The following is a 288,358-nucleotide window of genomic DNA, read 5'->3' as shown; positions in this document are numbered from 1 at the left end:
CCGTCGCATTGATGCAGCAACGATGCAACGACAAGAAGAAGGTGGATGAAGCCTTCAAGTTATGCCTACCCAGGAATGCGACCCCACGCCAGATGCCCCCTGCATGTTTGCCTAACCCTCCTTCCACGGGACCACATTCCCACTAGGTCAAGGAGAGGCCCTTCGGACTCTTCCTACCCCAGAGCAGGGTGCAAACTACGGGGGAGCTAGGGGGAGCTCGGCTCCCCTTAAGACATGGGCTCCCCTGAAAACGTGATTCGTGAAATTTTGGGGGTTCTCAAAAAATATTGACAGTGTTTTATTTTGATGTGCAATTTCAGTTTTATGTAATGTGATCATCGTGGAGTATTATGTGTAAAATAGCAAAATTATCATTCATTCATGCATGGCGGCGATTTAAACCTAATTCACTTCAATAAAGATTACTATACAATAACTTTTTGTTTTTTTGCCTTCATTCGCCATTGGCTTTTGCTTTGCTTAGTTGGGGACATTTAACAGTTCATTTTGAATTTAACAATACTATTACAACTTTAATTTCCTTTTATCTCTGTAAAGCTGCTTTGAAACAATTTGTATTGTAAAAGCGCTATATAAATAAAGGTGACTTGACTTGACATGCTATTCTTGTCATGAGCACCAATGTATGGTGCCACTGTGGTGCAAATTCCAATCATGTTTAGTACATGTTAACTTGTAGAAAAAATATAAACGTTGGAGACTTGGAGGCCATTGATCAAGTCCTTGAAATCCATTCTGTGTTAAGGTAAGGCATGTTATTCCCAATTATGTGTTGTGGCTGGGTTGTTATAGGTCTGCGTGACTCTCGATGTCTTAGGCCTAATTGAACGGAGGAATTATGGTATTCTTCTGTAGCCCTGACGATTAATTTAACCCTTGTTCAAGTGAACTCAAAGACAGCCTATTTATAGACTATTTGTGGATGGCTGTTTGCTGTTTGACATCAATTTGTGTCGATAAAGTATAATAGGGTGAATCCTGTATATAATTAATTCATTACATTTATATAGCGCTTTACTAATGGCGCTTTTCCACTAAACAGTACCAGCTCGCCTCAGCTCGACTCGACTCGACTTGCCTTTGTTTGGTTTTCCACTGTGTAAAAGTTGTACCTGTACCTACTTTCAGGTACTTTTTTTCGTATCACCTCCGGCGAGGTTCTGAGCGGGCTGAGGAGAGCTGAGGCGATACTAAAATGTGACGTGAAACACAGCAGACTGCTGATTGGTTAGAGAGAATCATGTGTGCACGCGCCACACGGAGCTATTTTTTTTTCAGCAGTGTTTCGTTTTGCTGCCCTAAGCCTCTCCTGAAACAACATTTGTCTTCTTAATGTGTAAAATAGCCACATCCCGACTCCCCAGGATCAATAACAGCATACACTCGATGTCCTCCATTGTCCTGTGTGTGTGTGTGTGTGTGTGGGTAGCGGGTGTGTGTCGCGTAGTTCTTGTGGCGTCGCTATGACGACCAGGTTCTATTGTGGAGGTACTATCTGTCATGGAAAACGGAGCGAAAAGCGAGCCGAGTCGAGTTGAGCTGATACTGGTAATGGAAAAGCACCTATAGAAGGGGAATCTCCTCAACCACCACCAATGTGAAGCATCCACCTGGATGATGCGACGGCAGCCATATTGCGCCAGAACGCCCACCACACACCAGCTTACTGGTGGAGAGGAGACAGATTGATGAAGCCAATTAGTATATATATGGGGATGATTAGGAGGCAATGATGGACAGAGGCCACTGGGCAAATTGGGCCAGGATGCCGGGATTACACCCCTACTCTTTCGAAAGACATCCTGGGATTTTTTGTGATCGCAGAGAGTCAGGACCTTGGTTTAACGTCTCATCCGAAGGAAGGTGCTCTTTTGACAGTATAGTGTCCCCGTCACTATACTGGGGCGTTAGGACCCACACAGACCACAGGGTGAGCACCCCCTGCTGGCCTCACTAACACCTCTTCCAGCAGCAACATTGTTTTTCTCAGGAGGTCTCCCATCCAGGTACTAACCAGGCTCAGCCCTGCTTAGCTTCAGTGGGCAACAGGGTGATATGGCTGCTGGCCATATATAGTGCTTGCATAGCATACACTTGTAGCTGTTATGTATCTTTGGAAGTCCTTGAAATGAATGGGTTACATAGTGGGCCGCACATTCATAGTCGGCTCCCCCAAAGGACACAGTATAGTTCGTACACTGCCCCAGAGCCCCTGTCCAAAAGATGTAGGGTCTCTCATGGAGGGGTTGGCCTGCCAAGAGAGCATTACAATAATCCAGTCTGGATAGAACAAGCTCTTGGACAAGCAGTTGTGTAGCATGCTCTGATAGGAAGGGCCTGATCCTCCTAATGTTGTATAAGGCAAATCTGCAGGACTGGGCAGATCTAGCAATGTGGTTTGTGAAGTCCAATTGATCATCAATCACAACTCCAAGGTTCCTGGCTTTTTTATTTTATTTGTCACATTAAACCCCTTTAACCCCACTTTTGAAGTTAATGATATAATTCTGTGATTAATTAACTGATGATTGAGCATTGGTGATGAACACCTGATGTTAACAAGCAGAATCAATGAAGGACAGAGGAACAACAAGAACTACAGAAATCAGAATCAGAAAGAGCTTTATTGCCAAGTGTGCTTGCACACACAAGGAATTTGTTTTGGTACTGAGGCTTCCAGTGGACATATACAAATACAACATGAAACATAATACTACAAATTATAAGAATAAAAAATAAAAATATAAATATATGAGAGTAAAACTATCACAGTTGGGTTTAGTCAGAATAGACATTTTCAGATTTACAGATTATGAACCTATTTACAGTGTTTTGAATATTATAAATAAATAAATCTACATATAAGTATCACCTGAGTTGTGGGATATTGCACTAAACAGTGGGAGTATTGCACTTAAGGCATATGCCTTGGGAGGAGTGTTAACTGTTCAGGAGGGAAATGGCCTGTGGGAAGAAACTGTTCCTGTGCCGAGATGTTCTTGTGGCCAGTGATCTGAGTCTCCGTCTTGACGGTAACAGTTCAAACAGGTGGTGTCCAGGGTGAGTGGAGTCTGTGATGATTTTACCTGCTCTCTTCCTCACTCTGGAAGAGTACAGGTCCTGGAGGTTTGGCAGGGGGGCACCAATAATCCTCTCCGCAGTCCGGACTGTCCGTTGTAGTCTCCTGATGTCTGATTTGGTAGCTGAACCAAACCAGACAGTGATGGAAGCGCACAAGACAGACTCAATGACGGCTGAGTAGAACTGAATCAGAAGTCAGTAGAACTACAAGTCAGTAGAACTACAACTGACTTCCAGCCACAGAAGACATTAAATCTCTCAAGATTTGTCAGTTGTAGAACTACAACTGACTTCCAGCCACAGAAGACATTAAATCTCTCAAGATCTCAGCAGAGGGGGATTAAACAGTTGTTTAATCAGAGGTTTAGATGTTGTTTTGTTTCATTTGATGTTACCATTACAGAAATCAGTGTTTGCTTTAGTTGGCCTCTTGATCCTTGACTTTAACATTAGTTTTTATTTGGCTGCTGTAACTGTCATATTTTAAGACACATTTGTTGTGGCAGAAACAAAGCCAACAAAAATAAGATCAGATGTTGCTGGTTATGTTTTGAATATGACATCATCACATAATGTTTGGATCACTGATCTCTTCCAGTGTCTAATGCAGGTTCAAGGGTCAAGAGCCCAACTAAAGCAAACACTCATCACCATCATGGTAACAACATGAAAATACTATGACATCTAAACCTCTGTCACCTTTTAATAAGAACTTCTGTAAACGTCTATTAATTCTCAATAAAAAAACTTTGCTAGATGTTTGACAGAAATAAAGTCAGTCTGGTTAGAAATAAGTGTAGCTGGTCATGCTGTTTGTGGAGTTGCTTAATGCTCCTCTGTTGCGATCTTGAGAGATTTAATGTCATTTTTTTCTCTTCAGTTGATTTCATCTAAGGCTGTGGCTGGAAGTCAGTTGTAGTTCTTGTGTTTCTGCTCGTGTCTTTTTCTGTTCTCTTCTTTCCTTCAATGATTCTGCTTGTTAACAGGATTATTAAAGGTTGTATCAGTGATTTCAGGCCCAAAAATAAATGATCACATTAATCTAATCTTTCCTAACAATCCGCTAGCTGTCCGCCCCATAAGCAGGCGGTCAAAAAAACGCGTCTCTGTAGGCAACCTAGGCTCTGAGATCTGCACACAAAAACAATTGGGTTCACCAACCACTCAAAACCAAAATAAATAGTGTTCCAACTTCCAACCAATGAAGGGGCGTAACTTGAAGTGGGTGTAACTTGAAGAGGTTACAGGGGGTGGGTGTTGTGAGGTTTTGCGCTTGTGCACGGCTGCACGCGAAGTCTGAGCTGAAGAAGAAGCCAGCATCTATTATATCAACGTACAAGAGAGATTGAACATGCCTGAGTCAATATCCAAGAGGAGGAGGAGGATTAGGGTGAGGGAATACCATCGTGTTTATTCAAAGACACAAATAGTTATCGGGAATGCTTTTGAAAGGTGGAGAGAACTTAAAGAACTGAACAATTTTAAATCGGATGCAGAGGTTGCACTGTTTCATCTGGACAGGTGAATAGCTGCTAGTGATGACTTTTTTGGATGTGAACTGTGTGCGAAAATATCCTTCTTGAAAAAAAATGAGTGAAGCTTGACTAAACTTGGGTAGCTCTAGCTAACGTTGGCAAAATGTGAGGGAGGGGCGAGCTAACTTGGTTCGTTTGGGATCTCGCTTCAAACACAAACAGAAGTGGCGTCACCCACAATCGCTGATACAACCTTTAAGGCTGAGATGACTCCATATTTAATTTACACAGATTTTGTGGCTCAGTTAAGGTCCAGTCTATTTCTTTGCTATGGCCTGCTTGTGGCCCAGATCTGGCAAACAGGAGTGAGCCGCTAAAGGGCCGTCATTCCACGCTGCATGTGGGCCACTTCAAGTTACGCCCCTTCAGGTTACACCAACTTCAAGTTATGCCTCTTCAAGTTACATCCCACTTGAAGTTACGCCCCTTCAGGTTACACCAACTTCAAGTTACGCCCACTTTTTCCGACTTAAAGCAGCGCAGCACAGACCGTTCGGTGTATGACATTAAAGTACCGTGAGAGCGATTAGAGAACAGACAGTTCTTTTCTCTTTTATTATAAATAATTTTAAACATCTTTTCATGTCTTATTGTATGCCTGATTTGCTGATGATTAAAAATTTTGACTGATATCAACAGCACTAATGAACAAATAAATGCATTGCTGACAAACAAATCTTATGATACTTTTGAGAAAAATGAACAACAAGCACACCCATAACAAAATCTTCTAATTGTAAGCCAACACAACTAGGGTAAAGGACAAATGAGGAATCGTCACTCAAAAGCACCACAGCTGCACAAAAAATAAGGAGGAAACAGTCGTAAACTGGTATAGAAAACAATAAATTAGGCAATATCTATGCATTTACATCTATTAGGTGACATCTTACCCATGCATTTACATTTTAATAACGGCAAGTGACCACTCCAGGGTAGTCTACTAATGTGTTGTGTTGCTGGCATCTGTGGGACTCTCAGCGAGACAGATTGACAAGCTCAAAGTTAAAAACGCTTGCTCTACCCTAGCTGCAATGTAAAAAGCGGCGATATGACTTATACACTTAAATTTACACAGTTATCTCAGGAGAATATTCTTACCGTTGTCTCTATATGAGCTGGTATCTTGCCGACAACATCTCATTTTGAATTTGACATATCGTGTGGTTCTGTGTGATTTCGACAACTTCAAGTTACGCCCACTTCCTGTTATGCCCCTCTCTTACAGTCTGCAGACAGACCCATCTCAAGTGGGTTGCCAGTTATCAGGAGAACTGATCCTGAGTGGGACCTCTCCATGGTCCTGGAGGCTCTGTCTCAATATCCCTTTGAGCCTCTGGGGAGTATTTCCCTAAAGCTGCTGTCTTTCAAGGCGGTGTTGCTCTTGGCCTTGGCATCAGCTTAATGTTAAGTGAGCTTCATGCACTCTCGATTCATTCTTCTTGCACTTAATTCTCTGTCAGTGGAGACAAGGTTTTCCTAAAGCCTAATCCGGCTTTTATGCTCAAATGCTTCCCTGCGTTCACATCGGAGGTGTTAGAGCTGTCTGCGTTTCACTCTCCACCTTTTTCCCCAGTGGAGGATCAGAGGCTGAATGCTCTGTGTCCTTTCCGTGCCTTACAGACATATATGGCCAGGACCAGTGCTTTCCGGAAGAGTGACCAGCTCTTTATTTCATGGGTCCCCCCTCACTGTGGGAGTTCCACATCTAAGCAACGCCTCTCATATTGGCTTGTGGATGCTATAGCTTTGGCATATGAATCAAAGGGAGTGCAGCCCCCGGGAGACCTCAGAGCTCATTCCAGAGGCTTAGCAGCCTCTTTGGATATGTTTAGGGGAGTATCACTGCACTTCAAAATCACTGCAGTTTGTGCATTACTACCGACTGGACGTCACCAGAACTTCGGTAGCACGTTCTGTTTTGGGGGTGGGGTCTTCTTAGCCCTGCCCTGTTACCCTCCTTTTTCTTTACAGTTCATATTGGAGTTAATGGCAATGTCAGAGGTGGTTACTGTCCTGTGCTGCATTGGTTCTCAAAAGCATTGTTAGCTAAGTTGATCGTAGAGACCATTGGTGGCAATGGTTCTATGATCTGGCTTGTGATGAGTACGATGAAACACAGCTCTGGTCTGGTATAAGCGAGTCTCTTTTAAACTACATTAAAACTTCAAGCTAGGTCCTCTTATGATTTTTCTCTTTTTCAAATTGTGATCCAGGACCACAAAACCAGTAAACCATAAGTCGAAAAGGTATATTTGTGGCAATAGCCAACAAACCCCTGTATGGGTCAAAATGATTGATTTTTCTTTTATGACAAAAATCATATTAAGTAAAGTTCATGATCCATGATCCTACCTTAAATATATCAAACATTTATTTTTGTGAGTGGATGCGGCACATTCGCCAACAGAAATGGACAACTTTAAAGGCGATTTTCTCAATATTTCGATTTTTTTGCACCCTCAGATTCCCGATTTGCAAATAGTTGTATATCGGCCAAATATTGTCCTATCCTAACAAACCATACATCAATGGGAAGCTTATTTATTCAGCTTTCAGATGATGTATAAATCTCAATTTTTACAAAAAATTGACCTATAAGGTTTTGTGGTCCAGGGTCATGATTTAGTTAGTGTGTAATGTTGCTGTTGGAGCATAAAAAAAACATCTGCAAGGTTACAAAGCTCAAAGTCCACTCCAAAGGGAGACATTTTTGCGGAATATGCAAAAAAAAAGGGAATGAGGCCTGGTTGAGCTGCTTTAGAGAACAGTGTTATCGCTATTTCAAAGAGACGCTGTTTTTTCCACCCCGCAGTTTCAATTTCCTAAGGCGAATTTAGAGAGGTCATAGTTTATTTTAAATACTGTTCCTGAACATTGAACCCTGTACCTTATAACCCCACACTGCCTAAAAATGATTTTCTTACTTAGTATTTTTGTCTTGTTTCCAGTCCAATATCTACAAATTCTTACATTAAGAAGGATTCAGAAGATTAGTAAAACGACATAAGAAATTATATCTTGTTTTCTAAAAAAAAAGTGAGTTTTTGCTTAAAATAAGCAAAATTATTTGCCAATGGGGTAAGAAAAATCTTAATTCAAATGGAAACCAAGATTATTTTTCTTACCCAATTGCTATCTATGTAAAGCTGCTTTTAAACAATCTATATTGTATAAAGCATAATATAAATAAAGGTGAATTGACTTGATCTCTGAAAAGCCCTGTATGTGCTCTTTACAGGAAATTCAGATTTAAAACTGTGGCTTGTATGGTGTCACAGATATTTGATATTTATTAAAATATAATGTCCTCTACAGACACACACACACAAACTCCATTGCTGAGTCTCAGGAGGATATGGAGGATTCTTTCTCATTAGCACAGTGCATTGTGCTCTATTTTTTCCTTATTTCCACACAGTGAAATCCAAAAATGACAAAACCACTAAAAGAGCAGCACTCTGCTAAACATTTTCTTTTTTGTTCCACCACAGCTAGAAGGCTGAAAATCATGAAAGGTGGTGAGCAAAGTTATTGTAGTTTAGCATCATTGAATTAGTTTGTATTTTTAATATAATTTTCAAAATTCCTATAAATTTCAGTTTAGTTTTAGTTAGTTTCAATTACAAGTTAGTTTTGTGAACAAAATTTAGTTTTTATATATTTAGTTTCAGTTTTTGTAATTAGTCAAGCAGAGTTAACAGAACACTTCCAGTAAAATACATTTAATTTAGCAAAGTTTAATTTTACATTTTAAAGCATTTTACAGTTAACTTTTGTGCAAACCTCTTAATAATAAAAATAAAATAAAATTGTTTTAAAGATTGAACAAAGAACCAAACAAATGCAAAAGTATAAAACTAAAATTTATTAATTCATACTCATTCATATTAAAGATTAAATCTTGTTAAACATGTGGTGTATAAGAAAAAGTAATAAAAATATGCATATGATAATTATGATTATTCTTTTACAGTTATTTCAATGATTAATCCTTTCAAATATTTTTCTTGTATTGATCCATTTATGCTTTTTTGTCAATTGTATAGGCCTATTTTAATATCATATAGCCTACTCACAGTTATACTCGTATTCATGACATTTAGTTCCCTTTCAAACGGTCACTTCGTATTGCGTAGCTATACGCAGTGGGGGAAACTCCTTTTCCTCGATTTACTGAAGCCTATGTAAAACGCATTTGGAGCTGCACAGCTAGCACATTGAGCATCTGACTCGCTCATAGGCTGTGCTGCGGCAACTGCACATCCAATGGCGCGGGCGGCTCCGACGTGCGACCAATGAGACAAATCTACGTCATTACACATCAGAGCTCGCCAAGGGGGCGTGGCCTCAGCCTATAATAGTCCCCGAATTCGCCATTATAGCAGATTTTACTCCTTCACCGACAACTTCATGTCTCTGACCGTTTATTGAGCCTTCGCCGTCGAATAAGCCCTTCAGCCTGAGCGAGCTACAAGTTCAGCAGATTACGCCTTCTCAGCCGTGTTTCTCCTGACGCCGTCTCTCCTTCAATATCTGTTTATTATGTGTTTATATCTGTACGAGCGTTGTTCCATATGCCTCGTGTTAAGACCTGCGCCACGTGCGGATGCAAGCTGCATGAGGCCGACGAACACGCGAGTTGCATTTCATGCCTGGGACTCTACCACGCAGAGAATGCACTCTCTGCCGGCGGATGGGCGGCCTGCGAGTGCATGCCTATCTCCGTGCAGCGACCTCGGCTAGCTCTCTTTCTCGAGACGGCGACGCCGCGTCACCCGCGGTTCCTTCTCCGGCTCTACTTCAGCCGAGGAAGAAGAAGCGCCACAGCCAACGGCATCCAGAGAGCATGGACGTTTGTGAACGCACACCGGCCACGTCCCCGCGTGCTTCACTCTCTCCAGCTCGGTCATCGCCCGTCCTATTCGAGGGAGATCAGAACCCCCCCACCCCCCACGTGGCGGGCCTCCTCTCCTTCGGCGGACCCAGTGAGCACGACAACAGCCTGTCTATCACCGCATCTGAGGAAGAATGGCCGGGTTCTTTCGACCGCGTCATGGCTTCCCAGCCTGCGGCCAGCGCAGGACTAACTCCTGACGCTGAAATGCTTCGGATCCTAACACAGGCCGTCGCGAGCTTGAGAGCTGAACCGTGCTAGCTGGCGCCGACCAGCAAAGCCGGCGAAACAGGCCTCTCAGCCCCGCCCTGCGGCTGATGCCCAACGCCAGCCAAGCGCTTCCCGCTGCCACGACGCGACACCGCCGAAGTTGTCCTAGCGCGCAAAGGAAAGAGCCACCCTGAAAGAAGCCAGCAAAACTTCCCACAGCCCCCTGTTCAGTTCAGGCGGCTGGGGATTTTATTATTGTAAACAGGCCCGCAGCAGTGAGCGCGTCTTTGCAAACAAACGCCATTTTCACGGCGACCCAAATAAAGCACACAAGCACAACACATGGGTTCACGGCCCCCCTTCACTAGGCGGCCCCTCCCCTGTTGTAACACTGACTTCCCCACACGCAAATGCTTGTGCAGTCAGTCCAACACTCAATGTGTGCACATATCACAATATAAGGGTATCAGGTCCCCCTATGTTAGGCGGCCCTTCCTAATCAGTGTGTCAAGCCCTAGCCACACGGGTTCTAGCCTGGCAAGCTATCCCTGAGGTGTCGAGTTGGGTCATAAACACTAAAGCGAGGCTACTCGCTCCAATTCGCTCGCAGACCAAGCACAACACATGGATTCAAGGTCCCCCTTCACTAGGCGGCCCCTCGCCTGTTGTAACACTGACTTCTCCACATGCTTGTACAGTCAGTCCAACACTCAGTGTGTACACAAATCACAATATAAGGGTATCAGGTCCCCCTTCACTAGGCGGCCCCTCTCCTGTTGTAACACTGACTTCCCCACACGCAAATGCTTGTACAGTCAGTCCAATACTCAATGTGTCCTCAAATCACAATATAAGGGTATCAGGTCCCCCTATGTTAGGCGGCCCGTCCCAATCAGTGTGTCAAGCCCTAGCCACACGGGTTATAGCCTGGCAAGCTGTCCCCGATGTGTCAAGTTGGGTCATAAACACTATAAAGCGAGGCTACTCGCTCCAATTCGCTCGCAGACCCCCAAAGTTTCAGGCGGTTCTCGAGACTTCGGTGAGAAGCAACGTGGGTCACGTGCTTTGCACCGAAGTACAGAATTGATTAGCAAAAGGGGCGATAGAATTAGTCCCCCCTGCGCTAAAACATACGGGTTTTTACAGACGCTATTTTCTAATTCCGAAAAATAACGGCGGCCTCATTCTAGATTTGAGATATTTGAACAAAGCTCTCATGAGACGGCCGTTCAAAATGTTAACTATCAAACATATTCTCGCGCAAATTCGCCCGGGGGATTGGTTTGTCACAATGGATCTGAAAGATGCTTATTTTCACATTCAAATGAGGCTTATCAATACACCGTTCTGCCTTTCGGTCTATCTTTGGCACCCCGTACATTTACGAAGTGTGTGGATGCAGCGCTCTCTCCTCTGAGACATCAGGGAGTGCGAGTGTTAAATTATCTCAAGGACTGGCTGGTGCTGGCACCTTCGAGAGTCGAGCTACTAGCTCACAGGGATTTGATTCTCGGCCATCTAAAATGCCTGGGTTTCACAATCAATGTTTCAAAGAGCAAACTAACCCCCAGCCAGAGCGTGGTCTTTCTGGGCACAGTTTTAGACTCGATGACAATTACAGCACGACTCACAACAGAGCGTGCGCTCTCAGTGCGAGCGTTTGCAGGCTCGTTCACAGAGCGCGAGCGCGCGCCGCTGAAGAAATTTCAGAAACTGCTTGGTCTAATGGCAGCAGCATCACCAGTACTCCGTATGGGATTACTGCACATGCGCCCGCTGCAGCACTGGCTTAAATGCCGTGTGCCAACCCATGCATGGGAGCGTGCGCTCTCAGTGCGACCGCTTGCAGGCTCGTTCAGAGCGTGCGAGCACGCGCCGCTGAAGAAATTTCAGAAACTGCTTGGTCTAATGGCAGCAGAATCACCAGTACTCCGTATGGGATTACTGCACATGCGCCCGCTGCAGCACTGGCTGAAATGCCGTATGCCAACCCATGCATGGCAGTCAGGCAGCCTGCGCATTATGGTGAATCATGGTTGTTTAAGAACCCGGATTCCCTGGCGGGCTCAGGACTGGTATCACGTGGGTGTGACAATGTGAACAATTTCCAGGAGGAAAGTGGTTCTTACAGATGCGTCCAACCTGGGTTGGGGAGCGCTGCACGTGGACATGCCTTGCTCCGTGCTCGACCAGAGGCCGGAGGCAGGTATGCCTACGTGCAGCGCTCCCCAACTCAGGTTGGACGTGTCTGTAAGAACCACTTTCCTCCTGGAAATTGTTCCCATTGTCTGGACATGAAAGCAGTTGGGTTGGCCCTGAGGGCATTTCTGTCGAACCTCAGGGGTCACCACGTCTTAGTACGTACGTACGGTGTCAGTAGTGGCCTACATAAATCGCCTGGGGGGCATCGGGTCAGGCAACCTGCATGCGATGGCGAGAGACCTCCTCTTATGGGCACAGACCAATCTGAGCTCTCTGAGAGTGGCGCATAACCCGGGCGTCCAGAATTTGGGTGCGAATATGCTCTCACGTGGCAACACTCCCCTCGGTGAGTGGTCCCTGAACCCACAGACGGTCAGTCTGATATGGAAGGTGTTTGGCGTGGCCGAAATCACCTTTTCGCCTCGAGAATCAACTCCCACTGCAAAGTGTTCTTCTCGAAGAAAAGGGATGCGCTGGCCCATGTCTGGCTCAACCGCCCCCTTTATGCCTTTCCCCCCGTCTCGATGATTCCACAAGTCATCAAACGGGTCAGAGAGAGTGGGTGCCCAGTCCTTCTGGTGGCCCCTCTCTGGAAAACTAGGCTGTGGTTCCCGGAACTGGTTCAGTTATCGGACACAATTCCATGGCCTGTGCCGCTGAGGAAAGACCTCCTCACACAGGCGAACAGGACGTTGTGGCATCCGAGACCCAATCTATGGGCCCTCCACGTTGTTCCCTTCAACGGGTGCCCAGGGACCTTCCTAGGAAGGTTGTAAGCATTATATCTGAAGCTAGGGCCACGGCGACTCGGCGCCTTTATGCTTCAAAATGATTGGGTTTTTCCAGCTGATGCTTGAAAAATCGTGCTGACCCAGAGTCATGTGAGATATCTGTGGTTCTCTCATTCCTGCAGAAGCTGTTGGACGCGGGTCACCCCCCATCCACACTCAAAGTGTATGTGGCAGCCATAGCAGCACATCATGTTTTAGTGGCTGGCCAGTCACTGGGAAGAAACGACTTGGTCGTAAGATTCCTGAAAGGTGCTAGGATAATTAACCCCTCCAGACCTCCTTCTGTGCCACCGGGGGACCTCTCCACGGTCCTGGGGGCTCTGAAAGGTCCGTCTTTTGAACCGCTCCAGTCGGTTGATCTAGACCCCTCTCGCTGACGACATTAGCATCTGTCAAGCGAGTGGGAGATCTGCAGACTCTCTCTGTGAGCCCTGCATGTTTGAAGTTTGGTCCAGATGACTCCAGAGTCATCCTCAAGCCCAGGCATGGTTACGTGCCCAAAGTGCTCTCAATGCCGTTCAGAGCACAGGTGGTCACATTATTAGCCCTTCCCCCTTCTGCAGAGGATGGGGAGGTTAATCTTCTCTGCCCTGTCAGAGCACTGATAATCTATCTGGAGCGTTCTGCGTCTTTAAAGACAATCAGAACAGCTTTTTGTCTGCTTTGGTGGTAGATCCAAGGGGGATCCAGTCACTAAGCAAAGACTGTCTAGATAGATAGTGGATGCTATTTCTATGGCTTATACCTCAGTGGGTCAAGTTTGCACTATAGGTATCAAGGCCCATTCGACCAGAGGCATGGCCTCGTCATGGGCTTGGTCACCTGGCTTTTCCATCCGTGATATTTGTGATGCGCCGGCTGGTCCTCGCCTTCCACATTTATGAAATTATATAATAGGGAAGTGCCTTCCCCACAGGCGAAAGGGCTTTCGGTATGATTAAGGCCCGACAGTGTCCGGTCTGGTCATATATGTTGCTGTGCACATTCACATATACACTCACCTAAAGGATTATTAGGAACACCTGTTCAATTTCTCATTAATGCAATTATCTAATCAACCAATCACATGGCAGTTGCTTCAATGCATTTAGGGGTGTGGTCCTGGTCAAGACAATCTCCTGAACTCCAAACTGAATGTCAGAATGGGAAAGAAAGTTGATTTAAGCAATTTTTAGCATGGCATGGTTGTTGGTGCCAAACGGGCCGGTCTGAGTATTTCACAATCTGCTCAGTTACTGGGATTTTCACGCACATCCATTTCTAGGGTTTACAAATGTAGGGTATGGACCAATCAGACACATACTAATTATTCATTATATACAAAGGTTTATGAAACTCCTCACACAGCCCAAATGAACAACACAAGGGCAGAAACAGTGTCATGTTACAGGGCATGATAAGGAGATTTTACGACCTCCGACGAATGTGGCCACATACTCAAGAGAGAGACTATGAAACAGAAACCCTCTTTAAAACAGACTTTGCTGCATTAATCATAGACTAACTGATCTATAAATGAACATGCATAAAACTGTGAAAGAAACAGTGTAAATGGTTTACTGTCTCGTGTACTATTAGGTATATATTATGGTATGTATCCTGGTATACAACCAACTAACGATCAATGTAACCTCACCTGTATCATGCCTCCTACCTAATTAATCCTCATTTAATGACTCACACTTTGATGTACATCACCTTCTTCTAGAATGCAGTGTCGATGTGTTATAGCTATCTGAGCATTAATGAAGGTATAATCATGCTAGGGACAAAGATCGGTAAATCAACTAAGAGCCACTTTCCCTCTCAGACATGTCACCTTTCTTATTGGTCGAGTTCCATAAGTTTTTATTAACATCTCATACAGGCACGTACAAGTTTCTGGGTAAATCAGCAAAACTATAGCTTGAATATGCCTTCCTACGAATGGCAGAAAGTTCGCAAATGCTATAATGCATATTTAAATCGTACGATAAGAAACTCCTGATATTAGCGAAGAAAGCCTAATTTCAGATTTAAATCGAGCATAAGCCTTCTCTGACGAAGAAATCTCAGATTAGCCGCGCGCATAAATGGTACCAGAACAAATTAACATGATATGGACGAAGAAATCTCCATTTTCAGCATTTTTGAATGTGATCTGAGCGATGTTCCTCAATCACCGATTAAGGCCTTATTATGCGTTACGTCATTGTATTCATATTAAACCGCTGAAGCGCTCATATGAAACAATCGCGTCGAATAAGTGGTATTAAATTATAGCCCAGCTAACTAGTAATTTGCCATTGTGTGTGAAAGAACGGTGCTGTTTTGATTTGTTAAAAAGAGTCACTCACACGCAACGTTGTGTCTAAGCGGGAGACTCAGTGCAAACTGTCAGCACAGCTCGTTCGCTGCTCCGGCCGATCTGTGTTGTTGGTTGGCATTGCGTCCGGAACGCGAGCAGGCGTTCCTATCTAGTTTTTCTGACAACAGCACCAATCTCACAGGCCCTCGTGTAAACAAGCGACGGTTGTAGCCAATAGCTCCCTCAATCCTAACTTACAAGTAAAACCCTCTACCTCGAGTGATAGTTTTAGCACCGCCTAAAAACTTAGACACGTTAGAGCGTAAAGTGTAACCTTAAACCAAAGACTATAGATTTTGCGTGATTTGAACTGAGTGATTTGAACACGAGTAATGAGAGTCAAAGCTCTTCGAGGCTTTGAATCAAAGGAGTCAACTGCGTCACAAATGATTATTTGTTTGAAGCGCCCTCGCTGGCGACCCCTGCTGGTCAAAACAGTGGAAGTGTAGCGGAAACTCAAATCAACGGAACACCCTTTACAAACCAATCGCAAAGGTTTTATCAAAAGGTGTAATCAGGTAATGGCAATCCGCGAGCTACCTAATATCGTTTAATATGAGGTGTCTTTCAAGGCACAATATATTAGTAAACTGTAGGGCACGTTTTATGAAAGCTTGACTTGAAAGTCAATCAGACCCTTTATCAAATGCGTCATTAAATGTGTATGAATCTATAAAGTGATACGAGATCACAGAGACCAGATACACACTGCTTCACGAACCGTTGAAATTTAAAACAATTTCGAAACAGCTATGACGCCTAACGAAGCCCAGTTTAATAAAATCACGTGACCTTAGCAGTGATACACATTACACACTCCGAATGATTTGAGACGAATGATTCACCCTGGTGTCAGAGCTTCACGAAGCACGTCTCATAAGAGGGTTAAACCACCCTCTTCTCTCTCTCTTTCTCTCTCTCGACCCCTTCCTCTTGGTTTCACTTTCAGATTGAAACCCAGATACTTTGGGTTTTTATTTGTGTTTCTTTTATTTTTACTTAAATCTACCCCTATTTTATTTTGTGTATTTACACTTGTTGAGCCTGAATCGCCCTATTCAGTTAAGTTGAATTTAATTAAATTGGGAATTTAATTAAATCAATATGCTTATTAAAGTTCCCCCCTAGTTACCAGAGCTATGAGAACACACAATGTTTACATACATTTTTTTTGATTTTATTTAAATTTAGTTATTTACTTTTGTTTCAGCCTGAATTCTTATATTCAGCTAAAGAAAAAAAAAGGGCTTAACTAAATTTGAAATTTAATTAAATTACTTGATACGCTTCCCTTTCCTTTTAGTTTTCGTAGAGCTATAAGGACGTTCTAACTTTACCTTTACCTTATTTTAGATCACTAGTCACTATCCTCATCTTCTCTCTCTCTCTATAGGATTACAATATCTAGCGACTGTTGTTTCCATAGCGAGTTACACAGGTCATTAATATCCTTCTTCCTGTCTGTGTTTTACCCATCCTCACTCCTTAGCACCAAGCTAAATACATGAAGTACGGCTAAACACAAACGCACAGTAGGCCCCAGACAGAACTGTAAAACACTTCCCATTGTTTCTTCTTCTTCTTTTGGACCTTGAGATGTCTGATGTGTCTCTGGTAGCTTAGTCTAACAGCAGCATAACCCATAAGTGACTCCTGTTTACCTATGTCTCTTACCTAAACCTAAATAGGTAAAACACTCCTTTCTTCCTCTTATTTTCTGGTTTCATCCTATTGTTTTATTTTGGTTTTGTTTTGGTTTTATCTGTTACTCTCGTAGCACAACATGTGAGAAGAACCATCAGCATTTTTGAGTAATAGGTTATGACATGTAAGAGCCCAGTCATCAGTCGATGCTGCTTAAAGCACGTCAACTAAGATACTCAAAACTTTCAAAAGTAGGCCTCAGACACCCGGCCCTGCCACCAGGACCACCTGAAGACCCGGCAGAGCAGTGTCATGGACATCCTTCAGCCTGAAGCAGGCAACGACCTGCCACGGCAGAGGAAGGAACAGTTAGGCAACAACGAAAGCAGACGTCTGACACCCAGCCTGAGCCACCAAGAGCTGACCAGCATTATCTTCTCCTTGGCCATGCTCCCGCAGGCCTCAAACATGAGGTAAATGAACTAACGCTGCCAGTCACAGGACTCCACAGAGAACGAACCCTGCTTAACGGGAGAAGGCACAGGACAGATGCAGAGACCCTGACAGCGTGGAGCAACTGAAAGAGATCACCAGTTTTCAAGCGGCTCTGACAGCTGGTGAGCACCTGCCAACAGACGAGAGAGGAACTGGTTGAACTCAAAGAGAGAGACGCTGAAGCCATCGGCTTGCAGCCAGAGCTGAAGTCCCAATACTGACTCAGCGATGCTGCAACATTATAGACCAGCTCGATGTGGTCCAAATAGAACTGAAACAGTCCTACCAACTGCAAATGGACCCCACGGTCATTGGGGGGGGGACAAACCCCTCTGCTTAACATGTCATCAGACAATTTCCTTAAAGCTTCTGGAGGTCCCGTTCCTCAAGATTCCTAAATCTTGAAACGACGCGTGTAGTGACACTCAAAGACCTCAACCGAATGGCAAGACATATCCCTGCATTTACACCAGAGCTTGCTAGACTCTATCTGATCTGGATCACATCCAGCCTAGAGTTGCGACGCTTTCTGGCTCGGCAGCCAGAAAACATCCAGTCTAACTACCAGCAGCTGGAACAAGCCATCACAACAGGATTCTCAGACTTAAGAGTCTGAATGCAGACTGGGCGCGGTCCCAGACACCAACCAGGGTAACCCTGAAAGTCCCTGTGCTACTACCACAGACATCAAGCGAGCTACCTCGGAGCGTGCAACGAACCTGTGATGGAGGAAGACACCAGCTTCAAGAACCTTTTGACTCTGAACTTCAAAACCCAGAAGACACACGGCATGACCACAATGCACGACTCTGCTACAAAGTTCCTAGTCACCATAGGATATAAAACTTTTAAAGTAGATGAAAATGTGTGCTCAAAAGGAAGCAAGAGTTTGCATTAGTAAAATTTGAATTTTACTGATTTAAAGAAAATCTTGAATGCAGGTGTAAGCCTCACGTGCCAACAGACTATGCACTGCTTTTTGAAACATACAGACATTGTGCCACCCGCTGGTTGAAATATACACTGCTGCACATTAGTTTCCATGACAATGACTTGTTACAGGAAATACAAACTCCAAATAGGGCATTCGTCACCCTAATGCCAGATAGTAAGCAAACCACCTAAGCTGGGAAAACTAGCATGACCTAGAGCCCCTTCGTAACTACTGTTATCCTAAAAGTGCTTATTTGATCATTCCGATCCAAATGGGACATGATATGCCATACACATTTTGATCACTAGCTGCTGGCTTGTCTATATGCAGATAAAACGATAGCTGGAATTGACATCTCTACTTAAAATAATAATAATTTAAAAAAAAAAGGGTCTTAACTGGTATCGGTAATTTCAGCATTAAAGCGTAAGTCTGTTTGACAAAGGAATCTCATCTCAGCGGCATGCAAACTGTACCGGTATTTATTATTCTGCTTTGGTTGAAGGAATCCAAATTGCAGTATTGCTTAATCTGTTTCTGACGAAGGAATCTCAGTACAGTGTTATATACACGTAGACTTGGGTGATGCTCCCCTTTCTACAAAGTAAAGACCTTACAAATTATTGTTAGATTGATGTAATTCACCTACATTTTGGCTGCCTCTACAAGCAGAGAGCTACCTAGCGATCAAAACTGTTCACTCGCTGAAAAGTCAGTATTTATGCACGAGATGGACGTAACTATATAGGCTTAGACAAGTTTTGACTTACAGCAAATCTATTTCCTTACTCTGTAAACAAATAGAATAAGTTGCGTAAAGTAAAGAGAAGAGTTCCATGAGTAAAATTTGCAAATGCCAAACTACATTTGCATTTTACTGAATGTAACATCAAGTTCTTGAAAGACTTAAAGTATAGGCGCCCCCTTTTAACCCGTTTAAACATGCATAACTCAGTTAAAATGTGCAGACATTCTTCATGGACTGTTGAATTGTTCTGACATGCACTGGTTCCCATGACAACGACTTGTCACAGGAAGTGCTAACTCGTGACGTCATTTTGTAAACAAACCAGCCTAGGTGGCTAAGCTAACTTAACCTAGCGTCCATCCAGCTTAGGCTAAGCTAAGCTAACCTAGCATCCATCCAGCTTAGGCTAAGCTACATAATAACTTCTACAGTTAGCGGTTAGCATCATTAATCCTTTTTTCTCCCATCTCAGAAAAAAAACAAGCAAAATTCCACCATCCTTATAATATATGACTGGGTTTCTAACAATACAAACCTTAATGCAAATGGGTGAAGTGACCCTTTAACCCCATTTAGGGTTTCTAATTTTTCTCTTTCCTTACTTTCGATTCTTCTCAGCTGAATTTCACCTTCACTAGTTTAGGCATAGTCCTTGCTGAGCGCTGTAGGCTAAATTTGCAGATGCCCTGTCAATTAAACCCAAGTTTAATTACATGTAAGCTGTGTAGCTAGAGAAGAATTCTTATAGTTATGAGAATTTTCATCAGCATGTTGACTAAACCTTTGGAGGGACAACACACGGTATGGTCTTAAACACGCAACAGCTGTGACCCACTATGGAGTGTTGGTCCAGGCAAATCTAAAGGTTAGTCACTAGTGCATTGATTATTCTCAATTTCAGATCACTCCCGCTGTTTTGATAACTTAAGTCCTTTTTATTTTTATTTTGCTTCGATTATAATAGCAGTCAGCTATTCACTTGTCTATTCTGTCATGTATATGATTTATTTCCATTTCCTCTCTTGTTCAAATGTGGTTCCATTTCCCATGGGGCCCAGAAAGGAACCAGAGACACCTTTATTTGTGATTTTGTTTATTTTCAACAACTGCACTAATTTTTATGACCCTGCAACACAAGTAATTTCAACGATTACTAGGGCATAACTATAGTCCTGAGGATTGATAATAAGCATAATTTGAATAGGAAAGCTGTCCTTTTTCCTCCTATTCATCACTTCGTCAAGCCGTAGTGAACCACCAGTTAAGTCCAGAGAAATATTTTAGTCATAAGAACCATCTTAAGTCATTTATTTCATCTCGGCTACGCCCTTTCCAGGAAATACTCTCGGAACCACACAAGTCTTAGCCTCCTAACATCCACAGCTAAGATGATAAGGATACAATACACACTTCACCAGCTAGCTACACATGAAATACCTAGCTTTATGCTACATATCTAGCGAACCCATTAAACCGTGGCTCTGAACTTTCTAGGGTCATGCATTAGTCTCTCACCACAAGTGTGCCAAAATGTTGCCGATCCTCTGCTTAACCTGACCTTAACCAGTTAGGAGACCGAAAAGACTGACAAGCCATCGCGAGGAACACTGTTCCACCCATGGCTGCTGACATCCGACGGCACCAGAGCCAACGGAACTGCACCATGAGAGAAGAGGACAAACGACCCATGACCCAAGCCAGAGTTACAGCCACACCGGGGTGATCAAGATTCTCATCTCCTTACCCCACCTTATGGGTATAAAACAGAAGGTAAACAACCTCACATAATAGATCACAGCGTCCCACAAGGAGCGGACCTGTGCCCAAAGCCTTACAGACCAGCTAGAGACTGAGGTTCGAACCAGATTCAATGCAGCTGGACTGAGCATGCCCAGGACCAGCACAGAACTGTCACCATGGCAACAACCCAGGTACCAGCCAAGCCCCTTGGAGAAGCCATGGAGGACAGCACCCTCAACCTGCAAACACCACAGGAAGACCAACGGCTGTCAACGACAGCATCCTCTTCCATACCCTTCACACAGGTGTCAATCTGAGGCTCCGCAAGGACAGCTGGACGCACCTGCCTCAGAGTTACACGAGCCGCTGACACACGCAAAATAGCTCCCTGCACAGGACTCACCCGAGGAGTCCTGTAAGGTACAAGCTTCCGACTCCTTGCCCACCCCAGCTTAGGCAAGCTTGCGTCGGCACCACCATAAGGACAGAACAACACTTCAATCCTTCAGACCTCTCGTGACTGAGAGGCTAACAACCACCTTCTGACCTCCGGCTGTTGAAGATTTTATTATTTAGAAAACAAGTAATTTTGCTATATATTTGGACACAATTATTTCTTCTGTCTGTGACTTTGGATTTCCTCTGTGTATGTGAAAGACCTTGAATGGAAAGTTGTTTGCTGCAGAAAATTCTATTCTGAGAAGTCACATGGTAAAAGACCTTTACCCAAAACTATCTATAGGGTGTGTTACCTTCTTTGGAAGAAGATGTATGTATATAACTCTGAACCAAAATATACTCGGGAGCGCACTGGAAGGCCAGAGGCCAGAGCGTTAGAGTGTCGTTCTATGGAACGGAACGACATTCGAAAATAAAGTCTAATTATTTCTGGCATCAAAGATCTCTGCGAAGTTATTTTTCAGAAAGATTGAAAACCACAACACGGCCACCAGCACCAGGTCAGCTTGAAAACATCTCTATGCTACATAGAGGCCTAACCAATTCCTGCAACCACAAGGAAACACCTGCCCCAAAACTAATGAACTTCAGAATGCCCCAACACCTGCTGCCTCAACACCTGCTGCAGAGACCTGGACTTGGCTACTGTCCACATCACCAGCCGTGGAACGACCACCGCTCCAGAAGACACGAGCAATCAGAGGCCACCATGGCCTTCCAGCCTTCTATGACAAGTGTGTGTCTGATCTCTCTGCACTTCAAACTTCGCTCGTGGTTGTCCTTGAGGGGGGACAACAACGATCGAAAGGGGGGATCTGTAGGGTATGGACCAATCAGACACATACTAATTATTCATTATATACAAAGGTTTATGAAACTCCTCACACAGCCCAAATGAACAACACAAGGGCAGAAACAGTGTCATGTTACAGGGCATGATAAGGAGATTTTACGACCTCCGACGAATGTGGCCACATACTCAAGAGAGAGACTATGAAACAGAAACCCTCTTTAAAACAGACTTTGCTGCATTAATCATAGACTAACTGATCTATAAATGAACATGCATAAAACTGTGAAAGAAACACTGTAAATGGTTTACTGTCTCGTGTACTATTAGGTATATATTAAGGTATGTATCCTGGTATACAACCAACTAACGATCAATGTAACCTCACCTGTATCATGCCTCCTACCTAATTAATCCTCATTTAATGACTCACACTTTGATGTACATCACCTTCTTCTAGAATGCAGTGTGGATGTGTTATAGCTATCTGAGCATTAATGAAGGTATAATCATGCTAGGGACAAAGATCCGTAAATCAACTAAGAGCCACTTTCCCTCTCAGACATGTCACCTTTCTGATTGGTCGAGTTCAACCCTTAGGGGAGGATCTTTTCCAGGCCTTATTAGAGACAGTCCACATGTGACCTCCCTCTCTTAGTTCTTTCATCCAGCCGCAACACTGTTCTGGTTATACTGGGGAACCCCTCCCCCTCCACGGGGGCCCCAGGGCCCAGCAGGCCTCGATTCCAACCAGATATGGGCTTAGGCAGGAGAGAGATGACTCTCTCACAAAGAACCAAGGACAATCTCAAGAGTTTTGGAACAAAGACTCCAACCAACAACGACTCCAATCACCCATCCTTCCGACTTCCTCACTTCTCCTGGGTGCTCGGCGTGGCCTCAATAGAGTCCCAGGCCTTGACCAAACCAGCCATGCGTTCCTGGAGAAAGAGAACGCTCAACCAACTTCCACTTGACACTGCCGGAACCATCAACGACTTCAATTTTCAACAACTTCAAGAATTGTTCCCATTACAAATGCAAGTATTCAATTCAATGAAATGTGAAAATTAAATTCTGATGGTTCTTCTCATAGACCCACTTCCGGTTTCCAATTTCATCCTATCACTAACCTATTTATGTATTCATGTGTATATGTTGTTTAGTTTATTTATATTCATATAAATATCTATATTTAGTTAATAAAACTTGTACACAATATGTATTTGGTTCTGTTTTGTTTGCAATACAAGTCACTTTACGATCACGGTTTTTGCTACTGGCTCAAAGTACTGTACAGGTGAAGGAATAATTATTCTTCTGTGGCCAGGGAAGATACCCTTTTCTAAGAATAAATTAATAATCAAAAGAGTTCGTTGGAAGAACTGTGTGACAGTGGTAATGTGGTGCGGTAGAAGCACGGGAAGGAGGCTGGATCCAAACGCAGTGTACAGGCTTTATTTAGACAAACTACAAACTTAGACAAAGACTCAGACTGGAATACAGGACTCAGAATCAGAAGCGACCAACGTTGACATCAAACATTCAACAACTCACAAAGACAGGGCAGGAACACATGGCTTAAATAATCAAGGACAAACGAGCTAACAAGGGGGCGTTGGGAATAATGAGAAACACCTGGGAGAAGTAAAAGACAGGTCAGGAAATCACTGAACATGAAGAGACAAGACACAAAACCCACATCATGACAAACTGATTAATTGATTGTAATATTAATTCAGCCACATCAAGTTAATCCAATTAACTGACCCAAATATTTATAATTAATAATAACAAGATATTATTGATTATTAATATTTCCAAAAAGCTGAGTTCCTTACACAAAGAATGGTGTGAAAAGGGAAAAACATCCAGTATGCGGCAGTCCTGTGGGCGAAAATGCCTTGTTGATGCTAGAGGTCAGAGGAGAATGGGCCGACTGATTCAAGCTGATAGAAGAGCAACTTTGACTGAAATAACCATTCGTTACAACCAAGGTATGCAGCAAAGCATTTGTGAAGCCACAACATGCACAACCTTAAGGCGGACGGGCTACAACAGCAGAAGACCCCACCGGGTACCACTCATCTCCACTACAAATAGGAAAAAGAGGCTACAATTTGCCAGAGCTCACCAAAATTGGCCAGTTGAAGACTGGAAAAATGTTGCCTGGTCTGATAAGTCTCGATTTCTGTTGAGACATTCAGATGGTAGAGTCAGAATTTGGCGTAAACAGCATGAGAACATGGATCCACCATGCCTTGTTACCACTGGGCAGGCTGGTTGTGGTGGTGTAATGGTGTGGGGGATGTTTTCTTGGCACACTTTAAGCCCCTTAATGCCTATTGGGTATCGTTTAAATGCCACGGCATACCTGAGCATTGTTTCTGACCATGTCCAACCCCTTATGACCACCATGTACCCATCCTCTGATGGCTACTTCCATCAGGATAATGCAACATGTCACAAAGCTCGAATTATTTCAAATTGGTTTCTTTAACATGACAATGTGTTCCCTGTACTAAAATGGCCCCCACAGTCACCAGGGGCCTCATTTATAAATGTTGCTTACGCACAAAAGAAGGCGTACGCTGCTCTCTACGCAATAATTGGTATTTATAAAAAGCAAACTTGACGGTAAAATGTGCGGTCCTTCACGCAAGCTCTGACCCAGGCATACGCACAAAAACGGGTGAAATGAGAAATGGCGACACCGTCGGCAGATGGAAGAAACACGTGAAAGTGTGTGAAACTGTAGACCGTTGTGTAAAATAAATGGCAATACTGCCTCTCATAAATAACATGAAGACTTCACAAAGCAAGTCTTACAATTAACAGCCTACACGAACACCTGTTTGATCGATCTGCAACAGAAATGCAAATTAAGACATATTTGCAAAAAGAAAAGTGAAATATGTTCTGCAATAATATTGGCATGTTATACAATTCATCCCCATAAATAAGATGATAAACAGAACGAAATAATGAACAAAACTGATATTCTCGCCGATGTGTCCGTCTGGCGGAGCAGATATAGATGCAATTAGATAGTCAGTCAGATAGATAGATAATTAGGGAGATAGATGGATAGATAGATAGATAGACAGGTAAATAGATAAATAGATAAATAGATAGATGTAGGCCTATTATTTGTCCACTGGGGAAAGTTGTTTTCATAGTAAAAATTTATTTTTTAAATGTCGGTGTCCCCTTTCCCCCACCTGTGGCAGACATACTCTGGCGATGGAGCGCTAGGCGCTTTTTTGCCTCGACTTTGATGTCCGACCATTTCTTTTTTATTTCGGCCACAGTCCGAGGTTGTGAGGCTACAGCATTTACGGCGTCTGCAACCTTTTGCCACTCAAGAGCCTTTTTGGCATTAGTAATGCCCACACTGTGCCCTCCAAACAACATTTTTCTCCTCTTTTCCACCTCGCCAACGATAACTTCTACTTCACATTGAGTGAAGTTACGTTTTTTTGATTTCCTCTCTGTGTTTGCCATGATTTATGGGCAAAAAAATGGAGGAAGATAAGGTAGGCCTATGCCACTTGCTAGATTAACATGGTGTTTACTTGTGCTATTGCAACTACTGTTAATGATTATTGAAATGGTCGACTTGATAGCACCTGATTTGAAAACCAATGGCCCTATGTCTTAACGGGACGAGAACACAACACATCCAGTAGGCTAATATCGGATTTGCGAATCAATTACTTTTTCAAATTAAGTCATCATTATTTATAACGTATTATACAATACGGATTGTTTCAAAGCAGCTTTAAAGGGATAAACAGTAAAATAATTATTCAAATATGCAAAGAGAATTCTATTCATAATTCCTCTGTAAAGCAGCTGTAAAGGAGATACGATTTTCGATTTTCCACCACTAGATGTCGCTGGAAAACTAGAAATCACTAGAAATCACTGACTTGTGTAATTGTTTGCTCTTTATATTTGTATGTACATGCAAACCATCCCCTATAGTTGGGCTTAATAAGTTAATACTGAAAAAAATTAATTTAAATGTCTATACCACACTCTGCAGAACACATTGCCAAAAACTGTGAATGTGTTCTTATGGGTGTAACTGCATTTTTTTTAATGATTTGTAGCCATTTTTGTCTCATTTATATATTTTCACACACAAAAAAAAGCCAGTTATTTATATCTTTTACTGTAGTGTGTCAGTAAGAAAATCAGTTTACATTTCTAAATATTCCTTTTGCTATTAATTGTTAAAATCCAGTGACATTTTTGTATGCACTAGGAGCCTGACAGCAGCGTCTGATCCACACGGAGAACTGATCTCAACATCATTGAGGTTTTATATGATTACATGAAGAAACAGAAAAAAACTGAGACTTAATCCAGAAGAACTGTGGCAATATATATAAGATGTTTGAAGAAACCTTCCTATAAAACTACCTATGTGCAAAACTATGCGCAAGTGTATAGAGGACAAAAACAGTTTTAAAAACAAAGGGTGGTCATACCAAATATTTCTTTCATTTAGTTAATATAAGTTAATTGATAAATAAAATCTGTTTATGACATTATTTTTTTAAACCATCCTCACTTTACAGCAAGTGTAAGATCACAAGTACCGAAAATGTTTCACTGTATTGTAGCTTTGTCTGTTTTTTTTTTTTTTGTTTCTTTATGTAATCACAGACAGACTCGATGATGGTGAGATCAGATCATATCAGACTCCTTTTGCATACAAACTTTTTGGGAGTGAAAATACTAATGTTGTATTTATGTAATCTGAATAATATAATTATTATATTTATAATATTATATATATATATATATATATATATACATATTAGAGAGAAAGAGAGAGATACATATAATATGAATATGCAGAATTGCGGCTCAGATAACTTCTTTAGTCCTTATTTTTGAAAACACTTTAGCACCTAAAACTAAACGCATACTAAAAAAAAATATTATGATGATGTGTTTCAGATTGATCCTGCTGTAACCAGACTTCTGAATGAAGAGGAACTGTCTAAGTATATTCCTCGTTATGGTGACAGGGTCTTTGCAAAGAACTGGATGCCGAGAAATGTAGAGGATCATGGAAATGAAGACAGAAAACAGAAATTGATTAACCAAATCAGAGAAAAAATGAAACTTCCAGCAATTAAAAATCAGAAAAAAAAGTATGGAGTTGGCAATAAGAATGCTGAAAGCAAGACAAGGAAAATTGAGCTTGGCTGGATGAGCTACCAAGATGGCAGTTATAAACAAGTTAGAAGACCCAAAGGTGGTGGAACACGAGAAATTGTTGTTAAAAAAGAAGACACTGTGTCAAATGTTCTGGATATCGGGAGAAAACTTTTTTTCCCTGATGGTGAATCAGCAAAAGGGAATGCTGATGATTTCAACTTCATGGTATGTGTCAGTGGGTCTGAAGAACCACTCAAAGAAGTTCAGACAATTGGTGGCTTGTACGAGGCAACACATTACAAAGTTCTTAGACTGTATGTGTGCACAAGACAGAAAGATCAGGATTCTGATCAGAGTGATGAAACTGACAGGAATCTGACTCTAAAGAGACCCCGGCTTACTTCCACACCAGACGTCACTCCATGTACTTCAGGATGCAACAATCAGACCAGAAGTAAAACTTTGCATTCCCCTACTTCTACGCCTGTAAGCTCCTATGATGATGTTCTCCTATCTTCTGATGATGAAGTGGTGTTTCTGGGTAATGATGTGAACACATCTTTTGACATGGTTTCTGACACGCTTGTATATTATTCACCTGTACATGTTGATTATGTGGGGAACGAAACATTTGTTGAAACAATACTGGAATCAGTTCCATCCGAGTCAGATTCAATCTTCATTCCAGGTAGCACATTCTATGAAGTTACAGATGCTGAAGGAACTGTGCCAGAAGTGCCTCAAGATTCACCACAGACAACTGATTCCCAGGAGCCAATGAACAATGACTCGTTCTTTGGAAATCCAAGACATGTGACTGAAAGTGAAACAGTTATGATTCGCAGAGTTCACTGTGTAAGTGATATGATTCAAGCTTTCTCAGACAAAAACATTCTGCATGCAAATGTAACATTTAAAGGGGTACTCGAAAATGGTGAGGAGGAAGCTGGCATTGGTGATGGAGTGTTCCAGGACTGTATTACTGAATTCTGGGACACATTTTTTGCAACAAGAACTTGTGGAACAACTTACAAGATACCTACTCTACATCACACTTACCAAGAAAGCGAATGGGAAGCTGTTGCACGTATTTTTGCCATTGGATGGCTGCGCTTTGGTTACTTGCCAATTCAGCTAGCACCTCCTTTTCTAAAAGAAGCACTGTCCCTTCCTTCACCATAAACCAGTCTTATGGAGGTGTTTTTCAATTACATTAGTCCAAATGAGAAGGATGTTTTAAGTGAAGCGCTCCAAGACTTCCAAAGTGCTGACATGGATGAAGTACTCAGTGTTCTTAGCAGTCACAGCTGCACAGTGCTACCTGATGAAAACAATCTCCAGAAAATACTGGAAGAAATTGCACATAAAGAGATGGTGCAACAACCAGCCTACATAATAAAATGCTGGAAACCCATTCTGCGATCTATTGGAGAAACCATGACTGCTGAAAATCTGGACAAGATTACTGAAAATCTCCAACCAAAGGCAAGAAATGTGGCAAAATCCATTAAGTTCCCACAATCAATGTCCCTGTCTGAAACAATTGTATCAAATCATCTCTTGCGATTCATTAGGGAGAGAGACCAGAAGGAGCTTGGTCTTTTTCTCAGATATTGCACAGGGTCTGATTTATTTCTCTCTAAGACAATTGAAGTAACATTTAAAGAAATGAGTGAGTTTTCAAGAAGGCCCATTGCCCACACGTGTACACAGAACCTGGAACTGGCGAGCGACTACAGCACCTATGCAGAATTTAGGGCAGAGTTATTGTTTAGGGCAGAGTTATTGCTCTGTGTTAAACAGTGGAGTGTGGGTCATGGATATGTCATAGACACATGAAGGTTAAAGTTGAAGTGCCTGCATAAAAGAAAAAAATGTCTATGAGTTGATAAATTATCATTATAAACTCAAGCTAATGTTATGTTATATGCTGTTCATGAAGTTGAAATTGAAAAGAAATTGAGTGGTGGTCAATGAATTTACATAATTTTAATATTATTTGAGTTAGTTTGAATGGGACAGTTTTATTTTCTCCTGTCAGGTTTTAATTCCATGTTTACACTTTTTCCCATTTATATATCCAGCACTAAATCTAAATCTATGGTCGAAACAATATTGTTGCACATGATTTTTTTTTATTTGCATCAAATGATTCATATATTTTTGTAAACAATAGTCTACTACATTATCATTATAAATTGAAAGTAATGTTTTCATATTATATCCAGTGCATGAAGTTAAAATGGGAGTCTTTTTTAAAAACTATTGTGAATAGAATGGTTGCCTAATATGGGCTTTTCAATTTTACATTATTTCTAATAGAAGTCGAGTGGCTGATTTATATGAGACAGTTTTGTTTTCCCATCAGGTTTTTCTTCCATGATTATTTATACATCCAACATTTAAGCTAAATAATCTGTTGTTGAAGCAGGAGTTGCACTTAAATAGTTTTATTTGCATCAACTGATTCATTTATTTTTCTACACAGTTGTATGGATCTTTCTATTGCTGTCATATTAAAACGAAGTTCTTTGACTCATCCTTTACTGTACTTTGTTTCTGTTTCCATTAGGTGACAAAATAAAAAAATTAAAAAACATTAAATTATGAAACTAAAGGGTATAACCTGCAACCTAGAAAAAAATAACATTTAATGTTTACACACAAAAACAATTATGGCATATTTTATAGATTGTGACATCTATAAACATAAAAGTTCTCTAACCAGAGGTCGAATGTTTTTGTAGAGTCTCAATGCCTCTGTGGCTGCTGCACTTGGCTGTAGATTATTCTCCTCCATAACAAGAATGCAGAGGTCATAGAAGTCATGATCACAGGGTATGTCTGATTTCCACAGGCAGACATTTTCATGGATAATCACATCCAACTTTTCAGCAACTACAGGATTCAAGAAGTCTTTTGATTGATAAAGTTCTGGTAAGTTGTACATGAGGAAGGGTTTTCCATGTTGTAAGTCACGACGATTGCTACGTCGGATTCGATGGTTATTCCACATATTTACAACAGTGTCCAGTTCATCCTAAACAAACCATATTAGGGATTAATAAAAACAAATCATATTAGGATTAATAAAAACAGAATATAATGGATTAATGAAGGGCTGAAGATGAAGAACGCGCTGAATCTGATTATAACTGAAGCGAACACGAATTTGTGTAGCCTACACTTAATCACAAATTTATAACGCAAAGTATTGTAGGAAAAAGGCTAAATGAATGCGATCTTTAAGACAATTTTTTTAATACTCGACGGGCCGGATTGCCGCGGGCCGTAGTTTGCCCGCCCCTGCTATAGCCATTAAATAAGCGCATTTAGTTTCATATTTGTTAAAATATTATAATGTTATTTATTCCCATGTTGATTATGAAAAGTGAACAGCATGAGTAAGACTAGAATGTACATTTCCAGAAGAAAATGTGAAGTGGTGCTTGCAGTGGCAAAACTCGCCACTCGGTTGCTAGGGTGTGGTACATGATTGCATACGAGCCAACAAACATGTCTGTACTATGTTCTGGTGATGAGATATGGCTTATTCATGTTGTTCAGGTGGTTGCTAGGTGGTTACTAGGGTGTTCTGAGTGGTTGCTATGCGGTTGCTAGGGTGTTTTGGGTGGTTGCTAGGGTATTCTGGGTGGTTGCTAGGGCGTTGCTAGGGTGTTCTGGGTGGTTGCTAGGCGGTTGCTTGGGTGTTTTGAGTGGTTGCTATGGTGTTGCTAAGCGGTTGCTAGGGTATTCTGGGTGGTTGCCAGGGTGTTGCTAGGGTGTTCTGGGTGGTTACTATGAGGTTGCTAGGTGGTTGCTATGAGGTTGCTAGGTGGTTGCTTGGGTGGTTGCTAGGCGGTTGCTAGGGTGTTCTGGGTGGTTGCTATGATGTTGCTAGGATATTCTGGGTGGTTGCTATGGTGTTGCGAGGCAGTTGCTAGGGTGTTCTGGGTGGTTGCTAGGCGGTTGCTAGGGTGTTTTAATGGGGTTGTTATGGTGTTGCTAAGCGGTTGCTAGGGTATTCTGGGTGGTTGCTAGGGTGTTGCTAGGGTGTTCTGGGTGGTTACTATGAGGTTGCTAGGTGGTTGCTATGAGGTTGCTAGGCGGTTGCTAGGGTGATCTGGGTGGTTGCTAGGCGGTTGCTAGGGTGTTCTGGGTGGTTGCTATGATGTTGCTAGGTGGTTGCTAAGATATTCTGGGTGGTTTCTATGGTGTTGCTAGGCAGTTGCTAGGGTATTTTGGGTGGATGCTAGGGTGTTCTGGGCAGTTGCTAAGGTATTCTAGGTGGTTGCTATGATGTTACTAGGTGGTTGGTAGTTGTCACAGATGGTTACTATTGGAGTTCTTAGCATTTTCTTGGCATGATTTAGCACTTACCTAATTTCTATTAGCATGTAGCTATTCACAGCTAGCATGTGTAGCATGTTGGAAGTCCTGTTTGCTAGCATGAGTCAAAAGAACCAACCCCCATCTCTATACAATGTTCTGATGCAGAGATTTATGTCTTGCAAAATGGTTGCTAGGGTACTCTGTTTGGTTGCTAGGGAGTGGCTTGGCAGCTGCCAATCATGAAACTCCAAAGACTGATTGTCAGTGTAAATGATATAAACCAACTCCCATGCCTCGGTGACATTTAGAATGGAAGATATCCTTCTTTGAATTTTGGTTGCTAAGGTGCTCAACAATGGTTGCTAGGGAGGGGCAAGGAAGTGTTGACATGATTCATGATTTGCTGTTTGCTGCCCAGAGTCAAACTTGTGTTAACCCCATCTCTATATGATGTTCTGATACAGAGATATAGGTCTTGCAAAATGGTTGCTAGGGTGCTCTGTTTGGTTGCTAGGGAGTGGCTTGGCAGCTGCCAGTCATGAAACTGAAAAGGCTGATTGTCAGTGTGAATGATATAAACCAACTCCCATGCCTCTGTGACATTCAGAATGGAAAATATCCCTCTATGGATTTTGGTTGCTAAGGTGCTCGACAATGGTTGCTAGGGAGGGGCTACGTAGTGTTTAGGTGATTCATTATTGGTTGTTTACTGCCCCGAGTCAAACGAGTCCACCCTCATGTTTCTATGACAATTCAGTCCAGAGATATCCCTTCGATCTCTTTCAATGGAAGCATATGGGAGTTGTTGCTAAGGTGCTCTAAATGGTTGCTAGGGCGTGGCTTGATAGCTTCACAATGATCCTGAGAGACTGATTGGTTGTCTGAGTAAAATGAGCCCGCCCCTTTGTCTCTACGACACTGTGATCCAGAGTTATGTTCAATATAAAAGCGGTTTCTATGGTGTAGGACGGCCCATGAAATGGGCCGTCCTACACCATAGTAAGTCAATGGGGAAACTTTGGGCAGCTCCTGCCCCCCAGGGGTGCAACTTTTACCCCATTGTGTGGTATGTTCTTACAGAGTCTGTCAGCCTCTTCAAATGTGGTAAATTACACGTTTCTGCGACATCCTCGTTCCGAGCTACGACTCGTCAAAGTTTGACGCAATGTTGAATTCATACACTTATGAACACAATCTTTCTATCTCTCTTTCTTTCTTTCTCTCTTTCTTTCTAAATAATCTTTCTATATTTCTTTCTTTCTAACTAATCTTTCTATCTTTCTTTCTTTCTTTCTAACTAATTTTACTTTCTATCTTTCTTTCTTTCTAACTAATATTTCTTTCTTTCTAACTAATCTTTCTATCTTTCTTTCTATCTCTCTTTCTAATCTATTTCTTTCTAACTAATCTTTCTTTCTTTCTTTCTAACTAATCTTTCTATCTTTCTTTCTTTCTTTCTTTCTTTCTAATCTTTCTTTCAATCTTTCTTTTTTTCTTTCTTTCTAACTAATCTTACTTTCTAACTTTCTTTCATTCTAACTAATCTTTCTTTCTAACTAATCTTTCTTTCTTTCTAACTAATCTTTCTATCTCTCTTTCTTTCTTTCTCTCTTTCTTTCTAACTAATCTTTCTATCTATCTTTATTTCTTTCTAATCTTTCTTTCAATCTTTCTTTCTTTTTAGCAACCACCCAAAATACCTTAAAACACCCTAGCAACACCATAGCAACCACCCAAAATGCTCTAGAACACCCTAGCAACCACCCAGAACACCCTAGCAACCACCCAAAATACCTTAAATCACCCTAGCAACACCATAGCAACCACCCAAAATACCCTAGAACACCCTAGCAACACCCTAGCAACCACCAGAACACCCTAGCAACTGCCTAGCAACCACCCAGAACACCCTAGCAACCACCCAAAATACCTTAAATCACCCTAGCAACACCATAGCAACCACCCAAAATACCCTAGAACACCCTAGCAACACCCTAGCAACCACCAGAACACCCTAGCAACTGCATAGCAACCACCCAGAACACCCTAGCAACCACCCAAAATACCTTAAATCACCCTAGCAACACCATAGCAACCACCCAAAATACCCTAGAACACCCTAGCAACACCCTAGCAACCACCAGAACACCCTAGCAACTGCCTAGCAACCACCCAGAACACCCTAGCAACCACCCAAAATACCTTAAATCACCCTAGCAACACCATAGCAACCACCCAAAATACCCTAGAACACCCTAGCAACACCCTAGCAACCACCAGAACACCCTAGCAACTGCCTAGCAACCCCAGAACACCCTAGCAACTGCCTAGCAACCACCCAGAACACCATAGCAACCACCCAAAATACCTTACAACACCTTAGCAACACCATAGCAACCACCCAGAACACCATGGCAACCATCCAAAATACCTTAAAAACCCCTAGCAACACCATAGCAACCACCCAAAATACCGTAGAACACCCAAGCAACACCATAGCAACCATCCAAAACACCCTAGCAACCACCTAAAATACCTTAGCAACCGCCAGGCAACCACCCAGAACACCTTAGCAACCCACTAGAAACACCCTAGCAACTTTAAATTACTTCAAACTATACTTCAAACTTTAAACTACTTTAAACTTTAAACCATTAAAACTTTAAACTTTAAACTTTAAACTACTTTAAACTTTAAACTAATTTCAACTTCAAACTACTTTAAAATTTAAACTAATTTAAACTTTAAACTAATTTAAACTTCTTCAAACTTATTGGTCCAAACTTTCACAAGCCAACTTAAAGTTTGTCTCGACGAACTTTTTCTAGTTATTATTATTATTCTTACTAAAATTTACAACTCTATCTCCTCCTAGAGCTTTAACTCCACATACTCCAAACTCGGCTCAGACACTCAAACTGTTCTGACTCGGTATGCTATATCTTTTCTAACTGATCGGACTTACGGTTTTCCTAAAAATGACGATCAAAGTCGGAAAAAACTCCCATTGACTTAACATTGCGGAATGTTCAGATTTTCAAACTGGCCAACTGCCAAAAATTCAAATCTAACTCCTTGAAGCCCTAGACTGAATCAAACTGCCATTCTATATACTATATGAGCCATTGAGACTAATTTAAACTAATAAACTCATCTATCATGACACTTTTCTATCTACACTTAAACTCTTAAACTCATAATAAATTAATAAACTCTAAACTTGAACTCTTAGACTCATTTAAACTTATAAACTCTAAACTCATAAACTCATACACTTATAAACTCATACACTTATAAACTCATGAATTCGAACTCTTATGAACTCAAACTCATAAATTAATAAACTCTGAACTCTTACTCATTTAAACTTATAAACTCTAAACTCATAAACTCGTACACTTATAAACTCATGAATTCATACACTTATGAACTCATGAATTCATAAGCTTATAAACTCATACACTTATGAACTCATGAATTCATACACTTATGAACACAAACTCATGAATGAATAAACTCTGAACTCTTACTCATTTAAACTTATAAACTCTTAAACTCGTACACTTATAAACTCATGAATTCATAAATTTATGAACTCATGAAATCATAAACTCATAAACTCGTCCACTTATAAACTCATGAATTCATACACTTATGAACTCAAACTCATAAATTAATAAACTCTGAACTCTTACTCATTTAAACTTATAAACTCTAAACTCATAAACTCATAAACTTATAAACTCATGAATTCATACACTTATGAATTTTCATAAATTCATACACTTATGAACTTTTAAATTCACAAATAGTTAACCATAGCAACCACCCAGAACACCCTAGCAACTGCCTAGCAACCACCCAAAATACCATACAACACCCTAGCAACACCATAACAACCATCCAAAACACCATAGAATACCCTAGCAACACCATAGCAACCACCCAGAACACCCTAGCAACTGCCTAGCAACCACCCAAAATACCTTAAAACACCCTAGCAACACCATAGCAACCACCCAAAATAGCCTAGAACACCCTAGCAACCATCCTAAATAGCGTAGAACACCCTAGCAACACCATAGCAACCACCCAGAACACCCAAGCAACCACCCAAAATACCTTAAAACACCCTAGCAACACCATAGCAACCACCCAAAATACCCTAGAACACCCTAGCAACTGCCTAGCAACCACCCAGAACACCCTAACAACCACCCAAAATACCTTAAAACACCCTAGCAACACCATAGCAACCACCCAAACTACCCTAGAACACCCTAGCAACTGCCTAGCAACTCCCAGAACACCCTAGCAACTGCCTAGCAACCACCCAGAACACCCTAGCAACCACCCAAAATACCTTAAATCACCCTAGCAACACCATAGCAACCACCCAAAATACCCTAGAACACCCTAGCAACCACCAGAACACCCTAGCAACTGCCTAGCAACCACCCAGAACACCCTAACAACCACCCAAAATACCTTAAATCACCCTAGCAACACCATAGCAACCACCCAAAATACCCTAGAACACCCTAGCAACACCATAGCAACCACCCAGAACACCCTAGCAACCACCCAAAATACCTTAAAATACCCTAGCAACACCATAGCAACCACCCAAAATACCTTAAAACACCCTAGCAACACCATAGCAACCACCCAGAACACCCTAGCAACCACCCAGAACACCCTAGCAACTAATATAAACTTCAAACTACTTTAAAATTCAAACTAAATTTAAACTTTAAACTAATTTAAACTATAAACTAATTTAAACTTCAATCTACTTTAAACTTTAAACTAATTTAAACTTCTAACTACTTTTAACTTTAAACTAATTTAAACATTTAAACTTTAAACTAATTTAAACTATAAACTAATTTAAACTTCAAACTACTTTAAACTTCACACTAATTTACATTTTAAACGAATGTAAACTTTAAACTACTTTAAACTTCTTTAAACTTTCTGGTCCAAACTTTCACAAGCCAACTTAAAGTTTGTCTCGACAAACTTTTTCTAGTTCTTATTCTTCTTATTCTTATTCTTCTGGCCACTTTTTGACGCGCTACTCCTCCCGCAGTTTTTGTCACAGACCCACGAATGAGGCGTCAAAACGTGCGGCCTGTTCGGGAATGGTGTGCTATGACTTTTATAAGGGATCGGGGGTACGATGTTCGCCCCAGGGGCGAAAAACCGGCCGAAAAATCCCATAGACTTAACATTGCGTCAAACTTTGACGAGTCGTAGCTCGGAACGAGGATGTCGCAGAAACGTGTAATTTACCACATTTGAAGAGGCTGACAGACTCTGTAAGAACATACCACACAATGGGGTAAAAGTTGCACCCCTGGGGGGCAGGAGCTGCCCAAAGTTTCCCCATTGACTTACTATGGTGTAGGATATGGTGTAGGATAAGTATACCATAGAAACCGCTTTTATATTGAACATAACTCTGGATCACAGTGTCGTAGAGACAAAGGGGCGGGCTCATTTTACTCAGACAACCAATCAGTCTCTCAGGATCATTGTGAAGCTATCAAGCCACGCCCTAGCAACCATGCTGTTTATAAGTGTACGAGTTTAAGAGTTTATAAGTTTAAATGAGTAAGAGTTCAGAGTTTATTAATTTATGAGTTTGAGTTCATAAGTGTATGAATTCATGAGTTTATAAGTGGACGAGTTTATGAGTTTATGATTTCATGAGTTCATAAATTTATGAATTCATGAGTTTATAAGTGTACGAGTTTAAGAGTTTATAAGTTTAAATGAGTAAGAGTTCAGAGTTTATTCATTCATGAGTTTGTGTTCATAAGTGTATGAATTCATGAGTTCATAAGTGTATGAGTTTATAAGTTTATGAATTCATGAGTTCATAAGTGTATGAATTCATGAGTTTATAAGTGTACGAGTTTATGAGTTTAGAGTTTATAAGTTTAAATGAGTAAGAGTTCAGAGTTTATTAATTTATGAGTTTGAGTTCATAAGAGTTCGAATTCATGAGTTTATAAGTGTATGAGTTTATAAGTGTATGAGTTTATGAGTTTAGAGTTTATAAGTTTAAATGAGTCTAAGAGTTCAAGTTTAGAGATTATTAATTTATTATGAGTTTAAGAGTTTAAGTGTAGATAGAAAAGTGTCATGATAGATGAGTTTATTAGTTTAAATTAGTCTCAATGGCTCATATAGTATATAGAATGGCAGTTTGATTCAGTCTAGGGCTTCAAGGAGTTTAGATTTGAATTTTTGGCAGTTGGCCAGTTTGAAAATCTGAACATTCCGCAATGTTAAGTCAATGGGAGTTTTTTCCGACTTTGATCGTCATTTTTAGGAAAACCGTAAGTCCGATCAGTTAGAAAAGATATAGCATACCGAGTCAGAACAGTTTGAGTGTCTGAGCCGAGTTTGGAGTATGTGGAGTTAAAGCTCTAGGAGGAGATAGAGTTGTAAATTTTAGTAAGAATAATAATAATAATAACGAGACAAACTTTAAGTTGGCTTGTGAAAGTTTGGACCAATAAGTTTGAAGAAGTTTAAATTAGTTTAAAGTTTAAATTAGTTTAAATTTTAAAGTAGTTTGAAGTTGAAATTAGTTTAAAGTTTAAAGTAGTTTAAAGTTTAAAGTTTTAATGGTTTAAAGTTTAAAGTAGTTTAAAGTTTGAAGTATAGTTTGAAGTAATTTAAAGTTGCTAGGGTGTTTCTAGTGGGTTGCTAAGGTGTTCTGGGTGGTTGCCTGGCGGTTGCTAAGGTATTTTAGGTGGTTGCTAGGGTGTTTTGGATGGTTGCTATGGTGTTGCTTGGGTGTTCTACGGTATTTTGGGTGGTTGCTATGGTGTTGCTAGGGTGTTTTAAGGTATTTTGGATGGTTGCCATGGTGTTCTGGGTGGTTGCTATGGTGTTGCTAAGGTGTTGTAAGGTATTTTGGGTGGTTGCTATGGTGTTCTGGGTGGTTGCTAGGCAGTTGCTAGGGTGTTCTGGGGTTGCTAGGCAGTTGCTAGGGTGTTCTGGTGGTTGCTAGGGTGTCGCTAGGGCGTTCTAGGATATTTTGGGTGGTTGCTATGGTGATTTAAGGTATTTTGGGTGGTTGCTAGGGTGTTCTGGGTGGTTGCTAGGCAGTTGCTAGGGTGTTCTGGTGGTTGCTAGGGTGTTGCTAGGGTGTTCTAGGGTATTTTGGGTGGTTGCTATGGTGTTGCTAGGGTGATTTAAGGTATTTTGGGTGGTTGCTAGGGTGTTCTGGGTGGTTGCTATGCAGTTGCTAGGGTGTTCTGGTGGTTGCTAGGGTGTTGCTAGGGTGTTCTAGGGTATTTTGGGTGGTTGCTATGGTGTTGCTAGGGTGATTTAAGGTATTTTGGGTGGTTGCTAGGGTGTTCTGGGTGGTTGCTAGGCAGTTGCTAGGGTGTTCTGGTGGTTGCTAGGGTGTTGCTAGGGTGTTCTAGGGTATTTTGGGTGGTTGCTATGGTGTTGCTAGGGTGATTTAAGGTATTTTGGGTGGTTGCTAGGGTGTTCTGGGTGGTTGCTAGGGTGTTCTAGAGCATTTTGGGTGGTTGCTATGGTGTTGCTAGGGTGTTTTAAGGTATTTTGGGTGGTTGCTAAAAAGAAAGAAAGATTGAAAGAAAGATTAGAAAGAAATAAAGATAGATAGAAAGATTAGTTAGAAAGAAAGAGAGAAAGAAAGAAAGAGAGATAGAAAGATTAGTTAGAAAGAAAGAAAGATTAGTTAGAAAGAAAGATTAGTTAGAATGAAAGAAAGTTAGAAAGTAAGATTAGTTAGAAAGAAAGAAAAAAAGAAAGATTGAAAGAAAGATTAGAAAGAAAGAAAGAAAGAAAGAAAGAAAGATAGAAAGATTAGTTAGAAAGAAAGATTAGTTAGAAAGAAATAGATTAGAAAGAGAGATAGAAAGAAAGATAGAAAGATTAGTTAGAAAGAAAGAAAGATTAGTTAGAAAGAAAGAAAGATAGAAAGTAAAATTAGTTAGAAAGAAAGAAAGAAAGAAAGATAGAAAGATTAGTTAGAAAGAAAGAAATATAGAAAGATTATTTAGAAAGAAAGAGAGAAAGAAAGAAAGAGAGATAGAAAGATTGTGTTCATAAGTGTATGAATTCATGAGTTCATAAGTGTATGAGTTTATAAGTTTATGAATTCATGAGTTCATAAGTGTATGAATTCATGAGTTTATAAGTGTACGAGTTTATGAGTTTAGAGTTTATAAGTTTAAATGAGTAAGAGTTCAGAGTTTATTAATTTATGAGTTTGAGTTCATAAGAGTTTGAATTCATGAGTTTATAAGTGTATGAGTTTATAAGTGTATGAGTTTATGAGTTTAGAGTTTATAAGTTTAAATTAGTCTAAGAGTTCAAGTTTAGAGTTTATTAATTTATTATGAGTTTAAGAGTTTAAGTGTAGATAGATAAGTGTCATAGATATATGAGTTTATTAGTTTAAATGAGTCTCAATGGCTCATATAGTATATAGAATGGCAGTTTGATTCAGTCTAGGGCTTCAAGGTATTTAGATTTGAATTTTTGACAGTTGGGGAGTTTGAAAATCTGAACATTCCGCCATGTTAAGTCAATGGGAGTTTTTTCCGACTTTGATCGTCATTTTTAGGAAAACCGTAAGTCCGATCAGTTAGAAAAGATATAGCATACCGAGTCAGAACAGTCTGAGTGTCTGTGCCGAGTTTGGAGTATGTGGAGTTAAAGCTCTAGGAGGAGATAGAGTTGTAAATTTTTGACAGAATAATAATAATAATAACTAGAAAAAGTTCGTCGAGACAAACTTTAAGTTGGCTTGTGAAAGTTTGGAACAATAAGTTTGAAGAAGTTTAAATTAATTTAAAGTTTAAATTAGTTTAAATTTTAAAGTAGTTTGAAGTTGAAATTAGTTTAAAGTTTAAAGTAGTTTAAAGTTTAAAGTTTAAAGTTTAAAGTTTAATGGTTTAAAGTTTAAAGTAGTTTAAAGTTTGAAGTATAGTTTGAAGTAATTTAAAGTTGCTAGGGTGTTTCTAGTGGGTTGCTAAGGTGTTCTGGGTGGTTGCCTGGCGGTTGCTAAGGTATTTTAGGTGGTTGCTAGGGTGTTTTGGATGGTTGCTATGGTGTTGCTTGGGTGTTCTACGGTATTTTGGGTGGTTGCTATGGTGTTGCTAGGGTGTTTTAAGGTATTTTGGATGGTTGCCATGGTGTTCTGGGTGGTTGCTATGGTGTTGCTAAGGTGTTGTAAGGTATTTTGGGTGGTTGCTATGGTGTTCTGGGTGGTTGCTAGGCAGTTGCTAGGGTGTTCTGGGGTTGCTAGGCAGTTGCTAGGGTGTTCTGGTGGTTGCTAGGGTGTTGCTAGGGTGTTCTAGGGTATTTTGGGTGGTTGCTATGGTGTTGCTAGGGTGATTTAAGGTATTTTGGGTGGTTGCTAGGGTGTTCTGGGTGGTTGCTAGGCAGTTGCTAGGGTGTTCTGGTGGTTGCTAGGGTGTTGCTAGGGTGTTCTAGGGTATTTTGGGTGGTTGCTATGGTGTTGCTAGGGTGATTTAAGGTATTTTGGGTGGTTGCTAGTGTGTTCTGGGTGGTTGCTATGCAGTTGCTAGGGTGTTCTGGTGGTTGCTAGGGTGTTGCTAGGGTGTTCTAGGGTATTTTGGGTGGTTGCTATGGTGTTGCTAGGGTGATTTAAGGTATTTTGGGTGGTTGCTAGGGTGTTCTGGGTGTTTGCTATGGTGTTGCTAGGGTGTTCTGGTGGTTGCTAGGGTGTTGCTAGGGTGTTCTAGGGTATTTTGGGTGGTTGCTATGGTGTTGCTAGGGTGATTTAAGGTATTTTGGGTGGTTGCTAGGGTGTTCTGGGTGGTTGCTATGCAGTTGCTAGGGTGTTCTGGTGGTTGCTAGGGTGTTGCTAGGGTGTTCTAGGGTATTTTGGGTGGTTGCTATGGTGTTGCTAGGGTGATTTAAGGTATTTTGGGTGGTTGCTAGGGTATTTTGGGTGGTCGCTATGGTGTTGCTAGGGTGATTTAAGGTATTTTGGGTGGTTGCTAGGGTGTTCTGGGTGGTTGCTAGGGTGTTCTAGAGCATTTTGGGTGGTTGCTATGGTGTTGCTAGGGTGTTTTAAGGTATTTTGGGTGGTTGCTAAAAAGAAAGAAAGATTGAAAGAAAGATTAGAAAGAAATAAAGATAGATAGAAAGATTAGTTAGAAAGAAAGAGAGAAAGAAAGAAAGAAAGAAAGAGAGATAGAAAGATTAGTTAGAAAGAAAGAAAGATTAGTTAGAAAGAAAGATTAGTTAGAATGAAATAAAGTTAGAAAGTAAGATTAGTTAGAAAGAAAGAAAAAAAGAAAGATTGAAAGAAAGATTAGAAAGAAAGAAAGAAAGAAAGAAAGAAAGAAAGAAAGAAAGAAAGAAAGAAAGATAGAAAGATTAGTTAGAAAGAAAGAAAGAAAGATTAGTTAGAAAGAAATAGATTAGTTAGAAAAGAAATAAAGAAAGAAAGAAAGATTAGTTAGAAAGAAAGAAAGATTAGTTAGAAAGAAAGAAAGATAGAAAGTAAAATTAGTTAGAAAGAAAGAAAGATAGAAAGAAAGATAGAAAGATTAGTTAGAAAGAAAGAAATATAGAAAGATTATTTAGAAAGCAAGAGAGAAAGAAAGAAAGAGAGATAGAAAGATTGTGTTCATAATTGTATGAATTCATGAGTTCATAAGTGTATGAGTTTATAAGTTTATGAATTCATGAGTTCATAAGTGTATGAATTCATGAGTTTATAAGTGTACGAGTTTATGAGTTTAGAGTTTATAAGTTTAAATGAGTAAGAGTTCAGAGTTTATTAATTTATGAGTTTGAGTTCATAAGAGTTTGAATTCATGAGTTTATAAGTGTATGAGTTTATAAGTGTATGAGTTTATGAGTTTAGAGTTTATAAGTTTAAATTAGTCTAAGAGTTCAAGTTTAGAGTTTATTAATTTATTATGAGTTTAAGAGTTTAAGTGTAGATAGATAAGTGTCATAGATATATGAGTTTATTAGTTTAAATGAGTCTCAATGGCTCATATAGTATATAGAATGGCAGTTTGATTCAGTCTAGGGCTTCAAGGTATTTAGATTTGAATTTTTGACAGTTGGGGAGTTTGAAAATCTGAACATTCCGCCATGTTAAGTCAATGGGAGTTTTTTCCGACTTTGATCGTCATTTTTAGGAAAACCGTAAGTCCGATCAGTTAGAAAAGATATAGCATACCGAGTCAGAACAGTCTGAGTGTCTGTGCCGAGTTTGGAGTATGTGGAGTTAAAGTTCTAGGAGGAGATAGAGTTGTAAATTTTTGACAGAATAATAATAATAACTAGAAAAAGTTCGTCGAGACAAACTTTAAGTTGGCTTGTGAAAGTTTGGACCAATAAGTTTGAAGAAGTTTAAATTAGTTTAAAGTTTAAATTAGTTTAAATTTTAAAGTAGTTTGAAGTTGAAATTAGTTTAAAGTTTAAAGTAGTTTAAAGTTTAAAGTTTTAATGGTTTAAAGTTTAAAGTAGTTTAAAGTTTGAAGTATAGTTTGAAGTAATTTAAAGTTGCTAGGGTGTTTCTAGTGGGTTGCTAAGGTGTTCTGGGTGGTTGCCTGGCGGTTGCTAAGGTATTTTAGGTGGTTGCTAGGGTGTTTTGGATGGTTGCTATGGTGTTGCTTGGGTGTTCTACGGTATTTTGGGTGGTTGCTATGGTGTTGCTAGGGGTTTTTAAGGTATTTTGGATGGTTGCCATGGTGTTCTGGGTGGTTGCTATGGTGTTGCTAAGGTGTTGTAAGGTATTTTGGGTGGTTGCTATGGTGTTCTGGGTGGTTGCTAGGCAGTTGCTAGGGTGTTCTGGGGTTGCTAGGCAGTTGCTAGGGTGTTCTGGTGGTTGCTAGGGTGTTGCTAGGGTGTTCTAGGATATTTTGGGTGGTTGCTATGGTGATTTAAGGTATTTTGGGTGGTTGCTAGGGTGTTCTGGGTGGTTGCTATGCAGTTGCTAGGGTGTTCTGGTGGTTGCTAGGGTGTTGCTAGGGTGTTCTAGGGTATTTTGGGTGGTTGCTATGGTGTTGCTAGGGTGATTTAAGGTATTTTGGGTGGTTGCTAGGGTGTTCTGGGTGGTTGCTAGGCAGTTGCTAGGGTGTTCTGGTGGTTGCTAGGGTGTTGCTAGGGTGTTCTAGGGTATTTTGGGTGGTTGCTATGGTGTTGCTAGGGTGATTTAAGGTATTTTGGGTGGTTGCTAGGGTGTTCTGGGTGGTTGCTAGGGTGTTCTAGAGCATTTTGGGTGGTTGCTATGGTGTTGCTAGGGTGTTTTAAGGTATTTTGGGTGGTTGCTAAAAAGAAAGAAAGATTGAAAGAAAGATTAGAAAGAAATAAAGATAGATAGAAAGATTAGTTAGAAAGAAAGAGAGAAAGAAAGAAAGAGAGATAGAAAGATTAGTTAGAAAGAAAGAAAGATTAGTTAGAAAGAAAGATTAGTTAGAATGAAAGAAAGTTAGAAAGTAAGATTAGTTAGAAAGAAAGAAAAAAAGAAAGATTGAAAGAAAGATTAGAAAGAAAGAAAGAAAGAAAGAAAGAAAGAAAAATAGAAAGATTAGTTAGAAAGAAAGAAAGAAAGATTAGTTAGAAAGAAATAGATTAGTTAGAAAAGAAAGAAAGAAAGAAAGAAAGATTAGTTAGAAAGAAAGATTAGAGAGATAGAAAGAAAGATAGAAAGATTAGTTAGAAAGAAAGAAAGATTAGTTAGAAAGAAAGAAATATAGAAAGATTATTTAGAAAGAAAGAGAGAAAGAAAGAAAGAAAGATAGAAAGATTGTGTTCATAAGTGTATGAATTCATGAGTTCATAAGTGTATGAGTTTATAAGTTTATGAATTCATGAGTTCATAAGTGTATGAATTCATGAGTTTATAAGTGTACGAGTTTATGAGTTTAGAGTTTATAAGTTTAAATGAGTAAGAGTTCAGAGTTTATTAATTTATGAGTTTGAGTTCATAAGAGTTTGAATTCATGAGTTTATAAGTGTATGAGTTTATAAGTGTATGAGTTTATGAGTTTAGAGTTTATAAGTTTAAATTAGTCTAAGAGTTCAAGTTTAGAGTTTATTAATTTATTATGAGTTTAAGAGTTTAAGTGTAGATAGATAAGTGTCATAGATATATGAGTTTATTAGTTTAAATGAGTCTCAATGGCTCATATAGTATATAGAATGGCAGTTTGATTCAGTCTAGGGCTTCAAGGTATTTAGATTTGAATTTTTGACAGTTGGGGAGTTTGAAAATCTGAACATTCCGCCATGTTAAGTCAATGGGAGTTTTTTCCGACTTTGATCGTCATTTTTAGGAAAACCGTAAGTCCGATCAGTTAGAAAAGATATAGCATACCGAGTCAGAACAGTCTGAGTGTCTGTGCCGAGTTTGGAGTATGTGGAGTTAAAGCTCTAGGAGGAGATAGAGTTGTAAATTTTTGACAGAATAATAATAATAATAACTAGAAAAAGTTCGTCGAGACAAACTTTAAGTTGGCTTGTGAAAGTTTGGAACAATAAGTTTGAAGAAGTTTAAATTAATTTAAAGTTTAAATTAGTTTAAATTTTAAAGTAGTTTGAAGTTGAAATTAGTTTAAAGTTTAAAGTAGTTTAAAGTTTAAAGTTTAAAGTTTAAAGTTTAATGGTTTAAAGTTTAAAGTAGTTTAAAGTTTGAAGTATAGTTTGAAGTAATTTAAAGTTGCTAGGGTGTTTCTAGTGGGTTGCTAAGGTGTTCTGGGTGGTTGCCTGGCGGTTGCTAAGGTATTTTAGGTGGTTGCTAGGGTGTTTTGGATGGTTGCTATGGTGTTGCTTGGGTGTTCTACGGTATTTTGGGTGGTTGCTATGGTGTTGCTAGGGTGTTTTAAGGTATTTTGGATGGTTGCCATGGTGTTCTGGGTGGTTGCTATGGTGTTGCTAAGGTGTTGTAAGGTATTTTGGGTGGTTGCTATGGTGTTCTGGGTGGTTGCTAGGCAGTTGCTAGGGTGTTCTGGGGTTGCTAGGCAGTTGCTAGGGTGTTCTGGTGGTTGCTAGGGTGTTGCTAGGGTGTTCTAGGGTATTTTGGGTGGTTGCTATGGTGTTGCTAGGGTGATTTAAGGTATTTTGGGTGGTTGCTAGGGTGTTCTGGGTGGTTGCTAGGCAGTTGCTAGGGTGTTCTGGTGGTTGCTAGGGTGTTGCTAGGGTGTTCTAGGGTATTTTGGGTGGTTGCTATGGTGTTGCTAGGGTGATTTAAGGTATTTTGGGTGGTTGCTAGTGTGTTCTGGGTGGTTGCTATGCAGTTGCTAGGGTGTTCTGGTGGTTGCTAGGGTGTTGCTAGGGTGTTCTAGGGTATTTTGGGTGGTTGCTATGGTGTTGCTAGGGTGATTTAAGGTATTTTGGGTGGTTGCTAGGGTGTTCTGGGTGTTTGCTATGGTGTTGCTAGGGTGTTCTGGTGGTTGCTAGGGTGTTGCTAGGGTGTTCTAGGGTATTTTGGGTGGTTGCTATGGTGTTGCTAGGGTGATTTAAGGTATTTTGGGTGGTTGCTAGGGTGTTCTGGGTGGTTGCTATGCAGTTGCTAGGGTGTTCTGGTGGTTGCTAGGGTGTTGCTAGGGTGTTCTAGGGTATTTTGGGTGGTTGCTATGGTGTTGCTAGGGTGATTTAAGGTATTTTGGGTGGTTGCTAGGGTATTTTGGGTGGTCGCTATGGTGTTGCTAGGGTGATTTAAGGTATTTTGGGTGGTTGCTAGGGTGTTCTGGGTGGTTGCTAGGGTGTTCTAGAGCATTTTGGGTGGTTGCTATGGTGTTGCTAGGGTGTTTTAAGGTATTTTGGGTGGTTGCTAAAAAGAAAGAAAGATTGAAAGAAAGATTAGAAAGAAATAAAGATAGATAGAAAGATTAGTTAGAAAGAAAGAGAGAAAGAAAGAAAGAAAGAAAGAGAGATAGAAAGATTAGTTAGAAAGAAAGAAAGATTAGTTAGAAAGAAAGATTAGTTAGAATGAAATAAAGTTAGAAAGTAAGATTAGTTAGAAAGAAAGAAAAAAAGAAAGATTGAAAGAAAGATTAGAAAGAAAGAAAGAAAGAAAGAAAGAAAGAAAGAAAGAAAGAAAGAAAGAAAGATAGAAAGATTAGTTAGAAAGAAAGAAAGAAAGATTAGTTAGAAAGAAATAGATTAGTTAGAAAAGAAATAAAGAAAGAAAGAAAGATTAGTTAGAAAGAAAGAAAGATTAGTTAGAAAGAAAGAAAGATAGAAAGTAAAATTAGTTAGAAAGAAAGAAAGATAGAAAGAAAGATAGAAAGATTAGTTAGAAAGAAAGAAATATAGAAAGATTATTTAGAAAGAAAGAGAGAAAGAAAGAAAGAGAGATAGAAAGATTGTGTTCATAATTGTATGAATTCATGAGTTCATAAGTGTATGAGTTTATAAGTTTATGAATTCATGAGTTCATAAGTGTATGAATTCATGAGTTTATAAGTGTACGAGTTTATGAGTTTAGAGTTTATAAGTTTAAATGAGTAAGAGTTCAGAGTTTATTAATTTATGAGTTTGAGTTCATAAGAGTTTGAATTCATGAGTTTATAAGTGTATGAGTTTATAAGTGTATGAGTTTATGAGTTTAGAGTTTATAAGTTTAAATTAGTCTAAGAGTTCAAGTTTAGAGTTTATTAATTTATTATGAGTTTAAGAGTTTAAGTGTAGATAGATAAGTGTCATAGATATATGAGTTTATTAGTTTAAATGAGTCTCAATGGCTCATATAGTATATAGAATGGCAGTTTGATTCAGTCTAGGGCTTCAAGGTATTTAGATTTGAATTTTTGACAGTTGGGGAGTTTGAAAATCTGAACATTCCGCCATGTTAAGTCAATGGGAGTTTTTTCCGACTTTGATCGTCATTTTTAGGAAAACCGTAAGTCCGATCAGTTAGAAAAGATATAGCATACCGAGTCAGAACAGTCTGAGTGTCTGTGCCGAGTTTGGAGTATGTGGAGTTAAAGTTCTAGGAGGAGATAGAGTTGTAAATTTTTGACAGAATAATAATAATAACTAGAAAAAGTTCGTCGAGACAAACTTTAAGTTGGCTTGTGAAAGTTTGGACCAATAAGTTTGAAGAAGTTTAAATTAGTTTAAAGTTTAAATTAGTTTAAATTTTAAAGTAGTTTGAAGTTGAAATTAGTTTAAAGTTTAAAGTAGTTTAAAGTTTAAAGTTTTAATGGTTTAAAGTTTAAAGTAGTTTAAAGTTTGAAGTATAGTTTGAAGTAATTTAAAGTTGCTAGGGTGTTTCTAGTGGGTTGCTAAGGTGTTCTGGGTGGTTGCCTGGCGGTTGCTAAGGTATTTTAGGTGGTTGCTAGGGTGTTTTGGATGGTTGCTATGGTGTTGCTTGGGTGTTCTACGGTATTTTGGGTGGTTGCTATGGTGTTGCTAGGGTGTTTTAAGGTATTTTGGATGGTTGCCATGGTGTTCTGGGTGGTTGCTATGGTGTTGCTAAGGTGTTGTAAGGTATTTTGGGTGGTTGCTATGGTGTTCTGGGTGGTTGCTAGGCAGTTGCTAGGGTGTTCTGGGGTTGCTAGGCAGTTGCTAGGGTGTTCTGGTGGTTGCTAGGGTGTTGCTAGGGTGTTCTAGGATATTTTGGGTGGTTGCTATGGTGATTTAAGGTATTTTGGGTGGTTGCTAGGGTGTTCTGGGTGGTTGCTATGCAGTTGCTAGGGTGTTCTGGTGGTTGCTAGGGTGTTGCTAGGGTGTTCTAGGGTATTTTGGGTGGTTGCTATGGTGTTGCTAGGGTGATTTAAGGTATTTTGGGTGGTTGCTAGGGTGTTCTGGGTGGTTGCTAGGCAGTTGCTAGGGTGTTCTGGTGGTTGCTAGGGTGTTGCTAGGGTGTTCTAGGGTATTTTGGGTGGTTGCTATGGTGTTGCTAGGGTGATTTAAGGTATTTTGGGTGGTTGCTAGGGTGTTCTGGGTGGTTGCTAGGGTGTTCTAGAGCATTTTGGGTGGTTGCTATGGTGTTGCTAGGGTGTTTTAAGGTATTTTGGGTGGTTGCTAAAAAGAAAGAAAGATTGAAAGAAAGATTAGAAAGAAATAAAGATAGATAGAAAGATTAGTTAGAAAGAAAGAGAGAAAGAAAGAAAGAAAGAGAGATAGAAAGATTAGTTAGAAAGAAAGAAAGATTAGTTAGAAAGAAAGATTAGTTAGAATGAAAGAAAGTTAGAAAGTAAGATTAGTTAGAAAGAAAGAAAAAAAGAAAGATTGAAAGAAAGATTAGAAAGAAAGAAAGAAAGAAAGAAAGAAAGAAAAATAGAAAGATTAGTTAGAAAGAAAGAAAGAAAGATTAGTTAGAAAGAAATAGATTAGTTAGAAAAGAAAGAAAGAAAGAAAGAAAGATTAGTTAGAAAGAAAGATTAGAGAGATAGAAAGAAAGATAGAAAGATTAGTTAGAAAGAAAGAAAGATTAGTTAGAAAGAAAGAAATATAGAAAGATTATTTAGAAAGAAAGAGAGAAAGAAAGAAAGAAAGATAGAAAGATTGTGTTCATAAGTGTATGAATTCATGAGTTCATAAGTGTATGAGTTTATAAGTTTATGAATTCATGAGTTCATAAGTGTATGAATTCATGAGTTTATAAGTGTACGAGTTTATGAGTTTAGAGTTTATAAGTTTAAATGAGTAAGAGTTCAGAGTTTATTAATTTATGAGTTTGAGTTCATAAGAGTTTGAATTCATGAGTTTATAAGTGTATGAGTTTATAAGTGTATGAGTTTATGAGTTTAGAGTTTATAAGTTTAAATTAGTCTAAGAGTTCAAGTTTAGAGTTTATTAATTTATTATGAGTTTAAGAGTTTAAGTGTAGATAGATAAGTGTCATAGATATATGAGTTTATTAGTTTAAATGAGTCTCAATGGCTCATATAGTATATAGAATGGCAGTTTGATTCAGTCTAGGGCTTCAAGGTATTTAGATTTGAATTTTTGACAGTTGGGGAGTTTGAAAATCTGAACATTCCGCCATGTTAAGTCAATGGGAGTTTTTTCCGACTTTGATCGTCATTTTTAGGAAAACCGTAAGTCCGATCAGTTAGAAAAGATATAGCATACCGAGTCAGAACAGTCTGTGTTCTGTCGGTTGCTATGGTGTTGCTAGGGTGATTTAAGGTATTTTGGGTGGTTGCTAGGGTGTTCTGGTGGTTGCTAGGGCGTTGCTAGGGTGTTCTAGGGTACTTTGGGTGGTTGCTATGGTGTTGCTAGGGTGATTTAAGGTATTTTGGGTGGTTGCTAGGGTGTTCTGGGTGGTTGCTAGGCAGTTGCTAGGGTGATTTAAGGTATTTTGGTTGGTTTCTAGGGTGTTCTGGTGGTTGCTAGGGTGTTGCTAGGGTGTTCTAGGGTATTTTGGGTGGTTGCTATGGTGTTGCTAAGGTGATTTAAGGTATTTTGGGTGGTTGCTAGGGTGTTCTGGGTGGTTGCTAGGCAGTTGCTAGGGTGTTCTGGTGGTTGCTAGGGTGTTCTAGGGTATTTTGGGTGGTTGCAATGGTGTTGCTAGGGTGATTTAAGGTATTTTGGGTGGTTGCTAGTGTGTTCTCGGTGGTTGCTAGGCAGTTGCTAGGGTGTTCTGGGGGTTGCTAGGCAGTTGCTAGGGTGTTCTAGGGTATTTTGGGTGGTTGCTATGGTGTTGCTAGGGTGTTCTAGGGTATTTTGGGTGGTTGCTATGGTGTTGCTAGGGTGATTTAAGGTATTTTGGGTGGTTGCTAGGGTGTTCTGGGTGGTTGCTATGCAGTTGCTAGGGTGTTCTGGTGGTTGCTAGGGTGTTGCTAGGGTGTTTTAGGGTATTTTGGGTGGTTGCTATGGTGTTGCTAGGGTGATTTAAGGTATTTTGGGTGGTTGCTAGGGTGTTCTGGGTGGTTGCTAGGGTGTTCTAGAGCTAAAAAGAAAGATAGATTAGAAAGAAATAAAGATAGATAGAAAGATTAGTTAGAAAGAAAGAGAGAAAGAAAGAAAGAGAGATAGAAAGATTAGTTAGAAAGAAAGAAAGATTAGTTAGAAAGAAAGATTAGTTAGAATGAAAGAATGTTAGAAAGTAAGATTAGTTAGAAAGAAAGAAAAAAAGAAAGATTGAAAGAAAGATTAGAAAGAAAGAAAGAAAGAAAGATAGAAAGATTAGTTAGAAAGAAAGAAAGAAAGAGAGATAGAAAGAAAGATAGAAAGATTAGTTAGAAAGAAATAGATTAGTTAGAAAAGAAAGAAAGAAAGAAAGAAAGATTAGTTAGAAAGAAAGATTAGAAAGAGAGATAGAAAGAAAGATAGAAAGATTAGTTAGAAAGAAAGAAAGATTAGTTAGAAAGAAAGAAAGATAGAAAGTAAAATTAGTTAGAAAGAAAGAAAGAAAGAAAGATAGAAAGATTAGTTAGAAAGAAAGAAATATAGAAAGATTATTTAGAAAGAAAGAGAGATAGAAAGATTGTGTTCATAAGTGTATGAATTCATGAGTTCATAAGTGTATGAGTTTATAAGTTTATGAATTCATGAGTTTATAAGTGTACGAGTTTATGAGTTTAGAGTTTATAAGTTTAAATGAGTAAGAGTTCAGAGTTTATTAATTTATGAGTTTGAGTTCATAAGAGTTTGAATTCATGAGTTTATAAGTGTATGAGTTTATAATTGTATGAGTTTATGAGTTTAGAGTTTATAAGTTTAAATTAGTCTAAGAGTTCAAGTTTAGAGTTTATTAATTTATTATGAGTTTAAGAGTTTAAAGTCCCACTCCGATCATATTTTTTAGCTATTTTTAAACATTCCCAGTGGTCTTTAAATTATGATTATGCCATTTTTAGCCAAAATCACAAAACCTGTGCCGTTTTCTGGGACTTCGCTTCAGCAGAGCGGCAGTAGCTCATTAGAAATTCGCCTCTGCGTTGTGGGCGGAGCCGTTGGCACGGAGGCACGGGGACGACCCTCCCCCTCCCCGTTGCTGAGAGCTCTGTCTCTCCCGCTAGCTTATATCCCCAACCTGTCAATACCGGTGCAACAAAAATGGAGAACAATATTGGAGCTATCCAGCCGTACAGTTTTGAGCCAGATGCCAGCTCGGACGAGGAACAAGAGGACGTACATAGATCTAGTCGTCTACAAGTGGATGTATCAGAATGGTAACGTTATTGTTTTTGTAATCTCTTGAATTGACTATTTCAGGCCAATAACTCCTAATAACATGTTAGTAAATAAATATGTTTGTGGACATGCTCCAAACATTTAGTCAGATTAACCTTTTTGAAGTTTTCATAGCTATCACACAAAGAATAAATCATAGTGCTGCAGAATCAAGCTTGTGGCCCCGCCCAGTGGAGTTACTACGTCACAACTCCAGTCTATTTCAAACGGCATTTTTGCGTCTGCTACTGATTCACAGCCATTTGAATGTAGAAATACTCAGAAATACAACTTTGAGCCTATTTTTCTAAAGATATGTCCTCTAACATAAGAAAAATGCCACAAGAACATGTTAACACCTAGAAAAACATTATTTTCATCGGAGTGGGTCTTTAAGTGTAGATAGATAAGTGTCATAGATATATGAGTTTATTAGTTTAAATGAGTCTCAATGGCTCATATAGTATATAGAATGGCAGTTTGATTCAGTCTAGGGCTTCAAGGTATTTAGATTTGAATTTTTGACAGTTGGGGAGTTTGAAAATCTGAACATTCCGCCATGTTAAGTCAATGGGAGTTTTTTCCGACTTTGATCGTCATTTTTAGGAAAACCGTAAGTCCGATCAGTTAGAAAAGATATAGCATACCGAGTCAGAACAGTCTGAGTGTCTGTGCCGAGTTTGGAGTATGTGGAGTTAAAGCTCTAGGAGGAGATAGAGTTGTAAATTTTTGACAGAATAATAATAATAATAATAATAAGTTTAAGTACAATATCAGTAAGTTGGCTCTCACAAGCCAACTTAATAATAATAAGTTTAAGTACAATATCAGTAAGTTGGCTCTCACAAGCCAACTTAATAATAAGTTTAAGTACAATATCAGTAAGTTGGCTCTCACAAGCCAACTTAATAAGTTTAAGTACAATATCAGTAAGTTGGCTCTCACAAGCCAACTTAATAAGTTTAAGTACAATATCAGTAAGTTGGCTCTCACAAGCCAACTTAATAATAAGTATGTGAGATAACAATAGTGTTGCTTTGCCATAGGCAGGCACCACTAATAAGTATGTGAGATAACAATAGTGTTGCTTTGCCATAGGCAAGCACCACTAATAAGAAGAATAAGAATAATAAGTATGCACAATAACACTAGTGTTGCTTTGCCATAGGCAAGCACCACTAATAAGTATGCACAATAACACTAGTGTTGCTTTGCCATAGGCAAGCACCACTAACTAGAAACAGAGCATTTCCTGCGGAACATGCGTGTGAATGCTTAAAATGCTTAACTGAAATGCAAAGAAAGAAAGAAAGAAAGAAAGAAAGAAAGAAAGAAAGAAAGAAAGAAAGAAAGAAAGAGAAAGGATTAGTTAGAAAGAAAGAAAGAAAGATGGATTAGTTAGAAAGAAAGAAAGATGGATTAGTTACAAAGAAAGAAAGATTAGGTAGAAAGAAAGAAAGATTAGGTAGAAAGAAAGAAAGAAAGAAAGAAAGAAAGAAAGAAAGAAAGAAAGAAAGAAAGAAAGAAAGAAAGAAAGAAAGAAAGAAAGAAAGAAAGAAAGAAAGAAAGAAAGAAAAAGAAAGAAGGATTAGTTAGAAAGAAAGAAAGATGGATTAGTTAGAAAGAAAGAAAGATGGATTAGTTACAAAGAAAGAAAGATTAGGTAGAAAGAAAGAAAGAAAGAAAAAAAGAAAGAAAGAAAAAGAAAGAAGGATTAGTTAGAAAGAAAGAAAGATGGATTAGTTAGAAAGAAAGAGATTAGGTAGAAAGAAAGAAAGAAAGATTAGGTAGAAAGAAAGAAAGAAAGAAAGAAAGAAAGAAAGAAAGAAAGAAAGAAAGAAAGAAAGAAAGAAAGAAAGAAAGAAAGAAAGAAAGAAAAAGAAAGAATGATTAGTTAGAAAGAAAGAAAGATGGATTAGTTAAAAAGAAAGAAAGATTAGGTAGAAAGAAAGAAAGAAAGATTAGGTAGAAAGAAAGAAAGAAAAAAGAAAGAGAGAGAAAGAAAGAAAGAAAGAAAGAAAGAAAGAAAGAAAGAAAGAAAGAAAGAAAGAAAGAAAGAAAGAAAAAGAAAGAAGGATTAGTTAGAAAGAAAGAAAGATGGATTAGTTAGAAAGAAAGAAAGATTAGGTAGAAAGAAAGAAAGAAGGATTAGGTAGAAAGAAAGAAAGAAAGATAGATTAGTTACAAAGAGAAAGAAAGAAAGAAAGATAGATAGATAGATAGATAGATAGATAGATAGATAGATAGATAGATAGATAGATAGATAGATAGATAGATAGATAGATAGATAGATAGATAGATAGATGGATAATTTGGACACAGAAAGTCAAATACTTAGACAGGCAGATAGATAGAAGAGGATAAAAGGAGGAGTAGAAAGGAGAAGAGATTAGGAAAGGAGGGGAGAAGAGGAGGAGTACATTTACATTTATTCATTTAGCTGACGCTTTTATCCAGAGCGACTTACAATTGCTATACTGAAAGAATGATAGATAGATAGATAGATAGATAGATAGATAGATAGATAGATAGATAGATAGATGGATAGATGGATAGACGGATAGATAGATAGATAGATGATAGATAGATAGATAGATAGATAGATAGATAGATGATAGATATATAGATAGATGATAGATAGATAGATAGATAGATGATAGATGGATAGATAGATATATAGATAGATGATAGATAGATAGATAGATAGATAGATAGATAGATAGATAGATAGATAGATAGATAGATAGATAGATAGATAGATAGATAGATAGATAGATAGATAGATAGATAGATGATAGATAGATAGGTGGATAGATAGATGGATATTAGGGTACAAAAGAAAGAAAGAAGAAAGATTAGTTAGAAAGAAAGAAGAAAGATTAGCTAGAAAGAAAGAAAGAAAGAAGAAAGATTAGTTAGAAAGAAAGAAAGAAAGAAAGATTAGTTAGAAAGAAAGAAAGAAAGAAAGAAAGAAAGAAAGAAAGAAAGAAAGAAAGAAAGATTAGTTAGAAAGAAAGAAAGAAAGAAAGAAAAAGAAAGAAAGAAAGATCTTATTGTGTGTGCAATATTGTAAATGAAAACCGTGAGAAATATGAAAAACATAACGAGGCTATAGAACAGGCAATTGAGGATTTTGAACAGAATGGTCCAGTTGAAGATGCATGGTCTACATTGGCTCCAGCAAATGAACTGATCCGTTTGGAGAGCATATCAGAACGTGAACCCACTGATCCTAATGATGTGAACGAGCAGGACGATATTCCTGAATACACAGCATCTACCTCTGTCAGTAACACAGCTATGCCACTCATGGAAGCTGCCCAACAAAATCATGCACAGATTCGCAAAATGTACCAGAGCTTGAATCAAACACAAGCTTCCATATTTTATGCAGTGCGAGACTGGTGCAAAAGATGTGTCTCTGGTGAAAACCCACAACAATTTCTGTATTTTTTGAATGGAGGAGCAGGAGTTGGTAAATCGCACGTTATCAAATCTATTCATGCAGAAGCAACCAAGATTTTGCGCAGGCTTCCATGCATACGAGAGCATACTGACATTTCCAAGCCAACAGTTCTTTTATCCTCATTCACGGGAACCGCAGCCTTTGGAATCTCAGGAAAAACGCTACATTGTCTACTGAAACTCCCAAGAAGCTTGAAGCCTCCATACCAAGGCCTGGGAAATAGCTTGGATGAAATCAGGGCAGACCTTTCTAATGCACACATTTTAATTATCGATGAAATATCAATGGTGTCAAAACAGTTGTTTGCCTATGTGAACTGGAGACTGCAACAGATTAAAGGAAACCAGAAACCTTTTGGTGGATTATCTTTATTAGCTGTAGGAGATTATTATCAGTTACCACCTGTGGGAAGAGCAAAACCACTCTGTGTGTATGAGGACCATGTGCTGGACTTCTGGACCGATCATTTTCAAATGATAACTATGACACAGATCATGAGACAGAGAGATGATCTTGCATACGCTGAGCTGCTCAACAGACTGAGAGTAAAAAAGAAGCACGAGAAGCTGACTGATGCAGACAGGTGCATATTAGGAGCTGTCACAAGATCCTCCCCTGAAGAGTGTCCCACTGATGCATTGCACATCTATGCAACCAATAAAGAGGTAAACAATCACAACACTGAAGCCATATCCTCCCGCTTTTCAAATATCATTACCATAAATGCACATGATTACAAAAAAGATCCCCGAACAGGAGAAATGAAAAGACAAGCGGCACCATTTAAAGGAGACAATCGTGACCTTATTGACACACTACAGATTGCTATTGGTGCACGAGTGATGCTAACCAGAAATATTGATGTGGAAGATGGACTGGTTAATGGCACTTTTGGCAAGGTGGCAAAAATAACTCATACCCGAGATGGATTGGTTCAATTAATTGGTCTTCATTTAGATAATGTGACTGCTGGACAAAAACATCGCAACAAAGCACCTGATGGAGATGACAACATTGTCTATATTGAGAGGTCAGAGGAACCACTGAAAAGAAAAGGATAAATTCGAAGACAATTTCCCATGAAGCTTGCTTTTGCATGTACCATCCATAAAGTGCAAGGAATGACAACTGATCGCGCTGTTGTATCTCTGAAGCACATATTCGAATCAGGCATGGCATACGTTGCGCTCAGCAGAACAACATCACTCCGTGGGCTGCACATTACTGACTTTGATGAAAAGAAAATCTTCTGTGATCCAGAAATAAGTGCCTCCTTGGAGAACATGCCTAAAGCAGATTTTCACAGTATCCAGCCCATCCTACATATTGTACAGGATTCCAACCTTAATTCAGCTCTTAAAATCATTCATCACAACACAGAGGGACTGGAGTGTCATATGGAGGATTTAAAATGCCACCATGAGCTTCTCTTGGCTGATGTTTTGTGCCTCACTGAAACACACCTGTCAGGCTCAGATGTTCCTGCACATCTACATCTGGATGGATACACCATGTACAAACGCAACAGGCATGCATCCTACACAAACTATGCACATTTGGCAAACAAGAATGGTGGTGGAGTGGCCATTTATGTGAAGAACAGCTTTCAGGTTTGTCCTCTGATGTATATACAGAATGTTACTGACTTGGAATATTTGGTTTTGAAGATAGAAGCCCCCAAACAAGCACTTCTTGCAGTTGTCTACAGACCACCAAGTTATAATTTGGCAGAGTTTTTGGCACATCTGAACGCCCTCTTGACATCTCTGGAGATCATCGATTTGAGGCCTCTAATCGTTTGTGGCGACTTCAATGAAGATCAGCTTTCTCAGTGCAACAAACCTATTCTCAATTTGTTTGAAGATAAAGGATACACACAGCTAATCAGCACCGGGACAACAGAAAAAAACACTCTTCTAGATCCTGTGTTCATAAGCGGTGCACACTCAAACGTCAGAGCAGGAGTTCTACAGACGTATTACAGCTATCATGATCCGGTGTATTGTATTTTAGAATAGATACATCAAATATATAAAAATCTGCATCACACATTCAACACTGCTGTAAGATAACTTCTTTATTTTAAGAAAAAATAATGCTAATACAAATAAATGTATACCACTAAACTGTTCACATTTTGTCTACTTGTGTGTGTGAGTGTGTGAATGTGTTTGATATAGAGTGTGTGTGTGTGTGTGTGTGTGTGTGTGTGTGTGTGTGTGTGTGTGTGTGTGTGTGTGTGTGTGTGTGTGTGTGTGTGTGTGTGTGTGTGTGTGTGTGTGTGTGTGTGTGTGTGTGTGTGTGTGTTAGATAAGGAATGAATGGAGAGTGAATGTCCTTTCCAAGGATCGCCACCTTGACGTGGTGGAAAGGCTTGTGTGTTCCAGTGATCCCAAGAGTGAGTAATTCTGGAGGTTTCTACTCCAGTTTGACTTGCTAAAGGGTGAGGTTCCAGACTAAGTGCGATCCAAATGGGCATTAACTAAATAAAATCATTTTTTAAGCATAATTACTTGACTTTGTCTTTCTTGATCCACACACACACACACACACACACTAACTCACACAGACACAGACTCACGCACATACACTCACACAGAGTTTTTGAGTTTAGAGTTTATACATTAATGGATTCATGAGTTTATGAGTGTACGAGTTTATAAGTTTAAATATATGTCTAAAAGTTCAGAGTTTATTAATTTAAGAGTTTGTAAGTGTATCAATTCATGAGTTTAATGAAAGTTTATAAGTTTAAATGAAGTAAATTTTGTAGTTTGAAGTAAAAATTCATGAGTTTATAAGTGTACGAAATGATAAGTTTATGAATTCATGAGTTCATAAGTGTATGGATTCATGAGTTTATAAGTGTAAGAGTTTATGAGTTTAGAGTTTATAAGTTTAAATGAGTAAGATTGTTTTTTGAGTTTAGAGTTTATAAGTGTATGATTTCATGAGTTTATAAGTGTACAAGTTTATGAGTTTAGAGTTTTTAAGTCTAAATGGGTAAGAGTTCAGAGTTTATTAATTTATGAGTTTGAGTTCATAATTGTATGAATTCATGAGTTTATAAGTTTGAGTTTATAAGTTTATGAATTCTTGAGTTCATAAGTGTATGAATTCATGAGTTCATAAGTTTATGAGTTTAAATGAGTAAGCGTTCAGAGTTTATTAATTTATGAGTTTGAGTTTATAAGTTTATGAATTCATGAGTTCATAAGTTATGAATTCATGAGTTTATAAGTGTACGAGTTTAGGAGTTTAGAGTTTATAAGTTTAAATGAGTAAGAGTTCAGAGTTTATTAAATTGAGTTTGAGTTCATAAGTGTATTAATTCATGAGTGTTTAAGTTTATGAATTCATGAGTTCATAAGTGTATGAGTTCATGAGTTAAGTATACAAGTTTATGAGTTTAGAGTTTATAAGTTTATGAATTCATGAGTTTATAATTGTATGAGTTTGAGTTTAGAGTTTATAAGTTTAAATGAGTCTAAGAGTTCAAGTTTAGAGTTTATTAATTTATTATGAGTTTAAGAGTTTAAGTGTAGATAGATAAAGTGTCAAAGATAGATGAGTTTATTAGTTTAAATGAGTCTCAGTGGCTCATATAGTATATAGAATGGCAGTTTGATTCAGTCTAGGGCTTCAAGGAGTTTAGATTTGAATTTTTGGCAGTTGACGAGTTTGAAAATCTGAACATTCTGCAATGTTAAGTCAATGGGAGTTTTTCCAAGTTTTAATCGTCATTTTTAGGAAAACCGTAAGTCCAATCAGTTAGAAAAGATATAGCATACCGAGTCAGAACAGTCTGAGTGTCTGTGCCGAGTTTGGAGTATGTGGAGTTAAAGGTCTAGGAGGAGATAGAGTTGTAAATTTTTGACAGAATAATAATAATAATAATAATAAGTTTAAGTACAATATCAGTAAGTTGGCTCTCACAAGCCAACTTAATAATAATAATAAGTTTAAGTACAATATCAGTAAGTTGGCTCTCACAAGCTGTGAGTTCTATTTTTAGAACTTTTTCTAAAAAGTTCGTCGAGACAAACTTTAAGTTGGCTTGTGAAAGTTTGGACCAATAAGTTTGAAGAAGTTTAAATTAGTTTAAAGTTTAAATTAGTTTAAATTTTAAAGTAGTTTGAAGTTGAAATTAGTTTAAAGTTTAAAGTAGTTTAAAGTTTAAAGTTTAAAGTTTAAAGTTGAAAGTTTTAATGGTTTAAAGTTTAAAGTAGTTTAAAGTTTGAAGTATAGTTTGAAGTAATTTAAAGTTGCTAGGGTGTTTCTAGTGGGTTGCTAAGGTGTTCTGGGTGGTTGCCTGGCAGTTGCTAAGGTATTTTAGGTGGTTGCTAGGGTGTTTTGGATGGTTGCTATGGTGTTGCTAGGGTGTTTTAAGGTATTTTGGATGGTTGCCATGGTGTTCTGGGTGGTTGCTATGGTGTTGCTAAGGTGTTGTAAGGTATTTTGGGTGGTTGCTATGGTGTTCTGGGTGGTTGCTAGGCAGTTGCTAGGGTGTTCTGGGGTTGCTAGGCAGTTGCTAGGGTGTTCTGGTGGTTGCTAGGGTGTTGCTAGGGTGTTCTAGGGTATTTTGGGTGGTTGCTATGGTGTTGCTAGGGTGATTTAAGGTATTTTGGGTGGTTGCTAGGGTGTTCTGGGTGGTTGCTAGGCAGTTGCAAGGGTGTTCTGGTGGTTGCTAGGGTGTTGCTAGGGTGTTCTAGGGTATTTTGGGTGGTTGCTATGGTGTTGCTAGGGTGATTTAAGGTATTTTGGGTGGTTGCTAGGGTGTTCTGGGTGGTTGCTATGCAGTTGCTAGGGTGTTCTGGTGGTTGCTAGGGTGTTGCTAGGGTGTTCTAGGGTATTTTGGGTGGTTGCTATGGTGTTGCTAGGGTGATTTAAGGTATTTTGGGTGGTTGCTAGGGTGTTGTGGGTGGTTGCTAGGCAGTTGCTAGGGTGTTCTGGTGGTTGCTAGGGTGTTGCTAGGGTGTTCTAGGGTATTTTGGGTGGTTGCTATGGTGTTGCTAGGGTGATTTAAGGTATTTTGGGTGGTTGCTAGGGTGTTCTGGGTGGTTGCTAGGGTGTTCTAGAGCATTTTGGGTGGTTGCTATGGTGTTGCTAGGGTGTTTTAAGGTATTTTGGGTGGTTGCTAAAAGGAAAGAAAGATTGAAAGAAAGATTAGAAAGAAATAAAGATAGATAGAAAGATTAGTTAGAAAGAAAGAGAGAAAGAAAGAAAGAGAGATAGAAAGATTAGTTAGAAAGAAAGAAAGATTAGTTAGAAAGAAAGATTAGTTAGAATGAAAGAAAGTTAGAAAGTAAGATTAGTTAGAAAGAAAGAAAAAAAGAAAGATTGAAAGAAAGATTAGAAAGAAAGAAAGAAAGATAGAAAGATTAGTTAGAAAGAAAGAAAGAAAGATTAGTTAGAAAGAAATAGATTAGTTAGAAAAGAAAGAAAGAAAGAAAGAAAGATTAGTTAGAAAGAAAGATTAGAAAGAGAGATAGAAAGAAAGATAGAAAGATTAGTTAGAAAGAAAGAAAGATTAGTTAGAAAGAAAGATAGAAAGTAAAATTAGTTAGAAAGAAAGAAAGAAAGAAAGAAAGATAGAAAGATTAGTTAGAAAGAAAGAAATATAGAAAGATTATTTAGAAAGAAAGAGAGAAAGAAAGAAAGAGAGATAGAAAGATTGTGTTCATAAGTGTATGAATTCATGAGTTCATAAGTGTATGAGTTTATAAGTTTATGAATTCATGAGTTCATAAGTGTATGAATTCATGAGTTTATAAGTGTACGAGTTTAGGAGTTTAGAGTTTATAAGTTTAAATGAGTAAGAGTTCAGAGTTTATTCATTTATGAGTTTGAGTTCATAAGAGTTTGAATTCATGAGTTTATAAGTGTATGAGTTTATAAGTGTATGAGTTTATGAGTTTAGAGTTTATAAGTTTAAATTAGTCTAAGAGTTCAAGTTTAGAGTTTATTAATTTATTATGAGTTTAAGAGTTTAAGTGTAGATAGATAAGTGTCATAGATATATGAGTTTATTAGTTTAAATGAGTCTCAATGGCTCATATAGTATATAGAATGGCAGTTTGATTCAGTCTAGGGCTTCAAGGTATTTAGATTTGAATTTTTGACAGTTGGGGAGTTTGAAAATCTGAACATTCCGCCATGTTAAGTCAATGGGAGTTTTTTCCGACTTTGATCGTCATTTTTAGGAAAACCGTAAGTCCGATCAGTTAGAAAAGATACAGCATACCGAGTCAGAACAGTCTGAGTGTCTGTGCCGAGTTTGGAGTATGTGGAGTTAAAGCTCTAGGAGGAGATAGAGTTGTAAATTTTTGACAGAATAATAATAATAATAATAATAATAAGTTTAAGTACAATATCAGTAAGTTGGCTCTCACAAGCCAACTTAATAATAAGTTTAAGTACAATATCAGTAAGTTGGCTCTCACAAGCCAACTTAATAAGTTTAAGTACAATATCAGTAAGTTGGCTCTCACAAGCCAACTTAATAAGTTTAAGTACAATATCAGTAAGTTGGCTCTCACAAGCCAACTTAATAATAAGTATGTGAGATAACAATAGTGTTGCTTTGCCATAGGCAGGCACCACTAATAAGTATGTGAGATAACAATAGTGTTGCTTTGCCATAGGCAAGCACCACTAATAAGAAGAATAAGAATAATAAGTATGCACAATAACACTAGTGTTGCTTTGCCATAGGCAAGCACCACTAATAAGTATGCACAATAACACTAGTGTTGCTTTGCCATAGGCAAGCACCACTAACTAGAAACAGAGCATTTCCTGCGGAACATGCGTGTGAATGCTTAAAATGCTTAACTGAAATGCAAAGAAAGAAAGAAAGAAAGAAAGAAAGAAAGAAAGAAAGAAAGAAAGAAAGAAAGAAAGAAAGAAAGAAAGAGAAAGGATTAGTTAGAAAGAAAGAAAGAAAGATGGATTAGTTAGAAAGAAAGAAAGATGGATTAGTTACAAAGAAAGAAAGATTAGGTAGAAAGAAAGAAAGATTAGGTAGAAAGAAAGAAAGAAAGAAAGAAAGAAAGAAAGAAAGAAAGAAAGAAAGAAAGAAAGAAAGAAAGAAAGAAAGAAAGAAAGAAAGAAAGAAAGAAAGATGGATTAGTTAGAAAGAAAGAAAGATGGATTAGTTACAAAGAAAGAAAGATTAGGTAGAAAGAAAGAAAGAAAGAAAAAAAGAAAGAAAGAAAGAAAGAAAAAGAAAGAAGGATTAGTTAGAAAGAAAGAAAGATGGATTAGTTAGAAAGAAAGAGATTAGGTAGAAAGAAAGAAAGAAAGAAAGAAAGAAAGAAAGAAAGAAAGAAAGAAAGAAAGAAAGAAAGAAAGAAAGAAAGAAAGAAAGAAAGAAAGAAAGAAAAAGAAAGAAGGATTAGTTAGAAAGAAAGAAAGATGGATTAGTTAAAAAGAAAGAAAGATTAGGTAGAAAGAAAGAAAGAAAGATTAGGGAGAAAGAAAGAAAGAAAAAAAGAAAGAGAGAGAAAGAAAGAAAGAAAGAAAGAAAGAAAGAAAGAAAGAAAGAAAGAAAGAAAGAAAGAAAGAAAGAAAGAAAGAAAGAAAAAGAAAGAAGGATTAGTTAGAAAGAAAGAAAGATGGATTAGTTAAAAAAGAAAGAAAGATTAGGTAGAAAGAAAGAAAGAAGGATTAGGTAGAAAGAAAGAAAGAAAGAAAGATAGATTAGTTACAAAGAGAAAGAAAGAAAGATAGATAGATAGATAGATAGATAGATAGATAGATAGATAGATAGATAGATAGATAGATAGATAGATAGATAGATAGATAGATAGATGGATAATTTGGACACAGAAAGTCAAATACTTAGACAGGCAGATAGATAGAAGAGGATAAAAGGAGGAGTAGAAAGGAGAAGAGATTAGGAAAGGAGGGGAGAAGAGGAGGAGTACATTTACATTTATTCATTTAGCTGACGCTTTTATCCAAAGCGACTTACAATTGCTATGTATGTCAGAGGTCGCACGCCTCTGGAGCAATTAGGGGTTAAGTGTCTTGCTCAGGGACACATTGGTGTCTCAGGGGGCTTTTCCACTGGGCTCGTTTGCTGCGGTCCGAGCCCGAGCGCGTTTGTTCCCGGCGCCCCCCGCAGCGTTGGTCTGGTTTCACACTCAACTTGATTCTATCGAACTCTGGTGCGTTTGCGTGCATCTTACGTCATTGCAAACGTGCACGGCGCATGATAGAAAACACGACGCGGGTCAATATATTGTGTTTTTTATTAATTTGGTGCCATTATTCATAGCTGAGTAAACAACCCAGGTTAACTGTGTGTGTGTGTTTCGCATAAGCTGTTTTTCTGCTGCTTGCAAATGGACTCTTTTGAGGAGACAGTGGATTTCCATTAATTTGTTGCCCTGATTGCACGCACTATGCGCGAATACACTGCAGACTCACTCTTGCTCGTATCCAGGGTAAATCTTCATCCCTTACGTGTGTTTTATTTAACTAAATACATCATAATCGACTAAAACGCATGCGCAGGATACTTTACTTCCTGAACAAGTGCGCACCCGAGTCCGTGTAGTTTTCACATACACGCAAATCGCAGCACGGTTCGGGAGCAACCGAACTCAGACCACCTCCTCCAGGTAGTCTCGGGTTCGGTACCCCAGTGCGCACCCGGGTCCCATGACAGCATTCACATTAGCGATTTTTCATGCGAACCGTGCCCCGTTCCGAACTAAACTGCCAGTGTGAAAGCCCCCTCACAGTGGATTCGAACCCGGGTCTCTCACACCAAAGGCATGTGTCTTATCCACTCTGCGCCATCACCACCCCAGTAGAGGATGGAAGGAGGAGAAGAGGAGGGAAGAGGGAGGGAGAACAGGAGAAGCAGAAGCATAAATGCAACAAAAACCTGTAAAGTTCCTTCAGAAAAGAGCTCAGTGACTGTGCACCAATCAGAACACAGGACCAATTATGTGTGTCTCCCTATGATCTGTGCCCCTTTGATCTGTGCTAATCAACATCACCTGTGCAATCAGCTTTCCTATTTAGACAGAGGGCAAAATCGCTGATACTTGGCCTCGAACAAACCTCCCTAGAGACAAAACTATAGGTTGTATCGGCGAAATGACCTGACCGTGAGCGAGACAAGGCCTTTGTGAACGATGTGATGTATTTTTTGTGTGGATAGAGTTGAAAAAAGAGACCACTTTGGCAAGTTGAAAAACTAGTGATAAGAGCATTAAACCCAAAGTTTGACCTGAATTTATAATTGCTGCCAATTGAGGATTGTCTGTCACTCTTGTCCTTTGGAAGGACACAGAGGAAAAACTGTAAGTCCGAGGGATTTACTAAACACACGTGAGGAAGCACAACAAAAATACCTACGTTTCAAGTATAATTACATGCCCGAAGAGTTAAAATTGTGGCCAGGCCAGCGATTTAAAAATTATTTTTTACGATTAGTTTTCAAGCTGGCTCACTCTAGCAGATGACATCACGTGCTCTAGCTCTGAACAGTCTCTCTCATACGCTTCCATTAAAATCTGAGAAACGGCTTGAAAAACTTCATGAGACTAAAGTAGAGATTGTGAAAAAAGTATAAAAGATTTCAAAAAGTTGAATACAACGTTAATAGCTTAAAGATTTCTCAACATTTTAAAGTTGAAATGACAAAAATAGCTGAAAGTATGCAGAAGTAGTGGGCTTTGAAAGCAGAAGGAGCATAAAGCAGGATTTGAAGAATTCTCCATTGACTTATATGTTAAAAAAAATGCACAAAAAGATTAATAATTTAAAAAGTATAAAAATTATAAAAAAGAAAAATAATAGCACACATGTCCTTGAAAAGCTGAACATTTTGATACTTGAATGGTTTTTGTAGCACAAAGTAGAGAGGAGTTGAAAGCGACCATGGAAGAATACGGAATAATAATAATAAAGATTTGGATTTCAATAGTGTGAATGCTTGAAAGCATTCACACTAACTAGAAACAGATCATTTCCTGCGGAACATGCGTGTGAATGCTTAAAATGCTTAACTGAAATGCAAAGAAAGAAAGAAAGAAAGAAAGAAAGAAAGAAAGAAAGAAAGAAAGAAAGAAAGAAAGAAAGAAAGAAAGAAAGAAAGAAAGAAAGAAAGAAAGAAAGAGAAAGAAGGATTAGTTAGAAAGAAAGAAAGATGGATTAGTTAGAAAGAAAGAAAGATGGATTAGTTAGAAAGAAAGAAAGATTAGGTAGAAAGAAAGAAAGAAAGATTAGGTAGAAAGAAAGAAAGAAAGAAAGAAAGAAAGAAAGAAAGAAAGAAAGAAAGAAAGAAAGAAAGAAAGAAAGAAAGAAAAAGAAAGAAGGATTAGTTAGAAAGAAAGAAAGATGGATTAGTTAGAAAGAAAGAAATATGGATTAGTTACAAAGAAAGAAAGATTAGGTAGAAAGAAAGAAAGAAAGAAAAAAAGAAAGAAAGAAAGAAAGAAAGAAAGAAAAAGAAAGAAGGATTAGTTAGAAAGAAAGAAAGATGGATTAGTTAGAAAGAAGGAGATTAGGTAGAAAGAAAGAAAGATTAGGTAGAAAGAAAGAAAGAAAGAAAGAAAGAAAGAAAGAAAGAAAGAAAGAAAGAAAGAAAGAAAGAAAGAAAGAAAGAAAGAAAGAAAGAAAAAGAAAGAAAGAAGGATTAGTTAGAAAGAAAGAAAGATGGATTAGTTAGAAAGAAAGAAAGATTAGGTAGAAAGAAAGAAAGAAAGAAAGATTAGGTAGAAAGAAAGAAAGAAAGAAAGAAAGAAAGAAAGAAAGAAAGAAAGAAAGAAAGAAAGAAAGAAAGAAAGAAAGAAAGAAAGAGAGAAAGAAAGAAAGAAAGAAAGAAAGAAAGAAAGAAAGAAAGAAAGAAAAAGAAAGAAGGATTAGTTAGAAAGAAAGAAAGATGGATTAGGTTAGAAAGAAAGAAAGATTAGGTAGAAAGAAAGAAATAAGGATTAGGTAGAAAGAAAGAAAGAAAGAAAGAAAGAAAGAAAGAAAGAAAGAAAGAAAGAAAGAAAGATAGATTAGTTACAAAGAGAAAGAAAGAGGGAGAGAGAACAGGAGAAGCAGAAGCATAAATGCAACAAAAACCTGTAAAGTTTCTAAGGATTAGTTAGAAAGACAGAAAGATGGATTAGTTAGAAAGAAAGAAAGATGGATTAGTTAGAAAGAAAGAAAGATTAGGTAGAAAGAAAGAAAGAAAGATTAGGTAGAAAGAAAGAAAGAAAGAAAGAAAGAAAGAAAGAAAGAAAGAAAGAAAGAAAGAAAGAAAGAAAGAAAGAAAGAAAGAAAGAAAGAAAGAAAGAAAGAAAGAAAGAAAGAAAGAAAGAAAAAGAAAGAAGGATTAGTTAGAAAGAAAGAAAGATGGATTAGTTAGAAAGAAAGAAATATGGATTAGTTACAAAGAAAGAAAGATTAGGTAGAAAGAAAGAAAGAAAAAAAGAAAGAAAGAAAGAAAGAAAGAAAGAAAGAAAGAAAGAAAGAAAGAAAGAAAGAAAGAAAGAAAGAAAGAAAGAAAGAAAGAAAAAGAAAGAAGGATTAGTTAGAAAGAAAGATGGATTAGTTAGAAAGAAGGAGATTAGGTAGAAAGAAAGAAAGAAAGATTAGGTAGAAAGAAAGAAAGAAAGAAAGAAAGAAAGAAAGAAAGAAAGAAAGAAAGAAAGAAAGAAAGAAAGAAAGAAAGAAAGAAAGAAAAAGAAAGAAGGATTAGTTAGAAAGAAAGAAAGATGGATTAGTTAGAAAGAAAGAAAGATTAGGTAGAAAGAAAGAAAGAAAGAAAGAAAGAAAGAAAGAAAGAAAGAAAGAAAGAAAGAAAGAAAGAAAGAAAGAAAGAAAGAAGGATTAGTTAGAAAGAAAGAAAGATGGATTAGTTAGAAAGAAACAAAGATTAGGTAGAAAGAAAGAAATAAGGATTAGGTCGAAAGAAAGAAAGAAAGAAAGATAGATTAGTTACAAAGAGAAAGAAAGAGGGAGGGAGAACAGGAGAAGCAGAAGCATAAATGCAACAAAAACCTGTAAAGTTCCTTCAGAAAAGAGCTCAGTGACTGTGCACCAATCAGAACACAGGACCAATTATGTGTGTCTCCCTTTGATCTGTGCCCCTTTGATCTGTGCTAATCAACATCACCTGTGCAATCATCTTTCCTATTTAGACAGAGGGCAAAATCGCTGATACTTGGCCTCGAACAAACCTCCCTAGAGACAAAACTATAGGTTGTATCGGCGAAATGACCTGACCGTGAGCGAGACAAGGCCTTTGTGAACGATGTGATGTATTTTTTGTGTGGATAGAGTTGAAAAAAGAGACCACTTTGGCAAGTTGAAAAACTAGTGATCAGAGCATTACGGACCAAAGTTTGACCTGAATTTATAATTGCTGCCAATGGAGGATTGTCTGTCACTCTTGTCCTTTGGAAGGACACAGAGGAAAAACTGTAAGTCCGAGGGATTTACTAAACACACGTGAGGAAGCACAACAAAAATACCTACGTTTCAAGTATAATTACATGCCCGAAGAGTTAAAATTGTGGCAAGGCCAGCGATTTAAAAATAATTTTTTACGATTAGTTTTCAAGCTGGCTCACTCTAGCAGATGACATCACGTGCTGTAGCTCTGAACAGTCTCTCTCATCCGCTTCCATTAAAATCTGAGAAACGGCTTGAAAAACTTCATGAGACTAAAGTAGAGATTGTGAAAAAAGTATAAAAGATTTCAAAAAGTTGAATACAACGTTAATAGCTTAAAGATTTCTCAACATTTTAAAGTTGAAATGACAAAAATAGCTGAAAGTATGCAGAAGTAGTGGGCTTTGAAAGCAGAAGGAGCATAAAGCAGGATTTGAAGAATTCTCCATTGACTTACATGTTAAAAAAATGCACAAAAAGATTAATAATTTAAAAAGTATAAAAGTTATAAAAAAGAAAAATAATAGCACACATGTCCTTGAAAAGCTGAACATTTTGATACTTGAATGGGTTTTGTAGCACAAAGTAGAGAGGAGTTGAAAGCGACCACGGAAGAATACGGAATAATAATAATAAAGATTTGGATTTCAATAGTGTGAATGCTTGAAAGCATTCACACTAACTAGAAACAGAGCATTTCCTGCGGAACATGGGTGTGAATGCTTAAAATGCTTAACTGAAATGCAAAGAAAGAAAGAAAGAAAGAAAAAAGAAAGAAAGAAAGAAAGAAAGAAAGAAAGAAAGAAAAAAAGAAAGAAAGAAAGAAAGAAAGAAAGAAAGAAAGAAAGAAAGAAGGATTAGTTAGAAAGAAAGAAAGATGGATTAGTTAGAAAGAAAGAAAGATGGATTAGTTAGAAAGAAAGAAAGATGGATTAGTTAGAAAGAAAGAAAGAAAGAAAGAAAGAAAGAAAGAAAGATTAGGTAGAAAGAAAGAAAGAAAGAAAGAAAGAAAGAAAGAAAGAAAGAAAGAAAGAAAGAAAGAAAGAAAGAAAGAAAGAAAGAAAGAAAGAAAGAAAGAAAGAAAGAAGGATTAGTTAGAAAGAAAGAAAGATGGATTAGTTAGAAAGAAAGAAAGATGGATTAGTTACAAAGAAAGAAACATTAGGTAGAAAGAAAGAAAGAAAGATTAGGTAGAAAGAAAGAAAGAAAGAAAGAAAGAAAGAAAGAAAGAAAGAAAGAAAGAAAGAAAGAAAGAAAGAAAGAAAGAAAGAAAGAAAAAGAAAGAAGGATTAGTTAGAAAGAAAGAAAGATGGATTAGTTAGAAAGAAAGAAATATGGATTAGTTACAAAGAAAGAAAGATTAGGTAGAAAGAAAGAAAGAAAGAAAGAAAAAAAGAAAGAAGGATTAGTTAGAAAGAAAGAAAGATGGATTAGTTAGAAAGAAGGAGATTAGGTAGAAAGATTGAAAGAAAGAAAGAAAGAAAGAAAGAAAGAAAGAAAGAAAGAAAGAAAGAAGGATTAGTTAGAAAGAAAGATGGATTAGTTAGAAAGAAAGAAAGATTAGGTAGAAAGAAAGAAAGAAAGAAAGAAAGAAAGAAAGAAAGAAAGAAAGAAAGAAAGAAAGAAAGAAAGAAAGAAAAAGAAAGAAGGATTAGTTAGAAAGAAAGAAAGATGGATTAGTTAGAAAGAAAGAAAGATTAGGTAGAAAGAAAGAAATAAGGATTAGGTAGAAAGAAAGAAAGAAAGAAAGATAGATTAGTTACAAAGAGAAAGAAAGAGGGAGGGAGAACAGGAGAAGCAGAAGCATAAATGCAACAAAAACCTGTAAAGTTCCTTCAGAAAAGAGCTCAGTGACTGTGCACCAATCAGAACACAGGACCAATTATGTGTGTCTCCCTTTGATCTGTGCCCCTTTGATCTGTGCTAATCAACATCACCTGTGCAATCAGCTTTCCTATTTAGACAGAGGGCAAAATCGCTGATACTTGGCCTCGAACAAACCTCCCTAGAGACAAAACTATAGGTTGTATCGGCGAAATGACCTGACCGTGAGCGAGACAAGGCCTTTGTGAACGATGTGATGTATTTTTTGTGTGGATAGAGTTGAAAAAAGAGACCACTTTGGCAAGTTGAAAAACTAGTCATCAGAACATTACGGACCAAAGTTTGACCTGAATTTATAATTGCTGCCAATGGAGGATTGTCTGTCACTCTTGTCCTTTGGAAGGACACAGAGGAAAAACTGTAAGTCCGAGGGATTTACTAAACACACGTGAGGAAGCACAACAAAAATACCTACGTTTCAAGTATAATTACATGCCCGAAGAGTTAAAATTGTGGCCAGGCCAGCGATTTAAAAATTATTTTTTACGATTAGTTTTCAAGCTGGCTCACTCTAGCAGATGACATCACGTGCTGTAGCTCTGAACAGTCTCTCTCATCCGCTTCCATTAAAATCTGAGAAACGGCTTGAAAAACTTCATGAGACTAAAGTAGAGATTGTGAAAAAAGTATAAAAGATTTCAAAAAGTTGAATACAACGTTAATAGCTTAAAGATTTCTCAACATTTTAAAGTTGAAATGACAAAAATAGCTGAAAGTATGCAGAAGTAGTGGGCTTTGAAAGCAGAAGGAGCATAAAGCAGGATTTGAAGAATTCTCCATTGACTTACATGTTAAAAAAAATGCACAAAAAGATTAATAATTTAAAAAGTATAAAAGTTATAAAAAAGAAAAATAATAGCACACATGTCCTTGAAAAGCTGAACATTTTCATACTTGAATGGTTTTTGTAGCACAAAGTAGAGAGGAGTTGAAAGCGACCACGGAAGAATACGGAATAATAATAATAAAGATTTGGATTTCAATAGTGTGAATGCTTGAAAGCATTCACACTAATAATAAAGATTTTGATTTCAATCAAACCGCATTCACACTAATAATAAGTATACACAATAACAATAGTGATGCCTTGCCTTTGGCAAGCACCACTAATAAGATGCGCAAATATGGGTCAGACATGATTTTGACCACATCGTTAAGTTTTGTTTGTAGAAAGCCTTTCTTTAAAGTGAATTTCGTTTTGTATAAATTGTATCTTAATTTTAATAAAATTTTCATCAACCAAGTGCCTGGATTTAATTAATAAGAAGCAAATATAGTAGACAATATAATCCTTAGGACATGGAGGCGCCGGTGCATCACTTGCATTGATATGTCTTATTCATGTGTTCAGGTGGCTGCTAGGCGGTTGCTAGGGTTTACTCAGTACCGCCACTTCCAAATATAGCTCTTGAGCGTACCGCCCACCTCTCCCTGCGCCCAGAACGTGCTTTTAGCGTACCGGTACGCTCATTTGCACATCTGTTTTAATCCTTTGGCTGCGCTGTCGCTTTTCAGAGCGCCCTTCACAATGCACGCTTCCTAATTCGTCCCACAAAGAGCAGAGACTACATTACCCATACACCCTTGAGTTTTACAAGTGAAAAGAGCATGCGTCGCTTTTGCCGCTGTCAGTGGCTACGTTTACATGGACACAATCGGAATGAAATCAACACGATTGATGAATCTGAACAAGGTGTTTACATGAATGATAAATAAAGTAATCAGGTTGATGTGCGCGTTTATATGTCACAAGTTTCAAATCGGATCTGATTTTTTGACATGCACAAACTGCACGAATATACAGGGTTTCCCGCTGTTCTTGCATAAATATTCTACTCTATTGGTTCTTTATTTGTTTTAAACAGCAGTCGTAATATTACTTCGTCTCTGGTCATAATTTAGAGCATATTAACCGTTTTGCCGTGCTGATCACGAAGTAAAAATGCCCCTCCCCGCGGCCAAAACCAGGCGTCTGTGGATGAGAATCTACAACAAGGACAGCTCGTTCCGCGCGTTATACTCATTATGTTTATTTAACGTCATTGCACATGTGCAGTCCTTTCAGTTTCGGTTTTCAATCAAGTGTTTACATGTTCTCTCGATCGGATCACAAAAGGGATAAACCACCCCTTTCAATCCGATCGAAATGTCATTCGGATCGAGCTCAATCGGATCGATTAAGGTGTTTACATGAGGGTTTTATAGTCCGATCGAGCCGTCAATCCGATTATAAGTGTCCATGTCTCAATCATGGTGTCACCTCAACGTGGTCCGGAGAGGGTGTGTGAAACGGGTAAAGAAATGAATGAACCAAGACTCATGTTTATGTTCTACTGTTCTATGGTTATTATGTTATTATGTTTTATAATTTATTTTATGTAGCCTACATTTTGTTCAAAATGTTTTCAATACCCTTTTGCACATTTTATTTATGTTCAGTAGCTCTTTCTAGCTCAAGCAAATCCACAATTAAATTATTTTATATAAGGTCGTCTGTTGACTGTATATATATATATATATATATGTATATAACCCCTTCAATATAGTTGTTGTTACCTCAGGGGAGGAGGGGAGTCAGCAAAAAAAAAAAATTAATAATAGACCGGCACCTCTTTTGGGCCACTTAAAGCACTAATGGTTGCTATGGTATGGAATTGTCTGAGGCTGTTTTGTCTGATGCCGCTTCGTAGATGCCTTTATGTCTGATGCCTTTTTGTCTGAGGCTGTTTTGTCTGATTCCGTTCGTCCGATGCCTTTATGTCTGATGACTTTTTCTTGGAGGCTGTTTCGTCTGATGCCGTTTCGTCCGATGCCTTTATGTCTGATGTCTTTTGTCTGAGGCTGTTTCGTCTGATGCCTAATTGTACGAGACCTGACACCTGACACTCACCTGACACTGAGTGAGACCTGAAGCTTTTCAGTCTGAGACGCGATGCCGTTTTGTCCAATGACTGAAGCCTTTTAGTCTGAGGCATGATGCCTTGTCTTCATATGTCTGAGGTCTGAGGATGTACTAAAATGTACACCGCAACACCGTACGCAGGGTTTACTGAAGCAGTAGAACTTGAACATCAATTGCCATAAACTAGGCTACTTAATTGCAAAAAAACAAAACAAAAAAAACTACTCAATCTTTTTCCAAAAACCATAATTGTCTAGTAGCATGTAAAAACATGAAATAAAATTAAAATATTAGAGCTTAGCTTAGATCTGAGCGACATTATTTAAGTGCTGAATGCCGCGGTCTACTACTTCTATACTATGTGGTATAGCCTACGCCGCAAATGTGATCACGAAATTCAGCACCACAGCAAACGAACAGCGACCGATCAACCAAATTAAAAAAATCGCGAATGGGAAAGAGATGAATTCACTTAAAAATGTATTTATTTATTTCAAATACATTAAAAATAGACTTTATTATTTGAACAACCTATTTAACTTAAGCATGTGCGCGATTAATTAAACTCTAATAGGGTTAGCCTAGCCTACACAACAGCCTTTATCATTGACCGCAAAATATTTTATATGTAAAGCAGATAATGCCTGATAAAAAGCAGTATATCTGTACTGAATAGCAGGCTATAAGAAGATAATACCAACAGCAATAATAATAAAGGCCAATTGGATAGTTGGGCTATTGGCCTAATAGACTGAGCAATTGGCCTGAACTTGCCAAAAGAGATGTGCCCCGTTTAAATTGTTTTGGACAAATGTTCAAGATAGATTAATAGCAGACTTAACAACAGTTACCTGTATTAATGAGAGGAAACAGAACCGTATGAGACATTTGTCAGTTGCATCGCCTGTGAAATCACCAGTTGACTGCAGTTCTTTGAACGTATCCATCCAGTAATCTGCGTTTTGTCGTCTGTAGATACCCCACCAACTTTCTATTCTCTGGTTTGCTGGGCTTGGTCCTTGAAAGACACACGGTCCATGCACAGTTCCTGTTGAGTCTTCATGAAGATACTCTTGTAGCCTGTTGACGTGAACATTTTCGGTACCAAAATCGGAATCCAAGAATCCATTTGCCATAGATAGTTAGGGCCTGGCACTCGGTAATGTCGTCTCCGCAACCTTCTCCCTCTTCTTTCCTCTACACCTGATGGATCCAGACTTAACTGTACCTCTCTGACCATTTCTCTGGTCAGCCGCAAACCATTTAATCGGCATCTTACAAGCATCATTCTGTAGCCATGCAGACGTCCCGGTCCCTGAAGTTGGCTGGCAATGAAACTGACTACACGTTCAGGGTCGCTATATTGTCTTCTACGATAAAGTTGCAGACCTGACAGCCTCCTTCTCAAGTGTCGGACACTAATGTGGAATACGTCAATCACTGACAGACAGAGAACGATTTCATTTTGAGTGAGTCCGTTATCAAAGTAAAAGCGAATGCGATCATCCATGATGCTGCTTTATTCTGCTTTTATTCTGCTTATTCTTTTCTTGCCAAGAACAAGTCGTGATCACAAGAAAACAACTCTTGTTATCTCGAGATAACGAGAAAATTAAGTCGTGATCACGAGAAAACAACCTTTGTTATCTCGAGATCACGAGAAAAATAAGTCGTGATCACGAGAAAACAACTTGTTATCTCGAGATCACGAGAAAAATAAGTCGTGATCACGAGAAAACAAGATAGAAAAAAATAATATTCCATGGCCTCTTAGGGCTTCCGTAGTTTTGCCTATTCAGAAACGAATGGAAAGAGAAACTCATGGGGAGATTTCACTTCCAAAAACGTCGACTTCAGCTTTATTAAGAACGTGAGTAGGCCGGTTGTTTTTATTAGCCTACTTTTCGTAAGTTGACACTGATATGCTATATGTGTGTGAGTGTGTCGTAGTTGATTATGCATGGTTGATTTAATACTTAACTTGAGATTTCTGACTATTAGGCTGTTATTATAAGGAAGTTGGCTTATAGCATTCTGTGTTCACGGAACAATGCAGACCAAAGCCCGTCTACCGAAAGCCTGTTCACTAAGATAACCTAAATTCACATTATTATTATTTTTTTTTTCCACAGACAATTACAATGATTTAGTTGTAAGTATTTAATTTATTTTAATTTATTTTTGTAAATATTTATTTAGTAATCTTCTTTCCTTCTGTCCCTGTCATCTCATTTGGTGGTGGTTTCCTGTATTCTGCATGTTTTGTTTTTTCTTTGTGTGCTGTTGCTTTGGTTTTACTTTGCACTAAATCATTACATTTTTTCGTCTTTGTAAGTGGCAATAATTGTCGCTGTACCCCATTCACGGGGTCCTTTATGCTGCATGTCTGCTCCTCTGTCTGTTATTTGCATGAAATTTGTTGTATGTAATTCAAAATAATTTACCAATCATTTTACCTTTGCCTTGTCAACGTCTGTGTGCGGTGTTGTCTGGGCTTACTGTGTGTCAGCTTGATGTGCTTTTGCATGTATCACTGCATATACATTCATGAAAGAGTGTGTGTGTGTGTGTGTGTGTGTGTGTGTGTGTGTGTGTGTGTGTGTGTGTGTGTGTGTGTGTGTGTGTGACTGTGTGTGCGTGCGTGTGTGTAAGTGAGTGTGAGTGAGTACGAGAACCATCAGTTGACCCTCAGGTAAGACCACACTTTTGCAGGCATCTGAGAAATATATCCAAGATTCGACCATTTTTACCCTTGAATGATGCTAAGCAACTCATACATATATTTTTATTTTCTCTCGTCTTTATTACTCCAATGATATGTACACTGGCCTTTCGAAGAGTTCTTTAGAGGGCTGCACAATTAATCGAATTTCTAATTGCGATTACGATTACGGATGCCACGATTACGTAATCGTTCAAAACCGCGATTACAAAAGAAAATCCACTCTCCGTGTGTGTTTAGAGCATAAATATGTTATGAGAGGTGAATCACGACTACTTCAGAAAACCCAGCACAATATGACATACCAGGCAGTGACGTAAGTGTACGCTGAAATAAAAAGACTTTCACCTCAGAAAAACGGACTTTACTGGCCTGTCCCGTTCTGTGCTCGTAGCGCGCACTCTTCAATTGCACGCGCAAATGCGGCGGCGCGCGCTGTGCATTGCTTCACTGTATAAAGTGCAAAAGAAACTACGAGCATGCAACGTCGTTACAATGTAAATTAGTATGTCACGAAATATAGTAAAATACCAATAAATCACGTGTTAGCTGAGAAGGATTTGCATGCAGGTATGATTTTCATTCTATTCACCAGGGGCTGTTTCATTAACAGTTCTTGTGTATTCACCATGGTAACTGTCGTTTCCATAACCCCAAAATGCCCCTTTATTTTCATTTTGTGTTATTTTTTATATTTTTAAATGACTGTGGTGGCTCATATCAACATTGTATTAACAAAAACTAGTTTGGAACTGCTATATATAATTGCTTTAGCATAGTCCTAATGTTTTTCTAGTCTTTGCTATGAGTCGTACAATTTATGTGTATGTTAAGTAAAGTGGGACAGTACTTGTGTGTGTGTTAACAATTTTTGTGTAAACATGTATTATAATATGCCTATATATATTCAATGTAAATTGTGATCATCGTAATTAATAATCGCAATTACAATTTCAAGGGAATAATCGGCAATTATGATTTTTGTCATAATCGTGCAGCTCTAAAGCTACAATTGATACATAATGCTTCTGCCAGAGTACTAATGAAATTAAAGCGTTGCATTCCATGTATGAAAAGTGCTATACAAAGAAATGTTTATTATTATTATTATTTATGAAAGGTATCAGGTCTAGCCCTTCATCAGTGGGCTTTTTTATATAGATTTGTTTACTTGCAACCTGTGTCTTTGTTCAGTAATCTTTGTCCTTGTTGTTCAATAAATGTTTAGTAACCCTTACAAGCAATGCCAATAAACTGTTTTTACTTATTAAAATTCATGTGTTATGTGTAGGCTACTTTATAACATTTTAAGGGCAATTGGGCGATCACAACAGAATATTTATTTATTAATATTTATTTACAGAATTATTTTTATTCATTCTCATTCAAACGAGGCCATTGAAAGCCCTGATAGGTCTGGTCACCACTTTGGAAGTTTTGCCTTATGGTTGAAACCACACAAGAGGGTAGAGGCTTCCTTATACTCTTCCCTAAAACTCCATAAGCCCAGCGTATAGCCTGCCTGTACGCAGTGTACCGGTATTGCCTAGGGATAAGTAGGAAAGATTCTTAAGTTTTAAACTCTGTAAGTAGGTTGGAAACGTCATTTGAAGCCTGTCTCTTATGCATGTTTGTGCATGCAACACATCTCTTGTCACCTATAGCTGCTGTTCTCCCTGTAAAAAGATTGGTAAAGTAAACATAAACCATGAACATACTCGTGCGTGCTGGCTTGAAGGGGGCCATGATCCTGCCTGAAGTGTGAATATGCTATTTGTAGCACAAACGGATTCAGGCAGCATGCCTCAAATCCAGGATGCTGCGTTAGGCACGTTACATCTGCTGGCCGCGGGGTAAGATCCTCGACCAGCGACCAAAACGCGCTCACCTCCCTACAACACAAGTTCTCCACCACAGTTTCCATGGGACGACACCGCCCACACAGACACTTGTCAAACACTGCGACACAGACGCTTACTACTCACTCCCTCTCCCGGTAAGCCTGACTGTGTCAATGACAATCAATCGCGAGGAAAACGAGGAGGCACTATCAACAATAATTAACACAATGAAGACATGACCAGCCTCCTCGGTGTCGGCTACGGTGAAACAACATTTTCACCGGAGAAAGAGGTAAAAGTTTAGAAATAAACACTCACAGGTGGGACTGTCAAGCTTGCATTATATGCCTCTATTTATAGATCTTCTGACTAAGTTTAGGGTAACGTTACTTTTCTGAGCCAACGACATAATCACTGTCACTGGATAAAAAGAAAACGTTGACTTTCACTCGATGCTATTCACTGACAGTAAAAAAAATAATGTTATTGTATGCACTGCTGTTCATAGACTACTAGCTCCAGCGGTCATTGCTGCTTTTCTAAATGGTAGCAACTCACCAGGACACTACACCAACTCTCCATTCATTCTCCTCTGACCATGCATTTATTTGTCTTTGACGGCCATCGGCTCTCGGTATTTCCTCATTCGCCCTCTCACGTCTAAACGGTTCGAAATTGTATGGCTGTGGACCATCATAAATGTTAACTGTGGGTCTTGCCACCTCTTCCTCATCCCAGTTAGACGCCATAGTAGTCAGTGCCAGTCTACTAGAATTAGTTCAAGTAGCTGAGAACGGCTGAGGCTACAAATCCACCGCGTCTACCTCATGTGACATCATCGCCGAATTGCGTAAAAAATAACCGTTACTAACCAAAAACTACAAAAACTAGACTTTAACACCATTTTGGAGACATTTCTAACTTTATATACATATCTTGACTGCTTTATCTACCCATTAATCGACAGTGGTGTTTAACCTGCACCATGGCCTTTAAGCCCGATTGTACCGAATTTTGGTTGTAGTTCCACCAGAGTTCCACTGGGGGGCGATCACCCTGAGTGCAAAATGAATGGGATTCTATGGAGCTAGACGGCTAAATTTGTCTCTTTCGCCCTATTGCCGTTGAGAAATCTCAGATTTGATTGTAGATTTTGCAAGTTCAACATGGGTTATAGGTCGAAAGTTGAATGAACGAGTACTTATGTTCTTTCGATTTCTTACAGGTTGAGTTGTTGTTGCCCATTACACGCTAGCATTCTGCTAATGAACGCTGATTGGTCAGTGAAGGACTAATTACGACCAGAGATACCACTTAATGGCATCGTGGCATCCGAAGCAGGACCAGAATGTGTGTGTGTATTTTCGGCGTGGTCTTTTAAAACAACAAAAAAAAAACTCTTCTAGAGCGTGTATTTACCTGTGTCAGCGGTAGGGTTGGGTACCGAAACGCGGTGCCAATAGGGAACCGGTTCTGACATAAACGGTAGTAACCAGACCGAATATGAACGAAAATTTCGGTGCCTGATTTCGGTGCCTGACTCTCTGTGTCATGAGGCGCACACACGCAAGGTCTCTCGCTCTCTCCCTCTTCGCCGTGCACGCACTACATGGTTTGGAGCACAGTCTGTTCTGTCTCGCATGCGCGCTCTTGCTCACTCGCTCTAGATTCCGGGAAATTTTAACTAATTTGCGGGCATCAGGGAGCCGTTATCAATATGTGGGAGACTCTTTGGACGTCTGCGGATAGCGAGGGGATTAATGAAGATGCCAAAGTCAAAACGCTACAAGGTTTGGCTGCATTTCACGTGTAAAATTACGCGTCAGAACGCCCTCTCTGTGCCGATTGTCTGAAGCCCATATAGAATCACGCCAATTCAATGTCTGATGGCGCGGGCGCCGCCTCGACGCTCATATTACATTAGCGCGCGCATCATCTGCTCCTCAGATTTCTCTGCCGAGAAAAGGAAGCTTGTCAGCAGCGCGAGGATCTTGGCAGTGAACGCAGCGTCTCGTACCCTATTCAGAGAACGTAGCTAAGGCGCAGTGGGAACAAAATACCAAACTCGCCAAGCTAAGCGCTGCCGTAACTAGTGCAACGACCAGATAATTTACATGACTGGATCAAGCAGACAAAACATGGGAACCTGGAGCAATGTCGAGATTAGATTACCCTGGTAGCAATCTCTATTAATCTCCAGTATTATTACATTGTTTGATACAATATTGTTTTATTTGATATTATGTAAATGTGAATTTTTATTTTATATTGGTTTATTTATTATTACCATATGTTACTTGTATTTATATTGTTTAAAGATTTAAGTTAATATTGTGTCCAGTTTGGCCCTGTAAATAAAAGGGTATTATTTTTTGACAAAGTGTGTGCGGTTTCGTTTTCTTAAGTACTGTTTCAAGAACTGTTTAAGCACCGGAACCGTTTAAAACATACCGAGTAGGTACTGGTATCGGATAAAACCCAACCCTAGTCAGCGGTGTTGTCGATGAAAAGAAAGTGCAGAGCGCAAAAGCACCAAAGTGACTTAAGGATTGTCGTAAAGCAGTATCTCTGGTGGAACGATGTGTATGACGTCATTGACATTTTAAAAGACTTTTTAAAGCAAATGAGTGACTCTAAAAAATCTAACACCCAGCAATGAGTAATTTATTTGCATCTACTTTCGAATGCAACATTCAAATTACTAGACAAAAAATTATATCCTGAGAAAAGTGGATTTTTAGGGGTATAGACCATAGACTGTAAAAAAAGATGGACGACGCCCCTTCGTTCTTTTCCATTGGCGAGAAGTGAAGCCGCCATTGTCCCGATATGGCGCTGACATCTCGGAACTTGAGTCTGCGCAGTTGTGATTTCGGGACCAGACATGCGCAGTAGTGAGCAGGAAGTAAAGCCGCGAAATCAACGTCCTGCTCTGGTCCCGCCCTCACTCTCGCTGAATGAATATAAGCACTCGCCTCTGCTGCAGAACAACCCAGTATGTCGGTGTGAAATAATTAATTATAGAAATTTAGATATTAAATTTAAAGCTCCAATCTCCTCAGTCCTCCAAAGATCCCGAAAAAAGTCTGTTGTTGCTTCAGTGACTACTTTGCTCAGAGAACCTGTCAATCACAGCTGTCAATCATGACGCCACAGCGCTGTTTTTATAGCATCAAATAACTAACTAAAAACAAACTTATTTTAAAAACAAACACTTGAAATTACATCAGCGTGATGAAAACTACAGTAAATGACAGAAGCTATCTTTGGAAAAAAGTGTAATTTAATTGTTTAGATGTTCTCACGTCCCATTGAATAACATGGGGAGGCGGGGTTTATGAGCTATACTAGGACCGGTCCCCAGGGGGCGATCGAGACGCTTTGGCTTCCCTTTTCAGGGCTTGTGCGGCACGCTTGGTATAGACCTTATGCGCCAGAGAAACAAGGGCGCCGCAATCTTTGGAATATTGTCTTTGAACTACCGTTTTTGCGGTCGCTCGGTAAATCTCTATGGGATTGCTGTCCAGGAGTAATTAGCTTTTGAAGTGGATTTACTTGATGTAAAGTTAACAAAAGTTATCATGAAGATTGTAATGTTTAAATCAGATGTCTTAATAAATGTCAGTATACCGGGAAGATTGTAAAATGAGCCGTTCATTTATAAATAGGCAAGATCGCTGTGAAAATACAGACCGGGAGACAAAAGACAATGAGCGCAGCGCTTAAAAGGGGTGGGGCTACATAAGGTCTATAGCTCCATAGACCTCCATTCATTCTGCACTCGTCCTGTGAGCGCCCTCATATGGAACCAGTGGAACTGCAACCAGTTAGAAGCCGGAAGTTTTCTTGAGTGAACGTTCTCCCCATATTAGACATTCTCTGTGCAGACCAATGCTGCATCCCAATTCGCATACTATCCGTCCTAAATAGTATTCGTATGTTGAAATGAGTGTTCCAAAGAGACCCGGATGGTCTACTTTATCCGGTCAGAATCCATGGGCGTTGGAACCATTGTATATGGGTGGGACAAGACCCACCTACTTTTTAAGACCAATGATATTGGACCCACTTCTACCGTCACTAATTCAGCGCATATGTCTGTTCACTTTTCACAGCGCCTTCAGTCAAATCCATTCCACTTGAGTAATGCCCTAATAAATAATTAAACTTCATTCCACGTTTTAGCTACAGCGTTGATTTCCACGCTGCTGCTCAAATCCATTGCACTTGACTCATTCAGAGTCCCACCAAACACTTACTTTTCAGGCTAGACGAGCCACTGCGCATGTGCTGTCCTAGCGCAAGTCTCAGGTTCCCATTGGAACCGGAGATTCTAACATGACTTTACCAATCAGCGATTGGCTCTTTTACTTAGAAGGCGAAACAGTTTCTCCCATTCATAAGTGAACTGTCTTTCTAGTCTTTGATATCTAACAAAGGTGGGTCTGGCTGTTTGCTCACATACTATCACAAAACAATATGGTATTTTAAGTAAATGTTAATTCACAATTTGTTCGCCTGTTGGTTTTAAAGTCATAATGTGTTATTTTTTGTTGCAGCATTGAATGACAGTTACACTTAAACTATGTACGTTAACTTAAGGGATAATGTAGAGCGAGGCGGTTGTTATAGCGAATACAACCCCGACAGGCTGTTGTATTCACTATTACAACCAACCCGCTCTACATTATCCCGCTTATCACATGACTACCTACCAAATCAATAATTTGACACAAAATATTGATTTAAAAAGGAGTTTATTGATTTAAAAACGACTGTATTGCTCCAGAGTAAACAAAACTGTGTCCATGGCAATGCTCTGTTTTTCAACGGTGTGTTTTACTCAGCAGCGGTCTGTTATCAAGAAATAACAGACCGCATTCTACAGTACATTAATCAACCAGTGTTAGCAGCTCTTTGAATCCTGGTCAATGAGAGAAGCTAGTTGTTGTACCAGTGCTGTGTTTAAAGCTAAGGTGCTAATGTACGGTTATCCTCACTGACTAGCAACATTGAAACCCATTATAGAAGGTAACGTTAATAGATGATAGAACAAAGTCATTCTCCTACTGTAAATAACCTGAACATTGTGTGTGTGTGTGTGTGTGTGCGTGCGTGCGTGCGTGCGTGCGTGTGTGTGTGTGTTTAGCCAGCCAGCCAACCATCATGGCAGAAAAAAGACATCAGGACATTTTTTAGTGCATCGGAACGCAAAGTAAGAACCCTATAGCCTATTATCTCAAATAATTGAAAATAAAAATTGTCCACAAGAAATAAGAGAAAAATGCTAACATGGAAATGTTGCATTTGTCATTAGGCAGCAGAGCACGAGACAACAAGTAGCAGTAGTACACAAATAGATAGGCAGGCACAGACAGTGAGAGACAGGGAGTCTCAGATAAGTTTGAATTTATTTTTTTTGGACAACATTATGAAAGGTTCTCTTACTCAACTTAAACTGATTTGATTGTGTTGGGCAAGTTACTCGGGAAGTGTAATAAGTTACTTTTTACTTATTACTCCTTTAAAAAGTCATAATATTTATTTACTTATTGGTATCAAAAGTAGTTAGTTACGTTACTCATTATATTACTATATTACTTTTTTTCTTAAAGATAAATCCTACTATGGTTACTACTAATAATAATAATGTTACAGTTATGTGTTACTGAGTAACGCGTTACTGCCCAACACTGATTATGGCAGTGTACAGTAGTTTTGGGTGCCAGTAGTTAGGAGTATGGCAAACACCTTTTTTTTATTTCCAGGAGCCAGAGTCAGAGAGAGAGCCAGGGAGTGAGATAGTAAAGGTAGAAGGCACAAGATTAGGCAGGGAAGAGAGAGAGAGTTAAGATGAGACATATAACAAAGCAAACCAGCCTGACCCAAGAGTCATTCCAAACCAGCAACTTTTAAATAAGACACTCGCGGTTCAGGGACCGAGGGACCATCCATGGCTTCATTATTCTCCCAGTGCCAAAGGCATATTTTGTTTTCATTGCATGCAAGCCTCCAAACAACAGAGCAGCACTCTTGGCAAAAATATGGATCCAGCCTTTGTCTCAACTGGGTTTCGAAATTGGAAAAGAGCCATTGACAAATTTTCAACTCACCAGCTGAGTCAGGCTCATAAAGTGGCGATAACAAAATACACCCACCGAAAAGGAAGCATTGAAACACATCTATCCACAGTGAAGGAGCAGCAGCAGAGAGAGGCTAGATCATGCCTGGTCAAAATAATGAAGTCAATACGTTTTCTTGCCCGCCAAGGTGTAGCTCTGCGTGGCCATGGTAATGATGAAGGGAATCTAAGGCAACTTCTGCAACTGAGAACAGAGGATGACGATGTGCTTAAAGTCTGGCTAAGAAAGCCCAACAACAATTATACCAGTGCTGAAATTCAGGGTTCAGGGGTTGCCCAACCTGCAGTACTCCATTATAATTGATGGAACACAGGATGTGTCGGGGGTTGAACAAGAGGCCATATGTATCCGTTATGTGGATCATAATCTTGTCCCTCATGAAGACTTTATAGGTCTATATGAGGTGTCTTCAACAACAGGAATGAATTTGGCTCAGGTGGCAACTGATGTCCTTCTGCGGTTAAACTTGCCCCTCTCCTGCCTTCGGGGGCAGTCTTACGATGGAGCTGCAAACATGTCCGGCCAAAGCAAAGGAGTTCAGGCAGTGCTCCGAGAGAAGCAACCTCTTGATTTGTTTGTCCACTGCGGTCCTCATTGTGTCAATCTTGTGACTCGGACAGCCTGTGGTTCATCCGCTGTCTGATGCACTGAATTGTGTCCACAAACTTGGCACTCTTTATCACCAGTCTGGAAAATACAAGACCATTTTTAAAGCGATCGCCCAGTCTGAAGCAGGGAGTTTCAGAACTCTAAAGCACCTCTGCCCTACACGATGGCTTCAGAGGTTGGGGCCTGTCCAGGCAGTCATAGGACAGTACGAAGAGGTATTGCTTAGTCTGGAAGAAATGGCTGCATCTGGCTCCTCTGACACCTGTACAACCGCAAGAGGACTTCTGGAGCGCTTTCAGAAGGGTCAGACTTTGCTTTGTCTTCTTCTTGCCTCTGAAGCCCTCAAAGAACTAGAGTGCCTCAACCGATCCCTTCAGAGCAAGACTGGAAGTGTCACGGGGATGCTTGCAGCAGTTGACTGTGTGAAAAAAACAGTTAAGGCGAAAAGGTCTGATGAAAGCTTCCATCTGATTTATGCAACGGCCTGTAACATGATCACTGAGCTTGGCATTGAGACCATCCAGATGCCGCATATCCGGAGACCTCCTCAGCGCTGCACAGGAAATGCAGCAGTGTTCAAACCAGCGTCCCCGAAGAGCACTATAGAGTGGAATACTTCTAAGTATTAGATGCTGTTGATGTACAGTTGACCCTGCACTTTGACCAGAGCAGCTTCGCTACACTTAACAAACTGGAAAGTGTGCTAGTCTAAGGAAAGATGGAAGATGTTGTCAGTCTTTACCCAGAAATTAACCACTACTCCCTGGAGGTACAGCTGTCAATGTTTAAACTTCAATATCCATCTAGCACCATCACTGATGCAGTAAACAGTCTCACAGCTATGCTGCCAGAAGTCCGTGCTCTCTTCAGTAGAGTCTTTGGTTAGACTTCTTCTTGTAGTGCCATGCTCCTCAGCTGAAGGCGAACCGAGTTTCAGTGCCTTAAGAAGGCTTAAAACATGGCTCCGCTCCACCATGAGTCAACGTCGTCTAAACAGTGTGGGCGTCTGCCACATCCACCAAGACAAACTTGATCAAATTGACATAGGAGAGATTTGCCGGCTCTTTATCTCTGCAAATGATAGTAGAAGGAATGTCTTTGGGGCCTTCATTTAGTCTCAAACCAATGCAATGACTTGCAAACACTTTTCAACCTAGGCGATATTTAATTGATTACAGTTTAAGGATCAGATATTTAATAAGATAATAATCCTTTATTAGTCCCGCAGTGGGGATTTTTTTTTTCAATGTTCATAGTGATAAACTTTATTGTTTTTTGTAAAAATATGTTCAGTGTGATACATCACCTTTTCTTCTATCAACACAGTAAGTGTTTTGAAACTGACACTAATTGTTGAAGTTAAAGTTTCTTTCTTATTGATAAATTACCTTAAGTACTCAACAGTCTGTGGTCTCTGTTGTTGTATTTTTTGCTTCATACACTGAATCTAAGCTAATCAGTCTAACCAGATGTGACCAGTAGTAGTGGCTTTCTTAAGTCGTGTCCCAGTCCCAACACTTTTTCTCAGGATCGATAATGTCCCCCACCACTTTTTAAAATATTGAGGCACGGATGTAGGCTAATAAATAAAACATCTCCTAGCAGAGCATAATTTTATTTCGTTATTAAATAAGAGATCTAGCGCTAAAATGTGTTGTTTTTTAAATCAAGCTGAGCGCTATTTGCCGCTGCTATCAGTTGCATGGATACAGTTCTCTTGTGACTCGCGCAGTCGGACGCGCGCTTCAATCTATCGCCGTTGCGGAGACTATCCATTCCGGTGAAATCACATCATAACAGACAGATATGCATTTGTATGCACTAGATTAGGTATTTGTTCAAAGGTTACATGCAATTCAGTTTTTATTTATTTGTGAACTATTATCTATGCTCATTTATTTATATTTGCAAAAAACAATGCATGATGTGCCATGTGTTAGCTACTCCACTGTATTTTCGCTCAAATTGACCTTTTCACTTGCACATTGCTTTCTGTTTGTTTGCGGGTTGAGTTTTCTTTTGTAAAGCAGATCGAGTTTGTCTGCAAAATGCTGGATGTGTTTGTTTAAGTATGGCACAATAATAACTGCATAAATTAACGCGCGGTTTGATTTGTGATCGTGCTGTGCTTATTCCTTTCATTCGAGTATCATATTGTAGGCTACAAGTCTTAAATCATTTAAATATAGACATACAATAATATACGAAATCATATCGTATAACATGTAGGATGTAGTAGCCTATTTGAGTTGATATTACTCTAGCCAAGCTTTGATTTCTGAGAGATACACGCATAGACGGATTTGTGCCCGTTTCATTCGGACTCTCACTCATTCACATCACTCATTTTTGCATAGAGATTTTTTAGATAAGGTATTTGGCTTCAGGAACTCCCCTAATCTACTCCAGTAAAAAAAAAATCTGAAGGGTGGCCCACCCACATTTGTTTTGCTTCCGACGCCCATGTCAGAATCCGAAGTGCAGATCGATGCACACTCTAACGGCTGATATTGCCCACAACCCATAGCGCGTTGGACGAGGATTCGGTTAGAACTACAAACACGAGTGAAAAGTGTTAAAAAAAACTACAGACATGGAGGACGCGCGCGAGTCCGGCGGTTGTGTAGAGACGTTTAGATAAAGGGGTTTAAGTGATTAATTATCAGTATAACCTGACGAAAATTTATTTATTCAATGTTGGCTACGTTATATTGCATCTGCAGCAGCATTGTGAACTTTTGTAAAGATACGTCTATAGCCATTAAAATTTAAATGCAGCATTACATTCAAATTGCAAACACATGAGGAGAGTGAGAGTCTCCGCATGAAAGACCCACGACTGGCAAATGAACGAGCGACTACTTTTCTCTCCGAAAAGGTAAGAAATTATATTAGATTGAATGGAGGATTTTAACTGTGACGAGATCATTGACAGGGCAGTTTACGGTGATGCATGCGACAGAGCTGTCCGTTAAAGATGACGAAGTAGTATGTCCCAAAGCTTTCCTACTCTTTTGCTACACACTCAAAAGTATGTACTTTTTCTTCACAAAAAGAGTAGGGGAGACCAGGGACAGTTGTAACAAGGGACGGTTGTAACACCTTGAATTCCTGCAATCAGAAACAACCTAGAGTGATGAGACTCGCTGTGCTCATGCTCAGTTAGTTTCCCTCCATTTCTGCCAAAAAGGGAGCCACATTTGAAACTTCCTGACGGAGTTATCGACAAAATGTTGTTTTTGAGATAAAAAAATTACTTTTCTTTCTGATGTACTTTTTTGGATGCTGTTATAAGTTAAACTGTTTATGAATTCCAACAAGTATTATTAGAATCACTGTTTTGTAAGCTAAAAATAGATATGGCTAACAAGTGTCAAACTAGCAGTCAAGCTAGCTCACATGAGATTACGCCCCATTACAACTGTCCCAGTATCACCAACCAAGTTTCATTTATATTTTAAAAACTAATTAAGCTATAAAAAACTGCATAGTTTCCGTTTAATGTGCAAATTAAAAGTAACATATGCACTATGCATTGAAAATTAAAAATGTCATCAAATCACATTTTAAGGTAATTATCTTTTTTTATATAAAAATAGTCAGTGGAAACGTGATTGCTTACAGCATGCCAAATATAAGAAAGAGGAAGACAGACAGGGGAGTCCCATTTCCTGTGCTGGAAAGGGTAATCATTAGGCTACTTAAAAATATGAAATGAATAGTCACAATAACATCCCAGTGGGCATTTGATGTCAATTTAACATCAGTATGACATCAAACATTGGTCAAAATGACGTCACGAAATAGGTCAAAAATGAAAGCCATATTTATGTCAAAGTGTCAATGTCAATTTGATTTCAAGATTTTGACCTCTGCTGATGTCATTTTGATGTTATTTTGATGTCATGCTTTGTTGGCATTTGATGTCAATTCAACATTTATTTGACGTCAGGATGTCATGATGTTGATGTCATTTTAATGCTATTTTGATATCATTCAGTATCAAGCTTTGATATCAATTCAACATAAATGTGACATCAAACATTGACTGTTTTTCAAACAGTGTCTGAAGCAGTGTTAAAGTTAATGAGATAATTAAGTGATTAAATGAGTGATGATTGGTCATTATTGAAGACACCTGATGTTAACAAGCAGAATCACTGAAGGAGAAAATCACAATTTTAAGTCACCATTTTGTGATCAAAGTTTGCTTTAGTTGGGCTCTTGACCCTAAAGTTTTTAACTTTAGATTTTGTTTGGCTGCTGTGAACAGCCAGATGAACAAAGAGTGAAGGTGATCTGATGGTGTTGGTTATGTTTTGACATAATCATCAGAGGTCAAAATCTTGACATCAAATTGACATCGACACTTTGACGTCAATATGACTTTCATTTTTGACCTATTTCGTGACGTTATTTTGACATCAATGTTTGATGTCATATTGATGTTAAATTGACGTCAAGGTGCCCACTGGGATGACTGATAAATAATATTTTCATTTTTTATATGATTGATTCATTATGTAGTCTATATTTTAGACATGTTACAACCGTTCCTGACATGTGTTACAACCGTCCCTGTACACTGGGATGGTTGTAACAGTGGAGAGACTGTATTAAAATTAATTTTGCAACCTGTACATATTTCATAAAACCACTTAAAGACATTGTTTCAGCAGCTGACAGATTGAAGTTTATAATATAAGAAATTGGTTATTCCAGTATAAATGTTTTCTGATGTATTACTAAAAATTGCAAAAAGTGCTACAACTGTCCCTGGTCTCCCCTACATACTTTTAGGGCGTAGTATAAGTAGGCGAATTGGGACGCAGCACAAGGCTATAACTGTAACATGATATCTTCAGTAGCCGAGATATGATTGGCCAATAGGGTAATTGTAGTTAGGATATTAAAATCGCTGTGAAACTGTTGTAGCAATAGTTGGTTGTTGTCCTAAAGAAAAAAATATTGGATGTCATAATTATATCCCCCAAGAATATTAAATGCCCGTCTTCTGTCTAATATGTATGGTATCTTGTTGATTATTAAGTTTTACATGAGATGGTTATCTTACCTGGAATTAACCTACAGCTGTTTTTGCACGGTAGACATGATGGAAATAGGCCTATATTTATTTGGCCATTTTGGCTTCTTAAGGCTGCTAAAGAGCTGCAACGGTCATACATCTGTCTTGTTTACATTGAAAAATAAAGTAGCGCAGTCCAATGGACGAGAGCTTATTAATTACGAAAACGATTATTTATTTTTGCTAATTATTATTTTATTTCAGTTAGTTTTTCAGTAGCCTATTGTTGTTAGTTTCGTTTGGTTTTAGTTTTTCATTTAGGCCTATGTTGACATTTCTATTTTATTTTAGTTTACGAAAATGTTTTTTGACAAATAGTTTTAGTCTTAGTTTCAGTTTTCGTTTGCGAAAATAACCTTGGTAAAAATACTGTATAACAGAATTTTAATTTTCTGTGAACTATTCCTTTAAGAACGTTAGTCCATGTTTGGTAAATTAATTTAGAAACAGGCTACATGACAAACATTTTAACTGGTTTCACTTGGTTACCATTGAACTCTTTAGCGACACACATAAAAGCAAAGGCCTTCTTTCATTGTGAAAGACACAAGGGTAAAGTGTAGAAAACGATTTACCTCGACTAGGCTGACATTGAAGTGGACGGAGACCAATTTTGGACCAACTATTGGACCAAAAACAAAGAGTCCACTTTTAGGAATAGATCGAATTTAAAATGAATTTCATTAAGTTTAAAAAAAGAAATGACTTGTTAAAACACCTGCTAGACAAAATGCTGTCTATGTAGGGCAACTACACGGGATTGAGTCACGGCCACAAACTACGTCAGTGCTTAAAGTTTCCCACAGGTAAAATAACACACCTGAGCTCTGAAGCAGGAAGAAATCAGACGAATGGGTTTCTAGTGACATTTTTTGACAGGACACCTGTGAATTTGAACAAATTTCAGTGACAAGAAACAACGATAAGCGATTTTTACCGGTCAATTCGGCTGACACAACAGCTGAAGTGGATTGGAGTGATTTTGAGGACTGTATGCGCAAGTATTTCAGGATCATTGAAATGGGTTCGTGGTGTTTTCTTTACGCGTGCTTACTTCTTATTGTGGGAGAAACCCAGAGCGAGAGGTCTGGAGAATACCAACAGTGTGTAGACGCTTTCATAAAAGGTCCGGGTGATTTTGTTTTGGACACGAAAGAGTCGATCAAGAATGGGGCGGTTTTCCTGGCGAACCCGAGCGTCGAGGACAATGTCGCGTGCACTGTCGCGTGTTGCAGGGATCGCAGATGCAACTTGGCCCTCATAGAGCAAGGAAAGGAAAACGAGAAGGGGTCCAACAACAACAGCTGCTTTCTTTTCAACTGCCTATATAAGCATAAATATGTCTGCAGATTTATTAAAAAGGAAGGGTTTGCAAATTACATATTGGGATCAGTCTATGGAAATTACCTGAACGGCCACAAAGCTGGTAAACTTTATTCTATGCATTCAGATGTTTTATTATGCTCATTATAAAACCCTACATCCATGCTTAAGACTAACATCCTAAGCTATTTTGCTGGTTTACACTGGTCTGGTCTCAGTTTGCTCACCTGGTTCATTCTGTTGTGAAGTGTCCAGAATAGGCTATCTATATATATATATATATATAAAAAAACAAGACACCAACTGATATCATTTTAGGCTGTCTTAAACTGGGGTTGTGTTTCTCTCTTTTTGTTTTTAAAATAGAAACCTTACAAATTAATCCGAGATTATTAATAGAATTAGTACTTAAAACTGCTAATAGAATTAGTTCTTAAAGTCGTAATGCATGTGAAACTAATTGCATTCATCCACAAATACATAAAGGTATAGTTCACCAAAAAAAATCATGTTGTTCCAAACCTGTAAGAATTTTCATCTTTGAAACAAAAATGAATGTATTTATAAATAATATCTGAGCGATTTCTGTCCCTCCATTGACAGCGAAGCAACTACCACTTTGAAGTTCATAAAGGGATCATAAAACTAATGTGAATTGAGCTAGTTAAGTCAATTTTCTGAAGAGAAACTATCACTTTTTATGCTAATCAGATTTAATTTAGGCTTTTATGCACATATTCACATGGATTAGTTTTACGATCTCTTTATGAACTTTTTGAAGTGTCAAAGTGGTAGTTGTGTAGTTGTCAATGGAGGGACTAAATTTGCTCAGATTTCATTAAAAAGATCTTCATTTGGGTTCCAAAGACGAACGAAAGTCGTAGGGGTTTGGAACAGCATGAGGTAATTAATGACAGAATTTTTGGGTGAACCACTCTCAGAGGCCGTTCACACAGAGCGCGTTTTTCCATTTTTCAATGTAGGCTAAACATGCTTTAGACAGACATCTATGACCGTTGTGCTTGCGTCTTTTGCAGCTTCTCGCACATGACACTGCAATCTAAAAATGCAGCACTCAAGTTAAAAGAAGTTTAACAATTAAAAACGCATCTTCAGACCTTGCGTTTTTTCGCCATTCCACTCGTGTTTTTCAAAGCGAAAAATTGTTCTGTGTGAATGGCCCCTCAGTCTGCCACATTAGCGGAACCCTGTGGAGAATCTCTTGGCCTCTTTTAAAAATGCCTCAAAGTAAAACGCACGATGTATTTCATGTTTATGATACCATGGATGAACTTCTGACTTTCTTTAGAATTTTTGCAGGAATAGATGGGTTTCATTTTGTGACTCTGAGAAATGCCCTTTTTTAAGGGGTGCCTAGAGGTTCAAGGATTCTGATCTGAAGATCCCTGTTACCTCGGGGTATCTTTTTATTTTTGAATTTATAAAAGATGGATTGTTTCTCTTTAACCAAGCTATGTGCAATTCAATTAATTTCCTTCTTATTGAAATCTGAGTGATTGTCATTTTAACAATAATATGAAATTTCTTCAGATAAGGACAACGCTCCCATTGCCAATGCTGGACGAGATGTGGTGGTCCAGCCTCATGAGGAGGTGTTGCTGAATGGCATTGAGAGTTGGGATGATGGGAAGATAGTAAACTACGAATGGAGCCTCATCCATGGAGATAAATCTGTCCAGATGGAGGTATGAGAATATGATCAGACATGTTATGATATTAATGTTGTTGTTGTTATGTATTTATGTTACCAGTTATGATGATGTCATTTACTCACCCTCATATCATTTTAAACTTGACTTACTTTCTTCTTTAGAACATAAACATTTTTTGTCCATACTGAAGTCAAATGTAACCAAAATTGTTTGGTTACCAACATTCTTCAAAATTTTCCTTTGTGTTAGGCGGATGAGTAAATGATGACAGAATTTTATTTTTGGCTGAACTATCCTTTAATTAGGACTAATGATCATTTTAGTGCAATTCAGTGGAATGAAATGCCACTTTCCCAATATGTTCTCAGTGGCTTTGGCTTTAAGACCCAGATCGGATGACAAGTAGCAACAGACTTGCTAATTCTTGTCACCTATCTGACTCTCTGTTGTTTTTTGGCATAATATGAATAAAATATCTGATCTGTTTCTAAACAATTGCCCCACAGAAAACTAATTTGTCGGACCAGATAAGGGTGTCCAACTTGATGCCTGGGGTGTATGAGTTCAAACTGACCGTGACGGATTCAGCACACCATTCTGATTCAGATCAAGTTTCTGTCCTGGTTCTCACTCCTGAGCAATCTGAGCGTGAGTTATCTTTGATCATGTTTTTCCCAACCACTCCCATACTTTTACCTTTACCTTTGAATGAGGCTCAGTGTTTATCCCACAGTAAATGAGAAACAAGCTATTATTATTTCAATCCTCTTTATGGAGTTGTTTTTCTTCCTGTAATTTTTGTAAATGTTAAGGAATACCATAGTAAAATAGTTTAGCCGAATTACACCTGGACTTTTATTATGAAATATTAGCTGTTCAATCAAATAAGTAGTCTATTAACTGTGAAAAGTTGTGTACTAAGTCATTTACTATGAATATTGTTGGCTTTTATGACAAACTTCTTTTTTTGTTGATGGTTTTGGAAAAAAATCATCTGCTAAATATATAAATCTAAAAAGGAAGGAGATTAATGTTTTCAGACGTCTAAATTTCGTAAGCTTACAAATGATTAATGTATTGCTGTTAGGGATGACTCTGTTTTTTATTGTTTGAGAAGACTTACCACTCCCTCTATGAATGTAGAACTGGTTTGACGTGTTGCACGGTTTGAGTCACAGTTGCGCAGTATGGATAACTGCTCTGCTAACCAACACCTAATACAGAAAGGACTTAACGAATTTTATACCATGGTCTGGGTGAATACTCGATTCTGATTGGCTGCAGGGTGTCCATTAAAAAGTGATAGAGGACACCTAGTAAAAGAGTTCTGGTGAAACTGACTGTTTACCGTTCGAAATTAATAAATAAATGCGCTGGCTACATCAGCTGTGAGTAACCATAGCAACAGGCAGTCAAAGTATCCGTGAAAAAACGAAAGTGTAACGCCCATGGCTAGACAAGCCTAACTTGCATGAAAAAAAATATGTCAGTGTTCTGGCTCGTAAGTTAGCTAAACTGAAGGGTTTTACGAGCTGAGCAGACTATACATATCTCCGGTTGCTAAATAAACCGTCAGGCGTAACCAGGGAATCCAAGTTATTGTTTGTAAAAACTTTAGATTTCGATTATAAAACTAATTAAAATATAAACTAATGTTTTAAAAATGTGTTATTTGGCAAGTGACCATGGTATAAGCGGGTTAATGCCCTTCGAGGTGTCCATTTTCAGGTATTAATGGACTTCGGCGGAGTCAACCGCGGAGGCAACCTTTGTAACTGCGGAGGCAACCTCCGCTGCGCGTCGGACGGTTCACGCCTCGCGGTCGTCCATTAATACCTGACAATGGAGACCTCGTCGGGCATTAACCCTTACACAGCAAACAGCAAATATTTTTTTACGCATTTTCAACCTTTGGTACCCTTTGCCTAACTGAGGGGCGAAAAGAACTGAAAAGGAGCGATAGAATGAAAATGAAAAAGTGGCAGTGTGACAGGAAGCAGAATATTGATAATGTATTTTATAGTAAATTGCAATAAAGCGCAGAGACTGAACTCAGTGAAGAAACTATACATTTACAGTCAATTGAGTAAAATCTCATGTATACTTCAGTATAAATGAGGTCATTTTTAGCAACGGTTGAATCACATGAAAATGCTTTTTACTCGCCTTCTAATCACCCTATTTATGTGACGCATCCATGTCTGACTACAACAGCACATTTGTGTGATGCAGTATGTAATTACATTTTGTTGATATCATTGAAGAAAATGAGGATATTCCTCTACTTTGATGTTTTGCCAACAAGGTTAATGAGTTATGGGTGTGTTTTGGGTGTAACGTGCAATAAACCAATCAGATTCTCATCTCCCATTCCCTTTAAAATTCAGTTGCGCTCGCTCCATATTTTTAATATTTGGCATGTTTGTGTGCAGCTACGCTCCTGTGTGTGTAATAAGCAGAGTGTACGCGTGTTGTGGACCAGCCTATAGGTTTACATTACTAATGCGCTCTTTAAATAAAAATAAATAAATACTGCGCCATTGACTTTAGACCAGGTTTCAGTTGGTCAATGGCGCAGTCTATTTCAGTTGCCTCAAAATAGCAATGCGGCAACAGTGCACCTGAACACACCTCGTTTACAGACCAGCAGCCCATGGGCGAACAGATAGGCGCAAATGCATTTGCTATTTAAACATTGTGGCGCAGGACGTGAAAATAATAAATGCGTTGGGCTGAAACTAGCAAAAAACACTTGCATCGCGCCTGGTGCTGCATTGCACCGGGTGTATGATATGACCCTCAGTCTCTCTAAACCCCTCCTTTCCAAGACCCTACCCTGCTCTGATTGGTCAGACGGACCAGTCTGTTGTCGTTGGTCTACCTCTTACAGCACGTTTCAGAAAAGAAATGTTCATTACCATATCTGATTTTCAGCTGCAGAGGCTTCCTCAGCGCTTGTATACTGATACAAACAGTAATGTGTCGTTTATTTCTGTATCAATCCCAGGCCCTCGCCCTTTTTGGAAGTGCATGCAAAGTAAGTTTGCAGCACTAAAAACAATGTCTTCTTGACATGTCGACAACACTAACCAAACTCTTCCAAGCTTCAGTTAAAACTACAGTGTTTGAGGACGGGTCAAAGTAGACGTTGATCGTGGCCAGCCAATGAAGACCTTAGGCTGGCTTTATGCGAATTTGTTACATTGTTACATAGGTATGTAAAAGGAAGTGAGACTGGAATTGCTGGTGACTCGTTTCGGCAGTTCAGAATCGTTCCTTTCTTTCAGGAGACAATAACTTTATCTGTTGTGCACTTTGATCTTTAACATTTTTCAGACCTTATACATTCCAAAACCGTTATATTACACACTGCATAAAAGGTCATATTTGAAAAAGCATAATAGAGGCCCTTTAATACATACAATCCCTTAAGCACATTAGGAACTTTGTGTACACCCCTGCATCTTGAACAGGTGCCAAAACCGTTGATCTGATGTGCAGGTTTCAACAGCATCTTAAACTATAAAATTGACTTGCAAATAAGGAACTGAAAGGAACATGTCTTGTCGTGTCATGTTATCCATGCTAACAACTGCTCATTAGCGATTGTATTTGCCCATACATTTTATTTTGTTTCCTTTTATTTTATTTTCATTGTATACATATAATTACCTATTTGAGGAGGCTATCCCATTTCTTTCTTTTTTTCTTTTTTTTTTGGATTCTTGCTTATAAGCTCTAAAAAATGCTGTGTTGTTTCAACCTATGTTTGGGTTAAATATGGACAAACCCAACCGTTGGGTTTAAAAAATTTATTTAAACCAATGGTTGGGTTTGTCCATATTTGACCCAAACATGGGTTGAGACAACCCAGCATTTTTAGAGTGTACTTAGTTTGTTCAAATCCCTAACCTTAAGTATTAAACTTGTGACTTCCAACATAGTGTGGCTTGTTGAGAAGAGGTGTGGGCTTTTCTAAGCAATTGGCTAGTTGCATATATGCCAGCCATGTAGCATTTCTAGTCCAGTGAGTGTGTGCATAGACCCATCTGGTTTTGCCTGATGAGAAAGCGGGAGAAAGATGAAAATTACCTTTTATGGATGTTTATAGGATCTATATAATATCGCTTGAAATACTACTAAGATCTACACTCACCGGCCACTTTATTAGATATACCCTTGTTGTAAACTTCTTCCTTCTTCAGTGTAGAAAAACTCAGAAGCGAAAACCAGGAGACTTATTTAAGCAGGATTCTTTATTTGCTGTAGTCTGCTTCGTAATCAAGTCAAGTCAAGTCTAGTCTAAGGCAGTATACATTGAGTTCATATATACATTTCAAGGGGGAGGGATTACATTGTGATGAACAAAGCATGTAAATGAGCTAAGACAACGAGAACAGGAAAGGCATAGACTTCTCGTACTGAGATGAGACAAATGGTCTCAGTAATAAAATAACAGGTGTTCAAACTTGCTCAGCATGACTCTTCACCCGGTAAACAACGAGAACAGGAAAAGCCTAGCCTTCCTGTACTGAGATGGGACAGTCAGGAATATCCCGCTGGGAACCCCTACCGTTTGCAGAGATTTCCTGGTCTCATCATTTCTAAACTTTCTCAATATAAAATACTATTGTATTGGAAATCTAAATTAAACATTTAAATAAATTTGTAATCCTACATTTCCCCCTTTGAGAGTTCTAAATAACTCTCACAAAATACAAATTTAGACACTTAAAAGTTAAATTCTTGTAACTTGTGATCATTACAGGCTCATGCTTCTGTGTTGCTGTTTCTGCAATTGCATGCTGACACAGAAACAAACATGCAAATTTAGGGTCCGTGAAGTTCTTAAGGGTAATAGTCTTTTCTGTTTGGAACTGTCATTTCTTTGTGAGGGGCGTGAGTCATTTGTTGAATGAAACACTTGATACTGTGGACGCATAGATGGTACACTAGTAGAAGAAATAACAGCAGAATTGCTATTTCCTTTATTCATATCCACAGTTTTCCTAACCAGTTTCCGAACCATGAAGAATTATCTTCAGTCATCTGGTGTAATTTTGCTGAAAGATCAAGAATGTCTTGTTGGATTTTGTTCAAGTTCTCTGTTGGATCCATTAAAACCCGGTGCAGCACTCAGGTCCGATGATGGTGCAGGCTCCTCCTTGCGTTGCTAGAATGTAATCTAAGGCCACTCTGTTCTGTAAGATCATTATCTTGTGCGAAGCGAGAGTGTCTGTGATGTTACTGGTACGACAATCTTGATCATGTTGACGGATGGCTGAAGGTTTCGTATGTGAGTCTCTGTGTTGTGTATTTTTTTTCTTTTTCTTTCTTTATCCTTTTGTGATAGTTGGCTCAGAAGTGGGTCAAGTTGTTTCTTGAGGTTTTCTTGTGGCTTCGTACGCAGATGACGAGGTCAGTGCGTATGGGTCTCGGGAAGTCATCAGTGGTATCTGCACAGAGTAAGAAAGAAAACAAAAGACAGGAGAGCAGTATTTGTTCAAACACTAGGGTTGTAAACTTTTCCGAGTCTGCTAAGCAGTAGAGCAGTATTTGTTCAAACACTAGGGTTGTAAACTTTTTCTGGGTCTGCTATTGTCGTTCCATCTTTCCCTATTTCTTAATTCCTTTGACACCTAAAGAACGCAGTGAGGTGAGGATGGATTAATGGATGGGAAGGCCTATGAGGGATTCTTCACCGAAGGGTTGGCCCCTCCGACGCCTGTTGCAATCGGTTCTTCCCTCGGCTCCTCACTGGTTCGTGTCCTATCCTATCCCTGTTGGAGCAGGAACAACCTCACAGTGTGACACATGAGTCCAGGTTTTCCTTCCCAGACACAATACTGCAGCTGCTGTAATCAACATCACTTGATGTGGCCCATGTCACTTTGGTTCTAATGGAGGAAACGTCTTTGTACAGATCAATTATTGATTTAGGAGGCATCATTTTCTTCTGTGCTGCACTACCTGAACACACTTGTACAGTTGCATAGAAACAAGCCTGTTTAGCTGCCATATCAGCAAGAGCATTACCTTTAGCTTCCGTAGTATTAGTTGTGAGATGTGCTTTCACTTTGATCACTGCCAATTTCTTTGGAAGTTTCATGGAAAACATTAGATCTTACACTAATTCAGCATGCTTAATGGGGGATCCCGCAGAAGTTAGAAACTGCCTGGTTTGCCAAATGACACCAAAATCATGAATTACCCCAAAAGCATATCTGGAATCTGTGTAGATATTAGCAACTGATCCTGAAGCTAGCGTGCATGCTCTTGTTAGGGCTACTAGTTCTGCAGCTTGAGCTGAAAAATGATCTGGAAGACGTCCTGAAGCTAACACTTCCGTGGTGGACGTTACTGCATAACCTGCTCGTCTGTTACCTTTTTCTTTTACTTCACTCATAGGTGTATATGTAAGCGTAACACAATCGTGAGTTATTTCTCCTTCATCCTCTAACAAAACTTCAGTCATAGCAGACATCATACATGAGGACGGATTTGTGACCGGTGCACGCTGTAAGACAATATTTGGCATTATTGTGGACACTGCATGAGGGCTTTTTTACATTTACAGTCTGACCTAACACTATTAATGATGAAAGGCCTGTGCTGTAAAATAACATTTAAGGCTGTGAGTCTACTTTAACCAGTGTCCCCCAAAGGAAAAACTGAGATAGTCACTTTCCTTTTGTTCTATTAAACAAAAACAGAAGTCTTTTATCTCGGTTGCAATTTAGTGGGGAAATAAAGCACTCACAGCCCAAATGGTTAACACGTCAACCAGCTGCCCCAGTTTAATGATGAGGGGAGGGGCTGCTTCAGAATAGCAAGCAGACTGAGTAGGAGCTGAGTAACATTGCTAACTTGTTTAAAGTTCTTTTTGTTTTTCCTACACTCTTTTCCCCAATGTCCATGTTTACCACAATAATAACAACTACTGCCCTCTCTCTTAGGACATTTGCGTTTCTGTTGATTCTCTGTGTTGACCTTAAAGGATGCTGCTGCAATTTTTACTCTTTCCTTGACATCAGAGTCTCTTTCCCATGCAGCCAAACTGTCTAAGTTGTTTTGTATGGTTCTAGTGGACCATGTGAAGTCTAAGAAAGGCAATGCTTTTCTATGTTCTGACAACAGACCATCAAACCATGTGCGACCTAGGGGACCATTATCTTCTAGCACCTTCTCTGAAGTGTCAGCTATACCACTGTATGCTGCTGCTGACTGGCAAAATCTTTGAGTGTACTCACTAACAGTTTCACCCTTCTTCTGTAAACAACTAGTGATCTTCGACCAGTCAATTTTAGGTCCAACAATGTTCTTCAACGCTTTCAGAACTCCCTCTCTCAATTCATCTTTTCTGGCATGTTGTAGTTCAGAAGTAACAGCAGACTCAAAACTGTTGAATTCAGATTCAGTTTGAATTTGTGACATCAGCTGTGTGACTTCTGCCAACGACATGTCGTAAAGACGCATTTTACTGATCAATGCCCTTCTAAATTCAGAAACATCAGTGTGTACTGAAGGTAAGCTTTGGGATAGTCTTTCTATGTCTCTAGGTCCGAGTGCTTTGGCAACAGTTTGGTTTTGGACAACAGAAGAGTTGGGAGGAACACTTTCAGTTCTCTCAATTCCCTGAGATCTTCTTGCGACACATACCTTTACTGAATCTACAGGCTTATCAGTTACTGATGGGATGTCTACATCTGTTTCAAAGAATGCTTGTAAGTCAGGATAAGTTTCATCTGACTGTTGGTCTTCTGAGTCACATTTGGTTGAGGCCTTGTTATGGCTCACCTTTGTCTTGAAACAGGACACTTGAGTCTGCAATTGTTTGTTTTGTTAATTTAACTTATCAATACACCTAGTTTGTTCTTGTGCAATGGATAAGCTATATTCTCTATGGCAACAGATTATGCCTTTCATGTTTTTCTTTCTGATACATGCACCTAACACCTCCTTGCATTCTTCAATAGACCAAATCTTATCTGGATGAATCTCATATTTCTGTGTTAGTTCTTGTCTAACTTTTTCAGTGACTATTAGATCCATCTGTTCTCCTAACAGTGTTTTAAATTCGCTATCTGACCACAAAGGATTAGCAAGACCACCTTTTTAAGTTGTGGAGATTAGTCTAGCACTTTTCTTAATCATTTTGTGGATTTCTTTGTTACCACACAAACAAACACTAAAAGTTCTCTGATCCACTGAAGGGTACACTCGTTAACACAGATTACTGTTGTTAATGCTAACCTTCTCTGCCTAAAGCAAAGGATACACAAATTACTAGCAATTTATGCTAAAATCTTCCCTGCCTGAAAAAAACATTTGCCACTTCCCTGGCAAAGCAGAGGATAAAACAATATTAACATGTACGTTAATCTTCCCTGCCTGAAAACAGAGGGTACAATATATTAGCACTTGATGCTAATCTTCCCTAATTTTATAGAGGATAAAACAAACAAAAACACTAAATCTTCTCTGATCAAAAGAGGCTACACTCGATAACACAGTTAACCTTCCTTGCCCAGAGCAAAGGGTAACACACAAAATATTAGCACGTTACACTAATCTTCTCTAAAAGGAAATGCAAAGGATCTTTCACCTTCCTAACTTTTAGAGGATAAACACATCCCTGTTTGAACAGAGGTTCACCAATATTAACACGTAATGTTAACCTTCCCTGCCTGAAAACAGAGGGTACAATATATTAGCACTTGATGCTAATCTTCCCTAATTTTATAGAGGATAATACACTTCCCTGGCAAAGCAGAGGGTAAACAGTATTAACATGTACGTTAATCTTCCCTGCCTGAAAAACAGAGGATACATTTCATCTCTAAAGCAACTTTAGAGGATAACTTTAGTTAACAAACCCTACAGCTGTTTGTTAACTTCTTCTCTGATGGCGCAGAGGAATAACAGATTTTTTTTACTGGTTTTTCAACGGTTCTTTGAATGGAGTGAAACTCACCAAATTTTTGTTGTATAGAAAGATTCCGCCTGGAAATCTTGGTTCAGCTCGAAGTTTTCAATCTGGAGGAAGCTGGAAAGATTCAGTCTGGCAATCTTTGTTTAGCTGGATGTTTCAAAATTCAGCCTGGAGACTTTGTTGAGATCTTTGAGCTTTGAAGTTTCAAAAGTTCATTCTTTGTTGAGTTTCAGTTTCTCCATCCGGGTCACAGGCACCATCTGTTGTAAACTTCTTCCTTCTTCAGTGTAGAAAAACTCAGAAGCGAAAACCAGGAGACTTATTTAACCTGTTAACCTTCAAGGCCACTTTTGAAAAATCCCCAGAAATGGCATACCCAAACTTAAACAGATACAGTTCATGAACCCTTTGCACTAAAAGCACAAGTATGATCTCATTTGAAAACTGACACCTAGTAGTTTATTGTAAATGTAGAATTAATTATTGTCATAATGAAAAAAAATGTTAAAATAGCTTCAAAGTTTTGTAAAGTTATTAGAAATTTATTTTTATGAAACATCTTCATAAAAATAAAATTGAAGTTGGCCCTGGAGCAATCTAGCAATGCACTGCAGCTAAAGCCATATGTGTGACCATTTTATATTTAAAATCTGAAAATGATAAGTCTAAAACTCTGTATTTAGTTAAATGTTTTTCAAGATCATGTCAAATTACTTTATTTTGATTAGACTCTAAAATGCAAACTGATGTTTAGTCATCTTCTGAGTCATCTATTCAGTCTATTGTCTCTATTATTTTGTGGTGCAAACGAGCCCCATTCAGTGTGAGTCTCCCCTGCACACATTTACACCTCTCCAGACTGGTTATGGCTCTGAATATGCATTTCTTTTGTCTGCATTATAGCTACTAACGACTGGCTATTCACAGGCTATTCATAGGGTTTCAAACCCTAATTTCTTTTATCAAAGTTCTCACTAAATATTTGAAACTGGTATCAAATGCACTGAAACATTTCAGTAAGCATTCCTATTTAGAAAAAAATCATAAAACAATAACTGCTGGTGGCAGGTGCACCTGGGCTAGCTAGCATGTTAGCTTAGCACACCATCAATACACAACCATTTATGAGATTAAAACCATGTTTGTGCTCCAAACTTACTTTATAGCGCAAGTCGAGTGTTTTAAATAATCTTCTTTGTTTTAATTTGGCTTCAGATAAAAAAAAAATCCGACAGAAAATGTATTATTTATAGTGTTCTGCACGATGATGAAATCTATATCGATTGATTAGCATTACATTATAAATATAATCTATTATTATGAAATACCTGGCATGGCTTGAAGAACACAGGTAACTCAAATATCATTGCAATCATGTTTATTGTCTTCAAAACATCTTTATCTGCATGTTACAGCGATCTCTGTCAGCTACTTTCTGTATCAGTGACGTCCTGGAATGTCACATGACTATGGGTCTTCTTCATGATCCATATATGGACTGTTATTGTGCATATAGCGCCCTCAGGCTATTGGTATGAATTGAAAACACAGCACATCTCAGTAAGAAGCGATTATAATGATTACATCGACGCATTTGGGTATAAATTCAATAAATATTATTCCTGTCTATAGAAATATGATGTGAATCTATGAGAATATATCAATATTTCTCCAAGTCTGCACATTTTTGAGCTAAAGCCCTGAGGGACGATGTTTTGTGAATCGCTGTCATGACGACCTCACAGGAGTGTTTTTTTATGAATGGACCAGCTGACGCTCATAATTCATATTAAAGGTATCGACTCATTTTTTCATTTCATAACTCCTGACACAAATTAAGACATAACTGTCACTATAGGTTTCTCAGAATACAATAGTGGTCAAATTCTGAATCTTGAGTATTATATCTTTTTAACGATGTATAGTTTGTCAAGGTATAACATTAAATCTGATAGTAAATTTGAACTAAATAAACAAAAAACGCATCAGTGCGCCGGCGCACTGAAGAAGGTTAAGAGGTTAAGCAGGATTCTTTATTTGCTGTAGTCTGCTTCGTATCCAAGTCAAGTCAAGTCAAGTCTAGTCTAAGGCAGTATACATTGAGTTCATATATACATTTCAAGGGGGAGGGATTACATTGTGATGAACAAAGCATGTAAAAGAGCTGAGACAACGAGAACAGGAAAGGCATAGACTTCTCGTACTGAGATGAGACAAATGATGTCAGTAATAAAATAACAGGTGTTCAAACTTGCTCAGCATGACTCTTCACCCGGTAAACAACGAGAACAGGAAAAGCCTAGCCTTCTCGTACTGAGATGGGACAGTCAGGAATATCCCGCTGGGAACCCCTACCGTTTGCAGAGATTTCCTGGTCTCATCATTTCTAAACTTTCTCAATATAAAATACTATTGTATTGGAAATCTAAATTAAACATTTAAATAAATTTGTAATCCTACACCCTACTAGTACTTGGTTGGACCCCCTTTTGCCTTCAGAACAGCCTTAATTATTTGTGGCATATATTCAACACGGTGCTGGAAACATTCCTCAGAGATTTTGGTCAATATTGTCATGCTAGTGTCATGCAGTTGCTACAGATTTGTCAGCTGCACATTCATTAATGCGAATCTCCTGTCCTCCAACTTTCTGGAATTCTTTAGAACTGCTTTTCTAGAACAATCCAAATCTTGGTATACAATACATGTATAGGAGAGATGGACCGAGAGAGAGGGAGCTTTAGGAGCAAACAACTCAACTTGATACTTTTGATATTTGTTTCAGTAGCAATATATAATGTCGCACAAGATAAGTGATAGTACCTAACAGAAGAACAAGGCTGTCTGGACAAATAATCTAGAAGAAGAGGAAGTGTAGCTTTAGAAGAATCTTCACTAGAAGAAAAGTGCAGATTGCCACTCCAAATGCAAATTATTGAACCAGTTTCTTGGAGCAGAAATCAAAGGAAGAAAGGAACTAACTGTGGAAATTTCCAAAGAAGGCACAAAATTATGTTTACACCAAATTCTGACCCTACCATCTGAATGCGTTCCGTCTTCTATTGGTCAGTCTTCTACTTCTACTGCCAATTTTGGAGAGCCTGTGTGAATTGTAGTCTCAGTTTCCTGTATTTACCTGACAGGAGTGTCACCCAGGCTCACTGTGCATAGACTTACATAATATCTTATTCCCCGACCAATTATGCCCATTGTGAATATAAAAAATAAGTTGAATAACTAAATTTAAAACGAAACATAGCAAAACTATGTACTGTATATAAACAAGGTAAGACATTATATAGAAAATATTTTATTTCTCAAAAATATTCATATTACATGCACTTGTTATTTAACATTTTAACTGTAATGGTTATAAAAAATATATTTAAACGATTATACTTGTAGCCTACATGCATAAAAAAAAAGATGTTTTCGGCTTCCATTATAACTACAATAACCGTAATTAGATGTTTGCATGAAATATCGGTAGCACTTTGTTTTACAGTATGTGCACTTTCAATGTACTTACAGTGTTCTTACCACAAAAGTAATGAGTAGTGTAAGGTAACTACATGGGTTAAGTTAAGGTTTAGGGGTAGGTTCAGGCTTAGTACCTAGTTAGTGTCATTACTAAAATAAGTACATAGTTCATGTTCACATGTTCATGTGAAACAGGACTGTTAAACAAAGTGCTACTGAAATATCCTGTAAACATTCAATGTTTTTCCTGTGAAATATAGGCTACAATTTTTTTCCATCAATATTTTCTAAATTTTACATACATTTTCACTTGCCGCCTTCAATTATCTCCATGAATTTTGTCACTAAATATTTTACATTTACACCTTGTTCTCTTTGAATCAACTATCTTTTTAGATAACTAAAATATATTTATTTATTTGTTTAATTTTAGTTTGTTATTTGTAATGTAGCCAAGTAAAAATTTAAGAGTTGTCTTCATCAGTTAGTTTAAGATATATTTTACTCGTAGTAGACAGATAATGATTTATGAAATAGATGCTCTTTACTCATCTCACTTTCACAAAAACAATTGCAGTAATTAATAGAAACTCACAGAGGAAAGTCAAACATTATATGTAAGTGTCTTGTATGAATGAAGAGATCTGTGGATCCCACAGAATAAATAGGAGAAAGAATGAAGATAATCTCCATATCTTGAGATTTACACAATAATGTAAGGAGGATGTTTTCTCTCGTCTCTGATAGACCATAATTTGTAAATCCCCTTTTTTGATATCCAGGATCAGGTAATCCACCCTTATTTTTTGTACCGGTTTTTGAAAGCAAAATAAGATTTGATCACCTTGATCCAGATACACATTTCAGATTATCAAATCCGGACCAATGGGGTTACATTTCACAATGGAGGCTGCTTGCTATGTAAAGGACAACAGGTAGAAGAGTCAATGGTTAGCTTTGGGTGTTTTTTTGTAATTAAAATGACTTGTAAGTAAAATTAAAATTTTCAAGGTATACCAATGTCATTATGGACTATGGTAGCAACTGAGACAAAGATGCTGCTTGTCTATATTGAAGTCAGTCAGACTAATGGTACTGTAGTTAGAGCCAATTTCATGTTTTGTTCAATTATAGCGCCACCAAGTGGCACAGTCCCACTGCTTTTTCCCCCATGTGCTCAGAGTGACCCCATACATAAACAAGTCAAATTTGGTAAAAAAATTTTTAGTTTTAGTAGACATTTTTATTTATGAGCACATAAATTACCCACATCCGACTTTGCATTTATTTGCAACTTACTATAAAAATGTTGACATTTGGCTAGTATCATGTAGACAACAACCTATGTTTCCCATTTTCCTACAGTGGTTTCTTCTCGAGCAGACTAACGGGTTCGAAGATAACCACAAACTATTAGATGAAAAGTAACATGTTTAGTATCGCTGGACTCGGCAAAGATTCAGGAATCTAAGGAGATGACTCTTGTAAAAATTCATGTGAATTTGATTTTACCACTAGGTGGCACTGGCTCAACTTCTCAGGCTCCTTCAGGGAATCCTGGAAGGATGACCCGTACCAAGTTTCATAATGATACAATTATGCGTTCATAAAATGCAGCATTTTACATCAAAATGGCCGACGCCCATAATGGCTGATATGGAAAAATATGACATGTTCCCCCGAATCTATCGAGATCAATATTATGTTTTTTGGCCAAACCGTTCAGAAGTTATAAGCAAAAATATAAATTTTCTCTATCTCGGACCAGTAGGTGGCGCTGCACCGAAACTCAGAAAGTAGCCTCAGGTCATGCTTGTGATGACATGTACCAAGTGTGGTCTGAATACGCTAAGTGTTGCGGAAATGTAACCTTGCTTCTAATTTGGCGTTCTCTTCGTTGAATTAGTTCCCGCGTTATTCGAGAACAGTCGGGTTTATCAAAAAGCTTTTGATAACTTTTTACCAGCATGATCTGAAGATGATGCAGGACAAACCGCCAAGAAGTTCTGTTAAGCTTAAACCATTAATTGGTCCACATCTTCTTCTAGGTATGTTGATCAGCTTGCAACTCCAAGGACATGGGTTCGATTCCCAGGGAAAGCAAGAACTGATAAGATTTTTATGACATCATAGGGTGCTATCAAATTGTCGTGAGTCAATGAATTAGAGGATTTTGTTTCCAGCCCTTAGGGTTCAAAAGTTATTAGCATAAATGTAAGTGATTGCATTTGCATGAGGTAAAGTTTAATTGCAAAATCCCATTATAATCGCATCATGAGGGTGTATGTAAACACACTCACTATGAAACATTATTTCTTTGCATATTTCAATAACATATTTCACAGTTAACACTGTCTAAACATTGTAATATTCATGATGTTAGTATAAACACTCGTACTACTTTTATATCATACTGTTTTATAATATAGGACATAAAAACATCAGTGTCATACATGTTTATTTATTTAGCATTAAAAGGTTGCGAACCTGTCTATTTCATATTTCAACATGTTTCCTTCGATTTCACACATTTTAGTCTGGAATTGTTCAACTAGTACAATGTTAAGTTTATGTAACAATAACATGTTAACTAATGTAAGTAAATGACTTCCCTCCTCTGGATTAATCACGTTCTTCTTCTGAGGAAATCCAAGGCTTATTCCTCACAGCGCGTCTTCCGAACTTGATGAAAAGCATAGGAATGATGCAGCTTGATGGTTGGTTTATCGAGCTGATGGGGTGTTGACATATGGACAATTAGCGTATCAAAGGCTGTGCAGCGTGTGGTTTCATACAGATTACATAAACAGAATATTTGTTGTTGATATGAATTAATTTAAAAAAGAGACACTTCAAGCTTTCTAAAGACATATCTCATGTCTGAGTGGCAAGTATTCACTAGTTACTGTTCATTTTCTGACTCGTTTCAGAATGGGAGGGAGAGAGAGAGAGAGTGAGAGTGATAAAAATAGACACTTAACAGTTTCAGCCCTGTGAAGGCCTCATGGACACCTCAACAAATTCGTCTCCATACCGGCGTGATGACTCCGACCCCCAACAAGATGAACTGGATAAATATTGTGAAAGTTCTGATCCCATCTGACTTCTGACCTATAATGCTGCCTGAATCATAATCCTACACTGTTCGTTCATTGGCCAGAGGAGAACTTGCCCCCCGACTGAGCATGGGTTCTCCCAAGTTTTTTTTTTTCTCCATTCTGTCACTGATGGAGTTTTGGTTCCTTGCCACTGTCGCCTTTTTCGCCTTTCTTCGCCTTTGTCACCATTGGCTTTTGGCTTGCTTAGTTGGGGACATTTAATTTTATATTTAACAATATTATTACAACATTATTTTTCTGTTATCTCTGTAAAGCTGCTTTGAAACAATCTGTATTTTAAAAAGCGCTATATAAATAAGTGACTTGACTTTCGAATGATGTATATTCAATCGAATGATACATTACATAATTTTTCTACAATATGATTGGTTGTATACTAGTTTCAAGTTTACTTTATTTATATAGCACATTTAAAACAGTCGCAGACTGACCAAAGTGCTTCACAACAAAAGAACAGAACAAAATAACATTAAATGAGCACAATCCACAATAAGGCATACAGTTTCTGGTCCAACAAGGTTTCCATTTTAGGCAATACTACAATCCTAATATGCCAAAGAGAACAAATGAGTTTTTAAAAGAGACTTAAAAATGGTCAAACTCGGAGCCAGTCGAATTTCCACTGGTAAGTCGTTCCAGAGGCGCGGACCGATTACCGAAAAGGCACGGTCACCTCTGCGTTTAAGTCTCGAATGTGGAATTAAAATAAGATTCTGTTCTCCAGATCTTAAGCTTCTTGATGGGATATACTGATGCAGCAGGTCAGATAGGTAGCCAGGTGACTGAAAGTGCAATGATTTAAAAACAAATAGAAGAATTTTAAAATGTATTCTAAATTGCACTGGCAACCAATGAAGGGCCTTTAAGAGTGGAGTGGCGTGATCCCTTTTCTTCTTTTTCAACAGAAATCTTGAGGCAGCATTTTGAACTGAACCCTAACTGAAGACGGGCAATTTGGGCCTTAGAAATGCCACAGTATAACGAATTGCTATAGTCAAGACGTGACGTGATAAATGCATGCACTGCCATCTCCAAAGTCTTATCAGTAAGGAAATGTTTAATTTTTGCAAGTAGACGGAGCTGGTGAAAACTGGACCCAACTACTGAAGAAATCTGTTTATCAAATTTTAAAGAGTCATCCAGGATAACACCCAGATTCCGTGCCTGCGAGGACCTAAAAGTCGATAGTGACCCCAAATCCATGTTAAGTGATTTCGTATTTTCAGAAGGGCCAAAAACAATTACTTCGGTTTTCTCCTTATTTAAGGATAAAAAATTTAGAGATAACCAGGATTTAACCTCATCTAGACAAGAGGAAAGAGCAGTCATGGCCAATCGATCATTTTTTCTGAAAGGCAAATAGATTTGGGTATCATCGGCGTAAAAATGATACGACACTCCATGTTTTCTAAAAATAGATCCCAGAGGCAGCATATATAATGAAAATAGAGAGGGGGCCAAAATCGAGCCTTGAGGAAGGCCACATGGGAGAGGAGCAGTAGAAGATAAAAATTCTCCTGTCCTAACCACAAATTTCCTGTCAGATAAAAATGACTGGAACCATTTTAGAACTGTACCAGAAAGACCCACCCAAGATTTCAGTCTATCAATTAAAACCGAATGGTTAACAGTGTCAAAAGCAGATGATAGATCTAAAAGAACGAGGACCACAGAGCTACCCGTATCAGTTGCCAAATAAATGTCATTTAACACTCTCAGAAGGGCTGTTTCAGTGCTGTGGGCAGTTTTAAAACCAGATTGAAAATGTTCAAACAAAGTATTTGCAGCAAGGAAGGATTGTAGTTGAAAAAACACAATCTTTTCCAAAACCTTGGAGATAAAAGGCAAAACAGAGATAGGGCGATAATTTTTTTAAATAGACAGATCAAGTGAAGGCTTCTTTAAAAGAGGTATGACAGTTGCCACTTTCAGAAAAGCAGGAACCACCCCAGTTAGAAGACATTTATTTAAAAACGACATTAGACCTGGCCCAATTGAGTCAATAATTTGCTTTAAATACCTAGGGTGAATAACATCATATGAAGAAAAGGAAGGTTTCAGCTTGGCAATGATGTCACTGAGTGTCAGAAGGGAGACAGGTTCAAAGACATCCCACGATATAGACAACTGTGGATGGAGAGGCAGCTCAATAGAGGGAGTATGAGTTACCGGTCCTAAATTAACTGCTTTATCCTTAAAAAACCTCAAGAAGCTTTCAGAAAGAGCAGCAGAGGCAACAGACAGAGTATTGACTGGAGGGTTAACAACAGAATTAATAACAGAAAACAGGACTTTAGGTCTAGAGTGATTATGTAAAATTAAATTTGAAAAATAGGTTGCCTTAGCCGATTTGGCAGCTCTCTGATAAGCCAGTAAACTATCTTTAAATAACTGTAAAGAAATGTGGAGATTATCCTTCTTCCATTTACGCTCAGCCTTTCTACAAGCTTGCCTTAGCACCCGAGTCTCAGCGGTAAGCCACAGTTCAGATTTCTCTTTGTGCTTAAGAGGCCTTAAAGGAACAGTCTCATTCAGTACATCAAGCCATGCGCTATTTAACAAACTCAGGTGTTCATCCGCATCCAGATCCGCTAACGGAGACTCCAGGAGTAGATGAGAACAAGATTTAAAAAAGCACTGACTAAAACTTTCACTGAACTGAAGAGAGTAGACCCTAGACATAGATGTCGTTTTAGTAGAGGCATGAGGAAGACTAGGAAGAGACATGGAAAATAAAATAGGCTTATGATCAGAGAGCATATAATCAGAAACTATAATATCAGAGATATCGACCCCGTAAGAAAGAACAAGGTCCAGAGTATGACCGTGGATATGAGAGGGCTCATTAACCCACTGTATCAAGTTAAAAGCATCAATTATATTAATAAATTCCCTTGCCAGAGGGTTTGACTTACAGCAGACATGAATGTTAAAATCACCCACCAATAAAAAACGATCAAATTTAGTCACGATTTTACCAATAAAATCAGTGAATTGCTGTAAAAAGTCCTTAACTGCGTGTGGAGGATGGTAGATCACCCCTAAGCAAACAGGACCGTTCCAGTCGAGGTGAAGAAGTTGGGCTTCGAAGCTGGAATAGATGTCCACAGGGAGGATGCGACATCGCGCGCAGTGAGAGTTTTTCAGCACAGTCTATGATGTATAATTCAGCAAACCCCTCTGTTACTAGGTAACAGCAAATCCTTATTTCTTGATTACTTCACTTTGTCACTCAAAGTCATGAGTATATATATTTAGACATCTATCTAGTTTAATTTCCCCTTTTGTTATATTCTGACATGATTTAGACACACACACTGACTTTTGAAACCTGAAACGTCCCCAAACACTTTGACCAAAGCATATAATTGTTAATCCTGCTAGAAAAAGAAAAATGTTACAGTAGTTATAATTCATTTAAACGAATCCTTACAACCCCCCGCCCAACCATTTTACCTAATCACCCCATTATAAGTCACTGGTAACATAAGTTTAACATTACCAAATAGTCAAGTCACATTTAGTTATATAGCGCTTTTTACAATACAGATTGTTTCAAAGCAGCTTTACAGAGATAACAGGAAAATAATGCAAAAAAAGGTTGTTTCCAGAAGAAAATAGCGTCACAGTCCAGCTTAAGTTCAGCAATGTTCCCTTTCTGTTTAAAAAAAAAGTTATTTAATTCATTTATATATATATATATATATATATATATATATACAGTATATATTAGCCGCTCTGGAGTAAACCGTGATGTCATCATCCAGTTCAGTTCTTGTATAATAGTGTCAATGCAGGCAGATCAATATTATTGTTGAAAATTAAATTAAATGTTAAATTTAATGTCCCCAACTAAGCATGCCAAGCCAATGGCAACAAAGGCGGAAAAAGGCGACAGTGGCAAGGAACCAAAACTCCATCAGGGGCAGAATGTAGAAAAAACATTTGGAGAACCCAGGCTCAGTCAGTGGGGGCCAGTTCTCCTCTGTACAACAGTGGCGCCTCCAGAAATTTTTCATAGGGGTGGCCAGATGGGGCCACTTAAAATCTTGAGGTGGCACACCAAAACTATAAACCATAATTTCAGAATTTTATTCTACTGTTGTAGTAAATTCCGGCCTGTAGAAAACTATCAGAAAGACTTAAGGAAACTCCTACTGATATACTTTGGTTTATCGTGTTATATTTAATGTTACTAATGATATTAGTAGGGCCCTACTAATATATATTATATTATAGGCTATATAATGATATGTATTATATAGATATGATGTATATAAGGGCCCTCGCCGCGTGGCCAATTTCCAGATAACATAATTGTGATGAATTTAATCCTTTTTAAGTTATTTTGCAGTGTAAGATTACAGTTAACACCTTTAAATATTACATAAATGTATTATACATTTTTAATAAACTTAATGAGTGTATAAATCAGCAGCAAAAAGTAATTCTTGAAAAAATCTGCACAGTAATTTTATAAAATCTAAATATGTTAATAAAAACAAATTACTATTAGTTCTCTTATAAAATTCAATCAGGCAATCATACATTTCACAATTTTGTATTTATATATTAATGTCAAGAATTCAGAAGTGCATATATAGCCTACACTACAAAGAAATAATATGCAATTAAATTATGCTAATTTTAAATGTATTGAGCAGGCTAGGTATAACTAAATATATTGGCGTTTAATAATATTTCAGTGCGCAAACCCATGATAACATGAAAAACAGAGCGCACACAGCGTTTATGCGCATCGCGGGATTCGCGGGTGCAGAATGATGGGTAACAGTTTACAATAATAGTACATTACTTCAGCGCTGCATGAGTGCGGAATTAAAAGTTCACGTCACAAAGCGAAGAAATGTCGAGTGCACAAATCCTAGTGCGATTTGTTCCTTTGTTTCACAGTTTTAAATTCCAGTTATTGTGCGTTTGATGCCGATTCATAGTCCTTGTGATGTGTGTGATCTAACAAGCACACGGTAGTGAGTCGTTTAAAAACAGCAACAAACTCCAACAAAATAAAGTAATTTTATGCAAATCTACAGCCTTTTATCTACAGATCATGCATTATAATGTGAATATATCATATTGGAGAGAGTTTTACCGTGCATCCAAGAGGCGCGAGTGCTGTTTGAATATGAATGGAGAATGATTGACAGCCGTAGAGGAGGGAAAACGAGTTTCCTTAATGATGTAAATAGACTTTGTCACCCAAACTGACGTGAAAAAAGCGGGAGGCACCGAAAAGCGCGCTGTTTGCATCCCTGCTTGTCAAAACATGGCAAAGACACATCAAAAAGCTGCTGTAACAGTATACTGTAACCATTTGGCACTTAAAAAGCACGTCACGACACATAATTCCCCGTCTTCTCTTACTAAAGAATATTTTGAACTTATTTATGAAATGCATAACTGATGCTACTAAAATTTATACTAGCCATTGGGGTGGCCAGTGGGGTGGCCAGGAGTCGGCCAGGGGTGGCCACGGTGTTGGAAATTTGGCCATACAACTAACAATAATCTAGAAATGAAATGTTTCCCTTACAAATCAATCACCTATGTCAATTTGCAGGTTGTATTATAATCTCACAACTCGAAAGAGTTCTTATAAACATGGGTTGTTTTTTTCTGTAAACCAATTGCATACTTCACAGGGTTAGTCCAATTTTCTTTTCTTTTTTTTCCCTGTATAGTGAGCTTTAATCGGATTACACAAGAATTTTCAGACCTTTTTTACTGACTCATGATGCGTTTTAACAGTCCTCAGCATCGTAAATCCTGTAAAGTTTTAATATTTTCATAAAAAAAACATTTATGCACATTTATCACTATACTTGGTATAATATTACCTTTGCATCAAATTACAAAAAAACAGTTAAAGCTGCTGTGAGGGTGTTTCTAATACAGTTGGCTGTGGTGACCGTAAAGTTGACAGCTTTCTCTCTTCTGACTGCCATTATCAATCTCTCTCTCTATTTTTACTCTTTTTGAAAGTCGTCAAAACACTATTGTGGAGTTTTTCATTTGCTATTTGAGCAAATGGGAACATAACTACTCTCTTATTTAGAGAACAGCTGTTGCAAATATTAACAAATTGGAGCATCCATGGTTGTAATGTCTGTATTAGGATTTTGAAAACCTCAAGTTAATTCTATAATAATCCCTAGATAATTTATTATTTTTATTATAAATTTACCTAGAGAGAGTCCCTATATTCTACAGCATTGAGTGATTTATCTCTTTTCAATTTACATTTACATTTATTCATTTAGCAGACGCTTTATCCAAAGCGACTTACAAATGAGAACAATAGAAGCTGTTAAACTAACAGTTGGACATCAATATGCACGTGCTATGACCCCTCTCAGTTTAAACTAAACGCAGTAAATAAACAAAAAAAAAAAAAGAATAGAAAAAGCGTTAGTATTACTGGATCAAGTGCTGCCTAAAAAGCTGCGTCTTCAGCTGTTTCTTGAAAGTGGCTATGGACTCAGCAGCTCTGGTTGAGTTAGGCAGATCATTCCACCAACAGGGAACAGTCATGGTAAAAGTCCGTGAGAGAGATTTTGTGCCTCTTTGAGATGGCAACACAAGACGACGTTCGCTTGCAGAGCGCAAGTTTCTGGATGGAACATAAGTCTGAAGTAATGAGTTTAGGTAAAAGGGAGCAGAGCCAGTGGTTGTTCTGTAGGCAAATGTCAGTGACTTGAATTTAATGCGAGCAGCAGCTGGCAACCAGTCTAATTTTGTGAGGAGAGGAGTGACGTGTGCTCTCCTCAGCTCATCAAAGACCACTCTGGCTGCAGCATGCTGGATCAGTTGCAGAGGTTTGACAGTGCAAGCTGGAAGACCAGCCAGGAGAGCGTTACAATAGTCAAGTCTCGATAGAACAAGTGCTTGGACAAGGAGTTGTGTTGCATGCTCTGATAGGAAGGGCCTGATCCTCCAAATGTTGAGCAAGGCAAATCTACATGTCGTCACAATGTGGTCTGTGACGTTCAATTGATCATCAATTACAACCCCAAGGTTCCTGGTTGACTTTGATTGAGTTATGGATGATGAGCCTAGCTGAATGAGGAAGTTGTGATGAAGTGATTGGTTGGCCGGAACCACAAGTAGCTCTGTCTTCGCAATGTTTAGTTGAAGGTTGTGGTCCTTCCTCCAGCCAGAAATGTCTGTCAGGCAGGGTGAGATTCGAGCAGCTACCGTCGGATAATCAGGCTGGAATGAGAGGTAGAGTTGTGTGTCATCAGTGTAGGAGTGATCGGAAAAGCCATGTTTCTGAATCACAGATCCTAGTGATGTCATGTAGATGGAGAAGAGAAGTGGTACAAGCACTGAGCCCTGCGGCACCCCTATAGCTAGATATTGGGTCTTAGACACCACACCCCTCCACGACACCCAAAAGGACCTACTTGAGAGGTAAGACTTGAACCATTGGAGTGCGGTTCCTGAGATGCCCTTCATCTTTAGGATTGACTGGAGGATCTGGTGGTTAACTGTGTCAAAGGCAGTAGACAGATCCAGCAGGATGAGAACTGAGGATTTGGAAGCTGCTCTTGCCAGTCTTAGTGCTTCAAATACTGAGAAGAGGGCAGTCTCAGTTGAGTGTCCGCTTTAGAATTTACGTATACCTGAAATATTTTCCAATGCATCATTAACTAATCAAATTGTGAGATTTATATTTATCAATACTCTGCCCCATAGTTTGATTGGATCAATTAAAATTATCAAATAACATGGATTAATCTGTTAAAGTTAAACCATTAGTTGGTTAACATCTTCTTCCAGGTGTGTTGATCAGCTTGCAATGCCAAGGACATGGGTTCGATTCCCAAGGAAAGCAAGAACTGATAAGAATGTAAATGTGTACTTTGAAATGCAATGCTTTGGATAAAAGTGTCTGCCAAATGCATAAATGTAAATGCATGCTTTCCCTCGTTGGCGAGTTAAGGTCATTACTAGCATGCCCTTGATCCCTCACTTTATGCTGCGTGGGGTTGCTAAGGCTGGTTGATGTAGTTTAAGGTGAGAGGCTTGAACCCAGGTGTCACATTCTCCAACCATTTTGATGATCATTGCAAGATTTTTACCTGAGATCACAACTTCACCCCCACCGGTCCTTATTGGTGGAGTGAACCATTTCCTGGCTGCTTTCACCTATAAATGGAGACCTTAAGTATTTTTTTGTTAATGACTAACATCTATTAACTCATCTGCTTATCTGGCTGGTTATACTTTTCGGTGTGACCTGTTGAAATTTTACATGTCCTGGCTCAGTTTTTGGGCTCTTATACTTTAATTGCGATCAATAAAAAAAAACAATAACATTTACATTTAATCATTTAGCAGACGCTTAAACTAACAATAGGACGACCATATGTAAGTGCTGTGACCCTTCAGTTTAGTCTTAGTGCAGTATACGTAATAAAAAAAATAGATATAGAAGAGAAAATAAAGTAAAAGAAAGAAATTGTTAGTATAAATGGATCAAGTGTTGCTGAAAAACAATGGTCTTCAGCCGTATCTTGAAAATGGCTACGGACTCAGCAGCTCGGGTTGAGTTAGGCAGGTCATTCCTCCAGCAAGGATCAGTCAAGGTAAAGGTCCGTGAAAGTGATTTTGTGCCTCTTTGAGATGGAACCACGAGGCGACGTTCACTTCTGGATGGCACGTAAGTCTGGAGTAATGAGTTTAGGTAAAAGGGAGCAGAGGTTGTTCTGTAGGCAAGCATTAGTGCCTTAAATTTGATGTGAGCGGCAAAGCAACCAGTGCAATTTTGTGAGGAGAGGAGTGACGTGTGCTCTGTTCGGCTCGTTAAAGACCACTCTGGCTGCAGCATTCTGGATCAGTTGCAGAGGTTTGACAGAGCAAGCTGGAAGACCAGCCAGAAGAGCATGACAAGTCCAGTCTGGATAGAACAAGCGCTTGGACAAGGAGTTGTGTAGCATGTTCTGATAGGAAGTGTCTGATCCTCCAAATGTTGTAAAAGGCAAATCTGCAGGACCGGGCAGATCTAGCAATGTGGTTTGGGAAGTTCAATTGATCATCAATCACAACTCCAAGGTTCCTGGCTGACCTTGATGGAGTTATGGATGATGAGCCTAGCTGAATGGAGAAGTTGTGATGTGGTGTTGGGTTGGTCAGGACCACAAGCAGCTCTGTCTTTGCAAGGTTTAGTTGAGGCAGGCTGAGATGCGAGCATATACCGTTGGATCGTCTGGTTGGAATGAGAGGTAGAGTTGTGTGTCGTCAGCATACCAGTGACAGGAAAAAACATGTTTCTGAATGACAGATCCTAGTGATGACATGTAGATGACATTATATGGAGAAAAAACCTAGAATGTTTTCATCAAAAACCTTAATTTCTTTTCGACTGAAGAAAGAAAGACATGGACATCTTGGATGACATGGGGGTGAGTATATTACCAGCAAAAGTTTTTTTAAATGGAACTAATCCTTTAAGCATGAGTTCTATGTCAATGTCAATTAAACTTAATGTGCCATTGAAATTGATCATAGTTATTTTTATTTATTTATTTTTGGACCTAATAAAGCATTTCTTTGTCAATGGCCATGGCTCAATTTTGAAATTAAGTGTTGCATTCTTCTCTTGGGCGTTTCAGAATACTGGACTTTTCAGTGTCAATTAACTCTTTACCTGTCTAATAATTATGCAAATCTAAATGTAAGGTGGTTTTCACTTTTAAGCCACACCTTTCCTCATGAACAATTACATACTGAATGATTATATACAATCTTAAGAGTAATTTTTAAGATTGATGTGGTTTGGAGTTGGGAAAATGGTAGGAAAAATATCAGAAATTCGCACAATTATGCGCACACAGTAGGCCAATACAACTTTTAAAGTCTTTGTGTGAGGAACAGATTGGAATTTGTTTTTCTTCATGTCTGTTGTAGTTCTCAAACCGAATATGGCATCAGTGTTGCAGGTTGGATGTCAATAAGGTAATGATGTCAAACCCGCAGCATGTTTTATTGAAGAGCTGCTTCAGATGGTAAGATGCTGGCCACATTTATGGAAGATGTAAATGTAAAAGCTGAATAGAGATATGAAAACACATTTGCAATGTAAATTACATGTGATGTACCCTGCAAATAATCGTATTATTACTCTACAAGGTAAATAAAATGTGCTGTTGAATATTTTTCTTTTTATTCTGCTCTTGCACTGTGATAAAGACAACAGACACAATGATGCTGTGATCTGCTCACCCAAGTTAATCCACAATGTTTTTATTTATGATATTTCATTGATTTACTTTTGGAATCTCATTTCTTTCAGTTTGGTTTTGAACTTTTTTCAACATTAATTTCTAATCTTTTTTAAAATCCTTAACTGAGGGGTTTGTAAAGAACAAAATGCAAGAAATTACAGAAAGCATTTTTAAATATGCCTCAGTTCTTTTTAAAATGAGGAAAATTGTTAAGTTTGCACAACTGAAGGTATAAAAGCTCTAAACTATATTCGGCTTAAAGTACTATCCAAAAGAGATTTGTTAATGAAAGGTGTAAATTAGTCTGTAACATTGTTCATAATGTGAGCAATAAGGAGGTGTGAACCAACTGAACTTAAACATACATTTTATTCACAAAATAAAATGCCACACATGAACGTAAAAGAAACTGTCCATGGAGGGTTTTGAATTGGGCCAGTGGCCACCAACAGCTATTCAGGAAAATGAAAAATAAAATTTCTGCTGTTCTTATGTCATGACTCTATTCATGACTTATGTCATGTTCTATTTTATTTCTTCTCACTAGATAACTGTGTGACCCCTAAAAAGGCGGGACCCTGCAAAGGTGCTTTCACTCGTTGGCATTACAACGCTGCATCCAGCAAGTGTGAACAGTTCGTCTTTGGAGGTTGTAAGGACAATAACAACAACTATCTCTCAGAACGGGAGTGTTTAAATGCCTGTAGAAACATCACAGGTAATGCATATCTCATTGTATTGTGGCAGTGTTGAACTGAAGGTTTAAAGGAATACCTTAAAATGAAAACTGTCCTTATTTATTTGTGCTTACACAAATATGTATGCTGTTTTTTTTATCCCCCATGGAAACACCTAAAGAGAAATTTGAAGAATCTTCACTTGACTATTTACTTCACAATGACAGTTAATAGACCTATTAACTGTCACACTATAATAAAAGCATCATCAAATAGTCCATACTACTTTTCAACTCTTCTGAAAATTGAATGAAATGGTGTTTAATTATCTGGTCGCACTTTATATCAGGTGTTTTTAACTACTATGTACTTGCATCAAAAAATAAGTACAATGTACTTATGTATTTATGTTGTATTATAAAAATCTTGATTTTATTAAGGTGGGCTACGGTTTAGGACAGGATTGATGGTATGGTTAGGTTTAAGGGTGGGTTAAAGGTAAGGGAAGTGTAATTATAGATGTACATACAGATATTATTTACAGCTGTAATTACATACTGTTAATTATAATAATAGAAGTATAATTTAAAAACATGTATGTGTACACTAAGTGCATTGTATCAAATTATTAACTTAAATGTTAGTACATAGTAGTTAAAGACATCAAATATAAAGTGGGACTGATTATCTTTAACTCTGCAGTTCTTGAATCAAATGTGGCGTCAGTGGTTCAGGTTGGTTCACATTGAAATTAATTTTGTCTGATTCCCATACAGCATGACATTAAACCTGCAGAATATTTAATTGTAAGAGCTGCCACAAATGAAAAAATGTTTTGTGTTAACAGAAAATATTACAGAATATGAGTGCAAAAATTAGTTTTGGTTCAGCTACTCTATATAGCCATGCAGACATTTTAGAGAATTTTGTGCTTTCAACTTTGTTTGCTCCAGGTCCTTTTCTGTTCCAAAGTGATATTACCCCTGTGCACAAAGTGGGTTCATAAAGAAATAGTTTAGTGACTTTGGAGAAGAAGTCACCTTGGCTGGTCCCTTTACTGAAGCCTTCCAGAACACCTTTGTGATTAGAGGAGCGGCAACCTCACTGATGCAAGTGTCTTGCACAGTTAAAAAGATTCACCACCCCAACTTGAAAATTTTCTCATCATTTACTAGCTTTCATGCCGTCCCAAATGTATACAAGAGATTTTAAGAAAAAAATAATCCATCTCTACCCAAATGGATGGGTACCTCAAAGCTGATACCTCAAAAATTATGCACAAAGAAACCATGTGACCCCAGTTGATGAATCAATGTCTTCTGAAGCAAAACAATAGGTGTGTGGGAGAAAAATACTAATATTTTTTATATTTTAAAAATACTACACTTTGTGAAGGAGACCTGATCTGGCCACTGGATGGCGTTGGCTCTGACACGTGCACACACACACACACACACATTTTAATTTGCCTCTCCTCTGTTGCCGTTATGGTCCGGGTGCACACAAGACCCATAGCACTTGTTCTTTCAAACTCAACGTACGCATCGCCGCCGCTACAATAAACTCGCTTCGCATACACATTCAAGTATAATTACCAGTTGGTTGATATATACAGTGATTCCAGATGCTGAGGAGGTTGTTGGTATTGAGGGCTAAGGTACTATGTTGTCGATGGTGGTACTATGTGTTGTGTGAGTTGGGAAATGCTGTTAGGTTTTGTTCATTTCTTGATGGATCTCAGAACCAATCTCAGAAGCGAAGACCAGGAGACTTGGATGTATCTACAACTGGATTCTTTACTGAGAACGTGTTGTTGGTGGCTGCAGTCATCAAGTTCGACTAAGGCAGGCATGCATTGTATTGGGCTTATGAGATATAAGTACCGCCCACTAAATGCCTATAAAATACAATGTATTTCACTTTTGATTTCCAAGTGATGTTATGTGGATTTTGTTAAATAAAATGTCTCCCTTTGGAATGGACTTTGAGCTTTGTAACCTTGCAGATCTTTTTTTTGCTCGAACAGGAACATTACACAGTAATTAAATATTCGTTCAGATTTCACCAAAGCTCTCTCTATTTTGATGTAGATAATTAAACCTTTACGCTGCCTCAGAAGTCTGTCCGACAACTCACTACCCATGGGATCACGCTTGTCGTAAACTTTAACGCGTTGCGAACTTTGTGCTGCATCACTGGCATCAACTATGGACTCTAGAACTTGCATTTTAACAGTTGGCCAGAATTGGTGGATTATAGTTGTAAAATTTAGGTTCGATTTTTCTAACACACACACCCCTGTTGTTTTATTTCAGAAGGCATCCATTCATCAACTGGGGTTTACATGTTTTTGATGTGTCAAAAAAGGTCCCCTATACTTTCATTTAATGGACTTTTTAAATTTTTGGTATCCCTTTATATTTATCCCTTTAATTTTAAAAGCATTGCAAAAAGCATTATTCCCTCCTTTTGCTTCTATAGCAGTTTACACTCTTTTGGTCTTTCCAAGCTGAGACATTTCTACACCAGTGCTTCAGTGAGGTCAGGCACTGGCCTTGGGTAAATGGGCCTGTTGGGGTTCGTGTCTATGACTTCTGCAGGCCTGGCAAGTTCATCCACACAAAACATCTGTATGGGTCTCGCTTTGTGTTCAGGGGCATCTTCTGCTTGGAATAGACAAACTGCTGCAACAATGTTGAAAGGACACTGTTTTCTTTAATGCCATTGTATGGTGTGGCATTAGGATTTGTCCTCACAGAAATCATTAGATTATGTTCCTTTAATCCTTTAAGACATTTCCTTTCATTAAATCCTCAATCTCTCATAGACCATCAGAGAGTAATGTCTTCTCAAATGTTGTCTGTCTGCAGTAATCCCTGGTGGAGATACGAGAAAGGTGGCTACGGAAGGTATGTTTGCTTTCTATCTCCCCCTGCCAAAAACTTCCCCCAGAGTGTGTTGCTCGCCTCAGTCTGTGTTTTTGTCTGTGTGTGATACAGACTGTTCTCCATGTGGAGAAGAGCAGTTTAAATGCTCCAATGGCTGCTGTGTGAAGAACGAGTTTGAGTGTGATGGACAGCAGCAATGCAGCGACGGTTCTGATGAGAACAACTGTGAGCAATGTGAGACTACACACACACACACACACACACACACACACACACACACACACACACACACACACACACACACACACCCCTCATGACATGTACTCTGTTTCTAAATTTACTTCTTTTACTTTTTAGTGAATAAAAGCCTGAGTCGACTTCTTGAGATTGGGGTGAATGAAAAGGGTGAGTTTTATCTAGTGCTGAGAAATTGCAATTGTATTGCCAATGGTGGGCCATCGATGAGTGTCTGTCAGGTTAGCTTTGTCCAGTTGAGCGTGTTGAATCGGCATCAGTGAGAGGGAGGACTCAGATTGGCTGTGCAGACACCGCACAGAAGGCTGTTATAATTTTATGTCATTTTACCTGAGCATTCCGATATGCAAATATTTTCGCAAGTGCTGCTTTGTTTATTGTGTTGTCCTAGTTTGGGTTTCTCTTTTTGAATGAAGAATGTAGACTATTGATACTGGCTAACAGTTCTTTCATTACATACAATACATGCTAGTTGTCAGTTGCCTGTAGTCTTTGCGGTGTGTTGCAGACTCAGCCGACTCGAGATGACAACACAGTCCTCTTTCCTCTCCACTAGATCTTTGACTTCGGCTTGTCACAGCACAGCCTTTACACACCAGCAGCCTTATTTGGTCATTAAAGGTGCAATAGGTGATTCTCTACAGAATTTTTTGGTTGAAAATCTCCTCATTTGGCGACTTTTTATAAATATATATATATATATATATCGTCTGTGGAAGTCTTAGGACCATAATGTGTTTGTTCAATCATTGCATTTGTTCCGAAGGAAATAATAACGTTCCCTGTCAGTCAAGTGTGTTTTCACACCACTGCGCAGCCTGTTCACACAGACATCATACATCATCAGTGTGTTTCACATACACTGTGTGGACAGAGCGAGAATGGCAGGCAAACGTTATTGTAGTCAGTGTTGTGCCTGAATGCGTTTATTGAACGATAGTTCATGAACTCGTTCAAATTTTGGGCGAACGTGAAATGAACGTACTGTATTACTGCCTGATGAACGTTACTGTGAACTCGTTTATTCTGTTTTCTGTGAACGGCACGCTCTCTGAGTTTACCTTCGTTCAATAGGGTGCCAGATTTCTATAGAGCCTTCCAGGCGAAAACCCGGCTAAAACACACCGTAAACGGGCCTTAATATGTAGCGGATAAAACACCAAATCTGGCAACACCAGATATCAGTGTCGCAACGCCGCATGCCTAATCAAAACAAAAAGCAGCAAGGAGGCGTCGTATGATCATTTAAATATAATAAATCATTTAAAGAGTTTTATGACAAGGTCGGTGAGGATGGGAAAAATCTTACATTTTTGTGCAAACTTTGTCCGCCGATAAAATAATTGCTGTCTGTGGTTCTATAGGGGCTGTGGCAATAATTTTGAAAAATAATAGCTTGCAGCAACATATGGAAAAAAAGAACTATGAACTAGTTCAAAATTTTAAAGTATGAATTATGAACTGAACTAGTTCATTTTAAAATTTGTGAACGGAACGTTGAACTAGTTCATGTAGAAAGTGAACTTTCCCAAAACTGATTGTAGTATTGGGTTACTCACTGAACTGTAAATTTTTCTCATCGGTGAATGACACGTGATGTAATCCAATAACGTTGTCTCTCTTCTGGTCTGTGTGTGTTCATGTGTGTTTTTGAGGAGGCAAGGCTTTGGACGGCGGTTTGCATAAGGCGGGATTGTATGCGTTCAATGCTAGCAGGATAAAGTTAGCATTTCCCAGATCACCTATTGCACCTTTAATGTATAATTGAAATTCACTCAAATTTAAACCACCATATTAACTCCATCTCATGTCATTTGGAAACTTTTATAATTTTTCTTTCTTTTATGGAACACAGAAGAAATTTTGTTGAAAATCCTGGCTATTCTTGTCTACATAATAAAATCTTTCAAGCAGCAATAAAGGCAAAAACACAGAAAGATAAAACAAGATAGTACAAGGCTTTTGGTGCAATTTGATTGAATGGACCAAATTTTCCTCTCCACATTTGCCTAGTTTATGAAGTAGTGTCTTTAGTTTACATGCATTGAGCAAACGTTTGAATGCTAAAAGCTATTCATTTTCTCTCATCACAACATTTTGATGATGTGTAAGGGCTAATGAGATATGAGAGCTATTGCATAGTGGAATTTTGGGTGGACTATGCCTTTATTTTTTTATTTTTGCTCATTATTATCGATCTTAGAGGTTTTAATTTATCCACAGTTAATATTTTTTATTTTTGCTATCCCACCAACAGTTTGTGCATGAAACGGATTGCTTATTTCTTCATAATCTTTAATCCTGTTCTCCTATTGTGATGGAACAGCCCACTGCACAGATCCTCCTCTAACGGGCCCATGTCGAGCCAGCATAACTCACTGGTACTATGACCCTCTCAACAAAAAGTGTCATAAATTCACCTATGGTGGCTGTGATGGTAATGAGAACAACTTTGATACAACAGACACATGCATGAGCAACTGCTCAGGTGTCACAGGTATGAAGAGTGCTCAAGACTGATATATCAGTGATGATGGCTGAAGTATGGATTTTATGTATATTTCTGATGTCTATCTTTGTAGAAAAAGACGTGTTTGCCAGAGGAGTGTTTTCAAGGGTTGATGAGGAACTAGGGGAAAGCCAGTCAGGTAACATCTAATCATCTTATTTACATACATCTTCCTTTAGATTTTCCTATATATACCCTAAAATAATACTCCTGTGCCTCATTGCTTTTTTTAATGTTTTAAGAATAAATACTTTTTTATTTTTTTATTTTTATACTTAAAACCTAAATCAAGATATTTTCCTACGTCTTTTGTCGTAATTTTGGGTAACACTTTACTTAGCCTTAATATATAATGCATTATAAAAGTATTTTAATGTATTAATTATGCCTTATAATGCATTGCATTGTACGATCTCATGAATAATTGTAGCCCCAGCTAAAATACATTACAATATTTATCTATTTATTGTCACATTTTTAGAAAGTAAAATGCATTAAAAGTAGACAAACAACCAATTTTAGATGTGACAATGAATCTGCAAAAATTATAATACATTTTAACTTTGGTTACAATTATTTATAATTAATTACAACATGTGTTATGAATACCTTTTATAATGCATAACACATCAAGCCTTCAAGTAAAACATTACCCAATTTTGCTGCTTGCATTAATTTTGCAAATGTATCTTGTTTTAAAAATATGAATATATTTTGCTAGGAAGCAAGAGAGAATATTGGTTAAAGTTTTTTTGTTGATTTGTTTTTGTTTTGCAGCACAACTATCATTATTTTATTATTATAGTGACTTTTAGATCTTGTGTACGAGTTCACGCAGGTCATGTTCTGGATTGTCTTTTCTCCTCCCTCAGCTTCTGTTGCCCTGGCTGTGGTGTTGGTCGTGGGCATCTTGGCCGTTCTGGCTGTGTTGGGTTACTTTTTCCTCAAGAACAGGAGAAAAAACCATCAGCATCAGCCTGTGGCCACCAGCGGTCCTCCAGGGGCTTACAGTGAAGACCAACAGATGGTCTACAACAGCACCACTGCCAAAGCATGACACCAGAATCTTTAAAACATTATGGTCTGCCACTCAGATCTACTAGGCTGGCTGTAGTTTAGGACGGGTGAATCATTCTCTTGTCAAAAGTACTCAGTTACAGGTTTCTGACCTGAACCTGAAGCCATATTACATGCTTGGTCACTGAACCAAGTCTTTTTATCTCAGGTCTTAATGATCAAGGTGTTTCTTTTTAATATGGATATTTAGAATTAGTGTATTATGTTACATTGAGACTCAAGTGTGTGTTTGTGAAATGGCGAGAGAGTTTGTAAATTAGATATGGGACTTTTATCATTCCTTAAAAATGGTCTTCTACAATCAGAGAATTTTATATTCAGGATTTTTAAGATATTGTAATAGTCTTTTTGTTTTATTTGTTATTCACAAGCTGTATTTATCATTCTGAATATTGTTGATGGGAGTAGAATTTCTTGAATTATCTATGTTAATAATTCTGTAACATTTTTAATTGCATATATTCTTTTCATGGTGACAATTTATTGTTTTTATGTGGAATATTTGTGAGATGAATTGTATTATTTGTCCCACAAAACCATGAGTTCTTGTTGCACTAAATGTAAAATGTCTGCCAGCTTTTCTCTAAAATGTTTATTAAAGAGAACTTATTCATATTGAGTGTTTGAGTGATATTCCAGTTATTGAGTAGGCTACTGGGACAAAAGGGGCTTTAAAACTAGAAAACAAGGTGTAATGCACAATACATTTTCGCTTGTATGTCATTCAGTATGGGTCACAATTCGATGATGACACGACTGTTTAGCTGCTTTGTAGCTGAATGATGAACTTTACTGTCATTGAACTGACTTGAATTGAACAATAACACACTTTTCTTTTTAGAGTTGCAGAATTTAACTGTTTGCATTGAATCATTATTTTCCTGTTATCCCAGTAAAGCTGCTTTGAAGCAATCTATATTGTATAAAGCGCTTTATAAATAAAGGTGACTTGACTTGACAATTCATAGTTTTTGGTCACCGACTGATGTGGAGACATGGAGAGCAAAACTTAAATTTTCCATTTCAAAAGAAGAAAAACGAACATACTGCACCTACTGCAACATTTAAATCACTAAAACATTTTAAAACGCTTAACGTGGAAAAATAAATAAATAAAGTGACTCCATGTACTGAAAAGCATTTATTTTCTATTCGTAAAAATTATGAATGAGATCGTGCATTTGAATGCGCTTATAGAGCTCATTGTTATTTGGTGCAATGGCGACATCCTTTGGCAGTGACGAGTCTCGCATGTTTCGTGAAAATAGCTATATCTAATGACTGTACATATTACAATATTGCCAAAGTTTGGAATACATAGAATAATTATAAAAACATCAAAATAATAAAATTTAACATAACTTAAATTTAAATGTACAAATTAAATGAATTGTACAAATAAACAGTATAACAGATTAGAATATCTGTGAACATTCGATACCACAGTTTTAACATACATAAACACACACACACACACACACACACACACAAGAAAGGTTCAAGGTTACTTTATTGTCCCCGCGGGGCAATTATTTGTACAGCCAGCAGATAAACACAAGGCACAACACACAACACTACCACAAGGTATAAAACACACATAATCTCTAAAAATACATAGAAAAAGTTAGTTATTAAATACATTAAAACAGTTAAAACATTAAAACACACACATATTACTGAGGGTCACTGTGGTGGACAGTAGGGAAACACACTGGTCAGACACACACAATACACACACATTCACCTGTCTCTCAGGCTGTGACACACACACACACACACACACACACACACACACACACACACACACACACACACACACACACACATATCTGGCAGCCAGTGCTGCTGTGTGTCCCTCTCCTAGCATGATCTTTATCTGTTCTACTTCAATCATGGCTGTCAAGTCCTTTATTAAGTTATTGAGTTTGTTGAAGTTGGAAGTTGGTCTCTGATTGAACTGTATTTGTGACCGTGAAGGAGGAAGTGCGTCCCTGTCTCGATCTCTCCTGTCCTGTATTTTTAACACAATGTCTTTAACATTTCCGATGTTATTATCCACGTTGTTCGTTCATGGGCAATTCTTAGACTATGGGCACTTTCATGTCCTTTGATCATATTTTATAAAAAATAAAAAAACATTTAATTTTGAAAAATTCACACTTTCATAGTTAACTTTACAATGAAAGTACTTTAGGAACTTTTTACCGGTAGTCTACGATGATTTTTTCACCTTTTTAAACATCATTATAGATGCAAATATTGCTGTTTTGTGCTTGTCCCACACCCAGACTTCTGATCTTCAATAATGAAAAAGAAGTGTAAAAAAATTATTTATCTTTTTTTTTTTAATATGACTGTATACAGTATCAGTAAAATAATCAAAACATAATTGTGGTATTTAAGGTCAGACAACTATTAATGTGATTTTATATACAAAATATAGTTGCCCCACAGTATTGCCGTCATTTCCACCACAACGCTGTAATGTCCCTTTTAAAAGGCTTTTTTGAAAGATTGTTGGGGTAGTTTCTATGGAGATGAACAATGACATCACAGCACATGTCTGACATGGAGGAGATTTTTAATTTCTTCACCAACTTTGGAGAAGAAAACTCAACGTAAATATTGCTTGAAATGAAAATATTTTTATTGAATGGCATTTCCAAACATGGCGTAACGTCAATTGAGTATGTAAATAAATAGATTTTTTAACATACATAGATGTATTTTGCATGCATGCAATGCTAGCTACCAATTCACAGCTAATCTGTAGTACTAGCTTGGATTTTTTTTTACAAAATACTGCATAATTATCATTTCCACCACCGTCAATTCCAACACATTCCTTCTTGGCTGTAAGGAAAATGGAAATGACATTTATGCTTACAAGGTGCAATTCATCGATTGTGTGGCTACATATGTATATATTTTATTTATTGAAATATACAATGCTAATGTATTTATTCAAATGTATATTTGTTGAAATGCCTTTTCATCTATTTTTAAGATGCCGCGGAAGACAACTGCAGAAAGGTCTCAGTCCCAAAACAGAACCAAAGAAACTAATGACTAATGAGATTAATGATTTGTTAAATGGAATTGTCTGTTTCAGAAGGTTTCAAATAAATGTCTTCTGTTTTTCTACATGGAGTCCATTCATTGTCATTTCCACAACACCCAGTAATTTCCACCCCCTCATAACTTTTTAAAAAATATTTACAAAATTCTAATCACTCATTAAAAATGTTTGCATAGTTTATGGGATAATGGTCCACTTAATGTAATAACACAAGTAGTTATTTTTCTTAAATGTACCTAACCAATCCAATATTATATTTCAGGTTGTTGTGGATGTAAGATTTGTGTTTGGGCCTCATAACAATTAATTTACTTAATCCACAAATCTATGGCAATTGCAATATAGGTATAAACTGGTAATACTATGTGTGAAAGTGGTCTTACACTGTTAAGAAATTATCTATATCATAATATTTTAAAATAATAATCAAATATATCTACATGTGATGGAAATGACATTTGTTCAGTGCGGATCGGAAAATATGTAAAAAAACACCAATTTGTCTTATAATGTAAGTGCGTTCTCTCATGGATCATTAAACTAGACTAGTTACTTAACTGTTAGACTGTGACGATTTTGATTTGAACACTTTTTTCCCCTTCAAGTTCACAAGGCCAAAGAAGAACCACCCTCGCTAGCGCTGAAACCTCGTGTTGTCGATGACATCACATGGACCCTGTTACTTTTCTCAGCGCTGGTCATAATGGTCCAATCACATTCGTTTAATTGTGCTTATAAATGGAAATATTGTTGAGAGAATTTTACATTTGTGTCAGATTGTACTTTGGAATGAACTAAACCGTAGGTCTATACACTTAAAGTATTCGTGTACAAACAATAATTGACCCTTCGGAAAGACCCGCCCCCCTTAGTTACTGTCGCTATGTCCGACAAGCTACGCCGCTCTCACGCACACACCATGTTCTCACGCAGTGAAAAATACATCGCGGATCAGAGAGGAGACTGACAATACGCTGACAGACAGGACGGACCAGGTTACTTTTCGGTTACTTTTGATATTAAACATATTAAACAAAGTCTCACCTTTCAAATTTGGTCATTTTTAAAAAGAAATTTAAACAATAAATACCGTTTTGTGGCTCTTTAATGTGTCGTGACAGATCGCTGTAGAGCCTCAGTTAAAGCTGCTCGTGAACCGGTCATCTCTTCCTTCTAGTTATAGCATCAAATAAACATTAATGAACATACGACGGAATGTTGTTTTAACCGCGGAAAGGCGTCAGTATATTCAGTTTTTCAAGTTCAAATCCTCCCATGTTAATCTACTAACTCTCCTGACTGCTTTGTCGGACAAAATGGCGGATGGCGAAGTATGATTGGTCAGATCACCTGTCAATCAAGCTCCCTGCGAAGGGTCAATTCTGTTTTTTTCTCCAAAAAGAATAAACGGTTTTTTGAATGGGGATCAGTATGATAGGTCATGCGTCCCCTTGAGGAAATCTTTCCTGCATTCTTTCCTGCATAATTATCATGCATATTCTCTCTTGTCCACAAGAACAGGGGTTTTCAAACTTTTTGTGTGTGTGGACCGCTATTTGTAATCAAGAATTTTCACGGACCACCTCATAATACACATAATAAAATATATCTACACACAGTCCTTCCTGAATTAATCCGCACCTCTAAATAGGCTTACTAACATTAAAACTATAACTGGTCATAACATCAGTACAACAGCTTGTTAAAGAAAGTTTACTGCACACAACGGCTTCCACATATTTAATTTATGTATTTACTCAAGCGCCCGAGGGCATAATCAGGTTCATTTCAGGGATGCAAACATGTATGGTCAAAAAAGAGAGAGGTAATCGAAGCCCTCGCCCCGCGGCAAATATCCAGATACTTACATTGCCGCCAACCCCTGCCACCCCTATAGGCACATATAGTAAAATGAAATTCAAATAAAGTTTTAACAAAAAAAGGTTTTATAAAAAGATAAACCTCACATATTTCAGCCTTTAAATCATTTTTATAAAAAGAATGAGTCAAAAAAAGATAAATTACTTGACATTTACATCGATGCACATTAGCTTAACTTTTATTATTAGCTAATAGTAAAATTCGGTCCGATTTTCCCGTGCCGTCTGTCATTGCTATGCGCGCTCTCCACAACTTAGTTGTGCTTAGTAGCTAATAGATTTCCACCCCCGAAAAACGCTTGCTGTAGCTCTGCTACAAGATTTATTTACGGAGAAGAGAAAAACACACGTAGTGTTTGGGTGCACGTGCATTCTTACATTCTTCATTGACTGAGCTTTCAATGTTTACGGAAAGGATGAAGCTGATTTTTTTGTTCTTGTCACATGAACTGCGGTACGTTTGCGGCATTATGAAAAGTTGAGGTGTTTTCATCTCGCTGCGCCTAAAAAAATGAGTGCGTCACTTCAATTATGAGCCCACTTGCCGCGCGCCTACATGAAATAATGAACTTGAGAGCGCAAAAGACACGATATATGAACGGCCCCTTGATGAGCTACCTCCAATCAAGCGACGTGTTGGAGACCCCAGTAAAAGATACGCACCAAGAAGAAACACTAGCGTTTCACGCTTGCGCGCATACTGCTGTTTTGGCGTGCAGTATTCTGATTTGCTTATTTCCTATTTACCTGTTAGGTGGAGGCAATTCAGAATTACTGTTGGTGAAATTATAATCAGACAAATATGTTATATAATGAAAAAATATTTGCCTCTGCCGCTTTCCTCTTCAGAGAACCTGTTGCTATCCACCGATCCATGTTGCGGTTCTAACGGCACTGAACTTGAACGTCACGACCGAGCACCACTAGCCTATTTTAGTAATCACACAATAACCAGACAATTTAATTTAAATTTTATATCAATAGAGGCCTACATATTCTTTTTACTTTTTATTTTTTTTATGGGGATTCCTGGTAAAATGAAGGTAAAAAATATTATTTTATATTTTATTTTGCCTTTACACGGACCACCTGCAGTACCCTCACGGACCACTAGTGGTCCGCGGACCACAGTTTGGGAACCACTGCAATAGAAGACATAATTTCTCCAATTTAAAAGTTGTAGCCAATCATCTCAATGAATTTCCTTGAAGGCTAGTGTTCTGTCCTAATAAATGTTTGCAATATTTTTTTAGATAATTAAAAATATAGGCCCTAATAATTTCCCCGCCACTAAATATTTTTTAATAAAATTACATTAAAATATAACATGCCAGTGACCTTTTCTGTTATGTCTCAATTTTTTTTTTTTTTTTTTTTTACTTCTGACTGAATTCTTCACCTTGAATTACTTGATGAACACAATGGTTTTAGACAAAAGCCAAACATTCATGTTTCCATGGAATCTGTCACTTCCAAGCAAGTCCTGACTTCTCTGGTCTTGTCTGAGATGTCTTACAGAAGAAACCAGTCATTATAATATCATCACTGATCATTCTGAACTTACTGAAGAGCAAAGCAATCTTAATTAAAGGAAAATGTTTGGCTCTCAACTTAAACTTCAATGTCAATTTATTAATTGGGGAGTGGCACCTCTCATAAATGTAAAACACCAACACTGTATGACTCAGATCAGGTTGAAAAAGTTGTATTTTTTTATACAAATCAAGGTCCATGTGATGGTTGTGATTCTTTTTCACCCTCCAGTTTTCTTTGGCCTGATTTGTGTTGGGACGTGTGCAGGCTGATCTATTATTCTGTCATACACTGAGACAAAGTCTAAGGTTTCTGAAATAACAGGAAGTTTACATGCTGACTTCTACTGATTCCCTAAAAAATGTTTTCTTTACATTTAAACAGATTTCCTCTCTCAGTGTGGGATGTTTATGTTGTTTGCTAGGAGTCATGTAAGAATTCACTTTTTTCATGACAGTCTTTCTGTTTTTCAGGACAGTGGCTACGTGCAGACAGAATTCATACACCTGTCCTGCTGGACAAACATGTTTTTTGTCATGTCTTGACATGTTTTGTTTCGATGTTCATCTTAATGACATATTTGAAGACTTGTAGTAATGTTATGTGAAAAGACATTCCATGAGTAAAATAACTGTTGCGTAAGTTAGCTGTGATAATTGTTAAAATGACTCGTGAGACATATACTGTACTTCCTGTGTTTTATCTTTCATTAAAGAATAAACTTTTGTCATGCATTTTGAAATCCACAGGGTTGAATCAACAGGGTTGAACTTCAGACCCAATCAATCAATCGATCAATCTTTTCAAACGATCAGTCAGAACAACTTTAGTGAAAGCATAATATTTTAATTTAAAAGCTACATCTAGGCCTATTTTGACTTGTTCTAATTAACTCACTAAAATGTAATGGTGACGAATAATGTGGACATGCAAATCAAAATATATGATAAAAAAAAAACATTTTAAAAAGAAACTGAAGATAAAAAAAGGTTTAACAATAAAAAACAATAGTAGGCTGTAAATAATTAATTGCAGTTCCAATACAGTTAAGTAATGTTGTTCTTATGCACTGGTATAAGCACTTATGAAAATAAGTAGGCCTACACACACACACACACACACACACACACACACTCCGAGCGCGCGCGCGCGCACGAGTCTGCGCATGCGCACTCGTTCACTTTCGAAAAAAGCGGAGGCTTACAGGAGGCGATAACATGATCAGGCTGTCATCATCATTACAACTACAAGCAACAAACGGAGGACTTTGTGCAGGACAGCCTTTTCGTACCTCGACAAGATTTTCGTGCCACAGAGACTTTGTTAACATAAATGCAACTTTATAACGGACTGTTCGGGTGACGTCTTTCGAAGCTTTTAAACTTTATTTCTCTTGTATTGGTAAGTGCTTGCACGAGCTATACCTACCTTCCTAAACTTTATTTCAAGGTTAAAGATTTTAGTTTTATCGTGTTTTCATTTGGTAAAAGTGTCAAACTGAAGTTATCTACCTCCTCTGGTGTTTTTCGGGAGGAATGTACAGAATTTTGGCATTATTGACAAGCAAATTGCAAAAGTTGAAAGTGTGCGTTAAATGCCATATGTTAGTCATCCGTAAACGACAGTGTGGATGACAGCTCTGAGAATAAATATTTGCGTGTTATTATTACGCTGTATATTTTACTCTTTTACCTCACCTCTTGGTTTTAACCTTTGGTGAGAACCGGGGTTGATGTGAAGCTTTGAAAAGGGGGTTGAAAATAAGGCGATTTTAAATCTTTTATTGTTATTTATATTTTATTTTTAAAGATTTTCACTCCTTATGCAGCTCTGTCAAACAAGAGTAACTTAGCCGGATCAATAGTCTGATACCATTTTGAACATTTTAAACAAAATAAACTTTCCCCCCTCTACTTCTTTAGCAGAAAGACCTCTGGTCTGAAGACTGGTCAGAGCAAATCTATCAGTCTATCAAACAAGATAACAGTTGTTTCCCAAGGTTTTACAAGGAAGAACAAATATTATGTAGTGCTCAGCAGGAAGTCTTTCAGTTGAACAATACAAGTAAAAGATATATTTCAGCCAAAGAATTGTGAAAGAGGCAGGATTTATGACTCAATCTCTGAGGAATGTTCTCCGTTGGGACATCTTTACAAATATAAAGCTCCTGCCTGTTTGTGCATCATGTAATTTCAAGCTTTGTAAGTTTCATCTTGAGTATGTGTGGAAGATGCAAAAAACCTCCTTGAACTTCCATTCAAGCTCTTTTCCCACCTAGACATATGTGCATTTCACTGGCTGCATGTCGAAGGCTACATACATCTACATTCATACTGATACATTTGAATACGTGTTTTCGTTTCAAAACACTGTTCGTCCACACTAGCATTTTCAAGTGCTTTCTAAAAGTTTCTCATCCACACTGAAACGTGGGAAAATGCTAAACTTACTGCGCATGTGTAGCACCTCATAAAAGCTCACTGAGATGATACAGACGGAACAGACATCATAAAGTTCCCATGCTATTCTTCTGGCTTTATTTAGCTCAATATCTCACCATTCACTGATTTGTCCATGTTGCACTCAATCACCATTATATGTTTGGTCTAAAACCCAAATGGTGTCATGTTTATTTGCCGCAGGACAAATTAATTGTAGGACTTTATATGTACAAAGTAACATAACATGCACAATACTGGTATAAACATAGATATCTGTTAGTACACTATGCGTAACGTGACAAAACGTGCAACATTGTTTTTGAATATCTCCATTTTCACAGTTCAAACAACAGCTTGAAAACGTAATTTTCAGATTTATCCACTTGTGAGAGACGGAAGGACAAAACGTAGAGAAAACGATGTGGTTTAAAATGAAACCGTATTAGTGTGGTGTGGACAAGGCCTAAAATGTGAGCTGCCTGCCTAGTTAGCATGTTTGGACATCTTTAGTCATTAGTAGTCAGGCGTTTAACTTGTGGCAGGAAGTCTGGTTTTCATTGCAGCTTCTTCTGGTGAAGATCTGCCCGCTTGACAGGAAGAGAGCATCTGTCTGACATGTAAAGCAACCAAACACATATTGCTTTGATTGTATGTTCAGTATAATGGAGTTTATCCTGTGATCAATGATCAGATTGTATTCAGCACTTGTTGTTTCCTTGTGTTCAAGATACCAAGTATGTCTAAAACCTCTTACACAAAGATATTTTGGAAAATTTCTCAAAAAGTAGTTCGGTAACTGTTCTGGAATTGCAGACTTTGGTTCATTCACACTGCCTGAACTTTTCGTTAATCTGTGGTCTTATTCACATGCATCCGTAAAGTGTGACATATGTACTTGTCAAGGAGCCCTGCTCTTTCATCACACACCTAAAAATCTTCAGGAATAAATGTCCGGTCTGAATTTAGCTCCCAAATCCTGTCTAGATTGTCAGCTGGGTTTTGGCACTAAAAGGTTGGGGAAGTTAACGTGTCCCATGTGAGAGATTGTGTCAAACCTGTGAGAGAATTGTGGACTCACCCAGTTCCTTTCCCAGTCCTGCCTGTGGCAGACTGAGTGCCAAGAGGCGTCTTTCATTTCCTGATCCGTGACAGATAAGGAAGGAACACTGTTTAAAAAATGCAATGGTTTCCAGTTCGTTGGCAAATCCTTGCTTAAAGAATCAAAGTTCTTTAATGATGTTGTCTGAAGTTACCACCTCCTAGACGACTTCCAGTCAGAGTAGAAGATAATGATTGTTTAGAAATATGTCAGTGGTCTAAGATGCAGCACTGGTTCCTGTTATCACAGTTTGTCTTTTTTTTTCACCAGGGCACCTTGATGTTGCTAAACAAACTCAGTTCATTGACTAATATTTGCCTTAGCACGATGTTGGAGACTTGTTATTTGACTGTTAAATCTGCTGCTCTTTGAAATACACTATCAGTCAAAGGTTTAGACATACCTATTCATTCATTATTATCACTATTTTTCTCCTATTTACAATAAGAGTAAAATCATCAAAACTATGAAATAACACCAATGGATGTATGGTAATTATGTAGTGGGCAAAAAAGGTTGTTTATTTACCGAAGGAATTCCCATGTGTGCTGGGCACATCACTTTTTTACACTTAACTACTAATTTTAAGCATTTACATTAAGTGTACACCTTCATATCAAAAGGTCTTTAGGAACACGAGAAACATGAATTATACCAAGGAAGGCCAAATCTAGTGGTTTATTCATGTTTGTATTGGCTGTGTGAGTTTTTTCTGAGCTATGAAACCATGAAAGCATAAAACATAAATCAGCGGAAGTGCAAACAATAGGATAGTGTTTGGTCTTCCTTAACCCTTCCATTCCTGTGGATTCATTGTTAAAATGGCTCTATAATGCTGCACCTGAACCACAGAGAGCTATTTGGACAGCTTGGAGCAGATGTTTCTCAGTTCAAAGAAAGGAATTTCACAGTATTTTAACATTCCTTGCACTAATTTTTCTTTCAAACTAAACAAATGTTAACTTGAGTGATGATAATAATTTTGGTTTTAGGAAGAAGCCCAAGCTAGAGAAGAGTTTATCATTTATTTTTGCTTTTTTAGGTTGATTACTTACTAGAGAGCAGATGGACATGCAGGTTGTGTGCCTGTTGCAAGCTTTGTACGTACAGTCAATGTTATTGACCTCATTAATACACATAAGAACATTCAAGGATTATTTCACTTCAGAATTAAAATTTCCCGATAATTTCACCCCTACATCATCCTGTTATGGGAAAATGATGATAGAAGGTGCAAGTTCAATAAACCAGGTTTATTGTACTAACAGGAAGATGTGAAGGTGAGTGAAGAAGCAGGCCTAGGCACTGTGGTAGCGCAGGGAACTGATGGGCAACCCGATAGTCCGTGAGATGATGAGATGAAACAGAATCCTCCGGAAGACGGCAGGCAGACAGAACTCAATGGAAAATCCAGCGGAAAATGGGAAGCACAAGACGAAGACCAACACAGCACAAGGATACATCCAACAACGATCTGACAAAAACAAGATGAAAGACCATGAGCATAAATAGAAACCGCTGATCAGTATCAGCTGGCGCTGATGATAATCAGCGACTGATCAGCGGCTCCGCCCACACACACAAACATAGCGCAAGAAAGAGTCAGTGAATTAATGAACCGTGACACATCCAAGATATTTATGTCTCCTTTCTTTATTTAGTCGAAAAGAAATTAAGATTTTTGAGGAAAACATTCCAGGATTTTTCTCCATATAGTGGACTTAAACGTTTGAAGTTCCAAATTACTGTTTGATGGCAAATGCCATTTACAAAATAAAAAAATAAAAAATTAAACAATGATGTCAGACGATTTTGAAGTTTGAAGATCGTGTAGAGCCTTTGAAGCTGCAGTGAAACTGCAATTTGGACCTTCAACCCGTTGATAACCGGTGAAGTCCAATATATGTGGAAAAATCTTGGAATGTTTTCTTCAAAAACTTAATTTCTTTTCAACTGTACACAGAAAGACATGAACATCTTGGATGACGTGGGGTTGAGTAAATGATCAGGAAATTTTAATACTGAAGTGAACCCTTTAACCCAGGGTTTATGTGAGGGGTATGTGTAATCATGCCTTCATTTGCTGAGCTTGATAAATGTTTTTATACATGTATGTTTTATTGTTTTTAGTTAATTGTGAATACCTTTGGGCAACAACGTTGCTATTAAATGTGCTATATAAATAAATAAAAGTTGAAGTTTACGGATGTACCATGTAAAACTTGAAACAAACATAAAAATTTGGTTTAAACAGGGTTTAGTCTGGCCCTTGAGATTCACTTTCCTGCAGAGTTTAGCTCCAACCCTAATCAAACTGTAGCTTTTTAGTAAACCTGAAGACCTTGATTATCTTGTTTGGGTGTGTTTCATTAGGGTTGGAGCTAAACTCCAGAAACTGCAGGAAAGTGGATCTCGGGGACCGGAATTGCCCAGCCCTGGTCTAGAATTACCCTGGGTTAACAATTTCAAGTGCCAAAAGCCCAGAGGCAATAAGAAGCTCCTCTAATGCCTGAGACTTCACAAGGGAAATATTTATATTTGGGAATTAGCAGTATAATGTAAGAAATGTAAAAAATCTCTGAAAGTTATCCTTAATTTCCAGTCTCTGGTGTTTCTAGTATAATTAGCGTATTTTTCGAGCTGATAATGCAACGTCAAACCTACGAAGGTTCACCCGTCAAAGTTTAATGAGTGCATTGATGACATGAAGCGGGCTGAAGCAGCTACGTTGATGGGTGCTCATATCCTAAATACAGCTGGAGACTGCATAAGAAATGTACAATAATAAATGCAAAACATTTTTTTATTGATATAGAACTCATTTAAAGCCAGGTTCTGGGTTCTAGTTTATTCTGGGTTCTAGTTTATTTTATTTTTTTCCTCATTAAAACCAAATATGTTCATCAGTGATTGTTAGGGGTGTAACAATATATCGTGTCACAATATAACGCAATACAAAAATGCAACAATATGTATCGTGGATAATGAAAATCTGTATTGTGTATATTTCACATGAGTTTTAGTGGCACTACTACATTAAACTACTATAATGTTGAATATAAAGTATAATAATGCAATGAGGGAATATTTGTGGTTCCTGATAATGCCAAATGTCTGATGTTACCAGTAAAAAGTGGCCTACATTATTTTAAATTTATATATATTATTCTGTATTTTCAGCTTTAGAATCATGAATATACTTTTATTCTGATGTCACCGTTGTCCTGTGCTTTTGGTCCAATTTACAATGTAATACCAAATTTAGCATTTTAATCAACAGTAGATTTTGTTTTAACCTTTTACCATATGTCTTGGAGTATCGCAATAATATCGTATTGTGAGTTGAGTATCGTGATATCTAATTTATCTAATTGTGACTCGAAACTGTATATCAAGAGCAGGGACACATTTGTGTGCGTTTTGTGATTTCACCGGAACAGATACCATGTAGAGTCTCCGCAACAGTGTTTAAGGGATAGTTCACCCAAAAATTCAAATTCTTTCATTTAAGTTGTTCCAAACCTGTATGAATTTCTTTCTTCTGCTAAACACAAAACAAGATATTTAGAAGAATTTGTAACCAAACAATAACACTGTTGCGACACTGATAACAGCAGCAACGAGCATTCAGCATGATTTTAAAAACAACACATCCCAGCCACATCGCCTCTTATTTAATACAAAGAAAGAATTGTTATTCAAATGGAGAGGTTTCTTTTGGATTGGATACATCCATGCCCCGAGATGTTTCAAAAAGTGGTGGGGACAATAGAGTGGTGCAGGTATGACATCACTTTGTAGGCCAAAACACAGAAGCGAGTTGCATTTTAGCACTTCCGGTCCCATCGTCCCAAAGTCGATGGTTTTGTTTTTTTGTTTAAATCGCTAAAATAAGGTCTGCTGTGAACACAAGCTCAAGACACTTTCACGTTTTATACTACGACATAAAATACATCAATATTACCCCACTCGTGATTTTTTGAAGCTGTTACGTGTTTTGAAAAAGTGGCCTAAATGGGACTACAGAGGCAGTCCAGGAGATTAAACGTTTTCAGTCTGAAAAGGTAAACTTGGTCCGCTTTTGCAGCATCGTTATACTTATAATTGTAGTTCTTGAAATACACCTCTGGTGCAACTCAGACACATCATCAGTGATGTATTCTGGGTTCATTCGGTGTTTCGGGTCTCACAACATCATACACCCTCGCCCAGGCGACCCAGCCAGGGTTGATCAGACCCTGGCTTGTGTCTGAGTAGCTTGTATGATCCACGGATCGCCCCACTTGATCCATAGCCATCTTGACGCCTTTTCGGCGGCGTCCGTGATGTTCTTGATGGCTTTCCTGATGTGCAGTCCCTCCATTCCAAGCATCTTGAGGGCCCTAATCAGTGACTGGCCGACGAATCCTCTGCACCCGACCTCGATGGGCTTCGGCATTCGCCTGCCAGCTCCTCGTACTTGGCCCTCTTCCTCTCAAAAGCCTCCTCCATCCGGTCCTCCCAGGGAACAGTCAACTCCAGCAGGACCACTTGCCTTGTTATTTCTGACACCAGGACAATGTCTGGCCTGAGTGTGGTCACTGAATCAGAATCAGAAAGAGCTTTATTGCCAAGTGTGCTTGCACACACAAGGAATTTGTTTTGGTACTGAGGCTTCCAGTGGACATATACAAATACAACAAGAAACACAATAATACAAATTATAAGAATAAAAAAGTATCACAGTTGGGTTTAGTCAGAATAGACATTTTCAGATTTACAGATTATGAACATATTTACAGTGTTTTGAATAGTATAAATAAATAAATCTACATATAAGTTTCACCTGAGTTGTAGGATATTGCTCTAAACAGTGGGAGTATTGCACTTAAAGGCATATGCCTTGGGAGATATGTTAACTCTTCAGGAGGGAAATGGCCTGTGGGAAGAAACTGTTCCTGTGCCGAGATGTTCTTGTGGCCAGAGATCTGAGTCGCCGTCTTGACGGTAACAGTTCAAACAGGTGAGTGGAGTCTTTGATGATTTTACCTGCTCTCTTCCTCACTCTGGAAGAGTACAGGTCCTGGAAGTTTGGCAGTGGGGCACCAATGATCCTCTCCGCAGTCCGGACTGTCCGTTGTAGTCTCCTGATGTCTGATTTGGTAGCTGAACCAACCAGACAGTGAAGGAAGTGCATAAAAAAGACTCAATAACGGCTGAGTAGAACTGAATCAGCAGCTCCTGTGGCAGGTTGAACTTCCTCAGCTGGCGAAGGAAGTACAGTCTCTGCTGGGGTATTTTCACAACGGAGCCAATGTGATTATCCCACTTCAGGTCCTGAGAGATGATAGTGCCCAGGAGCCTGAATGACTCCACTGCATCCACAGTGCTGTTCATGATGGTGAGTGGGGGGAGTGCTGGGCTGTTCCTCCTGAAGTCCACGATCATCTCCACTGTTTTGAGGGTGTTCAGCTCAAGGTTGTTATAACTGCACCAGACAGCCAGCTGTTCAACCTCCAGTCTCTAAGCAGACTCGTCACCGTTTTGGATGAGACCGATGACAGTGGTGTCGTCTGCAAATTTCAGGAGCTTGACAGTGGGGACTTTAGAACTGCAGTCATTAGTGTACAGGGAAAAGAGCAGTGGGGAGAGAACGTACCCTTTGGGGGGCGCCAGTGCTGGTGGTGAGAGTCCTGGATGTGTGTTTCCCCAGTGTCACTCGCTGCTGCCGGTCCGTTCAGGAAGCTGGTGATCCACTGACAGATCGAGGATGGTATGGAGAGCTGGGTCAGTTTGGCTGTGAGAAGATCAGGCATGATGGTATTGAAGGCCGAACTGAAGTCCACAAATAAGATCCTTGCATAAGTCCCCGGTCTGTCGAGATGTTGCAGGATATAATGCAGTCCCATGTTGACTGCATCATCCACAGACCTGTTTGCTCTGTAAGCAAACTGAAAGGGATCCAGCAGGGGTCCAGTGATGTCCTTCAGGTGGGCCAACACCAGTCTTTCAAACGACTTCATGACCACAGACGTAACCACAGACTGCAATATTTTTGGCACTTTTGCAAGTAGCCCCCCTGATTGCTTCAGGCCCTGGTGTGGCTTCTCCCCAGCTTTAACAAAGGCAATGTTCTGTCTTGCTGGTTGCTGGTATCTACTGCAGGCGATCCCAGTGCTGATAACATCTGCAATGACCCTCAGTACTTGGTCGTGGCACCAACGGTAGCGCCCCTCTCCCAGTGCTTTTGAGCAGCAGCTCAAGATGTGCTCTAATGAACCTCCTCTCTGGCAGAATGGGCACAGCGGAAGAGATTGGATGGACTGGGGAGGACATCATAGACAGACCGAACCAGGAACTTAATCCGGGGTGGCTCAGACTTCCACAATTCTGTCCACGATATTTTCCGGTCTGCCGCCTGCTCCCCGAGTCCATGCTCCCTGCTGCCTCATCCCTACTGACCTGCTGCAGCGGACTTCTTCCACCCCAACTCGGACCTCCTCTTGAATCAGTTGCCTCCTTTCCTTCCCCTGGACCTTGTTGAAGTGAGGTCTTGGATTGCTCCCGAGTCTTGCCCGTCCAGATGCCACTGCCCCCACCAGCTCACTATGTCGCAGCTGTGACTCAGCCTGATCTACTGCCTCTTGGGCCTTCCACTTCCTGCCGAAGAGACCTTGATGTCACTGGAGTCTCTATACAGTAGCACCTCTCTTGATCGGGTTACCATAAACTCTTCCTTCAGACTGCTGAAGGGCAATTTTAGCTTGTTCTTCCTCCCGTACAAGGCGATGTCACTGAGGCTTCGTGGTAGGCCTAGCCACTTCCGCAGGGAACAGCTGACTTTCCTCTCAAAGCATTCAACGGTGGTAATTGGCACATCGTAGACCAGCAGTGGCCAGAGCAGTCGGGGTAGGATGCCGTGCTGGTAGATCCAGGCTTTAAATTTACCTGGCAGACCTGACTTGTCCACAGCCATCAGCCAGATTACCAACTGGTTGGTGGTTGTCTGGAGTGCTGTGGTGTCCTTCAGGGTGCAGTCGTAGATCCTACCCAGACTCTTGACTGGATTTTCTCCGACAGATGGTATATGGATGTCTCCTAGTGAGAAGCGGAACTGGTCTGTAACCTTCCCTTTCTTTACCACCAGGGACCTGGACTTAGCTGGCTTGAAATCCATCCGAGCCCAGTTGATGAGGTGCTCGAGCCCTTGGAGGATCCATCTGCACCCCGGAACCGATGTTGTGGTCACCGTCAGATCATCCATAAATGCTCTAATGGGGGGCTGCCGTATGCCTGACTTGGTGAGTGGGCCTCTGCACTCTACCTCTGCAGACTTCACCAGCATATTCATCGCCAAGGCAAACAATATCACGGAAATAGTACATCCCATGATAATTCCCTTCTCAAGCCGATGAAATGCAGATGTTTCCGCTCCAGAGGTGACTCTCAGACTGAAGGAATTATAATAATCCAGTATGAGGTGCTTAGTCTTGTCTGGAACGTGGTGTCGGTCAAGTGCGGCTTCTACCAGCCTATGAGGGATTGACCCGTAGGCGTTGGCGAGGTCGAGCCAGAGGACTGCTACATCCCCTTTGCCTTCACATGCCTCACGTAAGAGCTGAGTGACAACTCCTGTATGCTCGACACATCCTGGCATCTTTGGGACCCCCCCCCTTCTGCACCGAGGTATCGATGTACTTGTTCCTCAGAAGGAACTCCGTCAGGCGTCGGGCAAGAATACTAAAGAAAATGTTGCCCTCAACACTGAGGAGCGAGATGACTCTAAACTGCTCGATGGTACTTGGGCTCTCCTCCTTCTGGACCCAGACACCCTCTGCGTGTCGCCACTGTTGCGCTACCTTCCCCCTCCTCCAGATGACATTGATTAGTTTCCATAACCTCTTCAAGAGTCTAGGGCACCTCTTATAGACGACGTACGGCACTCCACTTGGGCCTGATGTGGAGCTAGTTCTAGCAGCCTTGACGACTTATTCAGCTTCCTTCAAAGTTGGCTCCCTGGTGTTAAATGCCGAGGTGGGTTCCGGCGGAGTTATCAATGTTTTACTTGGCCCAAGATCTTTGTTTCTTGCACTGTCACTGTAGGTGGTGCTGAGGTACTTGTTAACCTCTTCTCCAGTGCACGCAAGATGGCCACTTTTTTTCTGCCTGAGGATCTGCTTCGTAAATCCAAAAGGGTCAGAAATGAAGGCACACGTTTCCTGGCTCTCTCCTTGCCCCTCCTCCTATGCCACTCAGCTCGCCGGAGGGTGCTTAGTCTTTTCCTCAGGGTGTTGCGGAGTTCTGCCAGACCAGCCTTTTCCTCCTCCCTTGCCTGCTTAAACTGCCGCCCGAGCAGTCTGAGCTCACTCCTTAGCTGGCTGATCTTCACTTCCCGTCGGTTTGGCTCTGCCACACCTCTGGTCTGCTGTTGTTCCTTAATACCGAACCTTTCGGCTCTGATGCTGATGATCATTGCTGACAGAGCCCGCAACTTCTGGTCTACACCCCCCCTCGCGGTAGCTTCAAAGATTTGGTCCAGGTCCTCATCGAACTGGAGCCACTCTCTCTCCTTGTTGGCAGCGGGCAACTTGACCCGGCCGTGTTTGGAATGTCTGACATGGGGTGGAGGTTGTGGTGCGTGGAGATTTTGGGCACTGTGGGGTGACTCCGGGCCGGGCTTCTCCTGCGTCTCACCAGGTATTGGACCTGTGCGTTGCACCACCTGCTTCCCGATCAAGCATTTCATTTTAGCCTGGTGGATCTTCAAGCCATGCCGGTTCTTGCAGACTTTGCCACATACGCAAACTGCACTCATTGTCGTTTCTCCATATGCATTGGTCGTTACCTGTGTATCCGTCCTGTTGGGGTGCTCATTCTCCCCCCCTCTCGGGCACCCCTGGGGGTATGGTTCATTAGGGGTTTTCGTAGCTTGTTTCTGGGTTGCTGGCCCTTGCTGCCCCGGTTACTGTCTTCCCAGGTGCCAGCTGTCTCTCCTGCAGTCCCCATACTCTTCATGGTTGTCATCCGCACTGTTCCCGGAAATCACTGACTTAGATGGTATAGCTCTTGAAATACACCTCTGTGCAACTCAGACACATCATCAGTGATGTAGTAAATGGTAAATGGACTGCATTTATATAGCGCTTTCACAGACCCAATGGCCACCAAAGCGCTTTACATGTTGCCTCACATTAACCCATTCACTCACTCATTCATACACCGACGGCGGTGTCAGCCATGCAAGGCGCCATCCAGCTCGTCGGGAGCAGCTGGGGTTAGGTGTCTTGCGCTACACTTATAACCAATAGTACACTTATAAACAATTCTAATATAAAAATTCTGGGAAAATGTTTTTAGATAAAAACTGAAAGAGTTGTTGGGAAGCATAGTAATGGTGACGTTGAATTTGTGGGACCGTGGAGTAGTTCGTTTATAGCCTAACTTAAGCTTTTTACTTCTGGCGACTTCATTTAAGCTTCAAAATTCATAAAAGTTGTGTTCATCTGTGATAATTATCTTAATGGACAAAACGTGCAAGTATCATAAACTTTTGTTGATCACAGAGCTTGTTTTTAGCAATATTTCAAAAGTCTATGGGAAAATCCTATTGGGTTTTTTTTGAGGGAACCAGTGTGACATCACACCTGCACCACTCTATACCGACCCTGGCAAAAAATGGTGGGGACATGTCCCACCCATCCCACAGTCAAATTACGCCTATGACAGCATCCAAACGGAAGTTAGAATCCATCATGGCGGCACTCATCGTTTGCTCAGGAAAAAGGTGGATATTGGCAGTTTGGAACTCCCGATTTATAAATTGCTACAAAGTAATGGAAATGATCCGTATATCGCAGTGCTTCCCAAACCAGTCCTGAAGGCCCCCACCACTGCATATTTTGGATACCCAATTCAGGTCTTGCAGTGTGTAATAACCTGAGGACTGGAATCAGATGTGAGATGGAGACATTAGTGGGCGGTTTGGGCATGACTAATGCGTCAGATTTCTTGAAAGCAGTGATCATGACTGTGTGTAAACATGCTGAGAGATGTCTATTTGTGCTTATTTTAGATTTCTGTGTCTATTTGGGGGGGGGGGGGGGGGTCTTACATGCGCTTCATGAGACACGCACGCACATTTGCACACACACATGCAAGGTCTCTCATTCTCTCTCTCTGCCGTGCGCGCGCTACACGGTTTGGAGCTCGCGAGCTCTAGATTCCGGGAGATTTGAACTAATTTGCGGGCATCAGGGAGCCGATATCAATATGCGGGAGACTCCCGGAACTTCCGGGAGACTTGGGATGTCTGTAACCAACCTTCAGTGACTGGACAGAATCCCCTAGAAGCTTTAACACACTTCTATAATGCTTTCTGTTATATATCTGGAATATTAGTGAACTCTCTACATGATAGCACACAATAAGGAATGGTATGTGTAAATATCATGTAGCCTACACTCTCAGAAAAATGGTACAAAAGTTGTCACTGGGGCCAACCAAAATGTTCCTTCCCGGTGATAGCTTTTGTATCTTTTTTTCTGAGAGTGTAGAAATGGGGTCATATCATACAGATTTTACAGGCAATTTAATTTACCCTGAAGTCCACTTAAAGTTTGGCATTAGGTGTGATTAACCGGTACTTGATCATACTTGTAGTATTAAACAATCCATTTTTGCTGCTGCTTCTTTGAGAGATCTTATTGTAAAGTGTTACCATTTAACAACACCTAAGAAAATTATTTTCAAGCTCTTTAGTATCTCATAGTTCAAAGAATATCCGGGGTCAAATGAGTGACAACATGTGATCAAATTCAGTACATTCTCTGAATTCGATCACAGTATGTTGTTGTGTCTTGTTTCAAAGTCACATACTATGTTGGCTACATACTTCATTTTGGAAAAGTAACCATTATATTGCAAAGTAAGAAAGAAATTACAATACCCCACACAACTTTCACACATTTTGCTCTTATTATTAGTTCTGTACAGAATAGTGTCTGTCCTACTTTGTCTGACTGGGAAGGCCAAGTTTCTGAAAACCTGTGGATGTTGATATGTAAATGTGGGCAGTCATGTTGATGTTTCGGATCCAACATTTCAGTGTGAGATGTTTTTGCAGCTCTTTTTTCAAATCTTTTTTGGTTTGTGGCATGTTATCATATATATAAATGTTTTACCATTTTTAAAAATGACTGAATACTTAATTTCTCAAATGGTGTGCTTGTCTCTTTCTGAAAAGTTAAAAAAAAGTTCATAGTCATTGTGAAAGTAATCCATTTAAATCAAGTAGGTTAATGCAAGGCTTCTGAAGAGACCCAATCACTTTTCTATAATGAACATATTATTTAAATTAGTTTATTTTATTCCCATGTAAGCACTGATCAACACCCATTCATAGTGCACATTAAAATATGATAATCCAAAGCTCAAATGTTCTTGCTTGAGGTGCAAGAACCAATGAGTTTTGTTGTTGCAGATCACGTTATGTGCACATACGTAAAGCTTGGTTTTAAGTATCGCCACTTCCAAATATAGCTCTTGAGCGTACCGCCACCTCTCCGTGCGCCCAGAACGTGCTTTTAGCGTACCGGTCCGCTCATTTGTACATCTGTTTTAATCCTTTGGCTGCGCTGTCGCTTTTCAGAGCGCCCTTCACAATGCGCGCTTCCTAATTCGTCCCACCGAGAGCAGAGACTACATTACCCATACACCCTTGAGTTTTACAAGTGAAAAGAGCATGCGTCGCTTTTGCCGCTGTCAGTAGCTACGTTTACATGGACACAATCGGAATGAAATCAATACGATTGATGAACAAGGTGTTTACATGAATGATAAATAAAGTAATCGGGTTGATGTGCGCGTTTATATGTCACAAGTTTCAAATCTGAACTGATTTTTTGACATGCACAAACTGCACGAATATACAGAGTTTCCCGCTGTTCGCGCATAAATATTCTCCTCTATTGGTTCTTTATTTGTTTTAAACAGCAGACGTAATATTAATTCGTCTCTGGTCATAATTTAGAGCATATTAACCGTTTTGCCGTGCTGATCACGAAGTAAAAATGCCCCTCCCCACGGCCAAAACCAGGCGTCTGTGGATGAGAATCCACAACAAGGACTGGTGGGACGTTGTCCTGCTTCACTTCACATCCGCGCGAGTAACATGAGAATTTTAGAATGACGGGAACGTCTCGGTTACGTATGTAACCCTAGTTTCCTGATAGGGAATGAGACGCTGTGTCAAGCTGTGGGAACGCCTCTGCGTGTGTGCGTCATGAAGCACGTATGGAATCAGTCCAATGGAGAGACGGAACCTCATAGGCGGGTGACGTCATCGACCAGGAAACAATAAAGCACCCCCAAAACACAAGCGCGACAGCTTCTGATAGGCCTGAAGGAAGCGCTAACGGGCATGCTGGGAGTATGGCAGAACGACGCAGTGCTCGTTCCCTATCAGGGAACTAGGGTTACATATGTAACCGAGACGCTTGCCGAGAGCTGCGGCAAGCTGTGGGAACGCCAATACCCAAGTCGCCATAGGAGCAAATGGCCGTCATGTGGGAACTAGCGCACAGAGGACGAGAGCACCTGCGCCCCAGGAGTTGAACTTAAGTCCAATTCATAGAACTTAACAAATGTATGCGGTGAGGACCACCCAGCCGCATCACAAACATCACTTAGCGATACTCCTGAAAACAATGCTTTAGAAGCAGCCATACTCCTAGTAGAGTGGGCTCGTACAGCCAAAGGTGAAGGATGACTAGCCGACTTATAAGCAACTGAGATGGCCTCAACCACCCACTTGCTCATTCTCTGTTTAGACGCGGGACACCCTTTCCTGGGTGGCCCAAAGCACACAAATAACTGTTCTGATTTCCTCCACAGGGCAGCTCTGTGGACGTAAGCGTCTAACGCCCTAACCGGGCAGAGAAGGTTAAGTTTCTCCTGATCTGATGACACAAAAGGAGGAGGATAGAAAGCCTGCAGCACTGTAGGTGGTCTAGGGTATAGAAAAGCCTTAACCATACCAGGCGAAAACTCCAGGCACGAGGGTGCAACCGACAGGGCCTGCAAGTCTCCGATTCTCTTAAGTGAGGAGATTGCAAGCAGAAAAAAAGTTTTATATGTGAGAAATTTCTCAGAAACCTCCTCAATAGGTTCAAAGGGGGCCAAAGAAAGGCCCTCTAGTACAATGGCCAAATCCCAAGTCGGCACCCTCGTACGAACTGCAGGCCTCAGCCTCAAAGTGCCACGAAGGAAGCGAGTTATAAGTGGGTGTCTCCCAAGAGAAACTCCACTGAAAGGGACATGGAAAGCAGCTAGTGCCGCCACATACACCTTTAGTATGGAGGGGGATAACCCTGCAGAGAAACGCTCCTGCAGAAACTCCTGCACTGCACCCACTGGGCCGTTAACTGGGTCCTGCCGGTGTTCTGCACACCAAGAAGTGAAAAGTTTCCACTTCAGGGCATATAACTTCCTCGTGGACGGAGCACTGGAGTGAAGGATGGTCTCAACAACCTCAGTTGAGAGACCAGATTCTATGAGCTGGGCCCCCTCAGAGGCCAAGCCCACAGTTTCCACAACTCTGGGCGGGGGTGAAATATCGTACCGCCCTCCTGAGAGAGTAGATCCCTCCTGATCGGAATCTCCAAGGGAGAGCCGTCCAGAAGAGATATTAGGTCCGCGATCAAATTCACGCGGCGCTGCCTTCGTGCTCTGGTCATGTGGAAAGAAACCTGGTTCCTATCCAAAGGGCCTGTGTTGGGGGCTCTTTGTCGTCGCGTAACGCTAACGACGGATGCTTCCCTCACAGGGTGGGGGGCGGTCTGTGGGCAGAACCACTCTGAATTTTGGTGGACGACACCTGAATTGGATAGTATAACCCTTTTTTACTGTGTGCAGAACCCACTGAGATATTTTTGGAAGGCTTTTCCACTCTGCCAGAAATACTACTAAGGGTACCAGTCTCTCGAGACTGGCCTCTGGTGTAACTTGAGCAGCAAACACAGCGCCCTGTAACGGCGCACCGGCAGGGAACGACTGGCTTAACTGCTCTGAGACCCTCCTCAGAGGGGGCGAGCGCCCCTCGGGAAAGCGCTCGCTGGGACCGTCTCTGCCCCGGCATGAAGGCGGGGTTGGCAGAACCGGCCCCTGAGGGCACCGAAGAAGAGCGGGCACCGTGTAATGCGGTGAACACCTCTCTCCCACGGCAGGGACCACCCTCAGCATCCTGACGCCAGTGGCGTCAGGACTTCCTCTTTGCCGAAGCCTTCTTAGCCATAATAACTGTCCTCAGATCAGTTTTGCCAGAAGACTTCGGCTGAGAGTGCCGGGTCTGGTCCCACTGTTTGGAAGGGGGAGCGCGAGACGCGACACTCTGCTTTTGTTGCGCCCTATGTGAAGAGCTGTCTGACGGCCTGGACTGCTCCCGCCCAGCAGTACCGGGGACATGAATTTTAAGAGGCATACATTTCTGAAACGCTGCCGACTGTTTCTTTTCTTCCTGAAATCTATCTATGACAGTATTTACAGAATCACCAAAAAGACCATGAGGAGAGAGCGGAGCGTCCAAAAGAAAAGCTTTGTCTTTATCTTTCATACCAGTGAGATTTAACCATAGATGCCTCTCTGCGGCCACCAGGGCTGCCATAGTATGGCCCATTAGCTTGGCCGACTCCTTGGTGGCGCGCAGAGATAAATCTGCAGCCTGACGCAGTTCGCGAACTACGTCAGTGCTGACCTCTTGAGTGTCACTCACATTCTTTAATAAGTCAGCCTGGTATGCCTGCAAGATGGACATCGTGTGCAGGCACGCCGAGGCTTGACCGACCGCCGAATACGCCTTACCCACTAAAGCTGACGTACTTCCAAGAGGCTTAGAGGGTAAAAGTGGTGCTTTAAAAGAAGATGCAGCTTCAGCAGAAAGATGACTAGCAAGCGCCTCTTCTGCTTTGGGGATCGCCCCATAACCATGAGATTTAGCCCCCACAATGTTTGAATAAGTGGAAGTTTGAGGGCTAAAAACATGATAAGAGACGGCTTTTTCCACGATCTCGAAACCTCTGTGTGGAGATCAGGGAAGAAGGGCAAGCACCGGCGTGGAGGTTGAGAACGGGAAGGCAAAAATCTTTCATCTAATTTAGATTTTTCTCTAGACTCCTGCCTAACAGCTGGCCACTCGATGCTTAATTTAGAAACAGCACGAGTGAGCACCTCCATAAGCTCCTCACTTTCGGGAGTGCGAGATGGCGAATCATCGACATCTCCCGCATCCAGACTAACAACATCCAGATCCTCAGAACTGGATAGTTGCAGTACTGGGGCCTCAGTTCGGGGGGAAGAAACCGCAGAGCGTGCTTCCGAACCCGAGACTGAGGCACTGGATCTAACAGGTAAGGGCTGAGATAGGGCAGAGCCCGTCTCAAGCCCCGCTTGTTAGATCCATCTGCGATCCCCACGAATGACGTCGCCGCTCAGCCTCGGCATAAGCGGGACCCGATCCGCGGGGATCGCGAACCGAACCACTCTCCTCAAAGAGTGATGGGCGGGAGCGGAGCGTTCTAAGAGGCAAACGCTCGCAATGCTCACTATCAGCCCCCTCGAGAGCTGACTGGGCATGCTGCACTCCCAAACAAACAACACATAAGCTGTGTGTATCCCCGCTCGTTAAATAGCGCGAGCAGGGAGGAACACACTTCTTAAATTGTTGTTCGCTCGCCATTGTCTCTCAATATAATATATATATATATATATATATATATATATATATATAGTTTTTTGAAATAGTGAAACTCCTGCTTAGTGACAGACAAAAACACTTGAGACAGATCCACATATAGCGCTTACTGAAGGCAAAGAAGCTGTCGCGCTTGTGTTTTGGGGGTGCTTTATAGTTTCCTGGTCGATGACGTCACCCGCCTATGACGTTCCGTCTCTCCATTGGACTGATTCCATACGTGCTTCATGACGCACACACGCAGAGGCGTTCCCACAGCTTGACGCAGCTCGAGTTCCCTTGAAAGGGAAGGTTATTAATATGAAACTTTATTCAACAGGAAAAACAGCTCGTTCCGCGCGTTATACTCATTATGTTTATTGAACGTCATTGCACATGTGCAGTCCTTTCAGTTTCGGTTTTCAATCAAGTTTTTACATGTTCTCTCGATCGGATTACATAAGGGATAAACCACCCCTTTCAATACGATCGAAATGACATTCGGATCGAGCTCAATCGGATCGATTAAGGTGTTTACATGAGGGTTTTTTAGTCCGATCGAGCCGTCAATCCGATTATAAGTGTCCATGTGTCAATCATGGTGTCAACTCAACGTGGTCCGGAGAGGGTGTGTGAAACGGGTAAAGAAATGAATGAACCAAAGCAAGACTCATGTTTATGTTCTACTGTTCTATGGTTATTATGTTATTATGTTTTATAATTTATTTTATGTAGCCTACATTTTGTTCAAAATGTTTTCAATACCTTTTTGCACATTTTATTTATGTTCAGTAGCTCTTTCTAGCTCAAGCAAATCCACAATTAAATTATTTTTTATAAGGTCGTCTGTTGACTGTAAATATATATATATATATATATATATATATATATATATATATATATATATATATATATATATATATATATATATATAACCCCTTCAATATAGTTGTTGTTACCTCAGGGGAGGAGGGGAGTCAGCAAAAAAAAAAAAAAAAAATTAATAATAGAGTACCGGCACCTCTTTTGGGCCAGTTAAAGTACTGATTATTGCATATAGATGAAATGTTCATTTTTCAAAATATTGCCTTGTAGCACGATACTATTTGTATTTGTTATTTGTGTATCTTCTCGTCAATCTGCATAGGTTAGTGTGCTGCTACATTGAGACTCCCAGAATAGGCCCTCTTGTGTCTGTGCTTTTGCCTTGTCATGTGATCTGGCACTGGGCTGTGAGGGGCTGTTTGTTCATTGTTGTTCTTCAGCTGTGTCATTTAACCCCATTCTCTCTTTTTAGCCAAGTCTGAGAACAAGATTTAGTTTCTTATGTCTCCATGTCACATCATGTCTGCTTTTAGGAGCTTTAGGAGTCACTTCAACATGGTAAGTGTCAACAACATTCCATGGGTGTGTTTTGGGAAAGTCAACCTAAACTTATAGTTTACAACCACTAGGCTAACCAGATTTCAGAGAGGAAAGGGTATACCCTTCCCCACCATTTGAAACCTTGTTCTTGTGAGCTAAAAGTAGAAAATTGACTTATGGCTCATTAACATTGTGGCAGATTTAAAAGATGGGAATGGCGGAAATCCCCCACAGCATGATAGGAAAATGATTTGTTTTTGATTTGATTTAGATCATGATCTTTTTTAATAACCAATGCAAGCATTAACGACTAGAGTAGCTACAGGCTGTCGTATGAGTCTGACCATGCATATATTTATGTTATGGGTTATGTTGTTGCTTATGTTATTGGTAAAAAAAACATAAGTTTATAGCCATGACACCAATACAAGTAATTATTCTAACTGTATAGCCTTATTTATTGACATATTACTGTAAGGTAATTTTGAGACTGTCTTTGGTTCACTGCAGTTTTAAGGAGAAAATACTCAGCAATGGTGTTAACTTATGAATTTGCACATGGTTTGTCTTAATGCATATTGAAATTACCACATAGACATATTAAAAGCTGGCTTTTTTCCCACAGGGGGACTTTAAAATTCTTTCTATCCCAGCCTAATACCTAGACAAATAAACTATTTTTTTAAAGTATTATTTTCAGTGATCGTCTAATGCAGTCAACACACTGATAGCTACCTGAACGTTGTCAGTGAAACAAAAAGAGCTGCAGTTTGAGTGTGTCATTGTTGCAGTCATTTATCTTAAAGAGCTGAGGGGTGTGATTACTGTGATGCTAGTGGCGTGAAACAGGAATTCCTAAATTCATTGTCTCGCTAGACGGATTGTCCTGCATCAGAATGGCTCTGTCAGGCGTGTCTGGATGTTCAAACAAACAGAGCAGTGTTTTGATAGCATGACAGAGCCACAGTGTTTACACATTCTGTTTACCCTTCTCAATAAGCTGGGATAGGAGAAAATATTTTAATTAAAAAAATTAAAAATAGTCAAGTCAAGTCATCCTCATTTATATAGCGCTTTTAACAATGTAGATTGTTTCAAAGCAGCTTTACAGAGATAAACATATAATTTAAGGTAACATAGATTGGTTTAGTTTTATAGAGGTTCTTGAAAAATGTTTTTTCCAACTAAAGTTAGTTTTGATTGATTCACTTCCGTCTAAATGATCATTTGTTATTAAATTAGGGGCCGCTAAGACGACACTGTTCTCTCTAAACAGACTTTAAACGTGAACCTGTGATAGACGCTGATGGCGTTCACCTGCGCATTAAGAATTGATTCTAAAGTTATGTGCGTTTGATTATATGTGCGCAGGTTTGTAATTCTTACAAACCATGCCTAAACAAACTACTTGTCTTGTCTATAAATTTTGATGCAGAATTTTATTTTATCTTATCACTTCGGGTAGGTAAGCAAACCAAAAAATTCCGCAACACTTTATCTGTAGAGTGGTATAGGGATCCTGCACAGGGAGAGGCTAGTTGGCACTTCAGCACTGCATTGTCATCGGGTCCAGGCGAAAGTCCTTCGTCAGATCTGGAAACGTCCTGGATCCGGCAGGCTGCGGGAAAACCTCGGGATAAACAAAGACACTAAAATTAGCGTAGATGCCATTCTTCTTATGATGTAACGAGTACATCAGGATTTAAGGGACGTGTTCCCAGTTCCGGCTGACCTAATATAAGCAGCCTGATATTGAATTATAGAAGTCTATAGAGTGTTATGTGAATGCTAGGTCAAAGAGATGTGTTTTTAGTCTAGCTTTGAACTGACAGACTGTGTCTGCTTCCCGGACAATGTTAGGAAGATTGTTCCAAAGTTTTGTTGCTAAATAGGAAAAGGATCTACCGCCAGCAGTCGATTTAGATATTCTAGTTATTATCAACTGGCCAGAACTTTGAGATCGTAATAGACGTGAAGGACTATAATGCGTTAAGAGCTCGCTCAAGTACTGGGGAGCTAAACCATTTAGAGCTTTGTAAGTAAGTAAATCAGCAATATTTTAAAATGTATACGATGTTTAATAGGGAGCCAATGCAGTGTTGACAGAACCGGGCTAATATGGCCGTACTTCCTGGTTCTGGTAAGAACTCTAGCGGATCCGTTTTGAACTAGCTGTAGTTTGTTTATTAAGCGTGCAGGGCAACCACCCAGTAGAGCATTACAATAATCTAGCCTTGATGTCATGAACGCATGAACTAGTTGTCCCGCATTTGTCAATGAGAGCATATGACGTAATTTAGATATATTTTTAAGATGGAAAAATGCGGTTTTACAGATACTAGACACGTGACTTTCAAATGAAAGATTGGTATCAAAGAGCACAAACAGGTTCCTAACTGACGACGAAGACTTAACAGAGCAGCCATCAAGTGTTAGACGGTATTCTAGGTTATTACGTGTGGAAGTTTTTTGTCCAATAATTAGAATCTCTGTTTTTTCAGAATATAGTACTAGGAAATTACTAGCCATCCAATTTTTTATATCAACTATGCATTCCAATAATTTTGTGAATTGGTGAGTTTCGTTAGGTTTGGAAGAAATATAGAGCTGAGTATCATCAGCATAACAGTGAAAGCTAATTCCATGTTTCCAAATGAAATCTCCTAAAGGTAGCATGTACAGGGTAAAAAGCAGCGGTTCGATAACTGAGCCTTGTGGTACGCCGTACTGAACTTGTGATCGATAAGACATCTCTTCATTTACTGCTACAAACTGATAGCGGTCAGATAAATATGATTTAAACCATGCTAGTGCAATTCCACTAATGCCAACATAGTTTACTAGTCTATTTAAGAGAATGTTGTGGTCAATGGTGTCAAATGCAGCTCTAAGATCGAGTAGCACTAATAGAGAGATACAACCACGATTGGATGATAAGAGCAATTCATTTGTGACTCTAATGAGAGCTGTCTCAGTGCTATGGTGCGGTCTAAATCCTGACTGGAAATCCTTGCAGATATAATTTCCTTCAAGAAAGGAACACAGTTGTGAGGATACTGCTTAATATCTTTGATAGAAAAGGTAGATTTCAGATCGGCCTGTAATTGACTAATTCTGTAGGATCAAGTTGCGTTTTTGTAACAAGTGGTTTAATCATAGCCAGCTTAAAGGTTTTTGGTCCGTATCCTAGAGACAAAGACGAATTAATGATGTTAAGAAGAGGATCTATGACTTCTGGAAGCATCTCTTTCAATAGTTTAGTCGGTATAGGGTCTAACATACATGTTGTAGATTTAGATGAATTAACGAGTTTGCAAAATTCTTCCTGTCAAATAAAGGTGGTTAAGGTTGATGGCTTTTTGTGATAACCTACGGTACTTAGGGGGTAGTTCACCCAAAAATGAAAAATCTGTCATCAGTCACACCCATGTTTTTCTAAATCCATTAGACTTTTGTTCATCTTTAAAGCATACATTAGGAACTAATTCATTCCCCCAAAACTTTAACACTTCATTAAATTCATAAAAGTCAAATGTGAACGTAATCCAAATTAATCAAGTGCTTTAATACAAGTCTTCGGAAGAGACACAATCATTTTATATGATAAACAGATTTATTCAGGCTTGAAATGCGAGAACCAATGAGGTTTGTTCTTGCGCATCAAGCAAGTATGGTTGAGCTTCCATGTAGCATATTGTCCTCTATGTATGTTCAATGTTTATATACAAATAAAATCCTGAATTAAATCTGTTCATCATGTGAAGCATTTGTGTTTCTTAATAATACTTGGAGTAAATGGCTCTATTCATATTAATCCATGTATTTCTGAAGCGTCAAAGTCTTGAGTGAATGGACTTTTAATGGAGGGTCAGAAATGTCGCAGATTTCATTAAAAATATCTTCATTTGTGTTTTGAAGACGATCGAAAGTCTTATGGATGTCAGACAACATGAGGATGAGTGATTGATGACCGATTTTTTTCATTTTTGGGTGAAATATCCCTTAAAAGCAAAGATGTTAACAAACCATTGACTGGGTGTAGGCTTCTTAAAACAGTTACATAATAGGTAAACTACTTGGCCAAAGGTATGTAGACACCTCCTAATTAACGGATTTGGCTATTTCAGATACACCCATTACTTACAGTTGCATAAAATCAAGTATACACCCATGCAATTTCTTTAGACAAACAGTAAAATAGAATGTACCTTTTTGCTCCTGTGAAAGGCAAGGCACAAGACAAGACAAATCCTACTTATCACTTGCCAAAGATGGGTTAAACGCAGCATGTACTTCATATACTTTTCGCATTCGATATGTGTGCTTCATACAACCTATGGACATAAACAAGATTTAAATTAGATGAGAGGGCAAGGATGGCATGTCTGAAATTCAAGTTTACCTCCTCTGGCAAAACTAGTCCTGTTGGAATAGGACTATAATTTAGTTTTGTTGATTATTTCTCTCTCTCCCTGGCCCTTACAATTGAAACAGGCTGATTTTGCTACTGTACCTTCAGTACAGATGTATCATTGTTGTTTGTTATTGAGCTTATGGTTCTGGTGTCAAAATCATTTTTATGATTATAATTGAAGTAGGCTAAATGCTCTCGTTAGACTGGAAAGATTTTTGCTAGTTAGAGCGTGAAGACATGAAGAAATTATTCCAACTATGTTAAGAATTGTGGTATGACGTTTTGCTTTGTAGACTAATGTTTACGTTTATAGATTACCATTTTTCTGTTAGACGGCAATACTATAGTATTAAAGTAGGGTAATAGGCTTTGGTTTCTACATGTAAAGGTCGGATCACAGCAGTGTGCTGATCCAAGCAAAGGTTTTGAAGCTTTCTGTCAGTGTCAGACAGTAGAAGGAAATGATGAATGGAGACTCAAAAGCATCAGAACATTTATTGTTTTAAGAAAATATTTCAAGATGTCCTCATAGAAAGAGCAGACTTAGATGTTGTGGCTGGGTTTTTTTTTATTGGCTGGTCTGAAGATGAAGAGTTCAGTGTAATGCATGCATATATGTGAAGCCATATTACAGTACATAGATGAGCAAGCTTAGTCCCACAGAAAGTGTTTCAATAAATAAGAGAAGTGAAGTATCTTTTTTAACTCTTTCTCCTATTCCAATTTAATATTTAGAGACAACAACTATTACTAAATTATTTGAAGGTTAATTTATTTTAACATTGTGAATTATTTGGATCTGTGCCATATAACATTGCTGTGTTGGTTTGAGCAGTCAAATATTGAGCAGCTTTGATATCAGTGTTTGCCATATATCACATCTCTTCATTGTTTTCAACCACACAAAGTTTACAGATCCGATTCTTTGAATTGCGGTGTAAACTAACATGGGGCGAAATAAAAGAGATACATCTTTCATACAGCGCTATTGGCTCCTGTATGCATCACCATGGAAATAATCAGGTGATGCGTTCTAAAATAATGGTCAAGTCACATTCATTTATATAGCGCTTTTAACAATATGGACTTTTAACTAACATGGTGAAAGTGAAAGTTAAAGTGACATGTGATGGCCAAGTATGGTAAACCATACTTGGAATTTGACCTCTGCATTTAACCCATCCAAGTAAGTGCACACAAATTAGGAGCAGAGTAGTGAGTAGTGAATACACACACCCGGAGCATGATTTAACGAGATTAGAAAATTCTTCCTCTCCTATAGCAATGAATGAATCAAATTTTTTGTCAGTGAGACTACAATGCACTGTCTGATGCGATACTGTAGTAGACGGTTGCATAGTTATAATTTTTTTCCTGATATTATCAATCTTATAAGTGAAGAAGGTCATCAAGTCATTACTGTTGTGCTGCTTGCAACCTTCTGGGCTTGAAACTGGGTTTTGCACACCTGGCATCCCCCTTGAAACGGTTCTCATTCGCGCTTGAATATGTTTTACATTATAAAATCTGGTGAAATATAATACTTAACCTATAACTTTGTTAAAGCTACATAATAAATATATTTGCTTCTTCTTGGACTACTAAAAGTGTTCCTGCAACGGGAGTATTCTCTGGCTGGAGTGCAGAACAGCGGAGTTTGTATGGACAGAAGTGCATGCCTGAGCTTGTATTTTGGATTAAGCTGCATTGCTTTGACATTGTGGAAAATAGAATAATAGAAACAAAATGTATCCTTTTTACCCGTTATTATCAATCTAAATTAATCTACTGCGAAATATAGGAGAAATTTAGTTTTTCTATATTTAAATTTTGTTTTTATTTATTTAAATTTTGTTTTTATTTTTTAAATTTCGTTTTTATTTATTTCAATTTCGTTTCTATTTAAATCTATTTAAATCTTTAAATCTTTGTCAGTGAGAAAAATATTATAAGCAGTGTCCATTCTCGGAGCATATAGCTAAGCCCTGCGCGCCGCTTCTTTCTTTAAATCTAACCCACTTTGTCAGTAATTGGTTAGTGAGAAAAATATTAGACTATACATTATTTAAAATTTTGCTTAAGTTAACAGACCTGTGTGTGTGTGTATGTTTTATATCACTAGTGCAGTGTCAGTTCTCGGAGCATATAAGCTCTGCTCGCGTGAGGCGCACCGCTTCCCGCTCGCGCTGTTCTGTAGTTTATTAAAAGTTTATTAATTGTGAACGTGTCGCGTCTCGCCTGTCTATCTATATTGCGCCAAATACGACACTGCATTTCCTTGTGAAGTCGTTTGGATAAACGGTTCTCGAAATAATCAAAATGCAAACGGACAGACAGACATCCCAACTTGCAAGAAGACTTTCTGGTTTTGTTGACGGGTGGGGGTGGGGGTAGGGGGTCTTACATGCGCTTGAAGAGGCACACACACACATTTGCACACACACGCACATTTGCACACACACGCAAGGTCTCTCGCTCTCTCCCTCTCTGTCGTGCGTGCGCTACACGGTTTGGAGCTCGCCAGCTCTAGATTCCGGGAGATTTTACTAATTTGCGGGCATCAGGGAGCCGCTATCAATATGCGGGAGACTTCCGGAACTTCCGGGAGACTTGGGATGTCTGAGACATATAGAGATTCCGAAGCTTCGAATATTCGATGTTCATTACTACCGAAGCTTCGAAGCTCAAAAAATGGATCCAGCCCTATCTAGAGTATGATTACGACACTGAGTAGGTTCTGACACGTCTTGTCTAACTCCAATAGAGTTCAAAATGTCTTTAAATGCCAATCCCAATGCATCTTTTTCATTATCTAAATGTATATTAAGATCACCAACAATTAGGACTTTATCTGCAGCCAGTACTAACTCTGATAGAAAGTCAGCAAATTCTTTGATAAAGTCTGTATGGTGCCCTGGTGGCCTGTATACAGTAGCCAGCACAAATCTTAAACGTGATTTATCATTTGCACTACATATTGTTACATTAAGAACCAACACTTCAAAAGAAATTTTTGAAACTCGACTTCTTAGTAATTTTGAAAATATTACTATAAATTACAGCAACACCTCCCCCTTTGGCTTTCAGACAAGGTTCATGTTTATAACAGTAATCTTGCGAGGTGCACTCATTTAAAGTAATCCAATCGTTTGGTTTTAGCCAGGTTTCTGTCATACACAGCACATCTAGGTTATAGTCTGTAATGATATCATTAACAATAAGTGCTTTTGAAGTATGGGATCGAATATTCAGTAACCCAAGCTTTATCATTTGTTCATTTGTATTATTTCTGATTTTTATTTGTTGAACATCAATTAAATTTTTACCCTTAGATGGGTTTGGAAGTTTTTTGTATTTCCTAATTCGGGGAACAGACACAGTCTATATATGATAATGTTTAGGTGAAAGAGCCTCTATGTGATGGGATTTATCTGACCTTGGTGACGTGAGACAGCTGGCAGACGGTCGGTTTAGCCAGTTTGTCTGCTTCCTGACCTGAGGCCCAGATTGTCATGTTTGAGCTCTAAGACTATGTGCCATATTACTAGAGAGAACAGCAGCACCATCCCAGGAGGGATGAATACCATCTCTTTTCAACAGGTCAGGTCTGCCCCAAAAACTTTTCCAATTGTCTATGAATTCTATATCATTTTGCGGACACCACTTAGACAGCCAGTCATTGAGTGATGACAATCTACTAACTATCTCATCACTTCTTCGAACAGGAAGGGGGCCAGAGCAAATTACAGTGCCTGACATCGTACTTGCGAGTTCACACACCTATTTAACATTAATTTTAGTGATCTCCGACTGGCGAAGTCGAACATCATTAGTGCCGACGTGAATAATAATCTTAGAGAATCTACGATTAGCATTAGCCAGCAATTTTAAATTTGCTTTGGTGTCAGGCGCTCTGGCTCCCGGCAAACATGTGACTATGGTGGCTGGTGTCTCTATTTTCACGTTACGTGTAATAGAATCGCCAATAAATAGGGCTCATTCAACAGGATTCTCAGTGGGTGTTTCACTTAGAGGGGAGAATCTGTTTAACCCTCTGGGGTCGGCGGTCACGCCGGCGTGACCAGCTCACTTTTTTCTTATCAGTGCAAAAGAGACTCAAAATACTCTCTTGATTTTGATCTTACATATAAGTGTTATACATCTTTCAAAACTGTTAAATATTTTCTTTTATTTGTGTACACTCATAATAAAAACAAAATGTTTTGTTTTTCATAAAATAAAGAAAATAAACATGATGCGCGTTCCGCCGTCTCTCTCAATGTGAAATTCATTCTGAAATGCTACAGAAAATGATCTGTAACTCAGCGAATGTTTGAAACCATATATTTACAAAGCTTGGAATATCTATTTTTGAATGATGTAAATTTTATCAAAAACACATATTCTCTGTTTAAATAATCAGAATGAAAGCAACGACATGTATAGTTTCTCAAATGCGTCCTAATTAACTTTAATGAGACCACACCGACGTGCGCAAGAGCAATTGACATGCAAATGATCCACGTGAAGAAACGCAGACCTGTAAACGCCCTCATCACCTCAAAACATCAGAGAATCAGAATCAGAGACTTCAGTAGCCTACTCCTCTGCTTTACATCGAGTTTGGAAGACTGTGTCTGTGTTGTGTTGTGCTGTGCACCTTGGATTTACCTCAGAAGAATTAGAAGAACGCGATTAGAAGATGAGAAAGATTTTTAAGGTAAGACATCCACTCATAATGATATTGTTATATAAACTTTACATTGTAGCAACTAGTCAAACTGGTGCCAGACTAAAATGTACGTTATGAAATTTGAAAGATTGGAGTAAAAACATGACGCCTAATGCTAAATTTATATACATGTACACGACACAAGGATAATAAACACAGCATGATATAAAAGTATCTTATATGAGTGTTTACTCTAATATGGTGAATAATGTTTAGACCAGTGTTTACTGTTAAATACTGTGTTTGTCGATATCTGCTCAAACGTAGATATGTATAATTAGGTAACAATAATGTTTCATAGTTTGGAGCGGCTCGATTGCTTCAGTAAATGTTCTCTGCACACGAGTTTGAGTCAGTCGCGCTGTGTGTTTTAAAAGCAAAACACGACACACAATAGGCTTCATGTTTTTACTCCAATCTCATTTAATAAGTTCATAACGAATGGAAACATTTGAAGTAACATATGATCCATATATTTTTCTCTAGTGTAGTGTTTCTGAAGTGTAAATTTTTACGATTTATAGGCCGCCTGCTATAGGCTATTGTTATTGTTATTTTATGCAGCCCTACACATATAAAATGAACACCAGGTTACAATGTGTAGCCTACACATATATGCCTACAAGGCACAACGAACATGGTGTTTTTTTATGTATATATGTGTGTGTGTGTGTGTGTGTGTGTGTGTGTGTGTGTGTGTGTGTGTGTGTGTGTGTGTGTGTGTGTGTGTGTGTGTGTGTGTGTGTGTGTGTGTGTGTGTGTGTGTGTGTATTTTGTACATTTTAATCACAATTAAACCAGAAAAATCTTAAATGTATTCCCAAAATCGTGCATCCTATAGTTTATCTTGATATCAGCACATGAACATGGTAAAATGAAAAATCAAACAAAAATTTCAGGAATGGCATAAATGTATGTGACTGTTCAAGTCTCTGTCTTTAGATCAATGTGTTCAATAATGTGCTTTTTTGTCCTTTGTTGTGTATCTTTGGATTATGTTGTGTTGTAAATAAATCCAAACAATCCAACAGCCATTCTCTCCTCATTTTTTGTGCAAGGCTCCTCATGATGATAGGGCCTGATAGCACCTGATAGGGCCATTAGGGGAGGGTCTTTGTCTTTGTCAGATTCACGCATCCCTCGCATACAGCTTTCTTACACAAAACATGTCTTACAAATTTTAAATCAATATATATTGTTTTATCTAAATGAGTACGCAGGATGATTTTCACATAGTTTTGAAATAAATATTCTAGGCTACGGGATACAATTCTCAAAAGTCTTGTGAAGAAATAATCAGTATGGGTTTCATGACCTTATTTCAATGACAATTTTTTTTAGTTTTTTCACCATGCATAAACGTCATTATCTCAAAACTACAAAACTTTACATACATGCTGCTGACATATTATTGTAGCAGATTATGTGCTGAATACAGTGTAATAAGACTTTAGCCATGAAAATGTCACAAGTAACAGAAATAAGCACAAATGTCAGAGCATGTCAGAACACCTCCAGGACCCAGAAAACACCTCAGACCCCAGAGGGTTAATGTTGTAATCGGAACGGAAGAGCGGTGTTTTGTCCCGCGACTACAGCGCCTCACCGTCACCCAATTGCCCTGCTGCACAGACTGTACTTCAGCCGGATCCGAACTATTTACAGTGTTCTCTAAGCTAGTCGCATCCAAAGCAGTATCTAAAGCCCTTGCACTCTTACAGTTAACCTCAATTAAAGTTTGGATGTGTGTATCTAGTTCTGAAATCTTCTCCGTCAGCCTATCTCCCTGCATTTATCACATGTAAATCCTGTGCAGACAGAGAAGGCTAATTCTATACATGTTACATGAAGTGCAAGTCACAATAAGAGGAGAAGATGACATGACTCACCGTGCTTGTTGACTGATTCTACTTACCACAGCTTTGATGCATTTGTAAAAGGCGCAATAAATAAATAAAGAGCGCACTGATGGCACACTAACAGGGTAGCGAGTTAGTAGCTTGTTGTGCTAGCAACGATTTAAATTGAAGCTAGCGATGTCAGGTTAATATGTGATGTTGAGTAAGTTGTATTTAGCGGTTTAAGCAACAGGGAATGGTAGTAAATAATTATTCAAAACAGAAAGATATACGAAGCTACACACACAAACTAACAGCAAGGCAGACAGGACAATGGTCCCCTTACTCTCACGCTAGGGGGTCAGCTAGAATATTTTACGTGTGAAAGGGTTTGTTCCTTTACTTCCATATGGCTCAAGTCTCTTTTGGCAATGTTGACATAAATACATATGCTGACTGTTGACCATTGCTGCACAGGTCAAACAAACAACCACATGAAAGGATAAATGACAGGGTATACTGGTTGGCAGGATTATTTGTTTTTAAGGAAATGATATCTGGGTGTGGGATCCTAATTTTCCTTTTGTTTTATAGCCTGTCCTGAACCAAAGGAAATGGATTTATTTTCATAGGTCCATCATAAGCCTAAGCTTGCTGTTGGTGCAGTTATTGCTTGCATGTTGGTATGAAACAACTTTCTCTGTATTTTCTTTAATCAATTAAATCCTTAAAAAATTACTCTGTAAGAAGAAATTAAATATAATGTGGACATAGAGTGTGTCTGAGTGCTAAACAATCCTAAGACAACTATTCCAGAGTTTAAGAGCCAGGTAGAAAAAGGATCTACCTCCTTTTGTGGATTTTGAAATTCCTATCAACAGACCAGAATTTTGCAACTGTAGTGGCTGTGATGGATTATAAAAGACTGCATAAGTACTGCAGAGCTGAGCCGATCAAGGCTCTGTGAGCAATTTGCAAAAATTTAAAACTGATACAAAACCTCAATGGTAGCAGATGTAGAGATGATAATATTGGGCTGATGTAATCATGATTCTTGATTATTTTTGAACCAGCTGGAGCTGATTTATAGAGCCAACAGGACATCCACTCAGTTGCACATTACAATAATCTAGTCTGGAGGTTATTAATGCATTAATTTGTTTTCAGCATCAGAAACAGACACCGTGTGTCATGGTTTAAAATTTTTTTGAGATGAATGAAGGCCTTTCTATAAACATTAGCAATGTGACCATTAAAAGACAGATCAAGCACAATACCCAGGTTCTTATCTGCAAAGAATGACACAAGGGTACAACCATTGAAAAACATATCATATTCTAGCATTTTTTGTTTAGTGGCATTTAGTCCTATGATTGATTCCACCAATACACTCTTTTAACTTGGAGAATTTCATGTTTCCTGGTGATGTTCCACAGGGGAAGAACAGTGAAAAAAAGCATGGGGCCTGTAGCGAATTAGCTCTATGAAATATTAATAACCAATCATAACTTCTTATAATTGATTATGAATATTTGGGTCAGTTAATCAGATTAACTTAATGTAGCTACATTAACATTACAACCAATTACTCAGTTCATTCTGTGAGCCCTCAATATTGGTCATTAATTAATTAATAGAAATGTACATTTCCGGGGCATGGCAAATGTTTAACAACAGTTTTGGCATGGGAAATGTTTAACAACAGTTTACTAACAGTTTTGGTCGTACCGTGTGTGGTGCGCAGCCACACGGCAAAATCAACACATCACACATGAACCGATTTGACTCCCGAGCATTCCCAGGTCAGACGGAAAATCTCGCAAAATCCCTCAAGATGAAACGTGACTTCAGAGTAAACAATCATGGCGGACGAAGAGGATGCAGTGGCGATAGTTTGTAGTTTGTTTTTAACCGAATCCATCTCCGGCGTTCACCGGACTTTCTGGTGCGCCATGCCGCCGGCTGTTTTGATTTTGTTTTGCTTCCTCTGCGCCTCGTCACCTCGCTTTCTGATTGGCTACACACCACAGTCCACAGGCTGCGTGCTCGTTTGTCCCCGGGGGACACCACACACAAGGAGAAATCGGGCCAAAATAATCCAACATGTTGGATATCCCCGATTTGAGATCGGAGCGGTCCCGACGTCCTTCCGAGCAGACGAGAGCACTCTTAACACACCACACACGGCAGGAATATCTGATCAGATTATTTTACGATAATCGGAGGATCCTTAAGATTGTCGGAAGGGGTAAATCAGGGCGAAAATCAGCCTAATTATCCTGGCGTGTGAACCAGGCTTAAAAGCAAATAGTCAAGATCTTTACGTGTGATATGAACAAGAATTTATTAACTAGACTAAAAATTTAAACTACTCTAACATACACATACACACAGTTTACCAAGGGAAAGAGAGCTGAAGAAGAATACAGGAAAGCAAGAAGTTATAGCATTGTTTGAAATTCAGCAGATCAACAGCCTTGAGCAAACCATCAGTTTAGTTCTAACACGTCCTTTAAAAGGTGTAAGGATACTTAATGTATCAAATAATGAGACTAAGTTTGATACTTGCATGTCTCGACCATTTGAATCAAACTGTCCTGATGCAATTTGTCGAGGCTCCATTTGATCTTTGCTGATGTTGTTTTGATGAGAGAGAACCAGTTGAAGTCAGAGGATCTTTGGTGAATGGAAAGACAAGCCCGCAGCCTGGCTCAAGCTTGGGGGGTCCTTAGAAAACTTCTAGTTTAGCATCATCTTCACATCAGGACTTCTCAGGAAGGACCAAGAGAAAGAGAGAGCTAAGAGAAGCTCAGAGATTCAAGTGGGTCAAAAGGGTCAAGAGAGGAGGGCTGATCTTGTGTTCAGTGAATTTAAAGGGTGAAGATGTCACACCCTCTGGAGGTGTTTGAGCCAATAAGTAGTTGTCCCTTTGGAGGGAGATTTTACGACCCTTTGTGTTCGAGCAGGACATTTGAATCTGTAATTTCATTGGGTGTTTAAGAAAAAGAATCTTCAAGATTCTTATAATACCCATGCGTAACAAAGTTAGCAAAATGTAATGTAAATAAACAAATGGGGATCGAAGATTGGAGTTTATAGAGCTCAAACATGTCACACATATGATTTTGGTTAACCATAGTATGCAAAGTCTGAAACAAAGTCTGAAAGACTTCTGCAAAGTCTTTATACAAGAAAACATAGGCCAAAACAACATCAGAAGGAAAATCATGAGATGTGAAAATTAGATACACGTTTATACATTTCTCAAGTGGTTGTACATATAGAATATATAGGATTAACAGGGTTTATTTCTCCTTCTCAGAAGAATTAAGTGAGTGTCACATCTCCCAGGAATTCCCTTTTATGGGTTGGAAAAATTCTTATCAATGTAACAGGACACTGTGAGTGTCTGAGTTCTGCCAGTGGTGTCAGCTTCGGGGGAAGTTACATAGATCTTTGTTGGGAGAGTGAGTTTGCCGGACTATTCATTAAATATAATGAATAACTTGTGTGTGTGTGATTGGTCCAGACACTACAGGCCTGATACTGATCCCTGTGGCACTCCATACCGAGCATGTGTTTGATCTCACATCTCCTCATTTACACAAACAAAAATGATTGGTTCTAAACTATCCTAATGCCTGCCCACAAATGCTAACGTGATTCTCAAGCCTATCCAAAATTGTCTATGGTATCAGTGTTAAGATCTAACAATAGAAAGAATATATAGCTGCAATCAGATGATACGAGTAGGTAATTTTTTGTTACTAACAAGTATAGTCTCTGTAGTGTGGTGGGGCCTTTTTAATGACTGATCATTTCTTTGCAGAAATGAACGTAGTTGTGAAATGTAATGCAACACCATTTTTGAAGGGGTTTTATTACTGCCAACTTTTTGTGACATGCTTTAAGGAAAGTGAAGAGTTAATAATATGAGAAGAGGTTTTGATTACAGGAAAAGCCACTTTCAGTAACTTGGTGGTTAAAGGATCTAACATGCACATTGTTGGCTTTGAGCATTGGCCAAGTCTTGTTATTTCTTCCTGTTATATGTCATTGAAATAATTAAATTGCTAGTAGTGTAGTGAGATGATGTCCAAGGATGTCAAGGATGTGTAGTTTTCTTTCTGATGGCCTCAATTTTATGATTGAAGAAAAGATTCTTAAATTAATAGTGCTTTGCCGGGAGGTAGGAATGGGACGGTATGAAAATTTCATATCACGATTATAGTGACCAAAATTATCGTGATTATCAATATTCTCACGGTTTTGTAAAAACAAGATGAAAGTGTTCAAAAAGAACTGATGCTCACACTGAAAACCTTTCAACAAGTTTTATATTTGAAAACCAACAAATAAAACAAGCAGCTCTATGCACTTTTTAAAGCAAGATTCGGTGGCATTTCCTTCCTTATAATGACCGTCATCAATAGCAACGTATTATAACAGCGCACATCCATGCATCACAACGGATGCGCTCTCATTTCATTCATATACAACTTGCCGTCTTGCGTCAATTAATTTGCGTCATGTGGATTTAACAGGTAAGATTTAAAACCTTAATCTCAATTCAATATTTGTCAAACTGTAGTCTTGTTTGAACTTGTTTGAACGTCTTTGGCTCAAAGCCACTTGCTGCAAACCTTTCTTCGCGGAAGCTTCACGTTTATAATGTCAAGTGAATTAGATAAATATTTAAACTCAAAACAACATTTTGAGCCCAATTATTTCCCAGACGTAGTTTTGGTATTGAGGTCAAAGTTAACTTACCTTGCGTTTGCTACAACAGTGTGTGATGGTCACACAAGACGACTCGGCAGATTTGAAGTGTTTCCCACTATTGCAGAGACTTTTTTTGTGCATGTTCTGCAGACAGGGTGACCATCCTCGATTAAGTTTCTCTCAGGACTTTTGTAAAAGCCAAAATAGGACCACACCTCAGATTTGGTCCTCTTAAAAGCCTGAAAAATCTCCCGAGCACGGTCACTGCCTTCCGCCATTCCTTCTCGAATAACAAAACAACAACAACGCTGCACGCCTGCTTCAGACTGTTGATGGCTGGACAGGATTTATGTTATTAAAATCGTGATAATCAAACATGGTTTTAACGATAATTAAATTTTAAACAATAATACTAATCGTCAGTACATTTTATCGTGGTTTATAGTGAAACCGGTAATCGTCCCATCCCTACCGGGAGGGAATATCAGGATCTGTCATAGCTTTGGTTTTTCCTCAGTCTGTCCCATCTGTAGTTAGAGACCCTATTCTTCCAGGCACCCCAAATACCCTGTAAATTTGTACTCCTCAACCGGCTCTCCAATTTCTCAGCAGCCTTCTTAAGCTCATTGGTGTAATTGTTATTCCATGTTGTGAGGCTTTTTTCCTTCTTTAATTAATGCAATCCTGACAGACAAATCCAGTCACAGAATCCCAATCAAAGAGATTAATCAGATGATTGAAATCAGGGTAGTATTTGTCTGACACAAAAATAGTCATGATCCCAGTAAGGGTGACAACATTAAACAGGATTTCAACAGATCAATTAATACAAAATACTAATCAATGAAACACCATAATTAGAAGATGCAACAGTCGACTGTCCATCATCCAGAACTGTAGCCAGTTTTTGCTACAAACACACAATCGGCAACTGCTTTGTTTTATTTTGGCCAAACTGCATTGCAATCCTAAACCAATTTTATTTTTTTTGGAAAATATTACGACATCTTTAAATGTTGGAAGAAAAAAATAAATATTGAATTGGGGGTTTATATGAATGTATCTATGGTAGGAACTGACTGTCTTCATAAAAGTTTTGATGACATTCATTTTACTTCCATATTATGGCTGTTAAAGTAGTGTTTTTAAGCGCAGCTCTTTGTGTAGAGCGGCAAATAAGGAAATGCCATATAGAATTCTACACCACCTACTGTCAGAGAGTGAATATAGATGAAATGTTCACATCTTATTTTTCTCTGATTTACAGGAGTGAGGCCTCAGTGCCATGCCAGAGAAATCCCATAGCACGGCCCATGACGTCCCAATGGGTGAAGGTAAGACATCACCTCTGCTCTGTGTAATGAAGCATTAGACTCAAAGGGATCCATTTGCAGTTTTTTTCTTAGAGTAGTCAAACAGGCTGGAATCAACAACAGCAAACAGGGAAATGCTGAGAAGTCAGAGACAAACCAGATAACAGACAATGGTCGGGGTATTTAGCGAGAAGCAAGGTCCATTAAGCATTCCAAGTCGGGGTGGGCAGAGAACATGCGGGACAAGGGGACAACGGGAAACACAGTCCAAGGTCAAGGTAATAATAAATCCACAGGAAGAAACGCTCGGTAATGACAGCCAGAAAAGACAAGACTTTTCACTGGTGTGGTGCGTGGAAGTGGTTTATATATGTTTGTGTGTGAATGAGATGCAGGTGTGTGTGTGTGTAATCGGCGCAGTGCTGGTGTATGGTGTAATCAGTCCAGGGAGATGCATGAAGGGAAATGTAGTCCGTGATCACCCAGGGAGTGCGTGACTAATCGTGACAGAGCCCCCCCCCCCCCCCCCCCTTGAAGAGCGGCTTCCAGACACTCAAAAAAAAACAAAAAACACACAGAAGTTCAGGAGGGTGGTGAAGCGGAGGTGATCTTGGGGGAGGGATGGAAGGCCATATCCGTGCAGGGGAACGGGACCAGGGCATTGCAATGGCGGACCTGGGTCATGGAGCTTGGGTGGACCTGGACCGTGGAACGTGGGCTGAGCAGGCTGTGCAGGCAGCCAGGGTGGATCGGACAGTTTAGGGGACCAAGGTGGACCAGACAGTTCAGGGGACCAAGGTTGATAAGACAGTTCAAGTGGCCAAGGTGGACCAGACAGTTCAAGTGGCCAAGGTGGACCAGACAGTTCAGGTGGCCAAGGTGGGTCAGACAGTTCAGGTGGCCAAGGTGGGGTCAGACGGTTCAGAGGACCAAGGTGGACCAGACAGTTCAGGGGACCAAGGTGGACCAGACAGTTCAGGGGACCAAGGTTGATAAGACAGTTCAAGTTGCCAAGGTGGACCAGACAGTTCAGGTGGCCAAGGTGGGTCAGACAGTTCAGAGGACCAAGGTGGACCAGACAGTTCAGGGGACCAAGGTGGACCAGACAGTTCAAGTAGCCAAGGTGGACCAGACAGTTCAATTGGCCAAGGTGGACCACATAGTTCAGGTGGCCAAGGTGTCACGGCCTCCATGGTCCCATCAGTGGACCTACTGCCCCCACAAAAAAAAAAAATTCTTGGGGGCAGCTATGGGGTTATGGGCCGGAACAGACCCCGGCTCAGACACCGGCTCAGGAACAAACCGAACAGAGACCGGTTCAGAAACAGACCCCGGCTCAGGAACAAACAGAACAGACACCGGCTCAGGAACAGACACCAGGATCGGCGGCGGCCATCTTGTCCGAAGACGCTGGTTCGGCGGTGGCCATCTTGTCTGGAGACTCTGGCTCGGCGGCGGCCATCTTGTCCGGAGACACTGGCTCGGCAGTGGCCATCTTATCCGGAGACACTGGCTCGGCGGCGGCCATCTTGGTCCGGCGGCGGCCATCTTGTCCGGCGGCGGCCATCTTGTCCGGAGATGGCCATCTTGTCCGAAGACACTCATCTTGTCCGAAGACACTGGTTCGGCGGCGGCCGTCTTGTCCAGAGACACTGGCTCGGCACACGTCATGTGAACAGTCTCTGGCTCGGCAGACGTGAGATGAACGGTCTCTGGCTCGGCAGACGTGACGTAAAAAGACACGAGTCAGTGTCCCTAGACAAGATGGCCACCGCCTAGCCAGCGTCTACGGACAAGATGGCCGCCGCCGAGTCAGCGTCCTCGGACAAGATGGCCATCCTGGTGTCTGTTCCTGAGCCGGTGTCTGTTCCTGAGCCGGTGTCTGTTCCGTTTGTTCCTGAGCTGGGGTCTGTTTCTGAACCGGTCTCTGTCTCTGGCTCGCCAGATCGACGCAAACAGTCTCTGGCTCGGCAGACGTGACACGAACAGTCTCTGGCACTGCAGACGTGACGTGAACATTCTCTGGCTCGGCAGACGTGACACGAACAGTCTCTGGCTCGGCGTGCATGACGAGTTGCACTGGCTCGGCTGGACTGACGTGAAGTACAGGCCCGGTGGTCTGACGTGAAGTGCAGGCTCAGCTGGACTGACGTGAAGTGCAGGCTCGGCTGGACTGACGTGGATCATAGGCTCGGCGGGAAGAGACTCAGGCAGAGCGGTCTCGGCGGGACGAGACTCAGGAGGATTGGTGATCTTTGCAGATCGTACGGACTTTAGCGGGGGATCTGCCAAGCTGGACATCAGCCCTGAACGCCCATAGACCGATCCGGTGGCAGACCCAATGGCTGGCGTGACGCGAAGATTCTCGGGCTCGGTAGAGAAGACGTGAAGGATCTCGGTCTCAGCAGGAGGGGATACTGTGGATTCACGGAGCTCCTCCTCTATCACGCCCACAGTACACGATGAGCCGCTCAACAAAAGGGCCAGGTCAATATAGTGCTCTAAAGATCAGTGAGGAACATGGAAGGGCATGAATGAACTGAGCGGTTCAGATAGTCCTCCCCGAAAAAAGATCATAAGACATACAGATTGTTTCAAAGCAGCTTTACTGAGATAATAGGAAATTAATGGAATAGAGATTGTTTTGGCTTTACTGCAGATCTAGAAAAAAGTAATTTAAGTAAGTTTATAATTGATTCATTTCCTTTGTAAAAAGCATTAGTTATTAACTTAGGGGCCGCTTACACGACACCGTTTTCAACTGAAAACAAAACTTTTATTGCGTTCTGGCAGCTCATTTACACAACAATGTAATGAAAATTAAAGTATTTTTTGATCTTGGATACATGTAAAGCTATTGTAGGAGACATTTAAAACAAAATAAGGAACCTTTAATATAGCGTAATGGGGAACTTCCCAGTACCAATTGACATTCTTTCCCTCAAACGCTGAAACTACTGTTTATACAACAGGCTGTTTGTTTGACTGTACAAAGCACTTGAAAATGTGTTTTTTTATAGTTAATTCCTAAACAATGTGCTTTATGTAAGAACAAATCTAAATTATCTGGTTTCATGAAAGTCAAAAATGTAATTTAATCTGCATATCAACCTGACAAATTTTCTAAAAGAAATTAAAGAATTCATTTAAAGAAGTAATTTTTGTGGGGTAGATAAAGTAGAAATATATCTTGAAATTAAAAATGCAGGTTATCACTTTTTTCCAGTGTTCTTGTGCCACCCTAGGATTTTTTTACTGTCCCTCTTTTGGCTGACACACACACACACACACACACACACACACACACACACACACACACACACACACACACACACACACACACACACACACAACATTTAAATAGGCAATGCTTAAGAGTCTAGGATTGAATCATATATTACTATTATATGTCTGGCAACAGTTCTTCTAATCCGAACTGATGGAGTGTGTACCTTTATTAACCAGGTAGACACATTACGGCCATATTCCAGGATGAAAATGTCAAGATTCATGAGACTCAAATTGTGCACCAAAAATGTATTTCTTGATGGAAATAACATTACAACATTTATTTCCCTTTAGAGGTGCATCAATTTTTGGGTCAAGATCTTGTATTGACAATGCAAGAGTCAAGCACTGTGTAAAGTCTCCTCCAGAACATCCCAAAGACTTAAAGTTTAAGATCTGGACTCAGAGGAGCATCAATTTATGTGTGAAAATGATTCTTCATGCTCCTCACAACTACAACCACAATTTTAGCCTTATGAATCTTGACATTGTCATCCTGGAATATGATCATGGTGTGTCTTCCTACATGGTTAATAAATGAAAAGATACACACTCCATCAATTAGGGTTGGAAGAACTGTTGCCAAACATATAACATGCTAGAAACATAACAATCACTGCAATAATGATACAATCAAAGAATCAAAGAACCACATTTTATATAAAATACATACATACTCATGAGATCATGATGTGTACATTGTGATTATTTAATTTTTCACTCTGCAGCAACATCACTCAAAACTGTGGAGAGCATTTGAAGGCATACACACAGGACAATAACATAGGGTTAATTTAATATATATTATATATATACAGTATATAGATGTATAGTGAGGTGAGCAAACGTGCATTTTTTGAGCCATGAGTAACTGGCACACGTCTTGGGCTGTTTTTAAAACAGGTAAATGGATTAACAGACTGGATTATCTGGAGGTGAATTGAGAGATCTTGCTGTCTCCTCTGGTTAGTGTAAAGCCAAGCATTCACATGTGAGGGCCGGCGAGTGACTTACAGTGTAGTGTCCTTTAAGTGTCTTATTTTGGATGCATGTTTTTCACTTTATTAGAATCAGCCATTGATGGATATCTGTCTGCCAATTTTGGATTTTTACCTACTTTATTGTTCATTTAAAGAGCACTATCACTTGAAGAAAGCTTTGTACAGGTAACAATTGTTTTGTGTATGTTTTAATAATCTTTTTTTTTTAAACAAATCAGTAAAGATAGTCACAAAGTTGAAATAAATGAAGAAACGTTTATGAATTATTTTACTTCTTCCAACAACTTGCATACACAGGATTTTGGGATATCATGCAGTCAAAGACAGGTGCACCCTCCAAAAAACAATCATATTATGTTAATGTTGGGATGAAAAGTTGTATCATAAGTGTTTGTGTTGTAACAATTTTATCAAATCAATTAGGCACTTGAAGCCTGGTTGTATTGTGATTTATATTGTTTTCATGCTTAATGCCCTTTAACCATGACTTTAGTCAGTAATTCACAATTGTTCCTTATTGATTAAATTTGACGCATAAATTATAAATTATATAATTTTAAATTTTAAATTATTCATAGATTTTGCGGTTAGCTTGTAAGCATATTGTGAGCTGTATATACTTCCTGGTCTTTGTTTGTGTGCTCTTCCAAAGCAACTACCTGCTTAAATCAGTAGAGGTCTTTGTAACACAAAACACAAAAGCACACAGCATGTGTTGCACAACAGTGCAGTTCATCATCATTAGTGTTAGGTTCTTTACAACACAGTTAAATTGTGTCTTAATGAGTTCTCAGGTGAACTGGAAGTCATCTCTCAGCGCTGTTGTTATGCACTGCGGTGACTCTGTCTCATGTCGTGGGACTGTGTGTGTGTGTGTGTGTGTGTGCGTGAGTGTGTGTGCTGTAGCTGTCGTTTCTGCACAGCTGAGCCATGAGTGATGTGTTGTCTATTCTGATAGGGGGTGGGACACTAGTGCTGCCTCTAAACTCTACGTAACTGAATAGATATTTCACTCTACGACTATTGTACATCTGCAGCGTGAATGAGATTAGGCAGTGAACATTGTAAGGTTGATTTACATCTGTCATGTGATTTGTCAACTGTATGGCTGGAGATGGTGTTTGTCTGTAGACTCCCTTAAATACAGTGAGCTGGATTTCACACGTCGAGTTGTGTGAACCTGGGTGTCTTGAAAATCATCAATTTGAAAGACAAAAACTCTACATGGAGGTGTGTGAACATTGTTTCTGGTTTATTTTTGTTAGATACATTAGATTGTGTTCCCACTGTAACCTCTTAACATGTAACATTTAAATCTGATGGTATAAATACTGTATATTGCTAAAACAAATCTTCAGTTTTGGATGAAATGAGATTCATTAGGGATTCAAAATATAATTAAATTCATTACATTACATTATATGCCAATTATTAAATTTAATTATCTTGAAATGAGTTAATTTTATTCTTTTTAGTCTAAGTTAATTCTTAGACATTAGGCCTACATTATGATGAAATTATTAAATAGACAGCTTTAGAAGAAGGGTGTATATTATTGGGGATGGGTTCAACCCAATTAAGGGGGAAAATGTAGTCAGGATCATTATTAGATTAATCGGTCACAAACAAATACTGTTATTATCACTTTGTTATTAAAGGCTCTTCTAGGGACGAGTGTTGCAAATGAGCCTTTGCTACAAGTACTATGATAGTTGCATCAGATGGCTGCTGTTTCAGTTTTGTCTATGTATATTGCATCTGTCCCTATTAAAATAAATCATAAAGAAATAAATTATAGATTTATATTAAATGAAGATATCACAAAATGTTGTAATGTTTTGTCTTTAATAGGGCTGCATGATTAGGGGGAAAATCTATTATTATTTTTTTTAATTAAAAGAGCATTATAAATAGGAGATCTCTCTTTCTGGAAGAGTCTATGGTGTATTCAGCTGTGTTTCGTCAGTCACTGAGTGCACAGTTAAGTGCAATGACTCCCCCATGGGTGCTTCGGCATAAATTAGCAGATTTCCCTAAAAGAGCAGGCACTGCCAGTGAGCGTCTTTTTAAAGATACCTTTTCATCTGTGTGTTTCTAGGCGTGTCGTTTCCTGGCCTCATCTTATGGCCACGATCACTGTCTCGCATGTCTTGGCTGCGAGCATCCTGAGTTAGTGTTTGTGGATGGTTCAAGTCCTGTCATTCAGGGATGACAGATTGATAAGCAGACATGGTATTTATGACTGGATGTAACTTTTGATACTTTGCGGTAAAATTGTCTCTCAAATTTTTTTCATGAGTGTCACGCTGACAGGACAAAGTCAGTAGACTTTGTCCTGTCAGTGTGACTCATGAAAAAAATAGTGAAGACCATTGCTCTATAGACCTTATGCGCCAGAGAAACGAGGGCGCAGCCATCTTTAGAATATTGTCTTTGAACTTCCGTTTTTGTGGTTGCTCTGTATATTTCTATGGCATTGCTGTCCAGGAGTAATTAGCTTTTGAAGTGGATTTACTTAATTAAAAGTTAACGAAAGTTATCATGATTATTGTAATGTTTGAAGCAGATGTCTTAACAAATGCCAGTAGACCGGGAAGATTTTGAAACGAGCCGTTCATTCATAAATACGCAAGATCGCTGTGAAAATACAGACCAGAAGACAAAAGACAACGAGCGCAGCGCTGTAAAGGGGCGGGGCTACATAAGGTCTATAGAGTGAATGTGTGAGTGGGCTGCTAGAGCAAATGCATCCTGTGTATGGGCACTCTCATAAGTTCTGATTACTGCTGAAAATTGTGGTGTAATGTTATGAATCATTTAAGATCAGGCCATGAGGCTTGTTATAATCTTGTGATATGCACATACAAGATTATTTGCAAACTAATTCAACGTCACAGAAACAGAAAGAATAATAACAAGATCAAAACGAATACAAAAGGCAGAGTTATAAATGAGCTATTCAACAACATGCTTGTTGTGTCAATTCGTGGTTACAAGTTGTACTGAGCTTTCCAAGGCAGATTCATCCAGGACATTTGTAGCATTCCCAAACTGCAGGGGGCAACTATGCAACAAAAGGTGGTGGAACCAACTTTTGGGAAGTGCTCTTGGGAAGCGCACCCACAAGAAGTGCATGGCATTGAAATGTTTGGGGAGAGCTCAGTTGGCCCTCTCACCCAGTCCTGGAAAAAGATACTATGACCACAGATCCTGATCATCTAAAGACGCAACTGGTAGGACAGAATAAGATTGAATGTGTTGGGTTCAGGCTTCTATATGTTCAAGCTGTTGCTTTTGCTTGATTGTAACATGCAATTTAAATTAAATAATGAAGACTTTATTATGGGAACGTAGAACTTGAGAGAAGTAATGTTACTCTAAGCACGTGTAGAAGCATGACTTTGGTTTGGTTTGAGGTTTCAGTAGTATTTATTTATTATTACTTTGAGAAAGTGGTATTTAGATTTATTTGTGTCTAATTCATGCTTTTGGTTTGTGTATTTTAAACGTTATCAACCTATTCTGTCCCATTACTATTCTATCAAACCATCTTGAAGAAAATAAAAAATCATAAAGTGAACAGATTTGAGTTGTCCTTTGCGTTCATCAAAGAACAACATCAGTTTTTAAGTTTGGGCAGAAAAACATCAGTTTTCAAGTTTGGGCAGAGCTGTGGTCAGTCAGAAAACACACAGAACTTGACAGTTGATAACCAGCGTGGCAGTGAGAAAAAGGATCAAATGCCTGAAGTCAAGCTGTCGACGCAAAGGAAGAATTGACTGGAAACTCTTCACCATGGCAAAGGAAACTCTTGGGAAAACAGTCAAGCAACTGAAGCAAGAGCGGACCTTAGCTAAATCTGCTTTCACCAAGCAAGCAAACTACCTGAGCAAAGCTGCAGATGGTATGATTAAGCATGAACTTCAAGAGGAGTTCAGCGAGCTCAGTTCCCTGGCAAAGTATGTCAGCGATGCAAATGATGACTACAGGGCTGGCCTACTGGCTGAAGTGGGAACTGAGGAGGATGAAGAAGTCAAGCTCGACAAGCACCAGCAGGCTGAGCTTGAAAGGACAATGGAAGACTGCGACATGAGACTGGGGGACATCCATGAAAATTTAATTGTGAACAGACTTCCTGTTCCGGTTGGAAGGGTACGCTGGCGCGTTTTGGCTGCCGCTCCTTTCATCCGTTTGTTTGTTTTTATTGTTTTTATTATTATTATTGATGAGCATTCATTAAGAGTTTTGGAGTCTGCGAAGAATGCCTATTTTATCGTGAGGAGGAATTACGCTTCACCCGTTGGATTACTGCTTCTACGATGTGGAATTACGTTTCACTCATTGGATTACTGCTTTTATCACTGACTGTTCTTCGCTGGAATCGCCTCTTCTGCTGTCCCTCCCAGGATTTGCACCACTGTGAAGTCCCGGCTGGTGTGGACTTCTCCGACATGGCCCTAAGGTACACTGTTCGCCAACTGTCGAACCTCAAGGGTAACTTTTATCTGGCGAATGACACATACACTATCTGCAGTCATGCTGGAATACTACGACCGACGCGTTATATTCATCGCTCGTCAAGACGCAGCTTTTCCTTCTCATCTGTTGCATCCTCCGTTGCTTGTCCTGCATTTCTGCGCAAATCCCAAACGCTGTTGGGCAGGCCTATGGGGGTTAATTCCAACAACTTGTCGTTTCCCAAGCGCGAGGTTGCTTCTCTGGTTTTAACTGCTCCCCGTCTGGTAAACTCGGCGCTTTTCAATACACGATCTGTCAATAACAAGGCTATGATACTATCTGACATTATTACAGAACGTAAACTGGATCTTGTGTGTCTAACGGAAACCTGGCACAAAGAGTCTGATGGTGTTCTCTTTAATGAACTTACTCCTGCTGGATATGGCTTATTTGATCTCCCGCGTTCCTCCGGAAGAGGTGGGGGTATTATTGTGCTATATAATAACCATCTCAGCTTGAGTCCTGTGGTTGTTCCACAGTTTAACTCATTCGAATGTCTTGTTTTGAGTGTACCTGCGCACATTTCCACTGCTATAGCTACAGTCTACAGGCCTCCCAAGAAAAATAAAGACTTTCTATCTGAATTTGCAGATATGTTGTCCTTGCTATGCCTCAAATTTGAGAGAACTTTAATTTTGGGGGACTTTAACATCCATATGGACAAAAAAGATTCCATAACAACAAAAGAGTTTTTATCTTTATTGGAGTGCTTCAATTTGAACCAGCTCGTGGACTGTCCTACACATAATAAAGGCCATACTCTTGATTTGGTGATTTTAAACGGCTCATTTGTGTCACAGTTGTACACCTCAGACTTGGGGCTGTCTGATCATCTGTCTATCTTTTTTAATATGGAACTGCCTGATATAAACACTACCTCGTCTCGCATTATTAACTATCGCAAATGGAGATTGATTGAACCCTCTGATTTCTCAGATTTTATTGGTTCTTCCTTGAACGCATTTTCTTCATCTGATGCTCTGGAGGACAAAGTTCTCATGTTAAATTCTGTTCTTTCGTCTGGCCTGGACTTATTTGCGCCTTTGAAATCACGTCAGGTTTCCTTTGGGCGACCCTCTCCTTGGTACAATGAAAACCTGCGTGCTATGAAGACAGCCTGTCGTACAATGGAGCGTAGGTGGCGTATGTCTGGCTTGACTGTCTTTCACCAGGCTTGGAAAGATCACTTACTTGAATATAAGACCCAAATTGTATCGGCCAGGTCTGCTTATTTTGCACAGATAATTGATAATAATCAGAACCACCCAAAACAATTGTTTTATTCTATTAACAAACTTCTTAAATGTAATAGTTATTCAACTGCTCCAGCTTCGACTCACCTCTGTAATAGGTTTCTTGATTTTTTTAGCTCAAAGATTGATAACCTCCGTAAATGTATAATTTCTACTCTTCCTTCAGCTTTTTCTCACACAATCACTCCTGAATTTTCTGGTACCCCTCTATCAAATTTTTCCATATTGGACCTTCATTCTCTTTGTAATGAGGTTTCAAAAATGAAAGCTGCCACTTCCATAGTTGATCCTGTACCAACTTGTCTGTTCCAATCATGTTTTGTTATTTTATGTCCTATTGTGCTGAATATTATATATGATTCTCTTTGCACTGGTGTAGTGCCAGAAACATTTAAAACTGCTGCTTTGACTCCTGTACCAAAAAAAAAAGACACAAACGTTGACAATCTAAATAATTTCCGTCCCATTTCCAATCTTCCCTTTCTTGCCAAAATTTTAGAGCGAATTGTTGCTATTCAATTGCACTCCCATTTAGCTGCAAATAATCTCTATGAGCCCCTTCAATCAGGATTCCGTAAACTACACAGCACTGAGACAGCATTAGTTAAGGTTACTAATGACTTGTTAATCGCTTCTGATTCCGGCAGTCTCTCTATTTTTATTCTTCTTGATCTTAGTGCCGCTTTCGACACTGTTGATCATAATATTTTACTTGCTCGGTTAGAATCTGTTTTTGGTGTTTCTGATACTGCGCTAAGCTGGTTTAAGTCCTATCTTTCTAATAGAAAGCAGTTTGTTGCTATGGGTGGTTTCAGGTCTGCTATTGGTGTAGTGCATTCTGGTGTCCCTCAAGGTTCTGTCCTGGGCCCTATACTTTTTAACATATACGTTTATCCTCTTGGTCAACTTTTAAAATCACTTGGACTCAGTTTTCACTTTTATGCAGATGATACCCAGGTTTATATACATTCAAAACCTGATGTAAGTGTGGCTGTGTCTCATCTTTCCTTTTGTATCTCTGAGATAAAAGAATGGATGTCTAGAAATTTTTTATGCCTAAACAGTGACAAGACGGAAGTAATGCTCATTGGTTCACCTCACCAGCTACGGAAGGCTGGTTCCCCCACTTTTAGTGTAGAAGGTTCTACACTTAAATTTCAGACTAAATTAAAAAATCTGGGGGTGATATTTGATAATAATTTGACTTTTGTTCCTCATGTTCAGAGTACTGTCAGGACATCATTTTTTCATCTCAAAAATATAGCCAGATTACGTCCCATGTTGTCACTCCCTGTGGCTGAAAAGCTAATTAACATTTTTGTATTTTCTCGTATCGATTACTGTAATGCTTTGTTGGCTGGGGTTTCAAAAGCTACCCTTAACAAACTTCAGTTGGTACAAAATTCTGCCACTCGAATTCTGTCTGGAAACAGGTCAAGGGATCATATTACTCCGGTACTTGAATCTTTACACTGGCTCCCTGTCAGATTCCGTGTTGATTTTAAAATCTTAATGCGGACTTGCATGGACTGACACCTCATTATCTAACTGAACTTTTAACACCCTACACACCAGCACGTGATCTCCGTTCTTTGGAAGCTGGCCTTTTAATTGTTCCGCATACCCGACTAAAATCCATGGGTGATAGGGCCTTTTCGTCGAATGCTCCAAAACTCTGGAATTCCCTGCCTATTGAGACTAGGCAAGCAGAAACTCTTAGTGTTTTTAAATCATCACTTAAAACTTATTTGTTTAGGGTAGCTTTTACATAATTGTTGAAAATTGTTGTATTATTATTATTACTCCTATATTTCATAATGTTTTTATTTTGTATTTTATTAAGTTTTTCTGTCAGTAATGCATTGTTTATTTGTTTGTTTTATTATGTTCTTGTGAAGCGCTTTGAGATACTTTTTAAAGGCGCTATATAAATAAAGTTTATTATTATTATTATTATTATTATGAGGCAGTCCAGTCCATCCTCTGGCCAAGATATGGTAAATAGGAGGAAGACTTTGCAATCCAAGAAGCTGAAAAAGCCTGTGACAGAGCCCAAGCAAGCCCCATCACTGCTATCAATAGAGACGGCTATGAACTGCAGCTGGAAAGAGCAAGGAGCAATCCATGATGCAACTGTAAGCCTGAAAGACTGGGAAAAATGGATCCCACATGATCAGACGGCAGACCTGAAAGGCAGATTAAAAGACCTGAGAATATTCGGCAGCAACCTCAAGGCCAGAAGTCCAGAATTCCTCACCGCACAAAAAATTGCAGAAGAGGAAAGAAGAGGTCAAGACCAACAGCCTCGACCAACAGCAGTTCCCCAACCATTGGTGAGAGTAAGGCCAACCAGTCTGGCTAAATTCACTGGGATTAGGAGGAACTTCCATAGATGGAGGAGAGACTGGGAGAGTCTGCAAAAGCAGGGAGAGCCGACTGGATCAGTGGAACTGAAGAAGTTCCAACTCCTTGACAGTGTGGACGAGATATGAACGAACAACAACCTGGGCTTGTTAACATACAACAGTGCTGAAGACATATTTAGAGTACTTCAAAACAGGTATTGAAACAAGCCAACCATTGCTTTGGAGATAATTGAGGACCTAGAGAGGATCCCTCCTTTAAAGTCACACCCGCCAAGGAAGGGAATTGACCTAATTAAGGCTGTGGAAAAGGCTCTGAATGACCTCATGGAGCTCGAAAGAATTGGAGCCATAAATAATCCCCTTGTGATCAGATCCATATAGAGCAAGCTCCCAGATAATATAAAGAGGGACTGGCTGGCAATCATGGTCAATCCAAGAAGTGGAGTCACACCTGACAATCACTTTGAGATCCTTGTAACATTCTCAAAGACACAAGAGGACATTCTAGAGAAACTAGACCAATTGGGTGTAGGTGAAAAACCTGAAGAGAAAGCTACGTACCTGGAGAAGAGGTATGCCTCCACAAAGTCCACGAGGAAAGGAGGGTGTGTTGTCTGTGGAGATGAGAAGTATCGTGAGAAAATCTTCTTTTGTAAGCAGTTTAAAGAACTAAAACCTGGTGAGAAGCTGAATGCTATCAAAAGGCTGGGAGCATGCCTCAGATGCCTCAGATGTCATGCAGATGATGATGAATGTACGGACATTTACCTGTGCAGGAACATAGACTGCAGGAGAGGAAGCTCTTCAGATCACCACTTCTTTCTCTGCCTGAAAGGAAGATTAAAGGGGAAAGAATCTGAAAGGGGAAAAAGTCAGGAGAGCCTTGAGAGCACCAACATGGCTGCAAAAACACACTGGATGGACTCAAGTGATGGACTCAAGCACACGTGAGTTACCAGTTATTCATATGCTGCTCGAAGTAACCACCAACGCAGGACAGAAAATTGGAACTCTCATTGACTTAGCATCAGATGCGAACTACATCACTCATATAGCTGCCAGGAGACTGAAGCTTCAAAGTGAAAAGATCACGCTCATCGTCCATGGAGTTGGAGGCATGGCCATGAAGGTAAGGACCAAAAGATACTTACTCAAGGTAAGAGTCAAGACACCTAAAGGTACAGAGAGAGCTCGTGAGCTGATCTGTTATGGGTTGGATGAAATTGCAAGAGTTCACAGATTAATCAAAGTAGAGCAACTCAAGAAGTTCTTCCCCGACACCAACCTGGAAGATCTTCACAGACCAGAACATGTTGAGCTTGTTCAACAAGACTTGCTCCACAGAGAGTAAAAGTAGTAGGAGATCTTGTCTTGTGGGAAAGCCCTTTAGGAAAGACCGTGGGCGGAGCACATCCAGACCTCTGTGAAGTAGTGGGTATGGCCCTGCACAATTCTGAGACTCACTTTGCACGATCGATGAGAATCACAGCAGTGAAGTATCAAGAAATTGCTGAGATGCAAGACTCTAGAGCTGAAACCAAAACCACTGTTATTGTCAGGGAGTTCTTGGACTGGTGGAAGTGGGACAGCATTGGGTGCGGCCTGCGAACCCATGTGTTGAGGATTGCCGGTGTGGTAACTGTCAGCCAGGAGGCAAAGACATTACTCTGAGTGAAGAAAGAGAGCTTGAGATGATCAGGAAATGCCTCAGCTATGTGAGTGTCAGATGTGCATAGTCAAGAGCCTCACTGAGACACAAAATAGCCCATGGATTGAAGATCCGAGTTCCCGAGTTTCCAATGGAAGCCACGTTTCTGAGGATGGAGAAACAACTCAAAAGAGAACCAGAGTGGCGTACAGCATACACAACTCAAGTCCATGAGATGGTGGAAAGGAGAGCAGCAAAGAAACTCACTAGAGAGACCATTGCTGACTGGAAAGGACCAGTATGGTACGTCAGTCACTTGGTGGCGCCAAACCCACACTCTGAAAAAACACCTGTCCGACTGGTATGGAACAGCAGCCAGAAGTTTAGAGGAATCAGCATAAATGACCTTCTCCTGAAAAGGCCTGATGTACTTAATCCCATCCGAACAGTGCTACTAAGGTTCAGGAGAGGAGTCCATGCTGCCCACGGCGACATCAAGAAGATGTACAATTCTGTGTGGCTTGAAGACCTGGAGATGCACCTCCATAGATTTCTCTGGAGAGATAGTGAAGATCAAGAAATTGAGGAATATGCTATCACCAGGGTCAACATTGGTGATCGACCAGCAGGGTACATCGCACAACTGGCCATGAGAGAGACAGCAAAGCTGCCCATGTTCACTCATCTGGAGGAGGAACGGCGAGTCCTTGAGGAGGATTCCTATGTAGATGACATTCTGACATCCCATAATGACCTGGGAAAGCTAGACGGAACTACCAGAAAAGTCGAAGAAATTCTGAAGGCAGGTGGATTCTTCCTTAAGCCGTGGGTTCGATCAGGCCAAAGTGGGAGGGAGACGTCTACATCAGAACATCCAGCATCGTCAGATGAAGTCTTCATTCTCCCCAACCAAATGAGAGAAGGAGACAACAAGGCCCTTGGAGTTGGTTACCTGGTCGAACCAGACAAACTGTACCTCATGACCTCGATAAACTTCTCAAAGAGAAAAAAGAAGATGAGAATCAGCCAAAATCTCGTCGAGGAAGAGGTGAGAAGAAAAACTCCAAACCCACTGACTTGAAGACAACTGCTTAGTCAAGTAGCTAGTTTGTATGACCCAATAGGCCTTGAAACACCTGCCAAACAGAAAGGAGTCATTCTAGTCAGAAAAGCATTTCAAGAAGCTGGAGGCAAAACTCTAACACGAGACACATGGGACACACCTCTGTCTGAAAGACTTAGAGAAAAAGCCATCCACCTGTTTGAGGAATACACACGCCTCAACCAAATTACCTTTCATAGAAGCCTCACACCAGTCAGGAGGATTGGAGAACCCTGGGGAATAACATTTTCAGATGGTAGCGACCAGAGCTATGGAGCTGTTGCATACTTCAGGTGGGAGACCGAGCAAGGAATCCTGGTCCGGCTGGTTGAGTCCAAAGCCAAGCTCACACCACTTGACCAAAAGGGAGAACCAGTGAAAGCTGAGGTCTGCTGTGCTGTGTTTGCTGCGAGACTCAGAAAATACTTTGAAAAGCACAGTCGGATGCAAGTTGAACGTTGGCTCCATCTGCTGGACAGTGAAACTGTGCTACAGTTATGGGTACCATACCTTTTTTGCAAACAGAGTTGGAGAGATCCAGAAGTCCACATCAGTTGAAGACTGTGGCAAAATGGCCCAGAGTTTTTGAAAAGACCTGTGGAGGAGTGGCCGACAAAGTCAGCCAAAGATGTTGCTGCAGATGCTAAAGAAGGTATAAACAGGCTCCAAAGGAAATGTTTTACGGCAGCACTGACCCGAGCACAGGTGGAAAAAAAAACATGCTCCACCTGCCACTGCAATGCCAATATCCCCAACCTCTAACCAAAACAAGGACCTGCAAAGCAGCCCTAGTGGAAAAGGGCACCAAATCCCAGTCCGGAGGCCTTCTGGTTCTTCAGTGGGGAAAATCCTTAACACCAGTAAGTAAGTAAGTAAATTTTATTTATAAAGCACATTTAACCATAGCGAAGCTATCCAAAGTGCTGAACAAAGTAATTTAAAATAAATAAATAAAAAACACAGAAGCGTAAAACCAAACAAAAACAAAACATTGAAACAGGAAATCAAGTATCAAACGCCAGGCAATAGAGATATGTTTTCAATTTTGATTTAAAAGTACAAATGGAAAAAAAGTACAGTTAGTTCAGCAGTTTAATCAGGTTGATAAGAGTCATTGCCTGGGTGTGGAGAGCTGCCACAAAGTGGAAAGAAATGCTGGCCAAGACCTCAACCACAAGCAAACCAAAGAGGAAGGAGATTCCTTCAGCTCTTGAGATCAAGTCCAAAGTCAAGGAAATTACACTTACCATCATGGAGTGTGAGGATGCACTCAGGGATCTCTTCCTTTCGGCTCAAATGGAGGTAACCTTGCCAGACTGGTTTGCTGTGGTCAGAGAGGAAAGCACTGGACTTTTGCTCTGTGGAAGAAGATTCCAAATCTTTAATAAAGAAAAAACTGCAGTACCAGTCTTGCCCTGCAAATCATGGGTATCCACTTTTCTAGCTCAAGAAGCCCATAAGGCAAATCATAAAGAAATTGCAGGCACACTCCTCCAGATGAGAAGGAAAGCATGGGTTGTAAGAGGCCGGAAACTAGCTCAGAAGATATTTGATAACTGTGTAACTTGCAGGAGACTTAAGGGCCAAAGATAACAACAGATCATGAGTGACCTTCCATTGGAGCGAATACACCAACCAATCCCTTTGAGTATACGACAGTGGACTTATTTGGATCTTACGAAGTGAAGGATGAGGTGAGAAAGAAAGTGAAACTCAAAGTGTGGGGAATAGTCTTCTGTTGCATGGCCTCCAGAGCTATGCAAACAGACCTTGTCAGTGACCAGTCAGCTGAAGGCCTCCTGTTATTCTACCAAAGATTTACGGCACTGAGAGGACATCCGGGGAAATTGTGGTCGGATCCTAGGAAGAACTTTGTCGGAGCCAGACCTGCCCTCAAAGAGCTCTACATGTTTCTGGACCGACTGGAGAAATCAAAGCTTGAAGATGAAGTCTCCAAGCATGGCACAGAATGGAGCTGGAAGATCCATCCAGCAGACTCACCTCACAGAAACGGAGCTGCTGAGGCTGCTGTCCGGATTTTGAAGCGGGCTTTGCACAATCTGGGGGGTAATGGAGTCTTCACATGGGGTGAGTTTCAAACTTTCCTTTATATGGCTTCCAACCTCGCCAATGAACGACCTATTGATGCCAGGACTCAGAGCCGGGAGGACTGTGTAGAATACATTAGCCCAAATTCACTTCTGCTTGGAAGAACTGGTCCCAGAGGTGATCAAGGGACCTTTGACTTTGAAGGCTACTCGTACAGGAGATTAAGAACCATCCAAACATAAGTTGACCTGTTCTGGAGGAAATGAATCAAATCTGTTTGTCCGGACCAAGTGGCACACAGCTCACAGGAATGTGGCAATTGGAGATGTCATCTGGCTAGCTGACCAGAACGCCTTAAGAGGTCAGTTCAGGCTTACCAGGGTCATTGACATCAAAACACGGACAGGAAGGGAATCGTGAGGGATGTATATCTCCGATCCTTCCCCAGCTACCCAGTCGCAACTGTGAAGCCCACTAAAAAGATGAAAACACACTCAACCAAGATACCTGCAACAGTTCTTCACAGGGATGTCAGACGGATAGTTGTCCTGCTTCCAGTTGAAGAGCAGCAGTAGCAACAGGATCAAAAATGGAGTAACTAAATCCGACACATCACAGTACTGGTGTGACCTCCTTGGGTTGAAGAACCAGGAGGTCAAGTGGGAGGTGTTGTGTCAATTCGTGGTTACAAGTTGTACTGAGCTTTCCAAGGCAGATTCATCCAGGACACTTGTAGCACTCCCAGACTGCAGGGGGCAACCATGCAACAAAAGGTGGTGGAACCAACTTTTGGCAACTGCTTTTGGGAAGCGCGCCCACAGGAAGTGCATGGCATTGAAATGTTTGGGGAGAGCTCAGTTGGCCCTCTCACCCAGTCCTGGAAAAAGATACTATGACCACAGATCCTGATCATCTAAAGACGCAACTGGTAGGACAGAATAAGATTGAATGTGTTGAGTTCAGGCTTCTATATGTTCATGCTGTTGCTTTTCCTTGATTGTAACATGCAATTTAAATTAAATAATGAAGACTTTATTATGGGAACGTAGATCTTGAGAGAAGTAATGTTACTCTAAGCATGTGTAGAAGCATGACTTTGGTTTGGTTTGAGGTTTCAGTAGTATTTATTTATTATTACTTTGAGAAAGTGGTATTTAGATTTATTTGTGACTAATTCATGCTTTTGGTTTGTGTATTTTAAAGGTTATCAACCTATTCTGTCCCATCCCTATTCTATGAAACCATCTTGAAGAAAATAAAAAATCATAAAGTTAACAGATTTGAGTTGTCCTTTGCGTTCATCAGAGATAAAGCAGTTTTCAAGTTTGGGCAAAGCTGTGGTCAGTCAGAAAAAATACAGAACTTGACAATGCTAAAGCAGAGAGCTTGTGACACTGTCACATAAGAGACATGTTTACTGCTCTATTCAGTACAATTATTGTATGTATAATAGAGTTTTAAAAGGTTTAGGCTACATGTTTTCTTAGTCAATTTTATTTCTCTTAAAGCAACACTGTCATTTTTGCGGTTTTTGCTCTCGGGGTCCCCCTACAGTTGGGAAACAGTATTGTCTTCTACTACTGTCGTAAAATCTGTCATGGTTACACCAGGCGATACACGTGTGCATTTGTTGACAAGCCGATACTGTCTTGAGTTCTCGCGGGCAGACTGCCAGCGTTGCGTGTGAAATGTCTTCATCCCAAGTACATTGGCATATATTTCAGCATTTCATATTATGATATAATTTCATGGGTTTTATTTTTTTCAAACGTCAAAAGATCGCGTAGCTCACTTTTACAAGACAGCGTCATTATAGTAGCCTATTGTCTACTGTTTCACATAATGGTTATGCTAATTCAATTCAATGTTTGTGTGGTAGGTAATAGCCATACATCATCAATATTATATCACGATTTGCATTATAGCCAGAGGCAAGACACTTTCACCAGGAAAATAAATACACAAACATATCAGCCTGCAGACATTAGGATAGTTATCCTGAAAGATTATTTATCATAACCATCGTAAACTAGCATGTTAGTGTAGCTACCAGATTGATAATTCACTACTCTACTAGCATTACTTGATTCGTGAAGATGGAGGAGTAAAATGGAGGACCAGATAGATTCCGTAACATGGCCATGTTATTCAGCCTTTTACATTTTGCGCGATAGTCAGCTCCCTGACTCCCTGATTTATTTATAAATGTATAAACACTTTACAGATGACAGACTGCTGATGACTGCTGCGCTTGTGACAGCGTGCATGTTACTAAAAGAACGAGCAGAGAGAAAGAGAGAGCCGGTCGCGCGCGCGCACACTCACCGTCTTCAAACTGTCTTGCTCTCCCTCCAATAGTGATCCTTGTCCGGTCTTTTAATTTGTCTCTCTCCCTTTTTCTTCTTTTAGTCTCCTCTGACAAAACCTTTGCCTTCTTCCTTTTAGTTGTTGCTTCGGTCATGACAACAACATACAGACGGGTATCAAACGCTAGTTGGGCTCTCACGTCAGAATCTGAGGAAGTGGGGGAAGTGACGAATGCCGTAAAGCAGTCGAATTTTGCCGGGTTTTTTTGTGCTTTTGTAGTTTTTTTTGTTCCTACCCGAAACCCGAAGTTACATAGTGCCAGTAAAAGCGATACAGACACTGTCAGGCTATGGCAGACGTGTCATTCAACCTATTGTAAGTCGATGTACCATCACAAGGGTCTTGGAAATATATAATGAAGGTTGAAAAACTACATAGTGTTACTTTAACATTTTAAGTGTGTACACTATATCTTTAAGAAATGTATGGTTGGCCTGTCATGTGAGGGATCACATGACAGGAAGCAGGATCTACACTTATATAAAGAGAGCTGCATGGCAAACAAATAGGGTTCATAACAGATACCATTCACTTTTCTGGAGTGTGGAGTTACCACTTGCGGACTCACCTTTCCAGACACCACATCAAGCTTTTGGATTATCACTTCTTTTGGACTGTATACACTGGTGGACACTCACATTGGGAGGCTTCAACACACAAGGATTCTTATGGACTCTATGCTTTTAACAGCCTGAGTTTTCCTGGTTTTATTGTCTTGTTAAAGTGGGTAAGAACGGTGCATTTACAATCTTCACAAGAGACTTAAAGTCTCTTGTGAAGATTGTAAATGCACCGTTCTTACCCACTTTAACCTCACTTTTGTCTCATTCTTTTAACCACCAAGTCCTCACACAGTAAAATCTGACCCCATTTTAACTTTTGTAATCTCAACATAATTGGCTGAACGTTACAAGCTAACAAGAGGTGCTCTAAGATCAATGTGGACCAATCTGCAGTCATTATCAATCAGAAAGCTCCGAGCAAAACCAGAAATAGAAAATAAATAAATAAACTACAGATTAATTATGGGTGGGTGATATGTCAAAAAAATCATTGATCCACAATCTTGTTAACCTAGCTCCGCCCTCCTATGTACTTCCGCTCAATTTTCATTTTCCTTCAGTACTATGTCTGGGTTTGTGGTATATTCGTGGGTTTTCGCCGGTCAATTTATTACCGGTCCAATCAGCACACAGAGGGAGTGGCTGTGAACGATGATGTTGAGGTTGTGCGCTAGTCGTGCGTCACGACCAGACGTTAGCGATTGGTTACGGCAGATTCAGAGTGGCTCGGGGCAGAACCAATAGTTTTAAACTTCAACAGAGTACTCGCCTTTAAGGAAGTTAACGCTTGTCAATGGAGAGCGGCCAGACTCTCTGTACAAATGAAATGTACGAGAGTCTGGTAGGACCAGGCCACAATCTTGTCTCAATTCTTTGTCATGTTGGTGTTTAAGACACTGATACAATACAATACAACAAAACTAATCTCCTTATTTTAAAAATATAAACCTACAAGCTAACAAAACATAAAAGAAAAAAATAGAAAAACAAAACAAAAAAAAAAGCAGCATTCAAGAAATTGAATAATCAAATGTAAAAATAAAACACTGCATAGTCTTCACTGTATGAATTAAATACACATTGTTGATTCTAATTAAATCTACAAAAGTTATTCAGTTAAAACCAGTAAGTGATTTTCCTTTTTCTTTTGTCGTTTAATTAACATTAAGGATACAAACAGCAGCAGGTACTATAAATGAGGCTGCTGTCACTTTCAGACCAAATGCACAGATCTAATATATTGACACATCCGATTTTGTCCCAAATGTTTACATTCACTTGTGAAACTTGTATGTTTTTGCCATAACATTGCTCATATTTAAGCACAATAAGACACAAAAGAAAACAATCTAATATTGTCATAACGAGGTTCCTATTTACCTTGTTTTTGTGGAGTTTTTACTGAATTTAAATACATTTATTGTATTAAATTACAACATTTATTATTTATTACAATAACATAATTCATTACCACAACAACTGATTTCTGCTGCACACATAGAGGCTTTAGGCTAATAATTTGGCAAGATACAGTCCTAGAGACAGAAACAGTGGCATGGCAATGTTTTCACTTACTCTGTCAAACACAATGGAGGGTTAGGAAGACAACAGATTGTTCCCTGTCATCTGGTTTGTATTGAATTCACGGTTTTAGAATTCTTTTTCCAATATCCATTACAATAACAGCAAAATGTTTGCACGTTATTATGCATTTGTTGTCTCCAGTTGGAGCGTTTGGAAAGATTTTGTGAAGTTTGGCTTGATCGACATTGTTTCTTTTTGCAGCACTGTCAGTCTTAACAGTTCTCTTACCATAACAGCAACTCTTACCATACAAAGATCGCCGGCTGCCTCAGATTGTTGTTATTGTTTAGATTTACTGCACGCTATTACCATGACGTTCTTATTTAATCTTGACAAACTGTGTAGCATTAGAAAGTTGTAAGACTGCAGCTTCGATGTTTGACCACTGTTCATAATAAAACTTGGTTACAGTGACAGTAATTTCTTACTGGGGGCTCCAGGGGGTACGGCACTCTAAAAAATTAGAGAACCACGGAACTTAGGAAAAGGGATAATTATGTAGAACTGCACAAGTGCTACTGCTAAAGAGTGCAATGTCAATCATTTCTCATAAACTTAATTGAATTGGCCTAGAGAGAATAATTGTTGACATTTTCTACTAGACTTTCTAAAGACTACTTATAAAATAACTACCAAAAGTAAAGTAACCCCAGTTTGACTAAAAGTAATGACTAGAAGTTGACAAAAAAGGCAAAGACTTTTCATTAACTAAAACTTTAAAAAAACAGAATGACTCTTAATGTGATTAAGACCAATAAGCATTTTCGCAAGATTAAGACTAAATCAAAAATGGCTGCGAAAATTAACACTGGCCTACTCACAGTGCACGCTACAATGCTGTTGCGTATGTATTAAATATGACTGATAATTTAAATAAAATGTTTTATTTAATTCAAGTAGCCTACTTGTACATAATTATGTTCTAGGGTTTAAAATGTATACAGATTTGACATTTTCCCCTCATACTTCTGTCGGAATGAGTACGAATTTGGCATTGAATTTCATTTGAAATGGAATTAAAAAGGTCTTAAAAAGCCTTGAATTTAAGTTGGAGGATCCTGGGGGTACCCTGTAAACACTCCGAATGAGCGGGTGAAAAAACCCTTAAACCCAAAAAAACCCAGGGCTGGGTCTTCCTCCTCCATGGGCATCGCTTGCAGGTTCACCACCTGGTCCTGAAGGGAGTGGTGGGAACCTTGGGCACGTATCCGGGGACGTATACGTTCGAATTCCAGGCACAATTTGTTGACCGAAAATGCTTGCAGGTCCCCTACCCTCTTAACAGAAGCCAGTGCAGTCAGGAGCGCCTTCTTAAGAGACAGGATTTTAAGCTCTACTAACTGCAGCGATGCGAAGAGCGCACTCTGTAAGGCTGCTAAGACCAAGGAGAGGTCCCAAGAGGGGTACAAGGTGAGGGCGGGGAGAATTTAACCTACTCGTGTCCCTCAGGAACCTGATGATCAGGTTGTGGTTTTGCACAGACTTTCCGTCTTCTGCGTCGTGATGTGCGTCGATAGCGGAAGAACAAACCTTGGGAGAAACCAGGCTCAGTCAGGAGACCAGTTTTCCTCTAGCCATTGAATGAACACGGTGTCATTATGATTATATGAGACCGAATATGTTTTTCTTGTGTGTAATTTGTGATATTTTTACATCAAATTTTTTTTTTTATCCGCTTCAAGTTATTTTAGCTGTACATAGCCCCATAAAGATTTCTTGGTGAAATCATGGGCATTGATTTTGTATTATGTACTACCAGTATGTATACCAATGTATTTTGGTATTTATTTTAAGAACTTAAGTACCAGTACTCTTGACACCCTTAGTATAGATATTAAAGGACAGAACTGGTAAAGACCTGAGTCTCTGGCTGTACAGTGACCATCTAACCCCACACACACATGCCTTTTATGCCCCTAGGGACCGCTAGCCAGTTCAAAGCTAGTAATAGGTCAATAGTGACTTTTATCTTTTACCCCATTGGCTTCAGAGGTTTTTAAATGGAAAGCTTGCTTTTAACTCAGAACAGTGGAACTTTAGGTGTCCTTAATGCAGAATTTCATGGTATACTGTTACATTTTGGTAGTTGAAATTTAACTATGCAAGGGATAAAAGGTGATTATTTTTCTTTTATATTAAAATTATTTATCTTGCAGCTTAATATGCAGAGGAAATTTCTGTATTAGTAAACCATTCCCAGATTGGTTTTCATTAAGTGTAATCACAGTGGTGCTATCAAAATTTTGGTCTGTTTGTTTGAGCTTCCAAACCAGCCTGACACTAGTGGTGTCCAATTTCATCCTTCTTTTGAGCAAATTTGCTGCAAATAACCAGTGAAGCTGGTTGCAAAATCAAACTGAATCAAACTTTAGTTTCGGGTTGATGACTCAAGGTGCAATTGTGATCTCATAAATCCCCTCGCATCCAAATTAGACATTTTGAAACTTTATTAAATGTTCTTTTGTATTGAGGAGGACAGTTTATCTAAGATTTTTGGTCTAAAATATCCAAAAACTACTGGAACAATGTTATATATTTTGCTGACTTGTGTACTTCTTTATCCCAGAGAAATCATCTATTTTAACCAGTGTAACGGCCCGTGTCATTGCTTCTCATGTCAATGATGCCATATATGCGTTACCCTCGATTTCCGGTTGTACTTCCTTAGAAACCATGGAAACAACAAAGTCCCTTTAATATATTATGCGTTTTATTAGACAGGTGAGCAACTGTTTGGATACCTTTATCGGGTTAGTCTTATTGTTTTAATCTCTTGGGTTTTTTATTTTAATTTACTGCGAGTAACAGGTGTGTGCCACGCCTCAGAAACAACACAGTTTTGTCAAGTGGCTAACATATAATAAGAAAGAGCTTTATTTGTTGTAACCGTAATACAGCATTTTCTCCACCATAAAATATATATATATTTTTTAATTGCATGCCATGTATTAAAGTTTTGTTAACGTTACTGTGGTATGAAGCAGGGCGGGCTGAGAGCCTGGGATATTTAATTTATTTAGTTAAACTTTAATCGTAAAATAAACATGCACATTAAAATGAAAGTAGCCGACTGCGGCATAAAAGCATAATAAAACATTAATGTAAAAATGCCCCAGGCTCTCGGGTCGCCCTGCTTCATACCACATTAACGTTAATAAAACTTTAATACATTAGCTCATTCATGAACACAATTTCTGTTTGAGTCCTGTTTGATTGCTTTCCATCGGCTGTGGAGGTTAAGGCAACAACTCCCATGATTCCAAGCTCATTCACGGTGTCATCAAGTTACGTCTTTGTTAATGATTTTGAAATGAAAGTTGTGTAAGTTCTGATCCCATCTGACTTCTGACCTATAATGCTGCCTGAATCATAATCATACACTGTTTGTTCATTGGCCAGAGGAGGACTGGCCCTCTGACTGAGCCTGGGTTCTCCCTAGGTTTTTTTTTCTCCATTCTGTCACTGATGGAGTTTTGGTTCCTTGCCACTGTCGCCTTTTTCGCCTTTCTTTGCCTTTGTCGCCATTAGCTTTTGGCTTGCTTAGTTGGGGACATTTAATTTTATATTTAAAAATATTAATACAACATTACTTTCCTGTTATCTCTGTAAAGCAGCTTTGAAACAGTCTGTATTGTAAAAAGCGCTATATAAATAAAGGTGACTTGACTTGATTTAAATAAGCTACCTCTGGCGGCGAAACTTGCATACTGTGCCTTTAAAGGAGTCCTATTATGCCCTTTTATGAAGTCTTGATTTTGTTTTTGTTTTTAATGATTGATTGTTCAAAAAAACATTATTTTTCACATATTTTACAATTATTACAGCAGACTCTCCCCTGTCTGGCCCTAACACGCCGATATCGATGAAGTCTTTCCTTCTGAAATACGAAATGTGCTGTCATAGGTTAGTGGCCCAGTATGTTGTGATTGGTATAGCTTAGCTCTTGTTCGGGAAATGTCCCACCCCTCCATAACTGCTAGTTCTGTAATTTTCTTATACATAAGAAGATACGTTGTTATACACCATTTAATCTGGATATTTGTTGGAAAACTAAGGCAATACAAACAGTAATCGATCACAAAACTTTTCCTAAGGAGCGGTGAACCGTCTTACAAACTCGAGAGCTTACTAAAGCAACAGAAAACAAGCTGTTCTCTTAAAATAAATTTTAACCACTCTAAGTTCGTCAGCCTTAGGAAGCTCAAACGAATTAGTTTTGGAAACGTGGAAAAAAAACAGCGTCTCTATGACATAGTGACAACACTCTTCATATTTTCTAATGCAGCTCATCCAGGCCGCATCCCCTTTTTTGCGTATTCTGTGGGTGCGGATTATTTTAATGAGTACTATTGTGAGTACTATAAGATCCGGAAAAAGAGTGGACTTTGAGCTTTGTAACCTTGCAGATCTTTTTTATGCTCAAACAGCAACATTACACACTAACTAAAGTTGAAAAAGTTGAAAATGATAATAGGACCCCTTTAAGCTATGACATTGTAGGATGTTTTAATGTTACCAAAACAAAGATTTCTAATTACATGTTGCAGTTCAAACAAATAATTTATTTATTTTAGGGCTCCCATAACCCTCCCTCCAAAGTGTCTCCAAAGCTACATCTCCTTCAAAACACATGAATGCACACATCAAGAGCAGAGTTTGCAAAGCATCATAAGAGACGGTGTTAAATTACCTGTCGCAAAGCCCATACCATTACAATAATAATTAACTTAACCTAGTCAGGAGCAAGTTTTTTTAGGTAAACCCAGAGTTTCTTTATGTAAATGTAAAATGTAAATGTATTTTATTTATATAGCACCTTACATCAACCGATGGGTGAACCAAAGTGCTTCACAACAAATTAAACTACAAGTTTAAAACAACAATATGAATGAATGTGAAATCAATATGAATGTGCCATCACATTACTAGGTACAAAACGCCACTTTAAAAAGATGCGTTTTAAGTCTTGATTTAAAAAGGCCCAGGTCAGTAACGATACGCATCTCACTGGGTAGCTTATTCCAAAGCTTAGGTCCAGAAACCGAAAAAGCGCGGTCACCCCAGTGTTTCAGTTTTGATCTGGGCACTTCCAACATAAGTTGATTGGACGACATCAACGTCCTACCATAATTACGAATGGTCAGCATGTCTAGAATGTAAGATGGGGCAAAGCCATTAAGAGCTTTAAAAACAAACAATAAAATTTTATACTGAATTCTAAAATGTACCGGAAGCCAATGGAGAGAATAAAGAATCGGAGTTATGTGGTCTCGTTTTTTAGTGCTCGTTAACAGGCGGGCAGCTGCATTTTGGACAAGTTGGAGACGGTCAACAGAGGACTGGGAAACACCAATATAAAGGACATTACAGTAGTCCAGTCTAGAGCTTATTAAAGCGTGAATAGCCTTCTCAAGGTCATGACGGTTTAAAAACGATTTTACCTTTGCCAGAAGGCGCAGTTGAAAAAAGCTCAATCTAACAACATTATCAATCTGTTTGTTGAATTTAAAGGAACTATCAAAAATCACTCCTAAGTTCCTAACCGTCTGTCTGGCCGTTGGAAACCAGGGACCAAACCCGTTAGACACAGATTCTCCAAACACAATATATTCAGTTTTATCCTCATTTAAGTGCATAAAATTTTGGGCAAACCACTGCTTAATGTCCGTGATGCAGTCAACTAAGGTACCTTGTACATTACCAGGCTTCAATGGCAGATAGATTTGCAGATCATCTGCATAACAGTGAAAAGATAGGTTGTGTCTGGCTATAATTGACCCTAGCGGTAGCATATATAATGAAAACAAAATTGGGCCAAGAATGGAGCCTTGCGGGACTCCACAGGAAAGAGAAGCACAAGAAGAAGACAAATCCCCCATCATGACAGAGAAAGTTCTATTTCATAAGTATGACATAAACCACTTAAGTGCAGTGCCATGAATGCCAACATACTGCTCCAGGCGTGACAGGAGGATTGTATGGTCTACCGTGTCAAAGGCTGCTGTGAGGTCCAGTAGCACTAAGGCAACAGGACACTTGTTATCTACAAAGAAAGCAATATCATTGTGTACCTTTAATAATGCAGACTCAGTGCTGTGGTGAGACCTAAATCCAGACTGAATTTTTCAAGGACAGAGTTGTTTTCCAGAAAGGGTTTTAACTGTATGAAAACCACTTTTTCCAAAACTTTAGAAAGGAATGGAAGATGAGAAACAGGTCTAAAATTAGATAGCAGTGTAGAGTCAAGGTTAGGTTTTTTAAGAAGGGGCCTTACCACAGCATGTTTAAAGGCAGCTGGGACGGTTCCTAGACTAAGACAGCTATTCATGAAAACCACAAGCCCAGGCCCAACAACGTTAAAAAACAGTTTCAACACTCTAGCAGGTATAATATCAAATGGACAATTTGTTGGCTTCAATGATTTCATCTCGCCAAGGGAAGATAGAGAAACTAACTCAAACTCCTCAAACACAGCAGAATGAGCTGGAGTAACAAAAAATTCCTTATTAAAACCTTTCCTAGTACACTGTCTAACAGAGTCAACCTTATCAACAAAAAAGTGAAGAAAATTTTCACAGGTGATAGTTGAGACATTAGCAAGAGCAGAAATTGGTGGGTTCACAAAATAATTAATTGTAGTAAACAGGACCCTGGGGCGATAGAGTCCAGAATCCCGGAGCAGGTAGAATGGAAGAAAGAAAGAATATTGTCTGGACAGATGGGAGAAACCATACCATTCAAGGCAAAAAACTCAGAGTCTCTGAATGCAGCAGCGAATTTCTCAGCTGTGGTTGAAGTGATGATGCGACGCTGACACAATGGAGCCAAAGACTTTCTAGCTGGAGGGGGGGCTATATATTCAAACACAATGGGAAAATGATCTGAGATGGCAGTCTCAGAGATCTCTTTCACGTAATTTGAAAGCCCAAAAGAGATAATGAGATCCAAGGTATGCCCACGATAGTGTGTAGGTTTATCCACTGATTGAGTTAAATTAAAAGTTTCTAAAAGTCTTTTAAAATCAGTGGCTAATTGGTCGGACGGACAACAAACATGAACATTGAAATCCCCACAAATCAAGAGTTTGTCAAATTTTGGAAAGATGTCTGCCAAAAACTCAGAGAACTCATGAATGAAGTCCTTATTATATTTGGGTGGGCGATAAACAACGGCACATAGAACAGGGCTCACAAGGTCCATCACAAATAATTGCAGCTCAAAGCTGGAGTAAGCGTTTGTAGAAAGAAGCCGGCATTTAAATCTGTCTTTAAAAACAGCAGCAAGACCCCCTCCTCGACCAGATGATCGTGGGGAATTGAAGTAGGAACATCCGGGTGGAAGGAGCTCTGAAAATGCGGTGTTATCACCTGGTTTCAGCCAGGTTTCCGTCAACAGGAAAAAATCCAGAGATTGAGAAATAAAAAAGTCATTGAGGATAAAAGTCTTATTCACAACTGACCGAGTGTTGATCAGGGCCATGCGAATTAAACTCTGGTCCATCCGTTCGGAGGCATAAGCGACCGGGCGAAGATTGTCAGGTATGCAGCCCCGTCTGCAGATCCTCATGGGCCGGCAGCACGGACGTGGGTACCCAGCCTCGGAAATAGCCGGTATCAGCCATCGGTAGCAGGGATCAGTTGTTCCTCGTATGTAATAGCTGACACTCTCCCAGGAAGACCCAAGCGATGAGCGGAGGACGAGGCCATAAGCTCTCAATCTGAAACTCAATCCACCTCTCCTTCCTCGTCGTCTACGGCGGCTGTTGCGGATCAACCCGCTAGGAAAATGACAGGTGGGGAGGTATGGACGCAAGCAGAGGCGGCGGTGTGTTTGGTCGTCCGTTGCAACCCTGAATCGGCAGTTTTTCCACAAAATCACGTATATTTAAAAGAGTGAGGCGATCATACACTAGTAACGGCGACACATCACGAATTAAAAACAATAAAAATAAAATAATACACAACACAGGTAACAGGGGCAGACGGCTAGCCACACACACGGGCGCCATCTTCTCTTCAAGTCTCCTCTTCTCTTTAAGTCTCCTCCCCCTTTTTAAAGCATAAGCAATGTTTCATTCATTCATTCATTCATTCATTCAGCAAAAATGCTTTTCGAATATCTAAATGCAAGTACAATCATCTAAAAATTCTTAAATAAAGATGCATTTTCTATATAAGAAGGGGGAGGGGGGGATATAAATTAAGTGCATTTTACTTAAAAGAAAAATAATCTTAATGCAAACGAAAACAATATTATTTTTCTTACCCCATTGGCAGATACTTAGCAAAACAAGAAAAATGCACTTAAATTATTATTTTCCCCTGGAAACACTGCTGCATAAATAAAGAGACCATTTAATTGTGTGAAAAGAGCATTAGACTATGTAGAAAAACCTGCTGCACATTGAAATAGGCACTGAATGATATTTATTTAATATGTCGAATGTTTGTATAGTCTTTTTAATGCTTAAAGCTTTACCTGAATGACTTACTTCATTTTTAGCTGCTGCCACATTCTTTTATGTATTTATTTATTATGCCGTGGGATACGAAAATGAATATTAGTTCAATAACTTACCGTTCTGTCAGTTTTCACCTCTGATATTATAACAGCGATTAAGAATTAAACTTAAACCATGCTGTTGCCATGGTGAATCATAATTTTGGAGCTCCTTTGATCATTGTCGTGGTGTCCGCGTTTAATTCAGAGTCAACCTACTCAGAGTTGACTGAACTAACTCAATTCAACTGTTCTGAAACCGAAAACTCAGAGTTTCCCATCTCAGGGTAAGTCAACTCAGAGTTCAAGTTTTAACTCAGAGTTGGTTGAACCTCCTTACTGAAACAGGCCCCAGGTGCACAGAGGTATGGAAATACATAGGTTGTATAAGCAGGTAGGAGATCCTATCATTGCGTTTGGACCGAATGCAATGATTGAACAAACGTGTTTTGGTCCTGAGACTTCCACAGACTATGTAAAAGAAAGAAAAAATTTAGACCACTTATATTACCGATTGCTAACGGGATGTGAAGAGAGCTTCAACCAGTATAACAAAAAGTGATTATGGAGAAAAAAAAATGCTTTCCCTACCTTTAACATTTTAGTTACTACTATTAACTAGCAACAATTAGTTAACAAGTTAGTAAGTAATAGCACTCACATCAAGTTGTATTCTTTGAGTCCAGCCACCTTCTCTTGTCCTTGCCAAATGTATTGTGAAGGAAGAGAAACCTAGATGGGTTTTTCACTGCAGTCTTTGCATTCATTTAGTTTTACTATGCAACAAATTATTATTAGTTTCTCAACACTTTTATGAGCACAACCAACCACAGCCATTAGGCCGTCCCTCCAGAGGTGTGATCTATTTGTTCACATGAGCCGGTGTGTAACAGACTTTTAAATCAGGTGAGAAACCAGTACCAGTGTTTGATAGTACCTAGAACCCATATTGGGGAACACTAAAACTAGAAAAGAGCATGAGAACAAAAGAAACCCATTGAGCTGGAGGCAATTCATCACCAAACCATAGTTTTTAGGGCCATAACAAATACTCTTGGGGAATGGTTCTCCAACCACATCTGAAAGTTGCTGCCCTTAGGAGTATTTGGGAAGAGAAATGGTGGTTCACTGGGTTTAATCTCAGGTTATCACGATGGTTTGGTAAGTCTAAAGGCTTTTCTCTCACCCTCTGTGTTTTTTTTTTAAACCCTGGATCATTTAGAAGCAATTGGAAAACTTGGAATTTCTACCTTCCAAGAAAAGGATTGAATGACCCTGCTTTCAAATTCAAAAGAATATAAAGAGTCTTCAGAATATTCAATGTCTCCGACTAGTGGTCATTTAAAATTATAGAATATATTGAAGAGTTTTTTGCGTTATTGAGTTTGTTTTTGGTACATTCTTAACTAGCCTTTAATTTGGAAGGCCGGCAGGTAGAGCATTGCAGTAGTCCAGTCTTGAAACGACGAGTTTGGACAAGGAGCTATACGGTCTGATTGTCCTGATGTTGTACAGCGCAAAGTAAAGCGCATCCTGATAAAGTTCCCTTGGCCTTTGGAATTAAAATAGCCCCACATCATCACATACCCTTCACCATACCTAGAGATTGGCATGGTTTTCTTTCAGTTAATCTAATACCTGGTTTGATTTGCATTGAGAGATGATCTTATGGAAAGTACCCCATGCCAATCTATGGTGGCCAGAGAAAACACACGAATATACCGCAAACCCAGACGACGTACTGAAGGAAAAGGAAAATTGAGTGGAAGTACGTAGGAGGGCGGAGCCAGGCTAGGTTCATGATACTCTAAGCATAAAATGTGGTCCAAATTAGTCAATTTAATATAAATGTATTTTTCATAAAGTATTTATCAGAACTCGACTGCCGTCTTAGATTTTCTTTTTTTGAGCGTCTAATAATACATTCTGAAATTGCCTTAAAATACGGACCAGGTAAGCAACTCTGTAAGCTTGGCCTCTAGACAAATGATCATACTTCATAAAAGAACAACTGAACATCCAGTCAAGACATTGTACAAAGTAGTTAGAGTTAGTCTAAAGCTGTAGTGCATTATTCACACAAGGCAGTTTGGCTCAAGAAATGTGGTTTAAAAAATGAAGCCATATTATTTGTTTTATTGGCATTGTTAATTTGTAAATACTTGTATATTTCCATAGGCTAGACTTAATTTTTTTTTTACACACACGATATCATTGACCTCCCTCAAACGGTTTGGAGATATAGAGGTGAAAGTCCAGCGCAAGGCGTGAAGGGGATGGGCTGGCAGGAGACGTCAGTGCTGTTGGAAAGTGTTTACTTTCAAAATGCTCGTATGGAAATGAAGGGCGAAAAATTAGTTTCCTCCTTCTGTTCTGTTGTTGACCTCAAGTTCACTTTTATATGCTGGAAGACACCGACTCTGAGCAAGTATGGGTTTATTGTTTGTCTGTCTTTTGAAAGGCTTAATGAATCTTAATTTGGACCTTAAGAAAGTGCTCTTAAGAACGTATCTGTGAAGGCTGTAATTTAATGAGAAACTATTCCTGTCACATTTCCTCAGGACAAATGAGGTACATATTAAAAAATGTTCTGTATAATAAATCAAGGTTATATTAAGGCGAATACACCATATAGCTAATATTGTCTTTTTGTTAGGTTCAGTTCTGATCAATGTGGTTGTGAGATTATTCTCTAGCTGGTCAAAGTCTGTTAATGTGCTTTGCATTATTACTTGTTCAGACTCTTTGTATCTTTTGACATGCACAAAATTTGATTTTCAAAGGGCATTCTGGGCATTTTCAAAGGGCATTTTCAAAGGGCAGTTTGACATGCATTCCTGTCAAACTGAACGGTAGTTTTGGATGAATGTCTACTGTGAATTTCTAATCGCAAATGCGCCTCTTTCTAGCTAACAGATTTATTGTGTGCACGGTTTAGGAAAGGATGAGTAATTTCATATTTAACCAGATACCAACCTAATTAAACAGGACTTTCCTAATACTTTTGATTTGATTGCTCGTTTACAAAAATTTACATTACTGTTACATAACGGATAACACAAGATGACGTTTGACTACTTGTTAAGGATGATTAGTCATTTCATTACACATATTGTTGCACTATTGTTGGTTTGATTGCTTCTCTTGTTCTCCTAATTTGTAAGTCGCTTTGGTTACAAGCGTCTGCTAAATGATAATGTAATTTAATTGTAAATGTGTGAGAAATGCATTGTGATTGTCTGTGATGTGCAGATAAATCACTCTCTGTGCACCTTTTTCTCTTTTTTGCCATTTCTGTTTTAGAATCTCCTCGGTTGTCCACTGCCTCTGTTGGCAGTAATGACCGGGCCTCCACTGCTACAATGTCCGATTGCTCTGACTTCACAGATGTCCAGAGGCCCATAAGCGTGGTCTCCACCATCTCATCTGGGTCTGGTTCCTCTCGGGATGGTGTTCTCCTGTCAGGTATCCCATCCGCTGGTGTGCCCATTGAAGACAATGTGGATCTGGAGTTAACGCCTGCTGCTGATTCAAATGAGACTCAGGGCAATAATCTCGCCCAAGCATCCAGTCAATTTTTCCAGCAAAATAGCAGCAACACTGTTAACAACAACAACAGCTCCTCCGTTTCCAACAGTTCCTCTCCATTTGCTGCCAACACCATGGCACCCAACCCTGAGCTCACCTACTTGGACCGTGTGGTCATGGAGATCATTGAGACGGAGCGGATGTATGTGAGAGATCTGCGGAGTATTGTAGAGGTCAGAATGAGTCTTAATCTTTCCAAACCTTTACAAACAACTGGGTCATTCCATGTCAAATCAACCAAATTTCTGAAACTTTCCCAGCTCCAAACAAGAATAATTTCTAGTTTCAGTGTAATTTATTCTTCAGACGTTCCTCTTTAAACACAATAATTATCAGCTGTTTGAAAAGTTACCCACATTTGTTTTTTGACCATTGAAAATTTGTAAAATTCAACAATTTGAACATGCGTCACAATAGGATCTCCATTTTCTATGCAATTGCACCATATAGGACCTTAAAAATGAAGATTTCAAAAGAAAATTTTAAAATCATATTGTAATATCTATACTTTTTGAATTACAGGCATGTAAACTTTGGAAAAAGAATATTTATGGCACTCAGGCTGCGTTTACACTTAACATGCGACCTGTATCCGGATGTTGTCCACATACACATTGCTTTGCCAGAGGAATAATCAGAATCGGATTTTTTTTAAATGTTTTAAATGTTGAATGTTTTTATTGTTTCAGCATGTTTATCAATCTCCCATTTCTGTCAATATAGTCCTTGCACGCTATAAGCTTAAACCCAGATGATCGATGTGACTTTAACATGATCAACCCAGTTTTTTTTGTATGATCAAAAATGTTATCTAATTATTGTTTAAGTTTGAAAGTAAAGTGAGTGAAAGCAATTGGGACATTGTTTAATTTTTATCATCTTTAATCTGGTGTCGTGCCACAGACCTAATTTATGCAGGAAACAGAAATCCAATCGGTTATCCAGATACAGAGGCTACTTAATGTGAACAAATGTAAACGCACAATGTCTTGATTGGCTAATGATCCGATTTGCTTGATCGGATCACGGTGATCGCATGTTAATGCCAAGTGTAAACGCAGCCTCAGACAAGTATATTCTAGGCAATTGTGTTGATAGAAAAAAAGAAACAAGATACATTTCTAGATTCCACATTATTTGTTCTTTAGATATTCCTCTTTGAAAGAAAAAACTGTCAGATGTATGCAAAGTCACCCACATTTGATTTTTGACCACTGAAAATGTGTAAAATTTACTCATGGAGCTGCATTAAGATCTCCATATCTCTAGGATTGAACCATATTTCAATCCCTTAAAATGAAGATACCAAAAGAAATGTTTATTAAAAACTAAAATATAAAAGTATATTAAGATTATCTTTAATTCTTTTAGAGTTACAGGCATGCAAACTTGGCAAAATAACACAAGAAGTGGTTTTTCCCTTCTTCTTTTTTTAACGGTCACCATTGGCATATAATGTAAAAAAGATTCCTAAAGTAAACAGATTTTTGCTAATAGACCTACCAATCTCTGTGTAAAAATCTAATAATAATGCTGCCATCTTTCTAAAGTCATTTTTAGCCCCCTGTAATTTGGCTCAAAATATCAGGAGAAAATTGTCATTTTGACCCCGTCGACAAAATAGTAGATTACTCAGTCAATATACATACATGACATTTCATATTTTGGCTTTCTTCTTAATTTGTGTTTCTTTCACCAGAATTTAAAAATAATTAGCTGAGGATCTCTGGTTGAGTTGACATGGAATGACCCAACTGCTTATAATCAAGTGTCAATTGATTAAAATGTGCAAAAATGTTATTTATTACGTGATATGCTAGATTCTTAATCATATACTGTAACAATTCACAGTTAATCCCATATATCAAGATTTAGTGAGAAACCCCCCAGATGAAGAAAATTTAACGCAACAAGTGGTTGACAAGTAAATCATTGATTAGTTAGCATAAAAATCATTAGATAAGTTGCATCTTTGAACATACCTTATGAAGTTCATTCATGTTTATTTCATGCTATAACTAGTAAAGAGGAAGAGACGATCAGTTCACGTGCACTCCCTGTTGCTGCTCATGGCAATCTTTCACTCTACATTAAAGTGCATCAAATTAACATTTAAGTTGAATTGTGATAAAAAACGTGAATTTGTAATAAAATGGAGAGAATTTGAAACTGAGACCTTGTTCTTATAAAAATAACAAGGCACATAGCTTATTGGATTATTGAACAGGATGCATGCACTTTTTGTCCGAATGTTTTTGCATATTGGATACCCGCCTTCAAACACCTCTGAATCCTTTTTTAGATAACCAGAATGCTCTCAAATAGCGTCTTTATTAAGCTTCTTCGGTAGATTAAAGTCAGGGAGATTGCATTGTTCCACCATGTTTTCAATTTGAGAGTTTCATGTGCGCTAAAAAGCTCATGTGCCCCATCTTACCTATACAATCACCTTGTGAATTTACTATAGTATCAGCCTCACGGAGCATCCAAGCACGGCACACGGGTGCCACAAGTAGTTGATCCAAGTATGAAAGACTAATTTTCAAGTTTGGGTTTTTTTTACGAAAATTCCAAATTCTTACGATTTAATAACTGTGGCCATCTTAATCATGGTTAATTGTAATATTGGGTAATCGTGACATCCCTAGTACTAGATGGATATTTTTGGCCGTTTTGTTGTTTGATGTTTAAGATGAGTTTTAAACAGTAACATTTTTAAAAACACTTGAGACCCTGCTTTCAGTTTTCTTTTCAATTGTTCCCTTTACATTGCGTTAAACCTTTAGAGATTGTTTATAGAAATTTTGACATGATGACTTTCTACACTTCATGAAACAAAACCCAACTAAAAAAAAAAAATGAAAAAAGCTGTTTGTGCCTTTAGTGTAGAAGGTCCGAGTAATAGAATCCTTGCAGAATTTCCTGAAATGTGGTAGTGTAAACTATTCAAACAGTGAGAAGTCAGACATCAGCCATGATGGAGTTCCGCCAAAAATACTTTTTAGAAAGAAGGCACATTTTTGGAGCTTTAAAATGTGAGAAATGTTCAAGTTGTTGAATCTTATTGCATGTGAAAAGTCAACAACAGTGTAGATTACAAACATGAATTGCTAAAATGTGCTTTATCCTAATTGTAAATAAGGGTGAGTTCTTGTTCATTGCAGCTCTAAAGGGCCATTCAGGTGACCTGGCTTATTTCACAGACCTGCTAACAGAACAAGAACTTGCCAGGATCTTCTCAATACAAGAAGAATACAAAATCATTTTCTCTAGATCAGTTAATCCAGGTATTAGACAGAAATACCATTGAGAACTTTAACCATTTCGCTGATGTCCACCAGACTTAGCAACAGAAGTAGACTCTTTTCAAAGTCCCACCCTCAAAGACAACACCTTTAACAAGGGGAAAATGGCAATGGCGAATTTGAGCTGTACTGTTCTCCAATCATTTAGTCCTCTTAAACCCTGCCCCTTTCGTACAATCGACATTCAACAGCTGATGGATCCCCACCCTACACAACACAGAAGAAAAGCTTTAAGAAAGTTCATCAGCTTTAAGCTGATTATTCCATTAGGAGGTCAGTTCAGTGCACTGTGTACAGTCGAGATGGGTGTTCGGTTAAACCCATCAGGCCATATCACGTCTCACATATCATGTTCAATTCCCATGCTTCTGAATTCACACTTGAATAATTTTTTTCATTAGATGTTGAATGCATATGAAGTGTAGGAAATGCTTATTATGACTCGTTAGCAGTCAGGCATCCAATGCTCTGGGATTATCCCGTTATATAACAACAGGTTTGACTATTGGATTGTGCCAATTGAGTCCTCCAAGTACACAACACAATGACATAGCCTACTGTTTGTGAGATTACAAACAGTCATGAGGTGTGAACATAAAAAGCATTATCACATGCTTAAGTTTAGTTTAAAAGCACCACATAAACATGCATCACAATACCATTATTTATTTAAAAGCAGGCACTTTAAGAGAATTTAACAGCTTATTTTAATTTATTTGAGAAAATTAGTGAACGGATGCATGATACAGCCCTGAAATCATGCAGTCCTGAATAATCTGTCCACATTTGGACAGGATATGTAGGTTTTAGGATTTGGGCTTATTAACAAAATATAATTTATATTCCCACTAAGAGTCCTCCTAAATAGCAGGCAAAGTTCTTAGGTAAGAGATTCTTCTTATCACTTGTGAGGTTTCACTTTCACATGCCTCATGCCATGGCATTTAGTGCAACAATGAAGCCTGTCAGTATCTGCATGACAATACCTGTAAATGTAATTTTCCAGGCAAGGGATAGTGTACTACAATATTTGTGACTCTGGACCACAAAACTATTCACATGGTTAAATTTTGAAATTGAGATATATACATCATATGAAAGCTGAATAGATAAGCAGTGTTAAGATAGGACAGTGCCCCCCCCCCCCCCCCTTAAACCTTTAAAGAAACGGAAAGATAAAAAAAAAAAAACATTCAATGAAAAGCACCTGCAATAGCTTCACTTTGTAATGTCATTATTTCATTTAACAGTAAGAGAGAATAATAATACAGAACTTAACTTTTAATTTAAATAAACAAAAACATTTAAATATTTCAGTGATGCTTTGGATGAGCGATATATAAAAGCGCAAATATATGACAGCTTTTGACAGCGCCTCACGTCACAAGCTTAGTTTCTAGTTCGTCTTTTTACCCAAACACGCACAGCAGCGAAGTGGCGATCAAAAGCTTGAGTTTCAGTCCGCTGAAGAGGTGCTTTTCTACGGCGAGCAACTTCTATGTTGGGCTTGTTCCAGCGGTGACAAGTCAACGGTCTGAAGAAGAACAATTCAGTGTAGTTGCAGTTCGATGCCACTTTAATAAGGCAGAGCACTGACCGTTATTCACGCACTTGAATGTTGTTGCAACTGCTGTATTTTTTTTTTTTTTTTTTTTTTCGCAGTTCTCCCGCGCCCCCCTGCAGTATCCTTGCGGATGAGTGTATGCACACTAGCGGCACCCAGCAATGACTTCAAAGGCTGCTTTAAATCCTGCTGCACCATAGAACCAATCGCATAGTTTTCCAATTTCATTATATTTGTCCCAAATCATTGTTAGTATTTCACTGACTTAACTAGGCTGTATATTGCGTAAAGACATTTTTTCAGTAACAAGTTTATTTTGTTGTTTGGCAGATTGAAATATATGGCCTGTATATGGCCATAATGTCCTGTATATGGCCGGCTTCTGTTACTTCCATTTGTGCTGTTGCACCATTGTTTTAGTTTTTTTAACTCAAACTGATTGATGCCACTTTGTTCATTCTTAAAGGGATAGTCCACCCTAAAATGAAAATTCATTATTTACTCACCCTCATGTCTTTCTAAATCTGTTAGATATTTTCTTTGATCTTCAGAACAAAAATAAAGATGTTTTAAATTAAATCTGAGATATTTCTGTCCCTGCATTGACTGTCTACACAAATACCACTTTGACACTTAAAAAAAAGTTCATACAGAAATCGTAAAACGAATCCATATGAATTGAGTAGTTTAGGTTTATTAGCCTGCTGTCACTTTAACACTTAATGCACGGATCCAATAGACTATTTCACATGCGTTTTCAGTTAAGAAATGTTTACAAGCATATTTCGACATATTTTTGTGTGTATTTGTCCATTCAAGTGCAAGAAGACGCGAAAAAGATAACTCAAATTCAATATTCGTGCACTATATGAAAGGCGATTTTTTTGTGCGCGGCTCTAAAGTGCTCAGCACAGAAAACAGTGCTCAGGTGCCAAAATTAGTTCTCTTTTGCATCATCTTGTGCTTGAATGGATTCCCAACCCTAGGTTAAATGCTTTCTCATATCTAGGCCCAGTGTGCAGATAATAAAAGAATCCTATCCAATTGACACAGCAACTTTGGCAAAACCAATGACGTGAAATTGATTTGGGTCTGTTTGGCAAGAAAAGACAAAAAAAGTGTCAACCTATCAGTGTAAACCTGCATTCTTTCTAACAGCTTGACACAATCAGTGTCCCTAACCCTCATTTGAACTTCAGTTTATTCTGTAAAAGGACTAAGTTTTGCTCTGGACACGTGGCATCTGAGGACTAAGTGTAAGGATTGATCCCAAAAGGTTATAGAAATACCTAGTGGGCTGACTGACGTACTTTTATGAGCTTCTGCCAATATCTCGCTTATACAGTACAAAATAATTTTTAGAAAAAAAATTACTGTAACTTGTCAAAAGTGTTTTTTTTTTTTTTTCAAAGGTTGTAGTCAGGGCTGTAGGCATGGTTTTATAATGACAGAGGTCCCAAATTTCAGCTGGTTAGGTGGGTAGGGCATGCTCCCCTGTGAAAATTTAGATTTCTCTGAGCTATGTGTGTTTTTAGACTTTTGAAGGCCAAAAAAAAGGATAAGAAATAGTTTTAAAACATGTCAGTGGGCAGTAGATTATTTGTCAATACCTGCCCTCTCCTTGCCCTGTCTCTTCCCATCCTAAAGCTGAGCTTTGACTGAGAGTCTTTTCATTTTCATCTGTCAGTGAAAAAAGGAAACATGGGGTCAGATGATATTTATATGTTTTATGATTAATTTTCTTAGACTTAGATTTCCTTAAAGTCAATTTACTGAAGGCTACCAGGAAAACTAACCAAGTGTATTAAATTCGTTTACAATATATGTACACATTTATTATTAATCTTATGCCAATATGATAAAAAACGGCTTTAAGGTTTCTTGTCCTCTCACATTGACAGTTACTAATATTTTATGTTACGTAAATTATATTGCCCTATTTTCAATTCAAAATGGCAAAATTAGTCAAAAGTTTATTAGTTTAACTGATTATGTTTGTCGCCGTTTAACATATTTCTATCTTAAAACGGCTGTCAATTGTGAAATTGTATGCAATATCCTTGTATCACTAAAGTCGAATTAATACTATATTAGGGAATTATTTCACAACTAATAATAGTTGGAAAACTACACCTCGGAAAAATACAGAAGTCTGGACCTCGGTGACCTCATAGCTGGCAACGGCCATTGTTGTAGAACTTTCCTAGTGATCAGACTCACTTACTACAGGTGAGATTTTGCATTATTCACCTGTAGAAAGTCACCAAAAACCCTTTTGGTTAATTACAGTATTTTTTTTACAAAAATAATTGTTTACTGTAAATACATAAAGGGAACAATTTAAACAATTTAACCTGTAGTAAGTCAGTCTGATCAATAGGAACATACTACAACCAATGTAACATGGAAAAAAACCCTTTTGGTGAATTACAGTAATTTTTCTGAAAATAATTGTGTACTGTACATGCATGAAGACAGTTGTCACATTTTATTGTAAAAATTTCACCTGTATTACGTCAGTCTTACCAATAGGAAAAAATATTATCTGCTAGTCATTCATATGCTTACCATCTTTTGTGATAATCTTATCTTATCTAATCTTAATCAAAGTGGCAACTCTAGGACTTTTTTAGGAGAGTGCCAAGTCATCTATTTTAGTCGTCTAGCATTAAGATACAGCACAGCTTCTAAAAAGATAGACCCTCAGGCGTTGGAAGACCCCCATAAAAATGGTTAAAGGCATTATTAACTTCAACATAATGTATTTATTGCATTTTATTTATTAATTTTCCCTTAAAACTATACATTTACAAGGTCACATTTGTCAGTTTTTAAGCACATAGTAGTTAGACATATGTTATCAATTTCACTCAACACATCTTTATTATTTTATTATCTTATCAGCTCCTTGAATCAATGGCGTCTTTGTTACTAATGTAACCCCCATTCCCTGCAGGAGGGAACGTAGACATTATGTCAGGTGACTAACGAATTAGGATCTCGCCTAAGAGCCCCACATCACCTTTGAGTGGTAACAAAACAAGCAAATAGACATTGACGAGTGAGATTTGCATCGCGAACCACTCCGAGTGAGACGTGTATATAAGGAAGCGTGCGGAACTCACTCATTCAAGTTTTGTGCTTGGGAGCCGAGAGGTGTCCTGGTACCAGCGGTGGCACAGCGATTGTGACGACGGGACGTTCCCTCCTTCAGAGATTGGAGGTTGCATGAGTAACTTAGACGTTCCCTTTCAGTCAATAACGTTCAGTCAATGACTGATGAATTGGGATCCCTAAGAAAGACACCACAGTTGTTGCCCTTTCCAGCGCCCTACGCAAGCCACATAAACCCTATATTGTTTGTTCATGTTAGTTCACAGTGCATTAAATACAAAGTTCTGGAATGAAACTCTAGATGGTGCAGTCTAATAGGTCCTTTAACTCACCTGTTCATAATCACATCGTTATCTATAGGGCGCAGCTGATTGGTTCCTGCCGTATCAGTAGCCAATAAGCTTGCATACTCAACCTTCAAATACTGGGTAGCATTTGCCTTAGCAGTGCAGCGTGCTTTCAGAAACCCTCCACCTTCCCCAGCTCCACCTGTATAGATCTGCTACGAGTAATTCATGTACTCTATTTTGTACAGCAGCAGCATGTCGTACTTGCTCACAGCAGCATGCCGTGTATGTATTGGCTGTAGCAAGTCCCGTAATTGTTCTGCAGTAGCAGCAATAACCTACAGCAGCAGCAGCGTAGAAGATCTATTCCACCAAGACCAAATATACAACATTTTCATACCCATTACCATGCCAATCACTCCGAGAGTTTTCATGACAGAAATAATGTTAACGAATACAACTTTTGATTTTAATAATGTATTAGTAAATGTTGAAATAACATTAACTAAAATGAATAAATGCTTTAGAAGTATTGTTAATTCTTAGTTCATGCTATCTAAAGTAGTTGACTAATGTTAACTAATGAAAACTTATTGTAAAGTGTCCCCAATGATCAATAATGCGCACCATTCCTGAGCGCGGCCTAATTGACTTCTCCCATTAAGACTATAGAGCACAACATTGCCTGCTGCCTTTTTTAGCTGCACTGGTTTCAGAAGTATTTTTTCCATACATTTTTCCCATAAAGAGTTATAAGCCATGAACCAAGCCAATCAGCTATGAGGTAAATCATAACGTTACAAACTTTCATTTGAAGCAAAATCATTTTTAAAAATCTGAGAAAAAGACAAAGGTACAAGATTGTGTACTTAACAACGGGGTTGGGCTTTGCTGGTGCTATGCAAATTTTTGATGACCTATGACGCCGTATTGTGCTTTCATGCCAGTCAAAAGTATTCTTGAATATTCAAGACTGATTTTCTCTTACAGGACTATCTTGCTCACATCATAGACACAGGAGATCTTCCCATCAAGCCAGAACAGGTGTGTGCTCTATTTGGAAACATAGAAGACATCTATGAGTTTAACAGGTAAGAACTCATTTAGTATTTGCTTGTTTTTTGCAACCAAACCAAACCAGCAGCAGCATCAAACAATCGTTTATTAAAGCGTGTACAGACATCAGAATGCCACACCTTTGCATAGATTGTTTACAAAGAAGAATCTTAATTTTATGAAATGATGATGTTATTTTAATTTCTTATTTGAAAACAGTGGTGACTAAAGGCCTGTTCACACCAAGAATGATAACTATAAAGATGCATTTATTAACGTCTTCAGCAACAGCATTTTCATTGTAAGCGGTCACTGCAGTTATGTCGTCTGCTGAACTGAAGCTCATGCCTTACTCCTAGCCCTGGAAAATGGACAAGAAAGAAATTTCTTTATCTTCACAGACTCAAAATCTGGCCTTCAAACATTGAATCTGTAAAGACTGATCACCCCAAAATTATAAGTATCTTAGCTAAAGCTTTTCTGCTAGAAAAAACTTTTGTTATCTGGTAACGAGAAAGCAGACATCGCTGCAAAGAAGCCTCTCAATATTTGACCCAGATCCGGCACCAAGGCACATAAATCAGGGGACCATCGGCTGGTGAAATCATGCTCAGCCGGGGGGGTATTTTGATTAAATATTACGAGGGCACATAACGTTGGTTCAACTTTGCATTTGTAGTGGAAACAAACCAACACGCATCTGTAACCACTTTCGAAATCATACTCGCTCTGCGCTTTCGAATTCGCTCCTGTTCAGCAGGGAGGGGAGGGTGGCGGGGGCACAATAACTTGTTTGGGTGGGCAAGGTCCATGAATAAAATGCACAAACATGAATATGACGCTGGTAGCACAATCGGATAGGTAGCCTTTTTCACTGTCGAATTGTGCTACCTACTGTTTTAATGGGAGGTAGCAAAATCTGAGTGGCTAGCTCAAATCATCTGGGGCTGGTTTCACAAAGCTATTTTAGACCGGTCTATAGTGTTAGACAAGTCGAAAATTTGCTCATAGACTAGTCGAATGCAAGTTAGACTGTTTTACAAAAATAAAGACGGACACCTTAAAATTGGTGACCTTGGTCACCTAAAAAAACAAAATTGGACACCCTACCCCAGGCTAACTTAGGTCTAAGACTATGTTACCTTGGCAACCTGCAGTAACAATCAGTTGCATTACAAACAGCTGAAAGAAAAGGGAAAATGTCTCATAATTTGTGGTCTGCTGACGAAGTTATGGAGAGGGCTATGAGAAGGGAAGGGTTTTATAGGGACCGCAGTAACCTACTGGAAATATATAATAATGAGGACTTTTCTTTTCTCTACGTCTTTAACGCTCCGCTCAACGGTCGGATTAACGCTGTTAATTGTAGTAGCAATCTTTTTCCAAATTAAACATTTCTTCTTGTTACTACATTCTTCCCTAAATTTCCCAAGCAGAATGCAGTGTAGCCCTACTTAAGATAGTCAGAGTCTTAAGTGCTTTGTGCAACGGTCTGATTTAGATGTCTATCTGAAGTCTGACTCTACTATATCCAAGCCAAAGTCAATCTTTGTGAAACCAAACCGGCCCCAGAAAACTGACCCTGCTCAGACCGTAGACCAATAATAAAATCTTATACTAATAACAAGTGGCAGATCATTGAATGGTTGTGGTTTGCAATTGCTGTAATCTCATATGAGTGACAGGTTGCCCCATCATCACAGAAGAGAAAGGAGGGAAAGTTATTTTTATTAAATATAATGAGGGCATGTTAATTAAAAAAAATAACAATGTGCTTGGATAAATCATTTAAAGTAATCACTGCAATATTCCATGAAAAAATTAAATATGTTATTAGAATTACTTTTGTAGCTATGTGTGTAGCGAATTAAAAACTAAATATTGTTATAATATTTTCAGTTCCTGTTTGCTTGGTTGACTGAAATGTAACTGATGTGCAGCGCATGATGTGTGTTTTGGGAATTTTTATTTTACTGGCCACTCAACTGCATTTGAAAATGTACATAAAACTGCATTTATTTTTTACATGTTGTTTTTTTGTTTGTTTATAAAAAATCTCCTCAGTTGTCTCAGGCCATATTCACTCATTCAATTTAATTAAACCAGGGGTTTTCAAACTGTGGGAAAAGGTGGGTCGCTCAAAGTTTGGCTGCATCTAGTTTAATTCAAGTCTGACATCCAGCAACTCCTCGTATGTGGGTGTCACTCACTAGTCTCACTAGTCTCTTCTGTCTCAAGTCCTGTCACATCTAGTTCCTCAGAACTAGAGCGGGCCAATAGCATACTGTCTGCCGGACCTGAAGAGGCAGACGAGCGCTTCCTGATCTGGCCTGAGAGCATCGGAGCTGCCAAACAAGGCCTAAGAAATCGATAAGCCCGTCTCAGGCTCCTAAGCCCACTACCTCAGTGGGACCCGAACCGTGGGGTGCACACACTCTTTGAAACGATGAAAAGCAGTGTGAAGCCTCGAGGGGCAGCTGGCTGTGTGATTGATAATCTGTCTTAACAAAATGTTACCAGTTGATAAATTCTCTCAAGTAATTTCTCATGACTTATTTTCATGTTTTAATTTATATGCATCTGTTAGATGTTTTGATAAAGTGGGTTGAAGTACATATGTGTTCCCTGAAAATCAAAACCCATGACCTTGCCGTTGATACTGCCTTGCTTTACCTGAGCTATAAAAAGATTGAAACCTTAAAGACCCCAAGAAAGAAAGACGCTTTTTTTTCTTTCTGTTTACATTTTCTATTGAAACGTGATTTCTTTGCCGCATAAAGGATAAGGATATAAGGATTTTTCAAATAGCAAATAGGCTTTAGGTACACCACAGGTACATGAACCATGATTTGCTAGGAAAAGAGACATTCTCCTTTTAGAGAACAATTGTTTGAACAAAAATCTGTGTAGTGGACAGTAATCAATATGATCATCTATATTTTTGGTCTATTTTCTGGGAAGGTGCTGTGACTCAAGGCTTGAGATTTTACTGAGATGTGTATTATTTCTCTCTACCTGTCAGTTAGTAGTGGCATTTTTCCATGCTTTTCCATAAAAAACTCTGGATGGAGACTTAAACACACACCTTTCTTCATCTAACCAGTCATCAGTCCATTGTTTTTGAGCGTAATTGTCTCCTCACCTGTTGTCAGGGGTTGGTCTACCCCAGAGTGATACTTTTCTCTTCAATACCATACAGTAAGTGAGTGAATGGTTGGCGTGTTTCATCACAAATGCATGACAGAAAGTGTGGGAATAATTTCCTGTTTGCTGTGGTGTTTGTTAGCTAATCCCTTAGTTGTGGTTTCAAATACATTTTAAACATGGATTGAACCTAGACATGAACAGGAGATTCAGATTTCTTACACCAGTGGCAAAAAAAAGTGTCTTTTATCATGTTATTTTTTTTAAAGGAATAAGCCTCTTACCACTGTTCATCACAGTGATTTTACTATTAAGGAAATGTAAGGCGCTCCTTACACACACTCATGGAGTAAGAGATGTTCTTTTCTCATTGGCCCTGGATAAGAGGATGAGTGACTTGCAGACTGCATGTGCTGTTGAACAACGTATGACATGTCTTCTTTTCTTTATCACAGGGCCTTTTGCCAGCTTAATGCTGTAATGGCCTTAAGAGTCTGTTTTGTCTTTACAGTGTTCAGAGCATGTGGTGTTTTAATGAACATTATTTTGATGTGTTGGGGGTAACATGTTGTTAACATGTTTTCTCTTTTTTTAGTGGGCTGCTTCAGTCACTGGACATGTGTGACAATGATCCTGTGGCCATTGCCAGATGCTTTGTGATCAAGGTGAAGTTTAAATGGACACAGTTATTTTTATGGCTTAAAATCTGATCATATTTCAATTATATGTTTATGTAACTAAACTAAATTGTTATGGGTATACTGTGTAGCTTTTTTGTTCAGAAATGACTAAATTGATATAATGAGCGAGTACATCATGAATCCATCTTCCGAACCGTGTTTTTGTCTTATCCTGAATCACTACAGTATGCCTATAATGAGTGTTTATATTTATACTATTTTAAACGGGGCAGGATGACACCCGGTGTGGAGTAGCTCAGTACCTGCATGACTCGTCATATACATAAACAGAGAGAAGTATGTCCGGCTACACTGTTCTTCCGCAAGACGCATATTCAGTTACTGTACATAGTTAACACCAAAAGTTACATAGTGTACCTTTAATCATAAAATTCTTTAACATCTTTACATGAAAACAACCTCGTCATACTCAAACTGCAGAAGAACAGTGGGCTAATTATAGCATTTGATAACTTCCAAATCAAATGATGTAATAAGGGCTCATTTCTGCTGAATGTTTGCATTGTGTGATGTGTTTTTGTGTTGTTGTGTTCCTTTACTGACTTATCTTTTTTCTCCTATATTTAGCGTGAATATTTTGACATCTACACACAATATTGCACCAACTATCCAAAGTAAGTTTCAGTAAATGGCCAAAGTAACTCATAATGCATTATGTTGTAGAGCCTTTGGCTAGCTTTTCAGATCTTCTGCATCAAGGAAAAGCACCTTTGGTGTCTTGGTAATATTATGTACAGTAATATGATGCTGTCATTTTGATTTAACCTTGGACTTGGCAGCTAATGTTAAAATTAAGAAAACAAATACAACTGTGATGTGTATTTCTAACTATTTTATAATTTTAATACGCTATCATTTTTTAACATTCCAATATTGAGAATTTTGGTGTGAATTTGCTTAAATTTAATTTAAATAATAACACTGTTTTTTTTTTTTAGATCAATTACTTTTATTTATTTAGTGGTCGGATCAAATTCATGATCAGTAAGGTCTTTAATGCCTGGACAAGCACACAAATCCAGGGCCAATACCAGAAATTGGTGAACCCATGTGATGTATTAGATGAAATGTCACATATGGTCTTTGAGCCTGTTTACACCTGGTATTAAGATGCGTTTGGTGGATCAGATCACAAGTAGACGGAGACACATACCCGTTTACACCTGGTGTTTTAATCCATCTCTTTTGCCCATTTTCATCCACTGCTATCCAGATTTCTTCGTGGGGAGGGGTCTATGGGCGGTTAAATGTATGGGCTACTACAGATCTTTCGAACTTAGCCTCGAAGACAAGCCTAACACTGTTAGTGTGTTTTAGAAATCAGGAATGTTGCGAGAACATTGTGCTTGGTACTAGGGCTGGGCGATATATCGCATGACATTGCTATGTGCATCTCGTCAGTAAAGCCGGTTCCTTGATTAGTAGTAAATCACCTTCACCTGCTTTCAGATGGAAGATGTGATGCAGATATGAGTGTTAAATTAACACTCAAGAGTGTTAAAGTTAATGAGATAATTAAGTGATTAATTTAGTGATGATTGTGCATTATTGAATACACTTGATGTTAACAAGCAGAATCACTGAAGGAGAAAATCACAAATTGTAAGCCACCGTTATGGCGATCAATGCTTGCTTTTGTTGGACTCTTGACCCTTATACTTTAAACTTACCTTTTGTTTGTCTGCTGTTCTTGAATTATAACAGTCAAATAAACAAAAAGTGTGATCTGATAGTGTTGGTTATGTTATGGCATAATCATGCTGTGATCTGAAAAATGAAACTTATTGAGACAGTTTGGTTTAACTTGTTAGCAACAGCTTTGTGATTCTACTGCATATGATTATCAGTATTTTTCTTATAATCCAAAATATTTTATAAACATTGTTCTGATCAAAACACTTTCAATTGAATTTATTTAGAAACACAGACATCAATAATCAGCCTGTGAATCTCAACAATGGTGACAATAATAATGCATGTTGCAGTGGCTGCCACCAATCACAACTCATTAATGGCTCCCATCATGCATTGCGTTATGAATAAATTATAATCTGAATTGTCTATGTACTTTACTTTTCCTAATTGAATATTCTGCTCGTCACCATTGTTGAGATGCATTGACTGAAACTTGTCATCTGTGTGTGCCTAAAAGAAAGATTTTTTTTAAAACAACTTTTAAGAAATCCTTTATATTATATCAAAAATTCTGGATATTTATGCAGAATCACAGTTATGATGTGCTCAAACATAAAGTTCAAATGATGATTGTCATAATATAGCCAAGACCATTTGATCACTTTTTTTTCTTTGTTCATCTGGCAGTTATAATTCAGATACAACAGCCAAACAAAATCTAAAGTTAATAATATAAGGGTCAAGAGCCCAACTAAAGCAAACAATGATCGCCATAACGGTGGCTTACAATTTTAGTGTAATCTCTGTTACAATCTCTGTTACCTTAAATTATATCTTTATCTCTGTAAAGCTGCTTTGAAACAATCTACATTTTTAAAAGCGCTATGTAAATAAGGATGACTTGACTTGACTTAGATTTTCTCCTTCAGTCATTCTGCTTTAGGTGTCTTCAATAATCCTCAATCTTCACTCAATTAATCACTTAATTATCTCATTAACTTTAACACTCTTGAGTGTGGACTCATATACACTCCCAGGAGTGTTAATTTAAGACTGGAGTTTTTGCTGTGTACAAAGAGCCGTAGTTAACTGACAAGCTGAGCCATATCGCATTAATTATCGCTGGCGATACGTCCGCGATATTAATGCGATATGGGACAGCTTGTCAGTGAACTACGGCTCTTTGTAGTAAATGCCGCTCCATCTGAAAGCAGGTGAAGGCGATTTACTACTAATCAAAGAACGTCTCGGTTACGTATGTAACCCTCGTTCCCTGAGTAGGGACGTTACGTCGGATGACGGAGAATGGGGGTTTCGCCTAGAAAGCCAATCATCTTCGTGTACTATAAAACGAGCCAATGGCGATGAAATGCCATGGGTCTGCGTAATTTGCAAAGCGTATCTCTGCCCCACCTCGTGGGTATAAAAGGAGGACGCCGGCAACATGCAGATATGTCTTCGCTGAGGAGCCGAGACTGAACTCAGGCGTCTACCCAGCGGTACAGCGTAAGTGGCAGGGAGACGTAACGTCTCCGTTCCCTACTCAGGGAACGAGGGTTACATACGTAACCGAGACGTTCCCTTTCGTAGTCACTCCGAGTTACGTCGGATGACGGAGAATGGGGGTCCCCGTGTAATCACGCCACCTTCACAGCTGTCTTCCAGTGCCCTGCGAAAGTCTGATCCCCCTGTCGTGATACTGGCACGGACGAAGGAGTCCTACTTAGCACAGGAATACCAATGTACACTGGGAAGCATATCTCAGAAGAAAAATGCCGCAGCATGCCTACCCGTAGGGAGGACTTAAGAATACACATATGGCTGGAGGGCTACATATGGAGGAACACTGGAGTGACCAGCCCGTGGGGTGGCAACTTTCAACTCCAGGAGAGGCAAGGTGACTTGCCGAGGGAAAGACACATGCTCAAGGAGGCTTACAGTGGAAATACACATGTGGGGGTTACTCAGGGGAGGAACCAAGCACACGGAGGCACCTAGCCGACGCACAGGCAATAGACACTGGCGCCAGCATCAACAGTGCTGGAGGAACTCAGGGCTTCGGAGAGGAAGGCTCACCTGAGGAGAATATTGCACATATCCAGTCCGTAGAGTGGAATGGCGAGCAAGCGAAGACACCTGAGCGGGTCCAGTACTAGCTGGTTGAAGCGAGTACACGAGAGGACACAGGCTCCACTCGGAGATTATAAAATCTGGCGAATGTGTTGGGTGTCGCCCAGCCTGCAGCTCTACAGATGTCTGCCAGCGAGGCGCCATGCGCTAGAGCCCAAGAGGAAGCCACACTCCGGGTGGAGTGGGCTGTCACACCAAGGGGGCACGGTCGGCCTTGCTGTTGGTAAGCCAAAGCAATGGCGTCCACTATCCAGTGAGACAACCTCTGCTTTGAGATAGCCTTTCCCTTCAGTCTCCCACCATAACAGACAAAGAGCTGGTCTGAGGTCCTGAAACACTGCGTTCTGTCTATGTAAGCACGGAGAGCGCGTACTGGACAGAGCAGTGCCAAGGCTGGGTCTGCCTCCTCCAGGGGCAGCGCTTGCAGGTTCACCACCTGGTCCCGGAAGGGAGTGGTGGGAACCTTGGGCACATATCCTGTCCGGGGTCTCAGGATCACGTGAGAGTGACCGGGCCCGAACTCCAGGCACGCGTCGTCAATGGAGAATGCGTGCAGGTCCCCTACCCTCTTGATAGAGGCCAAAGCAACCAGGAGCGCTGTCTTCATAGACAGGAACTTAAGCTCAACTGATTGCAGAGGCTCAAAGGGAGCCCTCTGCAGGGCATTTAAGACCACTGAGAGGTCCCAAGAGGGAACGAGAGGAGGGCGAGGAGGATTCAGTCTCCTCGCTCCTCTCAGGAACCTGACGATCAGGTCGTGCTTCCCCAGAGACTTACCTTGAACTGCTTCGCACATACACCTTCAGGGTGGAGGGAGACAGCCTTCACTCCAGCCCATCTTGCAGGATGGAAAGCACGACACAGATCGAGCATCTCCTGGGGTCTTCTCGACAAGAAGAGCACCAGTTGACGAAGAGGTTCCACTTCAACGCATAGACATGTCTCGTGGACGATGCTCTAGCGGAAGTGATGGTAGCCGCCACCGCTGGTGGCAGGGTACTCAAACCTGCCTCGTCCCGTCCAGGAGCCACACGTGGAGCCTCCAAAGATTGGGTCTAGGGTGCCATAGGGTGCCCCGTCTCTGAGAAACGAGATCCTTCCTCAGAGAAATTGGCCAAGGAGGTGCTGTCGCGAGGAGTATCAGTTCGGAGAACCAGGTCCGGGTGGGCCAATACGGCGCAACCAGAATGACCTGCTCCTCCTCCTCCTTGATCTTGCACAAGGTCTGTGTGAGAAGGCTCACTGGGGGAAACGCATATTTGCGTAGGCCCCGCGGCCAGCTGTGCGCCAGTGCATCCGTGCCGAGGGTGCCCTTGGTCAGGGAATAGAACAGGGCGCAATGGGTCGAGTCGTGAGAGGCAAACAGATCTATCTGTGCATCCCCGAACTGGTCCCAAATCAGCTGAACCGACTGGGGATGGAGTCGCCATTCGCCGGAGATGGGCCGAAACCGTGACAGCTCGTCGGCTGCAAAGTTCCGATCTCCCGGAATGTAGATAGCACGAAGGGACCTCAGGTGCTTCTGACTCCCTTTGAACGACAGCCTGTGAAGGGAGCGGTTCAAGACGCGCAGATCCAGGATCGGCCGTAACCCACCGGTCATCTTGGGGACAATGAAGTACGTGCTGTAAAACCCTGACTTCATCTCGGCTGGAGGGACAGTCTCGATTGCACCCTTCGCCAGCAGGGTGGCAACCTCCGCTCTCATGATAGGGGCATTGCCACCGACCATAGTGAAACTCCCCTGAAGCGGGGAGGAGACAGTGCGAACTGAATCGCATAGCCGAGCCTGATAGTTCGGGCGACCCAGCGAGAAAGGCTGGGAAGCTCCAACCAAGCTGTCAGATACTGAACCAGCGGGGTCATACGAACCACAGGCGTCCCCCCGGAGGGGCAGCGAAGCGGAGTGACCGGCCCAGGCGAGGGTGGCAAAGTGGCCCGGTGCGGGGGCGCGGTCATGCTCCACGTCCTGACAGAGGAGACCAGGGATGGACCAGCGTTCCACGGGGGTCTGCTCTGCCAGGGGTCTGGCGAAAGAGGGGGACGAGAGTGGTGAGGTCCGGAGACGGCACACACTGTCGTCCGCACCCTCTGGGACAGAGAACTCTGTGACAGAGAGGGATGAGAGCGGCGAGGCCCGGGGGGGTCGCGCACTGTCAACCGGCTCTGTGTGCTCAGTGATGGGTGTATTGGTTCTTTCTTTGACCATAATAGGGTACTGCCCATCCGTGGGTGAGCAGCGGGAGAACAAAAGATTCCCCCCCCCCGGCCCTCCGCCGGGGGAAGGAGGGGGCCTGCAACCACCTCCTGGGAAAAAACCGACACCATCCCTGAGCAGCCCGTCTCAGGAGCGCCGCTTAGCCTGGCGTTTAGCGGGGCGCGGGCTGGAGAGGGCTGTGGCGCCTTCCTGCGGCCTCCTCCACGACGCGGCCCGGGTGAAGGCTGCTGCTGGGGCCGTGCGGGAGGGGAGGGAGCCACAGGAGGGCGCCCTTGGCGGCGAGCAGTCTGAGGTGTCTGTACCGACGGCTGGGTGGAGGCAGCAGCAGGCCGTCGGGGCAGAATATGTTTAATCGCCTGAGACTGCTTCTTTGTGGTTGAGAACTGCTGGGCAAAGTCCTCAACCGCTCCGCCAAAGAGGCCGGCCTGGGATATGGGGGCGTCGAGCAAACGGGTTCGCTCGGTGTCCTGCATATCAGCCAGGTTCAGCCACAGGTGACGCTCCGGGACCACAGAGGTGGCCATCACCTGACCCAGGGAGCGTGAGGCCACTTTCGTCGCTCGGAGAGCGAGGTCAGTGGCGGTACGCAGCTCATTGAAGAGCCCTGGGTCAGTCCCCGCCTCGTGCATATCTCTGAGCAGCTGGGCCTGGTAGACCTGCAAGGTGCTCATCGCATGCAGAGCGGCAGCCGCCTGTCCTACAGCTCTGTGAGATCTCGCCACTAGGGTGGACGAAAATCTACAGGCCTTGGACGGGTGCTTAGGATTACCACGAGATGAAGCACTCTGAGGACATAGTTGCATGGCAACAGAGCGTTCAACCGGGGGAATCCCAGTGTACCCATGGGCGGCCGCCCCATCGAGGGGAGGAAAGGCGGAGAAAGCTGACGAACGTACACGGGAGGTCAAGGGAGCCTTCCATGATTTCGTCAACTCCTCATGCACTTCCGGGAAGAATGGCATTGGGGTTGGCTGTGGCCGAGAGGCGGACAGCCGCACCCAAAAACCAATCATCCAACCGCGAGCGCTCAGGGCAGGGCAGAGGGTTCCACTCAAGCCCAATGCTCACGGCGGCCCGGGAGAGCATGGGCGTCATCTCGGGATCTGATACGGGCAACGTTGGAACTCCAGAAGGAGGCAACGCAGCCGCATCGTCACTTCCCGATGACTCTTGCCCGCCTTGTGATGCCGCGATCGACATCGAGTCTTCCTCTGGAGCGCAGAATGAAACACGCGGGGCATCAGAAGATGAACCCGGTAGAATCACCGCAGCACTCGCGGGTTGCAACACTGTAGAGGGGGGCGTGGTCCGAGAACGCATCGTCGGATTGTCCCACACAGTCACCCTCAAGTCACCCTGTCCACCAGCCGGAGTACAGCCTCTCGTGGAGGATGTAGATCGGGGTGTGGATGAGGGGACTCTCTCTCGAATGAGATCATTGAGTCTAGACCTTAGTGTTGCGATGGCCATGTTCCCACAGAAGGAACATGAGTCATCCACAAGCGCTGCTTTAGCGTGTTTTAAGCCCAAACACGCAAAAAAGGCGATTGTGCCCATCAAAGGAAGACAGGAAACGACCGCACCTAGAAGAACACGGGTGAGACATCTTTAAAAAGACGTGCCACGTGCAGCTCTTTTAGAGAAAAACTCAGCGATGCTGAGGCGACCAGGGAGAAACACACAGACTGGCAGATCACTGCTCAGATCGCAGGCAATGTGAACTCGCTGGGTACCGCCGTCACACCAACACTTGAGAGTTCGCTCGTCTCGAAGAAGATGATGTCACAGGATTTGGCTTGTGGAGTGAAGAGAAGCTCTTGGCTCCGAAGCGAAAACATATCTGCATGTTGCCGGCGTCCTCCTTTTATACCCACGAGGTGGGGCGGAGATACGCTATGCAAATTCCGCAGACCCATGGCATTTCATCGCCATTGGCTCGTTTTATAATACACGAAGATGATTGGCTTTCTAGGCGAAACCCCCATTCTCCGTCATCCGACGTAACTCGGAGTGACTACGAAAGGGAACAGGTTTTACTGACGAGATGCGCATAACAATGTGATGCCATATATCGCCCAGCCCTACTTGGTACGTTTTTCATCTTCAAACCAAACTTGATTCTTCAGCTGACAAAGTTTAAATCCTGTCTGGCTAGTGCGCTTTACGCTTTAGTTCAGTAGGCGGAGAGTAGACGTTTTTTGTGGCTGTTGCACATTCGACCACATGAGCGTTTACACCACGAAAGCAATACGGCCGAAAGTGTTTTCGACTACCTCTGGAAGTGTTGGAAAGTGGACACCCTCAAAACGTTTTAGACCCGTTTACAACTGTATTTGGCATCGTCCATTTGTGATATGATCGACCAAAATGCATATTAATACCAGTTGTGAACAGGGCCTCTAATGTTCTAAAGCACATTTGAACTGTGTAACCTGTTGGTTGTCTTTACTGTATGTGAGGCTCAGTGCTGGTGCTTGAAGCATTATTTACTTCCCTTCTCAACGTTGACTCATTTATGAATTATCAGGGGGTTGTTACTTAATGTTGAATGGGAGTTACTCTTATAAGTTTGTATAGTGACATATCTGTTAGTGTGTGCTGTGCTGTTTTTTCACTATTCATACTTTCTCCTTAGCTCTGTGGCTGCTCTAACAGACTGCATGAGAAACAAAAATTTTGCAAAGTTCTTCAGGGAGAGGCAAGCTACTTTAAAGAGATCTCTGCCTCTGGGATCTTATCTTCTCAAGCCTGTCCAGAGGATCCTCAAATATCATCTGTTACTTCAGGTTAACCAACCATTCCCAGAATAATACTGTATAGAATAGTAAAGGCTTCAAATCACCTGCTGTGAGCAATGCTTCCATGACCATGCATGATCATTTTTGTTGGATTATGATTGTTGTTTTTTTTTTCATTGTATATTGTAACATTGTGTGTTTAAAAGACAGTTATTGAAGAGTTAGATTAGTGGTTCTCAACCAAAATTGATCACAGAATGCAAAATGCACACTGTAAAAGGAGCATTTAGAGGGGAGAAAACACTTCCAACATTATTTGTTGTTGGCATCAAAGGCTGTGTGTCCAATCAAAATCTACAGTATTTTAGTGCAAATTCATTGATCACATTGTACAAAATCAAAATTCTGCTGTTATTAGTACATTTACATTTTTTTTTCTATTTAGTCTGTCATGTAAAAATATGCATATTGTTGGGCCTATATACTTTGATTGGTTTTAACGAAATTTTTATTATTTTTTATGCAATAATACATTTTGGTAATGTTGGGTTGTTTGAAAAATCTGGCCTTTGAAGTAAAGATTATTGCATTGTAAATATGCAGTTAGTAGTTATTGTCTTTAATCACAATTCATTTGAATATGTCCTTTATGTTGTAGGAGATTGCCAAGCACTTTGATCCAGAGGAGGAGGGTTATGAGGTGGTGGAGGAGGCCATATACACCATGACTGGTGTTGCGTGGTATATAAATGACATGAAGAGAAAACATGAACATGCAGTCCGTCTTCAGGTGGGCTCACAAGCACACATCAGTTTGTGTTATGAGCCTGTTTTACAGCTTTCAACTGCCGCAATCTTTAAGATGAGTGTGAAACAATGGAGATTTTGTTTATTGATAGAATTGCTCTAAAATATGTCCAAATGTCAAAAAAATAAATCTCTTCTGCCTAGTTCGACTATAGGCACATGCCGCACTGCCGGTCTCGTTTATGTTTTCTGCATATTTAATAAAGATATGAATTAATTTACAATATCTGTACGTCCCTCATCTATCTCAGGAAGTCCAGTCTCTGCTCATAAACTGGAAGGGACCTGATCTGACTACATATGGAGAACTGGTTCTCGAGGGCACCTTTCGTGTCCATCGTGCCAAGAACGAGCGTACACTCTTTCTCTTTGACCGCATGCTCCTCATCGCTAAACGAAGAGGAGAACATTATGTCTATAAGACCCACATCTCGGTATGACAGCACAAGTTTCACAAGAAAATGCTACTTAATTTTTCATTCATGTCCAGTCTGAACATAAAGCACTAATGTAAAGCCCCCATTAAAATGATTGTTTTCTCTTTCCTCATGCAGTGTTCAACGCTCATGTTAATTGAGAGTGCCAAGGACTCACTATGCTTCAGTGTCACTCATTACAAGCATCCCAAACAACCTCATACTGTCCAGGTGTGTCCTCAATGATTTGTGTCTTTACATGAATAAAAATATTTGGTTACACTTTATTTCGAACACTTTATTTTACAGTGTCCTTGTTACATAATTTACATGTACTTACCATAGTAATAAAGTAAATTATGCATAATTACATGCAACTAACCCTCAACCAAATCCTAATCCTACCCTAACCCTATAGTAAGCACATGTAGTTGCTTGAAATTACTCAGTACTATATATAATATACAAATATATAATATATAATTACACTGTAACAATAACACCGGTTACATTTCTTTAAATGATTAATGTTAATTATTCAGAATGTACTTACTATTTATGGTTTGGTTTAGGGTTAGTTGCTTGTAATTATGCATAGTACATGTAGTAACCTATAGCTATGTCACCTTAAAATAAAGTGTTACAAATCTTTTATTCATAAAGGGATAGTTCTGCCACTCCATGTTAATACAAACATGTTGTTCTGTCCTCACTAGACGTGTCACTTCTCTATCCAGCTAGACAGACAGTGAACAGGCGAGATGTTGATTCATGGCTTTTAATCTTCCATTAGCTTTCAAGACTCTTTTCTCGTTAAACTTTAACATTGTAAAACTGTAAACAAACACAGAAAATACAGCAATTAGAATTGTACATATTCAAAGTGCATAGCTGACTGAACAGTATTTACTGCCTATAATAAGCACTTATTTAAAACATTAAATCAACATATTAAGCATTAAACATTACATTGTCATGTGCATTTGATAATTATATTCTTAGTTTTAGGTAATAGCTTGTAATCACGGAAACCAACTTAGCCTAATTATCATAACAAAAGATCGCTAGCATACGGCACTAACTAATGCTCACGTATTGCACAATCACTTTACGTCACGGTTATAGCACATTTGCTTCTCTGAATTTACTGACAAACATGTTAAACTTACTAAACATCAAATTTATATGACAAATAATAGTAACTTACAGCCTTATGCGAGCCAAAACTTCACCGTACGAGCAGCACTTCAGCCATGACACTTTACAATGAACTCAACTCGACGCAAGTCATACGGAAGTTACCATACACAATCTCGCCACAAGAGGGCGCTTAAAGGTTGACATATAACCAAATCAACCTGTCTTTTACAATTAAACTGAACCATTACACTCCCCGTCTGGTATAAATGCTTTATACCTCTATTTAATACTAATCAGTCTTTGTATCACTACTTTGGGGAAGCAGGAGAACAAGTTGAGTCACTGGGCGCAAGTAGACACGAGAAATCCCTTGCTTCACAACTTTGACTTCCACTTTTCTGATCCTCTTGTCTTCGCTTGGGATACTTTTAGTTATGAGTCCTATGGGCCATTCATTACGTTTAACTTGGTCATCTTTCAAAAAGACTACGTCCCCCACTTGAATGTTTTCTTTGTCATGAGCCCATTTCCTCCTTTGCTGAAGCACTGACAGATAATCTTGTCTCCAGCGCTTCCAAAAGGTGTTTGCAAGACCTTGAACGTGTTGCCATTGCTTTTTATACATGTCTTTTATGTCAAATGTCCCTTCAGGAGCGGGAGCAGCTCCTGCCTTTGGAGTTAGAAGCATAGACGGTGTCAGAATAGTTGGTGAATCTGCATCAGTACTTATGGGAACCAATGGACGAGCATTAATGATTGCCATGACTTCCGCCATTAGTGTAGTGAGGACCTCATGGGTAAGGCAAGTTGGACTTGACTGCAGTAACATGGCATCTAGAATGCGGCGAGCGATGCCAATCATTCTTTCCCATGAGCCACCCATATGTGATGAGTGAGGTGTGTTGAACGTCCATGTACAGCCTTCGTTGCTGAGGTAGTCTTGGATCTCAGGCTGATCGGTACTGATTTTTAGCTCCTTACAGGCTCCTATAAAGTTGGTGCCACGGTCTGATCTGAGAACTTTGGAAGGTCCTCTGACTGCGAAAAACCTTCTCAGTGCATTAATAAAGCATGAGGTGGACATCGATTCATTTACTTCTATGTGAACTGCACGAGTCCCCAAGCAACTAAATAAAACTGCCCAGCGTTTGCTTTCTGCGGCCCCACCCCTAGTCTTGCGAGTGACTACACTCCAGGGCCCAAAAACATCTAACCCGACCCTAGTGAACGAGGGCTCCATGGCCAGTCGATCTTCTGGGAGGTTGGCCATTTTTTGTTCAACAGGTTTTCCTCTAAGCCTACGACAAGTGACACACTGGTAGATTACAGTTGAGACTAATTTCCTGCCTCCAATTATCCAAACACCAGCGGATCGTAAAGCTCCCTCAATGAGGTGACGACCTTGGTGAGCTACGCATTGGTGATAATGTCTCACAAGCAGAGTTGACACATGATGTTTTTTAGGGAGTATCAGAGGGTGCTTTTCGTCATATGGAAGGTTGGCTAGAGACATCCAACCCCCCACCCTTAACAGCCCATCTGAGTCTATGAAGGGGTCTAGAGTCCACAAGGGGCTTGTTTTGGGAATTCGTTCCCCTTTATGCAGCTTCTTAATGTCCTCTTTGAAAGCATATTGTTGGACGCATGAGATGACTGTAAGCTTAGCTTGAGTTTGAGGATTTGCTGTGTTTTGATCTGAAGCTTTGGACTTGTTTCTAGCTAGAATAATGAGTTTTGCCATACCTCGTATGAGATGTTTCCACGTTGAGCAATGTCTGCCGAGTTGTTTTCTGATGAGACATGATGCCACTGTGTTGGTACTGAAGATTTTCTGATTCTAGAAACTCTGTTCGATACATAGACATAAAATCTTCTTGATGTGTTGTAGATGTAACCTAGTACAATTTTACTATCCGTGTAGTACTTTACAGCATGAAGCTTCAGGTCAATTTCTTGGCATATAAGCTCTGCCATTTCTGTAGCAAGGACAGCAGCGCATAGTTCCAGCCGTGGAATTGTGTGAGCTGGTTTCGGTGCTATTTTAGCCTTGCCCATGACAAATCCGGTGAGGTGCTGTCCCTGCTCATTGATAACTCGCAAGTAGGCGACAGCTGCTATCGCTGTGGATGAGGCGTCACAGAAAACACAAAGCGCTCTGTGTTGTGTTGAGGAAAGAGACAATGGTACGTACGGTCTGGGAATGTGTAGGTGCTTTAACTCGGGAAGAGAGTCTCTCCAAACAGACCATAGTCTTTCTTTGGCTGGCGATAGGGGGTCGTCCCAGTCGCAGTTCGGAGCGATTGTTCGGAGGTTAGTTCTCTTATGAGTGCTTTTCCCTGTATAGTTATAGGCGCAACAAAACCTAAGGGGTCGTACAAACTATTTACAGTGGATAGCACGCCTTTTTTGGTGAATGGTTTTTGTTCTTTAGAGACTTGAAACGTGAAAGAATCCGATTCGAGACTCCAGCTGATGCCTAAACTTCTTTGCACAGGTAATGGGTCAGTGTCTAAGTCAAGGCTTTTGATGTCTTTTGCTAAGTCATTGGCTGGGAACGCCTCCATGACCTTGCTGCTGTTTGAGGCAATTTTGTGTAAACGCAGATTCGACTCCGCTAACATTTTCTGTGTTTTTTGCAGGAGAGCGATTGCTTCCAATTCAGTAGGGAGTGAGGTTAGACCGTCGTCTACGTAAAAGTTCCTGGTGACAAAATGCTCTGCGTCCTTGCCATATTCCTTCAAACCGGCTTCAGCTGCCTTGCGGAGCCCATAGATTGCAACAGAGGGAGACGGACGGTTTCCAAAAACATGAACTTTCATGCGATACTCGATAATCTCTTTGGTGACGTCGTTGTCTTTAAACCAGAGAAATCGTATGAAATTGCGATGGTCTTCTCTTACTGTGAAACAGTAGAACATTTGTTCCACATCTGCTGTTATTGCGATGGGCTCCCTGCGGAATCTGATTAGAACCCCAAGCAAAGCGTTGTTGAGATCTGGGCCGCTTAAAAGGACATCGTTGAGCGCTACGCCCTCATGTTTGGCGCTCGAGTCAAAAACTACACGGATTTGCTTGAGTTTCTGCGGGTGGTACGCCCCAAACATGGGGAGATACCAACACTCCTCATTCAGCTGTAAAGGGGGGGCGACTTCTGCCTGCTTGTTGTCAATGACTTTTTGCATGAACTGTACAAAGTGCTCTCTCATCTCAGGTTTTCTGTCGAGGCTTCGTTTTAGTGTGTTGAGTCTTTTTAAAGCCTGGTGTCGGTTATTTGGTAGACGTTGTCTGGGTGTAACAAAGGGTAGGGGTGCAACCCAGCTGTTTGTCTCATCCTGATACATTTTGTTCTGCATTATTGTGAGAAATTGTGCATCCTCTTGTGAAGGTGCTAACCTTTCATCATCCTCCTACCTGATAAAGACAGTGTCCCCGAGACTGTCAGTTTGTCTTGACTTGTAAGTATCTGTACAGCTCTGAATGTCTTTTGATTGACTTACAGATTTATCTTTTATTTGCAGGACATTGGTACATGGTCTGAGGTATGATGGACGGCCATTGAGCAACGTGTTAGTTTTGTATGTTGCGACAGACTTTGGTTTGTGTGCGCCATTCAAACAGACGTCTCCCACGATAACCCAACCAAGGTCAAGGCGCTGGGCGAATGGTGCATCATGGGGACCATTGCACTGCTGTCTCACTTTGTGCAAACTCAGGATGTCTCTACCCAAGAGCAACAGGATTTGTGCATTTGAGTCTATGGGATGTATCTTGTGTGCGATTGCCTTTAAGTGTGAGTGATATCGGGCGACTTCAGGCGAGGGGATCTCTGAGCGATCCTCTGGGATCATGTCACATTCTAACATCGCAGGCAGTGGCACCTTTATGTGACCATCCATAGACTCGACAACAAAGTCTTTAGCCTTTCTCCCTCTCACTTCCATGATACCTGAACATGTCTTCAAAGTATACACCTCTGTGCCTCCTTTAACACCAAAGAGGTCAAAAAAGTCAGAGCGTGCAAGAGACTGATTACTTTGTTCATCCATAACAGCATACAGGTTTATTGCATTGTTCCTCTGACCTACTGGATACACTTTGGCAAGGCATATTTTAGCACAAGACCTTGAGCCGCGCTGTTCGCCACATACCTCTGTGCACATTGCTGTAGCTGCGACTGATGGTGTGCTGAGCTCAGGCTCCCCGCCATGCTGTTTCACCTCTGTCGGTGGTGTGATGCTGTTAGGAGGAGGTGGGCCTGGATGTAGCACTGTATTGTGTCTTTCACTCCCACATTCCTTGCAGGTGGCTTTGATCTGACAGCTTCTGGCTTGGTGTTTGGTTGATGCACAACACTTGAAGCAGATGTTGTTGTCCTTCAGATATGTTTTTCTCTCTTCTAGGGACTTACTACGGAAACTACGACATTTTCTGAGGGGATGCGGCTTTTTATGCAAAGGACATTGTTTGTCAGGTTCCTCACTAACATCTGTTGTTTCATTACTCTGTGCTATTTCTGTCTTTTTCACTGAAATCATAGGGCGAGTACTGTTTTTAACAGGTCTGTCAAACTTGGACTGAACTGCTGACAGCAATGAAAAGCTAGGATCATTTCTTATGCGTGCTTGCTCCCGTACAAAGTTAGAAAAAGTAGAAAATGGTGGAAATGTGGCATTGTAATCTACCTTGTATTTGGATGCATGTGAGATCCATCTTTCTTGTAGGGAGTAAGGGAGCTTTTCCACTATGGGATTAACACCACGAGCTGTATCCAGAAAGGCTAACCCAGGTGAATAACCCTTTGCTTTAGCTAATTGTAGTTCAAGTAAGAGGTCTCCTAGCTCTCTTAGTCTACTTGAGTCTCTAGGTGTAATCTTAGGGAAGTTTTCAACCTTTTGAAAGAGTGCATGTTCAATTACCTCAGGTGCTCCATAGGTTTCTTCCAAGCGCTGCCAGATCGTTTTTAGGGCTGCATAGGCTTCATTGATTTTAGCCGCACTGATTCTTTTAGCTTGTTGGTTTGACTTTGGTCCAAGCCATTTTACAAGTAGATCTAATTCTTCTTTAGGAGACAGGGACAAGTCTTTAGTGACATTCAGAAATGAGGATTTCCAGCTTCGATAATTCTGTGGATCATCATCAAAGGTTTGCAAAGTGGCTGACACCAGTTCACGTCTCATCAGATATTTAGCCATATCATTTACCATAGATGTCTGCTGAGGATTTGTGGGCGATGAGCTGAATGACTGGTGTTGGTGTTTGAGAACTGGAGGTGATATGTTAGGATGTGGTGTTGATGAGTATATGGATGGCCGTTGTTGTCTGTGCTCTGGGAATTTTTGCTTGGTTACAGGAGTATTGTAGGGGGCTGGTGATGGTTCTGCGCCTGCATTATCATGTTGGTAGAAGGGGTTCATGATTGAGATTTGAGGCTGTGACGGCACTTGGCTGTTTTGCAAGAATACTTGACTGTCAATGAAATTTTGAACCCTTTCCTTGGAATCCACAGGGTTGTCGCACAGATGTTCTTTGCTGTAAGGCTGTTGTTCTTCAAACTGTGCGGCTGCTTCTAGTATCTCTGCTTCTGCAGTTGCAGCTGCCGCTTCTTTCTTTATCTTTAAAATATGTAGCTGAGCCTGCATTTCAGCTTGTTGTTTCATTACTTCAGCTTCCTCCTCTGCATAGACCACCTGCGCTTGAACAGCCTCAGCTTTGGCTCGTGCTTTGAGAGCTGCTACGCTTGCAGATGACCTGGTAGATCGTGATGAAGAAGCTGAGCAACGGGATCTCGTTTCCAGTACCTCCTCTTGTACTTTCAGCATGAGACTCCCTGGCTGTCGTTGGGATTGAGGATCCAATGGCTGCCACATGATAACTGAAGTTAACAGCGTCCTAAAGGCGATGTCTGCTGATAATAAGGCTTTTTACTGTTCTGTCCTCACTAGACGTGTCACTTCTCTATCCAGCTAGACAGACAGTGAACAGGCGAGATGTTGATTCATGGCTTTTAATCTTCCATTAGCTTTCAAGAATCTTTTCTCGTTAAACTTTAACATTGTAAAACTGTAAACAAACATAGAAAATACAGCAATTAGAATTGTACATATTCAAAGTGCATAGCTGACTGAACAGTATTTACTGCCTATAATAAGCACTTATTTAAAACATTAAATCAACATATTAAGCATTAAATATTACATTGTCATGTGCATTTGATAATTATATTCCTAGTTTTAGGTAATAGCTTGTAATCACGGAAACCAACTTAGCCTAATTATCATAACAAAAGATCGCTAGCATACGGCGCTAACTAATGCTCACGTATTGCACAATCACTTTACGTCACGGTTATAGCACATTTGCTTCTCTGAATTTACTGACAAACATGTTAAACTTACTAAACATCAAATTTATATGACAAATAATAGTAACTTACAGCCTTATGCGAGCCAAAACTTCACCGTACGAGCAGCACTTCAGCCATGACACTTTACAATGAACTCAACTCGACGCAAGTCATACGGAAGTTACCATACACAATCTCGCCACAAGAGGGCGCTTAAAGATTGACATATAACCAAATCAACCTGTCTTTTACAATTAAACTGAACCATTACACATGTATTTTGTTTACACAAATGCAGAACCCTTTAAATAAAAAATCTTTACACAGCCCTTGCCATACAACAACAGTTCAGAAAAACTAAAAATCCCATAGAAAGAATCCTTACTGTGCTTTGGTCATCTGAAGTCATATGATAGTTTCAGCTGCTCTGCACATCTTAAATCAAGTATGACACAAGCTTGACATTGTAATGTTTGGTTAAAATACATTTGAATACAAATAAAATATTTAGCTGTTTCTCACCCAAAGTTATCCCAATGACTTCAGAAGACTGTCTATGAACTACTTTAATGGTGTTTCAATTCCCCATTGAGTGTTCCCTCTACAAAAAAAATAACATGGGATGGCATGGTGTTGAGTAAATAATGACAGAATTTAATTTTTTCTTCTTCGAACAATTCATTTAATGCTTGATTCTCATTAGGCTAAAACCGTGGAAGAGAAGAAATTATGGGCTCATCATATTAAACGGCTCATTCTAGAGAACCATCAGGCTGAGATACCACAAAAGGTATGTAATGATTATCGGGTTTTGTATTTGAAAACATCTAAAATTCATTTGGACATTTTGCATGGTTCTCTTTTAGGCAAAGGAAGCAATCTTGGAGATGGATTCTATTTGTAAGTATTTAAAACCACTCATGAACATGTTTAATTTTTCATACCATTAGTTTTTAAACAAGTGTAAAAAACCATCATGGGCCTGTTTTAACAGAATACTTTTTTTTCCAAGACAAAAAGTATAAGTACAGCCCTGAGAGACTCAAAAAGTCAGAGGAGTTTTCTAACTCTAGACAAGGTCGGAGGCAGTCAGGTAGGTGCCCATTTATGTCTTGCAACTGTAAAATTTTAAATCTTATTTTCTTTATTTTATTAATTTACATTTTCCAATGGACTGCTACTTTATCTTCCAACAGAACCGTCTAAAGAGATCTTGAAGAACTCTAAAGGTAAATCTCCATGTGTCCATTCTGTTCTAACCAGATATAAAAATGATATTTTGATGTTTTAAATAAAGAGTTCATTAGTGTTAGCTGTTGGCATGTGAAAAAGATACAGTGGGAACTGACACCTCTTGCTTCTATTTTGCATTTTCTAGTTTAGTACTACATTTTTAATTCAAAATTATATTAACTTAAAGAGATAGTTCACCCAAAAATGAAAATTCTGTCATCATTTACTCACTCTGTTTGTTCCAAACCTGTATGAATTTCTTTCTTCTGTTGTACACAAAGGAAGATATTTTGAAGAAAGTTTGTAACCAGGCCGCTTTGTTGCAACATTGACTTTCATAGTAGGAAAAAAATACTATGGAAGTCAATGTTGCCGCAGAACTGTTCAGTTTCCCACATTCTTCAAAATATCTTTTTTACAGAAAAAAAGAGATTCATGCAGGTTTGGAACAACCTGAGAGTGAGTAAATGATGATAATATTTTCATTTTGGGGTGAACTATCTCTTTAATTTTAATTTCTTAGTATATGAAATGGCTCCCTTTTGATTTAATGAACCCCCAAAATGCAAAACCTTGAAAATCCATGTTATCCAGCATGATTTGACAATGTTCACAAAGCATCATGTGGAAGCAAGAAATTTTAAAAAAAGTATGTCTAATGTCACTAATTTGCTTGCTTTTTTTTCTTTGCTTTTTTTCATCTGGCTGATCTGGTGTCTGGGTAAATTCTTCAGCAATACTGAAGGTAAGAAGCCAGTAAATCAACCAAAAATAACCCAAAATGCCTAAAAAAACACACATTTGTCAACATCAGATGACAAGAAGTGTACAATTTGTTCATTTTGATGTGCTTTTTATTTTGTTGTCCACAAGCTAGTTGAAGTGGTGGGAAAAAAACAAATACTTACTAGTAATTGGAAAAAAATCCCATCGTTCAATCTACTTCCAAAAGTACATTTCTTGAAAAGTTATTTAAGTAAATGTACCACGTTACTACCCACTTCTGGTTTTAGAGTGAGCTCAGTAACGTTAGTTTGGTTCATGTCCTTGTAACTCATAAGAAGAAATCTTTGTGACTTCATTGTGACTCCAGCATTCTGACAGCGTGGGGGCATTGGCCGCTGACAAGTGGCCTTTACAAGCCACTTCTAGTGTTAGCGCTCAGTCTTCAGCTGAGAAGCCTGTCGCACGAGAAGAAAACTCTCTTGAAGGCCTGATTCCCAGTGATAATGAGGAGGCGGTCTGTAGGTCGCCATCTCTGAAGGGCAGATTGATGCAAGACAATGAGGACGAAGCAGAAGGAGAGGAAAGTGACTCTGACGATATTCTAATGGAGGACAACCAGGTAGCTGACTTTGCCAGTTCCATGTTGGCTGCCATTTCCTGCTGGCACTATAGAGCCCAAGCTTTGCTTTCCATGGACTTCACAAGGGTGAGGTTCTCTGCCACCAAGGAGGATTCTGTCATACCCCGACCTGACCCGCATGTCTGCCAGACCTCCCTGCCATGTTGCATGTGCTCTCACAGAATGCCTTAATCCACTAACAGCGCATACAAGCTGAAGCTAAATCTGTAGATCAACAGCACTGCTAAAGGAACTAAACAAAATTGTAACGAGGAGTTACCTTATTACAATTTATCAAATAATGCATATACTGTACAGTACTTATGATTCATTTTGTTCATTGTATTGCTGTTGTTGAAATTTCACTTTGTTGAAAGAAACATCTAGTAACAGTGTTATTATCGTTAATGATAAAAGTTTGATGAACTGTTTTTCAATTATTAAAGTTTTTATTTGCATTCAAAATTGTAATAATAACCCCTAAAAAATTGGCCCGCCCATTCATTTAGATTTAGCATAGAATACTATTTTCAGGTCTGCACATATTATCAGACATGGATCAAATATCAAAATTCAACAGCAACAAGCATCTGTGTAGTTAGAAATGTATTTGCGTGCTCCGACCCATTTTACTGGCATATGTGACTTTAAACATACTGCATGTTCATGAGAGGATCGCTTTGAATTTGACAAATCTCTCAAGCATGTATACAACATGTTTAACTATGTTTTATTTACCTTGTAAAATCATTAAAGAAACCGTAATAGATTTTAGAAATAACAATTTCAGTTTACCCCCTTTTTTCAGTGTTCATTTTACTGTGCCACCCTACTTTATCCCTCAGGCCACTCCATTAAACATTTCCTGGAGACAGTCAATAAAAAACACCCAGTCAGAACTGTTCTCTCTGATTGCAAAAACTCTCATACTTGCAGAACAACACACTGCAACTGAAGAATGTAAAACTGAGAACCTTAAATATATCATGAGTAATGCGATGCTTCACCAGATGACAAGTTTGTATGGTTTTCCATATGAGATTTGAAGGATTTGTCATATTATAATGGTATCCTATTGTGGTTTTACATTTTCACAATCAGTCCCTCCACAGGCGTGTTTGATAGCTAATATTCATGAGGAGCGGTACTTCAGATCCAATGAGATTTATTTTACAGTCCTGTTCCACATGTACATTCTATATAATTATTATAGCATTTACAATAACTTGTTAATAACTTGGTACTAATCCCTGAACCTTCCCCTAAACCCTAACCCTAACCTTATCTAGTTACCCTATATTACCCTGTACTTTCTTAGAATTTAAATATTGTACTTGCGTACACTGTAAGTACATGTACTGTAAGTGCACATACTGTAAAGTGCAACCAAGATTTCTATGTGTGCGTGGCTCTCTAGTGCAATGTCACAGAAATAGAAAGTAATACTATTTTGCAAAATAATTCTAATTAATGACCATGGACCGTTTGCACCAGCTGTGCTTAAGGTAATTCTTAGCCTAGTTTTGACATAAAGGGGCACTAAGTTACAACTTATGCACTACTAAATATTTTTTTTATCTTCGAGTACTATTGAACGTGCCAATGGAATTGGGCGTGCGTGATTCGCATCACACACTCCGACGTCGACTGAATGGGGATAACCTTTGAAAACGCCACTAAAGCTGCCACCTTCCAGTGCCTAGACAAAAGCCTCCTGATGCCCCTGTAGTTTTAAGGCGGGGAAAGACAGGGCTTAGGCCAGGGAAGTCACTGCTGTTCCTACAGGACCACTGGGAAAGCGTTCCCCATACAATGGAAGAAAGGGATGCTGTGGAAGCCACATCCTACCCAGAGGGAGGTAACGTGGAGAATACACATATGAACTGGGCGGATGACCGGGCAGTACAACATATGGAATGTCACTGGGGTGGCTCCAGCCTGAGACGGGGGAGACTCACCGGACAGTGACGGCAGAGTGACTCTGCCGAGGGAAGACACGGACTCGCCGTAGGGAGCCGTATTGTGGAAGAATACACATTCGATCCACATCGTGGATCCAGATCCACATCGTGGATCACCGTAGGGACCGCAACATATGGACCCAGCCTAACACAGGTTCCACACTGCTTACGAGTGGTAGGCCTGACACCAGAGGTTCCGCATGTCCGACGTCGGAGGGGTATGGAGTAACTCAACAGTGTTCGGCTTAACGGAACTCAACTGGAGTAGAAAGCGCACGTATCCAGTCCATAGGAGGGGAATGGCGCAGCAAGCTGACACTTGAACCAGGCTCACGGTGAAACTGGCTTCATGAGAAGGGAGCCCACGGGAAGCAGCGGTTCAAAATAGTGTCGCCCAGCCCCCAACTCTAAATCTATTAGGAAAGCACTCTGTCAACGCCCAGGCAGAGCACAACACTCATGATAGAGGAGCTCGACACCTAAGTGGACATGAGCATCTCGGAATCTTTCACCGAAAATAAGGCAACCACATCAGTGGGTCACTTTGCTTGGAACAGCCTTCCCTCTCTGCTGATTCCTAACAGATGGTCTGAGGTCTAAGGTTGCATTCTGTACACGTCTAACCGCTATGAAGCGGACGGACAGAGAAGCCAGGGCTGGGTCTGCCTCATCTGGGCAGCGCTTGCAGGCTCACCACCTGATCCTATTACTGGAGAGGTAGGAACCTTGGGCACAATCCAGGCCGGGGTCTCAGCTCGTGAGAGTTAGCCGGCCCGAACTCCAGGCACAATACGTTGACCGACAGCAGCAAGTCCCTATGCTCTAGTAGAGACCATGCGAGCAGGAGAACTGATTTAACAGAATTTTTAACTCACTGCCTGCAGTGGCTCAGGGGCGGTCTCTGCATTGCAGTTGCACCAGAGATAAGTCCCAAGAGGATAAAGAGGGGTGCAAGGATTTATATTACCTTGCTCCCTCAGGAACCTGACGATCAGCACGTGTTCCCCATGCTTCTGCAACATGACGTGCGTCAAGAACATAGAGGCAACATCACTTAGAGGGTGGAGGAAAACAGCCTACTCTGACCCATCTTGCAGGAAAGAGAGCACAGAAATGATCGAAAGCTTTCAGGGTATCCTCACAGAGAAAAGACTCACTCAACGACTAGGTTCCACTTCTAATGCGTAAGCACACTCCTCTTTCCAGGGAGTGCTCGCCGAAGTGATGGTAACTACCACATGTTCCTGTGGTAGCCACCTGAATCTCCGCATTCAGTATAAGACCGCCCGGAATCTCCAGGGGTAGAACGCGGGTGCCATCATGCCCCGTCCCTGAAAAAGTGTTCAGGGAAAGTCAGGAAAGCTGTTCAATGGGAACCAGGTCTGGTTGGGCCAATAAGGGGCAACTATAAAGACCTGTTCCCTCCTGACTTGGCACCATAGGTGCAAGGGACGAGCGCAAAAGACAGGAGCACTGCTCAACATGACATGTGAAGATCACTGAGCTACAGGAGCATTTCTGCTCAACACTGAGTGTGAAAAGGATTCACTGAGCTACAGGAGCATTGCTGCTCAACACCTGAGTGCGATGAACTTCACAGAGTTTCAGGAGCATTTCTGCTCAACATGAAGTGTGATGAATTCAATGACTTGAGCAGGCGCCAGGCGACCATGAGTCGCAGTCGCTTTTAGGAGGCTCACTGGGAAAACGCATTTCTGCGGGCCCCCAGGACAGCTGAGAGCCAGTGTCTGTCCAAGGGTAGTCCACTGGGACAGAAACACTGGCAGGAAGACGAAACCAGAGAGGCACTGAGCGGCCCCGGAATGGTCATGACCCAGCTGGACCCCAGGGGATGGAGTCTCCACTTGCCCTGGCTATAACTGTCGTGAGGCTCGTTGGCGGCACGATTGAGTAGAGCGGGAAGAGTGGAACAAAGCGTCCTCAGAAGCTTCTGACTCCAAGGAGGAGGTGACGGGTGAGTTGTAACATGAAAGGGAAGCTTGCGCAACGGTCGCAATGTCTAACAACTCGAAGCATGAATGCCCATGTAGTCAAGGGTCGCCCAGGCTCCCGTTAAAACACGCCCTTTATACATGGGCCCTAAGTTGAAGAGGGCAGCAGACCGGGATGAACTATAGTCACAGAGGGTGAGCTGCTCTGCCACAGTCACCTCGGGACCCGATCATGAAGCTAGCGCTGAAGCGGTCATCATATGGAGGAAGCCAATGGCTGCATCTACCATATGCCCCAGGAGCCTCTGAAAGTTCTTTCAGTGGGACCCTTTCTCACTTCAACACCAGCTGAACACACTCTCATTGGAGAGACGTGTTGGACCGAGTCCAACTCCAAAACTGTAAAAAAGGTATACTCAACCCGTGGGCGAGATTACTCTCTCTCAGTTGACCTGAAGACCCAAGGGCTCTGGAGCACTCGAAGGGAAGGACTCTGTACTGATACTTCAACCCTCACAAGCAACACACAGGATGGCCTGCGGCGCGGAAGGTAGAGATCTGAAGCTCATGTCTTTCAGGTCGGAGCTGCAGACCAATCTTGGGCCAAGATCGTCACGACCCACCACCTGGGTCTCTACTAGAGGGTTAGGGACATGTCAGTAAACTCTGACTGAACGGGACACGGTGGAGTTTCCACTCGAGCCCGGCAGCCTCGGCGGCCCATTTCAGCATAGCTGACATTTCTGGATCTGGCTCGGGCAATGTTACACTCCCAGAGGGAGATAACACAACCGAGTCGTCATCTCCAGAGGCCAACTCACCCTCCGATGATGCTATCGACATCTTATCCTCTGGGGGAACCCCAATTGAAACAGATAATCGGTCCATTACAGAGGGACCAGCATGCTCAACAGGAATTCCATCGGCTGCGGTGTGATGGAGGAGTGAGGAGCCCACAGGGCTTAATGACCGCGGCAACACTGAACAGTGAACTGAAACAGTGAAGCACTCACTTTTCCGCCCTCTAACCAGTCGTCAACACACACAAACATTTAGAATTTGTTGCTGTTAAAACAGCAGTTGAGAGCTCAAAGCTCGCGATCACCGCTGCACTCACGCTGTAGAACACCAGCACTGGGAGTCTTCCTGAAGAACACCGACACACTCGCTCGTTGTAAACAACAGCACTCTTAGACATCAAACGATCGGCTCCGAAGCGAAAGGCAACTAGTGCGTGCATCCACTTCCGTATTTAAACCCACGCCGGGGGCGAAGTGTGTGATGCAAATCACGCACGCCAAATTCATTGGCTGGTTTAATAGTACTCGAAGATGATAGGCTCCCTGGTGTGATCCCCATTCAGTCGACGTTGACTACATCCGACGTTATCGACTGAAAGGGAAAATTATGTGAATAAATTACTTTCTTAGTGGCTCTTCAACAGTATTTATTTATTGATCCTTATTCATTTCAAATACAGTTTCAGACTGTTGTATACTGTATCTATTATGTTATTCATGATTAAGTAATATTGTATTTTAATGGAAACATATTTTTACAATTAGTTACTTGAGGCAAAATGAAGGATAAACTGAAATTGATGGCATTTCAACACAACCTTTTCTCATGTGTTCGAAGTGTTGCATTACTGAGGATAAACGTCATATTATGTGACTACACGTTACTTTACAGAGAGCTTACAACCTACTAACCATGTTCTGCCTCAAGAACAAATGGTGCAACTGAATAGTTACAATAATCTAGCTAGTAGTTACTGAGTCTCTAGTTTGGAGTTTATGTTCCAGTTTAAGACCTTTCGAATGGCTAGTGCGACGGGCCCACAAGGTATCTGCATGCACAGAATTATACGGGAAAAGTCCACAGATTTCCACAGAATTGCACAACCCATCATGCACAAAGTTCTACATATCCTCCACCCCTTGTGTGTTCACTTATTAGATAGTGCACTTAATTTGATTTTGCTTTTAGCCTTCAATAAAACTGCATTACTGTCAGTTCCGTATAACACATATTTAAGATTTTCCTCCCAAAATCAGCACAGAAAAATGTGGGAAAATTCTACTTCATCTGGTCATGCTAATGAATCTAACTTAACCCGTATTTGGACTGAGAATAATTGTCTTACTTAATAATTGTCTTGCTTAATAATTTGTTCCTAATGATATTGCTTATTTAACAGTGTAAATATTCTTATGCATTGTATTTAAAGTTAGTTGTTTTAAAGTGTCAAACACCTATGAATGCTAAAAACATGTTTTTATGTCAGGAGGAAGAGGGGTGTGAGGTCACTGAAAATAATTTTAATCGAGAAAATGGCCCATCAATTGAACAGGTGGAGGCATATCTTACGGATGAAAAATATATCTCAGAACAGGTGAGTTGTTTACTTAACTTATTGATTATATACAGTAATTGTATTAGTTTTAGTACTTGACACCTAGAACTAGAATTTTACTGATTGGTTATAAGTTAATTTTGTAAGTAACAGGTTACCATAAAGCTTACCAATGTTTTAAACTATGGTATGTATCGTATCATGAGCTTATTGGCGATACCCAGGCATATTTTAAACAAACCCAGAAATCAAGTGATTAAGCTTGTAACTGTAATTTCACATTATCTTCTTACCCTCTCAAGGACAAATCTCAAAACCTGAAAATAGCCTCTTACTGGGGATCCACTGAGAAATTAAAGCCAGACAACTTTAGTGATCCAGAGTCCATAGAGATGGACCAACAGGTCTCAAATATTCAGGATCTGGAGTCATCAAGGGAAAAAGATGATCAGAAAGGTCCCAAAGAAGAGACAGAAGAGGCCTCATCTCTGTCACAGCAAACCGACACCCCTGGTGAATCTTCAGAGGAAGAGGAGAATGCAGAAGAGAAATCAGACTCCACTAGCATTCTACCATCATCTGTGCTTGATAAGGCCAGCGCCATTGCTGAACACTTTGTCTGTGCCACACGTCGTACTAGCATAAGTGCGGATGTTTGCCCATCTCCACGTTTTCCCAGCAGGACTGGAAGCAGTCTAAGTCTGGGAGATTCCCATGATCGTCAACACCGCCTTGCTAGCACCTGCTCACCTGAGTCACATTGCATTCCTTCGACCCAGGAAGCCCTTGCATCAGCAGACTTCATGATCGGGTCATCAGGGGACGACAGAGTTTTTGAAGCTGATCAAAGCATAGACAGAAGAAGGGAATCAGTGCTATCCCGGCAAGATCAACTACTCATTGACAAGATAAGGAGCTACTATGAGAATGCAGAGCACCAGGATGCTACTTTCAGCCTGAAGCGTAGAGAGAGCCTCACTTACATTCCAAGTGGGCTTGTTAGGAATTCAGTTAGTCGTTTCAACAGCATTCCTAATGATAAAGGCCTTGTCCTAGAGAAGACCTCCAGTACATCTGGACCTGATGAAGCTATAGAACCTCTTTTTGTTACCTCGGCTCTATCAGAGACCAATTTGAGTGCAAATTCAGCCTCTCTGGAACAACCTGTTATCAGTAATCCGGAAGAGGTTTTCCGTCCCTCCTCTGAGATGATCAAAGTCTGGCAAGAAATGGAAAGGGAGGTCACTAGATGTCAAGGGGACCTCAAAGCACTGAGGCCCAGAGAAACTTCTTATTATAGAGGAACCAGTCCCAGTCTCCTCACAAAGAGTCCTAACCTGAGTAAAAAGACACAAGGCAAAGGTATTGATGGACAGGTTATATCTGAAGATTCAAATCTGAGCACTATAAGAGAGGAGTCCTTCACACCATCACCTTTGAAAGAGAAGGAAAACCGTGCAGCCAGTGAGAATGATGCCATCAGACCCAGACAATGTGAGGATGAATGTAGACCCCTTACATCTCTAGCCCCCAGAGTTATCAGGTTGAGAGGAGAAACTGAAGATGGGGGAGATGCAGGAGCACAGTCAGCAGAAGATACAGATTCATTCCAAAACAAAGTTTTCCATCTTGCAAGGAAGTACAGTAAACGCATTAAGTGCACACAACTAGTGCTGAGACAGAGGAGTGAGGAGTCTGGAGATACATGGCCGGCCACGAGGAACCTTGTGTCGGTGGTGGAAGAAAAGCCAGAGGAGACCAAAGGTAAAAAGGATGTTTTTGACTATAATTAAATCTTTATTTTAAAAAAGTGAACTGCATTTTCAAACCAATTTTCTTCCATACCACAACATATTATAACAACAGAACTGAGACTTTTCACTTTTTGCATTGCTCCTTGTCTGTGTTTGCAGCAATCTTTTTATTAGTCTTTTTGTGTATTATTAATGAGTAATTAATTCATTTAATTTGTTCACTGAATTCATTTAAAAGCCCTGATGAGGCTTTTTTGCCTCTGTTTCCATTTCCAAAACAAAAATAGATTAAGAAAAGGCACCCTGTGCCTTTTTGCAAACCTTCAGAATAGATTCACATACACCGATATACAGGATACAACCAGCAGTGAAATGTAAATATTGTCTGCTCCATTGACTGTGCCTAACATAACTGTGGCGAGCAGGACGAGGCAGAGGGCCGTGGGAAAATGGCACGAGGCCTGTGGCGTGATTACTGATGCGCGACGCACCGGTCTTGTATCTCTCACGGAGGAGTGGAGCGAAGACAGTGAAGATCGAGAGAGGAACATGCCAGGTTTTATGTTTTGTTTCTGTTATGTGTGGCCAGCAGTCGCCCCTCCTTCTTCCCGGGTTTCGGCACCAGTGTAGCAATGTTTAAGATTCAGGGAAGAAGGCGGCGGGAACCTGCGAACATTTAAAGAATTTAACACAAAATAAAACAAAAACAAAAGTATAAGCCAGCAGCCCCTCACGGACGACTGCTGGCCACACAAAACAGAAACAAAACACAACATAAAACCAGGCCTGTTCCTCTCTCCATCTTCTGTCATCGCTCCACCTTTTATGCTTCTGCTCCTCCGTGAGAGATACGAGACCGGTGCGTTGCGCAGGTGGCGCTCATCAGTAATCCCGCCACTGGCCTCGTGACATTCCCCTACAGCCCTCGGCCTCATCCTGCTCGCCACAATAACAAATAAATTAAAACTAAGTGCAAAAACAGTATATAATAAACTGACAACAGTAACATTATTCAGCAATATATAAAAAGTTCAAAAAAGGGAGAATGTTGATGTTACATTACAGCAACAATACAAGTGCTATCTGCAACTGACGCTTAATATACCCGAATATACTGAGCGAGAGATGAGTGATACAGGCAAGTCCAAATGAAGGAGTCTATTAACCTGAGGGAAGAAGCTCCTCCTAAGCCTCTCAGTTTTGTCCTCAGACTACCAGATGGAAGCAGGCTAAACAGACAGTTATCAGGGTGGTTGGAGTTCTTGATGATTTAACAGCTCTATTCCTGCATCGTCTGAGATAGATGTCATGGATGTGATGTCCTCCTCTGATGTCCTCTGCTAAGCACTGTACTCTCTGCTGTGCTTCACAGGCCTGATTAGTGCAGTTCCCATACCACACTGAAATACATGGAGTTAGTACACTTTCTATTGTTGCCGAATAAAAAGTTTTCAGGATTACTGGTGAGACCCTGATTTTCCTCAGCTGTTGTAGATGGTAAAGATGCTTTTCCGACATTCACTCGCTTTAGAGTGCTCTGAACCTCGTCCTCAGTGACAGTGACAGGTCATTGCTAACATGCCTGCTTCCTTCTGACACGCTGATTGGCAGAATAGCTGGAAATGAGACTCCACTCGTTCTCTGTATCTAAGTTTAGCGGCTTTTACTGCGCGTCGGAGAGCATAGCACGATTACTTGTAATCTCTCATGTTCCCTGAAGAGACCTGCATTATATGCAACTGTCCGCACATTCCCCACAGATCGGATAGTTTTATCCACCCACCTTTTCTGAATAGAGAAGGTCTTTATAGTGATGCTTCCTCAGTAAGCATGCTAACAAAGCTCATTGCTACATCTGTGAACTTACTGATGTCACCTGTAACATGTCCCAGTCAACGTCATCCTGTAGCGTAGCTTCTGATTGGGCAGACCAGCGTTTCACCACCCTCCTCTCAGGGGGTTCTTGCTTAGAATTAGGGGTGTCGAAATTGACCGAATTTAAGACACAATCTCGAACTTTCGAAAATGGAATCGTCGATGCTGCCACGCCCCCCATGTCACGTCCGTGATGGGAAGTTCGGATCATTTTATTGACTCTCTTGTTCGATCTCGTTCATCAAAATGAACAAATCTTTTTTCTAGTCATTTCGTTAATATCAGGGGCTTTAAATGTTATACTTTTAACAGGCAAATTCCCTGAACACATTCACCTACGCAATCTTGATCATATTCTGAATTAAGAAATCATTATAATGCAGTCAAAAATAATTTACAGGGAACATAAATAATTACTTTACCTTCCTAGTCTTTTGTTCATTTGTCGCGTGACGCGAGGCAATGAACAGATAGTTCATGAACGACTCATAATGAAACGGAAAAAAAACTCACGTGTTGAAAGGCTGTGAGTCCTCAACTTAGCTACAGCCAGCCACAAGATATAGCATGGCAACTGCAGATGCAGGAGACCCATCAACGGAACCCCTCATCTTTCACTGAATTCGCCAATGTGGAAGTATTTTGGATTTCCAGTGAGTTATGTTGACAACGTTCGCGTTGTCGACAAAAAAGCCACAGTTTGCAAGCTCTGCTATGTGTGTGTTGAAGAACATGAAAATACAAAAATCACAGTTGTCGTCTGCCCATAGAAATGTAAATAGTTAATATTTTGTCAGTATTTTATCAATATTTGAGTAATATTTTAGCAGTTCTCTTTCCCAATCCCTCTGTAAGAAGAATTTGAAACTGCAAAATTGTTACAGTTCTCATGTTCTATTATAAAACATTTTAATATTTTTGACAACTCAAAGAGCAGCTCTAACAACATCCGTCTTTAGGAAGAACGTGAAAGAATGAAAAACTACTCATCATTCTCGGGGGATAAAAAGTAGTTATCTATGTGGTATATGTTCAACTGTTCGGAAATAGTTTAAGACACTTAATTGTTCAGAGAAGACTATGGACATGGCTGTTTTATTGTTTTTTGTTTTGTTGTGAACTTGAATGTCATCATCTGTGAAGAAGACTGCAGTTACAACATAGAAACTAGATGGCAGGTTATTTTGCTTAAGTTTCACACAATGTGTGGTACATTGCAAACAAAGGTCATATATTATACAGTATTGCATGAAAGTCTAATCTAAACATTTCATAGCAACCTGTGTTTTAAAAACAAATTCTAAAAATTGAGAAACGAATCGAACCGTGACCTCAGAATTAAAAATTTAATCGATTGTCAATTTGGAGAATCATGACACCCTTACTTATTACTAGATTATCTAATTTATTCTCAAGAGATTGGACATTAGCGAGCAGAATGCTTGGCAAAGTTAAAATGTCTCGAAATAGATGGGTATAGTGGTAAGTAATCAGTGCAGATGGTTGTAGTGATTCTACTTAATGTTGTTCAGTCTGTAATGTACTGTATAACCAAACGTAAAATGATCTTATGTTTTGCTGTTCCACAGGTAAACCAGACTTGATGCTGTCCATGACTGCAAATGATCAGGCTGATTATGATGGAGACCAGAAGTCCCAGCTTGTGACTCCCAGCCCAGACCACACTCCTAATTCTGTCAGTAGCCCAAAGGTCTCGTCCCCACATCTGTCCCATTCCAGGAGTCCTCTTAGTCCTCCACCTGAGAACTTCAACTGGCCAGACGTCCGTGAGCTTCGCTCAAAATATGCACACTTCGGCAGCTCATCTTCTCAGTCACCACCAGGCCAAAGTCATTCTTTGGCAGAGAAGATGTTCGACAGCACTTCTAGAAGACGTTCTAGCTGCACTTCTAGCCGCATGCTCACCTCTGATGGCTCCACAGACTCTACAATTCACACACTTTATCCGGGAAGGGATAAGGGAGAATTGCTGACTCGGAAGCATCGTACTGGCTCTCTGGACCAAAAATTAGGTAGTTTGTACTTGAGTGATCTGCATAGTCTTCAGAGTAAAAATGCCAGAAGTGGCTACTATGTCTCCGCTCAAGCTACCCTTCCAAATGAGAAGAATATAATAGTGGTTGAGAAGGTACCTAAGGATATACCACCAGTAGAGATGGACCTGCCTACCAAAGAGTGCATGAAACAGGAAATGACAATAGATGACGGCTACATACAAATTCGCTCTCCAACTTCTCGTGAGAAGATCTCAATCATGGCTGTCATTGACCGCTGTCGGGCGTATCAGGAGTCAGAGGAATACCGTCTGAGGGAAGAGGGAGGATCTAAGACGGAGAGGAGCAAAAAACTTGAGAAGGCTCCATCTCCTAGTGATTACTTAGATGATGTTGTTAAAAATGCATTGGATTCTGGAAAGAAGGCTGGTGCTAGTCAACACAGCGTTGTCAAGAACCTCAGAGAAAAATTCCAAAGCATAAGATAAAATCACTCGTTTTATCGTTATGTATTTTATGTTTCAGAAATACTGGAAATTTGTTGGCTGTGAAATACTTTGCTTCATTAATTTCTCTCTTTTTTTAATCTCTTGACCACTAAAGGTATGGTCAGTATATATTATGCTGTAGCCAAATAAATAATTTGGCGAATTTAAACCTCAAACCTAATATTCTTTATGTTTTGTATGCTTCTGTACTGACATTTTGGACACTGTTTGATTTATGTTGCCTACTGTTAAACCTATGACAAACCTATGGTTTTTTATGGTGTGGATGCTAGGCAGCAAGTGTAAATATTGGACATTCTCTATTGTACATGCATTCATTCTGATTTACCCTTTGCATATTTGATTGTAGATATACATGTATGTGTTTGGTAGTCATTTTACAAATGTAAAGGTAATGACATTCTTCTTCATGATTGTTTAAATTTTGGCAAAAGTATTTCAATTCATGTAATACAGTATATTCGGCCAGTATAGACTAGACTTTAGTGTAATTCCAGTCTTGACTCTGAATGGAACAGACCACTTGAAAACAGCGTTTTATTTAACTTTTAACTAAAAGACGTGTTAAAGCTTGTTCGTAGATGGCATGCATGGACCAAGTGTATAAATGTACCTTTCTACAAAAGTGGATTTAGTCCCTTTTTTTCTAGGAAACTAGATCCTAATATTTAAAGACATAATGTAAAAACAGTAGTACAGTATGACAATTTTGTCTGAAATTTTAAGCTTACCATGTGTCATTGTGCTGCATGATAAATCTGCCACTAACATCTGACTTTGGGTGATGCCACAATTTGGTAAACAATGTTGGTTAAGCAGCCATTCTGATAGATTTTTTTTTTTAAATCTGTCATTTTCTTCATAACTGCTCTCTTATTGATCATTGTGTGTGTCTCTCTCTGTTATTTATTAAGATCCTTTTGATTCATCTTATCTGTCTGTCTTATCTTATCTGTCACAAATGCACCAAAAAAATATAGTTCATAAAGTGGAAAGTCTGGAAAATTAACTCCATAATAAAACCGAAGGAAATTCAACTTAGCAAAGACATGGACAGATTTTGTTTATGTCCCATTTTAATGACTCTGATCATTCTTAGTTCATGTTAACTAAGATGGTTAACTATTGAACCGTATTGTAAAGTGTTACCATTATAAGAAAGTGTTTTTGAACTAATATTTTTTCCTTATGTTTAATTATAGACCAATTCCAAAATTACAATAATCTATAAATGTTTTTCTAAATAATAGTTCTGAATGTCCGTTTTATGTTAAACCCTTTCAGAAAATCATTGATGAATCAAATAATTGGGCCTCTAAATATGCACACTGAGGCATTTTACAGTGATGTGATATTCCTGAATCATGAAGGGCAAAGGATCAATTTCTCAATCAAGTCCATGTACTGTAAGTGTAAGTGAACTGTAAGTGAACTCTCACTAAATAACCTCACAAGAAACAATGAGGATGTTTTCATTTAAAAGGCAATGAAAGTACGCCACACACTGGCCGCATCTGGTAAATGCAACAAAAAATCGAAAGTTTTTATCAATATGAACATTGGCGTGGGTTTTAGCGTACGCACACTCTAGTTGAAATTGTTTTATTAACCCTTGTGCATCAATCAAAAAAAGTTACACATAGGTACATAGAGGACAAAAATGTCTGTGTCAAAAAACTGTCATAAAAATGTGAAGCTTGGGAGCACAGACTTAAGTTTGGTATCATTTTAAAGAAGACCCTTGGCAGATTATTGCTGAAGTAAAAAAATAATAAGTAAATCTCCAAAAAAGTTATATAGGTATAAGTTTATGAAAATTATTTATGAAAATTATTTAATATAAAATATATATTTTATAAATCAAGTTGAACTCTAAAACGGCAAGAAAATCAAAGCCATAAATCTAAATAAGTTATGTTCCAAATTTGAGGATGATATCTCAAAAAATGAGCTTTCAGTAAGAGTTTGTTTGGGCGCAGTAACAGATTTTCCCCATTGGGTGCCAGCAAAACTCCACTGGTGCACACAGTGATTGCATTTGTTATTTGCAGTTGGAGTTTTTCTCTCTCAATATTACAAACACACATATGCACACACACAAATATTTTTTTTATAACACACATACTAATCACGCTCTGACATCCATACCAACACACCCACACAAATTTCGTTGCATAATTTATCCAATTGGCTCTATAATATGCCGAAGCAGAAAACAGGAATAAAGCGATATTTGTTTTATAGGCCAAACCTAAAAAAAATGGCACCATCTGATAAAAAATAGTAAAAATTAAAATTTTGAAGCCTTGCCAACAGAATGAAAGCCTCTTAACAAATATTGCAACATTTTATAGTTGAATGGCCCTGAGATTAAAAATAGCAGTTTTAATGGGTTTCAATGGGGACATTTTTGTCCAAAAGGCGCTGAGAGGGAAGTATTTTGTGAACCTAGTCCAAAAAAGATTTTTCAAAGGAAATGGGGGTGAAATAGTAAAATTACAATAAAAATACACACCTGTGCCAAAATTCATGCAGTTAGCATTAACAAAAAAAAAAAAAGTTACACATAGCTACAAAGTGGACAAAAATGTCCATGTCAAAAAACTGTCATAAAAATGTTAGGCTTGGGAGCAAAGACTTAAGTTTGGTCTCATTTTAAAGAGGACCCTTGGCAGATTATTGCTGAAGTTAAACAAGTGAAAAAAGACAAACCAAAAATTTTGTATAGAGGTTTAAGTTTATGAAAATTATTTATGAACATTATTATCGTTATTTTATATAAAATATATATTTTATGAAACATGTTGAACTCTAAAACTGATATAAATTCAAAGCCATACATCTAAACAAGTTGTGATCCAAATTTGAGGATGATATCTCAAAAAATTAGCTTTCGGTTAGATTTTGTTTGTGCGCAGTAACAGATTTTCCCCATTGGGTGCCAGCAAAACTCCACTAGTGTACACAATAATTGGATTTTAGATTTGCAATTGAGTTTTTCTCTCTCAAATATTACAAGCACACACACACATATACACACAAATTTTTTTGTTTACACACATACAAACCACACTCTGACATCCATACCAACACACCCACACAATTATCGTTACACAATTTATCCAATTGGCTCTATAATATACCGAAGCAGAAAACAGGAATAAAGCGATATTTGTTTTATAGGCAAAACTTGGAAAAATGGCACCATCTGGTAAAAAAATAGTAAAAATTAAAATTTTGAAGCCTTGCCAACAAAATGAAAGCCTCTTAACAAAGATTGCATCATTTTATAGTTAAAAGGACCTGGGATTAAAAATGGCAGTTTTAATGGGTTTCAATGGGGCCATTTTTGTCCAAAAGGCGCTGAGAGGGAGTATTTTGTGTAGCTAGTGCAAAAAAGATTTTTTTAACAAAATGGCGGTAAAATAGTAAAATTCCAATAAAAATACACACCTGTGCCAAAATTTACGCAGTTAGCATTAACACAGGCGAAGTGATAAAAAAAAAAAAAAACTGAAAAGGACAAAAATGTCCATAAGGATGCACAAGGTTAATGAGGCCTCTCATTTGCACACATACATTACGGAGAAGTCTATTTTATGTTCGTGTTTACATCTGGAAGACGTTTTTGCTCGTCTGCAATACGTCTATAGAACGTTTCCTGTCAGATGTCAAATAGAGGTTTCGAAAATGTCTTTAAGATTTTTATGATTTAAAATGTATGTAAAACTGACATCTTAAAGGCGTCTATCAGATGTTAGTAAACAGCATATGCTTTCCAGATGAAGTGATCTTTAACAGACATCTACGTGAGCTATCTAGTCTTCATTTGATTTGATTTTGCTTTACAACAAAACAAAAAAATAAGATAACTGTCTACAATAGACTTTAAAAAGGTGGTGACTCTCACATATGTCCAACAGTATATTATTTTCCTGGATCTGCTATGGAAGCCTTTCAAAATACATACTACGGTTATAACTTTTCAAATAAAAGATTTTCTGTATTGAATAGAAAATTATGAACTTTTGCTTAAAAACAATGAAAAAGGCCCTAATTGCTCTGTTTAAAAAAATGTCACCCCAGATGAATAATTTGAACAAACATATAACAAACGTTATAAGTAGCACTTCCTAAAACTTTCTAGAACTGTTTAGAACATTCTAGGACTGTTGAGAACTTTCTGGAATTTTCTATAGCTGTTTTTATTTGTAACTGTTTTAACAATCGAAATCTGGGTACACATATATGGTACTATATGGTGGAGATGGAACTTTATGAGCAAACAAAAGTTGTAAAATAAGCTCTAATTTTTTTAAACAAAAGTTAATTGATTTATGAAACAGGAAATCTTTTATTTGACAAATAGTCATACATTTATAACCCTACACCATAGACTGTAAAAAAAAAAACAGCCCTACACACTGCTCTAGTTCACTTTAAATCCTCAAAATTGCAAAAAGGAATCATGAACATGTTTTCACCTCAAATATATTCTCTGCTCTAAAGTTGTTTGTTCTACTTATTTTAGTTCTGGAGATATAAAGTATTTTGTTTCCAAAATGGGTATAAATGGCTTAAATAAATGTACTACAAATTAGATGAAAATTGTAATACACTTTGGATGGTTCATAAAATTATATCAATGACATATGTTAAAACTTAATATGAATTTACATTACTCAGTAAAAGTAATCACATTTCATAGTCATATGATATAAAACATGGATGTAAATAAATAAACAAGATAATTGCTGTTGCTGTTAGTTACGAGTCTGGAAATTCTACTAGATTAAATATGGCTCACATGCAATAATTCCAAAATAATTATTTCATTTGCATTTGATACAACAAACCATTCATAACACCCAGGTAAAAAAAAGCAAACTGTTTAATGGTCAGCTGATAAACCACTAAACAAATCTACTGTATACAATCATTTCTCAGTGCAGATATTTTGAAAAAAAAAAATCAACACCAGGATTGTAGAGCTTTTTTAACGTTAAATAAATAAATAGAAAAAAATGCTGTAATGGAAGATCACAATTACAGACACAAAGCAAATATAATTCAATACTAACATGGTGTTGTTTACTTAATGGTTTACTTGATGGGATGCTGGTAGACAGAAAGATGTTTTGTACTGTACATACAGTTGTGTGGTTCACTGCACATTCACATTGTTGTCATCAGAAGATACTGTTTGTCGCAGTATTTCGCAGTATTTCAACGGCCAGTTGCAAACTAAAACGGGGGAAGATGCCCCCCCCCCCACCACCACCCCTTCAGTCTTATTAAGTGAAATAAATAGAAACGTTGTAAAATTATTCGAAGAGTTCTTATAAGGTAAGATGGCCCTTTCAATTTATAAATGATATCAACCTTATTTATGTCATTTTAAAAGTCATAATTATAAAATACAAATCAACCATTCTATTTAAAATTGAGCATTATTTTTTTTGGAATAATTGAATAACTTATGACTGACAATTTATGGCAGAATCCCATTTAAAAGAGATTCATCTGAAAGGTCAATTTATTCCATGATTTATATACAGGCTTATGAATATTTACATATTTAATTGTCCGTATTTTAATTGAAGATATGTCATAATAGCAACACTGAATTCAAATGTAATTATTTCACTAATTTAGGCTATGGGTTTTATTGAAAAGCTTATGACATGTACAAATTAATTCATGGACATATTAAATAAAAAACCCATGAATTACAATAAGTGTAAATGAATAAAATAACGATAGTGACAACATTCCACTCCGGGTAAATTCAGGGGGGCATCTTACCCCAAAGATCTAATTTGAACTCTAACCCAATGGTTTTCAACACTGTTCCTTACCTTACTAATATGTATAATTTCCTAAATTGAATATTAGTGTGACATTATTGTTGTGGATCTCATTCAGGATATTTAAACATCATTTTGATGCTTTTAAAACATTCAAAATCACAAATACATAGAATATATGACACCTAAAGAATACACGGCTGATGTAAACGTAGGGGCGATAGCCTGTTACATCCAGCTGTTTTCTGTTCTCACCAATGATAGCTCTTTGTCATCCCAAATTAAAAACAATCACTTTGTTGCATACAATCATAAAAGTATATAATATAGTGGGGCAGGGTGAAGGTAACCCGTTTTTCAAGTTTTTACCTGTAACACACAGCAACAACACCCCACAGCATCACACATGATTCTACTATAATCTAGCCGTCGCTTACACACGAAAACTTAAACACCCTTAACACTCCAGACATACTACTCCATGTGGTGTAGTCGCAAAACTACGGTGACAAGGAGGGGACAAGTTTGGTTCACTTAGGATTGTCCTGGCCATGAGATATTGATTTGTGTGAACCCTTATGTTGATCCACAACATCTTAACATGAGTTGATTCAGTGAATGTGACCATACATATGTACTCTTATATCATCCAAAGCATATTTTATTGTATTGCAATTGTTTTGAAATCATTTGTAATTTTAACCTCTATCAATTAAGTACCAACTGACAGGGTTCCCTTTATAGTTTACAACATTAGCTGAGAAAGATTATTTTTTTCTTTGAGAAAAATGAACATGTACTAGCCTATATATATCCATATATAACCAAATGAATCGATGTTTAAATTTGTGTCAATACCACAGTTTTACAAAGTCTGTGGTTTTCCTATGGAATTGGGTTACTTTTAAATTGTTGCCATGGGTTGATTTTATTTTTATTTTTTTATTAGATTTTCAGAAAACGATTTCAACATCAGATCTCGTGGCTACAACAAAAGTGAACCAAACATATCCCCTCCCAGTCACCGTACTAAAAATTTATGCCAAAGGTTTATTACTTTTAACAATATTTTTGATACTATTTTTAACAATATTTTAACTTGCTATATCTGGGAATTCAACAGTAGCCATATTCTCAGAAGCAGCAATATTCAATTAATAGCATTATAGCACGATAGCATTATATCTAAAACAACTGGTAATTTTTTTTTTTTTTTCTGGCAAAGCAAGCTAATGTCTATGGCCGTGTTGAAGGCAAGCACTAGGTATTGTGTATTCACACTTTTTGTCATGCTGTAGATTTGTAGCAGCCAAGTGCATTACATGATTGACAGTGAATTGGATTGGAAAGTGGATTGAATGCTACAATGGTTTTCAAAACAGACGGCAACACAACACCCACTCAATCATGAATGACAACATGGTATACAGTATATACGGTATATTGTATATGGTATACAAACGCTCAGGCAAGCCACTGATTACAATTGTTGAAAAGAACAATGTTTACAACCTACTTTAGCTTGTGAAGTGTGTCCGCAGTCTTAGAGAAAGCATATGACGCATATTTGCGCCACAGGTAGTCTTGCAATACTTTTACAAATACGCCACAAATATTTCAGTCTCCAAAGAAATGTGCAGTTTTTTACAATGCTTATACTACATATCGCCCTCCCTCAGGCCCTGTGGGACCTCGTTTTGCACTTGCATTGGCATTACTAGATGTGGGGCTGGTAAACTCCTTGGAAGCAGATTTGTTTTTTCCCCTGGGAGAAGGTGCCGTAGGGGGCATCTTTAGGATTCCTCCAGGCTCAACAATAGTGTTGATAACTAAGGTAAGACAAAACACAAATGGATATAGGGAAAGCCCCAGAATGTGTAGCATACAAGGTCAAAGATAAAGATCTAATGTTAATAAACTCACCCTCAAGTTGTCTCTGGACTCTTCGCAGTTCTTGGAGAATAGATGAGATTTCCTGCTTGCAAAGCAAGGAAAATAGATTACAAAATCTCTCTGAAATTTTGATTTGGTCTCAGAAATTGCCTTTAATCAGGAGAGAATTTACCTTATTAGATGTCTTAAGGATAGGAACCTCATTTTCAGCATTGATTTTTGCCTCTATTTCTTCCCAGACTTCAGTCTTGTTATGAAACAGAACTCTAAAAGAAACCCAATATTTGTGGGACTATACAGACAAAACACCTGAGCACTTTGTTTTAAAGAACATCAAATTGCATTTTGTACTTTTCAAGTCTATTAGCTTTAAAGCTATCTACTGTACTGTATATACTAGTGACCTCCTAAGGTTGACAAAGTCAACCTTTAGCAGATACACAAAATCTAAATATTGAGGACTACACATATCTTCACATATTCTCTGGGATGAGAATATCCATTCCCTTAATACCCCCTGCTAACAGCTAGCAAGTGGTTTATGGTTATGATGTACCTACATACTATTTGACCTTTAAATGGGAATCATACTTCATTTTCTCTGCTAGTTGCTCCGTGTTCTCTCTGATAGCCTGGGAGAGCTGGGAGACTGGGTTCAGCATTAGATTGTCCAGAATTACCTGTGATTAAATTAAGAGTCAAAGGTTAAAATTAAAAATAATGTAATTGTAGTTCATCTATACCGTATCTGAGAGACCCTGCCATTGGCTATGAAGGTTGTAACACCCTAAGCTAATGACTAATGGATCAGTTTATTAGTGTAATGAGCAAAGGATTTGACCAAATTTGACCTCTTCACGGTTCCAGGGACGCCGTCTGGAACTGTCATGGTCGTTCATATTTGAGTCCTGGTCTATTGGACTAGTTGAGCCTGGAGGAACCTTTTGATAGTTCAGACTTGCCTCGGGTATATGCTGTACCAGCTGTAGATTATTCAAGGATGGGAAAACACTAGTAAGAACACGTGGACATGACAATGGCAGGTAAAATTTGATGTTAACAGACATACATCTCTGAGCTCAGATTACAATGGAGGCTTCGGAGATACAACTCTGGGAAGATATCTGTATGATCATGCTAATTCAATTGTGAATAGCAAAGGGTTGTATGTTCACAGTCAACGTAACTAAACAATCTCCTTAAAGTGAACATAACCTGTTTTGTGAACATACATCCTTAAGAATGAGTTTGGAAGTGAAGTTCCATGCATTAGGGATACATTAGGGAATAAATCAATTAGATAAATCAATTAGAGCAGCAGTTTCAACAACAGGTTCCAAAGGTGGACATCAGACAGCTGTTGGTACACTGATTTTGGACAACACTTGGTGATAATGAGTGATTAACTCAGCACCTGAGGTAACAGGAACCTCTGTAATGATGCATATGGTCTCTGCACAAAAGAGAAAATATACAACAAAACGTATGCAAGATTCCAAAAAAAAAGTTGTACGTTAGTCTTAATCCTCTTTGGGGACACAATATAATTATCAGGAGGTGTACCATTCTACTTCACCATGACTTCTTTGTTACCGAACATGCTTGGTTACCTTTGACTTACCTTTGATTTTATCTACATTTTCTCCTCGTTGTGCTAATGAGGATATTGCAAACATTTGCAGCATGTTCTGTTTCATACTGAAAAGGTAGTGAAATGGGCCAGTGTATATGATGGGATGCCATTTAACCAAGCAAACAAACTTTAGGCCTACCTCCTCTCTGGTCGAGATAGTGGATGCAGGGGTATTTGGCATGGAGCCTGGGGAAGTGGTAGTTCCTAAGCCTGAGGATGTCTGGGAGTCACCATCCCCTGCTACATCATGGATTTCACGTGCAAGAATGGCAAGATCTTTGGCCAAGTCTTGACTCAGCCTAAAGGATACAAGTATTAATTTTGAAATATAAAAAAACTACCCATGCAGACACTACCCAATGCATTACCATATTACACCACAACAACAACAACAACAACACAAAAAACAAATAACCTGGCAATCTCTGCACTATGAGTAGACCAATTCTGGAAGTGTTCATTCTGAGTTTCGTCCTCTTCCGTTTCCAAGGAGGCACATTTGAGCCTCATTTGAACAGTCTTCTGTGGTGTCTGTGTCTGAGTTGAAGCTGAGGCATGGGAGTGCTTTTGCTTAGAGTTGGATTTGGTCTCAAACTCCTCCTCTGAGGTAGAGGAATAGTCTGAATCCTTTTGTCTACAGTGGGAACCTCAAGTTTAAAAAAAAATAAAAAATAAGGAAGTGAACACTTCTAATAAAACTATCATGTTTGTAATCTGAATCATCAAAGTCAGTAAACGTTATTATTGTCAGTAATAATTAGAAATTATTGAAAATGTTGAAAAATGTTATGGCACTCCAGGAGTCTTGTCTAGAGGAACTGTATTTATAGATCTAAGAGTATTAAACTGACAGATACTCACCAGCTGTGCCATTGTGTTTAACTTGGTTAGAGCGGGTACGAGTGGATGAGTGTTTCCCTACTGATGCAGTCCCTTTGCCAGAAGCTTGCCTCACCTCACTTGAAGCCCCTTTCCTCACACTGCTACTCGCCTCTGTAGGATGGTTAGAAATGCCATGCTTGCTTGAGGTGGATTCATTGTCACTTGGAACAGTGAAGGATCTAGTTCGTTTCCGAGGCATAGCAAGAATGTCCAGCCTTGAGAGTTTCTTGCCTTCAGCAGGAGTCTTGCTGTGGTCGGAGCTCTGAGATGCACGGTCCGTCTCTGCACCCTCATTGTCTGAGGTCTCACCTAGTCTAGCTCGGCGGAGCATCGAGGCACGTGTTGGTCTTGGGGCTGAAAGGCTATTGGATCGGGTCAGGACCTGAGGGCTTCCTTTGGTCACCTTACTGGAGTCCTCCTTCTGCAGGGATGCAGTGAGTTTTTTGCGGCTGTTGGGCCGTGAACTTGACTCATGGTCAGAAGCAGCAGCTTCATGCCACAGCTGTTGACCATGCTGATTATCTGAAAGGTCTAAAGAACCACGGTTACCGGCACTGCGACGAAGCTGGAGACGACGGCTCATTTCAGCTTTACTAGTTTTATCTGCAGAGGCATGATTTCTGCGTTTTTCTGATAGCCTTTCACGTGCTGTAGGTTGCCGTGCTTTGTCTTTTGCAGTTAAACTGGAAGATGATTTCTCCTTACGCTGGTCACTTGCAGATGTACGCTTCTTAGGTGCAGTGACAGGAGCATTTTTACTGCTGACCATGCTTACAGTACTGGCAGTATCAACATCTGAATCACCAGACAGGGAGTCCTCTTGTGCAGGAGAGCTTCCTGTTTTTGAGCGTTGACTAGATCCAGGTAACTTCTCTTCTGGTGATGCCATTGATTTCTCTGCTTCCTTAGGAAAGGGAAATGTATCTTGGACAGTTTCCTCTGTATCCAAGCTTCTCAAAGCAGGATGACTAGAGATATGTGGTAGTTTCTTGACTTGAATGTTGTCACTTGGCCTATCTTTGGTAAAACTCTCCTGTCGAACAAATGAGGTTGAGGTCTCTTTGGTGGGCACCACATCCCTGTTATGTGCCTGAAGGTTCGGGGCTGACGAGTTGGGCTTCACTGGACGCCTAGACTCATGGCCACTCAAATGTCGTATCAAGACAGTGGTTGGAGGTATCTTGGGAGAGAAGTCTCTCTCTGGCTGCGAAAGAATTGGACTTTTGGATGCATCTGACTTGGATGAACCATCTTCAGAGCCAATATAAAATGAGGTTGGTTTGGGAGTGGGTGGTGGCATCTCTCTTAACCCTCTAGAATGGTTTACATTTTCAGAAGGTGAGGATATTGAAGTTCCTCTCTTTTCTTGGCTCCTTCCACTCCTATCAAGGATGGAGCTGTCATCTGAACGGCTGGTGTCACTCAGACTGTCTGGGTCCAAATCGTCTTGGACACGTAGCCTCTGATTGCAGTCCTGCTGCTGTTGTGCTGTAGAACCTTTCTCTGGTGGTTCATGGTCCACGTTAGTTTCATGCCGGATCAAGATAGTAGGGGTTGTGTTCTCCAGTTTTTCTCCTGGTGGAACCTGAGGAAGTAGTCGTCTGATCCGGAAACCTTGACTGCCGTCTGATTCCGAGATATCCAAGCTTTGACTTATCATTAATGTCACTCTATCATCTTCAAAATCAAAAGAGTGAAAATAGTTATTATTTTGTTGGCTATTCATGATGAAATCAAAATTTTTATTGCTAACTTGTTCAAACACCACTTGTGATTTTCAATGAAAATACCTCTGTCTGCAGGCCCATTTTTGGGTGGATTTCCCATAGATACTTGTGTAGCCCCAGGATCACTATAAGCGTCTGCTAGGCTGGCCCATCGTGAGACCCATTTAGGCTCTCCTACACCAGGATATGCCTAAATCATGAAGGGCAACAACTATCAATCATAATTGCATTAATTGTACACTATTCACTGACACAGTTAGGACGACTTTTAGAAATGAAGGAGAGCACTGTTGTCAGAGCAGTACATAATTGCAATACCTGCAGAGATTTGACTTGGTCCCCACCATGGCCCTGTGAGGATGTCGACATTATATCAGCTGCCATACCGTGGCTATGACTAAAGAATAGTTGCTCATCTTTACCATCATAAATCACAGGCCTATAAACTCCAAGAGTCTGACCACTGTATTCTGGTGCATCTAAAACACCAAACACCTGTGAAATGAGAACAAATATGGTTTACTATGTTTCTCAAACAAACATTTTCAGACCACATTGGTCAAACAGGCGGTGCACCCCAAATTCACACCAGAAGTTGAAACAGATATTTATATTTCGGACAACTCAAACATTGCACTCAATACAATGCTTTGAAAGTGCCAAAGAGCCACAATTTTTTACTCTTACCATTCAACTTACCAATCACTTACTTACTCTGTACAGTACACTGGGATTTGATAATGTTACTCCAATTGTAATATAGTATCTACAAGAAATTCTCAAGAAAAACGAAAAAAAGGCTTTGTCACCTGGTCAATCATACTTCTAGCTTCCTCCACTTCCTTATCTTGTGACTCTGTCTCAATTGTGTAGGTACCAGCATCACTCAGACTGTCCTCCTCCTCAGTTCGTGTCACCCTTGAGCCCTTAGTTTCAACACCACTAGCTAATAGTGGTGAAAACGGGGGCACAGATGACCCAGCTGAGCAGACTGGGGAGGCACTAGAAACTGGACCCTTTCCAGGGGCTTGTGAAGGGACGGAGACGGGGGAGGATATTGGGAGAAGAGACTGGGATAATGCAGGTAGTTGAGAAGGAGAAGATGGGTACGACAGAGATGAGGGTCCAGAGGGCTCTGCTGGGGAGGGTAAAAGAGTGTGTGATGGGGACATCATCACAGGTGGGGCAGACAAGGGAGGTGGGGATGTTTTTCCTGTATCCTTCAAGAACTCTGCAGTAAATTCCTGAGCAAGATTGGACTTCTTGCCCACACTCCCAAAAGGCTTAATGGTGATAGCTGGTGAAGAGCGAGAAGAGGTCCCTAATAAAGATGTGCTGGTCCCATTGTCTTCTGTCTTCTCTCTCTTCAGTGAGCTTGATCGTTGTGAACCTCCATGGCTTGAACCTTTCAGTGGAACAGTGATTTGCTGTGTTGGAGGAACATGCCCATGCACAGAGGCTGGCCTTTCCCCATGAGCCAAACCTTTGCGTCTCTCTAGTTTGGCCTTCAATGCAGAGTAGGAGTCAGCATACGCAGAGTTGTGGGTAAAGGACTGTGACCGCTTCTTTCTGGGATTATCATCAAAGAACTCAATAATGAAGGCCTGCTGGGTGTGAGGTTCAGGGGGAATAGGCTTAACCTCTGTCTGGTGAGGGGAGGAGGCTTCTTGTACAGGATGAGCCTCACTTTCATCTAGATCGCCTTGATGGGGTTTGTGTGGTAAGACTGAATGAGTTTTTTGCATTGAGACAGATGGCTGGGACAGAAGTGATTCTGATGGTTCAGATGTCTTTGATTGAGCTGACTGATGTGACTGTACTGATGATTGTGATTGCATGGAATGATGTGACTTGCTGCGTTTTCCATTCAATACAGGGTCTTCTGAATCACTCTGGGTTCCATCATCATGATGGTGTCCTATTAGGATTATAAATATAGTGTATATTATGGCTGTCAATCTAATTCTAAAAAAATAATGTAATAAAAATTCATGCAGTTAATCTTTCCTCGTATGTCATTTCTATAATATTTTTTTTTACTAAAATCGTGACAATCAAAGCTTGAAGTTTGCTTTTACTTAGACTGCAGTCAGCTTGCCTCGTCTAGACCTACAGTACTAAGAGCAGGCACAGCCACAGCCACAGCCACAGCCACAGAAAGAGTAACAAGGTATTCACATAGGACACATGTATATATATTTTAAAACATTTTTTATCAGTGTGAGTCTAACAGAAAGTCAATTTTTAAGGAAGTGCAAGATCTCTCTTACACAGGAAGTCTCTTACCTTTGAGTGTCCGAATATGCATTGCTAAGTCACTCTTAGTGCTGTACACATCCTCGCAGGGTGGCCGCCTGCACATCATGCTGACATCACTCTGCACAAGCCAATCTGCCACCTTGCTCTCAGCTGACAGAACCTCTGTGGGAGTGGCTGACAGAGAATTACTGGGCTGTAGCTGCTTGCTACGCTGACGAGAGGAGAACTTGGTCACGTGATCCTTTATTTTAATCTTGCCTGGCATGCAGTCATCAAACTCGATAGTAAAAGAAGCATGACTTTGGACAACTGGAGGTGTAGAAATCAGAGAAACATTGGTGTCTTTGGTTGGGATGTCAATCAAATCTGTCGTTGGGGACTTGGGTTGCACATGGAACTCCTTTGTTGGAATTTCAAAATAGCTGGGCTCCCGATGGTACAGGTAAGTTGACTTGGCCTGGCCGTCACGGATCTCTTGAACAGAGACGTTAAATTCATCCTCAGCTATATCCTTTGTGATTTCTGTCAACAGACACCCACACCAAACTATGAATATGGTAATAAGACAAATGTCCATATTAAAAACTCATGAAAGTGGCCGTTAGGAAGGACAAGTGCTTACCTGAATGATTATCCCCTGACCTTTGTACTTCATTGTGTGCTCCCTTGTTCCCAGAGTCCTCCTCACCCCACCATGATGGCTGTCCATACAATGGTGTTGGCCGGGGTACAGGGGACTCTGAAGAGGAAAACATGTAAACACAGAAAGAGAAAGAGAGATGATGTTGAGTTGATGAGTTATTGTTACACCCCAGGGTATTCTAATATCATGTTGTGAGAAAATGCTCACGTTCCCTGTGTTGTGCTCTGACTCACTCACTCACTCACTCACTCACTCACTCACTCACTCACTCACATTACCATCAGCTGCAAGTGTGAGCATGCCTGACTAAGCAGAGGAGTATAAGCCCCAGTTTACACATACATGGATATTTTGAAAACCGGAGACATTTCCCTACGTTACCCCAGTTTATCCTTGTGATGGTAACTGGAAGGTATAGTTAGAAGAAGGTAGGTATTTAAAGAAGGTTCTAGTGTTGACTTCTTACCTGTGGGTAACTAAAAGGTATTGTGACTGTTTTTGGTTCGAGAGAAAGCTCAGGGAAGTTTGTTGTTGATTTTCGTTTTTGTTTTTGTGCAGGGTAGGTAGCTCCCTTAAACTTTTCTTAGCTTTTGAAAACTGCTTTTGAAAGCTTTTGAAAACCCTGAAAACTGCTGTTGTCAAGCCCCTCCTGAAAAAGAGCAATCTGGATAAGACCATATTAAACAACTATAGACCGATCTCAAATCTTCCTTTCATAGGCAAGATCATTGAAAAAGTTGTCTTCAATCAGCTGAACAAATTCTTAAGCTCGAATGGATACTTTGACCATTTTCAATCTGGTTTCCGACCGCACCACAGTACAGAGACCGCGCTCATAAAGATAATAAATGATATTCGCTTAAATACTGATACAGGCAAATTATCAGTGCTGGTACTACTCGACCTCAGTGCTGCATTTGACACTGTCGATCACAAAATACTTCTTGACAGGCTGGAAAACTGGGTCGGGCTTTCTGGGATAGTCCTAAAATGGTTCAGGTCATACTTAGGAGGCAGAGGTTATTATGTGAGTATAGGAGACCATAAGTCTGAGTGGACATCCATGACATGCGGAGTCCCTCAAGGCTCAATTCTTGCGCCACTCCTATTCAACCTGTACATGCTCCCAATGAGCCAAATAATGAGAAAGAACCAAATCGCTTACCATAGCTATGCAGACGACACACAGCTCTACTTAGCCCTATCGCCTAACGATTACAGCCCCATTGACTCCCTTTGCCAATGCATTGATGAAGTAAACAATTGGATGTGCCAAAACTTTCTTCAGTTAAACAAAGACAAAACTGAAGTCATTGCGTTTGGAAACAAAGATGAAGTTCTCAAGGTGAACGCATACCTTCAGTCTAGGGGTCAAACAACTAAAAATCAAGTCAGGAATCTGGGTGTGTCTCTGGAGTCAGACCTTAGTTTCAGTAGTCATGTCAAAGCAATAACTAAATCAGCATATTATCACCTGAAAAATATTGCAAGAATTAGATGCTTTGTTTCCAGTCAAGACTTAGAAAAACTTGTGCATGCTTTCATCACCAGTAGGGTGGATTATTGTAATGGACTTCTCACTGGCCTTCCCAAAAAGACCATAAGACAGTTGCAGCTCATACAGAACGCTGCTGCTAGGATTCTGAGCAGAACCAGAAAATATGAACACATCACACCAGTCCTCAGGTCTTTACACTGGCTGCCCGTTACATTTAGGATTGATTTTAAAGTATTATTACTGGTATATAAATCATTCAATGGCCTAGGACCTCAATACATTGCAGATATGCTCACTGAATATAAACCCAACAGATCACTCAGATCATTAGGATCACATCGGCTAGAAATACCAAGGGTTCACTCTAAGCATGGCGAGTCTGCTTTTAGCTACTATGCCAGCCGCAGCTGGAACCAGCTTCCAGAAGAGATCAGATGTGCTCCTACAGTAGTCACATTCAAATCCAGACTCAAAACACATCTGTTTAGCTGTGCATTTACTGAATGAGCACTGTGCCACTGTTCGTCCGACTGTTTGCACTGTATTTTATTTTATGTTTTAATTATTCTGATTTCTGTATTTTATCTTTTATTCTAAACTGTTTTAATTATTCTGATTTCTTTTGATTATTTTAATTTCTTCTATGTAAAGCACTTTGAATTACCATTGTGTATGAAATGTGCTATATAAATAAACTTGCCTTGCCTTGCCTTGCCTTTTGTTCTGTTAATTATTTTAGGCCATAATCTCTCCTGAAGATTTATTCCCATCTTTTGTTAAGCTTTTTGATACAAAGGAAATAAAAACTTTTTTACTTTTCCTAAAAGTTGTTTTCACTCTGAGACTGAGGCTGAAGTGTATTCTCCACATATTTTTACGTCTCTACATTACTTTTTATTATCATATTTTCTTTTCCTTTGTTACCTCCCCTCCTGACCCCTAGACTGGGAGGGGAACGTAACAATTGGGGGCTCGTCCATTCCAATTACATGTTAAACACAAGCGATTATTTAACACTTTATCACTGTCAGAAAGTAGGAGCAGCTCTCATACAAGTTTACCATAACACAAAATATATAGATTATCCTCCTTATTTCAAACATCTAGAATCCTGGACATATTTCTATTATATTTTCTAACATATTAGCCATATGACCTGAAACAAGTTTTCTTGTGTCAAGTCAAGTCACCTTTATTTATATAGTGCTTTTTACAATACAGATTGTTTCAAAGCAGCTTTACAGAGATAACAGAAAAATAATGCAACAAAGTTTGTTTCGGCTGTACAGATCTAGAAGAAATAACGTCGTCCAGCTTGAGTAAGTTCACTGATGGTTAATTTTTGTCATATAATGGTACATGCACTTTTACAAGTTGTTTGTACTGAAATGTGTGTTGGCAGTGCCTGTCCACAACTATCATATAATGATAAAAATCCATCCAGTGTTTCTGTTTTAATCTCCTTAATATGTTTTCCCCTGCCTCAAATTGAGCCGTTCGATCTTGTGACGTCACTAGATCGGACGCCCCTAGATCGGACGCCCCTCCCATGATTGATAATTGACAGTAGCGTTTCAACACAGACCCGCCCTGAGCGAGCTGTCATCGTAGTCCACCATTGTTGAAACACTGGATCAGAATCGCGTCTAAGTGATTGTGGTGTTTTGTTCTTGGGTGTAATGAAGAACACAGCAGTCATTTTAATGTTCCTAAATTCAAACCGCTGAAGACGCAGTGGCTGAGTTTTATTTTTGAAGGGAATATTCCCAACGATCAACGTAAATGCTTTTATGTTTGCGCTAATCATTTCTCACCAGACTGCTTTATAAACAAGGGTCAGTGTAAATCTGGTTTTGCTAAGAAGCAGGGTTGCCAACTCTCACGCATCTGGCGTGACTCTCACGCATCTGGCGTGACACTCACGCATTCAGCCTCAATCTCACGGTCTCACGCTCAACAAAGAATTCTCACGCTAAATTAGACATTCTTCTGTGCTGTATTTTTTTTTCACTCATGTGCACTAATTTCCGAATTACTATAAGCAAGTTCAGGCTCTTAACTACTGATTGGACCACTGCATTTTCTCACGCAGAGAAAAATTGCGGACAAAGAGGGCACTGACACCGACAGACTAGACAGAGAAGGTTACTTTTGATATGGAACAAATTCACAGCTGTCAGATTCTGTCAATATTTCCAACGTTTTGGCGCTTTTAAATGTGACAGATCGCTGTAGCGCGTCAGTTCAAACGGCACGTGATTCAGTAATACAGTAGCCTACACCCCACCCCCACCCCCACCCCCCCCGTCAACAAATCTCACTCCAAGCAAAACTCAAAAGTTGGCAACCCTGAAGAAGCTGGTCCTGAAAAAAGAATTGAGAGAAGAAGAAGTGTGTAACGTTTTATTAACCTTTAAATATTAATCTTTTCAAATCACTTGCACGCTTCACGATAAAAGCGGCTACTGTTTACACTCAGGGTATATCACGGCATGGTTTCTATTAAACGTTACGACGTTCTCAATATAATTCATAATCCCACGTTTATAATGAACAATGCGTTATGGTTAATGTATTATTAATACATTTATATATATATATATATATTGATATGTATAGTCGCTCTGGAGTAAACAGTGATGTCATCGCCCAGCTCAGTTCAATTCTCATAAAATGGTGTCAATGCAGGCAGATCATTTTGTGAAAAATTAATATCCAGTATACAGGACGTTAAAGGTGCAGTGTGTGATTTTTAGCGACACTTAGCGGTTCGGTTGCGAGTTGCACTAAGGGCTCAGCCCACTGCTGGTCCTTTGGTCCTCCCTTTCGAAGAAGCTACGGTGGCTGAAACTGGACAAACATATCGTTGTCTGAGACAGCAGAGAATAGCCAGAGTAAGCCAAGAGTGTGTAACATTGTAACTGTTTCTGTACCACAGTCCATTATAAACCACATCATGGATAAAGTTTACAAAGCCATAGTCAGATGAGGATCAAGGGTCTTAAAATATAATATAATAATAGTAATCAGCTGATTGTCTCAGAAACGTAACCAGCACATTTCCCCCCACATAGCAAACCCATAATACAGCGAGGGAGAAGAACCACATGAAACTATATGCAACTATATATTTTTTCTAACAGGGTAGTAAAAGTTTAGCTGGCTAAACTTTTTAAACTAAAAATGAGCTGTTACTGTGGCTGAGCTGGTTAAAGCGTAAAGCCTTGTTTAAACTCGACGCGTCCGCATTAGCCCAAAGGTGCGCGCGGCAAAAATGGCATGATTGTAACAGCGCGCACGCCTCCGCATCCCCTAATCACCATTTACTACACACAATAGTCTTTTTTCTCTGATTTTGCCAACTCTTCGCGATCGACTTAAAATGCTTCCAAGATCGACTTGTCGACCGCTATCGACGGGTTGGTGATTCCTGTACATTGTTTTACGGTCAATGACAAGAGTACTCATCAGAGTCTCACGAACGTAACCAGCACATTTATCCCCACATAGCAAAGCCATAACACAGCGAGGGAGAAGAACTAAGTTACATGAAACAATCGAACTAGGCTACATATTTTACACCACTGACAAGGGAAAAGTCACTACTCACGGTGTTTATGGCTAGCTTCTAGCTTTCTGCTGCTTCTCTTTCAAGGTAGTGACGAAACGCGCTGTTTGTTCGCTGTCGGCTATGGTAGAAACATGACGTCACAATGTCGACCTTCATAGAAGGGGTGCCCGCGGTTATGTAGATATAAATGTCTCATTCTAAGGTAATAAAAACATTATGGTTTATTAAGTAAGTTCTTTATACACCAATGAAAACATAGTTATGGATGTCATATAGGGATGGGAATCGAGAACCGGTTCTTCTTCAGAACCGGTGCCCGGTGAACCGATTCCTTGGAACCGTTAGCATGCTTGCTTAACGATTCCTCTTATCGGTTCCGCTCGTTGCAAATGTGTCATGACGTCACACACGCGCTACGTTGTTTTGGTTATATTTCACGCGAAAAGACGACAATACGGTCACTGGCAACACTTGTAAAATTTCAATTTCGTCAAAGGGAAATACCTCCATTATGCAGAAACATTTGGCCACACAGCATGCAATTCATTTGACGCGAGTGTGAGTAATTAAAAATGCTCCAATTACTTTAAAAGCCTACATCTGGGCACATTTCGGCTTTTATGAACAACCTGGTAAGCGCGACCTGGAGAAGAGACAGTGCGTGTGCGCTCATGTCACGCACAAATAGAATATGCAGGAGGTAATATCACTAACTTGAAATACCATGTTAGCCGTGTTCACTCGAGCTGTTATAAGGCCTGCAGAGTCTGACTGCTTCAGAGTAAGCATGAGCTCCAATATCACCTGGATCTGCAGCCAAAAACAAATCATCCACCCACCCTAATGTTATCTGATTTAGGTATCCGCACCCGATGGTCAAATTACAAGTATTCTGTGTTACGCGTGATTATAAATGGATGATCGTCTTCAACAACGGACTCGTTGACGGATGCGCGCGTCTCTGGGTAACATTATACACTGATGAATGAGCGCTGCTTTTAAATGAACATTTCTTTAAAACAAAATTGATTTGACAGAATTTCATTTTCTTAATGGCATAAACAGACTTTAGTCCCATGAAACTTTAATTGGAATGTCACGGTTTCTGTCACTGCGACTTCCCGAACAGGCGAACACAAACACACACACACACACACACGCGTGCGCACGCACACATCACTTTTGAAGTAAAATTGAAAATTGGATGCAGTGCATCGAGATATCGAATTGAACTGAATCGATGACATGATAATCGTAATCGAACCGAACCATGAGACCAGTGTAGGTTCAAACCACTAATACTCTGTGCTGTGTCTTCTGGTCAGATGTTAAAGCGAGTTAATACAAACAAACACATTTGTACTTATTCCCTCACCCAATGAGAATCGATAAGAGAATCGATAAGGAATCGAATCGATAAGCAATATCGATAATGGAATCGGAATCGTTAAATTCTTATCAATTCCCATCCCTAATGTCATATTGCATTTCTGTTAATAGATATTCTCAATTTTTACACATTGCACCTTTAAGTAGGCTTTTATTACACAATAATATAATTGTTAAAGCTACACTGTGTGATTTTTACCCCCATCTAGCGGTGAAAAGGTATATGACCATCCAGTGAATATTAGTTTCTGTTCCTCTCAATTCCGATTTCGTTTTAAAACGGCGGCCAATGTAGTCGAAGATTAACATGGCTTCCAGTTCGACCACGTCCATGAGTGTATAATTGTGTATAAAGTAAAATAAATGAAAAATAACTAAAATTGAAAGTGCCTACATATAACTTATAGCCTAAAAATTATAGCGCCATTAAAATATTAATCACGTTATCCGTCATAGAACACGGATTTATGTTACAAGGTAAACAATACTTTTCATCATTGACGCGAGGAAACCTATCCTAGATGTCGTTCTAGCGTTATGCACAGCACACCATGATATAATTAGCCAAGCAACAATAAAACTTCCAATATACACAAATAGGCTTAATTAACGTTACCTGTCGAGAAGAAAGCAGGCAATGTTGGTGTCCTTTTTAAAATCGTTGCTCGTCATGAGCTCTTTCCATCTTGGAAAGGCCACTCCAAAATTTACTTTTGTCTTGTTGATTTGCCTGTTGCGTTGCCGTCTTAATTCTCTTTTTCGCTTCCTTGGCGACTCTGATATGTATCCTCGAGAATAAGAGTGATCCTCCATCAGCAACAGACTTTCAAAAAGGCTTTCAGGTTTTTATATATCAGTCTCAAGCAATCCCCCTCTTGACATTCGACACGGTGCCATCGAGTGTTAAAACGCGAAAGGCGAAGCTTGAATTAACGGGTATGTCCCTCTTCGGCTAATGTACTTTCAAGATCGAGGGGCAACATGGCGACCGACATTAGAACCCCTTAGCCGTATGTATTTTCAATGGCATATTATACACTCAGGAGAATACTTTATTACTTGAACGAAGTAAATATACATTAATGAGCAAATATATTTTTGAAAGAAGTAAGTGTTTTTAGCTAAGAATAAACTAAAAAAGTTACACAGTGTAGCTTTAACCACTTACACATGGTTAACAAAAAATAATACATCATATTAAATGTTACCCATTAGTATTACTCTTTGCATACTCACTATACTATGCATTATTTCAAAAGTTTTGATTATTATTATGTCAATATTTTATCTATTTAATATATTTTTATTCTTTGTATTATTTGTAATAAAAATAGATATTACATATATAGAAACATATTCACAAGTGATGTGAGACTTTTAGACACCACTGTATGTATATAGATTTAATGAGCTTTTCAGCACTCTACGGGTTGAGCGGTCCATGAGCCATTTGGTAAAAACAGATGCTCATTGATGTATGTGTCAATGCAGTGCCAGCAGCTGGACTAAGGCATAAGGATTATCTTTCATATCTGTCACCTGACCAAAAGCTCGATTAGGAGGGGTTTACAAACAAAACAGGCCACCGTATACTGCAGTCTTTACAGATAAACAGAGATTAACAAATGCTGTAGATAAGAGACAGAATCTTGTGGTTAGATACCCTCTGTACTACATGTTGCAAAGCATTTTTTTTAATACTTTTTATCACTCTCTCTTTTTCTCCTGACTTTGGTCATTCTTCATCACTCTCACCTGTGAGACTCTTGCGTTCAGAACGCTCTAATTTGGTCCTTTCTTCCTGCAGGTCCTGTTGCTTCCCCTCTACAGATTTGATGTCCATCTGAAGCTGACTGGTGTACTTCTCATGCTGACACAGCAGGGGGCGGTCCACCAAAATATTAAATGTATAAAACATACATAATTATTTTTTATATGCTTCAGATAGAACATAAAAAAGACACACACTCTCAAACAGGTAGAACCATACCTTGAGGGCCTCTTCAGGAACTTTATGTTGACTCTTCTCGAGAATATAAACATGTGAATGTGCTATTCATGTTAAGTCAGTACATTACAACTTAGATGTATACAAATCTTCTGAATACCTGTATCTTAAGCAGAGAGGAATTTAAATCATGGTAACACAGTCTCTCCAAAAGATTGTACAAAGAATGCTTGAGAAATTACACAACAGACAACAAACTGCCTCAACCAAATTTAAGGTTTCATGTTTTGGCATGCATAGAAAATCTAATCAGGTAAAGGATATCATATCCAAAACGAACGATGTCCGACAGCTTGAGGGTTATGTATGTTTGGTCTGGAATTCTCAAGTCATTCACAAAGGTCTGAAATGAGAGAAGAAAAACAAATTATGTATATGTGCCACATATTGGAATGCCACAACGAATGAAGGCAGGTTATTAGGGAAAATGCTTTTGTCTCAGAAAACAATGTGCTTTAACTTCAATCTGAAAGGGAAAAAAACATTTATATTTAGAGTAATTCATTTAGCAGATTATTTTTTATCTAAACCGATAAATAAGGAACATCACAAGAAATTAGTCAAGATTTAACAATATTCATAGTACAGAAATCTACTTTTGTGTTCCGCAAAAGAAAGAAATACATAGATTTTCAGTACGAAATATGAGTGTGAATACACAGTAAAAAGTTTCTACCTGATTCTGCCTACGAAGTCCAATTTTGTTGTTGTAACCTTATTGTTGTTGATATAATCTTTTAACTATATCATAATATTCAAGCAGGTTTATGTAACATAATACAAGAGAATGCTGTAAGGCTTAATTGCCTTACATTGACCCAATATACAATTTCCATTAAAGCTCAGGATGAACACATGCATACATACTCCTTGCTGATCGGCAGATTTTGCTTCTGTGAAAAATTGTGATTTGAGGATATTATACACATTAAATTGCATAAAAGTGAAAATCACAATTGACAGCGCTACTCTTCACCACAACATCCAATAACAGAAATTCCTCTAAATATCCAACTGAACATTAAACATTAACATAAACTACCAACCCTTTACTGAAAAAAAACTAAAATAACACTTAATGCCAAAATTTACTCTCCTAACACAGCAAAGCATGCTGAGTAAGCAAAGTAAGCTCGAATACGACGCAAGATTTATACGAGCGTGATTCGGGAACGAGTTTAGCCATTGCCCGTTCGACCGGGGGGGCTCTCTTGCGGCATCCGACGGGAGCTTGGATGCTCGCGGCATCGGACGGGTAAGCCCCGCCAGCAGTTGAACTGTAAGCTTGAGTACGACGCGAGATTTATACGAGCGTGCTTCGGGAATGAATTTATCCATTCGACTGGGAGGGCCCTCGCAGCGTCCGACGGGAGCGTGGATGAAGTGCTCGCGGCATCGGACGGGTAAGCCCCGCCAGCAGTCGAACAGAGGGCGCCCGCTGAACTCGGTCGGTGGGGCTTGACCAGCACTTCGAAAGGGGCTAGACCCCTCGCGGCCCGACGAACGGGGAGCCCACACGGCGACACGAGCGCGGCCGTCCGACCACGACTAACTCAGGCAGGCTCTCAATGCAATTCAAACGGGAGGGCTCGACCAGCGTTTCGGAAGGGGGACGAGCCCGGCCTACGAACGGGGAGCCCTCGCTGTGTGCGAACGGGGGAGCCTGCAATTGTTTGAAAAAATGTATTAATTGTAATTATACTTTTTGAAGCGGGTGTGAATACGGCGAGCCAAAATGGTTTTGGAAAGTGAGTTGGAGAGTGACGATGAATGGAGCGCAGCAGGTGATAGGAATGAACGATTTAATTAGTTAGGGCTTGGTGTGCGTTTCGGATGTGGAAGCGGCTGGATCTGATGTATGATTTGAAAGCTTCTGATGACCAGCGACCGAGGGTTTGAATTTGTTGATGGGAAAGAACTTTTTGGGCGGCTGTGGTTGCTGCTCCAATACGAAAAGAATGACTTGAATATTGGTTTGCTGCGATGCCGGACTGGATGAGAACTGCTTTAAGATGTTTTTGGAACCAGAATCTCGTGGCTGGATGATTGGAGTCGTCAGCGAAGAGTGGATCGAGTGGGGATTTGACCATGGAATGTCTATGCTGCAAGTAGTTTATAAGAGAATAGTACGGTTTAATGGGGGTTGGCAGATTGAAAATGTAGACGAAGTGACCTTTCTTTACTCAATCCGTTTTGCTTTGTTTAATGACGAAAGTTAACGTTTCGTTATCTACAATCTGTAAATCTGAAATTGTAGGGTGGATGTTTGTGTCGAAATTTAGATGTGATTGCAAATTCGGAGCAGCGAAGAAAACCGAAGAAAGCTAGGATGAACATAGCTTCTAGTGTGCGGGCGGTGTTGGTGGAATGGTATCCGAGACGGAGTGATGAAATACACTTGGTGAGTATGTCAATTGTAATAGGTTGTCTGGTATCCAGGCAAGTGGGATGAGTTCTTTGAATTCCTTTGATGAGAAGGGACGTTTCCGGCTAATTTACGGAAAAATTTAATGCCGCTTAGGTAGCTTTTTATGGACCCGGCTTGGAGACCTTTAACACTGTTAAGGTGAGAAATGAAGGATGTAACGGCTAAAAGAGAAAAATTGGGAAACGGCAGGTTGTGAGTGAGGTGAAATGTCTTAAAAGATTTCCATGTGGTGTAATATGTTTAGAGGGTTCTCGGTGCGACTGCTTGAAGGATGGAATTGATAGAGGTGTCCAGAAGGGATTTTAGCAGATGGTTAATGGGAAGATCAGCTGAGAATAACGAGGGAATTTCTGAAAAGAGAAACGGGAGAGAGAGTCAGCAATTTGATTCTGTGAGCCCGTAACGTGCTTGGCAGTTATTATGAACTGCTCGCAAGCGGAGATCCAGATGAGGCGTCTGAGGAGTGGCATTAACGCAGGTGAGCGAGAACGGCCTTTGTTAATGCAGTGAACGGTTGGTTTGTTGTCACAATGGACCAGGATGCTTTTAGTTGACCACTTTTCCCCATAGGGAAGCTGTGATGACGATCGGATAGAGCTCAAAGAGGGCAGAGGAAGCTGAGGATTGGGGTGTGTCTAAGACCTGGGGGGCCAGGGGGATGCGAACCAGCGACCTTGGTAAAATCCCCTGAAGCCGATCGAGGGGGCTGTGTCTGTAAACAGCTTAATATCGAGGGGGAGAGAGATGTAGTCATCGTAGAAAAACATTAGGCCATTCCACTGGTTGAGGAAAGTTATCCATAAACTTAACTCGTTTTTGCACTCGGAAGATAAAACGATTTGCTCTTCCAGCACGTTAACGGATGACGCGAGGGCGAGGAGATGCGCGTTGAAAGGGCAGCCTTGAAGAATTATGTGCATAGTAGAGATGCGCGGATGGGCTATTATTTCATCCGCAACTGCATCACAAAACTCATCATCCGTCCGCCATCCATCGCACCAACGTTTTTGAACAATTTTCCCGCCCGCCATCCGCTGATACAAGGCGCTGCTGATGACAGCCGCAAGACTAGAAGCCGCCCGCCACCCGCCCGAATTTAATTAAAATATTGTTTTTCGTCACGTCATCCGCCCGATCCACGGTTTATCCGCAGAGTCCATGGCTATAACTGCCAACCGTGCATCTCTAGCGCATAGCATAGTTTAGGTGGCCGAGCAGCAAGAGGAGTTTGCGTTTGGAACAATTAGGGCAGTCTATGAGATTGGACACGATTAGAATTATTCAATCGATTTTTTCCTTAGGCAGTGAAGCCTGAAAGTTTACTGAGTCCAATTTGATACCCAAAAACTTGATGGATGTAGTTGGATCCATTGTTTTCTCCTGAGCTAACGGGATCCCTAGCTCTACGAAAACGTTTTGCACCGTGTGGAGGTGTGCCGCAGGGATGGCGTCGTGTGGTGAAATGATTAAGAAATCATCGAGCAAGTGGATAAGGTAAGGAATTGCGTAATTATTGGATAGAATCCAACAAATGGCTTCGGATAGGGTATCGAAAATTTTGGGGCTTTTGCAGCCGAATGTTAAACGCACGGCGAAAATTTTTCCGCAAAAGTGCTCGGATAATCTCTACTGAAAGAGTGATCCTCTCTGGCGGATCGAGGAACGTAGCTGGTAGATTTAAACTGGTTCTGTTCTGGGCGGGGAGGAATTGAAGGTTTAATTTGAGGGCATGCCATGGTGGCATGGTTGACGGATCTACAAATTACGCAAGAAATGTTTCGGCACCCGAGAAAAACTCTGTTATGGAGATCAGTATCCAAAGCTCCCCAATAAGGACACTGATTATTCCAAATTGAAAGAAAGAATCATCATCGGAGGGAAAGAGCTCCAACTCAGACATGACAGCAAAAGGGCGGGGCCTAATGCTGCTAAACTGTCAATGAATTGAGTTGAGACTGCTGAGTTCCTCTTATCTTAACTTGATTACCTCTTATCATTGATTGCTGAGTGCTCTCCCCTCGTGTTAATTATCTGCGGGTGCTCCTCCCGAACTTTGTTAATAAAACATCATATAACACAAAAAAGATTATATCAAACTTAAGTAATTTTGCCTAGCTGGATAAAATCATTTATTGTAGATGTTACCACATGGAGTACATTTTCTGAGTTGAACTGACTGTAAAAAAGAAAATATCTGTGTGTGAGAGAGTGATGAAAGAATTTTTGAGTGAACTCTCCCATTAAAGTCCCCGTGAACCAGAAGTCGCAACCGACTTTACTTCAGTGTTGTGACGTATTTCCAGGTGAAACGAAATTTTGAAAAGAGAGGGTTGTTATTTTAGCGCACCTCCCTCGCTCAAAGCAGACTGATGGTTGGAGAGGGGAGTGAGTGGTTAAGGATATTCAACCCAAGCCGTCAAACTGGCGTCTTCAGAGAAGGAAGGCCATTCCAGAGCGTAAACACCACAACAAACTAATTTTTTTCTGTGTATTAACTTGCCCAGATTAATTGTTCATCACAAGATTAGTAATAGTAGTGCGCCAACAAATTAAATAGTGTCAATTTTTATTTCATGACAACTTTAAGAAGGTTTCCTATCCTAACCATAACACATTGTCATTGGGACTGGGTCCGGGTCTGATTCAAGGGTTAATTGAGTATACTGCAGTGACCAGCAATAACTTTAAGCTTTTAAGTCTGCAACTAGCCTGGTTAAAACCAGACCCTTCTCAGTCGTAACTCAGTTATGGTCTGGGGAAGGTTCATTCACAGCTCATTTCCAAAGGGGCGTCACCAACGGACGTCGCTCAAATGCCTCTGGGCGCAATTGGATAGACCTAAAACCAATCAGATCGATCGTCATCTTGTAAAGCCCGCCTCAACGTTTGTGATTGGTGCCTCGATTTGGAAAGATTGGAAATAAGCTTGAATGGGCTCTTCACCAGACTAACTTGCAGAGCAAATCTAAATTTGCCGGAAGTTCGTCTGGGTTTTCCAGGCTAGTCTGTAACAGCAATATGTGGCAAATATGTGGCAATATGTCTGTCCCCAAAAACCAAGCTGAAAGAGAATACAAATTCTCTTTCCCAGATAATGTCACAGTAGTCTGTTAAAATGCACTCATGTTTTATGACAGTAAAAGCCCCTTCAGTCACAATCGCCATGTTGCCTTTAGTTTAAAAGCTTACCCCATTTAAACTTCCAAGATCCTTGACAAGGTGTTCATCTGTGGCAGGGTTATAGTTGATAACAGCATGCTGTTTATCCACACTCCGAGACTAAAGGTGAAAAAGACATCTACATTAGCCATCTTGATGATTCTTTACACTTTTACACTCCATCCAAACAATACTCTCATACATGTTTAAGGCCTCCCACCTAATTCAGCTGGAAATGGTAGTCCTCTTTTAGCGAAGTAAACATAAGTTGGATCTTTAAAATTGTTTAATGTTTAATGAACAGGTCCCACATTTCTGCTCTATGTGTGTGTCTGCTCTATCTTACCTGTGTGTGGCTAGCAAGTACTTTGCAACATCTCAAAATATGGTTTTCTCTCAAATCAAATCAAATCAAATCAAATCCTTTTATTGTCACACAACTATATACACAAGTGCAACAGTGGGTGAAATTCTTAGGTGCAGTTCCGAGCAACATAGCAGTATTACACGATGTGACGAAAACAATTACAGCAAACATCAGATTTACATAGATTACACATCTAATGTGCGCACAATTACTCACAGTACCATATACACTAACAGAACAATAAATAATATACAATGTACAATATACAACAGTTTACAATATACAACAATATACAATATACAACAATTTACATATACAACAATATACAAAAATACAAAAAGAGGTAATTATACATAGAGTAGATACTCGTAAGGTGCAAATATATATATATATATATATATATATATATATATATATATATATATTATGTAAATGCAGTAGGTTATGTTGTGCTGTGTTGACAGTTAGAATGTTTATGGTTATTGATCATGAGGGATCAAGAGTTTAGAAATCTAATTGCTTGTGGGAAGAAGCTGTCATGGAGTCGGCTGGTGTGTGTCCTGATGCTGCGGTACCGCCGGCCTGAGGGTAGCAGTGAGAGCAGCCCATGGCTCGGGTGGCTAGAGTCTCTGATGATCCTCCGAGCTTTCTTCACACACCGCCTGGCATAAATATCCTGGAGGGAGGGAAGCTCACCTCCGATGATACGGCTGGCAGTGCGCACCACCCTTCGCAAGGCTCATTCATGGAACACAAAAGGGGGTTTTTCGTAACACTTTACAGAGCTGCCAACTTTTGAGTTTTGCTTGGAGTGAGATTCGTTGACGGGTCGGTTGTTGATTGGGGGAGAGAAGAGTGAGATTTGTTGACGATTGTAGGTTACTGTATCACGTTCCGTTTGAATTGACGCGCTACAGCGATCTGTCACATTTAAAAGTGCAACAATTTTATTTATTGTGTGAATCTCATAAAAAAAATTGACAGAATCTGACAGCTGAGAATTTGTTCCATATCAAAAGTAACCTACTCTGTCTTGTCTGTCGGTGTCAGTGTCCTTTTTGTCATTTTTCTCTGCGTGAGAAAAGGGTAAATTGCGTGAGTCTCACGGTCAATGCGTGAGAGTTGGCAGCTTTGCTTTATTTCGATAGTCCATTTTAGACATTCAACTAACTATAAGTAACTTTGCAGCTACATGTCAACTAACTGTCATTAGAGTATTAGTAGACTGTCTGCTTAATAATTGCTAACACTTTATTTTGTTGGTCCCCCAACGGATATTCTACTGACTATAAGTTTCTTAGCAACTACAAGTCAACTTATTCTCCTAACCCGAACACTAACGCCTAACCCTAACCTAACAGTCTACTGACAGTGTACTACAGCCTACTAATACTCTAATGACAGTTGGTTGACATGTAGTTGAAAAGTTACTTTTAGTTAGTAGAATGTCTAAAGTGACTATCGAAATAAAGGGCGCTTTCACACTTGGTTCGATTGCCTGTTCTGAACCCGAGTTCGATTGCTCCTGATTGGAAGTGAACCTGATTCAACTCATCAGCTCATTAACCCATGTGATAATGAGGTGATGAGTTGAATCAGGTGTGTTTGATTAGGGAGACAAAGAAAACGTGCAGTGTTAGGGGTACTCCAGGAACAGGGTTGGGAACCACTGGTCTAGACCAACCTTCCGAACGTTTGACTTACAGAAGGTATACTTAACTAAAAACATTTTGGAAAATACATATTAACGATAAGGTACAGTTTAAGGTTTAACTTAAGAAGACGTAGTGTTATGGTTTCGGGAAACCCAGCCCTGGTCTACACCATTTCATGCTCCTGACAGAAATGGCATACTCTACTTTTTACACTTTTTTGGATTCAGTGACAGTCAGCTAGAATTTGACACATGCAAGTTCCCAAATGTGCATGAAACGAAACTACAGTACTAGTCTTTAAACGACAGCAACTTTCAATTTTGAATTGTTTATTATAAAGTTTTAATTAATTGTAATATTGAAAGAGATCTTCTTATAACCCTGTTATTAAACAAACAGCTTATGACTATGCTTTTATTTCCCATTTTTCCTTCTTTTTTTTCAAAAGTTTAAATGTTGTTGTTGTGTAATGTACGCAAGCTATATTAACCGATTTTTGTACTGGTCCTCTGAAAATTGTTGATGTTTCTATGTGTAAAACATTGTGCATTATGTGCATGTAAAACAGATCACGGAAAGTATTATAAAGTTGTCAGTTATGTTCTTTGAAGATGAAGAAAAAGTTTGAGCAACAATTGGATAATAGTTGTATAATTAAGTGATGATTGAGCATTAGAGATTAACACCTGCTGTTAACAAGCACTGAAGTAAGCACCACAGCCTTAGATGAAACATCTACGGAAGTTGTTATTGAGAATTAACAGAGGTTTTGTTGATGATTTATTGAGTTTATTTTAAGGTCACCATGATGGAGATCAGTGTTTTCTTTAGCTGGGCTCTTAACCCTTGACTTTTTCACATAAGTTTTCCTTTGACTGTTATAACTGAGTGTTTATAAATCACATTTGTTATGGCACAAAATCCAAAAGAAAATATAATCAGGTGTTGATGGTGAAGGATTGATGACTACAATCATTGTTTAGTGGCCTGCTTCACTGATCTCATTCAGAAACTAATGCACTGATCAATTAAACAAGTGCGATATTAGTTTTATTCAAAAACTGTCATTCTACAGCATAGAGCGAGCAGTTTTGTGGCAATCAACTAAAATGAAAACAATTTACAAACTATTTGTACTCGAAAAATATTAATCTATGGCATTGCTTTTTATCACACAATGGCGTTTATATCTCACAATTCTGACTTTTTCTCAATTCTGAGGAAACAAATGTTTATCTCGCAATTCTGACTTTAGAACTCGCAATGATGCCAGTGATGGCAAAGAAAGCTTCCATTTCTCCTTTATCTTTTATCAACTTTTTTTATTTGAATTGACTCTAAATAAGTCAAGCATTTGCTAAGGCATGTTGTATATAAAAAAATTATGCACATTTGATCTTTTTTGCCTTCTTGATAATGGTTGAGCAAGAAGCTCATTTTACTCCAGACTTTGTAGGATCCCATTAAAACAGATCAAAACTGATATGTTGACTCATTTTGATGCAACAGTATTCAGATTTTTTTTTTTTATTATTATTACAAGGATATAATTATATAACAACATGAATGTATTGCAGATATCATTAATTCAAGATTCTAAAGTACAACATAAATCGAGAATTTATTCTGATTCAAGGGGAATCAGAATGCCATACTGACTGACGAGAGGAGGAGCTGGGGATGGATGAGGCTAGTTTGCTCCTGAGAAACGCAATAGCTGCTGAAGGAGCTTATATACATATTATGCAGTGATAGACGTTGTATTCCTATAGGTAGACGTGGATCAGCTGAGTGTCAGCTGATGCGAGCTTGACAAACGTGACCTGCCAGAACTAACGCTATGCTTAATTTATCCACTTCAGGAAGTTAGCACTGGGTTTCGGCTCACACCAATTGACCATTACTGACACAAGTTCATAAATCTGTTCTCCCAACAACAGTACTTCAACATGACACAACACAAAATACTACAGCTGTAGTGCTAGCTTTGTAGACAATTTCAGTTATTTCTTCCAGAAGATGTTAAAATAACTACAGATATTAAAATTTGAATATATTATTTTGAAGAATTATATAGTTATTAAGTACAATCTTCAAATTATTTTAATGTATGAAAACTTAAACATGCTTGTGTTCAGCCATGAACACTAAGCTGTCACTATAACACTACCTGCCACGTTGGCAACAGTTCCTGACAATTCCCAAATGTGGTTGAGACACACTTTTTACACTTCAGGGAATGAAAACCCTACCTGCAGCATGAGCTCACAGTCCTCCCGTCCAACAAAGATCATTTCCCGTGGCAGACGGTGACGAGTACCAGAGCTGCTGACCAGGAACCATGATGTCACACTCATCTTTGTTGCTCAGAGAAACCCCTTTGCATCCTGTAAAAGATTGTTTTTTGAGAAGAAATACAGATTTTATGTAATATTTTAATACTAGAAGGAGAAAATTGTTAATTGTACAGTATGTTACTGTAAAAATACCATGCACTAAATTAAAACTCAAGTTAACTCATTTCATTTGCAGGAAATCGACTGCCTTAAATTGACCAATAAATTGACCAATATCTAAATATACCTATTTTTAACTTACAGTTTGTTACTGTTAAAATACATTTGGTGGGTGTGTCTTTTTATTTTACACTATTAGCCCTTTCAACCTGACAGGAAAATCCTGTAGTTTTAACACTACAAAGAGTAAAAGTAACATTGACGGTGTGTTGCAGTGAGATAATAAAGTGTAATGTACAGTGTAAGTGTAAAGTGTAATACAATGTAAGTGATTGTTGAACATTAATAAAAATTATGATAATAAAAATAAATTATGCTGAGATCCTGAGAGATTTATTGTCTTCTTTTATTTCCAGTTGATTTCAGGCTGTTATTAGTTGTATTTTCTGAGAGTGGAAACATGATGTTGAGCCAACATCACATTGTAACATTGATTCAATGCTATTACCATTGATTTTTGGATGAAATTTAAAAAAAATCACCAATGATTGTGGGAGCAAAAGTGATGTTGAGTCAATGCAGTTAAAATTGATACATTTACATAACATTGCTTTGATGGTTGCTATCTATCTGGGACCCTAATCAAACACGCCTGAACCAGCTAATCAATGTCTTCAGAATTACTAGAAAGCTACAGGCAGGAGAGCTTGAGCTAAACTCTGCAGAACAGTGACCCTGCAAGACCGAGTTATAGCTTCTTCATTCATTTTACTTTATCATCATTGTAAAACTACAACAAAAATTCTAACAATAATCAGTTAAAATGAAAAATTTCTTCAGCCATATCATGCACACAAAAAAACCCTACATACTCAGATATCAAAAATCAACACATGAATCTCAACAATGGTGGCAATAAAAACCCCATAAAGTATTCATGCTGTAGAGCATGCTGGGAGTCTTATACTATACTGGAACCCAGCATGCACTGGACATTTGATTGTCACCATTGTTGAGATTCATTTTCTGATTGTTGATGTCTGTGTATGTCTAAGACATGCAGAAGTTCAATATGATTTTTGCACAAAGTGATTTCAATAGTCTTCAAAATAACTTCTTGTTGGATCTCATGCTGCAAATTATAGATGCTATAATCAATAAATATAAACTCAAAGATAAGACACAGGAAGAGATCAGTGAATGTCTTGTGTTTTGGCTCTCTCTTCAGTGATTTTGCTTATCAGGGGTTCCTCAGTGTGAATTCACTCACTTCTTTTAATTTACTCTGTCAAGTGGACTATATCAGTAGCCATGTTTCCATCCTCTTGTCAACCGAATTATCTGAAGTTCGGTAAAAAAAACTCATGCGAATAAAGCTGGTGAAAGTGTGTTTCCATCCAACGGCTTTAAAGCGAATAAAAACCTGTACGTAATGACGTCACATGATGTTTTGCGATCAAATTGGTATATCGAATTGATTTGAGACATTTTAAGGTGTTTCCATTCATTTTCGCACTGAATCGAACAACATTCAAGCAAACTTTTGCGAACAAAGTTTTGCTAGACAAAACGGAGCCTAATAGTGCTTATGTGCCACCTGATAGCGACATATGTAAGGGAAAATGTATATGCCAGGCGGTTGTTAGCCTGAAGGGGTTGTATTCGCTAACAACCGCCTCGCTATACATTATCCTGCTTATTACATGGCTACCTACCAAGTAAATCAATAATTTGACACAAAATATTAACTTCAAAAGGAGTCGTTTGATTTAAAACGAGTAGTGCTTCTGCTAAAGAAAATAGTCTGTTCCGTCTCTGAACTGCGTCCATGGCAACCGTGTGTTATACTTAGCAGCTCCGCAGTCTGTTAACAAGAAATAACACACCGCATTCTACATTAGAATTCAACCAAGCCACGTAATAACAAGCAAACCTAACATAAGAAAACAACGACTCTATAAACACATTGCTATGATGATGCAGATGCACGTAAATGCCCGACGACAACGGAGGCAGCCTGTGGTGTGGGAACGACAGCGCTCCATCAGTTCTGGGAGATCGTGGTTCAGAGACACTTCACGGAAACCCTTTGGTTGAAGCATTTTTTTGCTTTGTCCACTTACATCTGTCTTTGTTGACATCCGCCATGTGTGCGCAAACAGAGCGGGAATACTGGCCGGAAATGAACTCGTCTTCTTCTATGTTTTGTGGCGTGTTGCAACCATAAACGGGCCTAAAACTTAATCGCAATTCATTATTTGTTCGGCAAATAACGTTTCCATCAGCTTTTGTCGCATTTGCCGTATATCGATCAAGATAAAATCCGATGAGACCGAACGTATTTCATTTGAGTCGATATTCATGAAATTTAATCGTATTTTACTGTTTCCATAAGGCATTTTTCATTCGATACCACTTAATTCGGATAAAAAGGTGTGGATGGAAACATGGCTAGTGACATGCGTATTAGTATATTGTTTTATATAGTATATTACTGTTTTTTTGGAAAATGGTATGATACAGTCAGAATTTGATCAGAATCAGACACTGATCTCCATAATAGTGACATCAAACCAAACATTTTCAATTAAACATCTCAATAAGAACTTCTGTAGACGTATGACAGAAATAAAGTCATACAGGTTAATAATAGGTGTAATAATGTGTAATGACTGGAAGTCAGTTGTAGTTGATGTTCCTCTTTCCTTCAGCGTTTCTGCTTGTTAACAGCAGGTGTTCATCACTAATGCTCAACAATCACTTACATATTAACTTAATTATCTCACTGCAACACTGCTTCAATGTTACTTTTACTCTTTGTAGTGTGGACACTACAGTATTTTCCTGTGGAGTTGAAAGGGTTAACAGTTTAAGATAAAAAGACACACCCACAAAATGTATTTTAACAGTAATAAACTCTAAGTTAAAAACAGGTATATAGGTATATATTACTGTAAAATTTAGCTTTTCTGGGTCACCATTGTGATGAAGAGTAGAGCAGGAGAAAACCAAGAAACTTTGAGGATATACTGCATGTTGCTTTATTTAATAGGTGGTGACTGAGCAGTTGCTCAGTAAAAATTATTTGTTTAAATTATTTTTATTAGTGGTATCAAATGAATTTGAAGTAGAGACAGAACACAGAACTACAGATTGCGTTCTTGTTTTAACTGAAGTTCGGTTTCTTCAGAATGGAAGTTTATCAGTTGCACAGTAATACGTTATTAAATAAGACAGCTATCTAGACAGATTGCATTGAAATAGTCTATTTTTCAGATCTTATTTGTTTCATAATAACAAACGATGAAATGTAGATGTCTAAACAGCAGATAAAACGTTTTTTTAAAGATATATCTTTAAAAAAATGTTTGTATCTGCTGTTTAGACATCTAAATGTCCTCCTTTGTTATTATGAAACAAATATGCCAAATACCTGTACATAGTTTGAAGCTTTGATGCTATCAATTATGCTATCAGAGACGATGCTATCAATTATTCATATCATACACATGCAATTTTGATGCTATTAGACAATTCGATTCAGCATGCACGCATAGTTTTTTGTATTTATTTGACATTGCATTAAATCGGGCCTGTCTGCTCCATTCGATCATACAGTAAGTGAGCCTGATCAGCAATGGGTTGGTGATGGAGGATCAACCGCCTTTGCAGGAGAGACGCCTTCTGCTGCCTTATTTCTCTCTCTCCTCGACAATTACATCAGACATCAATGTTACATCAGTATACGTCAAACAAATCCACAAATTTAGATATTTAGCCATACTGATTATGGTAGCTGAATTAAGATATCTCCGACCTGAATTTATTCGCGTAATTCAAGCGCATCAAACTCTCGTGTACATAAATCGTTATGAGGTAGCAAAACATGAACCTTTATGTATTGTGAAAAAGATACATCTAGTGCGCATCTGCCCTTTCATCCACAGCCTTCGATGACACTGAATATCCTCCGACCTTACCTACTCTTCTCCAGATGCGCTGATCTCTCCCAGATAAACAAACCAAACGATGCGATAGGCGCTTCCCCGGCTGCACCGTTATTTAAAGGTCGTGTAGGCTATTCACATCAGTGTTGTGCTTCCATGTAGACAACACCCTCTCCCGTTAGACACGGATCATGCTGTCATGGCATCTGCGTCCAGCGCCGCCACCGGTGCATGTGTACGGCAGAGACTGCAACAACACCAGTGCCTGAACAACCGCGCACCCGTGTGGGGGTTCAATATAAATATAAAGCTGGCCGTGCTTATTGGCAGCTAGTAAAGAAAATGTGCATTAATTCCAAAAACTTTATAGCTAACTTCAAATTTGATAGATATTCAACATATTCTTTTTTTCAGTCCATATTTCACCTCAAATAATTTTCTATAGATATATTTTTTTAAATGAAGAATATGGGTAACCAAAAATGTAAAGGTAGGCTATTACCGTAAATGTATATACCGGTAACACTAAAAATTGTACATGTTGATGCAGGCAAAGGACAGATTTAAAGGAATATTTCACCCAAAAATGTAAATTCATTTACTCGCCCTCAAGTTTTTCCAAACCTGTATAAATTTCTTTCTTATGCTGAACACAAAAGAAGATATTTTGAAAAATGTCAGTAATCAAACAGTTGATGGACCCCATTTACTTCGATAATTTGTATTTTTTTTTTTTTTCATACTGTGGAAGTCATCAACTGTTAACCATATTCTTCAAAATATATTATTTTGTGCTCAGCAGAAGAAAGAAATTCTTACAGGCTTGGAACAAATTGAAAATTATGACAGAATTTTAAACAATACTACAGTTTAAAATAATGGATTCATTAAAATGTATATGATCATTTAACCATAATTGTGCAATATTTAATGTTTATTTAAAAATGTTGTTTATCATGTGGCATCATTTAATTAATATGCTGTCATAAAATACACCTTATTTTGTTCCTGTGCTGTAATCCAAATATTCGGTATGTGATACTTTGTTTGACGAACAAGTATTTCTTGGATTAATTAAAATGAATGGCAGCAACAGAACATTAAACACTAAGAGAGCTCTCAAGATCTCAGCATCTTCATTTATTTATTTTATACAAAAGTTCGGTTACACTTTATTTTGATAGTCACTTTAGACATTCTACTAACTATAAGTAACTTTTCAACTACATGTCAACTAACTGTCATTAGAGTATTAGTAGGCTTTAGTAGGCTGTCAGTAGACTGTTAGGTTAGGGTTAGGTGTTAGGGTTCGGGTTAGGAGAACAAGTTGACTTGTAGTTGCTAAGTTACTTATAGTCAGTAGAATATCTGTTGGAGGACCAACAAAATAAAGTGTTAGCAGATATTAAGCAGACAGTCTACTAATACTCTAATGAGAGTTAATTTACATGTAGCTGCAAAGTTACTTATAGTTAGTTGAATGTCTAAAGTGGACTATCGAAATAAAGTGTTACTAAAAGTTCTCATTGAGAGGTTAAGGTATGGATGTCTAATTTAAAATAATACATTTTAATGTTACCAATCAGTGTTTGCTTTAGTTGGGCTCTTGACTTTTTTATTTATTTATTTGATTTATTTACTGAAAAACATGCAGTTAATTACATGCATGATTTGCTTTGACTATATACGTCACTACATCAGCAACTGCACAGTTACTGTCACTTAAATAAAGAAACATGCAGCATTTCAACAGTGTTTATTTGCTCATCCTGGACTGAAGCTCAGGCTCTACACTTCAACACAATGGTGACACACAAAACACACCATACAGAAACACTTGAAACCCCAACAGAACATTAAACACTGCCAGATCTCTCAGGATCGCAGCATCTTCACTTATTACAATCCAGACTTTATTTCTTTCATACTAACATTATTATTGAGAATTAACAGAGGTTTAGAAGTGAAAGCTTTATTGAAAAGAAAAAAGTTTGATGTCACCATGATGGAGATCAGTATTTGCTTTAGTTGGGCTCTTGAACTTTTAGTGATGAACTTTAATGTTTCTCTGGCTGCATTAATTGTGTGTCTATGATGCATATTTGTTATGGTAAGAGTCTGAGAGAAACTCAGATCAGATAATGTTGGTCACTTTGTAGTAAGAATAGTCATTATGTAGAGTCCAGCTGCATTGATACCATCTCAAGTATAATATGTGAATATGTAATTAAATATTAGTTATTCATTTTGCATGACAAAGCTTCTATGAAACATTCTCCAGTGCTGTGATATTCAGATTTTATGAAGTCATTATACAGAAAATATTTGACAGGATCATATAGACTCACTCAGACATCAAGAATCAGCGTATGACTCACAACAATGGTGACAATGAAAAAAAAACTTTCATATGTTGATTCCTGATGTTTCTATACAACTAAAAAAAACGACAAATTTTTTTTTGTGTAGTATATATATATTTTTTTTAATGCAGGTTGTTATAATACTGATACCACAATATTCAAGGGTCTTGTGAAAAATTATGACATTAATTAAAGACTTTGTATAAAGCTAAATTCCACCTACATACTCTGTAATCTAATAGATTTGACTGTCACATCAGTGAATCAGATCATCATATGATGACTATAACATCATCAATTAATGATCGAGATCATCTGATATTTTCTAAAGCATTTATGACAAACGTGTATCAAATACACAGTTAAAGCAGCCAGAGAAAAG

At 39.5% G+C, this 288,358-nt stretch overlaps 3 protein-coding genes and 1 pseudogene across 11 annotated transcripts; 2 read left to right on the top strand and 2 right to left on the bottom strand.

Annotated features, from left to right (window-relative positions):
- The first annotated feature begins 89,076 nt into the window (after positions 1-89,076).
- spint1b (serine peptidase inhibitor, Kunitz type 1 b) lies at positions 89,077-125,367 on the top strand. Of its 2 annotated transcripts, none has more exons than XM_077220239.1 (10): positions 89,077-89,994; positions 91,443-91,597; positions 92,071-92,212; positions 117,890-118,060; positions 120,890-120,928; positions 121,019-121,141; positions 121,265-121,312; positions 123,489-123,659; positions 123,745-123,810; positions 124,544-125,367. In XM_077220239.1, the coding sequence occupies exons 1-10, from the start codon at positions 89,562-89,564 to the stop codon at positions 124,726-124,728; spliced, it is 1,533 nt and encodes a 510-aa protein (XP_077076354.1). In that variant the 5' UTR covers positions 89,077-89,561; the 3' UTR covers positions 124,729-125,367. The 2 variants fall into 2 exon arrangements, with proteins under 2 accessions (XP_077076354.1, XP_077076353.1); XM_077220238.1 differs by having other exon boundaries at positions 89,359-89,994; positions 121,019-121,132.
- A 7,052-nt stretch (positions 125,368-132,419) lies between these two features.
- On the top strand, positions 132,420-249,332 carry LOC143729132 (pleckstrin homology domain-containing family G member 3). Of its 5 annotated transcripts, XM_077220219.1 has the most exons (18): positions 132,420-132,641; positions 168,822-168,888; positions 202,409-202,866; positions 211,954-212,054; positions 215,759-215,828; positions 216,432-216,478; positions 224,483-224,633; positions 225,244-225,375; positions 225,644-225,826; positions 225,947-226,039; positions 233,995-234,081; positions 234,158-234,191; positions 234,304-234,384; positions 234,488-234,520; positions 235,259-235,269; positions 242,070-242,177; positions 242,441-243,902; positions 247,357-249,332. In XM_077220219.1, the coding sequence occupies exons 2-18, from the start codon at positions 168,840-168,842 to the stop codon at positions 248,268-248,270; spliced, it is 4,014 nt and encodes a 1,337-aa protein (XP_077076334.1). In that variant the 5' UTR covers positions 132,420-132,641; positions 168,822-168,839; the 3' UTR covers positions 248,271-249,332. The 5 variants fall into 5 exon arrangements, with proteins under 5 accessions (XP_077076334.1, XP_077076333.1, XP_077076336.1 ...); XM_077220218.1 differs by lacking the exon at positions 235,259-235,269 and having other exon boundaries at positions 234,488-234,534; positions 242,073-242,177; XM_077220221.1 differs by lacking the exons at positions 132,420-132,641; positions 168,822-168,888; positions 235,259-235,269 and adding an exon at positions 173,145-173,321 and having other exon boundaries at positions 234,488-234,534; positions 242,073-242,177.
- On the bottom strand, positions 138,963-143,694 carry LOC143729151 (uncharacterized; annotated as a pseudogene).
- A 3,289-nt stretch (positions 249,333-252,621) lies between the features above and the next one.
- On the bottom strand, positions 252,622-285,799 carry cep170bb (centrosomal protein 170Bb). Of its 4 annotated transcripts, XM_077220217.1 has the most exons (20): positions 285,647-285,799; positions 281,463-281,597; positions 277,219-277,308; positions 271,866-271,944; positions 271,584-271,642; positions 271,349-271,463; positions 263,115-263,231; positions 262,520-263,014; positions 261,043-262,151; positions 260,552-260,728; positions 260,297-260,423; positions 258,486-260,183; positions 258,040-258,271; positions 257,764-257,923; positions 257,406-257,444; positions 256,843-256,974; positions 256,583-256,671; positions 256,164-256,257; positions 256,022-256,073; positions 252,622-255,927 (listed from the first exon to the last, which is right to left on the bottom strand). In XM_077220217.1, the coding sequence occupies exons 2-20, from the start codon at positions 281,565-281,567 to the stop codon at positions 255,752-255,754; spliced, it is 5,145 nt and encodes a 1,714-aa protein (XP_077076332.1). In that variant the 5' UTR covers positions 281,568-281,597; positions 285,647-285,799; the 3' UTR covers positions 252,622-255,751. The 4 variants fall into 4 exon arrangements, with proteins under 4 accessions (XP_077076332.1, XP_077076329.1, XP_077076330.1 ...); XM_077220214.1 differs by lacking the exons at positions 257,406-257,444; positions 271,866-271,944; positions 277,219-277,308; positions 281,463-281,597; positions 285,647-285,799 and having other exon boundaries at positions 271,584-271,776; XM_077220215.1 differs by lacking the exons at positions 256,843-256,974; positions 257,406-257,444; positions 271,866-271,944; ... (1 more) ...; positions 281,463-281,597; positions 285,647-285,799 and having other exon boundaries at positions 271,584-271,776.
- Between the last annotated feature and the right edge of the window lie 2,559 nt (positions 285,800-288,358).

The sequence above is a fragment of the Siphateles boraxobius genome, unplaced genomic scaffold (genome assembly GCF_051911475.1).
Source record: "Siphateles boraxobius isolate OS27281-9 unplaced genomic scaffold, OSU_SipBor_1 8, whole genome shotgun sequence".
Taxonomy (NCBI): Eukaryota; Metazoa; Chordata; class Actinopteri; order Cypriniformes; family Leuciscidae; genus Siphateles; species Siphateles boraxobius.
This window is presented reverse-complemented; position numbering and strand designations above follow the sequence as displayed.

Coding starts and splice junctions, on each gene's coding strand:
- LOC143729132 (XM_077220219.1), top strand. CDS start 168,840: ATGCCAGAGAAATCCCATAGCACGGCCCATGACGTCCCAATGGGTGAA. Junction 224,634..225,243: donor AATATCATCTGTTACTTCAG/GTTAACCAACCA, acceptor TTTATGTTGTAG/GAGATTGCCAAGCACTTTGA. Junction 225,376..225,643: donor AACATGCAGTCCGTCTTCAG/GTGGGCTCACAA, acceptor CATCTATCTCAG/GAAGTCCAGTCTCTGCTCAT.
- cep170bb (XM_077220217.1), bottom strand. CDS start 281,567: ATGAGTGTGACATCATGGTTCCTGGTCAGCAGCTCTGGTACTCGTCAC. Junction 263,232..271,348: donor TGAACGCAAGAGTCTCACAG/GTGAGAGTGATG, acceptor TTTCCTCTTCAG/AGTCCCCTGTACCCCGGCCA. Junction 257,924..258,039: donor CATAGTGCAGAGATTGCCAG/GTTATTTGTTTT, acceptor TGTATCCTTTAG/GCTGAGTCAAGACTTGGCCA.
- spint1b (XM_077220239.1), top strand. CDS start 89,562: ATGCGCAAGTATTTCAGGATCATTGAAATGGGTTCGTGGTGTTTTCTT. Junction 118,061..120,889: donor TGCCTGTAGAAACATCACAG/GTAATGCATATC, acceptor GTCTGTCTGCAG/TAATCCCTGGTGGAGATACG. Junction 121,142..121,264: donor TGAGAACAACTGTGAGCAAT/GTGAGACTACAC, acceptor TTTACTTTTTAG/TGAATAAAAGCCTGAGTCGA.